Below are 288,358 nucleotides of genomic sequence, written 5' to 3'. Positions count from 1 at the left end.
ACCAGCCTTGTTGTGATCACGGGCGCTATAACGTAAAGCTCTTCCAAAATTTTCTATTCTAATTCTGCAATCAGCCCACCCCGATTGGTCAAAATTTTTTGGCCGTTCCCACTTCGCCTGTCAGTCGCGCGTCGTCACGCAAACCGCTATAGCTCCCCAACTGCTATGACACGTACACCCTGATTATGCATGATTGAAGTGAACGAAAGAAAAATAGTTATTTCTGATTCGACGCGTGTTCGCCATCAGCTCTCGGCGATTGGTCAAAAGCTTTCGGGCTGCATACACTTCACCTGCCTGTCACGCGACGTCAGAAAAACGCGAAAACTTATCGCGTCAAAGTGACGTGTACGCGTTGAAGGCGCATTAATATGCCGTAAGAAATTGATTTTTTTTCTGAATAGACGCAGGCTGCCCCGTTCCGAAAGGAATAAAAGACGGCTGCCACCGGCCGCTCAGTCACTGGCTAGTCGCAAGGCCGGAGAGCATGGGTTCATTTGCATACAATAAAACTTTTTGCGTCGCCGTCTAACGTTTTTGAGCACTTTCGGGACGTTTACGACCTCGCTCAGCCAACGTTCTTTTGGTGAGAATCCTTTTTAGCCGCATTTTTATCGTTCCGTCGCATGCCTCCGCGAGTTTCGACCAGCCACCACCAGGTATGTAAGGAAAAACGTACCAATCGCAGACGCTGGCACCACCCTCTTCTTCTGGTTATCGATTTTCAGTCCACCGCCTAAGCCCCATTGAATCCCTTTCCACTTGAGCGTGCTCCTCGCCTCTTATGAGCCAATTAGATAAGACAAGCCGCTCAGTGTCGGCAATGTTAATCATATCTAAAGCCAGCAAGCGTGACCTCCTATAAACGAGGAAAGCATTTCATTGGTCGGTTTAGACAGGCCTGCGGGTCACTGCCCGATGCTTTCGTCTGCGGTTACGCAAATTTAACGTCAGGAGATTGGAATCGAAACATATTGGAATAGTTATACGTTATACGGCCCCGCATCTGGACGCTTTGTATGATGGATGTACCATAAGCTAGTCATTGAGAGTAAAGTGACATATGGAAATGACACAATCGTACATGCATGACAACAATGGCGTAACGGTGACTGCATCAAGAAACCTGTATGATGGCGATTACCTCCGATGATGGGTTCACGACGACAAGATGACGAGAGGAAGTTGGCGAAGATGAAACAATGTTGCAACGAGCACAACGACACCACGACCACGAGTATATACCCAATGACGCAAGCAACTAGATAAGTTGGCCCACTGGATCGAATTAAGGCGTGACGACGACGGCATGACGAGAGTTAGACAATAAATGTTGAATGACGATGATTTAATGACTGTGACGACATCACGACCACGATCATATATATACCTAGTGGCCCAAGCTAGTAGACAACTTCGGCCATTTTATCGGCGAAAGGGTCTAGAAAGGTAGATGCGATAGATACGCTCAAAACACCTTAACTAGGCAAATAACGGTAATCGCCTTAAAGATCAGTATTGAAAATGCATGTACCAAGTTTAAGTTACTGTTCGTTACATGAGGAAACGAATGCCAGGCTTCAGAATTTAGAGCTATGCATACGTGCGAGCTCGGGCCGGGTAAGCAATTCATAACTGGGGCCTAAGCAGGGCTTGGACCTAGGAGGCTCGGGTTCGGGTTGGGCCCAGGCCTTATTCGCGCCCGGGGAAAGCCAGGACATACTATTTGCAACTCCACAAAACTCAATAATAAAAACTGCAGCCTTATGCAAATTTTATGTCAGTGATGTCTGTCGGATTATGAGAAAGTCGAGGCAGGTAGGCCAAGAAACAGCAGCTGTACGCGTTGCAGATTAGTGTAAATTATAGGCGCTCTCAAGCCCCATGGAAAAGGATACCACTGATCAACCATGCCTCCTGCACACCTCGCTTTTTTAATGCGATCGGCATTCATTGCCTACTTCAGGCGCTTCTATCTATCTATCTATCTATCTATCTATCTATCTATCTATCTATCTATCTATCTATCTATCTATCTATCTATCTATCTATCTATCTATCTATCTATCTATCTATCTATCTATCTATCTATCTATCTAACGAACTAACTAACTAACTAACTAACTAACTAACTAACTAACTAACTAACTAACTAACTAACTAACTAACTAACTAACTAACTAACTAACTAACTAACTAACTAACTAACTAACGAACGAACGAACGAACGAACGAACGAACGAACGAACGAACGAACGAACGAACGCACTGACTGACTGACTGACTGACTGACTGACTGACTGACTGACTGACTGACTGACTGACTGACTGACTGACTGACTGACTGACTGTCTGTCTGTCTGTCTGTCTGTCTGTCTTAGGCCATGGGACCCAACTGTTTTCCACTAAATAGAGCCACAACGTATTGGGTGAAATGTAGTGTAAGTGTCATCATACAGTCATGATGGTTTCGTTTTCGTCATGTAGTTCTCATAACGCTGTCGTACCATCGTCCTCATTTAAGAAACGTTATCACATTGTCGTCATACTCTCATCGTCATACCACATTTGCAGTTTCATCGACGTCACTCCATGGTCTTCAACCATCGTCATTAAATCGTGATTATGTCTTGGTTATCATACCATCGTCGTCATCGCATCGTAGGCCCACATTGGTCGCCATGCCGTTTTTATAATGACGTAGTCGTGGTACCATCTTGGCAGTTCCCTCGTCGTCATTGCAGTTTCATTTCGTTCCCGTCATACGGTCGACGTCCTGCACTTTGCTTCGCACATTTGTCGTCACACTGTCATCATTGTACACTTGTCATTCCATTGTTGCTAGGCCAACGTCTGGACGCTGTTGTGGCACCGTCGCCATCATACCCCCTTTTTCTTTCCACCAGCCCAATTTCGCCTTCATTCCGGTATAATTGTGCAATCGTCAACCAGTAATGATTATGCCTTCATCGTCATGGGATTCAATTGCAGCGTGTTTATTGTCATCACTTCAGAATCATTCCATTACCGTCATACCTTCGTCCTCATAATACCTTCGTCGTTCAGTCGACGTCACTGCTTCTTCGTAATTTTATCGTCGTGACTGCATGCACGGTTGGCGCGCGGTCTTCGTCATATCGTCGTGAGATAATTTCAAGTGGCTGCAGGTAACCAGCGTGAACCAGGAATGGCTTATTGCGGTTGACATGGCTAACAAACTGCTACGCAACGTCACACAGAACTTGCAAGGCCGGGCAAGAAGCGACGATGTGCTCTGCCATCGGTTTGATACACGTGGTGGTGTCTAGTGGTTCGCGTGTGGTGAATTTCCTTTATAACGCTTGAATGGAAGTGCTTTGGAATGACTAGAAGGAGATCGGGACGTTCAGGATGAACCTTACGACGGTACAAGGTACCATCTCGGAGAACGAAGAGGCGTGCGGAAGTTTTGTAGGGCACGCATTCAAAATGATCTATGAGAGCTTTGAGTGAGGCATCACGACGTTGCTAATCGGAGATGCAGATGAGCTGTGACGCGGAGAAAACAGAAGTAGAATTCTCGATGTCAGGTATTTCAGAGTTGTCAGCGGGGTAATGCGACAAACTATCCGCATCTTCATGTAGGCGTCCGGACTTGTTAGTCACAGAGCATGAATGCTCTTGGAGCCTCAAAGCCCAGCGGTGAGTCCGGCCCCCGGGATCCTTTAGGGACGAAAGCCAGGTGAGGGTACGATGGTTCGTTACTGCGAAAAAAGGACGGCCGTGAAGGCAACGAAAGAACTTGGCAACCACCCGGACATGAACGAGGCATTCCCGTTTTATAATAGAATAGGTGCGCTCTGATGGTGACAAAAGGCGGCTGGCATAAACCATAAGGTAACGTTGACGCTAGCATAGTACAGCGCCTACCCCATGACCATTGGTGTCCGTACGCATTTTTGTTAGGGCATTCGGGTGAAACTGGGCTAGGATTGGTGGTGAAGTCAAATGCTTCATATTGGTGAGGTCAAATGCATCAAATGCGTCGGCAGGCGGCAGATTGTGGACGAACCCATGAGGAGGGTACGTGTTTCTTCGAAACGTCCGTTACACGCAGAGCAATGCCAGCAAAATCTTGGACAAAGCGGCGGAAATTAGAACACAACCCAACAAAGCTGCGAACGTTTGTGGCTGACTTCAGAGCTTAAAAGTCACAGAAGCACGAATCTTGCCAGGATCAGATTCCACTCAGAAGTATTGAGAAGATAGCCCATAACCGTAATTTGGCTACGGCCGAAACGACATCGAGAAGTTGAAGTGCAGCCTGGCCTTACGGAAAATGTCAAGTACGGTTGAGAGAAGTTCAACGTTAGCATATAATGTTGATGAAAATGCAATAACGTCGTTGAGGTAGCGCCGGCACGTGGATCATTTTAAACCCTGAAGCAAGGAGTCGATCATACACTAATAGTGGCTGGTACGTTACACTATCCGATGGGTGTAATTTCAAACGGCAAGTTCGGTCTTTTCTTAGCCCATATCATGGCAGACGATCTGCCGGTACCCAGAATAAAGGTCAGTAGAGAAGTAGCTGGCACCTTCGTTGATTCCTGACAATGTGTACACGTCTCTTTCAGAAATTTTGTTAAGAGGACGGTAATCGACAAAGAATCGCCATGTTGCGCACTTCTTACCCAACACCACCGTTGACGCACACGTACGCGAGGAAGGCTCAATGACGTTTCTATGGATCATCTTGTTAACCTCAGTTAAGTTATCTGGCGCGGCGACCGACATACTCGATATGATCTATGGTAAATAGGAGCAGTGTCGCCTGCATCATTAGGATACTTCATACCAAGTGAACCGACTAAGGTGCGATTGTTAAAGTCGAAAACAACCCTGCCAGAAAAGAAAACACGGCATAGGTCTTCGGCTTCTGCAGGTAAAAGGCCCATGGCGATGATTTTCTGAATCTTGGCATCAGCACAAGAGGAAGGCTTTGGAGACCTGGTAGACTCAGACAGAGCGTCGGTTGCGAAATCCGCCAGGTGATCGCCCTTTGCAGATTCCAGTTGGGCGAGGCAAATTCCTGGAGGCACGCTGTCTTTCGTTGAGCCGAAGTTTATGACAAGGATTCAAGCGCGGTTGGCCGTTGTCTACAGAAATGTGTATCGTATGGCGACATCGTACTGCAGTGGAATGCCGGGCACCGAAGTTAAGAAATACGTTCCATCAGAAACGGGCGGGCAAGATGACAGTTTGATGTTATGATAATAATGTTGACTCCAGTTGAATGAAGCTGGTGAGGCTTAAGTGGCTGTGATTTGTATCATAAGTATCTGCAAGGATAGCCGAATGCTGTCAGAGGAATCGTGTTTCATATATGTGCGGTTAGTTATATATCTAATTTAAATTATTAATATTTTTGCTATGAATAGGTTCAACTAGTGGTTCAAATAGCTGACATTTTTTTTGTCGCCGATGTCAGCAACGCAAATGAGCTTAGTTTCTTTAAGGACGCGAAACAACTTACCTTGCGGGCAAATGTGATCGCACCGGGGTGTTCTATTGTTCTTTAATGTTAGCCCCCTTAGCCTTGAGTTTATAGCGGCGTTTCAACGGTTCTTGCGCAGCCGAAAATGCTTGGCGTTAGTCTCAATATTTATGCCTCGGGAGCTAATATATAAATATATCCCTATGGAGAAATCGTTGACTCGGCAACCGCGTGCACCGACATTAATGAGGTTTGTTGCATCTTAAAGGAAACATAAAATTCTTGTGAATGTAGCAAGCAGACTTTCAATTTATGTCAGAAGTGTTTCAAGAAAAATTACTGAGATTTTGAGTAATGCTTTTATAGCTTTGCAACTCAATAGTAAAAAGAATGTCACAATGTTGTAAGCTGACCCTAATAATGCATATAAAATCGGCTTAAGTTAATTATTATACACCACTCTCAAATATTTCGAAAATTTGTCAGTAACGATTTGCAAAACCCTCGTAAAAATTGTAAGAATTACATGTAAGCTATAAAAGTAGACTCCGACTTTGTATTCTCGAAGTGTTCTAATGGATGCACTTTTTAAAGCTGCGATACACTCTTAGATATTGGTAGAGTAAAAAAAAAACAGGTGACGTCATCATCACCGCATTGAGGTTATAGCACAAAAGGAAAATAAAAAAAAGTAAAATAGAAAAAGCTGTGGTGCGGCAAAATTAGTTGTGGCGGCCTTCCGGCTCAGTTGATGCAATATATCTGCAATATAACTATAATTGGTCACGTTAACACGTGTAAGCGCTTTAATTGTGTTATACTAGACGATTCGCAGCGATAAGTACACATGTGTAAGCTAGCTAAATATATAAGCAAAAGGGAAGTAGTAGCCGAACCAAAGAATCCTTACGCATTCGTAGACAAATCTCAAAATTTCTCAAGCTCTGTTTTTTCTAATCTGAGGCCTGCTAATAGACGCATGTATCACTTAAAAATTATATTACGATGCACTGCACGATAACTTCGGGGAAGAAACTACTATGCTAAACATAATTTTGCAGCAAATTACGTAAAATCTCCGGTTCCAATTAGGTGGCCATTTTTCGACCACCCATTTTGAAAACATTAAAACTTTATTTCCAGTAATATAGTCAGAGAGTAGAGCACCTCACAAGAAAGCATTATGTGAGCCAAAGTGTTACTATGTGAGGAAATATATTTGTTTCGATGGCGTTGAGAACAGTGGTCAGGCTAAAAAAAGCTTAAACATCTGCCGTCACAATCGATATTACAACATACACCAGGACAATTATATTGTAAGAAGGATTTTTAAATATCTCAAACAAAGAAAGCAATGAGGCGATTTGAACCTCCTCGTGCAATAACATTAAAGGAATTCAAAATTCTTATGATGTAAGTTCTATTGGCCTTAATATTTCTTCAATAATTCAAGCGAACTTTCAGAAAATCGAAGAGTACATCCCATTAACGAAAGTATCTATTATTGCTGAAGCTGTTGCCAAATATCCGACTAGAAGGCAAAGCCAGCATAAAAAGGTGCACACCACCGATCCATACAATAGAAGGCTGGATAGCTGGCCGAACACTCTCGACTGAACCCAACCTTGTCCTGGAAGTTGGTGCTACACCACTTAGCAGCGGCACTTTGCCTGCACGTGAGGTTGCAGTTTCTTCTCCTCAATGCCTGCCTCTTGTGCAGTAAACTAGTGAAGAAGGGCAAAGAAGTGTTTTGAGAAGATGACCACAATTTTCCATGACATCCACGATAGCGTCGCTAACAAGAGTGGTGCGCGCTATAAACACTGGTTTGAAGATTGAAGTTTATTCTGATGAAAAGGCATATACGAAGTTGGGTATGATATTGTACACAAAGTGGTCGCATACTGCAAATGCTGTAGGGGCACCTCCTACGATATCTTGTATGAAATGAAATACTACTAAACAGGGAGAACGATGAACAAAAACAGTTACAATAAAATACAAGCCGTGACACGTTAAATAATGAAATACTTAAGCAAGTGCAATCATTTAACTAAACGAACAATTCTAGTCGATGAATACATAGTCACATTGGGAATTCTGGGAATTGTCAAATTCTGGGAATGGTTAGGATTAAAATAACGAAGTAAACGTTTGAATGATGACACGGAAACAGCAGCATTGATAATAAAAAGCAAAAAAATTCCCGATTGAATTGCAACAAAACCAATTTTTTGGGCACTGTAAGTGCGGACTTTTGGAAGTAAAAAAGTGTTGTTTAGAGGAGAACGTGCGTAATTTCCGTTGGTAATTCCTACCACGAAAACAAATTTTAGAAGGTGGTGGCCTTTAATTGCATAATTTGGAAATATGTAAACATTGCATTACACAATATAATGATGCAGAGTATGTTAAGATAGCAGTACACATCCGTAACATGTGATCGGTGATTACTCTAAGCTATAATACGGTTGGCTGGATTTCGAAAAAGTTTTACAGCAGCAACATGACGTGACCGCACGCACTAGTAAAAGCAGCATACGCCCTACTTCAAGGACAAGCCGCCGCACGACACCGCAGTATCGTTGGCTCCAGTTACACGCGACTCGGCGAGCGGCGAAGCAGCATCCAGGAAAACAGTAGAGATCAGCGGTGCAGACACTATATTGTGTTTCTCTTCACAACGCCAGCTGAACACACGGTAGCTGCTGCCAAAGCAGAAAAGCTGAGACCAGGAGCTATGAACAGATTTCATTGTAAAGCGGCGGGCGCTAGGGCAAAAGAAATGCTGTGGCAATGTAGGTTCGTACTAGGCAAGCTAGCAGCTTAAGAAGCCGGTTGGATGCTAGCAAATGACCAACGTACTCTTAGCATGCTCAAATTCTTTTTTATCCTTACACTTATTTGTGCATTAGAGACATGCAGCTCTTCAATAAAACAATTCCCATATATAATATGTCAGCGTATAAAAATTTGATGGCTGTATGAAGGAACTCACTGGTAACACATAAGAGTGCTTTCAATGTTCGCCATTCATTATGCACTTTTTCTGCGCGCCGATTATATATTTAGAAAACTGATGTTGCGTTTAGAGAAATTTTATATGTGAGCTTCCTGCTCATAGCAAAAATTCTAGAATATAGAATAAGCTCGGCTCATTAACATCAAACATCACAACTTGTTTCGAATTTCATATCAGGAATTTTCATAGTCTGAATCGTTTACTGGTGGGAAGAATTTGCTCAATTTTGTTGACTGTTACGTTCGTATCGTGTTCAATCATTGCGAAAGCAACATTTTTCTCTTGGAGTACGCAGCAAGGATGTACTCTACATGACGTAGTGGCTTTATGCTGCATTTCGAGTTGAAATTTTCAAGTTTAACATATTTATTAAATGTTGTATGTAACCTAACCCAACCTAACGATCTAGTGAACACAACATGACCATTTTGCTGGATTTTCTGAGTTGCACAGCGTTACTGCAACAGAAGTTATTTTGTAAACTGCTCACACCTTACTTAATAAAGACGCTCGAAGCAACCATAACCCCATTAACAATGTCATCAGATGATTATAAAATAATCCGATATTGCATTTTGATCTCTAATGTTTTCCGCACATGGAACACTGCCTGTGGTGTAGATGGGCGTGGTAGCTAGCTGGGTGAGTCGGTACAAGGGCATCTTTGCTTACAGAGCGAACAAACCCACAGGGAGAAAGAAGAAAAAGGCTACATCAGCGCTGACTCAGGACAGAAAGTTTATTTACCACAAACGCCACATAAATAGGTCACCTAACGCATGCCTACACCCGCACACCAGCCATCACCCTCAACCGAAGCATGACAGAAGACCGGTCTCTCGAAGGAAAAGCCTCAGAGTTGAAGAAAAATTCCTCCTGGTCTGGGACTCGAACCCGGGACCACCGCTTTTCCGGGGCAGCCGCTCTACCATCTCAGCTAACCAAGCGGCTAGCAGATGGCAGGGCGAAGTCGAACTTGTCAACAATACAAACCAAAGGAGGGAAAATCAGACATCCACCCATTCGTAGCAATTGCGAGGAAGCCGTATCGGTTTACTTTGTAGCAACTATTACGAACCGGTGGATTCTGATTTTCCCTTTATTAATTACTTCTCTTCACCTTGCGGGTTTACGCAGAACTACTACGTCTACCTACAATCTTGTGGTATTTACCTGTTTCATATATTCAGAGAGATTTTTTCCCTTGCGGTGTAGCGCTACTAATTCGTGGCTGACGCACCTGTCTCCGCATTTACTGACCAAGTACGCCTCTCAAATGAGGCGCGACTTTTAATCTTTATTTCTCCAGCGTACGTGTTGTTGCAAATCTACAATTGTTTCCCCACGCACACTCTGGAGAAGTAAAAATGAGAAAGCCAACCTCATTTTAGAGGCCTGCCTTATCAGTAAATCTAGTGACAGGTGCTTCAGAATGACGTTGCTTGCGCTACACAGCAAAAAAAATATCTTTCCGAATGTATGTAACCGTATAATTCCACTACGTTATATATATTGGCGATCTGTCATGTTTCGTGCTTTATTTGAGGGCAATGGCTGGTCTGTTGGCATACGCATGTATCAGTTTCTTTCGATTTATGTGGTGTTCGTAAGGAAATGAGCTTTCAGTCGTGAGTCAGAAAATGTGTTATGTTTTATTTCATCTTTGCCTCTGCTGGTTCTTCCTCGCTGTAAGTAAAAATGTTTAAATTTGTTGCTGATATCCAACCATGGTGCGGGAGATTAAAAACAAATACAAACAAAAATGTTATGGCTACTTTGCTCCAGGGAAGCTCACGGCTATTTCTAAATAAAAGAAAATATCTAGAAATAAGTATTTTGAGCTGCGAAGAGCGCTACAAGTGTCTCGTTCGAATAGCGCCAGCTAAAGAAAATTGGACGTTCTTTTAGCTATATTGGCTACAGCTTACGTCTATATAACATTGCTTTATTTTTACAAGCTGAATTTGGAACGGCCACACCTGAGCCATCAGTAGGATGTTGTGCAACGGGATTGGCACAGTCCTGAAAGGGTCAAAAAGCTACGAATGCCACTCAATGGGTTGTTTACTGAGAAAGACATTGCTTGGAAAACCACCCTATCTTATGCAGCGTGTGGACACAAAACTTCTTAAACATGGCACTAAAAGAAGAAGCCAAGACCACCTACGTCAGATGTTCATTCGTATTCTAGCAAACATAGGTCAGCGTTTTCCAAAGTGAACTCATCACAGCTTTAACCTATCCACGCCACAAGCCCTGGGGTGACCATGAAGAGATTCTCCAGGGCAGAAATGCAACTCGGTGCCACAGCTTTTCTCCCGCTGTTTTCCTTCCTAAATAGCCGACCAAGTGAGTCTTTGATGGCAAAAAGAAAGGCACTCAACAGCTTCAAGCATACAACTTGCTCAAGCTCAATGCAGATATGGTTTGGAATACCTGAGTTATCAATTAGCAATAAACGGGGAAAGCAGATGACATGCTCTTCATATGGGCACCCCTTTCCGACATGGAATTGGCAGTGAAGCCAACGGATTATGAAGGTTTAAATTCCGGTCACACTTATTTGGCGTGGATATGATAATCAAGATGAATATTTCCGAATATGGTAGTAGCGGTCGACATTATAATCGAAGAATTTCGATATAGAATACAAGGCGCATTTCACTCCACTGCCAGAAAATTGTTATGGCGCAAGCATGAGTGGAGCCAGTCGGAAGACGACGTTTCGACATGTAGCGGTGTAATGGCTCTCGGCAGCCATCTTGTTTATGCATCGTTGACTCTCTTTCATATATTGTAAGCACGTATATGCATGTGACTTCTGCGACGTAGGAAATTAGTGAGAGATACCGACGAGAAACCATAACGGAGGTCCGCAGTGGTGGTCACATCTTACAGGACAACAAGACGGACGAAACAGGACCCCTTATGGCGCGGCCCACATCAATAGCTTCAACGCCTACAACCCTGATGGTTGTGCTGGCTCAATCGCGGGATCGAGGAACTTTCTGCGGCACCGGCCACCTCGACGTGTAAGACTGGATCTCTACGTATGAGCGTTTAAGTGCCCCCAACAAATGGGATCCAACGATTATGTTGGCTCACCTGTTCTTCTACCTACAAGGCACGCGAAGGGGTGGTATGACAAGCACGAGGAAGCGCTTAACGATGGGGACAGGTGCAAACAGAGCCTGAGGGACTTATTTGGCTATCCCACCGGGCAGAAGAGCACTACTAAGTGAGAACTAGCTACCCGCGCCCAGACGTCCAGAGAATCATACAACTCTTACATCCCGGACGTGTTGGCTCTGTGTCGTAAGGCCGACAGCCATATGCCTGCCTGACAAGGTTGGCCATGTAGTGAAGGAGATCGCTGACGATTCTTTTAATTTGCTCATTTGCCAAAAAATGGGAACCAGTACAGGACACCATACAAGAGTGTCAACGCTTTCGGGATGCCAAGAACCGCCGCACTGCAACGCTATTGGCACATCTGTGACGGCAGGCCACGAGTGCCGCGACCATTATCATCAGATCACCTGACGCGGATACTGCGGTGAGAACTTGAACCCATGGCACCTGCAGCCGTTTCTTCCCGCGCCAGTGAGCCGAAAAACTTGCCTACAACACCACCTGTGCAGGAAATAGTCCGCGAAGAAACCGCTAATATTCAAGTTTATCCCGTATGAGCCGTTGCCGCGTCACAGCTGTATCATGCTCCACGTCAATCTACTTGTCCGCGGTATCATGCGCACTACCAAAATCTAACCGAGTGACAAACCACTGATGATCGGCTAATCTGTTTTGCCAGCCGGCATATTGGTAACGTTTCTCACCCCCTCACCTACGTAAAAAGGACGTTTCTCATGGGGCCTTGCTCAAACGAAAGCCTTCTCTGCTGTCTTACGCTTGTTCACGGCTTTTCTATTGCTGGCTCATTATGATCCATCTGTCACCAATGAACTAAATGCGGATGCAAGAGGTCACATAATTGGTGCTGTTCTTGCGCAATGGCAGCGTAACGCAGAGCGTGTATTTGGATGAGCCAGCCGCTTTTTGTCACCCGTCGTGAGAAATTTTTCAATTAACGAACGGGAGTGCCTGGCGTTAGTTTTGGCAGTTACCAAATTCCGCCCCTATTTGTACGGCCGCACATTTCCAGTGGTTACCAATCACCACGCCTTGCGTTGCGCTTTCTCTCCTCCCTTGGAGATTCCACTGGACTATATGGTAGATGGGCACTACAGCTCCCATAATATTCATTTTCTGTTTTATACAAGGCAGGCCGTTTGCTCAAGGGCGCCGACTCCCCTCGCGTCATCCTGTTGACCACCCTGAATACGATTCGCAAGACACCGACTCTTGCGTCTTGACCATTTCTGTTCTGCACGACATCAGCACTGAATACCGTAGTAATCACTGCTTGATTATTCTCATTTATCGTCTCAATTCTGGGCATTCGGAGCTCATGGTACGCGTGCTCGTGCTCCACGACGACGTTCTCTACCGTCCCAGCTTAAGCCTTGAAAGACCAGAATTCTCACTCGTTGTACCATACCATTTACGGAAATCGGTTCTTGAGCAGTTGCATGACGTCCCTACTGCAGGCCGCTTCAGCGTTTCGCGTACTTACGAACACATAGGGCGGCGCTTCTAGTGGCCAGGCCTGTGCTGTTCTGTGCATCGCCACATTTCAGCTTGTGCGCTCTGTCGTTGCCGCAAAAAACCTGCTCTGCTGCCCACTGGACGCCTTCATCCCACCGATGTGCCCTCAGAACAATTTTTTCATGTCGGTATTGATCTTCTCGGTAATTTTCGGACGTCTAAATATGCCGATAAGTGGGTCGTTGTCCCGACGCATTACGGGATCTGGAACGCGAACCCACGAGCTTTACGCACAAACCGTGCAACTTAGATGGCAGATTTCATTTTACATGGACGTCATCCTCCATCACAGTGCACGCTGGCAGCTCCTCACTTATCGCTGCCATAAACTCTTGTAGCGAGCAATTGAAGACCGACTTCGCTCGCGCTCTACCGAGCACAAGCTTTCCACCACCTACCGCCCTCAGACAAACGGACTGAAGGAGCGGCTCAATCGCACATGGCATAAATGCTGCCAACGTATATCATGAGCAATATGAAAGGGAACACAGGAACGCGTGTCAAACAGCCTGGAAATAGACTCGGAGCGATACGCGAATGGCGCTGTGAAAAACAAAGAGGGAAAGGAGGGCGCTCTTCCACTAACTGTTGGCACTCCCACCACGCTGGCATTTCAACAAAGGAGCACCTTACGTATGGATCATCCTACAGCCGATCAGACGGTGATCGTCGCCAGTGACTTACGCCGATTCGTTTTCTTTTCTTTCATTCTTTTTTTCTTCACGCAACCGCTGGATACTACTCTTAGACCAAGTATGCCCTGTATTTCAATCATCATCATCATCAGCCTGGTTACGCCCACTGCAGCGCAAAGGCCTCTCCCATACTTCTCTAACAACCCCGGTCATGTACTAATTGTGGCCATGTCGTCCCTGCAAACTCCTTAATCTCATCCGCCCACCTAACTTTCTGCCGACCCCTGCTACGCTTCCCTTCCCTTGGAATCCAGTCCGTAACCCTTAATCACCATAGGTTATCTTCCCTCCTCATTACATGTCCTGCCCATGCCCCATTTCTTTTTCTTGATTTCAACTAAGATGTCATTAACTCGCGTTTGCTCCCTCACCCAATCTGCTCTTTTCTCACCCCTTAACGTTACACCTATCATTCTTCTTTCCATAGCTCGTTGCGTCGTCCTCAATTTGAGTAGAACCCTTCGCGTAAGCCTCCAGGTTTCTGCCGCGTAGGTGAGTACTGGTAAGACACACCTATTATACACTTTTCTCTTGAGGGATAATGGCAACCTGCTGTTCATGATCTGAGAATGCCTGCCAGACGCACCCCAGCCCATTCTTCTGATTATTTCCGTCTCATGATCCGGATCCGCCGTCACTAACTGCCCTAAATAGATGTATCCCCTTACCACTTCCAGCGCCTCGCTGCCTGTTGTAAATTGCTGTTCTCTTCCAAGACTGTTAAACATTACTTTAGTTTTCTGCAGGCTAATTTTTAGACCCACTCTTCTGCTTTGCCTCTCCAGGTCAGTGAGCATGCATTGCAATTGGTCCCCTGAGTTACTAAGCGAGGCAATATCATCAGCGAATCGCAAGTTACTAAGGTATTCTCCATTACCTTTTATCCCCAGTTCTTCCCAATCCAGGTCTCTGAATACCTCCTGTAAACACGCTGTGAATAGCATCGGAGAGATCGCATCTCCGTGCCTGACGCCTTTCTTTATTGGGATTTTCTTGCGTTCTTTATGGAGGACTACGGTAGCTGTGGAGCCGCTATAGATATCTTTCAGTATTTTTGCACACGGCTCGTCTACACCCTGGTTCCGTAATGCCTCCATGACTGCTGAGGTTTCGACAGAATCAAACGCTTTCTCGTAATCAATGAAAGCTATATATAAGGGTAGGTTATATTCCGCACATTTCTCTATCACCTGATTGATAGTGTGAATAAGGTCTATTGTTGAGCAGCCTTTACGGAATCCTGCCTGGTCCTTTGCTTGACAGAAGTCTAAGGTGTTCCTGATTCTATTTGCGATTACCTTAGTAAATAGTTTGTAGGCAACTGACAGTAAGCTGATCGGTCTATAATTTTTCAAGTCTTTGGCGTCCCCTTTCTTATGGATTAGGAGTATGTTAGCGTTTTTACAAGGTTCCAGTACGCTCGAGGTCATGAGGCATTGTGTATACAGGGTGGCCAGTTTCTCTAGAACAATCTGTCCACCATCCTTCAACAAATCAGCTGTTACCTGGTCCTTCCCAGCTGCCTTCCCCCTTTGCATATCTCCCAAGGCATTCTTTACTTCTTGCGACGTTACCTGTGGGATTTCGAATTCCTTTAGACTATTTTCTATTCCATTATCATCGTGGGTGGCACTGGTACTGTATAAATCTCTATGGAACTCCTCAGCCACTTGAACTGTCTCATTCATATTAGTAATGATATTGCCGGCTTTGTCTCTTAACGCATACATCTGATTCTTGCCAATTCCTAGTTTCTTCTTCACTGCTTTTAGGCTTTCTCCGTTCCTGAGAGCATGTTCAATTCTATCCATATTATACTTCCTTATATCAGCTGTCTTACGCTTGTTGATTAACTTCGAAAGTTCTGCCAGTTCTATTCTAGCTGTAGGGTTAGAGGCTTTCATACATTGGCGTTTCTTGATCAGATCTTTCGTCTCCCGCGATAGTGTACCGGTATCCCGCCTAATGGAGTTACCACTGACTTCCATTGCACACTCCTTAATGATGCCCACAAGATTATCGTTCATTGCTTCAACATTAAGGTCCTCTTCCTGAGTTAAAGCCGAATACCTGTTCTGTAGCTTGATCTGGAATTCCTCTATTTTCCCTCTTACCGCTAACTCATTGATCGGCTGCTTTATTTGAAACCGATTCTTTATATATCGAGTTGCTTTGATTGCTCTAATACACAGCTGCGTGTGTTTGATGTTTCTGTAATTTTCAAGCTGTGCAACTTGCTGGTGTTGTTTTTTCGACCTTGATATTATCTCTGAATCGACGCACCCGGTTCTCAGTGGCACCTCGAACAGCGGCGGCGCTCGAAGCAATGACGACAGAGGAATAGAATAAGGAATTTTTTTTTAAAAGAACATTGATAAACTATCTATCGTGCGACTTTGTTGCACGAAGTTCGTTCACCGAAATTCACGTAGCACACTGTAGTGTCCCCCGCAGAGCAGTAAACTCTGATTTTGTAGCCTCAAGGTGCGTCGAGTGCCTCTTAAACAGCGGGAAGATATAATAGAAATGTCTAAAAGAGGTTATAGGCAGCGCAATATTGCCCTCGTGACAGGTCGCCCATTGAAAACGGTTGACCGGATTACCCAGGCTTACCGAGACGGAAGCATAAACGATGAGCCGAACCACCGACTACCCCAGTAAAAATGAACGACCGAGACCTTTGCATAGTGGCTGCCGTCAGCGATAAACCATTTCTAAGTGCAAAGGACATTCGAGGTGCTCTTGGCCTGGAAAACTTGAGCGACAGCACGTACGACGATAGGTTAGACAGGCAGGACTGCGAAGTCGCATCGCCGCACAGAAACCTCTTCTCACCGCAGCCAACAAAGCATCTCGCCTGAGGTTCGCTACTGAACACCGCAGCCGGAGCGATGCGAGTGGTACTATGTAGTTTTCTCTGATGAGTCCACGTTCTCGAGCGGCTGGGACCAACGAAAGAGAGTGTGGCGGACCGCAAACACACGCTTTAGTCCGCAGAATATCCAGGAGGTGGCCGCCAGCAGACACGTGTCTGTGAACGTCTGGGGGGGGGGGGGGGTGCGATCTCCCATGAAGGCCTTGGCCCACTGGTGAGAATTGATGGGAGATTCACCAGTGCTGCGTATTGCACTCTGCTCGAGCACCAGATGATCCCCTATGTGTTGAACGGGCCGCACCCGGATGGGTGTTATTTTTCCAGCAGGACTTGTCTCCCGTTCACAGATAGAAGGACTTGGCGCGCCTTTTGGAAGAGCGAGGGGTAATGCAACTTCAGTGGTGCGCGAACGGTGCCGACAAGAACATTACGGGATATGTTTGGGGCCGTATGAAAGTGAACCTTTCGTAGACGTCACTAGAATTGGAGAACTCTGACCTACTATGGGAAGCAATAGAACATGAGTGGAAGCGCCTTCAGCGTGATACCGCATTCATCGAGGCTCTCTACGCGTCTCTGCCCCAAAGCATGGAGGCCGTCGTTCAAATCGACAGTGGCAGGGCGCTTTATTAGGCCACCAACTAGCAAAAAAAGGACGAGCGTAAGCTTCGATGACGCTATTGCGTTATTTCATTTGCTTCAATATCTTTTTAATATTCGGCAAGTGCCAATAAACTTATTTTGAACTCACCCTTAACGACCATTTTTTTTCCTGATTTACAAGATCTACCATAAATCAATATCGAAGTCAGGAACAGTGCTACCTTTTGTAACGATTCGGCGCGAAAAGTTATCAGTGACGCAATATCTAACAGTGTTAGCGCCGCCTGCTGGCGATGCGAAGTTGCGCACTTTGCAGACACCCGGCGGGAGTGCGAACAGTTGTTAGAACAGCGTCCCCCTTTCCATTTTGTTTCCGACGGCGACCGCTGCGTATCACACACATAGTTGGGTCTGAGGGTGCTTTCTACGCGTTCCTGTGTTCCCTTTCATATTGCTCATAATAGTACGTTTCTGATGACCATAGTGATAGGGACAGCACGTTAACCTTCGTGACCTTCGCCTATAACTTGACCCTTGACGAGACCGCAGCTTTTCTCCCTTTTGACTTCTGTTCGTCCGCCACCCTTCTTTGCCTTTTGACATACAGCTTCCTTCCTAGATGAACACTCCCACTAAATATGATCACGACATCTCAGCCCGGTATCCCACGGCACGCGAAATTGCCGGCTCCCGGCTCAGAGTCTCAGGCCGCGCAAAAGATACGGCACGATAGCCGACATCGGGACGTTCGATTTCTTCCTGGCTCCGTTGTCTTCCTATGGACACAATGTCGCCTCGTCGGCTTCTCTGAAAAGCTGCTGCCGTGCTACACAGGGCCCTACACGATATTGCGTCAGCTTGGCCATGTGATTTACGAGATTGCTCCGCTGGACTCGCGTGTCCCCACAGACACTGCGCAAGTGTCCTGGCAGAAGCTTTCCTTTGCCTTGAGTTCACCTCCCTTATAGTTAGCGCGGAAACGGCGCCTTTACAGGTGGGGGCTATGTTACGGCGCAACCAAGAGTGGCGCCAGTCAATAGAAGATGATTTGACGTGTAAACGTGGAATCCCTCTCAACAGCCATCTTTTTTATGCATCGTTATCTCTCTTGTAAATATTGTAAATACATATTTATATACGACTGCTGTGACGTAACAATACTAAACCATTCCAATATTTTTTGGACAACAGGGGGAAGGTGGAAGATGGAAATTCAAGACGATGAACAGAACGAGGACAAGGTGAAAGCGTGAGCCGACGCTTAGACAAGTGGACTTGTCTTTTTAAATGCGGCATAAGAAAACTTAAAAACTTCTCTTGAAACAGACAAGTTCACTTGTCGAAACGTTGGCTCTCGCTTTCTCCTTGTTGTCGTTTGGCTCATCCAATATTTCTTGTCTTTCATGGACTATGCGTCTCGAGCGACAGCGCTTCTTGATGCCCGCTTCTTGCTGACATCATTCTCGTGCTGCATAATTCGCCTTTCCTAATTTTCCTGTTTCTCCCGTGCAAGCAAATTCGCATTCATCTCAAGAAACCGTGCAGCTGTTTTCCAGAAACTTGGTGACGAGATCAGAGGACGGCGTGCGCCCCAGGCTTTCTTGGATATGAGTTCAAGAGCCCGGTATCTTGGGAATGTTAGACAAACTCCTGCTGTGTAAGTTCTTGGTATCATCGACCAGGTTTCTGCGAATCGAAATTTGCCTAAATCGGGAAAACGGTCAATAGAAATCATTTCAATTGATATCGCTGAACATGCATAAACATTACAAGAGAAATATATAAAAATAAATATAGCACCAAACGCATGAATTACTGGGCTGATGTCATTCTTGAAGTGGAATTAAAACTAGTCTTATCTAAATCTTGAAAGATTGATAATCCTTAGCGGCACCTCCAAAGGAGACGTTATGTGCTTTATGCATGTAGCGTTTATTCCGGGTTTTCTTACTATATGTCCCAATGATGCTTAACCCCTAACTGCGTGGTGTATCTTATGTGATACGCGAAGAAAAATCTGTAATAAATCTAAACCGCTCAATATCTTTAAAAACTAAGTTTAGTTTGGGTGTTTGTGTTACAAGTCAAGGCTACTGAAATTCTTTCACGCGAAAAAAAAATTCATGCAGTAAGGGGTTAAACAGCATTGAAAGCACTCTGGTCAGAGAAGTTATTACTTGACACTTTGTCCAGGAAGCAGTTTCTTTGCTGACCGCAGCATCCACGCTAACAATTTTTAGCATCAAATGGAAGACAGAAGGCGCGCAATACATTAAGTAGGGCGGCTTGCTTTGATTGTTTCGGAAGTAAGATTATATTGAACATGTTGTATTACGTGACTTTGTCGTAAGAAAAAGGGTTTTGCGTTTTTCAAAACTGCATAGAGGTTTTACTTTGTGCACTTTAAAATAAAATATTTGCAACTGACACTAAAGGCGCTCTCCAAAGCATTACACTATACAGCTGCACTAGTTTAGACAAAATACACTCACCTCTCATCACTGCCTATGTTGTGATGCGGGTACTTCAATAGTGCTTCATTGTATGGAACGCCACTTAGTGGGTTCACTTATTTGTAGGACATTACATTACAATTATGTCATAAGAGATAAATTCATTACAGAGTTTTAACTTGCCTTAAACTGTACTGTTGTACTGTTACACTGGCAGCAGTTTATACTAACTATAGCTTGTGGAAGTCTATTTGCAAATTGCATGTTAAATATACCTGCTAGTGCACAAATGTTGGCAACAGCAATCTTTACGGTGCATTAGTTTCTCCTACTCTGGAATATGCGTACTCTACCAGCTTGCGATGGTATGTGGGGTATGCTGCTGCATAAACTTCGTAAGCATTTCTCCAAGTCTGCGGCACAGATCAGTCCCACAACGACTGTAAAAGCAGTATGACTGCATACAGCACCCATTGAAAACAGTCTGTGAATCTTTAATGAACAGTAAACATACTAAATAATTAAATAATTTTTAGTGCGTTTTATTAAATTTAACACTTCTCGCGTTGCACTGTGGTGTCTTTCCAATTCTAAGGTCGACACGTATAAACAAGGTTTGACTGCAGGATATCACTTTCCATGAGAGTGAATTTGTGTGCATAAAAGCTCGTCAGTACCGTTCTGGATCCCAGAATGTCATACCTTTTGTCATGCATCGGTGACCATCTCGCAAACTGCTCCTTTTGCAGTTTGAATTCAATATTATTGAACAACACATTTGATGCTCTAGCAAAAATAACTTAGCCCTCCTGATCCCCTTGTTCTGCTACCTTAACGCCTAGTCCTATAATAGCATGGTTGACACATGAGAATCAATTGGGTGGATAAGTACTGACGCGTGTAGTTGTCTCTCTTTATGAAATGACCACATTTCACCGTCTGAGAAATGTTATCGATCACCGCATGACGCGCCTGCATGTATCGGAAGTTTCTCGAATGTTATCGATTGTTCTATTCGTTATGTAATGTGAGTGTATGCCTCGCGACGCGAATTCTGTGGTACTTTCTTAAAGACACGCGTGCACCAATGATAATTCTGGAACCTTGGATGACTCATGTATCAAAGGCCAGGCGCTTGGCCTGAAGATCACATTTTTTTTCACGATCTTACGGAGGCGCTAAACAAGACCCTCGCCGACATACCCAAAACGTACGTCAACGTCAAGCAAAACGCATGGGATGCCGTCTTTCCACAGGCAATATTTGCTCATGACACGACCGTACATGAAAAAACGCAAATCATGCCCTCCAAGCTAGTTTATGGCTGAAACCCAACAACTACTCTCGACGCCATGCAGCCGAACGTCACCGTCAAAGAGAATCTCGACGTCGCCGCCAATCTCTAATGTACAATGAAGCCCGACAGCTCGCTCGCCTGCGCATCAGGAGCCAGTAGACAGCCGACACTACAACGTTCCACGACGCGACATCGAGTACAAACCCGGAGACCAAATTTCGGTTTCGACCATCATACGGCGGCAAGGAGTCATTGAGAAATGCGTACGCCCTTATTTCGGACGCTACAAGATCATCCGAGGCATTGGCGCACGGGACTATGATGCCTTGCCAGACGGCATTTTGTATTCACAGTGGCACCACGTGCGGCACGAAGTAATTCCCGTGGTGCAACGTAAGCTTTTCTACGCGAGCCAACCAACTTAAGTACTCAGCTTCCTTGTTGTTTTCTTTTTTTTCTTTATTATGCGGGGTTTCACTTTCCTGTTTGAAGCATTGGGCCGATGCTCTTTCAGAGAGGGGCATTAAAACGTGTACTTATCTTTCACTGGTGACCGCTTTCACGTCTAAGAAAAGTTATCGCTCAACGCAGGACAAGCCTGCATGTATCGGAAGTTTCTCGAATGTTATCGATGGTTCTACCTGCTTTTTGTTGACACTGAACCTTGTATAATATGACATCATGTATGCGCGACGCGAATAGTGTAGAACTCTCTTGAAGACGCGTGGGCACAAAGGATTATACTGGAACCTTCGCTGACTCGTGTATAAAAGCCAACGCGCTTACCCGCCGATCACATTTTTCGACCATCGCTGACCCTGTTTGGCGCTTTTCTTGAGCTTTGAGTGTAGCCTGTTTCGTGGGGCACAGGTTTGCCCGATAAATTCATGGCTCTGTTACTGTGTCTTTGACCGTTACTACCACGCCACAGGGTTGAATCTCAGCATGGCAGCCATTGGCTGTTTTCAAACAGACGCTCTTTAGACGCCAAGGTCCCCTTCCGTTACGGCCCTATAATAGGAAGATGATGCACTAGCAAAATGGCGGCGCACACGATTGTTTACGTTGTCATTGCTACAGGATCAGCAGCCGCGCGGCGGCTCCTCTCCCTAACATTTTTCTTTTCTTTTTGTTTTTACAAAGCCGACCCACTGCGCTCTTTTCCCCTTTCCTCGTGCGCCGCGCACACCACTTACTTTTTTTGCTTTTACCTGTACGCGGCACGTTCTGTATTCTTTTTTATCGCGCGCGCTACGGCGCACCACACTGCAGCTCGTAAGCAATGAGCGCACTACGCTGCGCAGTGGCATTGCTTGCGAGCTAGCGCGTTGTGCGCCGTGAGCCCCGAGAACGACCTAGAGGGGCGCTGCGAGTGGCGCTCGCGTGACGTCAGGGCACGGACTCTCGCCTGTCGTCTGCTGAAGTTCGGGCGGTGCCCGGGCGCCTTCTGCAGTGTTTCCGTTTGTTCGCTCTCGTTCTCTATGATTGTATACTTATGACAGGCCTCTCAAATACATCTTTTACGAAGTCTTCATTCGCGACAATGTAATCAAGGAGCTTATTTCCTAGACGACAATATATTTGACTTTCATTCTTTGCCCTTTCTTTATTAGGACTTTTGTTACTTGCGAGCTTACCTACTGAATGCGTTGGCATCTAACCTTCCACTTCAACTACTGCCTCTGAAGCCAGCCTAGTTACGGTTTCATTCATTGCCTCTATGTCACCTTCACCTTTCGGTTTGAAGGATGCATATTTGTTCGCAAGTACCAGCCTGAACTGGTCTTCTTTTACTCTTAGTGCGTCTCTGTTGGCCTGTTATTATTGACCAGCTTTACTCTTTTTCTCCTCAAGTTGAGGTGAATCCTTGTCATCATTTACCTATCGTCACCGTAGTTTACCCTACGTTACACTTCTACATCCGGCGCTATGCTGGGAGCTGCAGAAAGTATGAAATCTATTTCAGTTCTTATTTCCCCATTAAGGCTTTTGTCCGTCCATTTTCTGTTGCTACACTTCCTCAAGAAGGTGCTGATTATTCGCAGCTCATTCCTTTCCTTAAATTTTAACATTATATCTCCTCTAGCTTTCATCGAAACGACACCGTGATTGCCTATTACTGTGCACCAGCCTGCCTTTTCCGCACTTTTGCATTGATGTCACCCATAACTAATGTACAGCGAATTTGCACTTTTCTCAAAGCTAATTCAACATCTTGAAGAAACTTATCTATTCCAGCATGATCATGACTGGAGGTTGGAGCGTAGGCTTGTACAACCTTTATTCTATACCTACAGTTAAATTTATTACGAGTGCTGCTACCTCCTATTATTCTGTAGAACTCGTCAATGTTGCGCGTTGTGTCCTTATGAATTAGTAGTCGTACTCCGTGCTGCTTCTTATCTAGGAATCCTCTATAGCAGAGGGCGTGGCCATTAGTCCGCACTGTTTAAATCTCACCAGCTCTTCTAAACTCATTAAGGCCATTGATGTCCCCAAAATGCATGGTAGTTCCTCATAGTCCTGCTAAGCTAGCTTCACTACAGAGTTCGCGTGTTAAATGTTGCCAGGATTAGTTTCCATTGGCGGGCTGTCTGGGTCCGTAGATTCTTAGCTGCCTTGCAGGGTTGCAGGTCTCACAGGCACCTAGATGATGTGCTCCACAGCTGCTGGGGACTAAAGGCCATTGGTTGATTGAATTAGTCATTTCAGAGGAATTGGCCGAGTACTGAACTAGGGAAGCCAATTCCTCTTCTGGTCATGGAGTGCCCTTGTAGAAGTTAAGTGGGTCTTTCTAATTGGCTTGTACCTTGATTAGTATAGACCCGCTGGCTCTGGGCAATTTTTTTGGTTTGTGTGGGAGTCAGGCACCACTCCAAGCCTGGAGATGTAGTGTATTGGAGGCGGAGAATTCAAGCTTACCACCTTTAAAAAAATCAAGAAACCGTTCTGTTTGCGGTTGATCCCTGTTAAGTATGGTTTTCTGCTTCAAATAGAAAAGCTTGCGGAAACTTTCTAGTATCTGTGAACATTTTCATGATTTCCTGGTCGCGTGCGGTTCAAGATCACGCTGTAGATAGCATCAATAAAATTATTTAGCATTTCTATATCCTCTGTTCTCCCGCATATTTTGGTGAAGCCAGTGAGAGCAGACTAACGCTTGATTTCAACCCAAATAAACAATACTGCCCTTCCATTTAGAGTTGCATTTAGTGGTATTAGAGTTGTAGGATTCCTTGGGCTGGGCTACTCCGCAATAATGTTGCTCCGCCGCCTTCAGGCTTATGCGACTGGACTATCTCTGTTGCTCGGTTGCCATATTCAGAAGTTCGAATCCACGTTTTTTTTTTTTTTTTTGAAGGGGGAAAGCTCGAATTCACCTCCTCCTGTACACCATATCTCCAGGCTTGGAGTGGCCCCTGAGTGGGGGAAAATTTCCAAGAGCCACTGAGCGTCTAATAACTATGATACAGGCAGTCAACATGGCTGCGCACTGCTGCGTGTCCCCACGCCAAACACCCCCACCGCCGTAATTAGCGCGCTTCCTAGCAGTCCATCTGCTAGGGAGCATGCGAGAGTGCGGTGGCGCAAGTTTCCGACACAACACGCCTTCCGTTCCAAGTTAGAGCGACGGTGAATACCGCGGCAGTGGTTGGCGCGTCCTAATCGACCCCCGAAGCACTGGTGTCTCGTGAACGACTGGAGCACCAGCAGGACTTGTACTTCTCTGGGCACTTGGCTCCGGCGGCCATGGCAACACAGTTACTTGCGCATCACGCCTCAAAGCAGTGGAACGCACTGACGTCATCGCTTCTTTTTCGCCCAAGGGTTTCCCGGGAGCCTGGGTCCTCTGTTTGCCGCCGCCGTCTCCTCCTGATGCGAGCCACTCCTCTGCGCCTCCGAGGCGGCACCGCAGGTGGACTGCATGTCGGCTCCACAGTGTGATATCTGCCATGTGCCTCTCAGTTGATCATGAACTTGTGGCTGCTCCGTCGACTGCAGGCACCCATCTGGGCCCTGACCTGATATTCCTTGCCCAACACAGTGTCGCTATCCTGGGCAACTGATTCTCTTCTGGCTGCAGAATCGATGCGCACCTTGTGCTGCATTTGCCGGAATTGCACTTTTTGCGCAAATTTCGCTTCAGCAAGGCTAACGTTTTCTTCAGGCGTCAAACCATCAATAGTTCTGCAGGGGAACGAACAGAGAAGGCATGAGGCGTGTTTCTGTATGCTAACAAAATTCTAGCAACTCGGCACTCAAAATCCCCAGGCTGGATCTTCTTGAGCTTTCCAATTACAGTTTGTACGGCCCTCTCAGCGGCCTCATCAGATGCAGGAGGGTACGGTGGAATCAAGATAGGACGCACTCTACTAAGAGCCGTGAACCACTTCTAGGTAGAACTTGTGAAGGCAGGTCCATTGTCGCTCACTATGAAGTCTGGTAATCCACGGCTAGCAACGATGATCACAAGGTATGCAATTGTCGCCTCTGCTGACGATGACGCGACTCGGACTGCTTCCACCCATTTATAATATGCATCCACAAGTACTAAAAGTGCGCCCCTTGAAACAACCTGCCAAAATCAACCTGCAGCCCAGAATACACGCTCTGTCATAACAACCATGGCGCCAGCTGTATTGCCTGGGAGCTTTCCGGTGAACATGGCAGGCTATGCACCTGCCCAGCTTCAAAGTAATGTCCTCATCAATTCCTGGCCACCACACAACACCAACTTCATTTTTTCAACTCCAGGATAGCTCTATTGAAAACGCCCAACTAAGCCGCCTTTAGTGATACCGGAAAAATTATCCGGCTTTCCTGTAACACACAACTCTCCATCACAGACGATTCCTCCATTCAGTTTGCAACAGGCTGCCTGTCTTGCCCTGGTGGCAAGTGTTCTCCAGACCAGAACGCCGCACGTAACGGTGCTAACCCTGGGTCCTGATAAGCTCCCGACTCCACCGCAGCTGCTGAGAGGACATATGATTATACACCTTTCAACATGAACACCTTCTCAATCTTAATATCCGCCGGTGTTACCCTAGTAAGCTGCAAACGACTCAAAGCATCGGCATTTCACAAGGTTTCTCCGGGTCTGTAGCATAATCTGTAGTTATAGCCGGGGCGCACCGCAGCACCCTGGGAAACTTGAAGGCATATGTAACTCTCGTGGTGGAACAGTCCCAGTAAACGGTTGTGGCCGGTGAAAATTTCAAACGGCCTTCCGCACACAATCTGGTGGAACTTGAGCACACCAGCCACCACTGCCAGCGCCTTCTTATCGAATTGGCTATACTTTATTTCAGCTGCTGCTAGTCGCCTTTATGCAAACTTCACAGGTTTTGCTTCGCATGCAACCGGTGTGCCAGCACAGCTCCAATGCAATAAGGTGATGCATCGCAACACAGCAATAGAGGTAACTAGGTGTCATAGTAAACTAACACCTTCGCGGATGTGAGTAACTGTTTGCGTTGCACAAATGCACCTTCCTGCTTGTCGCCCAGTTACATAACGTGTCTTGAGCAAACGGTGAAATTGCTGCAGCACCGTTGAGAAGTTCGCAGAAATTTTCAGGAAAAATTGAGGAGACCGAAATAGCTCTGCAGCTCCAATGTGTTGGGAGGAGCTGATGCTCAAACCATAGCCTCGATCTTCTCAGGTGCTGGGTCCAGGCCATGCTTATCGATGACATACCCCAGGTATCCTGTTGCCACGAACCTGCATTTTTGCAGCTTCAACCTTAGCCCTGCGTCCCTAAGTCGCCGCAGCATTTCTTCCAGATCGTCATGGTGGTCCTCTTCGGACACACCAGGCACAAGCATATCGTTGAAAGAGCTGACACTATGGCGGTGACCGCGGAGCAGACTTTGCATTTCACATTGGAAAATTGCAGGTGCCGATTCCACTCCGGATCGAAATTGGGTGTACCGAAATATCACCAGCTGTGTGTTCACAGTCACTGAATTATTAGGCGCTTCATCCAACTTTACTTGCTGGTATGCATCACGAAGATCTAACTTCGAGAACTTCCCGCCTCCTGTCAGCTGTGGCCAGATTTTTTCTGACCCGTGGCAGCGGATACGTTTTGATATTTGCTGCCCGGCTTACCGTGACCTTGTATCCTCTGCACAAGCGGAACTTCCCATCCTTCTTCAAAACTGGAACAAACGGGGCTGCTCATTCTACGGTTTGCAATGGCTTCAGAATACCGTCTGGATGCGACCGCTGTAGTTTCTGTGCCATCATGTCCTTCAGAGCAATCAGCACTGGTCCTGCACTGAATAAACGTTGGTTTATAGTCTTCTGGCACTCCTAACTTGGCCTTCAGTGTCACAAAGTTAGCGAGACCTGCTGGCCTTACCAAGACATTCAGCAGATGGTCGAGCAGCGTATCTAAAGCTTTCGCCCAGTTCCTCCTCACAAGAGCCCACGAGCTACCCTTGACGGCGAACAACGGTAGCCGAGTGTGCTTTCCTCGAAACTCGGAAAGTACTGTAGCCTTCCCCACGACCGCTGACTGATGGCCGAAATAGCCGCTTAGCTTGAGATAGGAATTTTCCTGCACCAACCCCCAAAACAGCGTTGTGAACTCCGCCTCACCGATCACTGAGACTGCCTCATTATCAACTTCCATGTCTAGCGACCGACCTTTAACCACTACCATGTCGCAAATATGGGGCACTTCGGTTCCAAGACATTTACAGCCTCAGACGGTGGGGTGGAGAAGCGGTATTTTCTGGCCCATCACCTAGCGACCACAAATCGCCAATGCTGTCACTCCGATGTCTTCGTCGGATGCCGCGTCTACCAAGGCCACGGCCATCACGGCACGCATAGGTGGAGCTCTGGCGAGTCCGGCTTCCTGCTGTCCATTCTTATGTTGCGTGCCCTGGAGACATGTTCCAGTTTCCTGTCACTTTTGAATTTCTGAGCAACAAAAGGTAACAGCATAAACCCGCAGATTCCTGAACCTACATTTCTTGAGGCGCCGTCCGCCGCAGCGAGAACAATCAAAGGCACCCTCCAGTTCCTGACACTCGATTAACGGCGAGCTCGTCCGCCTGGCTGCTCATCATTTTGGCGCCAGTAACACTGGCTTCCGTGGTGGTAATAATTTTGACGGCACAGTCCCAGTCTATTTATAGCTCAGACTCAGACTCAGACTCGGGAGGTGCTGTCTCATAGTATCGGCCCGAATATTATGTACGATTCGGTCCCTCAGGTTGTTTTCTACCTCTCTGCCGAACGCACAAGAGTGCGCCAACTTACGCAGCTCCTCAATGATGTCGTTCACTGCTTCGCCATTCCTCCATATATGGCAATGGAAATGATACCGCTGCACTATCACTGACGCTTTCGGTACGTAATGACAGGTAAGCATCTGCAAACATTCCGTGAGCAGGCCATCACTTGGCCGTCGAAGTACTAGTAAGCGTCACAGCAGCGAATACCTCGGACTTCCACACAAGCTCAAACATACGGCACGCTGCGTGTCATTCGAGATGCTGTTGGCGATGAGTGTTGCTCCAGCACTTCCACGTAATCCTCTCATCCATTTACTTCCCGTGTAACTGGCTCCAACTTTGCCATCACGACTGCTCACCTCTCGCTGTCCGGCCCCAAGCTTATTTCTCGTTGCCAGTTTTTTTTATAATGACAGTAAAGGGTTTAATAACTACTATACAGATAGCCAACAAGGCTGCGTCCTGCTGTGTCTTCTAGCCCCAAACACCCCCAGATGCATGGATTGATGCTATGAGCGTCCCCTTGACAACAAGGTGGTGGGTTGGGCCACCAAGCTTTTGTTATTATATTGTCTAATGTACTACCTATACTAAAAAAAGTCAGGATGAATTCCCATCACCAATAATTCTGAACATCTATTGTGAACTTCATTTTTGTACGCGACTGTTGTTTGTCGTTCCCCTTTTTTTCTTGCACTAATCTTTCGATCGCCCCTTTCTAACCTCTATTGCGGACATCTTAACTTTACCCCTGCTCTCGCTGAATTGAATGGCTTCAAGGAGAACAGTCGTGCCTAAATCGACCGCTGGGTAGATGTCTTCACATTGTGATAAAAAGTGCTCCATTATTTCCGTAGCTTTACCGCAGTAAACGCAAGCTTCTTTCTTCTTACATCTCGATTTATAGGTGCGTGTTCTGAGGTATCCTGATATCGCTTTGAAAAGTAAAGAGCTTCCGTTGAGTTATAATAAATTGTTAATTTCCTGATTTGCCATGAGCAGTTACTCATAGCAGGTTTCATTTCCATTGCCGGCACCCATGAGATTATCTCAGCCTATCTAACTTTTCGCTTCAGCTTCTTTGTTGCCGTGTCGTTCACCATCCAAGCCACGTACTTGCTGGTAGGCTTCCCAGTTCTTTTCCTCCCATGCGAATCCATGTTTCTTCTGAATAAATCCCTCAACGCTGTCCCAGCCCATTTACTTTCTTCCATATTCCACAGTCGTCCTTCATAATCAATTTACTGTGTGCTTGCCTCAATTCAAAAATTACCCAGCCCATACCACCCTGCACAGCTTCATTTCTAGTCTTGCCGTGAGCGCGCAATGCTAGGCGTCCCGCTAAACTTTCGTTGCCATCGAGTCCTGACTGTACCTCTTATTTGAAGCAAACAACAGCATTTCCAAATGTAAGTCCTGGAACCATTACACCTTTTCACATAACCCGAAGCTCTTCGTACCTATTGTATTCCCATAGCACTCTGTGCTTCAGCATGGCTGCATTTTGCTTCTCCTTTACTGTTACTGCTTTTTTGTGTGTTTCCAGAAATATATTGCCTTTTTTATCCTTATACCAAGATATTTATATTGAACTTGAAGTAAGGGGGTACCTTTTTTATGGGTACCAGTTTATCATGCACCAACTGGCCCAAGATCTTGGGCTAATGCACCCCATATTCATATATTTTACCCGAAGTATTTCCTGGCCCTGATTTGCCACTCTCTGTTCTGTTTTCAATGAATACCGAAACACCTGATTTCCTAACGCTAAATTTCAAACCTGCATTCTCGCCTTCCTGTTAATATATATTAGCCACACGTTGCAAATCACTTTGCTTTCAAGCTAGCAACACAAGCTCGTCCGTATAAAATCAACCTGGAAGCTGATGTTCTACTGCACTGCCCACCTGTTTGAATTAGATAAAACCCGATATTACGTCCTTCTAGCGCCCACTCCATCCTCAACATGCGCGCCATAAAGTGCTGTGGGATGAAGGGCCTCAGTACGCTTTTCATATCAACATTCCTCTCGTTCCTGATCCCTTCCAATTCAACGCAAACGGTATTTTCTGGGTAAATATTTCTCAAAAGCTGTATACATTTGTTACCCTAAGCCTTTCCCCTCCAGAATATCTCTAAAAATGTTGCTGCCTACGTTTTCATATGCTCCGTAAATGTCTGAAAATGCCACATGCTATGGCCACTCTTGTTATTTTAATACACTGAGTAAGAACAAAAAGTGAAGGCAGTTCCAGTCATTGAAAGCTGTCGGAACAGCGAAGCTGGTGGTCGTTTTCTCAAGTTTGAACTCATGTTTAGCGTGATGTTCATTAAAGATTTTTGTCCTGCTGTCGTCATTTTGTTAGATTTGAGGTTTGGTTTCGGATTGCACGCACTCTTCGGTTGTTTGAGGCTGTGATCAAACTACAGTCTATCAAACACCTTGAAGCTGTGGCCGCACTCACGGCCGAGTAATTTTCTCTTGAAACATCTATCGGGACCCTCCGTGGGAAGGATCTATCTGCGTCGACGTCTCTACTCGGCATCCTGCTCTCGAAGTTGGGGGTTAGCTTGTTTCTGCTGCTGCTTGGCTTTGGTTGCCTTCTCGTGAAAGTAGGGGTTGGCCTGCCTCCACCGGCGCTTGGCTTGCACTTCCCGTTCCAGATCTTCGAAGGTAGCGGCTGCCCTCAGCTGGCGCTCTGCTTGCGCTTCTTGCTCTCGAAGCTCTGTATTTGCACGATGACGGCGCTGCCGTTCACGCCGAGCGTAATCTACGGGGCGAAAGGCCACGTGCCGGTGAAATTAGTGTTGCGTATGATGTCTCCGCAGACGATGTTCCCCAGTTGACCAGATGTCAAGAGCGGGCTAATACCTTTTCGCCACATCCTCGAGGCACAATTCGATTGACCACCCGCCGGTAACTCCCTTCGCGTATTGTGGCTGCGAAGGAACATTCCATAGCCATTACACGAATATGGTGGCGAATCGCTGACATGGATATCGCTCCAATGATGTGCTCGTTGTTATCAACTTGACTGCGCAGGCGAACTTCTACGACACTGCAATTTCTCTCACAAGAAGGGGTGTCTGACGCAAACGTGTTCACCATTAGGCATGTGGTGATATGTAGATCCAACCGTGCCACCAAGTCATTCCTAACAAAGGTACGTTGACTGCCTCCGTCGAAGATGTCTCTGATACAAAACATTTCGTCGAAACGGACGATCCAAGAATGGAAAGTCTGTAAATTAATTTCCTCTTCAAGTTGACAGCTTGCAAGGGCAGTCGACGACAGACGCTCTGTATTCATTGCCTCGGTAGCATCAGAGACGGCGTTATGCGACTTCTCGCTCCTTATCACTCGAAGCGCTGGGTCACACATCGTTCAAACATTGCTGCTTTACGCGTCGTGCACAACAATTTCCGCCAGCGTAAGTTTGCTCGGCGTCTTTTTATAGTACATCGGTTGTACCGTATACCTTCAGCAAGCCGGTATTTTTTTCTGTGATGTGCTCAAGGTAGCGTTGTATGTCTCGATTTGGTGCCTTGTAGATTTCCAAAGGAAACATTCGTTGCGGAGTTGCTTCGATCCTTGCGACGCATGCAAGACCTATGGCGACGGCAGACGCTTTTCGTGGCACCCACCGCCTTTCATGGAGGACGCCGGTGGAGCACACTGCGTTTGTTTTGTTTCGAGCTCTATCCGTGTATATCGCAATAGTTGCACGATGTTCCTGCAAGACGTTGTAGTTTTCTGACCTTGTGGATCCTGAAGATGAATATGGTGGTGGAATGCCACGATGATTTTGTGTGGCAGCAATTTAATCAGAACGTCGTAGAGCATCGCTGCAAACCTTCTAGTTGGAACTTCTTGGAAGTTGAGGCCGCGGACATTCAGCTGGACTCTGTCGTACAGCCTGTGAAACTCCCTCGTATCCGATGAAGACTTCACGAGATGCAGTTCGCGGAACACTCTGAAGGGCTGCTAAACAATTCAGCTCCTGTCCCCGATCCTCTGATTTAGCAGCTGGATGACACTCTCATAACACGCTTCAGTCATTGATGGTGCGGCAATGGCAGTTGCTGCTTCTCCTACCAGGTATTGGCGGAGGTAATGGAACTTATCCGTCATTCTCAGACTTGGATTCGCGTCGACAGCACCATTGAATTGCTCCCAAAGCGATGCTCACTGACACACGTCCGCATGGAAAGGCTTGATGATCAGAGTTGTGAGACGAGGTCCTAATTTATGTGTTGCAGGTGACACATTCAGCGTCGCCGAGGCAGGGGTCATCCCCGTGCTGCCTACGCCGAGCGCTTCGTGTCGGCCCCCCAGGCATGTCAGGGTTTCAAGCGTCTGGTCGTCATAATGCACTGCAGACTCACATACGCTTCAAGATCCTCGACAGGAAAGATCTCCTTAGCTCGGTATGGATCTTTCGAAGATCGTCACGGCTTGAGATGAGCTGGTATAAAATCTTGCTGAACGCCGTTCGGTCATCGTAGCCGCTCTCCGACACGACCATCATCTCATTCATGAATTTTGTTGATTGGGTTCGTCTATCAGCGCGTTTAGTTTTGAGGCGGACCATGTTGCTTTAGGATCACGACTAACTTCGTTGCGATGAGGATTAAATTGCGCCGGTATCACTTTCTAGAAGAAACTTGTGGTTGCCGTCGGTCGTAGTCCATGTCTTTGGGAGCCGCTCAATGTGCATGAGTTTCGGTATCATATCTTGTGGAATACCGGCCCCTTATATGAAGCGCCACCAGAATAAACAGAGCCACTAGACACGCACAAGAGCGCTTAATGGCGAGAAAAAGAATACAAAAGATAACACATTGAATATAAAGGTGCGCGCGCTTCATGGCGCCAGCCGCGGAGTCAGCAGCCCACAATCAATTCTTTTTCTTCATCGTCTGCTAATCTCCGTATACATGAATCTTAGTGTTTGGATCGTATAGCAAAGATTTAGCACACAGAACGCACCAGCATTTCAACGGTTGAACAGTAAGTACACACTCAGCACACAGAGTCTTCCATTTTCTGAATACGGGACAACCTCCATTTTAACGGTTGAACCGTGTAGTACAGGTTTAGGATAGCGTCTTTCCTTTCCTCAATACGAAAGCACTTGTATTTTCTATTGCGGTCTCTACTTTAAGGCTGTCCGTTCAACGGAAACGACCGTTCTTTGTTTACAAAAAAAGTGTTTGGTTACAAATTGTCAGCAAATTTTGTTGTTAAACCAAGGTAATTATTTATAGTGCATCACCTAGAGTATAATGTTTTTATTTGCTCCCAAATAAGAAAATGATATCTCATTATTCCTATTAGTTTTCATTATTGTTACGAAACAGACACTCCCGACTCCATCCAAGTCACGAAATTAAATTAACTTGCGCATGAAGAAACAAATTTAGGTTGTCCATATTCCCACTTACAACAAGGGAATAGATCCTTCGTGCGCCCTCGCTCCATTTATAGATTATTAGTGGAAGTATGACATTTTGTTGCTTTTAATATTTGGATTTTTGTATATGGTTCTAATTCTATATATGTGACCCAACTTTTTTTGGCATCGATTCTATAGTATGTGCCCAACATAAAAAACCGAGGTAGGAACTGCCTACTTGGAAATTGTCCTACAGTCCGTAAAATCCTTTCTAATCGTTGCTTATGAAGCTTAGAGTATACCTATGAAATCATAAAGGCCGCATTTTAAGAAACAAACAGCTCCAAAGAGTAGCACCCTCATTATGCTGATCTTCCCAGTACAATCGTTTTTGCCACCAATCTTTCGCTCGTTGAATAAAAGACAAACGCACGCGCCCGCCTGTACTTTAACTCCTTCCTCGTAAGCGCGTCTATTGTTTTAGCAATTTATCCTATAAACTGTTTGATAACGCCCTTGTTTGCATCCGAACTCCCCATTTGTAAGGGGTCTCTGCTGAAGCGCATTCGTCCTCGTATAACTTTTCCAATCTCCCACTCGCTTGTGTTCTCATTCCTCCGGAGGGAGTCTCTGTTGTTGTAGTGTCTTTTTTTCAGAGAGAAAGAACAGCGCTTAGGCACCCGTTCCTGAGTTGAGCATCGGCGTCGGCGTCCCTCCTAACCTAGCGAACGAGCGCAGCGACTAATAAAAGGACGAAGGCGGAGCGCCGTGCGGAATAAGACGGTGATTGCGAAGTTAGTGCGAGGAGGAAGGCGGAGTGCCGGCGGCTACCAGGCATTCGGCGAGCGCGGGAACAATATGCTGGTGTGCGCATCGGACCCACTGCGTGTGCGCTACTTCGCCTACGTCGCCATTGCGGGAGAATGAGCTCTGCTCGAACCAAACCATTGATCCCCGTTTTCACGCTTTCTTTGTGAACATTTAGGGACGCAGCGGTGGAAATGCTTCGTCTGCCGCAGCTGCTGAACGAACTGCCCGCGCGGACGCATAGCGCCGCAGACGACAGGACTCTTTCGTAAAGAGTCCAAATTGTTTTCCACAATTTGTCAGGAATTGAAAGCACCTAAACAGCTGCGCTCGAAATTCGCATTAGGGAGTATCAAAGTGGTTGGCAATTTTTTTTTCTTGAGTAATGTACCCTCCGATGCGCTCGCCAGCGTTCCAACGCGTCCTGTCAGAAGGTTCTATTTTTCGTTGCAGACGTAATTCTGTTGCTGATTGCGTTTTCAGCGTGAACTTTGCTCGCAGAAGCTCTCACCTTTGTTCTAACTGCGCCCCCATAAGGCCAGCGTTTGTAGTACGTTGCCTCGTCCCATTATCACGTCTCAGCTTCTCGTCACTGTGCAGTTTCTTAGGCACGGCATAGACGCAGCATTTTTATATTCTTAGTAATACAAGCAATGAACTCACGCAAAAATCGTATTTCCTGGCTTTCGGCGTGCTGCACTTCCCGCGATATACAGCGTATGTGTTGCGTGGAGAAAACTCGAAGATTATTTTGGACTTTGGGATGTGCCGGCACGTGCCGGCTTTCTGACAGGATATCATGTCAGTGATTTGTGCACCCACAAGTAGGTGACGACAGGGGTGCATTATTTTCTATATTCACAGAAATGCACATATATAAACCGAGATGGCATTAGGCATTTTTGTGCACGAAACGCAAATACGAACGAAATGGAGCGGAAAATTTCCCCGGACGCCTACCCAAACAGTGTAACATCTAATTAAATAGCACTCGGAAATGCTTACGCTTATTCTATTTTCAGTGGTTGATTATACGGCAGGCGGCCTGTTGGCCATTCCACTATCACGTAACCCTTTCAGGAGAGAGCTGCTTTTAGAAGCAGTTGCCGCCATTGGCATGGCTGAAATTCTGAGGGCGCTACCACTGAGACTACCGTGTCGAGCCTCAGAAGAATGCTTATCAAGGCATGAATGAATGAATGAATGAATGAATGAATGGTTCTATGTTTAATGGCGCAAGGGCCAGTTATGGCCAAAGAGCGCCATGCCCATGGTAATGTGCAGTGTAGTTATGAGTTCTGTGAAGTTGATATGACGTGGCTGTAAAGGGGCATTAAATATGACCGCTCTCAAGTGCGTAAAATCTACGTGTAATAGGGTTGTGGCGATGACAAATGACGTGCACTATGAGCATTAGGACGCATTGCGGAAGAATGATACGATATACAAAAATGTCAGATGCTGAAATTTACTAGAGCACTATTGCATCGTTGGAACCCTTGAGACACAAGGGTCTGGAGGCATGTGCTTTACAATACTGCTATCGCAGCGGCATCCTCTGAAGAGAGGCAGCGCTACTAATGTAAGGGAGTAATAACATGTACGACAACATCATTAAAGAATTCGAGAACTGCATTGCTGCTAAAAGTGTTTCTTTACCGAGAAACATGGCCGGGTGAAGTGGGACACAATAACGATATAACAAAGGAAAATGTTTCTTTCTCTCAGCTTCGGCTTCCCTACACTCCACCAGAACGTGTAGGACAGTCAGCCTCTCTCCGCAGCTTAGGGGTTCATTTCTAGTAAGTAGAAAATTATGGGTCCCCAATGTGTGTCCTATTCTGAGACGACAGAATAGGACATCTGTTCGCGGTGATATTGTTGCGGAGGGCCACAAACCTACCTGGCCTCATCAGGTGGTGCTTATTATTTACTTCATTTTCCCACAAATGTTGCAAGTGGCTTTGCAGTTTTTATGGCAAAAAATTCTTGAGACCTGTTGTAGGAGTAGCAGCGGTACGATTAATAGCTTGCGATATAACTTATGTGGCCATTTGGTCTGCCATCACTTTACCCTCGCTGCATCTATCGCCAGGAAGCCAGCATATTGTCACATGTCTAAGAGATGAATAAATATTGCACATGTAGGAGTAAAGCTCAAACAAAATAGGGTTTTTGTGTTTCCTTAAGGACATCAGTGCTTTACGAACACCTAACGAGTCCGTGAATATTATTGCCTTCTATAGTTTTAATTTCTTGATCTGTTTAACCGCATACAGTACTACATAGGCATCCGCAGTAGAGATACTTGTATGAGCGTTCAATATACCTGATTCAGACAAAGAGGGACCAACAGCCGCGTAAGACACGCCAGCCTGCAACTTTGATGCATCGGTTTTGAATTCAGGACAAGAGTACTTCCACTGGATTTCGTGGACCGTACATTCGAATTTCGAGCTCTGGTGCGTATTTTGTAACTCGTACGAATGATATATCACACTCTATCACTTGCTACTCCTAAGGCGGTAGCTCCTTGACTGGAGGCATTAGACGATGCTCGAGAAGTGGCACGTCCATTTATTTGCTAAGCTCCCTCACACACAGTCAGAAAGGCTGTCTCACAGAGGGTCGACAGTGAAAAAGTGTAGCATATGAGGTCTCATTAACTGTAGCATAACAAGAGTGTGCGTGGTTGCAGTAAACATTTAGAAAGTATGCGAACCTAGTGTATGTTCTTTCCAGATTAAGTAACCACTCATTTTATTCTACGTACAGACTTTCAATAGGATTTGCTCTGAAAGCGCCAGTGGCCAGGCGGATAGATAGGTGGTGGACGGGACCTAGCATCAGTAGCGCACTTGGCGTGGCAGAGTGGTGTGCTACGGCATCGTAATACAGTCGTGATTGTATGAGGCTCCTGTAGAGGTTCATTAAGCACTTTCGGGTACTACCCCATGCTGTGTGTGATAAAATTTTCAGTAGGTTCATTGTTTTCAAAAATTTTTCCCGGAGATACTTCGTCCATGGTATGAAAGTCAGTTTCGCATCGAGTATTATGCCTAAAAACTTGTGTTCTTTGTTCAAAGGTATTTCTTCTCAATACAGCTCTAAGTTTGGATCTCGAACCATGCTTCTACTTTTTGAGAAAAGAACACATGATCTTTTGTGGGGATTAACTTTAAATCCATTTTTGTCTACCCACTTAGGTAGCTTCTTCAAGCCCTGCGGTACTTGTCTGTCGTACACTGCAAGGTTACAGGATTTGAAACCTCTTTGTACGCGGTCTACATAGGCGGAATAAAATATAGCCGGTGATAATGAAACGTTAAGTGTGCGCATCTTAAGGGTAAAAAGTGTGCAGGTGAGCACGCTTCCCTGATATACACCAGCTTCTTGTATATATTGACGCGATAATGTGTTGCCAAATTTGACACGAAAGGTATGATTGGACAAATAGCTTTCTATTATGTTCAGAATGTTTCCACGGATAAGCATTGCCCACAAGGCTCGCAAGATCCCGAAACGACACGTTGTGCCATACGTCTTCTCCATATCGCGGAATACCGATAAGAAAAACCATTTTGGAACAAACTTATCCAAGATATTTCCCTCAAACCGCACGAGGTGATCAGTTACGGACCAACCCTCTCTGAGGCCGCATTGATAGGGATCAAGTATTTTGTTCATTTCAGAGATATGTATCAGTCCCCGGTTAATCATTTTCATGAACAGCTTACGAAGGCAACTCGTGTGAGCTATCGGATGGTAGCTTGCCCCCGATGAAGGATCTTTACCTTGCTTTAAAATGGGGACCACATCCGCTTTTTCCATGCAGGTCGAAGATATCCAGCAGTCCATATAGTGCTGAAAATGCAAGTAGTTTCAGTTGTGCATCAGTGTGTACGTTGTTGATCATGTCGTACATTATTCCATAAGGTCCCGGTGCAGAGCTCCTGCATGCGATTTAGGCATCACTCAGCTCGGCTATACTGAAAGGATGGTTACATGGTGCGTTTTGTGGGAATTTACGCTCAAATGCCTTACATTCTTCTATTTGTCTGTACTTCATGAAGGACTTGAAGTATTGCATTGAGCTTGATACACGCTCAAAGTGCTCCCCTAGGGAGTCTGCCTGCTCTTCAATGATATTCCCTTGATCGTTCACCAGAGGCAGCGGATTAATCTGCTGCCCTTTTAGCCTCCTCAGGTCATTCCAAACTTTCGCATCCGCTGTGTGAACTTATACCTGAAAAGGACCTCGCCCAGCTTTGCCTCTTCGCTTGACGTCGTATCCGCCTGCCCTGCGATTTTACGAGTTTAAATGCAATGAGATTTTCTGTATTCGGCACGGTACGCAATATGCCTCAGGCCTTATTCCGCTTCTTTCGCGCATCTCTACAGTCTTCATTCCACCACGGAACACGTCTTTTAAGTGAACCACAATTCGTTTGCGGAATAAACATTTCAGCGGCATCAATAATGAAAGCGGTAAAATAAGCCACTGCATCATCTATACTAAAATTGTTTATAAAATCCGGTGATAAATGAGTTGATTTTTAAAATGCTCGAAGTCAGCTGATGCTAACTTTAAATTGGGAACACGGGGAGGGTTGTCATGCACCGCTATTAAGTTTAAATTATAGGGAAGTGGTCAGATCCAAAAGGATTATCGATAACATTCAATTCCAAATGAGGTAGAAGAGTAGCAGAGCGTATTGCTAGACCTTTTGATGAATATTGACACGTGTACTTAGCTTTATTGGGTGACCACGTTTCGCCGCCTAACAAATGTTATCGGATAGCGCAGGACGCGCCTGCATGTAAAAGAAGTTTCTGGAATGTTATCGATGGTTCCGTCCATGGTCTTTCACCACAACTTGTGTAATCTGATTGCATATATGCGCGACGCGAATAGTGTAGAACTTCGTGGAAGACACGCGGGTCGCAGTGGTTAATCTGGAACATTCGACGACTGATCTATAAAAGCCGGCGTGCTTGACCCGCTGATCAGATTTTCGACGATCGCCGACTGTGTTCGCTGCTATCGTTGTGCTATAAGTGTAGCCTGTTTTTGTGGGCACAGGTCCGCCGAATAAAGGTTAGTTTTGTCTTTCACAATATTGCTACTGTATTCTCCAACTTCACCACCACGTGACCTCCGGTGGAGGTGCTTGTGCGTTCATGTACCGAACGCCCCCGCAAAGTCACGATCCAAGCCCGAAGCCCGAGGACAAAACCAACATCGCCCAATACCAGCGTGCTAGCCGCCGACTGCAAGGACTGCCCCCAGAGCACGGACTTCAACCTGAGACGAGCAGGGAGATTGCAACCAAGTCCACCCCAATGGCAGCCCCAGCGCCACCCGTCGTGCTGCAGCAGCCGAGGGAGTCCCCGACGTTCCACGGTTCAACATTCGAGCACCCGGAAACCTTGCCCGAGAGTTATGAGAGGGTCGCTGCATTTAACAGCTGGAACAGTGACGACAAACTGCGACATCTCTTCTTCGCATTGGAAGACGCTGCCAGGACGTGGTTCGAGAACAGAGAAGCTACCTTAACGATGTGGGACCTTTTCCCAAGCGGCTTCCTGCAGACATTCACAAGCGTCGTACGCCGAGAGCGAGCCCGAGCACTACTAGAAACCCTAGTGCAGCTGCCTAATGAGACCACCGCGATTTTTGCTGAAGAAATGAGCCGCCTATTCCGTCACGCCGACCCGGAAATGTCCGAGGAAAAGAAAGCCCGGCTACTGATGCGTGGTCTAAAGGAGGAACTTTTCGCCGGTAAGGTGCGAAGCCCACCGTAGGCTGTCGACGAGTTTTTCGCAAGGCCAGTAGCACCGAGAAGACAATGGAAATGCGGAACCGGCAATTCAACCGCCGCACGAATTCGACAAGCTACGCCGGAGTTCAGTCACTGGCCACCGACGACCTGCGCGAGACTATCCCAACGGTCGTGCGGGAGGAGCTACAGAAGCTGTTCCCTTCATCACAGCCTCGAGTGGCATCGGTTGCCGACGTCGTACGTGAGGAGCTCCTACAACAACTCGGTGTAGCCCCTGAATCGCCGCAGCCTCAACCGCAAGCGATGGCATACGCAGCTATAGCCCGCCATCACGTTCCCCCTCCGCACCCACGGCAGGGCCCAGTGAAGACACAGTTCCGTCGTCCACCACCACCCCCGCCGCCAGCACGCCAACCCATCACCCCCTGCGCTATTCCAAGGAAGATCGACGTTTGGCGCGCCCCCGAGCACCGTCCGCTTTGCTATCACTGTGAAGGAGCCGGGCACATCTACCGCCGATGCCCATACCGGGAGGTGGAACTCCGAGGATTCGCCGTTAACGCGCCGCGACCACAGATTGGCGAACGACCTCGCGATATCTCCGACTACCTCGCCTCCACTCAGTGGAGCCCTCGGCGACCGTCCCGTTCGCCGTCACCAGGCCGCTACCTGTCGCCGCAGCGCCGACCATACACTGGCCCAGCACGGGGTCGCTCTGCGAGCCCATATCCGGAAAACTAAAAGCAGCAACCGATGGAGGTGCGGTTTTTGTTCGTCGTACTGACGAAGATCCTCCGCCGCCGACGAAAACGACGAAGAGACCATCTAGACGACATAATAACGACACGCCGCCGTCCCCACGAGATCAGGAAGCCAAGACTACACCGACGAAAGACGGCTTGACGACGCGACGTTCCAACTTCAGTTCAACACGACGCAGCCCTGATCTGACGCCAAGAACTAACTGCAACGCCAGACAAAGAACCACCGACCTCGAGGGGCTTCTGGACGGCCACGCAGTTACCGCCTCAGTGGACACAGGGGCTGATTATTCCGTAATGAGTGGACACATCGCCGTCTAGCTGAAGAAAGTTAAGACCGCATGAGAAGGCCCTCAAATTCGGACCGCTGGAGGACACCTCATCACGCCGACTGGAATCTGCACGGCAAGAATAACCATTCATGACCGCACTTACCCTGCCACCTTCGTTATCCTCCAACAGTGTTCACGAGACGTCATTCTCGGTAGGGATTTCCTGAACCAACACGGCGCAATCATCGACCTGAAGTCGAAGTCAATAGCGCTGTTGGAAGATAAAGCGATGCCGCCGGACAATCCTTGTAGTCACCACGCCTTGAGTGTGCTCGAAGATCAAGTGACCATCCCGCCTCTCTCCAGCATTGTTATTTCGGTCGGCACCGAAACACCCGCTGACGTAGAAGGCGTCATCGAAGGCGACAAAGGTCTACTGCTAGACCGTGAAATTTGCGGCAAAAGAGGGATCGCTCGACTGCATGGAGGGAAAACTGAAGTGTTGCTGACAAAATTCAGCCGGAGTTCAAGCACATCAACAAGGCCACGACGATCGCGTACATCAAGGAAATTCTCGAAACCAATAACGCGTTTGTCCCCTCGAATTCTTCCGCATCTGTCCGGGCGATCATGGTTCCCGAACCGGACTACGACATTAATACAAGTCTCCCCGCGATTAAGCAACAGCCACCCAGATGTCTGCTCCGACGATGCAAAGGCTGCTTTTCGACGCCATCGAGCATTCGACAAACACCAGTCGCCAAGCATCGCATAATCACTGAGGAGTGCGCTCGACCACTCCGCCAGAGCCCTTACCGAGTTTCGCCGCGAGAACGTGAAGCTATAAGGCAACAAGTCGACGAAATGCTGAGCGACGATGTCATCCAGCCGTCGAAAAGCCCGTGGGCGTCTCCAGTTGTTTTAGTGAAGAAAAAGGACGGAACTCTACCTTTCTGCGTCGATTATCGTCGACAGAACAAAATCACGAAGAAAGACGTATACCCCCTCCCACGGATAGACGACGCATTGGATCGGCTCTGGAATGCTAAATACTTCTCTTCGATGGACCTCAAGTCTGGCTATTGGCAAATAGAAGTCGACGAAAGAGATCGCGAAAAGACCACTTTCATCACAACAGACGGCCTCTACAAGTTCAAGGTTATGCCATTTGGACTGTGCTCCGCACCTGCAACGTCCCAACGTGTGATGGACACCGTTTTAGTAGGATTGAAGTGGCAGACCTGTCTCGTTTACTTGGATGACGTCGTTGTCTTTGCCGGAAATTTCGACGATTACCTTAGGCGGCTTGCAACAATACTAGAGGCCATCAAGTCATCAGGGCTCGCTCTGAAGTCAGAAAAAAAGTGCCGCTTCGCTTACGATGAGCTTCGGTTCCTAGGCCACGTTATCAGCAAGTCTGGAGTCCACTCCGAGCCGCAGAAGACAGGTGTCATTGCAAAGTTCCCGCAGCCCATCGACAAGAAGGCAGTGCGTAGATTTCATCGCATGTGTGCCTACTACAGGCAGTTTGTCAAGGACTTTTCACACACCGCTGAGCCGCTGCCAAAGCTAACTAAATGTGACGTCGAGTTCAAGTGGGAAACGCCGCAGGACGACACATTTCAAGAACTTAAACGACGCATGCAGTCGCCGCCCATACTTGCGCACTTCGACGAGCACTCCGATACCGAAATACACACCGACGTCAGTAGCCTAGGTCTCGGTGCCGTCCTAGTCGAGAGAAAAGATGGACATGAGCACGTGATAGCCTACGCTAGCCGGTAGTTGTCAAAAGCGGAAGGCAATTATTCTACAAACGAAAAGGAATGCCTCGCCATCCTTTAGGCTACAGCTAGATTTCGCCCTTACCTCTATGGCAGGCCATTCAAAGTGCTCAGCGACCATCACGTGTTGTGTTGGCTAGCCAACTTAAACGACCCTTCAGGACGGCTGCCACGGTGTAGCCTAGGACTACAAGAATACGACATCACTCTAATATACAAGTCCGGACGAAAACACTCAGATGTCGATTGCCTATCACGCGCCACCATTGATCCGCCGCTGCAAGATGACGAGGATGACGACGCCTTCGTTTTAATAATAAGCGCGGAAGACTTCGCCGAACAACAACGAGGGGACCCGGAGCTAAAAGCCCTAGTCGAGTATTTGGAAGGGCGCACCGACGTTGTCCCTAGGGAATTTAGGCTTGGATTGTCTTCGTTCACGCTTCAAAATAACCTACTCGTGAAGAAGAACTTCTCACCAGTCCGCGCCAACTACCTTCTTGTTGTTCCGTCGGCGCTGCGTCCAGAAGTACTGCACGCCCTACATGACGATCCAACCGCTGGGCACCGCGGTTTCTCCCGGACGCTATCGAGGATACAAGAAAGGTACTATTGGCCGCACCTAAACACCGATGTCGCCCGTTACGTCAAGACATGTCGAGACTGTCAGTCACGCAAGACACCACCGAGAAGGCCAGCAGGGTTACTACAGCTGATCGAACCTCCTCGTCGACCATTCCAGCAGATTCGGATGGATTTGTTGGGGCCGTTTCCGACGTCAACATCCGGGAATAAGTGGATCGTCGTGGCGACGGACTATCTCACCCGCTTCGCTGAAACTCAAGCTCTACCGAAAGGCAGCGCAGCCGAAGTGGCGAAATTTTTCGTCAAGAACATCCTGCTGCGACATGGTGCTCCAGAAGTCCTCATCACCGACAGAGGAACGAATTTTACAGCAGAGCTCACGCAAGCCATTCTGCAGTATAGCCAGACAAGTCACAGGAGGACAACTGCTTATCATCCGCATACGAATGGTCTCACGGAGCGCCTGAACAAGACCCTCGCCGATATGCTAGCAATGTACGTCGACGTCGAGCGCAAGACGTGGGTTGTGGTCGGGCCGTACGTAACATTCGCTTACAACACTGCGGTGCAAGAAACAACAAAGATCACGCTATTTGGGCTGGTTTACGGCAGGAGCCCGACGACGACGCTCGACGCCATGCTGCCGCACGTCACTGACGAGGAAAATCTTGACGTCGCTACCTATTTCCATCGCGCCGAAGAAGCCCGACAGCTCGCCCGCCTGCGGATCAAGAACCAGCAGAGGACCGACACCCGACACTACAACCTCCGACGACGCTCCGTCGAGTACCAGCCCGGCGACCGTGTTTGGGTATGGACCCCGATACGCCGACAAGGACTCAGTGAGAAACTACTCCGACCCTATTTGGGACCCTACAAGGTCATTCGACGTATTGGCGCACTGGACTATGACGTCGTGCCAGATGGCATTGCGCATTCACAGCGGCGCCGCGTACAATCTGAAGTGGTCCACATGGTGCGGCTTAAACCCTTTTACTGACGCTGACGCACTTCCTTATTTTTGTTGTTTTCTTTGCTACGAGTGCTTTTGTTTATTACTTTCGTTTGTTTGCAGCATCGGGTCGATGCTTCTTAAGAGGGGGTTATGACACGTGTACTTACCTTTATCGGGCGACCACGTTTCGCCGCCTAACAAATGTTATCACACAGCGCAGGACGCGCCTGCATATAAAAGAAGTTTCTGGAATGTTATCGGTGGTTCCGTCCACTGTCTTTCACCGCAACTTGTGTAATCTGATTGCACATATGTGCGACGCGAATAGTGTAGAACTTTGTGGAAGACACGTGAGTCCCAGTGGTTAATCTTGAAAATGCGACGACTGATCTATGAGAGCCGACGCGCTTGACCCACTGATCAGATTTTCGACGATCGCCGACCGTGTTCGCCGCTACCGATGTGCTATAAGTGTAGCCTGTTTTTGTTCGCAAAGGTTCGCCCAATAAAAGTTAGTTTTGTCTTTCACAGTATTGCTATTGTGTTCCTCAACGTCACTACAACCTAACAATATGAGTTGCGTTGGATACTGTAATAGGTTCGGTCCTTCTTATTAAACAGGCAGGCACCAGATGTAAGAACAAAATTTTCGATGAGACGACCTCTTGTGCCACTTCGTGCGTCTCCCCGTAACGTTTTGTGGGCGCTAACATCCCCCACAAGTATGTAGGGCTCTCGGACCTGGTTTCTGAGGTTATAGAAATCCATTTTTTGGAGGGGATTGTTTGGGGGAATATATATGGAACTAAGAGTTACCAGCTTATTAAAAAGAATCCCTCTAACTGATAAGGCCCCAAGGGGTGTCTGTAAGGCTATGTGGCGACAAGCTGCAGACTTGTCTGCAGGAATTGCTACACCGCCTCACAAGGTGTTAGCCTCGTCACGGTCCTTTCGGTAGATGCTGTACTGCGAATAATGTTTCTTTGTGTGCATTTTAGTTGTGTCTCTTGAACACATTGCAACTTTGAATTATATTTGTGAAGCAGTACTCTAATATCGTCAGTGTTATGAAGACCTTTAACATTCCACTGTAGTATTGTGTATCCATCATAATAAATGTGTTTAGTGCTGTGTGTCTAGGAGATGAAGATTAGCTATGGGCCTTTTCCAGATGCCTTGACGCGAATTTTGTCTTATTTGGAGCAATCGAGAGAGGCTCGCTGCTCCTGAGGCGCTGGTGGCGACGTCTGGCTGGTTGTTGTGTCCAGCGCCTCACAAGAGGCGATGGGCATTTGCTCTTCTGAGCGCACTGTTTGACGTGAATGCAACGCCACGTCGGACGAGACCTTTGAAGCCACCGGCCAGGAGGTCTACGGTCGCTTACTCTGGCGTGGCGGAACCGCCCTAGCTGCAGCCGCCGCTCGGCCAGATGGAGTCACTGCCGACTCACTGTATATTGTCTCTTGCCAATTCATTGTAGTTAAAGCATAATAAACTTAAACTGAACTGAAACTGAACTGTGTGTGGGCCGGACAGCCGTCGGAAGCCATTCTGTCGCTGAGTCCTGACGCGTCACATCAGCAAAAGTGTTCTTGGCCAGGTAGGATAACCCACCTGCGTGCCTCCTTGAAACTTATGTTTTCCTTATCTTTAATTGTAACAATTTTTTTCCAGTATAGGCACGACTGCGAGTATGCGGCGTACTCCCCATCACAGTTTACACAGTGGAGACAATTCTCGCAAGATTGAGAGGTGTGTTCATAGGCACTGCATTTCGCACATGTTTGGCGCCCTTGGCAGTTCTGCGAACTGCGGCCAAAACGCTGGCATTTGTAGCATCTGAGGGGACTTGGTACGTATGGCCTAACAAGCAGCTTGATGTACCCGGCCTCGATGAATTTGTGCAGTACACTTGAACTGAAGTTGAGTATTAGGTGTTTAGTCTCGATTTATTTACCAACCGGACTCATCTTAACTCTATTGACATTGACAACATTCTTCCCACTGAAGCATTCCAAGAGCTCTGCCTCTGTCAGCTGAAGCAAATCATTGTCTGAGACAACGCCGCTGGTGATGTTAATAGTGCGGTGCGGAGTTACCGTCACTTGAATGTCCCCAATGACACTAGACTGAATAACTTTTCGAATTGTTTTAGATCATGGAGCTTCAAGAGGAGATCACCACTTGCCATCCTTGATGCCTTGTAGCCTGGACCAGGAGTCTCAGTTGAAAACTTTGAAACCCGAAATGGGGAGATTGTTCGTACTTGTTTATCTGACCGTTCCAAGTGAATGACGTGAAATCGTGGGAAGTTGGGTCTTTGACGTCCAAAGAACTGGAGTGCATCTCCGGTGCGCCCTCTTTTGTGTGGGCGATAAGGAAGGGGGGAAAGAACTTGCCATAGAAGAATGTAATTTTCGGCAATAACACCAGCCACCCAACGTGGAGCCCTACAAGGGGGCGCTACGTTGTCTGTAAAAACAGGTCCTGCAAACGCCAGTTGTACGTTATCACTATATCCAAATATTATTCAACCTAAGTTGGCGATTCACAGAAGGTTAACCCTTGCTGTCTGGAAAAAATTGGAAGTAAAGGGAAGGCAGGAGAAGGCAGGAAAGATGGAATGTGAGAGAAAGACGAAGGTTTGAGGGAGAGAGAGAGACAGGAAACGGCAACTACCGGTTTCCCCCGGGTGGGTCAGTCCGGGGGTTCCGTCTACATGGTGAAGGCTAAAGGTGTCTGTTGCCTCCGCCGAGGGGCCTTAAATGCCCTGACACTGAGCATCGGCTCAACCCCCAGGATCCCCTCTTCCCCGGACAAGGCTAAGCCACGCACAGTTAAACGGGGGATGGTCCAACCCTCATGTACTCGAATACGTGGTGTTGCAACACATCAAACACTTGCTCACGCAGACGCCCCTACGCAACAATGGAAGTCTACAAGGATCGGTTTACACTGTGGAGTTAAGTATTTACGAAAATTTCGGCGCTGGCTATTTCTTGAGAAAAGTTTTCTGAAGCTGAAATATGCGTAAGATTCGAGTACGAAACCCCAACCCTAATTGCGACATGCGATCGCAATCATCTTTAGCATAATTATTTATTTCAATAGAATGGTACAATTCGCTCGAGGACGCCGCTATATTTCACTTCGCTGTACAGTACCATATTTGGTCGTTGCTGATAGACTGAAAGCATGCCTTTTCCGTTGGGTTCGAAAGTGCTGCAATGTAGAGTTAGAATTCTGCAGAATACAGGAATTTGAGGGTCCGAAAAATAACCTCACCGCTGTGACGGCGGCGGTAGCTTTTTTTCCTGGCGAGCTAGTCTGTACGGCTGCCACAACCTATACGTACAAAACACATAATGTATTATTTGTACTTCCTATTGTTTATCTCAAGCAAAATTTGTTTTAAATTTGCAGCTGCTTGTTACACTTATTTGTGATAACTTGTACAACGCTGTGTCTGAAAATTATTAGTGGTATCGGGATTGTTAGCTTTTATTATCTATTTTATATTTCTTTCTCTGTACCGTTTTGACCGAACATTTGAAAAAAAAAATGGCAATGCAATTAGAGCATTAAACTTTCTCAAATCTGGTTCAAAAATTGGGCGTTGTGCTGAACAAAAAGGTTTCAGTGGCTCTGGTTGGTAGCGTTTCTTCAATATAATTAAGGTCATCGTCAAGCGCAAAGAACGATGCTTAACCTCCCAGAAGCCTTTCGCACGCAAAAGATGCGCGATGTCTGCGTTTCGGAGCCATCTTTTTCTATGTAAGATTCTGAGACGCGAATGTTTGGCCATTTGTTCCTTGTGACCTGATGACATGCGTACCCAGGCGGTGCCGCTCTTCTACAGCAAAGCTTTATATAGTTACCCTTCGGCGGTGGTCGATCCGTCTGTCTACGCGTCGCGCCGACACGATAAAATGTTTGTCTCCAGTTTCTCGCGAATGATCTCTAGCTGTCATTATAATGTAGGTTTTCTGAAAAAAAAATCTAACTCTTACTGGCCGCTGAAATAACCCTATCATTAAGACGAGTTTCATTTATTTGTCATGATTAGTTAATTCAGTCAAGTTGTAAGCTGTACTAAATTCCCGTACGCAGTCAATACAACGCCGTTTACCAAGAAAGTATGGTTACAGAAAACGTCTGTAACTCTTGTTTTATCAAAAGTACTTCGAAAGAAATTACATGAGCATTATCCTCTAATTCAACTGTAAAATTACGCTGAGTTTAATCTACTTTTCTTACTTACATAGTTGACAATGAAGTTGTAAATATTGTGGAATTCCTGTCTGCGATGCAGCGGTACACGCACAAGTTACTACTTCATATGACAAGAATAAATCACTCCACAGCCAAAAGATGTATTCGTTGTCTGTGTCCTGCAACAACAACAACAACAACAACAACAACAACAACAACAACAACAACAACAACAACAACAACAACAACAACAACAACGACGACGACGACGACGACGACGACGACGACGACGACGACGACGACGACGACGACGACGACGACGACGACGACGACGACGACGACAACAACGACAACGACAACGACAACAACAACCACAATAATAATAATAATAATAATAATAATAATAATAATAATAATAATAATAATAATAATAATAATAATAATAATAATAATAATATAATAATAATTTTATTGCACAAAGGAATACAGAATACAAGAAACGGACCTGTCAAAGCCACAAGTGGCTTGAGGGAATTGGCCCGGCAGAATCAGCGGACGAGCGTGCAATATTTACTTTACCCTAGACATCTGTCAAGATCATGCAGGAGGATTAACCGTTAGGAAGCTTAACGCGCACAAGAAGCAAAACATATAGCAAGAATCAGCAATCGGCACCAAGACGGCAACATGCACATGTTTTATAATTGATGAACAGCATTTGTGACAAATGTTGAAGCAACCATGTTAGAATCAATCATTGTTTTCAATGCCTTTTTTGACATAATGGAGAATGCATTTGGCCAATTGTTCAGAATTTTCGGCACATAAACACAAAGCCTAGCTTCACCATATCTTGATGAGGATCGCCGAACTACAAAGCAAACAGCACTACGAAGGCTTCGGGGGGCTGTGTAACATACCTTAACATCACTGAACTAAGAATGCCTTACTACGACAGTGTGCGTAAACAGAGTCCAGAAGCATGGAAGGCCAAACGCTGAGAAGACGTTACTATTTCTGATTGATGGAGTGCTGTAGGCTATGTTTTTGGTATGTTTTTAACAAAGTGTCAACACGGTTTTGCCATCGGGTAGGGGAGAAAGCAAAAACAGTAATCCCATATCGAAGAGTTCTCTAGACCAAGGCATGAGCAATAGTTCTTTTTACATGAAGGGGAACGATAGATTTAATGTGAAAGAATCCCCACACAGCGCTCCTAAACTTGTCGCAAATGTGCGATAGTTGACTGTGCCACGACATATCGCTGTCGAAGAACACTCGCAGGTATTTCACCGAGTTGACGTAGTTAACCGGCACGCATTGACAGGGATGAGAGTTCCGACTGTACAGTAAAATCGGTGCATCGATTACGGTTACCTTTAAGGGGATGGGAAGCAAACGAGTTGGGTTTTTGAGGCGTTAATCTTTAGACAGTTATCAGTGAATGATGTGATTGTCTTGCCCACATTATTCTGAATATTCGAGAAAGCCATGTTGCACGAAAAATGTTTTGACAGCAATACAATGTCGTCAGCGTATTGAAATATCGAACATTTTGAAACAACCCGAGATAAATCATTAATAAATATATTTAAAATTAGAGGTGATAGAATGGAACCATGAGGAACTCCGGCTTTCACTGGAAGCTCACCACTTGCATTTATGGTTTTATCCAAGACTACCACTTGTGACCCCTCTGCGAGATAATTTTTGAGGACATCGTAGAACTTACCCCTAAAATCACTGGAATATAACTTTTGTAATAGAATCCCGTGATGAACTGCATCGAAAGCTTTAGATACATCCAAAGATAAAGCAATGCTAAACAGATTTTGATCAAGAGCTGAAAACAGTTCATCCAAGAACTCCTCCAGAAGGGCTACGTGGCCACGACCGGTAACAAAACCAAACTGGCCAGTCGACAAAATCGAACATTTTTCAACAAAAGATGTCATGGATTTTAAGAGAAATTTTTTAATAATGTGAGAAAGCATGGGTAGTATAGAAATAGGCCGATATTTTTTTCATGTCATCCATTTTTCCTCCTTTAAAATTCGGTTTATTAAGTGCGGTCTTAAGCTCTTTTGGGATAAGCGCGGTATCAAGAAAATTGTTCAGCCTGAAGAGTAGTATATTGGATAAGGCTGCAAAGTTCCTTTGTAGCAGATTCGCTGATAAACCGTCGATTCCAGGAGGCTTACTGCGCTTAAAGCTGAAAATGATTTTACGAGCTCACTTTCTGAGATTCTAGGTAGAAATTCGGACGCTGAAACGAATTCTTTAGGCATGTATTGGACGGTCTGACTTGAACATGCGTTCTCGGAAGCCAGTGCAAACAAATGGTTGAATTTATCGGCGACTTCGACTGATTCGTCTGGAAAAAAAGAAATTGGGCACATGTTTGAGGCATTTTTTCCACGAAGATAATTTATCAGTGACCACGTTTTGCCGCATTTCTCCATGGCTGCTGAAAGTTTTTGAAGGAGTACTGGCGCTTTGTGTATCTTATCAAAGCAACCACCCTAGTTCTTGCGGCTTTGTACTCGAGACGTAGGCTTTTATTTTTTGAACCATGTTTACCCAGTTTCCAGAGCAGGTCTTTGTAAGAAATGGCACATATTATGTCTGCGGTCAACCAATTCTAATCCTTTCTACGCTTCTGTGTTACCACGCGTTTAGAAATGTTTTCAAACTATTTTATTTGGTCGCAAAATATACTATATACCTTCTGCGCTGAATTTAAATCACTTATTGCCATCCAATTTAAACTGGTAATGAGGTTGCCTAAGACCCCCTGGTCGGTTATAGTGATGTAAATTGAGTTATTGAATGTGAAGGTTCGACGAGCAGTTGGCATCGGAGAAGATGAAGACGAACGCCAAGCGACGAGATAGTGATCCGCGAAACGTTGCAAAATAACACAAGAAGCAAAGTAGTAGTTAGGAACGCGTGAAGCGCTATGGTCTATACATGACATTGTTATGTGGTCATCAACTATTTCTTCCCGGGTGGGAGCGGTTATAGTATTAGCAATACCGTACGAGGACAAGGGCGACAAGTAATCGGATACATAGCCCACTGTGCCATAGGGTATTTATATTTAAGTCTCCCACTAAACATAATTCTTCCACTGAATTCCATGAGATCAAAATTTCTTCGAGTTGCAGAAGAAAACGGGTAGCACTCTTGCAAGGTGGCCGATACAGAGCTAGGAACCTTAAACATTGAGTACCGCAAGATACCGTCAGCGCTACGCATTCCGCATGAACGAAGTTAACGTCAATGGATGTAACGCCAAACGTATCTCTAATAAAGATAGCGATCCCGTCCCCTTGTCGGTGAGGCCACGTCATAAAACAGCATTGATAGCCTGGCACTGAAAACGCATGCATGCATGCATCTGAAACATTCATTTCTCTGAGGACAAATACGTCAACAAATCATATTCTCGATGTGGCAATTAGCTTAAGATATTTCCAGTATTTTCGAAGGCTTCTGATATTAGTGTTTACGACAGTAAATTCATTCTCTGAGCTGTTACCAAATGTGTTCTTAAAAGACTTAAACTTTGGGATCTGGCTACAGGCGTTGGCCATAGTATTTACATAATTTGATCCAAGTCTGCCGGTCTGGTTATTCGAAGAAGAGTCCAGTTCTCGGTGTTTTTCACGTAAATCTTGTCACGCCTAATCCAAGCAAACCTGTACTGATTCTGTTTTGCCCTAGTCCTTGCACGCAAAAATAAGTCTCGATTGAATCTTGTCAAGTTGTTGAAAAATATTGTTTGGCGCTTTCCAGGTTCGCAAAGTTTTGAAGCTTCCTGCGAGCTTCAAAAACTTTTCTCTGGATGCAATGGAAGCGAAGCGTACAAGAATCCAAAGAATAGCGTCGCGTGTGCCCGGTAGACGGTGGATTCTTTCAACTTCTGACAGGGTAAAATTTTTGACTTCTAGCTTTCCGGCGATATTACATATGATTTCATTGAGGTTTTCGTCCGTTTCTTCCTTGAGACCATGGATTTCCATGTTCATGTTGCGGCTGTATTGTTCACTCTTAATTAGTTCTGCTTGTATACGTTCTAGGTGTTCGGCTTGCGTCTGGAGAGCTTCTCTGAAGGTAGTTATTGCTGCCTCTCGAGAAGACGATTGTTCCTTGGCTGCTTTCAATTCTTCGAGAACAGAATCGTACTGTTGTGACATAAAATTCACCGAGTTCTCCAATTCTTCGACAGTTGCCGTTAATGTGGGCACTTCCGTTCTCAAAAGGCGCAGCAAAACAACCTTGGTATAAAGCTCCAGTAAGCATTGTAGACATTTTTGATATCTTGTAGTTCCGAAATCAATGCCGATTCGACGCCCTCACTGTCATCCACCTCGGCAGCATCAGACTGAGAGCTAGAACCGTCTGTGCGTTTTTTTTTCTTGCAGTTCTGCATGTCTTGCATACCCACACGTCTCGCTTTGCTGTATCCATTGTATTAAAGGTGTCCGACACAATTCCAATACAGTTCTGACCCAAATGATAAGAACATTCGCAACTGGCGCCGGTTATGAATCTGCATCATCGAGCAATGATTTGTGGTAGGTAATACACTCCGTCATTGCCATGCTAGAAAGGCGTACAAGGCATACAAGGTAAGGCGAACACAGTGAAAATATTACTTGACAAATGAAAATATGACTATGACAAATGAAAATATGACTTGGCAGCAAATTTGGAAATACGCGTTTTCAAATGTTAGCTACCATCCCATCTTAAGCAGTGGAGTTACCTGAACGGGAAAGACCACACTAGCGATGGCACTGATGCTGCCGTCTGTAGTGATAAGGAGACATCTGAGAGCGACAGTGAATTATGGTTGGTTCAGTGTAAATGGCGTGCAATATACTTTCTTTTCCTGAATAAACGAAATTACCACTACTTTCTGTCTCTGTTATCCAGTGGTACACATTGCATGGCTTATAACAAGCTGCCCAAGAATGTTGTAGGCACTTGCGATTTGGCCCTGTGATGGGGCAATATGTGTCACACTGCAAAAACCTCGCTGAATGTCGGGACGTTTCAGATACACCGAGCCGCCCACGACAGTGAAAAATGCCTAGCTGGCGTCAACGAATAAAATAAGTTTGCTTTCACGCGCGCCTTCTCGCCTCTTTTCCTAAGGATGGCGCCCATTTTTTTTGGTTGGGCGTGCCACGTCTGTCACCCTTAAGCGAGCGCGACGGATAATCTTCGTGTGTGCATTCACCCCTTGGCCTTCGGTGCGCGAAACATCGATGGCGTTTGTTTGTATGTGCGCGCCCGGGCGTAAGTGCGTTTCCTTCTGGTGTGCCAGTGGCAGTTGGAAAGTCCGTTGAAGTTAGCTCCATGTGCCCATAAGCGGCAGGAAGCTTCGAGGCCGTCCGCCCCCTCCTCCTCCTGCGTGAGGACGTTTCGAATAGTCTGTAAACAATGCCTCCGAAAACGGACTTCTACCTTCAGCTCAAGTTAGATTGTGTGTCTCGCTCGCCATCACGAAGCTTGTAGAGCTAGTCACTCCGAAGCAGTGTATTTGAAAGATCTTGTTATTATTTGCGTCGTCGCCCCGTCATCTGCATGGCGCCCTGAGTTCTCGTGAGGGGCTCCAAAGTTAAATCACCGACATCATCGTATCACTGGTTGCCGTCATTAACGAGGCCAAAATTAAAACAATATGAAAATTCAGCCAATTTTTACTATGCACGCGAGTCATGAAGAGTTTTCTGTGCTTTGGCGGTACCTATGAGGTGCCCTATATGTTGCTGTTTAATGATATAATATTTTATTACTACGAAAAGAAAGGCACAGTCTAATCTGCTTGTCAGTCAGCATGCAGTGCTTACGAGTGCACATTCATGCAGAGCACACACGTGCGCCCACGTGCCCACACCTGCAATCATCCATACATGTACACACGTAGCCACTGCATATAATGAGCTAGAAAAAGAAGGAGCGAACCAGAGGGCCCGAGTTGTAGGCGGCCAGCATTATTTCGTAACTTCGGGTACTTTCAGGGTGCTGACCATCTATCCATCTGTCTGCTTAGCTTCCATTTCACTAACCAATTTCCCGCGTACCGGGGCCCCTGGGTAGTCTGTAGTCGAATGGGTAGCGAATAGGGCTGTTGTGTTAAGGTAGCAGGGTGAGAAACTAGCTATCGGGCAAATTTGGGTCACCAAAGTAGGGGCGACGCGTTCATCATGGTGCGTGTAATGCGCGAGATAGTGCCGTGGCTTAGCAGGTAAAAAGAAGAGGACGACAAAGAGAGCGCACGCGATGGTGAATGCCGTGGTTGGTGAAACACGACGAGATCGAAGAGCATCTGGCACGAGAATGCGCGGCGGAAGAAGATAAAATGAAAGGAATCAATGGGAAGGCACCACGTAGTACCCAGGTGCCAATAAGCAAGGAACATGGAACTACGAAGGGGACCAATCAGGCAAAGACAATTCGGCCAGAGCGGCATAAAAGCGAGGCGTTCTGGCAGAAAAGCGGTATCTCCAGGAAGCGACGCAAGGATGAAGGTTGGCCACTGGACCGGTAGCTGAAGGTGGACTGCCGGGTTTCGGATTCGAACCTCCATGACCACACCCTACCGCGACCACGTGCCAACCCGTTCCCAGGCTGCCCAGCTCTAGCCAACCATAGACTGCTGCCCGACGCCGGCGAATTCCTGCGCCCGCCGGCAGAGCGCGAGCAAGCGGGCGGCTGGCCCGAGTCTGCGCCCAGCTGCATGGATAGAACAACACCTCCATCTGCACGTACTGTCAAGTTGCCTGCGTCTCACTTCCAAGCTAGAGCTGCTACACTCGGATCGCCAGTCAACCACAGGCACTATTACGTAACGCTATTCCAAATGTTTTTATATCAATTCTGCATTGAGCCATCCACGATTGGTCAAAGAATGTTCGGGGCGCCCCCACTTCACCTGTCTTTCACGCGACGTCAAGCAACCAGCAATAGCTGCCCATCTAACATGACGTGTACACACTGATTATGCATGAATAGACCGAATGAATGTGAAATAATTATTTCGGATTCGGCGCCTTTCCAACGTTAGCCATATACTATTGGTCAAGTTTTCGGGCTGAGCCCCCTTCCCCATTGGACCAGCAATATTCTCAGGGCATCCCGATTCCATCTGAACGTTCAAGTCCCGGTTCGGACGTCCAGTGCATAACATGGGAACATTAATTTCGGGACGTCCTATTTGGGATACCTTTCGGACATTTAGCGCATTGAACTTCTGGGATCTGAACAAATCGCAAAAGTTTAATCCTATGGGTGTCTGAAGGACTTTCTCAACGGATATTGCTCTTGCCAAACAGTGCCGTGCACGTTTTTTTTTTTGGAATAATGAAACTTTTGGGCGACTTGTTAGACTTCTGCTTACTTAACGTTATCGGATGCTAGTATCGCGGTGACATCGGGTGTATTTTACTCTGTAGCTGCACATGACGATGGCAATGTTGGCGTTGATTAATTGCTCGTTCCCACGTGATTGCTTTTTTTTCGTACGTAGGAGTGAAAGTTGTTCTCGGTTCGCTATTTCGGTCACGCGCTCGTAATAGTGTCCGTCTCGCTTAAGCCTCGCACCGGTCCTTACAGTTAGCTCTTTGTTTGAGTAACCGCGACTGTGTGAGTAAACGTAAAAGTTTGTACGTTTGGAATAACAGAACTTTTGATGGCGTTTGTACGCCATCGGAGAACTCGCTGCACGTGATGGGCGGTCACGCTGCTGAAATTAAGCACGCGTGTCGTAAGGGCTGGTATAAATTTTTGTCAAAGAGTGCCGTGCACGTTGTTGGATTCACAATAAGGTTCGTTGCAGCGCAATACATGACAAAGACAAAAGGCACTGCGTTACCTATGTCAATTTTGATTATGCGTCAGTTTGTCACAGCTGCATCGATGTACCTCTGTGTCTCGTGCATGTCATGGTTATCAACTGGCATATATATATTATATATATATATATATATATATATATATTAGAGATATCTGCATTAAAATATAATTTGACAGTCACCACCGTGTCGTCGTTTTACACCTCTTTTTATCCTTCTTTTGTGTTGCGCTGTAACGAACCTTACTATGAATCCCAACCAACTGGCCGAACTTGCCGTCTTGATGCACGTTATTGGATTATCGAAACCTTTGGGTGACATGTTAGACCTATGCTTATTTACAAGTTAACGGTTGCATGTTAGAATGGCGTTGAGGTCTGCTTCAAGTCTCAGCGCTGTAACACTCGAGACATTTGCGTTGATTAGCTCGTTCGCATGTAGTCGCAATTTTAATGTGAAAGTTTGCCTGAGTTCGCTCATTTTCTCAAGCGCTCATAGTGAGTAACCGCGTCGAGTGAACTTCGTCTGCCAGGGGCATTTTGTTTGCGCAACAATCATCGATAGTAATTGTAGAAGTGTTATGGATCGATTATCTGAACTTGTTTTATTTATTTATTTATTTATTTATTTATATTTCCATACTCTGAATGCCACGAAGGGCGTTACGGATCGGCATGGTATTTTTACAATCTGGCAACGTTTAACGTTAGAACGTTATCTAGTGAGGCGAGTCTAGCAGTGTTATTAGAGGAATTAGAGGGTAGTAAATGGGATATAATAGGGCTCAGTGAGGTTAGGAGGACAAAAGAAGCATATACAGTGCTAAAAAGCGGGCACGTACTGTGCTACCGGGGCTTAGCGGAGAGACGAGAACTAGGAGTCGGATTCCTGATTAATTAGGAAATAGCTGGTAACATACAGGCATTCTATAGCATTAACGAGAGGGTGGCAGGTCTTGTTGTGAAACTTAATAAGAGGTACAAATTGAAGGTGGTACAAGTCTATGCCCTTACATGCAGTCATGATGACCAGGAAGTCGAAAGCTTTTATGAAGACGTGGAATCGGCGATGGGTAAAGTCAAAACAAAATACACTATACTGATGGGCGACTTCAATGCCAGGGTAGGCAAGAAGCAGGCTGGAGACAAGTCAGTGGGGGAATATGGCATAGGCTCTAGGAATAGCAGAGGAGAGTTATTAGTAGAGTTTGCAGAACAGAATAATATGCGGATAATGAATACCTTTTTCCGCAAGCGGGTTAGCCGAAAGTGGACGTGGAGGAGCCCGAATGGTGCGACTAGAAATGAAATCGACTTCATACTCTGCGCGAACCCTGGCATCATACAAGATGTAGACGTGCTCGGCAAGGTACGCTGCAGTGACCATAGGATGGTAAGAACTCGAATTAACCTAGACTTGAGGAGGGAACGGAAGAAACTGGTGCACAAGAAGCCAATCAATCAGTTAGCGGTAAGAGGGAAACTAGAGGAATTCCGGATCAAGCCACAGAACAGGTATTCGGCTTTAACTCAGGAAGAAGACCTTAGTGTTGAAGCAATGAACGACAATCTCATGGGCATCATTAAGGAGTGCGCAATAGAAGTCAGTGGTAACGCCGTTAGACAGGAAACCAGTAAGCTATCGCAGGAGATGATAGATCTGATCAAGAAACGCAAAAGTATGAAAGCCTCTAACCCTACAGCTAGAATAGAACTGGCAGAACTTTCTAAGCTAATCAACAAGCGTAAGACAGCGGACATCAGGAACTATAATATGGATAGAATTAAACAGGCTCTCAGGAACGGACGAAGCCTAAAACAGTGAAGAAGAAACTAGGATTAGGCAAGAATCAGATGTGTGCGTTAAGAGACAAAGCCGGCAATATCGTTACTAATATGGATGAGATAGTTGAAGAGGCTGAGGAGTTCTATAGAGATTTATACAGTACCAGTGGCACCCACGACGATAGTGGAACAGAGAATAGCCTAGAGGAATTCGAAATCCCACAGGTAACGCAAGAAGAAGTAAAGAAAGCCTTAGGAGCCATGCAAAGGGGGAAGGCAGCTGGGGAGAATCAGGTAACAGCACATTTGTTCAAAGATGGTGGTCAGATTGTTCTAGAGAAACTGGCCACCCTGTATACGCAATGCCTCATAACCTCGAGCGTACCGGAATCTTGGAAGATTCCATAAGAAAGGGGACGCCAAAGACTTGAAAAATTATAGACCGATCAGCTTACTGTCCGTTGCCTACAAAGTATTTACTAAGGTAATCGCAAATAGAATCAGGAACACCTTAGACTTCTGTCAACCAAAGGACCAGGCAGGATTCCGTAAAGGCTACTCAACAATAGACCATATTCACACTGTCAATCAAGTGATAGAGAAATGTGCAGAATATAACCAGCCCTTATATATAGCTTTCATTGATTACGAGAAAGGCTTTTATTCAGTCGAAACCTCAGCAGTCATGGAGGCATTACGGAATCAGGGTGTAGATGAGCCACATGTAAAAATACTGGAAGATATCTATAGCGGCTCGACAGCCACCGTAGTCCTCCAGAAAGAAAGCAACAAAATCCCACAAAGAAAGGCGTCAGACAGGGAGATACGATCTCTCCAATGCTATTCACAGCATGCTTCCAGGAGGTATTCAGAGACCTGGAGTGGGAAGAATTGGGGATAAAAGTTGATGGAGAATACCTTTGCAACTTGCGGTTCGCTAATGATATTGCCTTGCTTAGTAACTCAGGAGACCAATTGTAATGCATGCTCACTGACCTGGAGAGGCAAAGTAGAAGGGTGAGTCTGAAAATTAATCTGCAGAAAACTAAAGTAATGTTTAACAGTCTCGGAAGAGAACAGCAGTTTACGATAGGTAGCGAGGCACTGGAAGAGGTAAGGGAATACATCTACTTAGGGCAGGTAGTGACCACGGATCCGGATCATGAGAATGAAATAACCAGAAGAATAAGAATGGGCTGGGGTGCGTTTGGCAGGCATTCTCAAATTATGAACAGCAGGCTGCCACTATCCTTCAAAAGGAAAGTGTATAACTGCTGTGTGTTACCAGTACTCACATATGGAGCAGAAACCTGGAGGCTTACGAAAGGGGTTCTACTTAAGTTGAGGACGACGCAACGAGCTATGGAAAAAAGAATTATAGGTGTAACTTTAAGGGATAAGAAAAAAGCAGATTGGGTGAGGGTACAAACTCGAGTTAATGATATCTTAGTTGAAATCAAGAAAAAGAAATGGGGGCATGGGCAGGACATGTAATGAGGAGGGAAGATAGCCGCTGGTCATTAAGGGTTACGGACTGCATTCCAAGGGACGGGAAGCGTAGCAGGGGGAGGCAGAAGGTTAGATGGGCGGATGAGATTAAGAAGTTTGCAGGGACGACATGGCCATAATTAGTACATGACCGGGGTAGTTGGAGAAGTATGGGAGAGGCCTTTGCCCTGCAGTGGGCATAATCAGGCTGATGATGATGAAAACGCCTCACTCTTAAAGATGGTCTCTGTAAAGTGGCTTTGCAGTTGACTTACCATCAAGCGACCAAGCCTGACCATAAATGCACAATAATAACGATTCATCAAGAAATGCAGATGTAAAGTTAATCATCCGATTAGAATCTCCGCAAGGAGCACGTCGTATTCATTAATTTTCGCAGTTCGGTTCATAGCTTCAGCTGTTTTTATTTTTATATTGTCCCACAAGTTACCCCTGCAAAAATCATAAGCGCCACGCCTTTGACGAGTTGTATTTATTAGTGGTAATAAGTTATTAGAACCCCAATACATTAAGGGCTTCTTTTCTCGTCATATTCCGAATGTCGTACGTTTGTTTGAAACACATTTAGATTATCTCCCTAAGTATGTTGCTGAGCGCACATTTACCTAAAATTAAAGACAAAGACACCGACGTCACCACGTGACCACTTGTTTCCTCGCAGCGATCGCGTTGCTGTGAAAGGTGCCACGTGGTTACCCTCTGTGCTTGTCCTAGCTTGATGCCCCTGAAAAAGTGCACCTCTATTCTTCCGCGAGGTCTGACCTTATCAATGCAGAAGTAAAGGCGTTTAAAAAGGGGAAAGGTCAGGGACACATGCAGGTGTCCCTACAGATTCAACAACCACACGCATATCTTGACGTGGATTCTTGTCTGGAAGCGCTTAGGGAAATTAGAGAAAGAACTTCAACGGAAAAGTGTGGCCGATCAACTGTCAATTTGTTGATGCCTATACATGAACATTAAACGTTAACAGTATATGTCTATAGATCACTTTTCCTCCTTTTCTTTTCTTGCTAACTATTTTAGTGCGTCCGATCAGCAGAAATTAGTTAATAATATGTGCCAGCAAAACTATTCCTGCGTGTTTAAAATCCCTGCGAATGTTCAAAGGCGAGGCTATAATATTTTCACGGTCAGGCAAAGAAGAGAACCATGACGTTCATGAAAATGAAGAAATGTTGGCACAGCCTGACTGGGCTCTCTTCCGTCTCCGCGAATGTTCGCTATTTTAAATACACATTCTAAAATTTATTATAGATTGACAGGTGCGGGGAACCTATCTCATTCGTAGCAGAGCGCCGTCGCACAGTCTGCTATCCAGACCCAGTTTTCAGGGCTGGGCGAAAGTACTTTCTAATGGTATCATGGTGCGATACAATATACTGCAAGTACTTGAGATGCATATACTAGATTCTGCCACAATTATTGTATCCGATACGATACTCTCCATTTGGATCCTAAGATACTTCGATATGTTCGCGAATCTCTTATTATAGATCTCTCTAATGCAAGAGCAAATGCGCGAGCACAAGAATGTTTGCTTGGAAATTCGTTATTTCCGACCAACCTTGTTTGATTTGAATGAAATGTTTGCCACTATCTCAAAACTTTTGTCTTTCTTGCTCAAAGGATAATACTGTCATTACAGAACACTCTATTGGGGGTGCTGTAGCTGCCTAATATGAAAGCTCCTAATACGCTGCGCTGTCAGCGGTTTTTTCTTGTCGCTGTTCGAATTGATGGGAGTCGCTGCTCTGCTTGCCGACCAACCAGCGGGTTCCCATCTAATTTCTACAACGTCAATAAATAGTATGTGCGCGATGGTGCAAATACCGCTGTTCAGTTTGACCGTTTTACAGTAAACGCATTACAGTTTACGCAATGTCAAATTAGCGGACAGGCGTAAGGCCGCAACAAACCTGCTAGCGACATTTTTGTAACGTATTGTGTATACAGAGAGCACGTAAAGTTGCAATGACCTTTTATATTCTACTCAGATCATCCTAACCTCGTCGCCTGCCCTCGCTGGAAGGCTCTGGAGGCAACAAAAAATAATCTCGCGGCGTTTTGTTTTATTTAGGTGGCGTAATGGCAGCAGTGTCAGCTCGAGAAGCGGAATTCAGCCAACGTTTATAATTCCACACCGTGATGTTACGATATCCTTGAAGAAGAGAAGTCCACTTGTCTAAACATTGGCTCCTGCTTTTACCTTCTTCTCGTTTTCTCATCGTCTTGAATTTCGATTTCCTGGCTTTCCCCTGTTTTCCCTTGATGGCAGTATCTTGTACCTTAAGATACCCGATCAATCCTTTTATGTATTGGAAATACAAATATTTATACACATCTTGCCAGACTTCCTACGATACAGGTGCGAGATACCCAAAGAGTATCTAAGTATCCAAGATGCATGTATATTGGATACTGCCCAGCACTGACAGTACGTTGCGCTTCCACATCATCATGACGCTGCTGGTTTTCCGGTCCCGATGGTCTAGACGTAGAAGAACGGCTACGCTTGTACGTACGTGTAAGCAAACCGAACAGCGAACAAGCGAACACTGTGATGCAAGCCAATGCAATTTTCTACTTGACAGGAACTCCGCGTGTTAGGTCCCGAATACATGAAGAGGAACTTACGAATTGGTAGCTGGTCAAGCAGAAGCTGCCGACCTTTGTTGCAGTCCCTCTGGTCCACAGCTCGCCGGCAAAAAGTAGCTTGCTCTCGTAATCAATATCTCCTATATTCAAGACGTCCTCGCGCCTTTTTACAAAATGGACATGTCCATGTTAGAGTCCAACAAAGTATGACATATAACCAAAGGCATTGCGGATAACTCATTCAATCTGCTTTTATCAACGTTTTTACTGCCGACGCCATCATAAAATAATGCCGCCGCTTTGATCTAGCAATGAACCACCGTGCCGCCCATCAAGTTTCCCGCCTGCTCAATACCGCCATGACATCCTCTTGCATCGACCAAGAAAGCCCGCCATTCCTTGCGACAGCGTGACTCGCATTGTGCGTCTCGAACTCGAAGCTGCATTTGTCCCCTCGCCCCAGCAGACGTCCTGGGACAAGTACGCCACAGCAATATCCTTAATCCAGCTCGTGGTTCGCCTCTAAATCGCCAACATAGGCTTCCCCACCGTCGGTACTGTTAATCGCCATGATGCTAGAATGAGTCCTCCTATGGCCACGCCCTACCGTTGCCCCTCCTTTATTTACCGTTGTCGAAATCCATCTGAATGCGCTCACCAGACAACAAGCCATTCTGTTTCTGCTTCGGCCAAATTAGCCACGTTTTCCGTCACAGCCGGAGTTGTTGGTCGGCTTCGCCCCGAAACATCTGTTGGTATCCCTTCACTTCACCCCGATGACCTACATCCCGCCGCTCCCTCGGCATTACCGACGCTTCTGTTGCTGACCGCTGTTACGCTTGCCTGCCCTCACTACAACGCCTTCAGCCACATGAGCCCCAACTTTGCGGATCTACTTCGCCGAAGTATTGTGGGCCCACCCTGCAGTAAAGCTAGACGATGCAGCACCTCGGGATGGTGCTGCAATGTCCGAATTGCTGCAACATCCTCCACTGACGCTATCCACAAGGCACAAGCTCGTAGGTGTTCATGTAGATGGCATACCTGTGACGATGGGATTTCGCTATGGCCGGGGCAGTCTGGCACTGGGAGTACTTGAGTGCGAAGTAACCTTCCACTTGTATGGCTATTCGTTCCTAGGGGCCAACATCACACCACTCTCTCATTCTTTCACACACAACTTTTCCCACCTGATTTCCCTCCTTCGTTCCCACTCTCGCACATGTGTCTTCACACGCTTGCATCCTCATCTCCAACTCCACGTGGTAACTGATGGACATTGGCGGGTTTTAGTACGCACGAGCGTTCTGCTTGTGATGCCTGAAAAGCCAACTGCAACGAAATGTCACTGTTTGCTAATTTGCCTGTAAATGCTTAGCATATGCTACATGATGATGATGTTTGGTGTTTTATGGCGCAAGGGCGAGGTTTGGCCAAAGAGCGCCATGACAAGTAGTAATGTTGACGATGTATTTTGGATGTCGTGCACAATGAATTCCTCATGGTAGATGTCACATGGCTGTAAAAGGGCCTAAAACCTGTAGCTGTAAGTGGTGTAGAATATATAGTTGCTAAAATAATGACGGTGACTAGGCAGTGATGTGGGCTATGGAAATGGGCTTTCGTTAAAATTTTTATGCAATAAAACAACACTGACACCAGACTTTCAAGAGAGCCGTTGAATGCAGGGCTGTTAGCCATGTGCTAAAAATTGCCTGGCCAAATTATTTTCAGGGTGTCGGTTTCGGCAAGAAAATCTAAGACTATTTGCAGTTTAAAATATGGTTCGTCACTAAGCAAATATGCAGGATGGAGAGGTATATTTTCCCGATATGCTGGAGGGAAATACTTTTTCCTCTCTTTTTCCAGTGCACTGGATAAGAACATGGAGGACTTTCAGGCTATCGCCGCACCTACTATAAGTAGGAGGATCCCCGCCAGTCCAGAGGTAGGAGTGAGTACTGTGTGTCCTATTATTCGGCAAAGAAGTACTTCCTTGTACCGTGCTCTTTTGTCACTTATCCAATTCCGCAATCTTGGTTTTATAATATGTAACTTATTCAATGTTTGTGTATCCCACTCTGCTCGCCAATGATTCCTCAATTTACGGCGCAGAAAGGGCTTTAGGTGTGTGGCAGGAATGGGTATATTTCCATCTGCATCGCTAAAAGTCACTGACGCGGCGTTTTCGTCAGCAGCTACGTTGCCTTTTATACCTTTATGGCCAGGTACCCAGCACAGGATAATCGCTTGGTTGCACATATATGCGGAGCATAACAAGCTATACAGCTCACTAAAACCGAATTCTTATGCTTTTGTAAGCTAATTAGGGCTCTCACTACACTTAATGAGTCTGTGAAGACAATAGCCTTAGCGATATTTGTGAGCCGTATGTGTTGAATGGCCTTAAGAATGGCGTATGCTTCCGCTGTAAAGATATTGGTGTGTGGGTTTAGTGGTCTGGATGTTGAAAGTGAGGGTCCCAGAGCTGCGTAAGCAACACCAGCTGGAGACTTTGAAGCATCTGTGGAAAATTAATCACATGAGTACTTCTGCTTAGGTTCCAGAAAATGCGAATATATGTGTGCGTCCGGGGCTCGTTTCAATATTTCTAAAAAAGAGATGTCGCATTTGATAGTCTGCCATTCCCAAGGCGGTGGAAGCCATGTAGGAACCATTAGGACATTGTGTAGAAGAGGGACCGCTGTTCTGAGTTCTTCCAACCGGAGGGACAGAGGAGGCCTAGTGGCTGGGCGGTTACGAAACAGCCTAGCAGCGGACAAGTAGCGTGTAGTGGAATGACAAGTATGTTTAACATTTGAGTTAACTTTTAGGGCGTACGAGAAAGTTAAATATGTCCTTTGGTAGTGCAGTGACCATTCGTTTGATTCGACGTAGAGGCTTTGCACAGGGCTAGTCCTTAAGGCGCCTGTAGCAAGGCGGATACCTAAGTGGTGAATAGGATCTAGCATTTTCAGAGCACTAGGTCCGGCAGAATTATAGACTATTGCTCCGTAGTCACGGCGTGTTAATATTAGACTTTTGTACAGCTCTAAAAGGCACCGCCTGTCGCTTCCCCAAGATGTACGTGACAAGAGCTTCAGCAGGTTCATAGAATTGAGACACTTTGATTTCAGATACTTCAGGTGTGGTACAAAAGTCAGCTTACTGTCTAAAAGGATTCCTAGAAATTTCTTTTCATGGCTCACAGATAGCCGTTCTCCATTCAGATCTATTGCGGGGTCCGCCAGTATGCCTATCTTGTTAGAAAACAGGACGCATGTGCTTTCTTGTGTGTTTAGCTTGAAACCGTTTTGGTCCGCCCAATTAGATAATTTATTTATGCAAAGCTGTGCTTGGTCGCTCGCAGATACTTAGGTTACATGATCTGAAACCTATCTGGATGTCATCCACATATACGGAAAAAAACATAGCATGTGGTATGGCAGTCTGGATCGAGTTCATTTTGGCAATAGAAAGAGTGCAGCTCAGCACACCACCTTGTGGAACACCAGCCTCTTGCGCAAACGGACGAGACAGAACGTTACCAACTCTAACACGGAACGTGCGATTGGAGAGGTAACTCTAGATCACGTTCAGCAGGTTGCCTCGAACTCCCATTTCAGACAGGTCACGGAGGATTCCAAAGTGCCAGGTTGTGTCGTATGCCTTTTCCATATCTAAAAATACTGACAGGAAGAACTGTTTGTAGACAAAGGCATCACGGATATCTGTCTCGATGCGGACAAGGTGATCTGTTGTGGATCTACCCTCCCTAAATCCGCACTGAAAGGGATTGAGTATCTTCTTGCTTTCAAGAAAATGGATGAGGCGACGGTTAATGATCTTCTCAAATAATTTGCATAGACAACTAGTCAGAACTATAGGCCTATAACTGTTGGGTGAGGACGCCTCCTTGGCCATCTTTGAGAATAGGGATTACGATTGCTTCTTTCCAGACAGAAGGAATGTAGCCGGCAGAGAACATGGAATTGAAGAGTGACGGTAGTGTTTTTTGGGTTTCAGGGTGTAAGTGTCTGATCATCTCATACATTATTCTGTCACTTCCTGGAGCGGACTTGTTGCAACAGTTCAGTGAGGCTTGGAACTCAGCCATTCCAAATGGACGATTGTATACTTCGTTGCATGTGCCTTTCCCACCCAGAGTCATCTGTTCTGGTTTTCGCCGGAATTTTAGGAATGTATCTGTGCAATGGGATGTACTGGAAATGTGCTCGAAATGTGCTCCTAGACAGTCAGCCTGGTCCTCAAGAGTATCTGTTTGCGTGTTTACTAATGGTATAGGATGGAGTTTTGCGGCCTTTTATTTTGTTTACTCTGTTCCAGGCTTTTCTTTCGTCTGTATATGAATTAATACTAGAGATGTATTTTTGCCAGCTTTCCCTTTTCGCAAGGCGGCGCGTTTTTCTACCTTCTGATTTTATTTTCTTGAAGCTGATCAAGTTCTCGGTAGTTGGGCAGTCGCGAAGGCGACTCCGAGCCTTAGGTTGATTTTTGCAGGCTTCCTTACACTGCTCATTCCACCAAGGAATACGCCGTTTAAAGGGTGATCCATTCGTTTGAGGGATACATATTGATTCAGCATCAGTTATAAATGCCGTCAAATATGATACTCTGTCATCGATTGAGAGAGTACAAACGTCATCCCAGGGCAAATGTGTCATTTCTCTGTATCGTTTCCAGTCACCACAGTCGACCTTCCAACGGGGCAGATGTGGGAAAAATTTATCGCTTTTTGTTAATTTTAAGACAATTAGGAAATGGTCACTCCCATATGGATTTTTGATCACGTCCCACTCCAGGTATGGCACTAGTGTACTTGATGTTATGCTTAAGTCAATAGATGACAACGTTTTGTTCGCCACGCTGTAGGATATGGGTTCTTTCTTGTTTAGTAAACATGCATTTGAGGATAACAGGAACTTTTCTAATAAGCGCCCTCTTGTACCACAACGAGAATCTCCCCAAAGGGTGTTATGTGCGTTTAAATCACCTACTACAATGTAAGGTTCGGGGAGTTCTGCAATAAAGCTCTGGAATTGTGTTGTGGAAATTCGATGGCATGGAGGGATGTACAGAGAGCTAACTGTGACTAATTTGTCAAAAAGCACGGCTCTGATTGCCACTGCCTCAAGGGGCGTTTGCAGATGTAAATGTTGGCAGGCAATACCCTTATCAACTATAATAGCAACACCGCCTGACGAGGCGAGAGCGTCACTGCGATCTTTGCGGTAAATGGCATATTGTTTGAGAAAGTATGTGAAGGATTGAGGTGTGTCTCTTGCACACATAGCACCCTTGGATTAAACTTGCGAAGGAGTTCCTTAATATTATAAAGGAGGTTTATTGGGGTTCTTAGCGACCGCCGGTTCTACGATGCACCAAGCACAGTCCCCGAGCTCGAGCCTCTGCTGCGCGCTTGATGCTGCCGATGCTGCTGACTGCGCACACGTTCGTCATCTTCCGTACAATGGCCCCGCGGAAATACAGGAGCCATCCTGGCGACTTAGTTTTCTGGAAGGACGGTAGAATTGTGATACGGCTTGAGACGCTGAACGTGAAAGACTTCGCAGTTACGACGTCGCATGTCGGACGGCGGCGTTAGCGACTCTACCAGGTAATTAACGGATGATGTTCTCTCGAGAACGTGGTATGGACCGTCGTACTTCGGAAGAAGTTTTGAAGCGAGTCCAGGCGTGCGGTGTGGCACTAACAAACAGACAAGAGCGCCCGGGAGAAAAGTGGGAGTCGAGTTCTGGGCATCGTGAACCGCTTTTTGGCGGTTCTGGTCGTCCGAGGTGAATCGGCGGGCAAGCTGGCAACATTCCTCTGCTTGTCTGGCGGCTTCCGATATCGGCAGGCATTCGGATGGGTCCGGCCGGTAGGGCAGAATCGTGTCGATGGTGTGCGAAGGATGACGGCCGTAAAGAAGGTAAAAGGGTGAGAATCCGCTGTTGGCCTGTGTCGCGGCGCTGTAGGCGTAGCTGACAAACGGAAGAACTAGGTCCCAGTTACAGTAATCAGGGGAGACATACATGGCGAGCATGTCACCAAGAGTTCGATTAAAGCGTTCCGTGGTACCTTTAGTCTGTGGGTGATAAGCAGTGCATTTACGATGAACCATAGCGCATTCAGCAAGCAGTTGTTGGATGACTTCGGATAAGAAGGCACGGCCTCAATCGCTTAAAAGTTCACGGCGAAGTAGGAAATTGGCGACCTCCTGCGCTGTAGCATTTGGTAGAGCAGCAGTCTCCGAATAACGGGTTAAGTGGTCTACCGCAACGATTATCCACCTGTTGCCCGCAGGAGTCAACGGAAGTGGCCCGTAGAGATCAATGCCCATGCGATCAAAGGGTCGGGATGGCCATTGAAGACTCCCGCATGGCCATACTGAGGGTCGACGTGGAACGAGGAGCAGAGCTCTGATGGCAAGATTCTCGCAATGACGAGTAACCAGGTGCGTCCCTCTGGGGCATAGCTGCGTCGATATAGTAGCTGCTCGCGAATCGCAAAATGAAGCACTTGGCACCGAAGCGTAGGTGACGCTGGCACTTTCGACGTATCCGAGAGAAGGTCGAGCAGAGATGCAGTCCAGGGATCATTACGCTGTGCAGCAGCGATAGTGTCAACGTCCAGAGAGGATAATGTGCACTCGCAGGGGGAGTCGTGACTGGCTTTCGGGGGAAGCGGTGATCGGGATTGCGCGTCAGCGTCGGAGCGCTTTCGCCCGGAACGGTACACCACGCGGATGTCGTATTCTTGGATTCGCAATGCCCAGCGGCCAACGCGGCCCGATGGATCTTTGAGCGTCGACAGCCAACCTAGTGCGTGGTGGTCGGTCAATACTTCAAAAGATCGGCCGTATAAGTATGGGCCAAGCTTGCCAAGCGCCCACACGATTGCCAAACACTCCTTTTCTGTAACGCTGTAATTGGTCTCCGCATTTCTTAACGTGCGACTCGCGCATGCGACGACGTATTCTGGGTGGCCAGGTTGACGCTGTGCCAACACAGCGCCAAGGCTTGCATAGGTATGGATTTCGGTTGGCGCTTGTGGGTCAAAATGGCGAAGAATGGGTGGCGTCGTAAGAAGACGGCACAAGGTTGTGAAGGCGTCGTAACACTCTGGAGACCATGATGAGAGATCTCTAGCGCCACCAAAGAGCTGCGTGAGAGGCGATATAATTGACGCAAAGTTTCGAACGAGTCGCCGCAAGTAAGAGCAGAGGCCGATAAAACTGCGTAGCTCTTTCATAGTCGTAGGTTGTGGGAACGCATTAACAGCACGTAGCTTCTCGGGATCCGGGCGAATGCCCTCCTTTGGCACGACATGGCCTAAATTTGTTAGCTGACGAACAGCAAATCGACACTTCTTCAAGTTAAGTTGCACACCGGCGTTGGTCAAGCAAGTGAGTACGTGCTGGAGGCGGAGCAGGTGTGTTGGGAAATCAGGGGCGAACACCACAATGTCGTCAAGATAGCAAAGACAGATTTGCCATTTGAGGCCAGGCGGAACATTATCCATCATTCTTTCGAACGTAGCAGGTGCGTTGCAAAGTCCGAAAGGTATGACGGTGAATTCATACAAGCCCTCTGGTGTAACAAAGGCAGTTTTTGGGCGATCGGCCTCTGCCATCGGAACCTGCCAATAGCCTGATCGCAAATTCAGCGAAGAAAAGAACTCGGCTCCCTGCATACAGTCCAGAGCATCACCGATGCGTAGTAAGGGGTAGACGTCCTTCAGCGTGATCTTGTTCAACCGTCGAAAATCAACACAGAAGCGGATGGAACCATCTTTTTTGTGACGAGGACCACGGGAGAGGCCCACGGGCTTTGGGTAGGTTGAATGACGCCTCGACGGAGCATGTCATCGACCTGGTCTGCAATGACGCGACGTTCCGTAGCGGACATGCGATATGGTCTTTGTCGCAGGGGTGAGTGAGTGCCAGTGTCGATGTAATGCTTTACTGTCGATCAAGAGAGGTTTCGCAACATCGAAAGAAAGGCGGAAGTGCTGAAGGATTGCGACAAGTTGAGATCGCTGCGAAGGCGTCAGATCTTCGGCGATGAATGGGCTGAACACACCAGTCGATGTTAAGTCTGGTACAGAGAGGGCACTCAGTTCATGGGCGGCAGTAGAAGACACTTCGTCGAGGACGGAGACGATTCGTGTTGAATCGATCGACTCGACGTAACAAAGGCATTCGCGGCGGAACAGTGATAGCGGCGATGAAAGATGATTGTAAATGGGCATCGTGCTCACACCGGCGGCAAGGCCAAGAGCTGCAAAGGGCAAAGGAAGCGTTTTTCAGGTAACAAAGTGATGAGAGGGCATGAAGAAGACCGTCCCATCGTATATGGTACTACAGAAGACTGGTACGAATGCTGAAGAGCACGGGGGGATACAGCTGTCTTCTTTCACGACAATTTTAGCGGCAGGATGAGCATCGACCGAGGCCAGTACACTTAGGTGGAAAAGTTCAATCTCAGCCCGAGCGCAATTGATGATGGCATTGCGGCGTGAGCGAAAATCCCATCCTAGATAACGGCGTTGGAGCACGATGAAAGAACTATGAATTCAATGTGTACAAAACGTCCTGTATGATCACACGGGCAGTACAAGCAACGTTAGGGCGAATGGGTTGAGCACTCGCCGTTCGGAGGGACAATCCAGGTAGAGACGTCGTCACTTTACGAAGCAAACTGCACAACGTGGCATCCGTAACTGAAATAGCGGCACCGGTATCGACTAAGGTGACTGTAGCGACATCTTCGATAAACACATCAATGACATTGGCAGGTAAAGGAGGAGGACTTCGGCATGCCGACACTTGCGCCGTTCTTGCCTCAGGAGCTGCGTCGTCTAGTTTCCCTCTTCGTTAGAGACGGGTCGTCGACGCATAGGGTAAATCGATCGACGACGTGGGGAGGGTGACCGGAGGCGTTCGAAGCGACGACTGCGATCAGTCTGGGAGCGAGCTGGTGATGGGTCAAAGGGTTCGTAAGGCGCATTTGCATCAGGCGGCACATAGGACACTCGGCGATCGTCATCGAATGCCTGCGATCGACGGCGGCAGAACCTTGCGACATGACCGGGATACCTACACGCGAAGCATATAGGGCGAATGTGCGGCGTACGCCACGGGTTAGCGACGGCAGTGGTGGTACAGGAGACGGGAGGGGGAGGGCGGTGCGCAGGCTGCTGGAAGTGACGCACGGGCACACTGCGAGGGGCCATTGCAGCAACCGTAGCATAAGTGACTGATGTAGTCACGACATCCTGCTGGTGAACAGCCGGCAGCGCTTCCGCGACCTCTTCATGGATCACGTTACGGATATGAGACGGCAAAGTGCTGGCAGACTCCTTAGTGACGGATGACAGAGATTGCTGTCGTGCGACTTCTTCGCGGACGAAATCCTTGATTTGCTTTATCAGGGAGGCTTGTTCTGGGCCGGTGGTAAGGCTGCAGAGTGGTGCCGCATTTGGTGTGGGATGTCGCCTTATCAGAGCTCGCTGCTTACGCAATTCATCATAGCTCTGGCACAAGCTGATGACGTCGCCAACAGTGCGCGGGTACTTGGCCAGAAGCATTTGGAACGCGTCATCGTCGATTCCCTTCATGACGTGCTTGATCTTTTCCGCTTCCGGCATGGCAGCGTTCACGCGCCTGCACAAATCGAGAACGTCTGATGTGTGGTCTTTAGATGCAGATTTTGCACAAGTAGCACGCCCTCGGCAGCTCGGAGACCCATGCCTAAAACGCTGACACTTGAAGCATCGGCGCGGATTCGGGATGTATGGTCGTACGCGAAGTTCACAATATCCGGTCTCTATCGAATCAGGCAGTTCACTTGTTCCGAACGTTGTTATTGCATGCTTTGTTGGGATTTCCTTGTCATCGCGTCTTAACTTAATTCGTTGCACCTTTACAAGGTTTTGGTCTTGCCATTCATCCAACAGCTCGCTTTCACTGAGTTCAAGGAGATCGTCATCAGAAATGACACCACGCACAGTGTTCATTGACCGGTAGGGGCCCACAGAGACAGGAATGTCACCAAACGCAACAAGTTGAGTCAGTTTGCTGTATTGAAGCTTGTCACGCACTTCCAGAAGAAGGTCACCGCTTCCCATCTTAGTTACTTTGTAACCGGAGCAGATTGCTTCTGTCAGACATTTCGCAACCATAAATGGGGATATTGTAAGGACTATCTTGGTTTCGTGTTTACTATGTATTACGTGCTATTTGAGAAATATTTCTTCTTGTTTCATCAGAAAGTTGAACGTTTCATCGGTGCGCCCCCTCTTCAGTGAGCGATCAGGGAGTGAGGGTAACTAGAAGCCATATATAAGATTACTTTATTCGGCAGGAATGCCCGCCACCCACCTCAGAGCCCAACCTGGGAACGTCACAGGATTAGAAAAATTCTATTCTGCGTACGCCAGCGGTACGTTGCCACTATAACCTAATATAGATATACCCGAGACTGGATATATTACACAAAGTTAACCTCTGCCGCCCAGAAAGTTAAAAGAAATGAATAGAAGGCAGGAAAGATAAAAAGGCGAGAGAGAAAGACGAAGAATGGACAGAAGGACAGGAAAAGGCGACTGCCGATTTACCCCAGGTAGGTCAGTCTGGAGGTACCGTCTATGTGAAGCAGAGGCCAGAGGGGTGTGTTGCCCCCGCCGGGGGGCCTTAAAGGGAAGCTTAAGAGTCTGTCGAATTCAATAAGACGCTCATATACAGATGCGGGAACCTTATAAACCATGTCGGTAAAATTTGGGTTTTTTTCAGTTAGGAGCGACGTAATCGTCGGTTAAAACTGCGCTGTAGCTCCGCCCCCCATCGAATGCCGCGCGCTGCTGCTGACGCTCACGATGCGAGCGGAGACCGGAAACCGCGGTGTTGTGACGTCAACTCTAGTGTTTTGTTCCTTCGCAGCCTGCGCGACCGTGCCTGATCGTGCTTGTTTCTGCGTGTGTGCCATCGTAATCTGCTTCGATCGACCCTGCATTCCTTTGTTGGTGCGTCTGCGTGTATGTAGAGTGGTAGTCAACGTGCGCAGCATCAACTGAAGTGGTGGGCCGATCATGCCGGCTTTCTGTGCAGCCTACGGTTGCACAAGCACCAGCGGCCGCGACAATGTTGTCTTCCATTGCTTCCCACAAGACACGTAGACACGACCGTCTCTCGTAGCCGACGGAATTCGCCGCCTTTACGACTTCGGTGACGAGTAGTGTGCGGATGGCGCGCAGATGAAGGTCACTACAGGTACTGCATGAACCGGGAAGCTTTTCACGCGTTTAAACCGTATTTGTAGGTTGCCGACAGCTTTGTACAGCGCACAAATGCCGACGATCGCATCCCCGCTTACGTTCCACGAGGAGGCCTGCAGGAATTACAACACTACAGTTGTTTGACCGGAAACGAGCTCACTAGATCGGCGAAACATTGGCGAGATCACTAGATCGCTTTGCAAAAAACATACTCACCAAAGAGCATTTCCAACACGAGGAGATCCCAAAACTTCGCTTTCGTTCGCGTCGAAAGCACTGCTCGCACCAGCATCGTTTGCTTCTTCCAGAGGCCAGCTCTTCGCAATCGGCTCGTACATGTCGGGAGTAACGCCGAACTCCTCAGAAAAACGCGGTCTCTCTAAATTTTCCATTACCTCTTAATTTTCCATTACAGCACCAAACTACTTGGCACCGCGCTTCATGTGTAGCGGAAGCGCTCGGTCACTAGAGTTGACGTCACGAGGCGCCCGACCAATCACAGGCGGAAACGAGACGCGCGAGCTGGGCGTGTCCCCTGCTGCAGTTTTCGTTGAAATAAAATATATTTGCGCTTTCTTTCGCTCAATTTCGATACGATATTCCAATTCGGAGGGTTGAAAACCATTATGTACACATGTTCGCTCATTTTTTCTGGAAAACCTTTCAGCTTCCCTTTAAAGGTCCAAACGCCCAGCATCGGCTCAACCTCGAGGATCCCCTTTTCCTCAGACACCGCTAAGCCGCCCACGGCTACACGCTGGAGGGTCCAACCCTCTTGTGCTCGGGTATGTGGTGTGGCAACACACCAAACGCCTGCTTACGCAGACGCCCCTGCGGGGTTAGCATATACTACAACGTAACCGAGAAATGCAGCAGGGCTGCCGATTGTCTTGTTTTCTTATTAGCAACCTTCATATTGCGCAGACGACACATGCACCTAGCAGTAAGCGGTAACGTCGTCCAAATTACGAAACTTCGACAATCACACGCTACTGCTAATCTCTCAGTTGTGCCTAAGCGCCCAGGCGCGTTGTTCGCTGAACACGTGCAAGTTGATGGATGTCTGTTTATGTGGGCTTTCTCGTAGTTCCGTGTGATGTCTGTTGCAAAAATGCCTACGCGTTGCGTGGCCGTCGGGTGCTCGAAAGCGCACTTGATAGCGAGTTATGGCTTTTCAGTACACACCACTGAATAGAGGAAGCCCGCACACATCTTTCTTTACTGAGCTTTCAGAGCGCAAGCGTGAACCGCGGCAGAGCAGCCACTCGCGACACGGTCAAGCCAACGCGAAGCAAACATGTGAACTGCAGTTGTTGCAAAAGCAACATTTCAACAGCGCATTCAGTTACCCCCATGCCAAGATCTGCTTCGCAAACAGTTTTTCGTGATGACTATAAGTGATATATGTCGCGATGGCGCAGAAAAACCAAAGGTATATCGTGTTGTGGGTGATTTTTCGAGCTATAATTTACGGTTAATCTTCGAGACATTTCACCCGTCTCTACATCAGACCTGTCAAAGTCACACAGCGCCAGCAACGTCAGCAGGAACCATATGCTGGATTTGTCCCGCAGGCGAACGTGACGCGGCGGCCATGGTGTAGATGCGGTGGCAAGCCATGCACGGATCCGATGCTGCCAGAGCGAAATGAACGAAAGTGTATCCCGTCCGGAGTCCGGCCTGAGTGGCCACGAAATTACGATAACGTAGCACCGAGCCTACTGTCGGGCTAGAGAGTATACCCTTATGATAGACCCCTCTAGCGCGGCCGCATGGACGAAACATTCATTTGAGGGATCGCCCAACTTTTGTGCGCAGTCGCGAGTAAGAACGGTCGCGAGAGAGAAGATCTGGGGATTTTGCTTCTTTAATATATTACTCTTCCCATTCACTACAGAGGAGGGTTCCTAGCGCGCGTTGTATGCGTTTAACCCCTAAGGATACCGGCATTGCTGAGTAGGGTCGAACTTGTTTACACTCGGACGCTGGCGGCCAACGCCATGAGCCAGTGGGCACGGATTCCCCATTTGGTGATCGCTGTGTCTGAAACTACGTCAGACAGACTTTCTTTCTTGCCCCCCTTACGGCGCTCTACCAAAAAAAATCACAGATTTTTCCCAGGGGAGCAGTACGGGCCGTAGTAGAGGCCCGGCCTACTTTCCCGGCGCAGTATCTTCGCTTTTAGCAGGCTTTTCGTATGCTGCTGTCCGCGACTTTTCAGGAGCAATCTTGAGTGGACTTTTCAGGAGCAATCTTGAGTGGTCCCTTTGAGCGAAATAAACGGACAGCGCCTTAGCAAGCGTGGTTGAACGCCACTCCCTCATGTCACGCCATGAGGATTATTGGCTTTGTCTCGTCCACGTTAGGTTAATCGCCTATGTTTAGGTTAACTTTAGGTTACCTTAGGTTAGGTTAGCGTAAAAGACGTTAGGGTGGTGTGGAATATTCTAACAGCAGTTGCACTATGAAGACTATTGTCATTTTTATCGGCCACGTTTTACTAGATTATGGTTAGGGTAGGTTAGGTTAGTGTAAAAGGCGTTAGGCTAGCGCGACATATTCTCATAGCGGTTGCAGGGCTGTCGAGTGTCTCCGGCGGCCTTTCAGCCACTTACGTTCAAGCGCAGTTCCTAAGGTGCTCTGACTTCTAGATTTTCAATATATGTGTCCCGGCCTCTACCACGTTCCCTACTCCACCCGCGAAAACATCTGTGATGTTATTTTCAAGGCACATCGCCGTAATTTTAAGGCACGAGAAAGCTATGATCCGGCACGACTGACTTAGCACGAACGCTGCAGGTGCGAGACAGTCTGGCAGACACAGCGGTCGCCACGCAAGTCGTCAGTGCCCGCTGCTTCCCCTATTTCACCACGCCGGCCGCCAACATCGGAGCGCAAAGCAATTCGACCCAACTCCGCAATGTCTGCACGCCTAGGGACAAACGCATGCAACACCCAATAAGAAACCTCCGCCGTAGTGCATAGGCAGAGTCATATATTCAAGGAGCAAAACCCCCAGATTTTCTCTCTCGCGCCCACTCTTACTCGCGCCTGCACACAAATGTTGGGCGATTGCTAAAATGATCGTCTCGTGCCGCGCCGAGCATCAGCTACTTATCATCCTTTACTACAGACGGCGGTAGTTGTCTGATCTCTCGTAAAGTGCGGCATTTCCAGCGTGCCCGCATAGAGAAAAAAGAAATACAACAAGGGCGTTCATTCGGCGAAAGCTCGCCACAGGAAACACGACACGCTAGAATTCATATCATCAGTTAGTTGACGCGAGGACTACGAAATACGAATGAACCGCATGAAATTAGTGATATTGCTCATAGTCAGTTTGGGTGCGTCGGTAAGGATATCATGTTCAGGATCACAAACAGCAGCGTCATATTCTAATACGGGGCGCACAAGGGTTTTACAAAAAAGCTATCTTTAGTTATGCTAGAGCCTTACTGAAATTTCAATGTACGTATATTAACCGTCGTTTGCTTTAATATTTGTTATGGTGACGTGAGTTTTCCATGTAGATGAGACGTTATATCGACCACGAGATATTGATATAACGAAAAAAGTTTAAGCGTATTACCTTTATGCTCATAAACAGGGCTACGTTAGTTTTTTTCGCGAGACACAGGCATTAATTTGTCTTCATCAATGTCTAACGAAATAAGCCACTTGTCGCACTAACGCAACAGAGAAAATAAGCGTTATCGTAATATATGTTCATGGTATTTAATGCTACTGTTTCGGCATATAATGCAATGATTGGCGTAAAGGTGAGTATTAGAAGAAACACAACCTGTTATATCTTAAATGTAACTTTACAAAAGAAACAGGCTTAAAACTAAGCCATGAGGAAGCTAGATGGAACAGGTTGGTGAAGAATTGTGATCGCTCACCGCGACTTACTGAATTCGATTGATAAGAAAATATTGTAGCCATATTTGTAGTTTATGACCTAGGTTTAATGCTGAAACTTTGGCCATAAGAAGTACGTCGCATACTTTATCGAATAGCTTGGCTAAGCTTAAAACGTCAACAAGTTGTCATAATTAGAAACGTTTAGTCGTTTTGTCGTTTCATGTCGCATGGAGTTGTGGTCTGTGTCATATCGGCCATAGAAACCTGTTCCAAGGAATATGCGCTATATATATATACGTATAATGTGTAGTCGAACAATTCTTTAACAGTACCGCGCGAGCGCCGACTGGCCGTCCGGTGAGCGCTTCCTAACAGCGCCAGGCGAACAGATCAGCAAGAGTAGCGCACGCGCACAAAGTTTACTGGAAGCCGTTATCTCCGATAAGCCGCAGCTTGCACCGAGTTCATCGCGCGAGAGACTGTGTCGTCCTGTTAGAAAGACCCTAGCAGACGAACCTTGCGCTTCCAGTGAACTTGGTGCGCATGCGCTGGTCTTGCTGATCTCGTCGCATAGCGCCGTTAGACGGCGCTGACCGGCCGGCGTGTCAACGCCCACGCAGCACTGTTAAAGAATCGGCCCACTGTACGTACGTTCATTTAACGGATTAGCTATATATACACGCATTTTCTCGAACAGAACGCTCGTATTTGTTGCAGCGAGCATCAGGAATGGCAAACTCGCTCACCTTACGAAAGGCTTTAGCCTTGTGAATACGCTTTTCTTTTCAAGCTTTTTCTTGCGCCAAAATTTGTTCCTAAATGCGCTTAGGCAATTCGTGCCCTGAGCACCACTTCGGGGGTTCGATCCCAAGCGCAGCAGCCGCACTTTGATGGGACGGAATGTAAATAAAGCTCGCATGCCGTGCGTTTTGAGCAAGAACCTCACAAGATCAATTTGTGATGCATGAAGTTATACAATCAGGGCTAGACTTCTTTGTAAGCCATTACGAGCCGCAATGGTAAGTACAGGTGTGGCACTAAGGCGACCTACTGAACGCCATATTTGGACACATAACTTAGTACCTAAAGTGCTGTATGTTAGTGCATGCACTAGGCCGCACCGTTAGACAGCAAGATGGCTGCAACGTGACGTGTGAAATCAGGCACGCACTAGGCATACGTTTAGTAAGGTAGAGCAGTGGAGCGGCCGTGGCTTCAGGGAAGCGTGCTTGTCTCGCACCCCGGTGTGCCCGCGTTTGATACCCAACCAGACCAAAACGTACCAAATTTTTTTTTCAAAGCCGCCAATTTACTTTGTGTACAGGAACCTCCCCGAGAAATGTGACGTCAATCCAAGCATCTTTCGCAGTGCTGGCCATTTTTCTTCAATGCCACCGCCAACATAGACACCTAACGCTTCGCCGTAAAATTAGACACCTAAATGCATAAATCTGTCTTCTGAAAATTTTGAAACGCATTGTTTTATGTCAAACTTTCCTGTCTTCCCGTAAGCGACCTGTACCTTAGTTGTGTAGCTCAGTAGTAAACCATCAAATTGCGTGCCTGCTCACATTATGAGCTTAAAGAATAGGAAAGTTCATACAACACTAACTAAGGTGATCCAACTCTGAGCTGGGGAAGCAACGATTGTAGCGAAACTGTGTTTCTACCTTGTTGACTCTGTTACTCCAGATGACACAACGATGTAGTATTCACGAGGCCAGCCACTGTTGAAAACTGAGCAAAACAGCCTCTATAGCACTTGCTGCCAAACAAACACATCAGCAATGGAGTGTGTGTAATGTACTGATCATGGTCAAATATTTTACCTAAACTGTAACTGCAGCACCTTACCATAGAGAAGTATATATAACACTAAATCTCGTAACGGGGGAAATTTTGAAAGCCGCAGCAGAAGACAAAGTACTATTTGTTTTACGTTGATGCTTACCAAGCAAAAGATGCAGCACGTTTCTGAGGCTTTTGAACGGAATTTTTTTCCCTGAGGAGCCGGCCCAGCTGCACTGCAGTGCAACTGTCTAGGAGACGATATGTCGGAGCACCCTGCTAACTCCGTATTTTGCATCGCTGCCACCTTTCAGAGAGAAATAGTAAACCTGCAATACGAAATGCACAACATGAATAAAGAAAGTTGCAGTTTCGCCCAAAAGGCGAAGCATCGATTGTGATAGCAAATTAGTAGACAGCTACCAGAAGTAAGGATAATAGTTTTATCAGCCGTATAAAGTTGTAAATGTTCGCTTACTAAGTAAACAAGCACGGTCTCATGCGCGTAAAGGTAAACATGAACACATCTCGCTCGATGACCGCAGAAACTCGTGAAAACATGGAAACACGACATCTGCAGCAGGCAAATTGACCTTCGCGCTGTCGCTTGTCTCGCTTCAACGCGAACGCCGACAGCACAGCGCATATTAAGCTACCAGCACTCGGCGCATGCACTTCGTACACATCGCAGATTGCTCTGAAGATGAGGCCCCGCGGGCGCACACTTCGGCCACACAGCAGATAGCTTTCAAGGTACGGCGCCCGCGCGACTGCTCCGTCATCAGCAGCCACGAAAGCAGAACGCACCCCCACCTCTATCGTCTCCTCCCTGTGCACCGCGAGTGAACTAAGTCCGCGCGCTTCCGGCTACCTTACTCTCGCGCATGCTCGAGAATGTGCTGCGGTTGGCGGCTCACCCTCGCACGCTTTCAATCGCACACGCAGCGCGCAGCTACCGTTTTATCACCGTTAGATTTTATATAGAACCTCGTGGGGGGGGGGGGGCGGGCGATGCCGACGGCATAAATGCACTTGGAGTTCCTTATAATTGCTATCCAAATAAAAGTTCAGTGAAGAACTGTTGTGTTATGTTTAAATGGTCGGACAAACATCTAAACCACATCTTGAATTGTGTCATTGCAAGGCAATCTTGCAACGATAGGAAAAAACATTTTATCTTATAAATTACTATATCTTTTAACCAGCAAAGAAACTCCCGCGAACTGACACAAGCTAACCTTCTGCAATGAAAAGTTGTCGTTAAATGTTACAAAAGTAGTAAGTGTTCAGGCCTCAGTTTTTGTAGAATGCAATTTTTGTAAATTCACAGATTGTTTGATTGATGTTTGATGTTTTATGGTGCAAGGGCCAAGTATGGCCAACGAGCGCCATGTCCGTGGTAATGAGTTCGCAGTGTAGTTATGAGTACTATGAAGTTGGTGTGACGTGGCTGTAAAGGAGCCTTAAAAATGGTTGCTCTAAAGTGCGTATAATCTGTTTAATAAAATTATGGCGATGAGGTATGACGTGTACTATGAACATTAAGATGCATTTAAAAAGAATGATACGATAGGTAAAAATATGTCAGGTTATAAGATATGCTAGAGCACTACTGCCTACTTAGAGCCCTTGAAACACAGGGGCTGGAAGCATGTGCTATGAAAAACAATTATCGCAGCAGCATCCTCTGGAGCGAGGTTGCTCTACGAACTTAATGGGCTTATAACGCGCAGAACGACATCATTTAAGAAGTTGAGGACTGCCTTGGTGTTAAAAAGCGGTTCCTTACCAAAGAAACATAGTCGGGTGTAGAGGGATGTAATAATGCTATGCAAGAGAAAAATATTTCTCTCCGTTCCGGATTCCCGACACTCCAGGAGCACATGGAGGACTGTGAGCCTCTTGCCACATCTACCACAGGTTGGAGGTTCATTTCCAGTAAGCAGAAAATTATGGATGCCAAATGCGTGGCCTATTCTGAGGCGACAGTATAGGACGTTTGTTCACCGAGATTTTGTTGGGGACGGCCAAAACTTAACGGGCGCTTTATAACGTGCAGTTTATTATTTGTTTGCGCGTCCCACTTGTACTGCCAGTGGTTTCGCAGTTTATTTCGTAAGAAAGGCCTTAGATCTGTGACAGGCACATCCGCGGTAGCGTTAACAGCTTGCGATGCGATTGACGTGGCCATCTCATCCGCCAGAACGTTACCTTCGATTCCCCTATGGCCAGGTACCCAGTATATTATGATATTCTGGTTAGATGAGTACCCTTTAAACAAGACCGAATAGAGTTCATTAAAAACGGGATTTTTATGTTTGCTGAGTGACATTAAGACCTTCACGACGCTTAGAGAGTCTGTATAGATGGCTGCTTTTGGAAGTTTAGATTTTCTTATATGCTTCACAGCAGAGAGTAATGCGTAGGCCTCGGCCATAAAGATGCTTGTTTCCGGATGGAGTACATCGGATTCCGAGAAGGATGGGCCGACGGCTGCATAGGATACCCCGCCATTTGACTTCGAAGCGTCTGTGTAGAACTCCGCGCAGGAGTGCTTGTACTGAAGTTCTCGGAAATGCATTCTGATTTCGGCCTCAGGAGTGTGCTTCGTAACTTTTATAAAGGATATGTCACATTGTATCACCTGCCACTCCCAAGGAGGTAAGAGCTTGGTTAGGTGCATTAAGCGGTGCTCGAGGAGTGGGACATACATTTCATCGCTAAGCTCCTTCACACGCCGCGAGAAAGGCTCTCTTATAGAGGGGCGATTGCTGAAAGCTGTAGCCTGCGTCATATCGGTAACGGTACCAAAATATGGATGCTCAAGATTAGAGCGTACTTTAAGGAAATATGTAAATCTGATGTATGATCCCTGCAGGTGGAGTGACCACTCATTCGATTCGGCATATAAGCTTTCAGTCGGTCTTGTTCTGAAACCGCCCGTGGCTAAGCGGATACCTAGGTGGTGAACAGGGTCTAGCATCTTCAGCACGCTCGCGGCGGCAGAGTTATATACCACGGCACCATAATCTAATCGTGACCGAATCAGGCTCTTATGGAGATTTATTAAGCACTTCCTGTCACTACCCCACGTAGTCTGGGATAGAAGTTTCATTAGGTTTATTGTTTTCAGACATTTTTCTTTAAGATGTTTAATGTGTGGGACGAAAGTGAGTCTATTGTCGAGTATAACACGCAGAAATTTGCGCTCTTTGTTTACAGCTATCTGCTGTCCACACATTTCTAAGCAGGGATCCGTAACCAGGTGTCTCTTTCTTGTAAACAGAACACAAGAACTCTTATGAGGATTGATTTTAAATCCATTTTTCTCGGCCCACGCTGACACCTTGTTCAAACCATGCTGTACCTGTCTCTCGCACACTGCGAGGTTACAGGATTTGAAACCTATGTGAATGTCGTCCACATAGACGGAATAAAATATGGCAGGTGGTAAGGAAGCACGAAGTGTTGTCATCTTAACATTAAAGAGTGTGCAACTGAGCACGCCTCCCTGGGGTACACCAGTTTCTTGTGTAAAAGGACGTGACAGCACATTGCCGACTTTTACCCGGAAGGTACGATTGGACAAGTAGCTTTTTATTACGTTGAGCATATTACCATGAATGCCCATTTCTGACAAATCTATCAAGATTCTGTAGCACCGTGTTGTATGGTACGCCTTCTCCATATCGAGGAATATCTATAAGAAAAACTGTTTGTGTACAAACGCGTCACGAATATGACCTTCAATACGTACAAGATGGTCGGTTGTGGAGCGCCCTTCTTGAAAGCCATACTGATAGGGATCAAGAATCTTGTTCTGTTCAAGGAAATGGATGAGTCACCGATTTATCATTTTTTCAAATACCTTACAAATGAAACTTGTGAGGGCTACAGGCGGTAACTTGCCACTGAGGAAGGGTCTTTCCCTTGTTTCAAAACAAGGACCACAATGGCTTCTTTCCATGCCGTTGGAAGGTACCCTGCGTCCCAGATAGCGTTGAAAAGTGTAAGTAGTGTAACTTGCATGTCATTGTGTAAGTTTTTGAGCATTTGATACATGATTCTATCAGATACCGGTGCAGAGCTCTAGGATGCGCTCAAGGTAGCTCTCAACTCTGCAATACTAAAAGGACGGCTGAACGGTTCATTTTGCCGACACTTTCTTATGAGTGGCTTGCATTCTTCTATTTGTTTATATTTGAGAAAGGGTTTTGAATAATTGGCGGTTACATATGTGCAAAAACAATTTCATATTATACATATATTGATATTCACAGCAGAACATTTATAACATCTGTATACATATATTCACATGCGCATCTACACCAACCCAGCATCTATACATATTTGCATCTGTACATGTAGGCATACATCTGTATACAGAAAAAAGTGGAGGAAGAAAAAAGATCATGTACAAATGACAAGGAACACCTGAACAAAAACGCTTTAAAATACCAAAAATTTACCTCAATGTAACGGCAATGTTCAGCGGAACAAAATAAAAATGCGGAACGATGGAAAAGCGAGGTTTGGAACATGCTAAAAAATAAAATGAATAAAAAAATTTAAAAACAATTAAAATGGCAAATGTTATTTATAAAATTTGACCATTATTAATTAAGTTAAATTTCAGTGCCTTTCTCGTAATAGCATTTAGTTCGGTATGGGAAGCCTGTATCACATTTAATATTCTCGGCACCTGGTACTGCAATCGCCGGAAACCATAATTTGTTCTTGTGAAAGGTAACGCCCACTGGCTCTGTTTTCGGAAATCGTATAACGCTTCCCTTGATTTGACTAAGTTGCACAAGTTTGTGAAAACGTTGTTGTTACAGCGAAAATATTTTTTAATTTTTAAGACTAGGTTATAATCATAGAAATATTCAATAGGGAGCACATTAAGAGCACGAAATATCTCGAATGTATGTGCATCAAACGGTGCGGTAACAACATGTCGGACAGTTTTCTTTTGTAATGTTTTTAAGCTTCGTATGTTTGCTTGCGATGTCGTACCCCACACTAAATTGCAATAGCTAACATGTGAAAGGAAGAGACTGTTATATAACATTAGTTTTACCTTAGAGGGCAGTATGTGTCGTAATCTACAGATTATTCCACATGCTCTCGCCAAAGTGGACATAATACGCTCAACGTGTGCATCCCAAACTAAATGTTTGTGAAAAATTACACCTAACGTTTTGACAGTATCAACTATTTCTATCCTTTCTGTGCCGAGGTAAAGAACAGTATTGCAGTCTACTTGTTTTTGTGGTGGCGTAAACAACACAGCCTTAGTTTTATTTGCATTAATTGCTAATGAGTTTAGATTGCTCCACTTTTGCAATAAGTTTAAAGTTTTATTTGCCTTATTAGTAAGTTGCACAATATCGAGTGACCTGAGAAAAAGGCTAGTATCATCCGCATAGACTAAGAACTGTGCATGTTGACTAATATTCGCTATGTCATGAATATAAATGTTAAATAAAATCGGTCTAAGTACACTTCCTTGTGGAACGCCTTGTGTTAATTCTCTTGCTGAAGAAAGTTTTGATCCTATTGCGACGCACTGCCTTCTGTGCTCAAGATACGATTTCAAAAGTTTAAGGGGAGTCCCGCGAAAGCCATAATGGTTTAATTTTGAAGATAGAGTATTATAGTTAACCGAATCGAAAGCCTTGGAAAAGTCAACGAATGCACCTAGAGTTAACATTTTGTTCTCAAAGTTGTTTAAAATTATTTCTTTTTGCGGCAGGAAGGCAAGCTCTGTAGACATTCGCTGCCGGAAACCGAACTGCATATCTGTTAGTATGCTATGTTTATCACAAAATGATCTAATTCTTGCGCAAATGATCTTTTCGAGACCCTTCGAAATCACAGGAAGTATAGATATTGGTCTATAATTTGTTAGCTGGTTTTTGTTTCCGGACTTAAATATAACAATCACTTTGGCATGTTGCATTTTCTCAGGGAAAACGCCGTTTAATAAGGAAATGTTAAAAATGTGAGTAAGCACATGTAACAAAAGATCGAGCACAAATTTAATGGGCTTAATCTGCAATCCATCTATATCGCGCGATGTGCTGTTTTTTAAGGACATAAAGGTCGCGTATACTTCTTCTGGTGTAGCAGGTTCAAAAAAAAGATGTGTAAGCATTGGGACTACCCAGAATGGAAGTTGCATTTATGTTATGCGTGCTTGGGGTTAAAGACGTAAAGTGTTCGTTAAATTTGTTAGCTAATTCTTCAGCACTAATTGCTTTGTTATCAATTGTCAGCTCAAATTCCTGCTTATTATGCGATTCCGGCGATAGAAGTTTATTTACTTCACGCCAAACGACATCACTTCTAGTTCCCGCTCTATTAAAAACGTTTTCAAAATGCCTGTTCTTGGCATTTCTGAAGAATTTATTTAAACTGTTTCTGTATTTTTTAATGGAAGTGAAGTCCGCAGGATCCCGAGTCTTAAAAAACTTAGCATACAAAGAATTTTTTTCTCGGATCATTTTGAGGCATTCATCAGTAAGCCACGGTTTCCTAATCTTTCTCGATTTTTAAAGTTTTTTGTACGAGAAAGAAACTTCGTAAACTTTTAAAAGTGTATGGATAAATATATTATACGCTTCATTTGCGTCTGTGCAGTCAAGTACAGAGCTGAAATAATTTCTTTTTATTTCCGTTCTAAAAGTTTCTAGAGTTTTCTTATTAATTGCTTGAACCTGAAGTGGCTCAGAACGATGATACTTCCAAAATGCGCGATTAACCTTATATATCATGTACACGGGCGAATGATCTATGTTTCCTTCAATTACACCAGACTGTACATAGCCTTCCGAGCTATTTGTGATGAACAAATCAAGCAAGCTTTCGGAATTCGTACAAATTCGTGTGGGTGCCGTAATTACGTTTCTGCAGCAGAAAGAATCAAGAATAATCTGCAATCTTCAAGACTTCGGCGTATTTACTAGAAGATTAATATTAAAATCCCCGCCAATGACAAGTTGCAGGTGATTTGTGCTGATGTAGCACAACAATCTTTCAAGAAACACAAAAAAATTGTCAATGTCGCCGCTAAGGGGACGATACACAACAGTGAAAACACACTTGTGTGATTCTAGACTTAACACTTCGTAATCTGTTGTCGATGCAGAGTAAGCTGGAAGCACGCTACATGAAATTTGATCAGATACTAGCTGTAATACACCCCCGCCACACCTATCTGAACGGTTCAGATAAAAGGTTTGGAAACCAGGCATTCGAAACACTTCTTCCTCTGATCTATACCCTGTTTCCGTTATCATTACATTGTCAAATTGAAACCGGAAGTCAGCGAGAAGCGCGATCAATTCGTCATGCTTGTGCCTAGCTGATTGTGTGTTAGAGTGAAGAAATGAAAGGTAATTGAGCGAATTCGGCTTTATGACGTCTCTTGGTGAAACTGTTCCCATGGTGCAAATAAGATATGAAACAGATCAATGAAATCTATGTAGGCGCGTCTACTCGCACATCTTTTGCACATCTGCCTCGCTACCAATTCGAATAACATTAGATGTTTCCGTTTTCCGAGCTAAAATTTTACGGCCCTTCACCCAAACAAATCGCCAGTTCAGTTCCGGTTTCTTAGCGGTGGCCATGCCCAGAAGCTTCTTTAGCTGCGGACAAAGATGCTCCTTTACATATATTGCTTGCCGCTTGTCAAATCCTAGGTCACAGGAATTAATTCTAGCCTTCCGTGCTTTCTCAAGCACTTTTTCACACTTTGCACGGCGGTTGAAAACAACCACAATGCTCTGCTCCATGTCCGCCCTTCGTGACGCGACTCGATGACAAATGTCAATGTCTTCCTTCTTAATTGGTTCAACCACTGCGTCGCCTACTTTGCCTAGCACATTAAGTAGATTTTCAGCTTTCTTATACGGAATTCCCTTAATTTCGATGTTCTTGTTCCGAGAGTATTGGTCTTGAACAGTGACCTTGAGCGATGTTTCATGCAATTGTTTTCTTAGTCCCTCGACTTCCTGCGTGAGTGCTAGTTGCGATGTTTTGAGAGCTACATTTTCCGCTTTCACTTTTGCGCAGTCCTGCTTGAGTGTTTCGAACTCTTTGTTGATAAACTCAAGACTATTTTTAAGCTCCCTTATATCCTTGCGCAGTTCCCGCGATAAATTTGACACTTCGGTTGACATCATGAAAAGCAGTCAAAGACAACAGTGGTTTGGTAACAGAGGCAGCAAGCTAACAAACAAATAAGTTTCACTATATGGTAAAAGTCTCAAACCTGGGAAATCAAACAGGGAAATGTGAGACGTCCTTCCTTCACGCTGCCTCTGTTGCCAAATGTTGCTTCTTCGATGCGAGCGTGCTTTTATCCCAGGCTCCGGTGACGACAAGCTCCACGTGATCCAGCAGGTTCAGCAGGATCAGCTGATACCGGACGGTCTGGCCGCACCCACTTGAGCAGTGGCCACGCGGCGCTTGTCTAGTATTCTTCTGTGTCGGTTTGCTCTCGATACACCTGGGAAATCAAACAGGGAAATGTGAGACGTCCTTCCTTCGCGCTGCCTCTGTTGCCAAATGTGGCTTCAAGGTAAATATACCTGGTAGCGAAGCTTCCATAGGAGCCCATACGTTCAAAACATGCCGGTTCATCGCCGGTTCATGGGGCTTAGCGCCATCTGTATGTGGTGGGAACACTTCTGGCGGAAGAAAAAATAACGTGATGCCATGTCCGTTAAAAGCAGAAGTGACGTCATTTTGTTTTCGAAGGCGCTAAATTTGTTTTGTTGTTCTTCCTTTGGAGCTATATATTCAATTGCCCCGCCATTCGACTTGATGGGCGTTTCGAGCTTTCAGCGTAGAAAGCGATGCAGGAAAAGGCCAGCCGTACGGGTGTCGAAATCGCATCCCTGCACAGAACATACTTTCTTTGGAGGCCGACGAAAGCTTTAGGTGTAGAGTGCTGATCCTATTGTCGGATGCCAAGCCCGTCGGCCAGCGCAGTCGCACGAAAACAACTACACAATTATCTGGCGGTCGTAACTCACTACTTTTGACTGCACAGATTAAGAAGCAATGAAGCTACCCGCGTCACCAAATTCAGACAAACTTCGACACACAAGGCGGCACAAATTGTGAGGGGGGCGTATTTCAACAGGTGATACGAGTGCGCCTTTCTACCCATTTCAAGGCGTACATTGCACTGCGAGTGATAGTGGCGTCAACGCCCCCTGTAGCGATGGGCGCTGAAAAGAAATGCATTGATTAATAATAATAAAATTCAACGTATTTTCTTAGCTCATCACGATTATATAAAATTGACTACGAATTTTATTTTCGTTGAATGAATCTCACTGTGTCTCGTTTGAATTAAAAAACGCGTTTTTCTTTCCCAATGTTTGTTCCCTCCAAACATGGTCGCGCTTCAATCGCTGCTCCCATAACCCCCCCCCCCCCCCTGCTGATGTCGGTGACAATCTGTACTGAACGGCTTTTCGCCCGAAGCTTCGCGACCTATTTGAATCGACCTTGGTGGCTTCTTCGATGCGAGCGTGCTTTAACCCAGGCTCCGGTGACGACAAGCTCCACGTGATCCAGCAGGTTCAGCAGGATCAGCTGATGCCGGACGGTGTGGCCGCACCCACTTGAGCAGTGGCCACGCGGCGCTTGTCTAGTATTCTTCTGTGTCGGTTTGCTCTCGATACACCTGGGAAATCAAACAGGGAAATGTGAGACGTCCTTCCTTCGCGCTGCCTCTATTGCCAAATCGGCGGCAATCCGCGGCTTCGCGCGCGGTCGTGTCTCGCGCGAAGCGGCCCGCATACTCCAAATTTCAGACGACGGCGACTCGTCATCGCCCTCGCAACTCCAAAATTCTACGGTCTTCCTCCTCTGGACGCCGGCACACACCGACGTTCCGCTCGCGGGCAACGAGGCGGCCCACGCCACGGCTCGAGGTCTCACACGCCGAGCCGTCGCTGATTATGTGGCCGCCTCCTCCGCCCCCGAGAGCGGGGCATGCTATCCGCGCTTATATCCAACAGACGCGTGTAAAACTTGCGGGCAAAGAGCAACGGTGCTGCGACACATGCTCTGGGAATGTGCCGGCAACTACGGTAATCAAACCAGCTGCGTTCGCGACGCGTCCATAATCACGGCCGTTGCCAGGGTACGGGAAGGCTCGAGCTCGCTTCTTCCCGACGCCGTCGCGGATGCGGGAGCCGTCGGGGGCCTTCTCCGTAGGCGTCGCCACCGCTGGGTGGCGGCTATCAAAAGCTCAGAGCTGGCTGACCAGCTCTGGGCCGTCCGGCAAGCCGGAGATGCCGCCCGAGTCCAAGGACTTCGAGCCGCCACCTGAGGCCACCACAGCAAGAACTGCCGGACTATTCTTCAACAAAGTTTCTTCTTCATGCCTTCTAAACAGAAGTCTATGGAAGTGGCTCAAGGAAATAATTCAGCTAGCGGAAATAAACTAGACGCGACATATAGCGTGAGACAACTGTGGGGATTTTTTTTTTTTTTTGCTACTCTTCTCGCAGTACATTCTGCAACATTTCTTCACAAACAGCCCGTGTATAGAACAGCAGATATCCTTTCATTGTCATTTACCACGTCACTTTTGCTATTTCTAATTTGTTCGCGAATGCTTTTCTTTGTTATTTTCTTGATGCCACGTAGAGCCAACTGCCCTTTCCGCTGCAAAACTGGTTATTGTATGTATGCGTTTTTATTGCGCGTTAATTGTTATTTGAAAAATAAGCACTTGTGTGGTTTTGCGCGGAAGGCGAGACGTCTTACTAAAACTAGAGCAATTTTAGTATTTCCGTACACATTTATAAAGCAATCTTTAAGCCTTCGGAGTACTAGGGCATAAGTACAATATGGAAAACAATGCATTTCACACGTAATTAGCAAATCTTACTTGCGTGTACGCTACCTTCTCAAAGAACAGCGCTTCAAGGCGACAGGATGGAAGGACGGCAAAAGCACCTACCATGTATACCAATTGCAGCAATGTCAGAGAGAGGGTTTTCCTTCCCGTTGTGATTGCATCGTCGGCCCTCCCGTGAAAATCGAGGAGGAAGCATGCTGTGGCACTCCACTTCAGCAGCATCGAGGCGAAGGCCACAAACATTTCTTGCTGCAAGAATGGATGCATGTTGCCAATTAAAAATTGCGGATGGTATTGGACTTCTGGAATTTACAACTCGTGCCGCAGCCCCTACAATTGATATACTGCAGAATTGATGTACTAACTTTTTTTATTTGAGGTTGTTTTCCTTTCATTGTCATAGCAACTATATCGACGCTACAGGCGCATTTCTGCAGCCGCCGTCGCCGCGATGTTTCGTACAATGTCGAAGGGCGATAACGGTGTCGCCACGCGCCCTACGCTATATGTGCGAGTGAAAGCATGGGAGGGAAACTGGCGATGGCGGCTCAATCTCGTCCGCGCGAAAAGGAGGAGAGCAAGGCGGCATGGCGCCTAGCGCAAGGTCAATCCAAATAGGTCGCGAAGCTGCGGTAGAAGAGCGGTTCAGAATAAATTGCCACCGATATCAGCAAAGGTGGTTATGGGAGCGGCGAATGAAGCACGGATATGTTTGGAGGGAGCAAATGCTGGGAAAGAAAAAAAGCGTTTTTTTAATGAAAGCGAGATACAGTTAGATTCACTGAACGAAAATAAAATTCCTAATGAATTTTATGTATGCGTGACGAGTAAAGACAAAACAACTCTATTTTATTTCATCATTATCAATAAATATTTTTTTACAGCACCAATCGTACGAGCGGGCGTTGAGGCCGCTGCCGCTTGCAAAGCAATGCAGCTCTTGAAGTGTGCAAAAAGATGCGGCGCTCGTAAAGTTCACGTGTTAGAATACGCCCCCCTCACACGTTGTGCTGTTTTGCTTGCCGACGTTTGTCTGAATTTGGCGACGCGGGTAGCTTCATCGTTTCTGAACCTGTTCAGACAAAGGTAGTGAGTTACGACCGCCAGATAATTGCTTACTTGTTTTCGTGCGATTTCGTAGGCCAATGGGCTTGGTATTTTACGATAGAACCAACATTCTACAGCTAGAGCTTTCTTCGGCCTCCAAAGAAAGTATGTTATGTTCAGGGGTGCGATTTGGACACCCATACGACTGACCTTTTCTTGCATCGCTTTCGGCGGTGAAAGCTCAAAACGACCATCAAGTCTAATGGCCGGGTATTTATTGCACAGCTCTAATTGCAGGCCACTAAAACAAAATTCGCGCCTTGGAGAACAAAATGACGTCAGCTTTGTTTTTAACTGATATGACATCACTTTTTGTTTCCTTCCGCCGGAGGTGTTACAGCCACATACAGATGGCACTAAGCCGCATGAAGCGCCGAATAACCGCCATGTTTCGAAAGTATGGGCTTATATTGAAGCTTCGCTACCTTGCCGAGCGCGCCTTCCTCCCTCGTGCGCGGGACACCCACGTCATCGGGGGGAGAGGAGGGAGAGGGTGGTGTTCAGCTCCAGCTGCAACTGCGTATGTGGCGGCTGCAAGTGGTCGCGCGGCCGTATCTTGAGAGTGATCAGCGTTATGGGCAGAGTGTAGCTGCCTGGACGGCCTGTTGCTTTGTGCGTGCTGTGTGTTCTTGGCGGTGAGTTCGCGTTGAAGCGATACGCACCACGACAGTCACTTCGCTCGCTGCTGCTGCCTCACTTGCTCACGCCGGTGTTCCGAGAGCGAGTGTCCGCTGTCATCGAGTATGATGTGTTCATGTTTCCTGACCACGCTGGCACCATGCTTGTTTATTTAGTTAGCAAACAAATGCTTAGAAATTGATGTAGCCAGTACAAGTGCTATTTTTTCTGCGTATGGATGTCTGGTTTTTGCTATCGCAATCGATGCTTTGTTGTTCTGTCGAAGTTGCGAATTTTTTGTTTATACTTCGATATATCAGAATATAGCCGCCTAATGCAGGACGATTTAGCTGCGCAGGGTAATATGAAAACAAAGCATAAAGGCTATAGACTTAAATATCGCAAGATGACACTTCAATTGCTTTCAAGACTAGCGCAACAACGTAACCAGTTTACCGTCTCGTATGTGGATCTAGGCCTTTCTGCCGCTTTGCGCGTACGGGAAGTCACATTAATTGGTCACTAACGAAGCACTTAGATAGAAGACAAGTTCCAACAGCTGTTTCACCATATTTCGTATCTGAATATGTACCAGTCAACATTTTTTCTGTGTGAATATTTTCTGCAGAGATTATCCTTGTTCAGGTATCCTTTGCTAAACAGACTCCAAACACGCACTCTGAAGCTGTAAATGATGTGCTCCTCAGTGCACGCCCAGTGTGCTTTGATAAATCTCAAAAATATATAGGTGATGAATAGGCTTACGTTCGTTCCCTGGAGGAGCAGAAGGAGCATCACCTTTCGTTCCCTGCTTCCTGCCGCTTCTAAAGGGACTCCAAGGAAAAAGCAGCGAAATGGGGATTCATAGATGTTTCTATCGATGCCAGCGCAAAAATTTTGAAACAGTATCTTGGGGAATTTCGAATTGCTGTACAGAACCGTGAAACTTTTGCTGTTCACACTAAGTGCCTTGTCTGATTGGCCAAAAATATAAACAGTAAATGAGACGTGATCACGTAATATTTTGTTTCCAATCAATATGAGCGTTTTATTAGGCGAACAGAAGTTCTAGATGAGGATACAAAGTGATGTTTTATGATTAGATTCCCCCTCCCCGTCTCCTTTTGTAAAAATCCAGAATTCACGATTCTGATCTGGTCAAGTTGTAGTTGGAATGCTACATAGCCCGTAAAAACTGTTTCTGGATGGTGACTGGCACAATCATCGCTGGAAAAATGTTCTGCAGTTCGTCGAAAGGTTAACGTTGAGTGTTATGTTGGCACCGATGCCACAGAACGTGCCTCATTTTTTTTTAAAAACGAGCTTGCATTCATGCACTTGTACAGAAGATATGTGCAACGCATGTTAGCCTAAGACCTGTTCCTGCACTTATTTATGCATTGGTTGTACGGCAGTTGCTTATAAGCTACTTAAAGCTTAATGATCTATGTATGATTAAACTTTTTAATGAAACGAAACGTACACACACCACAACGGGAATTTTATCGGTATTTAGACTGGGATAGTCTTTCTGAAAATGTAAAAGAAGCGTCCACAGAACTGCAGGAGTACCTATAGTTGAGTGGTATCTTGGGCCTGCTGGTGTATGTTAAACGAAAAATTGCTGCGCTCTCGTCGTTCAGCCTTTGCATCAATGCCAGCTTTTCTCGTGTGCACACTTTATTGTTAGTCACAACTTCTATATGGGTGTGCTGGTCAACGTACCTAAGTTTAAAATATATTGTGCGAAAAGAGAGTTTAAATGTCCTGCAATATTGCGCCAGCCTTTGACTTAAATATCACAAATAGGGCCGAACACCAACTGCTTAAACAAGCTTCACGTAGCGACCATGCACTCGACAGATAAGCAGATTCGTCAGATTCAGCATTACGCGACAATCAAGCCATTGAATCTGTTCGAGGCTAAAGACCAGCATTAATTGCTAAGGGATCCGTCTGGCACGTTTTTTTTTATCACTGTGGACGGCCAGCACTGTTTAGTTGAGCATATAAGAAGTGCGCTGCTGGCACGCAAACACGAAACTTCACTGACGAAAATAGTTGGATCAATTAGCGGTCGGCGCACATGGCGCACTGACGTTGATATAAAACGAACAGCGAACATCATGACAAACGACCACGTACTAAGTGAGAAATGAGTCCTGTTCGGTACGCATTTTATAATCCTGTCAGCATTTGTTTTGAGTAGTTGTGGCCCTGTATAGCCCCAACAGAGTCGTAGCAAAGAGTGTTTCTTGTACTTCAGTATTGATTTCGGTGATTTCTACGAGTGTTTTACTAGCTGTTGCTTATCTCCGCTGTTTTTCACCCTCAAGTGAAGTTGCAAGATGTAGGCGTTTCTTTTGTGTTTTGGCCAATGAGCAACGCCCTCCCCTCGTCCAAAGTGGAGTACAAAGGGTCTAAGATATGGTCTACATGACGTATCTCATGCTTCGTTATCAATTTCAGTGCTTGGACAACACAAAATCATAGCCGTAGTTGGTTATGTACTGTTTCAGGGCGAAAAAGCAACTGCGACTATGATGCGCCAATAACAATGAACCATAGCTTTAAAGATTTCTTTTCTTGAGACGCAATAATTGCTCGGGCGTTGACTTTGACACGTTAAAACTGGAATCCGAAAAGATGGGTGCTGCATCACATCCAATAGGGAATGGCACGCGCGAAGCCCTTCCAGAACAGGTTCGTCACATTTACTATGATGGAACCTTTGTGTTTTCAAAACGCTTAACATGCGAATCAGATGCACTGAATGGATCTCTGTGTGTTCATCGTATGTAATATTTATTATTATAGAAATATTGTAATGTTACAATTGTTACTAGCTATATTTTTATTGCCCAGCCTGTTTCAAGTCCCGCCAACTTGGCACCAACGCTCCATCTCTACAGCCCAGTAAAGCCGTGTGGGCTGCCATAAATGAAATGTAAAAGCTTCACTAAATTCAATTTATTACTCTTTTCGTATAAAAGTCATCATAGAAATAGCCACAGTTGTTTGGACCCGTTGCTAAGGCCAGTGGAGGATCCAAGAAAAAATATTCGTATATTTAGGGATATAACATGGCAATATAGATACCAAAAAGAAATACAAGAAAGAGCAATTAAATTGCAGTATTATTTTACATATGCAGAAAATCGTGTGCAAAGTAACAAACATGCACGTAAACAGTTTGAGCAGCATCCTAGTGAATCGGCGTATTGAAAGGAAATATGGCTGCATTTGCTGAAATGAACTGCGACATTGCTTTGCTGTAGCTGTAAACTCTTTTATATTTTTACGCCACTCGATAGCAGTCACTTACCCTATTTATTATTAGCAAGTGCAAAGTATATGCTGCCTTTTGTAAGATTCCTGTTGACGCATGGTAAGGAACAACTATGTTGCTGTGGAACAGTCAGGTCATACATCAATTCATTAGGCCTATCGTGATGGAAGAAAAGATGAGGACGAAGACGTTAAAACCTCCCACGGACTATCGTTCTTGGCAAGTCTACATGCATATGCACATTTAAATATGCCTCTATATAGCCATTCCTGTCTATCTTTATACGTAACGTATTTGATTTAAGTTTTATGTCCCTGTCCTCACCACGAAGCTCTGCGGCGGGCGCTCACTCGAGGTTTCCACCATGACTTCCAGTCAATACAACTCGACCACCAATGCCGCGCTACTTACGATAACGACTTCTGTCACAGTTCCCGCCCCAAAGATCGTGGCGTCCTCTCAGGCCTGGACGGTGCCGGCGTCGATGTGCGTTTAAAGCCATGCCAACGTGCCATCAAAAACTATACGTGCGACCCAGCTATCATGCTCGCGAACGTTATTTTTATCTCGTGGGAATGCCTCGGGTATGGTTTCGAACCCAATAATCCGAGCTCACAAGCTGGAGCAGCTTCCAGGAGAAGATTCGTGACTTATTTGTTAACCCTTAGTGTCGAAAGGTCACTGTTAAGAAGAAATTATGTACCTTAGTGCAGACCTCGACGGACTCATGTGTAGCGTAGAAAGAAGACATCTTAGCTCTCTGCCGCAAAGCCGATGAAAACAGTGCTCAGGCGCACAAATGTGGCCACTTCCTTAAGGGTATTGCCGACGATACGTTCATCGTCTTTGTGTTTACAGATGTTAGGACCATTGCCGCCATCATTAAAGAATGTTGCCACCAGGAACAAGCCAAAAGCCGAAACATCGCACATCAGATCCAGCCTGCCAAATACCGCAGTGACATCAATCGTGCGATGATCTCTTTCGCCCGGCCAGCACCTGTGACAGTATGCCACGTATCTTTCGGCGTGAAATTGAGGCGGCAGCTCCAACTACCCCGCAACCTAAGACCATCGGCCCACTTCCGGTTCCCATACGCCTCATCCAAGCCGTCGTCCCACGGGAGATCGCTAACATGGTTATGTACTCTCTTTCGTCGGCTCCTCACTCCGATGTCCAGCCATATTTGCAACTCTACCTCTACCCACAACAGACTTTTGCCCAGGGTTTCGGAAATTGTCCGCGTGGTCAACTCCTGACGACAAGCCTATTTCTTTCGATCCTAACAGCGTCGGCCACATCCCCGCGACTGCCGTCGTCACAAGGGTTCTACAGCACGGCCAAATTTTCCAGTTTACATTAATGTAACTGGCCACTATCGCTGTTACATGCCCATCTCTGACCAAGTTGTTCCTCCAGAACATGTGGCTGAACACCGCTACTCCTGCTTACCTTCATCCCGACGCCGCCAGCCTCGTTATCCCAGCGCCGCCGACCATCATCTCCGACCTTTCTGTGACGCTGCCAGATGGAAAACTAAGCAATGCAGCTTCTAGAGGTGGCACTACACTGATTCAACCAACCGAAAATACTCTTTGGAAGATCCCTATTAAATATAACCTGCTGCAGGTACAAATCGATGTTCTGCAAGCCGCTGCATTTATCGACGCTGGGTCACAGCGTTCTATTATGGGCGCTCATTTTCAAGGAAAGCTCAAGAAAATTCTCACGCTTGTGACGACTAAAGTCTTTCGGACCGCTCATGGCGGAACAGCTGCCTTCGTTGGCATGTGTACCTCTCGTTCTTGCATCCTTGATCGCTAGACAATTCTATTCGCCGTCCTTGCCAAACGATCGCATGATGTGATCCTTGGCCTCGACTTTCTTGCCGCGCACTCCGCCTTTATCGACTGTTCATCCAGCATCCTCCATCTTGATCTTCCCCTTCTAGACCTCGCTGACCAAAACCTTCCCCTTCAGTACGCCCGCTTGCTACGACATATGTTGACATACGTCGACTTCGCGTCGTCACCGTGAGTTCCTGATGGGGACTATGTATTTATGCCCATCACTGACATGTCCGTCAAGCACGTTATCAGGGCGCCCCATACTGTTCTTTCCGTAGTGGCGAACTGCATCTGCCTTCCTAACGTAAATTTCAGATTGACTGTCCAAGTTCTGCCACACTTAATCATACTCACCCTCAGTTGCACTCCCACTGGTGACAAAAGGGAAGCTTTCACGGTGGCCGCTTGTTGTTTCCCGGCCATCAGCGATTCAATTCTTGCCCTGAGAGCGCTATTGGATTGATTAGCGCATGTCACTTAACACCTCAGCAGAGTGAAGCACTCGAGCACCATCTATTTTTCTGCCTTGACATCTTCGACAATAGGGCCGTCCCTTGGGCCAAGCCACAGGCGTGACTCATCGCATAAATACCGACGATGCGCTTCATATTCAACAGCGCCCATATCGGGTGTTCGGCCCTGAGCGTCACATTATTTAAAGTGAAGTAGACGAGGCGCTCGCCAAGATTATCCTCGAGCCTCCTTGCAGTCCCTCGGCATCACCTGTCGTGTTAGTCAAATAGAAAATTTTTCAGATGCCTAGCTTCGCCTTTAAGAGCGGAACGCTAGAGCATTCAGTGATCCCTGCCTGCTTCTCACGCTTCCGAGCAACTGCAGCTTATAAAACGGTGATATTAACCGGGAAACGCTGGCGGCAAACGCAATGCATGAAGGCGAGCTTTTCGGTAGAAACGCGGCCTCTGGCGCGGGCCGCGGTGTGATGGAGCGGAGCGCCATCCAGATATGTTGCAAGGAACCGAGCGCGCCACCTCGAGGCCCCCGACATTTGCACGCGCCGGCGCGCGCGAAGTTCGAGCGCTGTGGCCCGTCTATGGATGGTAGAAACCCAGGAAAGGGCTCTGTATTTGAGTTTCCGCGTAACAGAATTATGCTATCTCGTATAACAAAATGACAATCCTACGCTATCATTACTGTAGGCTATGTGTAAGTCGCACTCTTGATGTTTTGTGACGTATTTTACTTTGAGAAATTGAATTAGTTTAGTAACCTCTTCGCGCCAGACTTCGTGGTTGTGTATGCGTGCTCGGGTATACATGATTCTTAATGATTTTCGCCAAAACGAGGGTTGACGCCAGGATCGGCCCGCCAACGCCGGATTTTTAGAGACACGGCGCCCTTGATGTTCTCACGTTAAAAGCTAACACATGGCGTTTGTGTGCTGATTATTGGTACCTTAACAGGATTACGAAAAAGGACGTGTACCCTCTGCCACACATTGGTGATGCTTTTGATTACGTGCATGGTGTCCAATATTTCTCCTACATCGACTTACGCTTTGCGTACCGCCAGATTGCTGTAGACAATGTGGACCCCTAAAAGGCAGCAGCTGTAACACCCGATGCCCATCACGAATTTAAGGCCATGCTGTTCGGACTTGGTACCGCTCCAGCGAGCTTTCATTGTATAATGGACTCTTTGCTTTGCTGTGAGGCTTCAAATGGTCCACATGTTTATTTTTCTTGGACCATTTCATCGTTTTTTCACCAAATATCGACAGTCTCATTGAGCCCCTCTCAGCCGTCCTCGATGTTTTTCGGTGGGTGGACGGCAGCTAAACTCGTCCAGATGTTTGGCCGCCGCCAAATCACAGTGCTGAGCCATCTCGCAAAGGCTAAAGATGTATAACTAAACCCTGGATAAATGTGCGCCGTCAACAACGGCCGATCTGCAAAGTATGTCCGCAGATTTCTAGGGCCATGGTCATACTTTCGCCACTTCATGAATAATTTAGCGGATATAGCGAGACCACTTAGTGAGCTTTTCTGGCAAGAAGTACGCTTTTTGTGGGGTCCAGAAGAGGCTTCTGCGTTCTCGACATCTCATCAGCCTGCTCACGACTCTTCCGATACTTGCCAACTTTGACACGGCGGCGCTTACCGAGGTATGTGCCGATGCAAGCGACCATGGAGTCGGTACAATACTAGCATAACACCAACGTGGTAATCATCGCCTCATCGACTACTCTTTTCGCGTCTGATCAGCTACTGAGCACAATTATTCGATTACAGAGCGCGACTAATTGGCAGATCAGAACGTACTTATAGGGAGGTGTAGTTCTGTGTAGTTGCAGCCCACTACGCGCTGTGTATTGTCCTCTCGAAACATCCTTCCCCAAGGTTTGGTGGCTGGGCCCATGTGTAAAATGATTTTTATATTCAATTATCTACAGATGCAGCGACCTGCACCTGGAGGCAGGTTGCTTGTCCAAGTGTCTCGTCCAGAGCCATGAGAACGGTAATGAGGATGTCAACAACTCTGTCTTTTCAATGTCAGACCTCGTTCACATCGGTGGAGAAGAAGACCATGGCTCTGCATGCCAGAAATCATCGATGACCTAGAGTCATCGCGTAATGACACATCCGTCAGCCAATCTGATTCAGAAAGGTGTAGTAAACGGGCACAATTTTCAAGCTAATGGGCCCGACCTTATTGTCGTGCCTAGCCAGTTATGACCGAGTGTCTTCACAGAACTTCATGATCTTTAGGCAATTGTTGCGCGGAAACCCGCAAGGTGGCGAAAAGTAATTAATAAAGGGAAAATGAGACATGCACCGAATCGTAGCACTTACTACAAAGAAAACCCATACGGGTTTCTCAAAAGAAAAGCCTCATACTCGAAGAAAAAATCTTTCTGGTCGGGGACTCGAACATGGAGCCACCGGGTTTCCGGGGCAGCCGCTCTACCATCTGAGCTAACGAGGCGGCTAGCAGATGGCATGGTGAAGTGGAACCCCTGAACAACTCAAAGCGAAGGCAAAAGTTCGACGTAACAGTTCTGCGCAAATCCTCAAGGCAGAGAGAAGTAATTATTAAAGGGAAACTGCGCCTTGCGGCTTTCTGCCGAACTATTTACTTCACTGTGCGGTCTGCTAGCCGCCTGGTTTGCACAGGTGGTAGAGCGGCTGCCCCGGAAAGGCGCAGGTCCACGGTTCGAGTCCCGGAGCAGGACGAATTTTCCTTCAATCCTTCAAGAGGCATTGCTTTCGAGGAACCCTTATGTGTTTCTTTTGTTGCAATTTGTACAATTGGTTGGATGTCTCCTTTTCACTTTAATAAGAAATTCATGTTGTGCCCAGTGCCGGAAACCTTGGCATATCTCGCATTTACGAGCGTGTCTGGTGCCACTTCTTTTGGCCGGACCTTGCACGCTCTTCCCGTTGTTGCGTGGGCATTTGTGAATCATGCTAACGTCACAAAACACCGGCACTAGTACCTCCTTGTCACCTTCCGCTAATCGACGAAACCAAAGAACCAGTATTGCGCATTGCACTAGATCTGCTTCGTTCTTTTCCCATATCCACATTGAAAAACGAATAGATAGCAGCGACTGCTGATTACGCTACGCACTACAAATTATCCGAGTCCATGTGCAACTAATGTCGCGGACTTCTTGTTACGTGACCTTACATTGCTTCATGGCGCCCTACAAAAATTGCTCACCTACCGTGACCGATACTTCCCTCTGAAGTAATTTCAGACCTATTGCGTTCCTATTCTACTGAACACACACTCACCACTCCTTCCCACACCCACATAATTACGACTACGCGGAGCCCTTGAACGGCACTTCCACAGACGTGCTCGCTATATATGTTTTGCCGAAAAAATGCGATAGGGACCTTGCTTTTCCCTGTGTTACTTTTCCGTTCAATTCCTACCATCCTGATATAGCTGGATTTTCGCCTTTCAATCTATTGTATGGGCAAAAGCCAGCTTCACCTCTGGACCCTACGTTTCCACCATCTGTCGCCTTCGCAAGCTGCTACGCACGTTATGTCATCGAGCGGGCTGAGCACGCCCGAAAGCTTGGCCACACTCGACTAACGGCGTTGCCAACCGACCGGAAACATCGCTACCATGTTTAGCAAACGAAGCGCCTGTTTCTTCTGGTGCACTTGCGTTTCTCTGGTCCCTTTCCCTCTTGTGGGTCTCTCCCGAAAGCTTCTTTCCTGGTATATGGGTGCCTATTGTGTGCTGCACCAAGTGACATCTGTTCATGCGAGATTGCCCCTGTTAGTTCCAACTCATCATCTCGCCTTCCCTTTAGTCACGTCCTTCCCGTATGAAGGTTCCATATCTATAACTGGGGTTCCCACAACTCCCTATAGAGATCCTTGACGGTGACTTTGCCGTCAGGGTTAATGCTATGGAACAGTTCTCTGACTTAGGAATTGAGCAGGCCTATCATAATTGAAAAGACGATGATAATGACGAGTTCATAACGTGGCACGGACTGTTCGTAATTGGCAGGGATACATACATATGCACTTGTAGATACACCTGTATGTAGTCGTTCTCGTGTATCTTTACACGTATGAATATGAAATGAATGAATGTATTTAGCTATGTGACTAAGAGAAAGAACCATATTTGGAAACGTCAATAACGCACAGCAAGAATTTGTAACGTTCGAAACAATAGCGTGCTAGATTCATCGTGTTTACTAAGGGGTATTATACGAAGGGCCTGCTTTCATAATCGTCCTAAAGGATGAAGGTAAATGTGTCAGATATTGTGCTACATTTTCATGCAGTATAGCAACTTAGTATGAAAGAGCAACATACCGGTCGAAATGTTCTCGCACTTGTTGCAATTAGTAACACCCAATAGCTTGTTTCCTAGAAAGCGCACTCTTTGGGTAATGTAAAATTTGAATTTGCATCTAATACATTGACTGGATATTGAAACAAATTACTGTGCTGGATCGGATTATTGTTCACAGTTTAGGTATCGTCACAAAGAAAAATTTTCTGCCTGAGTGAGACAATGGGTATTTACTTTTCCTGCATTTTGCTAGTGTGAGCAGTTACTTCTTGAGTGAGATACAAAGCAGTATTTAGGATCGCATCATTATTTAGCGTTGTATTCATCTGACAGATAAATTGTTGAATGACGCAGAAGCATATATTGATAATAATACTGATATACCGGGCCCTGGATCCTGGCATTGCAGCCCTCTAGCTACCAGGACAAAGGCTACCACTGAGTCTGAATAAGAAATTCAAGGCCAATCAGCCATGCGAATGGGGATGACAAGCAGAGCTCTAAACATGGTGGTTGAGAAAAGCTGTAAAGAGTTTATTACGTTACTCATTGTGACACAGTAAACACGTTTACAATGACTTTGTGATAACGGTGATATAGACTTATCGGTATACGCGCCACTGCAAACACGTGCTTTAATAATGTCAAATGGATGCACATATTACCACAGAGTTGTCAGCTGGTCCGGATCGGTGCGTCATCGCAAGCGATATGTCTGCAACATGAAACGCGTAAACCACTGGCTTTGCGGTCAAAACACATTCATACCACTTAAATCACCGACGGCGACCATAGGGGTAGTGTCGTCGCAGCCGACGCAGGCAAAGTTAGTAGCCATGAACCTTACCGACCTATGAGCCATTGCATTTTTTTCTTGCTTACGGGGTAGGAGCCATTGATGACGACAGGTTTCGACATGCTGTGTCATATTTTGCATGGGTGATTAAAAGATTGTGCGCACTGTTCGCTTCACTTTCTTGAGTGCTTGTATCGTCTGCCTAACGGGACTAAGATATATTGCATTTTTTACAGCGAAGCTCTATATAGGTAGGGTTCAGTGCATTTTTGTTCTCCATTAATAAGACTATCATCACTAATGGCTAATACCCCCTAATCATTCATGCTCCCGTAAGCATGCAAAACATGCAATTGCTTATAGCCCCGTAAGGCAGAGGCTAAAACACTAAGCGAAGTGAAGCAAACAGTGCTAAAATTCTTTCTAATCACTCATACAACGTTCAGAACAGCACGTCGAAAACGGTCATCGTCAATTGCTTATACCCCGGTAAGCAAGCAAAAATGCAATGACTCATAGTCCCGCAAGGTTCATGGCTATTGACTTTGCGTGAACTAGCTGCGATTTCACTACCCCTATTGCCATTCTCGGTGATTTCAACGTGCATGTGTCGGTCCCGAAAAGGGAGTGGTTTGCGCGTTCCGTGTCGCAGACACATCCATTGCGACGCCACACCAATCCGGCCGAAACGACCACCCAGTGGCGCACATGCAACGATTTGATATTATCAAGGAATGTGATTGCAGTTGCGAGTGGAATAATAACCAGAGATCAAGATAATGAATGACTGTGCGCACTTTTCGTCACGATGACCACCCATCAAGACAATAAATGAGTTCGTACCTTTGTTCAAAATACGTGTCGCCTCCGTGTCATGTGCTAAACAGCTTTGCTTGTCAACCACCTTCACAGAGTGGAATGCGTCATGATTTTGCTTGCTTGCGGCGGTATGAGCGCTTACATGGGTATTAAGCATTGATGATAATTGTTTTGTGTGTGGATGCGACAATTCTATATTATCCTAGCCATATATGCAGCTCCGCTGTAGAAAGAGAAAATTAGTTTTTTTTTACTCCTGAATTATCGGCATGACTTAGCGAAAACTCGAGTAACTGAAGTTGGGTATAAGATTTTTTGTTGTGTCCAACGACAAGGTTATTTGCATTTCACAATGTATAAGATTTCGCAATTCCAGCCTGCATTGAGGAGCGTAAATTGTATGTTTATATGCTGCTTATAATAGTGTAACTTTAGGCATCACATTATACAAATACAGAATAGTGACTGGATGCTCAGGAATGTCACAGCTTCTTATGCACTGCAATTTGTATCTCCTGTACTGAAGTACAATATGTAAAGAGTCTTCGTATTGGGAAGTCGCTGCTTAGGGTTTGCAAACATACTTTTAAAAAATATAATTGATTGCTGATATTACAAACTCAATGAAACGATCAAATATAAATTATAAATTTCATTGCGTACCCCTTGCTTGATTGCTTCTCATTCCAGCAGTGCAACGGGGTGGTGAGGACATTTACGAAAGAATGAACATGGGCATTCAGCGGCTCTAGGCGCTTCGTATTTGTGGAGAGTTGTATCAACGTCGTGATCAAACACACTTTGTAGAAAACGTGCTGCACAACATATGAACAAGCGCGCACGTGTAGGGAACGGAGCTATGGGTTTACCCTAGTTTTAACTAGCCATTTGTGCATGCGCTCTTTGAAAAAAAAAGAGGTTGAAATGAAACCACTGCCATACGATGCGCGTAGAGCATCATATCAACTTGTTGAAGCATGCAATATAAAACTTACAATGCACCAGCACCTGCTCTTCTCGTATAAATGGATAAAACATCCAAAGGCATGAATCCCGCGACCACAAAAGGAAACAGGTGCGGCTCGGCATTCGTTTACAATAGGTTGTTGATCGTCCTTGATCGTGTTGATCGCACTGATCGCGTTGCGAATGTTACGCTCGGGCGCTCTTCAATGCAACGAACACAACTGAACGAATATTTATATTCATGTGCCAGTGGCGTCGTGATCAGCTATTCGCAGGCGCAGTCGTCCGTTGAAGAATACTGCGTTTTGCTATATTGCCCCTATTTCCGCGGTCTTTGCTCCAGGCATACGGTAGGAGCACGCCACAGTTTACCAGTTTTATCTGCTGATGCCATACTGTGTTGATGTGGGCTGGTTGGTGCATTCTTACAAGGTAATTACAAGGTAAAGAAAAGCGCTTAAGACGGAACGAAGTAAAGATGACAGTGATGTATGTGTCATCTTCCTTGCGTTTTGTCTGAATCACGATTCAGTTTCCTTCTAAGAATGCTGATGATGCGCCTGTACATGTTGAGCTAATGAGGTTCTTTACTCAATCCAGCTTTCATTAGAATAAAGTATGTGGTAGGCCTGACAATACTATCTTCTACCTCGTGCTGTTTGAACCTGCATTTAAAATAGTTAACATATTATTAGGTTAACGCCTTAAGCGGCTCATACTACCGATGGTGTCGGAAGCGCTGCGTTGCGCTACAGCGAGTCGTGTGAGCTCGCCTCACGCACACACGCGATCGCTCATCATGCTAGCGTTCCCATACTGCTCTTCGCACTCGTGCCATAGCTCTCCTGTTCATCTTCGTCTTTTTTCACAGCTGGCTGCGATGCCATTCTTGACGCTAAAAAAGCAAAGTTACCTGAGATTAACCTAAATTCATGCACTAAAACACATGACTTTCGACGAGAGTTGAAGTCAAACCCGCAACACGGGGTGATAAGGCGTGTTAAGGCGCAGTTAATCAATACAGAGTACATTAAGGCACTCCAACCCGGAGAAGGAGCAGGAGAAAAAGAAGGAAAGAAAGGTAGGGACCAGACGCACGTCTAGTTTCCTACCCTATACGGGAAGGGGTTCAGGCGATGAAAAGAAAGAAAGAACAGGGAGTGAATAATTTAATCTCATTGTCAACATGTGCGGTTGTGGATCACTTCACCCATATAATCGGTCACTGAGGCCAGTAGATTTCACGAATCGTAGCAATGCCAGCGCTGCATTGTAAGCATGCGACGCGTGGGGCTATTGTCTGAGAATTTTAGCCTCTGCAAATGGTCTGTTGTCTAATTGGTTTAAAACACAGCGAGGAATGTCGTGCTTGATATCAGAGATTGCAAAAACGCAACTCGCGCTTGATCGGCCCTTCATAGATGAACGATTAAAACATCGGCGTGGCGGACATTGCTATATGGAATGAGTCGTAAAAGCTACCTCTAACCAGAGGTGGCACAGTAATGTTGCATCACGGCGAGAAAAGTTCGACGGAGTCAACTGCTTTAATGCAGGTTGCAGCTGGTCGAGACGACAGCTGGAGAAAATCGGGGTGTTTAACCATGTTTCAGTTTTGGTTTAAGCAAGTGAAGGAACACCCCGTGTAGCCTCTGTCCTTGATAAGGGTATAGGAACTGTCAGGGCTTCTTCATGAGCGGACCGGGTGGCATCACCAGGGAAGTCATTTGCGACGATGCCGCAGTTCGCCGAGAGCAATGAGAAGACGATGTCATGTCCATTTATGAGGTCTTGTTAGAGGACCTCTCTCGTCTCAAACAGCAGTTGCTCGTGGATCTTGCATCGTAAAGCTGACTGCCGCCTCTGAACGGCTGCTTAGGCGTCGCAAAAAACAACCAACCTTCGAGGTTTTGCTTGTAATATCTAGTTACCAGCGGCACCTAGGGCACCAAGTTCTGTTGCTCTAAAAGGACACTATGAGAAACTATTTGGAACACTATGAACTTAGTTGTGATTTATAAGGCCGGGATGATAACAGCGTCTGTGGAGATGGCGGCTGAGACAGATATTTATCTATTTATTCATTTCATGTACCCTCAGGGCCATTGGCATTGGTGAGGGGAGAGGTTACAGGCATACAAAACAAGAAAAAATAGGAAATGTGATACAAGGAATAGGAGTATTGCAATAAAAGTTAACAAGTGTGTCTACTCATACTATATTAGCTAAGGCGTTCTTGAAAAGCTGGTACTCTTTGATGGTGGCTGTCAGTGCGGGAAGGTGATTCCACTCTGCTGCTGTACGAGGTATAAATGACTGGAAGAAAGCGTTAGTTCTGCAAAATGGGACACCGACCTTGTAGGCATGATCTAATCGAGATGATAGGTGACGTGGGGAAGGGATTAATTCGCTACGCAGGTGTGGATGATGAAACATCTTAAGGAACAGACAGATACGAAACGCTTTGCGACATGAGGCTAGGGATGGTAGATTAAGGCTTGATTTCATTAAAGATATGCTAGCGTCCTGTTATAGTTGGAAAGAATGAAGCGAACCGAGTTATTTTGGACCATTTCTAGTGAATGAATTAGGTTTCACTAGAAATGGTCCAAAATAACTCGGTTATTTGGACCATTTCTGGACCATTATTTGGACGACGGAGACCATATCGGTGTTAATGTGCATTCTTTGTACATACGCCTCGTTCAGTAATGGCTGTGTCACCTCACGTAGAACCAATTTTGAATGATGGGTCTCCGTCATAGTTCCCGGAATAGTGAGCCGTACTTGTGGCTTTCGTAGCCAGCACATGAGGGTAGCAGTGGTCTTGCTGCTGGTATATAGCCCGACGGAAGGAAGCCTGCATATGTCGCAACAAGCTTGCAAAACGTTGCTTGACGTCTTTGTGCTTGCAGAGCAGCAATATAGTGATTTTCTACGTGAAGAACGTGTCAAATGTGTGATCTAAGGTTGTCAATTGTTATACACGTTGGAACCAAGTAGTCTGTAGATATTATGCTTAGCTTACTTGTTTGACTTCACTCTTGCCAAGATTCATTTGTACAACTGCAACATGTGCACTAACATCAATAATTAAAAAGTGAGTGATTGTAAGTTCGTGAAAAATATCCCAAACAGTGAGGTCATGTTGCATTACCGACATTGTTTGCGGTAAAAAAATTGCAATTGATAAAATAGAGCAAAGCTTCCGCTTCAGCTTCTTGTTCAGACACACTGGTAGACATAATGGCACGAAGAAACGAGCACAAAGAAACACATTGACATCACTGGCACCAAATACCATCTGGTTTTATTTGTAGAGGCAGGCAGGCAAGCAGGTCAAACCGCAATCCCGCTTTTTTGTGCTAGGGAGAAGTCTCACTCGTCCAGGGATTTGTTTTCGCCTGCTGAGTGCCCTGGATAATCAGGAATGTTTTCATCATTTTGGTGTGACTACTGCGTTAATATGTGCACCACTTTCCTAGTGAACTTATGTTTTGAGGGCACAGTGGGGAGAAACGAAACAGAGGTCTGGCTTGTCTATGTTTTAAAAAAAAATGTCAGTGCAAAGTGGCGTGGCTGTACCGACAAAAGCCGCCTGTTCGATTCTGGAAGAAATATTTTTGGATGTTTATTCATATAAAGCAAGGAACTGGAGCTGGAAAGTCTAACGTGACATGTTTGGAGCTTCAACTTAGCACTACTGATTGGGAGAAAAAGTGCCCCCCAGGCGACCTGGTTAGAAACGAAAAACACTTTATCGCTTTCACCTCTGCGATTGACTTTCCATGCCACACCACCAATAACACGAAATATGGAGGATAAAAAACGCAGGCTTGTCTTCATTTCAAAGAAATACCAAGCTTCATATAGCCTTGCAGTGTCATTGCCTATTTGCAACTTGAAAGCATTAGAAAAGTTGATGGTTAGTGAAACACAGCAGGAAATATTAAATTAACAGCTGATACTGCAGCAATGAAACATGTTCAGCATGAATCACTCAGATCATTCGGGAAATTTTAGTGGCTGTTTGAAAATAAGATTGGGCACGGGAAGGGGTAATACTCTAATGCGGCACTTACAACAGCATCACAACAAAATACGCACGTGTAAAAATGTGAGTGATGAATCGTGGTAATTGCACCATAAAAAAGGAGATGTTCTTTGTCAGTTAGCTAAATGTGGTTTAATGGCGCAAAAGCGGCTAAGGCTATGCTGCGCCAAAGACGTGGTGTTTTAAAATGCACTTTAGAAAGAAAAAGCCTGTGTTAATAGTGTCTATTTTATGTAAAAGTCCAGTGCCGCCTAGAAATTTAAGCACGCCAGATAATGAGACTAGCGGATCATCACCTAAAATTAAAGCTGGGTGTACATGTATGTGACGTTGATATAAGTTGTGCAAAAGGTTACGCCAGTGCATTTGAATATGTCTACATGTCAGTAATATATGCATAACTGTTAGTGGTTCTTGCCATTTCTCACATGTTGTTGTGATTTCCTTCGTAAGTAAATAATTGTATGTAAGGTGTGTGTGCCGAATGCGTAGTCGGCATAAAATACTTGGAAGAAATGCTCCTCATGATAACATGAGTTTCACTCACCCACTACGGGTTTAGTGAGATGTAGTTTAATGTCGGCACAACGGTCCCATTCGTGTTGCCATTTTGACGTTAAAGCTTTCCTTATCGCACGGATACTATCTTGATATGGAAGTGTTGTGTTTGTTATATCTTTGCGCGCTGCAATCGATGCGCATCTATGAGCTGCTTCGTTACCCGGTATACCAACATTGCTTGGAATCCAGCAGAAACGTATTGACCGCTAATACTTGTTGAGCAGCACCATGTTTAAAATGTCTCCTATCAGAGGCTCACACTAAAATTTCAGATATGGAGTCTTCAGTGTGCTTAAGGAATCAGTGTATATGACTGCATTATTGTGTTTGCCAGTGATAGCCTTTTTAAGAACAACATTATATAGCGTAAACTTCGGCCACGATAAGAAAGGCGTGCTGTAGTAATTGAATACTTTTTTCTGAATTTTCCGTTACGGCCCCCACACCTACCTGCTCTTTGGTTTTAGATCCATCAGTCTAATATTTCATGTTATCTTGATATGTGTCATGAAAAGCACAGAATTCTTGCAGAACGTGTTCATGTGGGGTGTCTCTTTTGATTTGTTAATGTCCAGTCATATAACTACGTGAAATTGTACCACGGGGGATACCGTTGTGCTTTTTTGGCAATCTGGAGGTCTTCTTGAGTAATGTCATAATCACGACAATATTGCTGATACCGCACGACAAGCGGCCTAATCATGTTCGGTTTATTTGCATAGTGTAAGCGTGAGTTGCATTCTGCGAGGATGTTGTAGCACATGCATTACGCTGATGAGTGAATTCTGAGTGCGTAGGAAAAAGTGAGTAACGCTGTGCGCGAGGCGTCATTACACTCAACGTATCAACGTTGAATAGGTGATGTTCTGTAGACACCCCTTGCCAGTCGCATTCCAAGGTTATGTACTGGATCAAGGCGTCGCATGTAGGACTGTCTGGTTGACCCGTAAACCACTGAGCCGTAGTCTAAAAGGCTACGTACAAGAGACTGGTGAATACGTTAAAGACATGTTCGGTGGGAACCCCAGTCCATATAAGACAAAACTTTAAGGATATCTAATGCTTTATTTGTCTTAATATTTAGTGTTTAATTGCGGGCTAGGAAGTTTTGTTTTTTGTCGAAGATTACTCCCAAAAATTTAAATTTACTGTTTTACCGGCAGGACAACAACATAGAAATTTTAAATCTCGTCTAAGTAAAATCCTCGTTTTTTGCGAGAAGAACGCTGTAACAGTTTTTTGAGTAGAGAAGCGGAAGCCATTTTTCTCAGCCTACTCTATTAGTTTATATATTGTTATCTGGAACTGCGTTTCACATGTTGGTAAGTTTGAGGCGCCGCACGCTATTTGCACATCACCGACATATACGGAGTGAATAACAGAGGGGGGGAATGACTTTATGATTATGAATGACTTTATAATGACTGAGTTTATTTATATCCTTTCATTTATCCTGCCATTTGCCAGGATAAATGTGCGTGAGAGCACAGTGCCTAGATGGATTTGGAATCTTCTGTTGGACATAAAATCAGCGAGAAAGTTTAGCATTTCGCCGCAGATTCCTAACCCAGCGAGGTCACGTAAGATTCTAAATCTCCAACTGGTGTCATACGCTTCTTCTAGGTAGAACAACACTGCCAGGCAGTGCTGTTTGTGTACGAATGCTTCACGGATTTGGTGTTGGACAAAGTGGACAAGGTTGTCCGTCATTAAACACCCTTTTTTGTAGCCGCAATGATGAGAGTCAATGAAGTTCCGTACATCAAACGTGAATGTTAATCTCGCATTCAGACACGTTTGTACGATTTAGCGAAACAGCTCGTCAGGGCAATACGTCGAAAGGTACTTGGGGATGTGGGGGATTTACTTGCTTTTAAAAGGGCACAACGATTGAGCTTTCCAACTTTTTGGCCATGATTCCAGATTCAAATACTCTGTTGGAAATATTTAAGGACAGCACCTACGGATGCGAGGCACAGGTGCGCAAGCATAGAATAATGAATGCGGACAGGACCTACGGCAGTTTTTTTGCAAGCACAGAGAACCCTGTTATTTCCTGAAAACTGAATGGAGCGTCGTATTCTTCCCTTGACGTACAAGGAGTTGGTAGTTTCTCCTTTTCTGCTGACAGTTTGTATTTTGAGAACGTGTTTGCATAATTAGCCGAGTCACAAACGTTATAGAAATGCTCCCCATGTATATCCGCTTGTTCTTGTAGTGTTGTCTGAGTACCTGAAGGTGTAAGGTTATCGTTTATGATAAGTAGTTCCCCCTAAACATCCTGACCTGTTCCCACATCCTTTTGGATGTGACGGTGCTATTAATTGTAGATATGTATTTCTGCCAAGACAATTTTGCCGCCTGTCTCCGAATATATCGAGCTTCCGCTTTGGCTTGTTCGAAATTCCAAAAGTTATGTGTTGGGTATCTATATAAGATTTCACAGGTCCTATTTTGCTACTTTGTTCTTCGTTGCATTCATGTGCCCACCAAAGATTCAGCTTTTTCCGAACAATGCGAGAAGATTGAGGAATGGCGTTTTAAGCTAGCATACAGTTAGTATAAAGTTAGTAAATTTTTCATTAATTTCGTCACTGCTTAGGTCTATTGAAATAAGCTCCTTCATCCTGGCACTTTCTCCGAAAACAGACCAGTCTACCATTTGTACATTAGAACGGCGCGGTTTGTGGGATATAATTGGTAGCGTTGTATGTGGGAGGTTGATTATAGCAGGTAGATGCTAACTGCCATATGAATTCTCCAGCATGTCCAATTTAAAATCAGTAAAAATATCCGGAGAGCAAAGTTCTAAATCAAGGCAGCTAGCATTACGTTACTTAGTCAAAAATGTGTTGGTGCCAATGAATTAAAAAGACAGATGTTATTTGTCAAAATAAAATCTTCGATAAGTTGTCCTATTTGGTCATTCTTATCGCTGCCCCAAAGAGTGCAATGAGCATTAAAATCTCCAACTAAAGCAAAAGGCTTAGACATCTGGTCAATTCAATTTTTCACGGCTCGCGTCATGAAATCGCTATGGGGTGGAATGTACAGGGAACGGATGGTGACAGTCCTAAAAGGTAAAATGAGGGCAGCTACTGCTTCGCCCGCAGTATTTATTAAAATGTTCCGTGTGGAGATGCCGCCTTGGACAAAAATAGCGAGACGGCTGGAGTGTTCGCGGTTCTTTCTAACTGCTGTAAAACCTATTAGAAAATGTGTATGTTTCGGTCCTGGGTTCCTTTCTTGAAGAGAGAATGCTACACTCTAAAAGCAGTCGCACCTTTTGGGGCGTATATCTGCCGCACAACAATAATTCTCATCTGTCTTGCTTGCGCTTCCTTTCTTGAAAACGCTGCGCTCGATACTTTCGCGTCGAGAATGCTCTGTCATGCTGATAACGCGCATGCTATTCGAGACTTGGAATACCGGGTTCGCAGCGTTAAAGAAAGGAAATGCGGGCAAGACAGATGATGATTATTGTTGTGTGGCAAATATGCACCCCAAATAATGTAAACGTTTCTAAGAGTGTACTGATGCTAACTTTCTTTTAATGTCTCTGATAGAACCTAAATGGTGCATTAGGCCTCGGCAATTCCAATGAATGATGAAAGCCATTTTATTGCAATTGAGAAAACAAAATGCTTATGAATGTGAGCTTACAAGTTGTAGGTGACATATATTAAAAAGCTGATTACACTTACGAAGGGCGGTAACCGTTCAGCTTTCCTGTTCTTTCACGGCGCAGTTACAATGCGTTTCTCCTTCTTGGAGCGCTACAAGGAGCGCGGATCTTTTGGCGTCACTGACGACGGGGTTTTCCGGTCGACCGCCAGTGCCTCCTCTGAGGCGCTGGATGATCGAGAGCCAGGCACCACGACGTGCGTCTCGGACCGTGGAGTTTAATTCTACTTTGGGCTCCGCAGCCCTCCGGTCGGCCAGCCCGTCTTCTATGATGATGGAGCAGCGCTGGCTGCAGTCACCAAAGGGGCCGACGGAGTTTCTACAAGGATACCAGACAGGGACCTTGTAGGCGGCTGAAACCGGTGTGACGCTGCTCGCTAACGCGTCACACTGGCATAGCTCACTTGAGGTAAGTTTCCTAGCCTTTTCTTCGCTTCATATAATGAAATCTTTTCCGTTACTGTGATTGCCACGGTTTCTTTTCACTTTTCAAGCAAGGGCATCTCTACGAGTAAGCAGGATGATCGTCCTTGCAATTGACAAATAGTGTGGTAGCATTGTAGTTATCAGAAGGATCGTCATCCGCACTACACTTCGCACATGTTTCTTTGCCTCTGCATGATTGCGATCCATGCCCGAACCTCTGACAATTGAAACACCACCTCAAGTTCAGTATGCATGGTGTCATGTTGATGTCGAAATATCCTGCGTCGAGTGAACTAGGGAGAGTGCTGCAACCAAATGTCAATACCACATGTATCCTCGTGATCTGTTGGTAATTTCGCTCTCGTGTAATCCTCTGTACCTTAAGTACGTTTTCCTCCTGAAATCCTTCAAGGAACTTTTCGTCAGTGAGGTTCAGGAAATCTTCTTCTGATATAACTTCCCTGATTCTATTGAGTGAGCAGTGTGGCGAGATTGTCACATTAATGTCAACGAAACTAGTGAGTTCAGCGAGCTTTTCTAGTTGATGATTCTTGGTGAGTTCAAGGAGGACGTCTCAGCTAGCCATCTTCAAGGCTTTGTAGCCAGGTCCAATGGTGATTGCTAGGCATTTACAAACAAGCAATGGTGAGAGTTTTTTTACAGTTACATTGCCTTCACTGCGAATAACATGGTATAATGGAAATGTGTCTTCACTCGTTTTTAAAAAGAATTGAAAAGTTCCTTCGGTGCCACCTCTATTCAGATGCCTATCTGAGATTCGGGGAAACGCCTCTGCCATTGCATGGTTCGAAAATGTGGCGGCGGTGGAAGCCACCCACCACAGAGCCCAACAAGGGGACGCTACAGGCTTCAGGAAACATGCAGACGCCAGCTATACACTGCCACTATAGCCTAGTGTATATACCGAAGATTGAATATATTACACATGGTTAACAGTTGCCGCCCGGAACTTCGGCAATACGAATAAGTGAGTAGAAGACAGAAAAGATTGAAAGTGATAGAGAGAAAAAAAGATTAAAGAGGGGGACAGGAAAAGGCGATTACCGTTTTCCCCGGGTGGGTCAGCGTGGGGTGCCGTCTACATGAAGCATAGGCAAAACAGGTGTCTTGCCTCTGCCGGGAGGCTTTAAAGGTCCAAACACCCGGCGTCGGCTCAACCCCCAGGAGCCCCTTTCCCCCGACACGGCTAAGCCGCGCACGGCTACACGCGGAAGGGCCCAGCCCTCGTGGGCTCGGGTACGTCGTGTCGCAACACACCAAATGCTTGCTGACGTAAACGCCTCTGTGGCTTTTTTTTTTGTCAAGGAGGACCAGACACTGCACACCGGCACACGTCGATCCGTGTTTACTAATGCCGAAAACTTCAATCACTTCCCTCTTAGCTCTATCATGGGTAAATGCCACTAAATTTGTGGACTGGAACACATGGAAACACCCGCGGCTCTTCACATGTGCAGCCACGTGGCTACGGTAATCGTTTATCGTGCATGTTCTGAGTTCATGTAATTCATCATTGAAAAATTGATATCGATTGTGGTTATAGATAGTCGTTTCCATCGTGGAGCAAGATTAGTTGGTGCCAGTCCTCATGATATATGTATCCTTATTTTTCATGCCGTCGTACTTCTACGAATAAATTACCTTGTATACTATTTATGAAAGCTGCGAATGTTTGTTACCGGCACTACGAAACATGGTTGCTACATTATAAGACGAATAACACATGAAATTCAGAGAATGGCTCCTGCATGTGAACTGGTATTACTACCAAACTTATTACATACGTGCACGAAAGTCACACATTCGCGGCAAAGTTTGATTTTATATGACAAATCAGATATATCGCTCATTTCACCTATGGTGCTTGCGCTTCAACTCTTGTTCAGCTAATCACCTTTTCTATTCTAGATACCAATATGTTTGCTATTACGGTTATCGGCTGCTTGTTTGGAAAATGCCTTATATATCGGTGTTCACTTTCAGCCTAACGTTTTTCTGATTATTTGTGTGCTGTGAGATTTCGTAAATTGTCCAAGCCTTGCTAACACCATAACCTGCACAGAATACTGCCTCAGCCTGTCATTCCGGCACCTTTCAGTTCCTTTATACCTTCTTTATTATCAAATCTTACATTGCACAGACCAGGAGTAGCGTTAATGACACGCTGCAGGAGCAACGTGCGCAGTTTTGCCATCTGGGCACATCTCACAAACCATTCCTTGAAGTTTCGAAATGATGCCAAAATTTGACTGTACACGTACTTCGAAATTGTAAGGTAGAGAAGTTGAGATTGACTTAACAGGTCTCGTGCATACAAGAAAGCAATTACTGCATGACACTCCTACTGTAGGAGATTCGAATAAAGAAAAATAATTGAACTTGACGTATGATGTGCGTGCATCACGGTCGACATGGGTTAGATTGCTGCATGCATATTGGGTGTTTCCTTTAGATGATGTCCGCATTCACCTCGACAAAGAAGACGCACTGCTTCAGAGTATGGAGCTGTCGGCTGAACTGGCAAGCGCTGGAGCTATTTTTGTAAATTTGAATTTTTAAATAGTCTTTAGCGTTTAATACGTCGTTCGCGTAAGATTTTTGCGGAGCTTGGCGTTACCAGTCCTCGTCGCGGAACTCTGGAGCGGTCGCACGCTGCAGCTTTCCACCACGGCTTCCGGTGACACCTCGTCTACATCAACAACTCCGAGTCAGACAACGTATGCAGCGGTTACCAATCCCCGCGACCATGGCATATTCTCCGGACAAGATAATGTTGACGTTGAGGACTGGCTCTGTATGTATGTGCGTGTTAGCCAGGACAGCCGCTTGAACCCTACTATGATTACTGGCAAATGTGTTATTCTTCTTGGCTGGAACACCGCGTGTCTGGTTCAGGACTGACGAGGGCGAGCTGTCTAGGTGGGATGCTTTCAATGACAAGCTCCGCGACCTTTCTGGAAGCCCGACGAGACGCCAACCAGGTGCAAGAATATAGCTTGCTATCAATTTGCAGTCTTTTACTGAATCTAGGGTATCGTACCAAAAAAAAACGTAAAATCACTCAGGTTGACAAATTAGACCACATCCTCAAACATTTTGTGGAATATGCGCTCAACTTGTTGATCTACAACAAGTTGAGCGATGTTTTACCCGCAGATGTTGTCAACCAATGCGGCCGCTTCGAGCTGCACAAAAGTCACTCCGCCATAACACAGTTCTCCCGTCTCCCGAACACGGCTGTGACGCCATGCTGCGTCGCCCTTACCGCCGCAGCCCACTTCAATGAGAATGTAACGCGTGTCTCCAGCCCCATTGGTCCAGTCCAGCCCCATTTCGTGAACGCTCACTCGACCACATCACAGACCAAACAGCGCCAGCAATTTCCCTCATTCAGGGAAGAATTTGCCAAGCTCGGCTTTCTTGCCGCTTGCACTGTCTTCCGAAGTGACGTCAGGATGGTCTCCACAGCTGTGCGTCGCAGCGTCCTGTATTCTCCCAGATTCCACAGCCCTACTAATTAGAGAACTCCGGATGACAAGCCTATCTGTATCGGTTGCCACTGTATTGGTCATGTAGCTGAGCACTTCCGCACGTCCTGGACGTCCCCGCATTGCAGCAATATGTCCCTCCCTTCTCGACTATATACCTATCCTCGCCAGTACTCGCATTGCCGTGTCTCCTAGCTCTGATTTTCCTCTAGATGACATCCGTCACCTTAGCTCGTCGTCATCTCAGCGCCGTCGGTCTCTGTCGCCCTCGGGACACCACTATTTGTCGCCTACCAGCTGCGGACCTTCCCGGGTTGAGCCAGACCATGGTGTTCCTGGGGGTAGCACTGCACTATTTACATCTCACCAAAATCTTCTACTGACGCTCCAAAATAAACAGAACTTGGTGTTCACGTACACAGTGTCTCTTTGACAACTTTAATTGTTGTTTGAACCCAGGTGCCCGTAATAGGTGCTAATCTTCGTGGACTCATTAAGGTATATACGCCTGCCGCTACAGAAACCGTACGCGTCACCAATGGCAGCACCGTTATCGACAGTAGAATGCATACTGTCCATATAGGTATCACTGGCTGCCAGGTTTCAGTAATGTTGACACTACTGAACAATTACACCCCCCCCCCCCCCCCGACTTTATCCTCGAACAAGGCTTTCTTACGGCACATTCCGCGGTGATCGACTGTTCTACCGGTACACTTTGCCTCGAACTTTCTCTTCTCCGTTGAGTTCGTGCCGAACTCCAGAACAACTTTAGGCCGACTACGTTTGACCGCCTGCCGCCCAACGCCTTGATTTTCGCCGATTTGCCATCATCCTTTCCTACGCGCGATGATACTTACGTCGTCATAAGTGTTCCTGATGTACCCTTGAAGCTTAATATCACTGTACCCAACTACATTACTACCGTTGCCGATAACGCAGGACGCATCCCCGTCGTTAATTTTTCCTTGACAAAGGAAGTTCTACCACAAGGCATATGGTTGCCGCGCTGCGTGCTATAAGCAGAATACAACCTCACTGATTTTTCAGTAGTCGTCTGCTCATATTCTTCCGGATGTCCACGCGATGCAATTTGCGTCGACACCACATTTATTCCCGCGATTGCTACGGTCCTATTGAGTGAACAAGCAGCAGCTCCATGCTGCGTTTTTATTCCCCACCACGATATCTTCCACCTCAACAATCGACAAATATGGCAGACTTCACTTGTTAACGGTCACATAAATACTGGTGATGGTAGTCTCGTTCATCGCAGCCCATACCAAGTTCTTGCGTCCCAGCGCAAGGTTATTTAAGATGAAGTGAACAAGATGCCTGCCAAAGGCTTTGTTTAACCTTCGTCGAGCCCTTGAGGTCGCCTGTAGTGCTTTTAGAAAGAAAAATTGCACGTTGCGTTGTTGCGTAGATGATGGGCATCTGAACCGAATTACCATAAAGGACGTTTACTCTTCATCTCGCACTGACGACGCCCTGGGTTGTCTCCATGGTGCCAATTACTTTTCATCGATAGACCTTCGCTCTAGTTATTGGAAGTTTTCTGTGGATTAAAATCATGAAGGGAAGACTTCGTGCGTCACCTCTGATGGTCCATATCAATTCAAAGGTGCCGCATTGCGCTTTGCAACGCCCCGGCTAGGTTCGAACGTATGGTGCCCACTTTGATTCAAGGGTTCAAATGGTGAACATGCCTTCGCTGCCTAGACGACGTTCTCGTATTTCGTCCTACATTTGAGACATACCATAAGGACCTATAAGCTATTCTTCAAGTATTCTGCAAGAATAGGTGCGAACTGAATTCATAGAAGTGTCACTTCGGTCGCCAGCAGATGACAGTGCTTGGCCTCCTCCTCGACGCCTCCGGTATTCAACCATACCCGGTAAAAATTCGTACTGTCACATTGTTTACTCTACGTCAGAGTGTCAAAGACGTGTCAAGTTTTATCGGACCGTGCATATACTTCCGATAGTTAGTGAAAGATTTCGAAGCAATTGCGTAACTATTCGCTGATCTTCTGTTGAAGGATGTGTTGTGTACGTGGGGTTCCGCTCAAGCCGTTGCTTTGGCATCATTCATTAGTATTCTCTCCACGTCACCTGAACGGGTCTGCTTTGACCCGTCCTTTTCCACAGAGCTCCGTGCTGACGCCAGTAGTCACGGGGTCGGAGCCGTCTCAGCCGAACGCCAACGGGGACAAGATCCAGTTGTCGCCTACGTTTGCCGCCTGCTCAGAGCAGTCAAACGCAACTATTCGATTGCAGAGGACGAATGCTTGACTATCGTCTGGTTCGTTTCTAAATTGTGCCCGTATTTATGCGGCGCACACTTCTTAGTAATCACAGATAATCCCGCGCTCTGCTAGTTTTCGTCACTGAAGGATCCTACCAGTCGGCTTTGTCACTGCACCTACAAGAACATGCGTATAAAGCAGTGTACTATTCCCACCGCATACATCAGACGCTGTCAAGGTATCCAGTGAACTAATAATAATAATAATATTTGGGGTTTTACGTGCCAAAACCACTTTCTGATTATGAGACACGCCGTAGTGGAGGACTACGGAAATTTCGACCACCTGGGGTTCTTTAACGTGCACCTAAATCTAAGCACACGGGTGTTTTCGCATTTCGCCCCCATCGAAATGCGGCCGCCGTGGCCGGGATTCGATCCCGCGACCTCGTGCTCAGCAGCCCAACACCATAGCCACTGAGCAACCACGGCGGGTTATCCAGTGAACTAACGAACAGCTATTACTTACACCGACATCGACACTTGCGTTTGCTTCGTTTCTCTACTGCTTCCTCTCACCGACGAGCAACGCCGTGATGCCATCTTGCGCGCCATTATTGATCGCTTGGAATCTGAACCTTCCGATTCAGCCCTTTACTTGTTTGTTCTCCGGGATTGTGTTTCTTACCGCGACAGCGCTCACCCCGTTGGTCTCGCCCTACTCCTTGTCATTTCTAAGCAACTTTGGTCAGTAAATATTTATTTATTTTATTTATTTATTTACTTTCAGGGCCCGGAGGCACTACAGAAAGGTGTGGGGGAAACATAGCAAACAATTTGTGCAAATAACATTAGATTTAGGCAAAGGCATGTTGAATGGCGTTCTTGAAGTTAGCAGTGTCCGAGAAGGCAGCGATGGCAGTGGGAAGATGGTTACATACCGTGCATGTTCGGGAAATGAAGGAAGCACTGTAAAGATTAGTCTTACATGATGGCACGCCTACTTTTAAGCAATGATCTGAACGAGATGAAACATAACACGGCTCTGTGAGCAGCTGCTCTTTTAATACAGGGTTGAAATTGAAAATTGTATGAAATAGCAAACGGGGCGAGCGCATTTTCTCGAGCGCGTAAGTTTAGGGTATTTTTCATTTATATAATGCTGGAATGACGCGAGTAATTTGATAAAATGAGTCTAGCGGTATGGTTTTGGACTGATTCGAGCGCAAGGGTTAGAATGGTTTGAGCAGGATCCCTGATGGCGCATGCCTATTCGAGCTTTGACCGTACCAATGTTCTGTAAAGAATTACTTTAAGAGATTAAGGCGCAGACGCAAAATTACGACGCAGTTATCCAAGTATGCGGTTAACATTATTACAGACGTACTCAATGTGGGTGTGCCATGAGTGGTTATTTGTGATATGAAGGCCGATATACTTCTGAGTCAATAGGCGTTAGCTGATTACTGTTAAGAAAGTATAGACACGTGTCAATGCATTTTGAACGGCGGGAAATTTGCATACCTTTACATTGGATTACGTCAAGTTGCATTAGCCATGTACTGTACCAAAGTGACACATTATTGAGATCGTTTTCGAGTTTGCATGCATCATCTGGATTAGTAATCTTGTGGTAAAGTACAGAGTCATCAGCGAAAAGCTTAATAAAGGAAGTAGTAATGCAGTCAGGGAGGTCGTTAATATAGACGAGTAAAAGCAATGGACCTAGCACCGATCCTTGCGACACTCTGATGTAATAGCACAGGAAGAAGAGTAATCATTAGAAGTTACATACTGTGTTCTGTTAGTCAGGAAGGCTTTAATCGAAGATTAGACGTTAGGATCAATATTAAGGTTACTGAGCTTAAGGAACAGTAAATTATGTGGGACCATATCAAATGCCTTGGCAAAACCATGAAAAGGCAGTCAGTATGAAAATCTAGGTCAGCATTAAAGAATAGGTGATTAATAAATGATAATAGCTGAGTTTCACATGAAAAGTTCTTCCTAAAGCTGTGCTGACAAGGCTTAAAATGAATTTGTTTCTAGGAAATTAACTAGGTGTGAATATATGATATGTTTTAGAATTTTGAAAGGAATACTGGTTAATCAGATAGGGCGATAGTTTTTGGGTGAATTTGTAGTACCTTACTTGTGAGCAGGAACCACCTTCCCATCTTTCCTATCGTCGGGTAGAATTATGCACTGTAAGGACGGTTCAAAAATTTTAGAGAGAATAATAGATGAACACACGGCAGTAAATTTTATAATTTCGATGCGATGTCATCGGGTCCTGCAGATGAAGAAATATTAAGCCGATAATTAGATGCTCCATGAACTTCACGAATTACCAACAATCGGTTACCTCGGTGTCTCCCACATACGACCGTGTTCGCCGACGCTTCTTTGGTTAAGACTTCCATCTCCTTTCGGAAATACGTTGTGGCATGTGAGGGATGCCAGCGCCGAAAAACACAATCGACATTGCCTGCTGGGTACCTTCAACCGCTGGACGGCCCGTCGTAGCCGTTTTTTCTCGTTGCGTTGGGCTTACTTGACCATATCCCTCTATCAGCATCCAGCAACAAGTGGTTTTCTGTGACCACAAATTACGTCACCCACTACGTAATCAGAAGAGCGCTTCCGACAAGCTGTGCCACAGATACCGCTGATTTTCAGTTACACAGCGTGATTTTACAGCATGGATGTCGAAACCAACTGCTCATTAACCGTGGCCAGACATTCCCTTCAATAGTTATCGCTGACATCTGTAGTCCAGCTCCACCAGCAACAATATGTCTTACCGTCTACAAACTACAGGTCTCACTGAGAGACATACTTGCAAAACATGTCTCGTCCGCGAACACCGGGACCATGCTCTACCTTATGTAACGTTTGTATACCATTCTTCCCGGATCTTCCGTACTGCTGTGCAGCCGCAGATCACCAACACGGCAAGTCCACACCCACGCTGCACGCAGTGAAAAACATTGCCGTCGTGCCCTATGGGTTCCCCACAACAACTCTAGACATCGGACTGCGGCGCTTGCACAGATGAGTGTTTGTGATCAGCCGACGTCAGCTATGCCATACGGTGGGCGGGATTCCTAAGCCGCCTCAGCCTAGACGTGAGTGTTCCCGATCGGCGCCTCAATGACAACGTCTCAACCTTCAATGTGCTTGGGCTGCAGTCCAACCTCACCTCATCTGGCATCCGTACGTTTCGGCCAGTCTCAACGTACAAGATGCTTGCATAATACCCGCACCTTACGAAGCCTCGAAACGATGCGCTGCCCGCAAAACACAAGGGAACGCATCATATCAACACTAGTGGCCCACGTATCGTTGCGCGGCCACGGAGAGGCGTTGTAACTCGCCCACCGTGAGTTCAAACGCATGCTTATGCTCGGCTTTATTCATCTTTCCTCCAGCAATTAGTCTCCCTCTCTCCATCTGTTCCAAAGTAGGACAGTAGTGACTGGCTGCCTTGCGGTGATTACCGAGCTTTTAATGCCGTTGCTACTCCGGATCAATATTCTCTTCCCCACATATATGAATCGGCGCCCGTCTCGCAGGAACCAAAACGTACAGCAAGATGAATTTGATGACCGCGTACGACCAAATTCTTGTCGAACGCAGCGATACCTTGAGCCAGAAATAAGTATTCCATTTGGCCTATTTGAGCCCTTTCGTATGCATTATGGTTCGAAGAATGCAGTGTCTCCTTCTAAAACGTTCATGGACGAGCTTACCGTGGACGCCTGTTTATTTTCGGCTACTTTGACGACATTCCTGTTGCAAGTCGCACAGACGAAGAGCACAAAGAGCCCCTTGGCCTTATATTCGAGCGAGTGGATGAACACGGCCTGGTCCTAAATCTCTCTAAAAGCATTTGCGCAGTTTAAGCCCCGGATTTTCATGGCCATCGCATCCAAGCCGGAGGCATCAAACCACTGGAATCACGGGTGCGACGATCCAGGACTTCCCCTCTCCAACCTCCTTCAGAAAGTTTCGCGAGTTTCTAACGCTCCTAAATTTTCACACGCCTTTCATACCATCCTGTGCGAAAGTTTTTCAGCTGTTTACCGACCTGCTGCGTCGCGACTCCAAAAAGCGCCTACCTTCCACTGGTCCAGGGAGTAGGAACGCTCCTTCCAGACAGCCAAAACGCAGTGCGACTGCAGCATTGCTGATTCATCCGTTGCCCGAAGCCTCAACTCGCCTTACGGTGAACATGTCGACCATGGTAGTGTGTGCAGTTATACAGCAGCACGATGGTACAGATCGGTGTCAAGTAGGCTTCTCAAAGCACCAAACACCTACAGGAGCACGCCACAACACCTTCGGGAGGGAGATGTTGGCTATCTGATGTGCTGTCAAGCTTTTGCGTTGTTCTCTTGAACGCTGTAGCTTTAAAATTCTCACCAATCACAAGCCGTTCCCTTTCTGTTTCATGTACAACCGTTCCTCATACTCAGAACGTGAGCTTCGGCAACTTTATCGCAAATTTTCTACGAACACGCATGCGACGACCAAATGGGCCCCCTCGGCATAACCTTCGTTGGCACGGCAGACTCGGCAGCGCACCAGGCTCCATGGTCAACATTATTCGCCGCACCGAATAAACACCGACGAGCACAGGTGCTTCCTTTAAGTCATCGTTCATCAACGCCCCGCTGTGGAGCGCCCCAACTCCTGTACGAACCTGGGCGGATCGTGAAACTGGTGACGAGTACAGCCCTTGGATTGACCCACGTCACCACAAGCGACGAAACACCACCCCCGGTTCTTGCTACCAAGCCGCTGTACGGGAGGCTCGACCCGTTCGTGGGAGATGAGTCTCGCTGACCAGTCTACAGCGAGCAAGTCCACGTGTTCTTCCAGGCAAACGGTTCAGCCGAGGGGAACAGCAGGATATTTTCCTGACCAGTTTCGCGACCGGATCTTCAGTCAACTGCTCCACCTCCTCAAGCCGGCCACACTGCATGTTAAGCCGCTGAGTGAGCTGCTCACCAGAGTGCGCCCTCATTTCAGCCGAGTACTGTCCACAGAAAGAGAGTGGTTCCACTTCAGCAACCGGAGCCGCCGGAAACGAGAGACGCTCGTGACGCCCCCTCGGCATAGTCAGTGCAAGCTACCCAGTTTTTGCGATGTTAAGCATTTTGCTTGGGAGAACTGGCACTGTGAGGCGGAGGGTACACCATCACATCGACTGCAGGTACCACACTTTGTCACCATGTTGTTGAATGCCACTTCCGCCGACTCACGGTGAGCCGGCCGCATACGCAATATCGCCAGCGCCCTTGACCGGAGCATCCACCACCAGCGCTGCCTTCACGGCGTCGCCTAGTGAGGTATCGGGAAGCTCCAGGAGCCATGTCTGCAGGCGCGGCTGTCTATCGCGCAGATGAAACGGTCCAGGAGCATCGTGTGTAGCTTGTCACCAAAGGCACAGGCACTCGCCGAGGTACCTTTATAGTTACCTCGGCCTCATCAACTTCTACACGAGTTTTCTGTCGAACCTTTCGCTGCATCTGCTGTTGCTCCATCCTCTGGTCAGCCAATGGTCAGCAGTGGGTCTAAAAGAGGGAGCAGGACATGGCCTTCCAGCGCACCAATTAGCTAATCACAAAGGCTCCAGTGCTGGTACACATCGATCCGGCCAAACCTTTTGTCCTTATTGTGGAATCTACCTACACCTACCTATTGTGGAATCTACCTACAGCTACCAGCTTGTCTACCATCCGGGAAAGGACCTGGGCCTTCTGATGCCTTCAGCCATCTGCCCCTGCCAGCAGTGCCTGCTGCAGTGCTAAAGCCTGCTGAAATGTTCATGCTCGAGCACGAGTTCCCGGAGGTACTGCCCAGAACTGCGGTGTCGCAGGCGAAGGCGGTACCCAGTCCTGTTCCAGGTAGTGAAGGCGTTGTCGCGAGTGCAGGAGTTGGTTCAGTGGACATAGAGCCAGAAGGCCGCCGAACTGAGCCTGCAGCAGGGCTGCCTAATTTGGGGTTCCAGTGTAGTAATCCCATAAAGCCTTCGGTCCAGGACCTGCAGTTTCTACACGCAGGTGATCTTGGCGTGGAAAAGACAATGACGGTGCCCGGTTGCACGTTTGGTAGCCTGCCCTTGATCAGGACATCGCTCTCATGGTGCACAGCTGCCAAGTCTGTCAGGCGGATCAGTTGGCCTCACATCATGTGGAGGTCACCCCGTGGCCCTGGTACCCTGGTACCACTTACATGTGGATATTGAGGGCCCTTCCAGGGCCAATACTTCCTGTTGCTGACAGACGCCTTTCCGAAGTGGGTGGAGGTTCTACATGTCACCACTCCATAATTATGATCATCATCATTATCAGCTGCAGCAGCAGCCCACTTGATGTCCACTGCAGGATGAAGGCTTTTTCTGTGATCTCTAATTACCTTTGTCCTGTGTCAACCGATTCCAGCTAGCGCCCGATAATTTCCTAATTTCATCGTGCCGCCTAGTCATCTGGCGTCCTCAAGTGCGCTTCTCTGCTCTTGGCACCACTTCTCTAACCGTAATTGTCCACAGCTTATCTAACTGGCGTATTACATAACCTGCCCAGCTCCATTTTTTTATGTCAATTAGAATATCGGTTAAGCCGGTTTGCCCTCTGATAAAAACCCATTCCTTTCTGTGTCTAAACTTTATGCCAAGCATTCTTCGTTCCATCGCGTTCCAACTTGTTGTCAAGTTTCTTTCTCCGTCTCCCAGTTTCTGCCTCATACGTTACCACCGGTAAAATGTTGAAGTTTAGTGAGAACGACAGAAAGCGGAGCTAGTTGCTAAAGATTCATTATGCAAAAAAGCGGAAATAAACACCGTGTTCGTGCTGTCCACTTCTCTATTCTTGTGTCCTGCCTACATGCCTCACCTCTTTTTTTGCATAATGAAGTTTAGTGAGTCTTTCTAAATTCGTTGTATCTTGATTATTATACATCCACTGCCTCTCTGCAATTTCTTTTAACGGAGTCAAGTGCCACTCCAAGCCTGCAGATGTGTTGCACTAGAGAAGTTGTAATTCAAGCTACACACCATTAGAGAAAAAACAAGAACTTATATGGAGGGGTTCGAACTATATACATGACAACCAAGCATTCGACATAGCTCAGCCAGGTAATCGCGTAGGCGGCGAGGCTACCTTAGCGCCGAGAAGTGCAGCCCAGAGGACCCCACATGCCGAAAAATTTCTTGGATTTATCCGGTAACTCAATATAAAACGATTTCTAAATGGTTCAGACCTTGCAGTTCTGGAATGCGACGTGCGCAGGTGACCTCCTTGAGAGAATTTGCCTCCTTTATTTCAGTATCAACTGTGCGCAGTTGGCTTTAGCACATTAGTGCTTTTGTATGATTTGTATACATCTTGAGGATCGCTCCTTCTTAGGTTGAAACCTTGAAATGTAAGGGCGAATGCGTTCTTGCGTATTCTTTTGATACTTGCCAATTGAGGATAGGTAACACGTGCTCAGAAATTCAAACCTACAAGGACAACGCTAACCCTTCGTCCTATAAATGGCAGTCGTTGCGAGTTCCGGCCTTTGTTTCATTTTACGCCATCATGAAGTAAACGTCGTCAGATGAAAAGCACAGTTTACGCATATAGTACAGATTTTATTTAATTATGAACTTGTCAGTTCTCCGTCACCTTAAAAGTACAGGCTTGTGTCCTATTACAGCTGCTTGAGAATCTGGTGGCGCTCATCAGATGATAAAGCGCCCTCGCAACAAAGAGGCAATGTTGGGCGAAGATGAATATGGACTTCGGCACTGAGGAACTGGCGTTGAGTTTGGCCGTAAAAGAAGAACTATAATCGGGTATATGTAGCCTTCACAATTCCTCGTTGAAATCCGAAGCAGCACTCCTAATGTTTTCCGGTTTTCGGTTTTCGCCCAAAAAGGTCAATCAAAGCATAATTGTCCGGGAGATAAGATTGCGACTGTGGCGCATCTGCTAGGAGACATACACTCAAATGCAAGTGGACTGGGAAACTCAGCATCACGTGCCAACTTGGCTACAAAGCTTTCCTTACTTATTTTCTTGTCTGCACCAGCTTCGCCTTTCGTTGCAACTATGACAAGAAGCGGGAATGATTTTAGGGATACACAGAGATACTGAGGGAGCCCTGATCCGAGTTTTTGCAGGGTTCCTACTATCACCATGGCGCTGCATGAATGTTTTCTCTTCTGCTTAGGTGGGGTCACGGGTACAAATTATTTTTCTTTACTCTTCATAGGAGATCTGCACGCGCATCATGTTACCGCTCATTGTTCGTTCAGATGTGTTCGAGTAGGAAACAGACAATTCTTACGCGAACGAAGTATTCAGAACTAGAGAATATTTACAAAGTATACACACAAAGGATAACTGAAGCGCTGGCCAGTTCAGCCGACAGCTCAAGAGCCAAAGAGCGTTCGTCTTCGTCGGGGCGCCCGCTTGCATCATCCATAAGAAGCACGCAATATGCATGTGCCATGCAATGCGATCCCGGGGTGTTTAAATATCGGGGATAACGGGAAAGTAATATGGTTTGAGGCGTGTGACATGCACAACGTCAGTGGATTTCGGCGCCGATGAGGCACTGGTACTGGCGGGGGCGATTTCGTACGTAACTGCAGTCGCGGCACGCAGCACTCGGTATGGTACTGTGTACCGAAAAAGGAGTTTTTCTGACAGGCCAACATAACTAGTCCAGGACTACAGGAGTACCAGAGATCCAGGCGAAAAGTGGACGTCTTTGTGTAGGCGTTCCTAGAAACGCCGTTGCTTCTCTTCGGAAGTCAGGAGGCGAGCGCGTGCAATTTCGCGTGCTTTTTCTGCCCTGATGATGGCATCAAGTGCATGCTCACTGGTGTCTGCTACGGCGGATGGAAGGGATGCGTCTATCGACAATGTGGGTTCTCGGACGAACAACAGAAACAACGAGGAATAACCGGCAGTGTCGTGACGGGAAGAATTATATGCAAAAGTGGCAAAGAGTAGGGCAAAGTGCGAATCAGTAGGGTCCGACGAGACTTACTTTGCAAACATGTCTGTTAGCATGCGATTCAGACGCTTTGTGAGACCATCAGTCTGTGGATGGTAAGACGTAGTCAGCTAGTAAATGGTTGAGAAGGACTGCAGCATGTCGGCGATGACTTTAGAAAGAAATGTGAGACCACGGTCAAGGAGCAGTTGGTGTGGAGCACTATGCTGCAGAATCACGTGGTGTAAAAAAAGCGGCGAAATATGTGGTGCAGCTTTTTGGATGCGCCCTAGTGATGGCGTAGCGCTTGGCGTAATTAGTCGCCACTGCGACCCTCTTGCTGTCAGATGTGAATAGAGGGAAAGGGCCAAGTAAGCCCAAGCCAATGCGAGCGAACGGCTTCCAAGGAATGTCTAGTGGTTGCAGGCACCCGGCAGGGAGTGTCGATGGTGTTTTTCGGCGCTGACATTTCTCACACGCCGAAACATATTTCCGGACGGAGCAGGCAACGCTTGGCCAAAGAAGCATCGGCGAATCCGGTCTTAAGCCCGGGAGATGCCAAGGTGCCCTTGCGCTGGTAAATCGTGAAGTTCTTGGAGAACAGCTGACCAGAGGTGCTTAAGAACGACGTGGAGTAGAGCAGGACCGTCGGGGCGTACGTTGTCGCAGTATAATACACAATGCCGGAGAACAAACAAGGGAAGGGACGAATCAGAAGGCGAAGACACCAAGTCATCAATAATGTCGCGCAAGGCGTCATCATGGCATTCCTCGTCGGCAACGTGTAACACCTGTGAGCTGGATTATAACGCAAGCGGCGGCATAAGGGTCAGGGTGGCCAGGGTTGTTCGTCTACTAGATAGCGTGGTAAACTATCTGCGTCTTGATGTAATCCGCCGACTGGTACACTACTGCATAGGCACTTGCTTGCAGCCGCAGAGCCCAGCGACCAAGCCGGCCGGTTGGATCCTTCAGTGAGGACAGCCAGCACAGCGTGTGGTGGCCCGTGATTACAGAGAAGTGCCTCCCATACAAGTACTGGTGGAATTTGGAAACCGCGCAGAGGAGAGTCGGGCATTCACGATCTGTAATTGAACTGTTGCCCTCCGCTGCTGTGAGCAGGTGGCAAGCGTAGGCAATAACACGATCTTGGCTTTATTGGCACTGGCCTGAGTCGGACGGCTCCGATACTGTGACCACTGGCATCAGTTCGCACCTCTGTAGGAGAGGACGGGTCAAAACGGGCCAGTATAGGTGACGTGGTGAGAATGTTGGTGAGGTGCGCAAGCGCGGCAAATTGAGCGGGGCCCCACGTAACTCAGTAAGTGGTCGGGCAATTGCTGTGAAACTCCAACGAAGCGTCGTAAGTAGGAGGAGAGTGCTACAAAGCTTCGGACGTGTTTGATAGACTGAGCTACAGGAAAAGATGTGACAGCACAAATTTTCTTAGGATCTGGTTGAATACCGGAACCGTTGACGAGATGGCCCAGCACTTTAATCTGCCGACGACGGAAGTTAATTTAGTTGGAGCCCAGCCTCGTGGAGGACTGGAAGAGCAGCTGATAAGCGCTCAATCTGTTTCTCAAATATAGGCGAAAATACGAGAACGTCGTCTAGGTAGCACAGGAATGTTGACCATTTGAAGAGTTGAAGCAAAGAGTCCTTATCCCTTCGAATGTTGCCTAGACCGAACAGTATCAATTTGAATTGATAGAGACCATCAGGGGCGACGAACGCGGTCTTCTATTGGTATTTTTAATCCACACAAATTCGCCAATAACGAGATCGAAGGTGTATTGATGAAAACTAGTTGGCACCATGGAGACAATCGAGGGCGTCGTCAATGCGAAGCAAGGGGTATACGTCTTTCTTGTTAATGCGGTAATCTAAACATAAACGCTATGCGCCATGTTTCTTTATAACAAGCACCACGGGCGACACCCAAGGGTTCGGCGAATGCTCTACAATGCCTCTGGTGAGCATCTCGTTCTCTTCACCTTGAATACCTTACGCTCTGAAACGGAAACTCCATATGGCCTGCGATGAATAGGACTTCCATCACCAGTACTTATGGGATGCTTAAAATTTAAGTCTGGCCCAATTCGCGATTATTGGGGTCAAATATTTCGTGGTAGGAAACCAAAACGCGACACAGAGCTACTGCTTGTGCAGGAAACAGGTCCACAGCAATGTTGGGACGAAATGTTGCGTCAGGGCAAATAATTCGCCAAATGCCGCCATGCCATCCCACAGTTCCCCCGGCTCCCTAAACGGCAGCGACGTCTTCTTGCGTCGACCTTGCCGCTTCACCGCCCTTAATGGAGCACCTCACACGTATTGTTCGCGGCGAACCGGAGGCTACAAGTCCTACGCCGTTCCATCAACACCAACTTGACCCCACCAGTGACCAATCAGACTCAGCAATCTCTCTCATTCAGGCAGTTGTGGGGCAAGAATTTGCAAAGCTCGGTTTTCCTGCTGCCTGCTCCGTCTCCCCACCTAACGCCCGACCTATGCCGACAGCTACGCGTCACAGCGATCTGTATTCCCCCTCAGATACCGCAACCCTACCAAGCGGCGAACACCGGACGACAAGCCCATTTGCTTCCGCTGCCTCCGCATTGGCCACGTCGCTCGCCAATGGCGCACATCCGAAACGTCACCCGCCGTGGTTGCTCAGTGGCTATGGTGTTGGGCTGCTGAGCACGAGGTCGCGGGATCGAATCCCGGCCACGGCGGCTGCATTTCGATGAGGGCGAAATGCGAAAACACCCGTGTGCTTAGATTTAGGTGCACGGTAAAGAACCCGAGGTGGTCGAAATTTCCGGAGTCCTCCACTACGGCGTGCTTTTGGCACTAAGTGGTTTTGGCCCGTAAAGCCCCATAATTTAATTTTTAATCCTGGACGTCACTGTATTCGAGCTCCTATTCCCCTCTCCTCGTCCAAGTGCCGACTCGGCCGTTACTTGTCTCACTGTATGCCTCCTACCTCTGACGTATCAGTCGACGGCAGTCGTCCTGCTCACTCGCCATCTCCTCAGCGCCGTCGGTCCCCGTCACCCCAACCACCCCGCTATTTGTCGCCGACCATATATAGACCCTCCCGGATGGAAAACGTGTCCATACAGCTATTGTTGTTTTTGTAGCCTGTCAATGCAGCTCCTGAAGGTAGTGCTGTATTATCTTCGTCGTATTCGTCGGGGCGCCCGCGTGTATCGTCCACAAGAAACGCGCTATATGTCTCTATCAATATGTTAAACCGCGTCGCCTTCTTCAGTGAGGCCAGCGACAAGTGAGCTATACACTCATAAAAATTACGCATAGGAAAACAGTTGCTGAGCTGATGACGAGTACTTTTGTCGAAATGTTGACTACACCAACCTTCTTACCAACTTTCTAACAGATATGCTACTGCTTTGTTGTGTTCAGTGCTTACCCTTTCTTTCTTGCCACTTAAATTGGGAAGCAAATTCAGCAATACTGTTTCTTCTAACAGGATCAAATTTAGCCTTGTAAGGCATGTGGAGTCAAGAATAACTGTCACCAAGAAAGAGTGGAAGACGTGTGGTGGAAGAAAATTTAATTGTATCTGTGATCTGAAGAAGCTTACGTCTGAATTTTAGTTCCTATTCTTGTACATGATATGCAGTTCATTATTACCACCGTGAAAAGTGTTTTACCTTTTCAACTAAGTGAATGTGTTGTCTAGACGATTTGGACCTGTTACAGTGACCTGTTACAGCTGGTAGGAGCCGCCATATTGACATTTTCAATAAAGGATATGTTCTATCGTTGACAACAGTGGCAAGGACATGTGAGTGTCGAGCGAATGGCATTGCTACACTATAAGCCGTGCTCCGCCACGCTATCATCTGCATTCCACACCACCATAAACCTTGCCTCACATATACACTTTTGGAACGCAGATGTTAGCGCGGCTGATCCCGGCGGATAGTGGAACAATACAACTGAGTTGACGGCCGCGCGTGCTGGGTACTTTCCTCCCTGGAAATACATTATCCTAACAATAACTGTGTTTTGTAAAACGTAATATGGAAGGAACCTATGTTGCAGAACACCGATACCTTAAAGAATGCGGCTGCAAAATAGACGGCGCAGCGCGACACCCACCAAACGCTTTGGTGGCGATAAAAAAACTCAAAAGGTAACACGTTGATGATGTAGGTGTCAGCCTCGGAGGCAGCAGCTCACAATCCATTCTACATCGCCTGTTCATCTCCGACATCCTCCGGGACCTCAACTGTGTTGAAATCTTGTTAGAGATCATGTACCTTCTGCACTAGCCTCTTGAAGACGTTGCCTTCCTGTGATCGAATAAAACAGGCGCGCACAAATTCATCGGTGCCAAGGTGCACGTCTCGAACCCGGGCTTGTGGTCAGAATAACTTCGGGCGTGTTAGGAATGTCAAGTATTACGATGTCGCCACCTTTATATTTCTTGGGTGTTGCGCGGGAGAGCCATGAGCCGATGGTAGTTTCAGCAAATATTCATGTTCAATAGCTTCCAAGATACATTCATCATTCTTTGTGGAAGTTGAAAGCACCCATGATATCCAGTGCCATCGTGGCTAATTACTCGGTCTTGAAGAGACTTCGACGCGGTCCTCAACATCGTCAAGAGGCTTGTCCTCGCTCGTTTTTAGCTTTCCGTGTCCACTGTTGCGCATGTCACTTCAGCATGGAATACCAACTAGCACGGTCTCACACCCTGCTAAGACTGTCTTTTTTCTTCTCGTAACGTCAGAATACATTAGTGGCCGTGAATTGCGCGCCAATTCAGTCTCAGTAATAAGAACTGAAGGTACTGCGTAGAGACAGCTTAGGCATGAGACTTTTCGGAGTGCCAGTTTTACAGTTCCGAGCAACCGTGCCCACCGGCCTCCCCGCGATGGGCCCGATTCGACGATGAATTTTTAAAGAATTTCTTGGATCGCAATGTAAGCCTCGAAGCCGTCTTGCATTGGTGTCTTCCATATTTTTTGCAGCTCCCGCGATGTTTTCCTAAAATGTTAAGGCATTGCCTGAGTAAATGGCACTTGAAATTCCCCTTAGTGCAATGAAACGCCGGCTTACCTACAGGAACGCAGGTGAAGGCATGTCGGAGACCAGTTCCGAATGCCATGCTCTTGTTACTACACATGTGAAAATTACGATGTACATTTTTCTATCAAAGCTCAGAATTGACTTCGCATACAGTGGTCCGGCGAAATCAAATCCTGCATTGTCGAAAGGTTTGGTCCTTTCGACCCGGAAGACTGGAAGCGAGGGTTACGACGTGACAACAGGTTTCGTGCGAAAACGGACGCATAGCAGGCATCGTTTAATTGCTTCCCTAGCCGCTTGTCGTGCTCTTGGGACCAGAATCCTTCAAGAATGCTGTGTATCATCGCCATTACTCCTTCGTCCATGACTCAACGATGGGCATCCGCAAGAAACAGCTTGGTGAAACGATGCCAACTTGCAAGTACCAATGGATGTTTCCCCTCCCGGCTGTCTGTGAGGTTTCGTAGCCACTGTATCTATGGCTATCTATCTATATATACATCAGTAGCCAGTGTATCTATGGAAACATCGCGGGTCAGTATATCCGCAGGATTGGTTTCTCCTCGAGCTTGCCGGCAGCTACCTTCCGAAGTATGAGAGAGTATCCTTTTTTACTCGGTTCTTCACAAAGACGTCTAATGCCGAAGGCGCTCGCTGTAACCATTCCAGCACTGTGATTGCGTAAATCCACAGAAAACATTGGGCTCTTGCCATGAGATTGCCGCATCTTTTCACTATGTATTTTACCAGCCTGATTCCTGTTAACGCACCCATTAGCACTCCTGAAGGCAAATATAGAGCTTTTTGTGGGATTAGCCTTTAGTTGGCTACTATCAGAGTTCCAGCCGTATTGACACTTACACCTACATAAAGGTATGCATAAGATCCGTACGCTTTTGTGCTTGCGTCGACAAAAACGTGTAGCTGAAGGTCATGCGATTCTGCTAATCCGTTCATGAAGTGTCGGGGGACGTGGATTTTCGGCGGATGAATAAGCTCGTTTCTCCAGTCGTGCCATTTCGCCACAATGTCATCAGGAAGCTTTTCGTCCCATTTGACCTTCGAAAACCCATAACTGCTGAAACAGCATCTTTCCTCGCACTGCCTACAGTGCTAGAAATCTTTATGGGTCGTAGGTCCTTGACACTGTCTGGAGGACTAGACACTTAGTGTCTTTTGCGTAATCCATAAGTAAAGATGTCGTCCGGATTGTAAATGAAGGCATCTATTGCTTTATGCCGACCCATCCCGAGCACTCTCTTATAAAGTTGTCCAGCGTTGACATTGGCCATAGGGATTAAAACATAATTGGAGTCTAATATTTTTTCGAGTTGTTTACAGCTTGAGTTCCATTTTCTAAAGGCATTCAAGCATCATCCGTAAACTCTTTCGTGCACTTGTAAAATAGTCGTCGTCGCTTCAAAGTCATTTGCTGCAAAAAGAGGCAGTCGACGTAAAATGATTTTAGTGCTACGGCCCTTTTATGGGGATGGATTTGCGTTTACAAGTGAATATGTATAATAGCCTTAAGCATGAATGAAGCTGCTGTTGATCCAAAGGGTACTATGATCACACGCCCAACCTCTACCATTTCTTCGTAGATAGGAACAGGACGATTTATGTTAAACCACATAAATGGGAGCAGGTCCCGGTGCTATTTTCATATCTCAACTTGCAGAACCGCCTTCTCGATGTCTGCTGTCAAGGACGTTAGGTATTATATCAAGCGAAGAAGAACCTGAAGTGAGTCCGGTATTAGGTTCGGGCCAGTTTCCAGGTAAATTTTCGGAGATATATCTTCTTTAGCGTGAGAGGACACGTTAAAAAATACGCGCCGCATTGTTGTGAGTGAGTCCTCTCCAATAACCGTTTTGTGCGGCGTGTTGTGCGCAGGCATATCTCTCGATTCCTTGTCAAGTAATATTTTAGCATGGTCGAATACAATGTACTGATGAATCGAAAAGTATTGACCAATTGTATCTCTGTAACAATCCTTAGGGCTTTGAGATGCGCTCAAGCAAATTTCCTACGCGATTGAGTATAACGCAGTAGTTGTCTAGTAGCTGCTCGATATCCAGTACTTTACGCGGCACTGCTACTTGCTATCGCTTTGCACGCTCTGCAATTTTACGCGTCTGCGTGCCCATCAATGGCTTCCCATGGCGTAATTTCCATTGTATCCTATGACCAAAGGATTCAAGTGTGGTTTACTTTGATATTTTAGTTTTTCTAGCTTGCAATCACCGGACGTAGATCATCAATTCAGATATTCCGTTTACGAAGCTCTTTTTCGTGACCGGACCTTGAATGCGTGCAGCCGCTATTGGTGTTAACTGCCAACAATCGTTACACTTCCGTGCTGTGCATGATGTCTTCGCTCACAATGTTCCCCAGTTGATCAGATACAATGAGCGGGCTAATGCCTTTCTCGCCACATCATCGGAGTACAGTTTGATCGTCCGGCAGCCGGTAACTTCGCTCGTGTAATTTGGCTGCGGAGAAAAATTCAATAGCTATGAAAGCAATATCGTGGAAAAACGCTACCATGGGCATCGCGTCAGTGACGTCCTTGTTGTCACAAAACTGACAAATATCTACGACACTCCAATTTCTCCCGCGAGAAGGGTTGTCTGGCGTTCACCGCTAGGTATGTCTATCTAATGATTTTGAGTACCAACTGCGCCATGAAGTCCTCCTTAATCAACGTACATTGACTGCCTACGTCGAAGATGTCTCTGAAATAAGACGCCTCTCTTTTAAACAGGCGATCGAAGAATCGAAAGACTATAAAAAATGGTCTCATCAAGTTGACAGATTGTAATGACAGCCGACTGCAGACGCCCTGTCTTCATTGGCTGGGCAGCATCAGAGATGACGTTATGTGACTTCTCGCCCCTTGTCACCCTATGAGCTGTGTCTCACATGACCTAAACGTGCCTGCATATCGCGCGGAGCAACTTCCCCTGGCAATCGTTAGCGCGGTGTTTTTTTAGGTACATCGGTAGCCTTACATATCTTTAGCCAGCCAGTCTTTTTTCTCTGGTCAAGGTCGCGCAGCATGCCTCGGAATGATGCCTTGTAGATTTGCAAAAGAAACATTCGTTGCGGATTTGCTTCGATTCTTCCGATGCATGCAGGACCGATGGCGACGGCACATGCTTTCCGTCGTACCCGCCGCCTATGTCGAAGGACACTCACGGTGGACATTGCTTTCTTGTTTCGAGCTCTATCTAAGTATATCGCAATAGGTGCTCGAGTTTCTTGCAAGGTGCTGTTGTTCTCTCGACTGAAGCCGAGGGCTACCGGCATTGTGCGTGATCCTGCCAGCAGACATGGCGGCGGAATCCCACAACAAATTCTTGCGCCAAGAATTGAAGCAGAACTTTGTAGGGCATGGCTGCAAGACTGGTAGTAGGAAGGTCTAGGACGTTAAGGCCACGCACATTCAGCAAGATAACGTCGTACTGCCTGCGCAACTTCCTCGTATCCGATGGATACTTCACAGGCTGCATTTCGCGGAGCGCTCTGATGTGCTGCTAAAAAAAGCAGTTCCTGCCCCTGAACGTCGAGTTCAGCAGCTGTCTCAGACTCTCATAACACCCTTGAGTCGTTGGTAGTTCGGCAATGGCAGTTGCTGCTTCTGCTACAAGATAGTTGTGGAGGTAATGGAACTTATCCATGACTCTCAGACTTAGTTTTGCGTGGACCACACAGTTGAATTGGCCCCAAAACGATTTTCATTGACACACGTCCCCATAAAAACGGCCCTTTCAATAAAAAAAGCAGGGACTAGATCTCGTGTGAATATAATGGATAATAAGACGTTTGTCAACACACACTCATTGATAATGACGTCCGCTATCAATCGTGGGTGTGACGTTAATACTGATACGAAATATAAAGGACAGATTTGTAACAGTTAAACTTGTAACACAGGATGTAACGTCACTACATTACACATATATGGCGCACCTAGTAGGCCATTACTATTCTTTTGTGAAATTACCACAGTAAAGCCACGTATAGTGACGAATTCTAAAGAGCAGCGTGCATACGAGGAATGGCGAAGAGAACAGAGAACACATTGTGAACAATGGCATCGTGCTTGTGCCACTGATGAACTTCGTCTCGAGGATGTTCTGCACAATGGCCATGCGCGGCAGGACGACGATGAATATCATGATGCTGAAAACGCGGCCAAGCGAAGAAGCTACATTTTGATCACTCGTTTACTTACTTACTTACAAGCATTTGTCTCGCAAATCATGCTCATTTCAAAGGAATTTTCCACGTCTCAATAATTTCTCTCGTCGTATTCGACTGCTGATTGCCTTGTTATCTTTTGTTAACGAAGCTTTCCCCCAAGTTTGAATATTTTAAGGCAGTTTGTCGTGTCCGTATGATGGCCACGCACGTGTATATCGCCTACCGTTTCTCTACCGCAGGTGCGTTTTAAAACCACGATGCTGCAATTTCGCTTCAGAAACTCCTTTCCTTTCTTCTTCTCCTCCCTTAAACTAGCTCTCTTAACTACTACACGCAGACACAAAGTACAGCGCTCGCATTCGATCCCATAGATGAGATGAATATATATATATATATATATATATATACATATATATATATATATCATCAGCCATAGCACTCGTAGTACAGCTGTCTGGGACGTTCTCTTTTTCAAAAGTAGTCCTATTAGTGTTATTATTGTTATTATAATTACGCGAAGGTATTTCACGCTCGTGAACAGCAGTCTTTGAGATAGTTACTTGTGCCAGCTTCCCACGCTAGGAGTCCCGCGCTCGCACCTGTTTAAGCTTTTCCTAGACTCTAGAACTATACTATGTCCGCGAAGCCTTGAGCGATCGGAACGCAAGTTTTCTGTGCTTGGCCGGCAGAGACGAGAGCCTTGTTCCGGCCACAAAGCCCTCCATGTCTCAGTAAGGTGCCTGGTGGTGGTCTCGCACGGACCCTGTCCTTCCGGTGAGGGCATATGCCCCTCATCTTTTGAAAAGTTCAATACTGACAAGCATTTGTCTCGCAAACCATGCTTATTTCAAGGGAATTTTCCACGTCACAATAATTTCTCTCGTCCTATTCGAGTGCTGCTTGCCGTGTTATCGTTTGTTAACGAAGCTTTCCCTCAAGTCTAAACATTTTAAGGTGGTTTGTCGTGTGCGTATAATGGCCACGCACGCCTATATCGCCTTCCGTTTCTCTACCGCGGGTGCGCTTTGAAACCACGATGCTGCAATTTTGGTTTAGAAACATTCCTTTCCTTCCTTGTTCTCCTCCCTTAAACTGGCTGTCTTAACTACTACATGCAGAGATAAAGCCACAGCGCTCGCATTCCATCCCATAGATGATATATATACATATATATATATATATATATATATATATATATATATATATATATATATATATATATATAAATATATATATATGTATATATATTGAATATTATCAGCCATAGCACGCGTAGTACAGCCCTCTGGGACGTTCTCTTTTTCTAAAGTGGTTCTATTAGTGTTATTATAATTACACAAAGGAATTTCGCCGTCGTGACAGCAGTCCTTGCGATAGCTACTTCGGCCAGCTTCCCATGCTAGGAGTGCCGCGCTCGCCCCTATTTAAGCTTTTCCTAGACTCTAGAACTCTACTATGTCCGCGAAGCCTTGAGCGGTCGGAACGCAAGTTTTCTGTGCTTGGCCGGCAGAGACGAGAGCCTTGTTCCGGCCACAAAGCCCTCCATGTCTCAGTAAGGTGCCTGGTGGTGGTCTCGCACGGACCCTGTCCTTCCGGTGAGGGCATATTCCCTTCATCTTTTGAAAAGTTCAATACTTACAAGCATTTGTCTCGCAAACCATGCTTATTTCAAGGGAATTTTCCACGTCTCAATAATTTCTCTCGTCCTATTCGAGTGCTGCTTGCCGTGTTATCGTTTGTTAACGAAGCTTTCCCTCAAATCTAAACATTTTAAGGCAGTTTGTCGTGTGCGTATCATGGCCACACACGCTTATATCGCCTTCCGTTTCATTACCGCGGGTGCACTTTAAAACCACGGCGCTGCAATTTTACTTCAGAAGTTTTCCTTCCCTTCTCCTCCCTTAAGCTAGCTCTCTTAACTACCACACGCAGAGACAAAGCAACAGCGCTCGCTTTCGATCCCATAGATGGGATGAATATATATATATATATATATATATATATATATATATATATATATATATATATATATATATATTATTTATTTATTATTTGCAATACTGCCAGTCTCAGTTGTGACCAAAGCAGGTGGGCACAATTTTACAGAAAGAAAGAAACAGGTCATGTTACGTGGTACATTAAAAGAGAAAAAAAGAAAAACGCTTTCTTAACTGCTGCAGAAATCACCAATAATACAATACTTTTGGTTGGTATGACAATATGGCCATAACAATATAACAATGTAGTTGGTATAACAATACAACAATATTGTATTACTAGAATTTATATAAAAAATAGCGAATGAATGACACTTGTAAGATTAGAGAACTTATACAGGTAATAGATAACCGCGCAGAAGCGGAGAGTTTGGGGTTTGAAATGCATAAATTCCACGCACAAAAATAAGTATTACATATATGTGGGTTAAGATTAAGATATGTGGGTGTGTTAAGTGGCGTCTTCTCTGTTTGATGTCTCCAGTAGGTTGATGAACGATGAAAGTGACGGAGAGGAAACTATGTCTGAGTGGAGGAGATTCCATTCTCTGATCGCACGAGGGAAAAGTGAAAACTTGAACGTGTCATTGCGAATACTGTACTGGTTTAGTGTAAATGGGTGATTTTTTCACGACAGGCGTGATGTAGACAAAGTAACGTACTTAGTTCGGTCTATCTTATAACTGTCGTGCATTAGTTGGTAGATGAATTTTAAGCGGGCGTGTCTGGCCCTAACAGATAGTGTTTTAAGACCTGCATCAGCTAAGAGGTTTGTAGGGGAGTCATAGGGACTGTATTTGTTAAAAATGAACCTCACAGCTTTTCTTTGCACCTTTTCTAGTTTTGATATGTTAGTTGATGTGTGTGGAAACCAGATGATGTTAGCGTATTCTAAGACGGGGCGAACAAAAGTTGTATAGGCTAGTATTCTGGTGTTTCGGTGCAAGGCGTAAACAGCGTCTTAAGGAAAAAAAGTTTGCGTAATGCGACTGAGGTAATATTATCAATATGTCAGTTCCATGAAAGGGTAGAAGAGAATGTCAAACCTAGGTATTTGTGGTGATTTACTTTATTCAGGCAAGTGCCACCGAGGGCGTAAGAAAATTCTGAAGGCTTCTTTTTTGTTGTAAAGGACATGCATACCGATTTAGTGGTGTTAATTGACATTTGCCACTCTTTACACCAATTGGACACCAAATCGAGTGCTCTGTTTAATAATAAGTGGTCTGCGTAACTGACAATTTCTTTATAAATAATACAATCATCCGCGAAGAGCTTAATGTCACATTCAATGTTAGCAGCAATGTCGTTAATAAAGATAAAAAATGGCAATGGGCCCAGTACTGACCCTTGGGGAACACCGTAGGTGACAGCTACAGACCTGGAAGGGGTGTTATCTACAATAACATATTGTGTTCGATGTGATAAGAAGTTTTTTATCCATGCAGTAATCTGACCACCTCCGATTGCAGCCTCCAGTTTTGCAACTAATTTTACATGGCTTATACAATCAAACGCTTTACTGAAGTCGAGGAGGATCATGTCTGTCTGGCTTCGGTTGTTTAGGCTGAGCGCAAGGTCATGCACCACTTCGGTTAGTTGTGTGACCGTTGAGAGGCCACTTCTAAAGCCGTGTTGTTGAGGTATTAATATATGTTCTTGCTCGAGAAATATAATGATGTGTTTGAAGATAATATGTTCCATTACTTTACAATATGTGCTGATAAGTTAGATTGGCCTTTAGTTGGAAGGTTCGTTACTGTCGCCGGATTTATGTATAGGAATCACCTTCGCTTTTTTCCAGTCATCTGGTAGTTGTGCGGACTCGAGTGATTTGCGGTATACAATGGCAAGGTATTGGCTACACCATTCTGCATACGTTTTTAAAAATTCGTTAGGGATATCATCTGGCCCGTTAGCTTTCTTGATGTCGATATTAAGCAACAGATTAAGAATACCGGCATTGGTAATGCTTAATGAATCGATGGTTTTGGGTGGGCAGGGTAGGGAGGGAAGTAAGCCATTGTCTGAAGTGAAAACCGAGAAGAAAAAGTTGTTGAATGTGTTTGCTCGAGCTGTTTTCTCTTCTAGAGACCATTCGGGTGACACACCTAAACACGGGCGAAAGTATTTCCAAAACCTGTGTGGATTGTTGGTAATGAAGTCGGGGAATGTTGTGCTGAAATATTGATGTTTTGCATTTTTTAACTTTCCTTTGAAGTCAGCGAGAGCGGAGGTCAGTTTGTCTTTCAGAGATTGATTCGGCCCTTTTCTTTTAATAGTATGTCTAAGTCTATTTACTTTACGCTTCGCTTAAAGGACCTCACGCGATATCCATGGGTTTTTCTTTTGTGGTTTGCAACGTTTCATCGGGATGAAGTTTGTTGTGCAGTGTAGCACGATTGACTTAAATTGATGCCACAAAGTGTTGACGTCACAACACGTTTCTGAAGCTCTTTGGAGAAAAGCATCAAACTCGTGTGCCAGGTGAGTGAGAATACAGTCATGAGCTGCTCTGCGAAAATCAAGTACAGCACGCTCCAGGTTTAGCTTCTTTATGTTGCCTTCAAGCGAGAGCTTACATTTAGGTATGTCGTGGTCCGATATACCACCAACTATTACCATCTCAATGGCGTGAAGTGGGAAATGGTTACTTATGAGTATGAGATCAAGTGTGCTATTCGTAGAGCCTTGTGAGCGAGTTGGCTGGTCGACTACCTGGTTGAGGTTGAAGTTTAGCATTAAATCAGTAAGTACTGCTGATGTGGCTGAAGTGTAGTGCATGGTACTCCAGTTCAGGTCAGGTAAATTGAGGTCCCCCATGAGGATCACTCTACTAGTACGAACATGGAATTGCATATACTCCTGCAAAGCAAGCACGCCTTCGGATCCACTAGTAGGGCTTCGATAGACGCAACCAATAAATATACCGGTATCATTGTACAATATTTTACAAAATACAGCCTCCGCGTTGGAGGCTTCGGGGAGTGGAACGAATGGAATATCATTCTTAAGAAGCAGGGCCACGCCACCACCACGAGACAGCCTATCTTTATGAATAACAGAGTAACCTGGTGGAGATATCTCGTGATTGAAGATATCTGGGGATAGCCAGGTTTCAGTGATGGCCACTATATCCGCATTGTGTTCAAGTAACAGTCCTTCCAGGAGTTCTACCTTGTTTACTATGCTTCTCGCATTTATATTAAGCACTGTTAGGGTCTCAAGTTTCTTTGTTAGGGTCTTACATTTGTTTGACTTCGGGTTGATGGACGATTTCTTTCGATGTTTTTTTTTTGTAGTGACACCCTTTCATTCTTTTCGTGATCCCAAGCGAATACGCGATCATTATTGTAGAGCTTATCATAGGATAGAGAGACTTTTTCGTGTTTTTCCCAATTCGGTTTTGCACTATCCCAGAGCTTTTTTCTAGTCTCCCGCATTTTGCGGCTGAAATCCTCTCCGATAGACAAGTTGGAGCCTTTGAGCTTGTAGCCTTTTCGCAATATCGGAGTCTTATGTCTATTGTCGAGAAGCCTGAATATGATTAGTCTGGTTTTATTTCTTGAATATCTACCTAAACGGTGGATGCGCTCAATACCAACGGGTTCCAGACCAAGGGTGTTCTTAATTATGTTGTCGTTCACAGCCGTTTCTAGGATTTCACTGCTTTCTCCCTCTGATTCAGGGAGGCCATATACTAATAGGTTTGCTCGTCTGATCCGATTTTCTAAGTCTTCGGCTCTCTCTTCAAGTCTTTGCGAGCGCACCTTCATATCTGTTATCTCACATTCAAAGAATGACACCTTTGCCTCGATTGCTGTTAACACGTCTAACTTTTGATCCATCTGAACAAGGCGTCCCTCTTTATTATCTTTAATGTCAGCGGCTATGTCCTTAAGTTGTTTGGCAATCTGATTTATGTCAGGTCCCGGGTTGGATTCTATATCAGCGCACAACAATAGCAGTTCTCTCAAATACAATGTGATGTCGATGCAAATCAAAATACAACCGACCGAATCAGCGGAAAGGCGAGTCCGTGGGCACGGCAGCAATAGCAGAAATGGGTCGTTTGATTGAAAGCATAAACCATATCGTCTCACCTGCACAACGAAGACGAAAGGATTAGGTGCCACCATCGCAACTGCGCTGCCGTGCCCAATGAAGCCGTTGGCCGAGGGAGGCCTTTTATACAGATGCTGTGATGAGGCGCTGCTTGTTGGCCGTGCAGCTGCGCAGGCGCTGTCGAGTGACGTATCCTGCTGTCCCATGATGAGTCGCGAAAACCATCCTGAAGGTGCACATTTTTTACCATAATATCTCGTGCGCCGGTCTGGTTGGCCTGCGCGAAGCTGGCGTGGTCATGATGGTCCGTGCGCAGCCCAGCCACGGAACACAGCAGGACGAAGAAAAGCTGCACAGCGAAGACGAAAAGATTAGATGCCACCATCGCAACTGCGCTGCCGTGCCCAATGAAGCCGTTGCGCCGAGGGAGGCCTTTTATACAGGTGCTGTGGTGAGGCGCTGCTTGTTGGCCGTGCAGCGGCGCAGGCGCTGTCGAGTGACGTATCCTGCTGTCCCATGATGAGTCGCGAAAACCATCCTGAAGGTGCATATTTTTGACCATGATATCTCGTGCGCCGGTCTGGTTGGCCTGCGCGAAGCTGGCGTGGTCATGATGGTCCGTGCGCACCCCAGCCACGGAACACAGCAGGACGAAGAAAAGCTGCACAACGAAGACGAAAGGATTAGATGCCACCATCGCAACTGCGCTGCCGTGCCCTATATATATATATATATATATTGCAAATTATCAGCCATAGCACTCATAGTACAGCCCTCTGGGCGGTTCTCTTTTTGGGAAGTAGTCCTATTAGTATTATTATAACTACACGAAGGTATTTCGGCCTCATGAACAGGAGTCCTTGAGATAGCTACTTGGGCCAGCTTCCCACGCTACGAGTGCCGCGCTCGCACCTGTTTAGATTTTCCTAGACTCTAGAACTATACTTTGTCCGCGAAGCCTTGAGCGAAATGAACGCACGTTTTGTGCGCTTCGCCGGCAGAGACGGGAGCTTTGTTCCGGCCGCAAAGCCCTCCATGTCTCAGAAAGGTGCCTGGTAGTGGTCTCGTGCAGGCGCCGTCCTCTCGGTGAGCGCATATTCCCCTCATTGTTTAAAAAGTTCATCACTTACAAGCATTTGTCTCGCAAACGATACTTATTTCAAGGGAATTTTCCATGCCCAATAATTTCTCTCGTCGTATTGGAGTGCTGATTGCCATGTTAACGTTTGTTAACGAAGCTTTCCCTCAAGTCTAAATATCTTAAGGCAGTTTGTCGCGTGCGTATCATGGCCACACACGCTTATATCGCCTTCCGTTTCACTACCGCGGGTGCACTTTAAAACCACGGCGCTGCAATTTTGCTTCAGATGTTTTCCTTTCCTTCCTTCTCCTTCCTTAAGCTAGCTCTCTTAACTACTACATGCAGAGCCAAAGCAACAGCGCTCGCTTTCGATCCCATAGATGAGATGAATATATGTATATATATATTGAAAATTATCAGCCATAGCACTCACAGTACAGCCCTCTGGGCCGTTCTCTTTTTCGAAAGTAGTCCTGTTAGTGTTATTATAATTACACGAATGCAATTCACCCTCGTGAACAGCAGACCTTGAGATAGTTACTTTGCCAGCTTCCCACGCTAGGAGTGCCGCGCTCGCACTGTTTCAGTTCTTCCTATACTCTAGAACTATACTATGTCCGTGAAGCCTTGGGCGATCGGAACGCACGTTGTCTGCGTTTGCCCGGCAGAGACGGGAGCTTTGTTCAGGCCACAAAGCCCTCCATGTCTCAGTAAGTTGCCTGGTGGTGGTCTCGTGCGGACGCTGCCCTCTCGGTGAGCGCCTATTCCCCTCATCTTTTAAGAAGTTCAATACTTACAAGCATTTGTCTCGCATACTATACTTATTTCAAGGGAATTTTCCACGTCTCAATAATTTCTCTCGTATTCGAGTGCTGCTTGCCGTGTTGTCATTTGTTAACGAAGCTTTCCCTCAAGACTAAATGTTTTAAAGCAGTTTGTCGAGTGCGTATCATGGCCACTCACTCTTAAATCGCCTTCCGTTTCTCTACCGCGGGTGCTCTTTAAAACCACGGCGCTGCATTTTTGCTTCAGAAACTTTCCTTTCTTTCCTTCTTCTCCTCCCTTAAACTGGCTCTCTTAACTACTACACGCAGAGACAAACGAACTGTGCTCGCATTCGATCACGCGCTCGCCGAGCACGTGATCAAGCTTTTCCTAGTCTCTAAAGTTGCTCGAGTTCGCTCTTCTCCACGGGCGGCCATTTTTCCAAGCAAGTATGCCTTCCAACCGCTCGGAATCCGTCATCGCGGACAACATCAGTCCCTTTCCACGTAAATATGAGGCTGTGGACAGCTTCAAGGTAACCTGGAGCCTGACGGACCAGCCGACTGAGCTATCTTTCTGGGCAACATCCAAGGGTCACGAGTTCAAACACCTGTTCTCCTATTCTTCTTTTTTTTTACTATCCCACTTTTTAATAGAAAGGCAAAAAATGAAAAAAAAAATTCTTATCTGTTATGTATGGCCACACATGTGCAGGTCATAAATACCAGGTTCTCTAAATGTGCACCATCCGTGCGGTCTAACCGAGCTCAGATTGGTCCACCTCGACTGATCAAATAAGGCCCCACTGTAGGTTAAATAAGGCGTACAACTCCTGCGCGGGCGGTAGAGTATCCGCCTCGCGTGCAAGAGGACCGTGGTTTGAACTTTGGTGCCGCGCAATCCTCCACCGAAAAAAAAGCGTTTGTTGAGAAAATTGCAGTAACAGGCCTGGAGTGCGGCCTGATCCCGGTGACGAGAACCGGTAACGCACTCTCTCACCAGAGCAGGATTGGCCACCCTGGTGCAATACTTGGCCAGAGCCTCCTTTATGAATACAACAATCAAACCCCGGACCTCAGTCCCCAGCAGCCGCGAAGCAGCTGACCACGGCGGCGGTCAGATCTGTGACGCAGCAGAAGGTGCTAAGAATACCTGGCTCCGGACAGGCCGCCATTGGAATCTGAACCTGGCAACGTTCAACGTTAGAACGTTATCTAGAGAGGCGAGTCTAGTAGTGTTATTGGAGGAATTAGAGGGTAGTAAATGGGATATAATAGGGCTCAGTCAGGTGAGGAGGACAAAACAAGCATATACAGTGCTAATAAGCGGGCACGAACTGCGCTACCGGGGCTTAGCGGAGAGACGAGAACTAGGAGTCGGATTCCTGATTAATAAGGATATAGCTGGTAACATACAGGAATTCTAGAGCATTAACGAGAGGGTGGTAGGCCTTCTGAAACCTAATATGAGGTACAAAATGCAGGTAGTACAGGTCTACGCCCCTAATTCCAGTCATGGTGACCAGGAAGTCGAAAGCTTTTGTGAAGACGTGGAATCGGCGATGGGTAAAGCCAAAACAAAGCACACTATACTGATGGGCGACTTCAATGCCAAGGTAGGCAAGAAGCAGGCTGGAGACAAGTCAGTGGGGGAATATGGCATAGGCTCTAGGAATAGCAGGGAAGAGTTATTAGTAGAGTTTGCAGAACAAAATAATATGCGGATAATGAATACCTTTTTCCGCAAGCGCGTTAGCCGAAAGTGGACGTGGAGGAGCCAGAATGGTGAGAATATTAATGAAATTGACTTCATACTCTGCGCGAACCCTGGCATCATACAAGATGTAGACGTGCTCGGCAAGGTGCGCTGCAGTGACCATAGGATGGTAAGAACTCGAATTAGCCTAGACTTGAGGAGGGAACGGAAGAAACTGGTACATAAGAAGCCAATAAATGAGTTAGTGGAAAGAGGGAAACTAGAGGAATTCCGGATCAAGCTACAGAACAGGTATTCGGCTTTAACTCAGGAAGAGTACCTCAGTGTTGAAGCAATGAACGACAATCTTATGGGCTTCATTAAGAAGTGCGCAATAGCAGTCGGTGGCAACTCCGTTAGACAGGAGACCAGCAAGCTATCGCAGGAGAAGAAAGATCTCATCAAGAAACGCCAATGTATGAAAGCCTCTAACCCTACAGCTAGAATAGAACTGGCAGAACTTTCGAAGTTAATCAACAAGCGTAAGACAGCTGACATAAGGAACTATAATATGCGTAGAATTCAACAGGCTCTCAGGGACGGAGGAAGCCTAAAAGCAGTGAAGAAGAAACTAGGAATAGGCAAGAATCAGATGTATGCGTTAAGAGACAAGGCCGGCAATATCGTTACTAATATGGATGAGGTAGTTCAAGTGGCTGATGAGTTCTATAGAGATTTACACTCTACGAGTAACACCCGCGACGATAATGTGAGAGAGAATAGTCTAGAGGAACTTGAAATCCCACAAGTAACGCCGGAAGAAGGAAAGAACGCCGTGGGTGCTAAGCCAAGGAGGAAGGCAGCTGCGGAGGATCAGGTAACCGCAGATTTGTTGAAGGAAGGTGGGAACATTGTCCTAGAAAGACTGGCCACCCTATATACACAATGCCTCATGACCTCGAACGTACCGGAATCTTGGAAGAACGCTAACATAATTCTAATCCAGAAGAAAGGAGATGCCAACGACTTGAAAAATTATAGTCCGATCAGCTTACTGTCCGTTGCCTACAATGTATTTACTAAGGTAATCGCAAATAGAATCAGGAACATCTTAGAGTTCTGTCAACCAAAGGACCAGGCAGGATTCCGTAAAGGCTACTCAACAATAGACCATATTCACACTATCAATCAGGTGGTAGAGACCATATGCAGAATATAACCAACCCTTATAATAGCCTTCATTGATTACGAAAAAGCGCCTGATTCAGTCGACACCTCTGCAGTCATGGAGGCATTACGGAACCAGAGTGTAGATGAGCGATATGTAAAAATACTGGAAGATATCTATAGCGGCTCCACAGCCACCGTAGGCCTCTATAAAGAAAGCAACAAAACCCCAATAAAGAAAGGCGTGAGACAGGGAGATACGATCTCTCCAATGCTATTCACAGCATGTTTACAGGAGGTATTCAGAGACCTGGAGTGGGAAGAATTTTGGATAAAAGTAGATGGAGAATACCTTGGCAGCTTGAGATTCGCTGATGATATTGCCGTGCTTAGTAACTCAGGAGACCAATTGCAATGCATGCACACTGACCTGGAGAGGCAAAGCAGAAGGGTGGGTCTGAAAATTAATCTCCAGAAAACTAAAGTAATGTTTAACAGTCTCGGAAGAGAACAGCAGCTTACGATAGGTAGCGAGGCACTGGAAGTGGTAAGGGAAGACATCTACTTAGGTGAGGTAGTGACCATGGATCCGAATCATGAGACTGAAATAACCAGAAGAATAAGAATGGGCTGGGGAGCGTTTGGCAGGCATTCTCAAATCATGAACAGCAGGTTGCCACTAACCCTCAAGAGAAAATTGTATAACAGCTGTGTCTTACAATTACTCACGTGTGGGGCAGAAACCTGGAGGCTTACGAAAAGGGTTCTGCTGAAATTGAGGATGACGCAACGAGCTATGGAAAGAAGAATGATGGGTTTAACTTTGAGCTATAAGAAAAGAGCAGATTGGGTGAGGGAACAAACGCGGGTAAATGGCATCTTAGTTGAAATCAAGAAAAAGACATGGGCATGGGCCAGACATGTAATGAGGAGGGAAGATAACCGATGGTCATTAAGGGTTAGGGAATGGATTTCAAGGGAAGGGAAGCGTAGCAGGGGGCGGCAGAATGTTAGGTGGGCGGATGACATTAAGACGTTTGCACGGATAACGTAGCCACAATTAGTACATGAGCGGTGTAGTTGGAGAAGTATGGGAGAGGCCTTTGTCCTGCAGTGGGCGTAACCAGGCTGCTGCTGCTGCCGATGATGATGATGATGAATGGTGCACATTTTAGGTTTAAGATGAAATTTGTCGACGCAGAGTTTGAATCAGAAAATCCTTGTGTGATGCTGCTTGTTCCAGGTTAAGTGAATTTCGCTTGTCTCTGCGTACTCTTTGTAGGTGCACTACAACATAGCATGAAAATGCTACATGGCACTACTGGGATGAAAAATATCTTTCATGTATAACCCTGCATAAAGCAATGTAATTGCTCTAGTTGAGTAAATGCATCATACCGATTGCAATGAATTGGGAAAATCTTTCTCTGTACATTTTGTTGATTGCTAAAGTATTGCTCCTACAGTAGACAAAAGCAACATTTTCCACAAATCACGTTTAAGTATTAGGTTCTAGGTCACCAAGCTAAGAAGTCACTAGGTTCATAATTTCTCACATAATTCACTAGCATTCCTTTGGAAAATATATTCCTCCCTTTTACTCTTAGATTTGCCTATAGGTTACTGAGCGAGTTTGCCAGTGCGACATTACCACGTTGTTGACACACGGTAGCGCAACGGTTTCAATAGAATATGTTATTTTTCTTCAAGTTTGACATGAAATGAGACATTAGTGTCTCCTTTGTGTATCATGTGAACACAACAGCATTTAAATTCAAAATTGACAGGATTTTAATCATGAAGAGGATAATTGTTTATGCATGGGCAAGCGCACAAAGGCCAACGTTCAGCAACAAAATTTTAGCGGTACTCAAACTTTGAGAAGCCGCAGCATCAATCGTAAAAGCGAAAATAAGTTTTCCGTATGTTTCTAGTTGCTTTTTTTAAGGGGGAGATGTAACTTGCCAATTCGTACAGGCGGTAGTTAACTTTGGTGATACGTTTCAGCCACGTTTAATGTTCGTTTCGGCACGAAATTTGGAGGTAGATTCCCCGTTAATCAAAGTATGATTTGGTACTAAATTTTGAAATAAGCGTTTTGAAGCGTTGTTAACTGCCATCCCATTTTAAGCTGTGTGGTTACCTGAACGGTTGATTGTCAATGGACATGGAACTCCGAAGGTCATCAATCACGCCAAGACAATTCGGCCAGTGTGGCAGAAAAGCAAGGCATAGTGACAGAAAAGCGGCATCTCCAGGTAGCAACGAAGGATGAAGGTTGGATGAAGGACGTTGGACCGGTACCTGCAGGTGGACTGGCGGGCTCCGGACTCAAGCCTCCAGGAGTGCACGCCGCCGGGCCCACCTGCGAACCCGTTCCTAGGCGCCGCAGCTCTAGCCAACCAGAGACTGCTGCCCGAGGCCGGCGAACTCCTGTGCCCGCAGGCACAGCGCGAGGAGTCGGGCTACGAGTTTGAGTTTGCGCCCAGCTGCATGGCTAGAGCGCCGCTTCCAGCTTCACATACTGCCAGGTCGCAGTATGTGAAGCTCCAAGCCCGAGCTGCTACACTCTGGTCGTCAGTCAACCCCAGGCACTATTACGTAAAGTTATTTCAAAGTTTTGTACTCCGATTCTGCAGTCAGCCTTCCACGATTGGTCCAAAAATTTTCGGGACACTCCCCCCCTCCCACTTTGCCTGTCTTTCACGCAACGTCACGAAACCAGCAAAAGCTCCCCATCTAATATGACGTGTACACACTGATTTCGCATGAATAGACAGAAGAAATGTAAAATAATGATATATCGTCCGGCGCCTTTCCACTGTTAGCCATTTATTATTGGACAAAGGTTTTCGGGCTGCACCCACTTCTCCTGTCTGTCACGCGATGTCACAAAACCGCGAAAACTAAGCGCATCAAGCTGACGTGTACGCAATAAATATGCAATAATATGTCGAAGAAGACTGAATGTTTCTCTCTGAATAACTGGATACTGCCCCATTCCGCAATAAATAGAAGGTAAACAAATAAACAAACAGGTGCATTCACTTCATATTTTTCTATTTTCTAAATTTCATGATAGTTGCTCTAGCGAAAAAAAATGTACTACCATTTTGCGTGGAGCGTGTGCAGTTGGTGGAATTTAAACTCACAAACAATTATCACGTGAGCCTTGTCTCAAAATGTTCAGTTTAATTATCTTATGCCTACGAACATCCGAGCCCAACGAGGAAGGGAATAACCATGAAACTTCATTCATAAATGAACCTGCATGTGTATTCAGGTGAATGGGACATTTTATTTGAATAACAAACACAATATAAATGCAACAGGGTATAGTTTTTGCACATCATATTTTTTATTGTGATGAAATAGCTGTAGCACTGCAATGACATCCCCAAATACAAACATTGCTAGCAAGTCGTAGCGAATATATCTCGCATACCTTTTTCGCAAACTTTCCAGCTCTTGAGAAGGTACATTGTGGAATCATTAGATTACTGTATATCAGTCTCGCTGCGCAAACGCCAGACCAGCTGAAATATGTTTCCTTGCAAATATAAATAGAAACAGTATGACCTCATAATTGTAAGAAAAATTGCGTTCTAGAACACAAAAGCCTTAATCGAATGTAATGATATAGTACGCGAAGTAAATTAAAAACACAGTACGTAAGCTACTTTTCATGCGTCTTAACATCACTGCATGTTTATCAACAAGCCAACATCTTATGCAAGAACCAGGCTGGAAAGCAAGCACGCAGACCAACTGTATTTCCATGTCTTCTATGCGGGCTGTTCTTGCATTAGTGTGCAAGTGAAGAGCTGCAGTTAATGTTTCGTTGCACCGCAATAGTTGCATTATTCTGGCTAAAACGGCTGTCCTATCTGACATTTATCATGTCGCATCTGACAGCTCAAACATCAACTTTAAAATCAAGTTGACTGCCTGAATTTGCTTTCGTAGACACGCTGTAGCTGAAGTCATTTATTTTTCATCCAGGTTTCTTTTCTTCAGCTATATTGTCGCGTGGCAGCGACGGTAAAGAAAGCAGCCAAACTGGAAAAGACGAAACTAGCGTTTTATCGGGCGAACTTGTGCCCTCAAAAAGAGGCTACACTCAAAGAACGGTGACAGCGACGAACACAGTCGGCGATTGTCGAAAATCGGATCAGCGGGTCAAGCGCGTCGGCTTTTAAACAGCAGTCGTCGAATGTTCCAGAGTATTCGCTGGGACCCGCGTGTCTTCCACAAACTTCTACAGCATTCGCGTCGCGCATACGTGCAATCAGATTACAGAAGTTGCGGTGAAAGACACTGGACGGAACTATCGATACCATTTCAGACACTTCTTTTACATGCACGCGCGTCCTGCGCTGTGCGATAACATTTGTTCGGCGGTGAGAAGTAGTCGCCCGATAAAGATAAAGAAGTCTTGTCTTGTGTCCCAGACAGTGGCATATACCCACTATGGGGAATTGGCCAAGAAGCAGGCGGTTTTTCACATGCTTAGAAGCAAAGCCAAACTAGATTTAAATTGTGGAGCGTGGGACTAGAACTGTAATTTAGACGTGTGATGAAAATATTGTGATGAATTTTGATAAAATAAGTTAGCGTAAATAAATGAAATAATAGAAAATATTGATAATTTTAGAAAGTCAGCAAGGTACCCTTTTTGTATCTCTAATAAAATTGTAAATTACAAGAAAAGCATCCATGTGGCTGGATCCCAGTGAGGTCGCACCAAAAGACAGAATGGTTGGTGAGGTTAGCGATAGCCCAAGTTTGGTGAATGAGTGTACGAATAATTTTCTTTGTCTTTTAAAGCGGCGGCAGGAGAGAAAATAATCTTCGATAGTTTCAGGTGCACTGCAAAAAGAACATAGAGGAGACATAGCGAGACCAGACCTGTGTAAGTAAAAATTTAGAGGAGGTATACGGCATCTTAATTTTGTAAAAGAAACTTCCAATTGTCTTGAAGGACACCAATTATTATTCAATGGGAAGCCAAGATGGTGGAAATCAGAAGACGGTGTTAGTATAGATGCTGCAGAGTTTTGAGATATAGCGAAATTTCTGTACCTTGCCGCGGTGACATAAGCTGATGTCGGCAAAACAGACATGATAGGACCGTTGAGGGATGCTCGTGCGAGTGAATCGGCCATTTCATTCAAGTGTAACCCATGATGTCCCGGTACCCAAAGAAAACATACTTTCCATAAGTACGGAGGTACCATCGAACGAAAATTTTTTTGAATTCTTGTATCTAAAGATGCAGTCAGTGCTGCACATACAGATAGCGAGTCGGTCACAATAACAGCTGATGGGTCGTTTTGGGGACGTTTTCGTAACGCTAATATAATCGCTAATAATTCTGCTTGAAACATAGGTGTGAAATTTGGAAGGCGAAGCGAGTAAGACCATTGTAGAGATTCAGAGAAGATCCCCACTCCCGCCTTCTCATTGCACGCAGAAGCGTCAGTGGCTATTACATTTTCAGTAGTTAGTTGGTATAGGTAGTCGTGTAAGATAATAATTAAATCTCGCCTTGGTAACAGTTTGGCATGATTCGAAAATGTGTCCTCGAACTCAGTTTTGAGGTCTGTTAAGTCATTATTTGAATGACAAACTTGGCGTATGGACCCATCGAATTGTTGTAACTGTGCTTGCACAAATAATATCTGAGGACTGTGGTATCTTGACCACGATACCTTAAAGAACTCAGATGGTTCAGTGATAAAAGCATATTGCGTACGCCTTTTTGAAAACTCATGAATATTTAAATATGTCTGAACCATAAGCATGCGGAATCTGCAATCTAGGGTGGGTATATGGACTTCCTGATATAAAACAGCGTTGGCAACAAATCTAGGAAGCCCGAGGCATGACCGTAGAGCTTCTCTTTCTAAAAGTATGAGAGGTTTCATTTTGTAGGCGGGGCCACCGGAAAACATTACGCAGCCAAGTTCTAATATGGGCCGAACATACATTTTGTAAATAATCAGTAAGGTATCCCTGCGTAGTCCAGAGCGGCGGTGGCTGAGCCGGCGAAGCATAGCTACGGCTCGTTCTGCCTTTGTTTTAATATGTTAAATGTGGCTGCGCCAGGTGAGTTTGCCATCGTAAATAACACCAAGGTACCTGACTTCATCAACTTGTGGAATGACTTCCTGTCGGTATTGCAAAGATATATGCACTTGTGCAGTTAACGGGAAGACTAAGACCGCACTTTTGCTAATATTTAATGACATACTTAATCTCTCTAGCCATGTCTCCAGCATTCCTAAGTAATTTTGCAACGAATGTTGTAGAGAATGTATATTGCTTGCGGATGAAAAAAAATCGATATCGTCCGCGTAAACATAAACATGTACTTCCGGAGACAAAGAAATGGTGCTTGGCAAAATGTTAAATAATATAGGGGAATGAACAAAACCCTGTGGTACACCTCTTGTCTGTCTGTGTTTAGACGTCGAAATACCGTGTTGGTAACAATAAAATTGCCTATCCCTTATAAATTTACAGATCCAAGCGGTTGTATATTTTGGGAAATTTGTAGAGTGAAGCTTATCGAATAGAATGCAATGTTCTACAGAGTCGTATGCTTTTGCTAAATCTAGCGTCACCAAAGCTGCGTACTCTCGTTTGCGGCGAGCAAGTTTAATGCGGCTCTCTAAATCTACATGGGCGCACCATATGGAGTGGCCCGGACGAAATCCAATCTGACAAGGACTGAGAAGGGTTTCATCCTGCATAAAATTTGTTATACGGCCATGAAGAACCCTTTCTATTAATTTGACCACATTTGAAGTAAGAGAAATTGCTCTTATGTTTTCTAAGTCAAGTCCGGATGTTTCTTTCTTTATTAGTGGGATAATTTTAGCTACTCTCCACTCTCTTGGAACGCACGAATTCTTGAGAGAGAAATTTATTATGTTTAGTAGGTCCTGAGGCGCATAATCAAATAAAACTGTTAGCATTCCTGTTTTAATTTCATCTGGACCGGGGGCTGACGCCGGCACAGAATTAATAATGCCTTCAAGCTCTGTCGCTGTTACTGCTACAAAGTCGTCTACCAAGGGAGGTTTCTTTAGTCCTATCGGCAATTGATATGTGAAACGTCGCGCAAGTCCTTGAGCAATTTTCTCAAGTGATTCTGATAATTCTTTTGTTGATAGAACGACAGATTCGACGTTCACGGGGGCCGGTATAGCTTTGCGATACCGAAGAAATTTAAACAGGGGTTTTTTATTGCTAGATATCGAAAGGTATGTGTAGTGCCTGGAATCGTAATCCTCAGCTTTTGAGACTGTTCGTTTAAATGTGGTAGCTATATATGTATAATCAGCCCTATTAACAGGACACTGGTTTTATAAAAGCTTTTTCCTTGCAGCTTTTCTACGTCTAAAATCTCGTTCGCACTCAGAATTCCACCAGAGACAATATGATCCATCCTTATAAGATTTCACAGCAAATTTAGCTTTTTTGATGACTGTTTTAGTATTGAACATAGGCTGATTGCTTTATTATCCATCTCCATGCCTTCCTGGGCTTGTAAAGCTGATTTTAAAGCATTTTTAAATTTTTCGTAGTTATCAAAAGTACGCATATTATTATTTAAACTAGGGAGCGGAGTAAGCAGCTCAAGAATTATAGGAAGGTGATCACTGTTAGTTCCGGAATCCACAGTCTTCCAGGAGATGACTGTCACGCTCGGGGCAGCAAACGTAAGATCTAGGGCAGAACGCGACTGACAACGCACGAAAGTATGTGCTCTCGAATTTAAGCAGGAGAAATGATTCATTAAGACCCGATCCCGCAGGCGTTTGCCACAAGTGTCCGTTCGGAAGCCCCCCAATACGTGATGAGAAATAAGATCTCCCAATAGTATGATGTCCTTCTGAGTGCGAGCAATAGATGTATCTAGATAACGGTTATCTTGTACTCCAGCGGGGAAGTACGTGGTAATTATAGAAAAAGGTGTGCAACCAGGTAGTACTATATCCAGTGCTAGGATTTCATAGTCTGGGGACATTATCTGGTATGCTATAGTAGCTCTATGGCAGATTTTTGATGAGACAAACAACACTAAACCACCGCCTCGGGATGGGCGATCCAATCGAAAACATCGGAAATTTTTTAGATGAAAAGATGGACCAGCAGCAAGCCACGTTTCCCGTAATATAGTATTATCTGGAGAGCATCTACAAATTAGATATAATAAATCTGTTGTGGCCGAAAGCATGGAACGACAGTTCCACTGAATTACTGTTAAAGTTCCTATGGCGAATAAATCCGAGCAGCTGAGACTGCTTGGTCTAAGAGAGAGAGAGAGAGAAACAACTTTATTGAGCCGAGCTCGACATCTTCTTAGACGCCGTCGATGGAAGTGGTTTTCTCTTCATGGTACCCATATGCTTCCCTAGCCGACTGGCCCCTGGAGATCAGGACGAGCTGCTCTTCTAGGGCGGTGCTGGTTAGCAAGGTCTCCCATCGCTCGGTAAGGGTGGATGAGGGATGGGGTAGGGTAGCAGGGCAGGTAATCTTACCTGCCCTGCTTGGTCTAAAACGTTCTCCTTTAAGAAGCCATCCTTAGTCGGAGTCTCTCTAACGTACTTTTTCGCTTTGGAGTTGATGGGAGAGCTAGATTTTTTCTCTGTCGGTGACTTGTTCGTTTAAGAGATCGGGGGTCCATATCTACATCTTGATTTTCCACCCGATCTGTATCGGAGAGACAGATTTGGTCGACTTTCTCAGGAGTTGATGGCTTTGGGGAATTGTTATTTGTGAATGGCTGCGCGTTCGATATTTCAATAGGTGGATTCCGCGGTAGACCCGACACCGGATCCTCAATATTGGGGTTATTAGTTAGTTGAAGCCACGGAGTTAGTTGTGAGGACAGCACCTGAACAAGGGAGTTGGTTAGATTTGACATGATGCGCTCTATTGCTTTCTCCAATGCCTTTTCTACGGAAGCTGCCACAGCCTCAGAGATTAAGTTCTCCATAGACAATGTTTGACGGGCCGTTATAACAGCATACCCTTGAGATCTGCTCTGAATTTCTCCAATGGCCTCACGACGAGACCATCGACGTCTGTCAATTATTTCGTGAATTTGCAATTATTTTACCCTTGCAGGGCAATTAGGTTAATTTGCGGGGCTGGGATTACTGCAAAGGCAGCCGGACTCATTTCTTGAAGAACAGTCATTTGAATGATGGCCTTCTCCACAAATTTGGCATCGTGTGTTTGACCTGCAGCGTTTTATCGAGTGCCCAAACCGCCGTCACTTTAGGCACTGAAGGACGCGAGGTGATAGAGGCTCCACTCGGTATATAAGTGGCCATGCTGTGACTGTTTCAGTGGGCATACGCTTATTATCAACGACACGGCTGCAACGATACAAAGAAATCACGCCTGCCGCTGAAAACATTTCGAAGATTTCTGCCGGACATAGACTTATGACGACACCGCGGACTAGGCCTGTGATACATGCAACGTGATGAGGAATGAAAATGCTCACCGGATGTGTCGCAAAAACACCGCACTGCAGCAAATCTTGAACCCAAGTCTGGTTTGACGAGCAGCAAAAAATGCCCCTCGGCCAAACTGTCGAACCTCGGTGATTTGTTCAAAATTGGCCGAGGCCATCCGGAGTTCGGTTTGCATTGCTTTGAGATTCTTCATGCGAATGACCCCGCCATCACTCGGAACCAAAGCCACAGGTACGCTGCTCGTCCCGCTGCGTAAGAAAAACTCCACCGGTAAATCAGAGTTAGGAACAGAAGCCGACCAGGAGGAAACCTCCTGGCCTGGCGATGAGAGTGCCATTGAGAATAAATAGGAAGTTACTCTGGAAGCTTATCAGATATTAAACAAAATGTCAAAACCGATTGCGTAAAACATACAGATTAAAAGAAAACCGCCAGCCACTTGACGAGAACCAGTGTTCGGGAGCTCAGGCACCAGGCCACGTCTGATGATCAGCGCGTCTTCGTTCCACCTTGTCCTTCTCAGAATCTTTTACGATTTCTGGTCAATCCAAGCGCCATTTCTTGAGCAACAAATTATCATTATGCTCGTCTTTTTGTAATTTTATAGTATGCAAACACAGCGTGAAATCTGATCCTATAAACAGAAGCAGTAGTACTGCTTACAAATGTATTCTAGGATAAAACACCATCGGCATCTTAGACAGTAGCCTGTAGGGTGAAGGCACCCAATGAAATCTAAAGGTAAATCCTTGCAGAATATATGCTGTTTCTGCACTGGTTCTAGCATCTGCTTATGATGAATAATGAGGACCGGATTAATCAATTGCTTATTTTCGATGCAGATGACAGCTACCTTCAATGGAACTTGCAGAATTTCAGCAATTGACCGAGGAACAAACCCAGGATAGCCGCGTGTCTTGCGGGATCCCAAAATAGGCCAATTGGTGATGCAGACTGTAACAATGATAATGCTGAAAAATAAAATATAGAGTCGATCACTACCGTTACTTCTGACAAGCTGAGATGAACCATCAAAATAATGGCATATTTCTTGTTGTACACTTGCCAATCCTAATGTAGCATCAGCATGCCAATAAATACTAAAGTGCTGGCGACAAATGCTACAGAAGTACTGCATCATAAATTGTGGGCAGTAAAAGGTTCACATTGGAATAGCAACGCATACATGGGCAACTAATGTCTTGGCACATCATAATGTTGCATATATGCTCCCCAAAATATTTTAGATGACAGTTGAAGAATAATAAATAATGGTTGAAGAATTTGATTTCATAATTGTATGGCTGTTTCATGTTCGTGGTTCAAAATAACATGGTGTCTTTTTTGCCATGTTGTCGATGTGGGCAGACATAACATCAATATTATATAACAAAGTGTATGAAAATGAGCATAGAATAATCACCCTGTAGGTTATTCAGGTACTTCTTGAGGGCCTAGATTCCTTCTGGGACGCGAGCTGGTGCAGTTGGAACAAGCAGGCACGGTATATATTGATGCTTTCAGTTCTGCCACAAGCTTTACTGTGCAGCAGAGACGTTGAATGTATTATCAACTGGTCGTTCCAAATCCCATATCGAGCAAGAGAATGTCAAAACTTTTATGTACACAGGGCGTTCGCATGCTAAGTAAATTCATTCTGGAAATGAAAGCACCGATGCGGTTTTGTTCAGCATACGTGCTACAATTTGAACAAACCGACTTACCACCACGACTTCTAAGAGAAAGGACTGGTCTCAAAAACGCTTTTCTCGACCTAGCGATGCTTCGAGCTGAACCATGCTCCCCCCCCCCCCCATTCTGCCACATGTATACTCTAACTGCTTCTCCTCAACAGACGCCGATCAATCGATACTACATTTTTGTTTAAGAAAAGGGGAACCTATAACAGATGGTTGTGCCGAATCTCCCTCAAGCTCCAATTAGAAAAAAAAATGTTTTGATCAAACTTATGCTGCCTCGAATATGCTGCAAGTGCTAATGCCCGCACTATGAACAACTGGAGTCAGTCATACTCTGGCAAATCAGAAACATTTTGTCGACAGCGCCGCGGCAGCTTCACAATAACTGCATCAGCATAACGTGCTTCAATGCAAAAATGACTCACTCACCCATACTTTCAGTTCTGTTGCTGATTTTAGCAATCTTTCCCCACCACTCGGTCTTGAAGGTAAACAAAGCTGTCAAACGGCCGTTCCATCTGTGGCCTCCTTCGGAGTCAATCCGGCTCCATCATCATACACAGACGAATAAAAACACCCATAATAACCGCGATTAATAAGCGCAACGTCAGCTACCAATGAAGCACTAGGTAACGAAGAGCAACGGACAAATGACGGCACAAATTTTCTTGCTTTTCAGCCATGCGCCATGCTCTCAGCTGTTGGGGTGTGACTTTGGCCAGACCTGAAACACAACTAACGCTTGATCTATCATTCAAATGCTCAGTGGCGGCGCTGCCGTGGTAAAGTTTTGCATTGCGCAATGCAATCGTTTGGTTAGCAAGACGAATTAAAGGAAGCACACATTTGTCCTGAATAAGTGTACTTTATATCAACGCCTTTAAGTATAACGTCAATATCACACGCCTTTCTGGGTCGGTGCACTTCACTCGAGTCGAGGGCGCATTTTCAAGGCGTTCCTCAGTGGAGGAAAGGTGAAGTAGTGTTCATGAAGCGCAACGGCACCTTGAGTGAAGGAACCCCCGTCGCCTCGACTTGGCGGAGTCGAGGAGAAGCGTTGAGGGAAGTCATGTTTAGGAACACGGAAGCAATACTTCGTAGCTAAAGGCAACCTTAACCCAAGTTCTCTTTATGTTATGCAGAAGTATAAAAAGTTAGAGATTGCTTTAGCGTTCCAAAACCATCATTCTGAGGAGATGCTCATATCATCATGTTCATTGTTGTCAACGTTTAGGTGCTGTTGTAGTTCGACTACCACGTGGAGACGCTTAGTTGAGCAAGCTGCACAAGTTTGCCGTTCGAGAAAGCGCAACTATTTCTGAGAAATAAAAAAATCCATGCAGAACCCGTCCCATGACGAATGTCGAGGAAAATGAGATTATCATTTAACCTTCCTAGCGACACACCGTATGACCACCACAGAGACGCCTTACGTATTAGTCGTCTGTGCAGCCGCCTTCACCTCTCGCAGCTATCACTGAGCGAACTGCGTCATTCCGCGGCACCGCAGCGAAGTCAGCGTGTGACGTTTATGTAAATATTCACTCAGACATGTTTTCTTGATTATATGTAGCGTGGTTTCAATGGCACCCAAGTTGCGGATAAGTGTTTTAAAATAGTTTTCGTAATAAACAGCTGCACATAGTAAGCGGCCCAGAGTTACCCTGGTTGGCGTCCAAGGTGTTGATTGAAGAGCAGCACATACCCAGTGGCACCTACGAACCGACCCAATTAGGCGTGAGACAGGTTCGCTGATGAGTGCCACACACCGACTGGCCCATACACAGTCAGCAAAAATGGCACCGAAGAGGTTCGTAAAAAAGTGGTGAATACGCAATGACAAATACCAGTTGTTTCAGGTCGGAATCGAAGATCGGTAGATCTCCAATGCCTTACATCCAGTTCCACATCCACAGTGACACATCTCGGCGTGAAAGAGGTTCTTTAATGAGCGGCACATAGGTACATATACCACATACCCAGTGACCCAATTCGACCCTGCAGTTCGTTTCGAAGACTGTTTCCTCGGAACAGCAGGTGGTGCTTTCAACCATTCCACCATGGACTGAACCATAGGTTAGCGGGAAAACGGATAGATAGATAGATAGATAGATAGATAGATAGATAGATAGATAGATAGATAGATAGATAGATAGATAGATAGATAGATAGATAGATAGATAGATAGATAGATAGATAGATAGATAGATAGATAGATAGATAGATAGATAGATAGATAGATAGATAGATAGATAGATAGATAGATAGATAGATAGATAGATAGATAGATAGATAGATTTTTCATTACTAAAGAGTGCCATCAGTGCGATTTCAAATTCTTCATTGGACTCGGCCAGTGATCCGCCTTTTTCATCAGATACAAGGATAGTAAAATCACTCCACATTACAATTTTAGTAAAAGGTTCTTGAAGGGTACGAAAAGCAATGGTAATTTCCAAGCAACTGTCATAAACGTTAAATGTACGGCACTGGAGAACACGTCAGAGAGAAAGTTGGCGCATTCCACATTTAAGAAGAAACTACGGAAAGTAAATTCTCAGCGATGCGTTGACATCATTCTTGAACTATCTTCATTAATAACCAGATTTATTACGCTTTCAGTCATATGTTCAAACTTGTGGTTAGCGCTATTATTTGCATGTGCGCTTATGCGTATTTATTTTTTTTTCTAATCAACGTGATTTTAAACCTGCAGTTGCACAGTGACGTACTTATCGATATATGTTTATTGATGTTCCTGATAAGATAAAAGTAATTGATCTTTTGTATTTAAGTGTTTTTCTGTTTTTTGTATAAAATGTATGTTTCTTCATACATGTCGGCGCTTACTGCTGTGCTAAAGGAAATTGAACTTTCTATGTTATGTTTTATGCTATGTTAAGTTCCATGTTATGGTGTGTTTCTATGTTCTATGTTTCTTTGTTAGATGCTATGTATTTGTAAACATCTTGACGTCTTGTAATAATACACATTTTTGTACCTCCTGGGAACGCAATCAGTGGAGAACACAAACTTAGCCAAGTCGATATTGTTGCTTTTTGTCTGTACCCTTGTCGTATGTACCTTGCATGTATGTGAAATAGTTACAAAAGTAAAGCTAGATAGATAAATAGAGAGACAGGTAACGCCCGAAACGCGATGCATATGCACCTTTGCTTGGATCACCACTGCCGACTTCGCTCCCACAGTAATTTTGGGCGATTTTAACATAGACGTGTCTTGCCAGATCGAAAGTGGGTCGTAGCATAGAGTTTGATACTACCATAACTAGAGGGAAATCTGGCACTGCGATTGTTCAGCCATCATGGGAATGATGGGAAGTACAGGCTACGGAGTGGTAGTTTGCTGACTGGCGAACTAGTCTACAGGAATTTTTTGGCAGTTTTGGTTCGGTGCAAGCACAACTGCTATAACCCGCAGCGGACGAATCTCTCTGCGCTTGTTCTGTTGCTCGAAGGGGCAATAGCGCGCTTGGTGAGGGCTGGGCCGATGTTTGTGTCGCGGTCTGGCGTCGAAGCCCTGACGAGAACGCGACGGCATAGCAAACGTTGAAAGAACGTGTTTTGACCGTTTTGACCTTGGTTTGTTAAGTGTGTTAGGTTGGTTCTGTAGCGTTACGTGCTTTAAGAAACTTCAGAAGCGCGAAAGGAAGGCACTACAGGTACAACACATAGACAGTTGTACTTCCAGTGGGTTGACAATCAAACTTTATTGAGGGCATCGTTACGCATTGGTCGTTCATGTGCTCATTGAAATGGGTTACAAGACTTTGAAAGACAAACTTACTTGTGGTAGTAAAGGTTACTGCTTCCTGTCTGTAGTCTGCTGTCCCAAAATGGGTAAGTACAAAGGCACGCCATAACAGCTGCTGGCGGTGGCTTCAGAAGGGGTACATCAATATAAAATATAATGAAACATACTCATTCGAGGCAACAAGCGTCCTAGGTAGCACTGCAGCAGATGTGCTTAAAAGTACTTGAAGACGTTCAGCAATCGTGACAGCCGACGCAGCCTTTCGAAGGAGCGAGAGAGTGCGCAAGTGCCTGACCTCTGCGAGAAAAATATCGCGTTCGCAGCTAGCAGGCATCGTAGCAGACAACACTTGTAGCATTCCTCTCAAAGGCACAACACTTTCTGACAAACGCGAAATTTTTATTTCCACAAATACATGATGAGTATTTTTATATAAGAACATACACGGTTGTTATTACTGTTGTCAAGTGAATATTAATACATCGTCTGGCGCTAAATCGGGAACAGATTTGTAGAAGTTTGAACACCCTTGTGTGCCCTGGTGGCAAACCGTGCTTCAATCTCGAAGTCATACAAAGCTTATGTAATGTGTTCTGCATAATATAAGATACTGCAGAAATAAAATGAGATTTTACGCGATAATATATGATTATAGTTTCTCTTACTGCGCCGCAAGCAGACGCCGCTAGTCTATAGATCGAAGTCAATCCGAAGCCTGTACTTCCCATCATTCCCATGTAGGTTGAGGCAACGCGCATGAGAGCTCCCATGGACACTAACGCCACATTTTTGTCTAGGGTATCTACTTAGAAACTTTATGGGGCTTTGCATTTTTCCTCAGAAGATTTGGCATTCAATGTTAAACAATCATCAGTGGGCCCGAGATACATCGTTGGTCGTGTACAGACCTCACATTGGCAAAGAACCTTTCCAGTGTCGCCACAGATCCACTGGCTGTATATCTTAGTGATCATAATGTGATAGTCACCTTTGCGACGAAATAATAAATCCGAAATGTAAACAAAGGAAAGCTAAAAATATGAAAATCGTTGAGCATGCAATTTATAAAAAGAACAAAAACATTGTCAAAAACAAAATTCAAGGCCGGTTGTGTCTTATTTTCAGTCGTTACATTATGAACCTATTTATAACCGTATATACAGCTCCGCTGAGCATTATTTTTTCATGTCTCCTTGATTAACTGCAGCTGGCGCGTTTGAAAAACTGAACTTAGCACAGCGTGACAGCCACTGAGCCACCATGGCGGGTGCATAGCGCAGAGGCACAGTACATATATATAACAGATATTTATTTGTTTATTGTTATTAAGTGCCTTATTTTGTAAATTCCGGCAGGGTACTAAGCATAAATACACCCATAAGTAAATGAAACTGAAGCATGTCGAGAACCCCAAATGATTTATTTGTTTTTAGGGGTCGGTATTTCAGTGGATAATTACAATGAGGAAAATTTTCGACTAATCGCTATGCAAGCTGTACGTCATATCCATCAAACTACATGTGTGCTGCTTCTTCTGGTGCTAATTATACCGAGATTTTATTGCTGATAGTAACGTAAGATATTATGCAAATTTTTATTGATAGCGATACAATTTAGGCTTATTGGCTAGGCATATTCAGGCAGAAAGTCAGTCTCCAAGGACGAGAAAGAAAACTATTTGAATATTTGCTCTGTTTTGGCTGGCTGTGCTGTACATGTACGCAGTATACATCGCTTCTACCGCGAAGCTGTATTTGGCAACGTGCCCCTTTTTTTCTGTATTCGTAAAAGAGGCTCGGGTAGACGAAGAAATCCATATAGCTCTGCTCATTCGGCTCCGAGGTAGAGCCAGGTCAGCAATCTGGAGGGGGGATATTCTGTAATATTCCAATGTGTAGGCCCCTTTACCATGACGTCAACATCACCTAGCGACGTTATCAGCAGTTGCGTTCTGGCCGTGCTATGGGTAGGACGCGTACTTTGCGCAACGAGAAAGAGCAGCGAGCCCTCCAAGAGCAACAACGAGAGCGCAAGACGGAATAGGTGCGAAGGTGTCGGAAAGCCGCTAACGCCGAGCGCGTGTTGGTCGACGGGCCTGCACCACCGCGTAGCCACCTTCCGTCCGACGAAGAACAGTAGCGTGTCCCTGAAGATGGGGCCGTCATTGCAATGGTGTACATCCCACCGTCTACGTCCAAGAAGGAGAATAACACGTTTTAGACCTGCGTGCTCGGTTCCATCTCTCCTATCGACTCTGTGTCCATCGTCATTGTAGGCGATTTAAACATCATTCTGACCTGGCCAAGCGGAAAGTGGTTTGTGTCGTTCCTGTTGTATAGGTTCGGCACACACATGTACATATACCAAACACATACACATGTTATACATATGTCAATGTACCAACTACGCGTCATCGGTCATGTATAGACTTTACGTTTGCTAAAAATCTTCACAGCAGCAGTAATAAGTGGGCCTGCATTTGCAGTGATTCGAAATCTGCTATACAGTGTTTTGATAAAGGCTACGTAGCTGATGTTGCAGCTAAACCTTTTGAAAACATTGGGATTATGAGAATTGAAATCCGATGGTGTCCTGCGCATATGGGGAAAGTGGACGAAACTCGGATAAACCTGAATGAGGTTGCTCATGACTTGGCACGAGGACTTGCTAACCATGACAGTCACAACCGAGCCGTTCACCATCAAGCCAGGGAATCTGGAGTTCATTTATTAACATACAACGGCTTTACCAAACACTACTATTGAGGACGCAGGCGATTTGCCACATTCAAAACTGAACAGGGGTCAGGCAGTCTCACTGCGCTTAGGTGCAGGTACATATCCCACACCGTACTCCATTAAGCAAATATATCCATAGAGGGAGATTAAGACGGACTGCAGCGATTGTAATGGCATCATTGGAATAAGACATATGCTGGCGGGGTGTCCCGCGACTCTCCCCAACCTCGTTGTAGAATGGACGCAGTGGGAGAAAAGGATTCAAAGCCCATTGTTTCAGGACCAACTAAGGGCCGTCCAGAGGGCCCATGATGTCGCTGAAAGGCTTGACCTGACAGTGCCAAGGTGGGAGCGTCCAGCTTTGGCTTAAGAAGTCGAGCCTCCTCACCTCATTACAATAAATGTTTTCGCACACACACCGTCGTTCAGCTCATGGCCCTCTATCATAATGAGTATAAAGCGATGATCACTATGGTAACCAAATAAAGTAAGAGGCAGTAGAATCAAGAAAACACAGGTACGTGTCTTTATTCTATCAATGTAGTAATCACCATGCACTCAATATAGTCATCACTATACATAGCTTCGCTGGTCATGCTCCTTCACAGAGTGGAATGGTGATGACTTTTGTAGATGCCTTGTTCCTGCTTATGTCTTCTCTTTATTAAGCTGGCAATCTGACAACGGTGTGAATGTGTACAGAGAGGTTTTCGCATAACTCATCGTTTTGTTATTTGCAGTTATCATTTCTTGCCTGTATGAGGGCTCACATGTTGCCGCAGTCAGCAGACTTACAGGTGAGTGCCAACCGTGTTCGCCGGCTCCGAAACAACGCGAACATCCTCTGCTGTAAGTCCTGCTCTATTCAGCATGGTGTGAAAACGAGAACACGGATTTGATGCAAGCTCAAGTGTGGGTCCAAACTCGGCAACGTGGCCTCCATCCATGACTAGGATCCTGCGCAATAATGTAAAGACGCGTGCTCAGCGCTATGACGCCAGCATGCGGTGTACAGTGCAGGTCCTATGACCTTGTGAACAACATTAAGGATGACTACCCTTTGCTTGAGTAGTTGGCCTATATTTATTGCAAATATGCTTTGCACAAACTGAAAACAAACACATGGTCAGAACTAAGTATAAAAACAAGAAAACGCTCACTTCCAACATCGATGCGAACGTTTGCGTCTATAAATAGAATTCCTTCTCGATTGTTAAACAATATAGGCACCATTAAAACACCTGACGAATAAATATGGTCTTTGTAAACCGGCTTTGCGGTTCACTTACTATGAAACAAGCAAATCTGACCATGCTTGCACAATATTAACGATTCATTAAGATGTGCAGGTGTGAAGTTGCGAATCATTCGGCAAGAATCACGTTACACTTATAATTTGCGCATTTCGGTTCTTAGCTTCAGCACTTTTTATTTTTACTCTCGATGTACGCGTAAATCATCCCTAGTGAATCCATAGGTGCCATCCGTCTGAAGAAATATATTTATCACCGGTAATAGCTTATGAAAACCCCATTACAGTAACCGCTTCTTTTCCCTTTATGCTTCGAATATCATAGGTACGTTTGAAAACCATTCATCTCCACTTCATCTAAAGTGATATTTATTGGAGGTATGGGGTCTCCGTCCTCGTTGAAACGGAGATCTGTTGCACCATCTGATATCCAGACCAGGTACGCAGGGCTGGGCAAAGATACTTTCCAATGGTATCGTTTTTTTTTCCTTTTATCAATTTGTTGATGTATGGGAGTCCCCTTGACAGTTTCTAACTTTGGGACTCTCTGTGTAGTGCTTATTTTGCATACAATTCTTCGTAAAACTGACATCGTTGATGAATAAACTTGAACTTGAACTTGATACAATGCAAGATACTCGGGCAGCAAGTATTTGAGATACATATAGAAGATACTACCGCAACTGGTGTATTCGATACGATGCTGTCAGTTTGTGTCATGTTATAGTTCGATACCTTCGTGAATATCTTAGTATAGATGTTTCTAATGCAACAGCAAGCTCGCAAGCAAAAAGTTGTTTGCTTGGAAATTGGTTAATTCCGACCGGCTATGTTTCACTTGAATGAAATGTCTGCCAGTATCTCAATATTTTTGTCTCTCTAGATGAAATTATACTTTCATTCCGAAACAGTCTATTGGGTTGCTGTAGCTATTACCATGAAAGCTTTTTATACGTGGCGCTGTCAGTGGTCTTTCCTTGTCGCTTTTCTAATTGATGGGAGTCACTGCTCCGCTTGCTGACCAACTAGCGGGTCGCAATCAAGTTACAAGAATGTCAATAAGAAGCATGTGCACGATGGTGCAAACACCGCTGTTGAGTTTTACCGTTTTACCGAAAACGTATTACTGTTTACGCAATATCGAATTACCGGACAAGTGCACAGCAGCACCAACCCTGGTAGCGACATTTTCTGACGCATCATGCATACAGAGAGCACACAAAGCTGCGATGACCTTTCATATTCTTTACAGCATCCTGATGTCATCGCCTGCCCTCGCTAGAGGGCTCTGGCGGAAATAAAAAAATTATGCCGCTGCGTTTAGTTACATTCTTGTGGCGTTGGTGGCATCAGTAGCAGCTTGAGAAGTAGAATTTAGCCAGTGTTTTTATTTGCGCACGCTGATGTTGCGATAGCAGTGTCTTGTGCCTTAAGATACGCTATTCATTCTTTCATGCATCGGAAAAAGAGATATTGATACATATCATGCCAGACTTATCATGATAAAGATGCGAGATACCCAAAGACTATCTAAGAAAGCATCCAAGATCGCGTTATTCAATAGTGCCTAGCACTAGCAATAGGTTGCGCTTCCACATCCTCATGACTCCGGCTGATTTTTCGGTCGCGATGGTCCGCACGTAGAAGAATGGCTACGCAGGCGCGAATGTGTGAGCAAAGGGAAAATGTGGGGCCCCACTATGATTCGAGCTTATGCTATTTTCCACGTGGCAACAACTCCGCGTGTTCGGCTCCGAATACATGAAGAGGAACTTACTAATTCGGAGCTGTTCAAGCAGAAGCTGTCCGACCTTTTTGGCAATACCTCTGGTCGACAGCTAGCCAGAAAAAAAGCAGCTTCCTTCCCGCACCCAAAGTGTTACCGAGTCATACATCTCCCACAATCAAGACGTTCTCGCCCCTTGTCACAAAACGGACACGACCATGGCAGTGTCCGACAAAGTATGACATATCCTCAAATGCATTGCGGATGACTCATGCAATCTCCTGCTTTTACGAACATTTCTATGCCGATGCCGTCATAAGGGAGTGCCGTCGGTTTGAGCTCATCTCTGATCATTTTGCGCTCATCGATTGCTCCGCAAGGAGTGCCCGCCTTGAGCGCCCCCCCACCCTCTCTGCCATCATCCTGCTCCACCCGAGATTCGCGTAAGGCTGACTGACTTTCTTCATGTGCCACCGCACGTCCTGACGGATATTGAACTGGTCCGTGCCAGTTCAAGAAGGAAATTACTTTGCATCATCAATTACTGCCGCTGTTCTCAAGCACTACGTCACAGTCTCTCAAACCGTGCTAACTGTCACCCACAACTGCACTTTCTTTCCTGCGGTGAAATTTGCGTTCACAGTGCAAGTGCCGCCAACGGGAATATCACTAGCCACAGTCAGTGCTTTAACTGATCAATCTCCGTGACAAGTTATAAATGTGTCATGGAAATTGCTCACGACGGCATTCAAAAACCTACGCGATCGCCTCTTCACAGAGTAAAAAGTTGTTGGACATTGTGCCCGACTTGTTTCGCCACTGAAGGTCTTAAGCGCTCTGCTCGAATTCCTAAGGGCTTGTGAATTGTGCGATGGACTTTGAAAGTCGTAGGGCGTACTTTCATGTTATTGTGTGCATTTCACTTATTATTGCGATAGCCTAATATGCGTATTTCCGCCATCGGCGTTGCCGTGAGGTCCCATATAAAGTACAAGGGTGCTAACACCATTGCCTTGCGCCCTACGCTGTATGTGTGAGTGAAGGCGTGCGAGAGGAGTCGACAATCGCGGCTCAATCTCGCCCGACACAAAAGCGGGGAGGAAGTGCACCGTCCTCCGTCGTGCACGAGGCACCCAATATTGCGAGGCGCAAGGCGAGGGAGAAAAGAGGGAGGCGTCGTTCTATTCCGGCTGCAGCTGTGTATGTGGCTACTTTACGCGGTCGCCCGGTCATATCTTGAGAGCGATCTGATTAAGGGTATAGTCTATCTGCGTTGACTGCTGATGGCTTTGTGCATGTTGTGCATTCTCAGCGCTCAGTTTGCTTTGAAGTGATAAACAGTAGAAAGGCCACCTCGTTCGCTGCTGCTTCCGCGTTTCCTCATGCCAGAGATATGTCAGGAAATTTCCATGGTCATCGAGTCATATGTGTTCATGTTTGCTTTTGCGAGCGTTACGTTATAATGATAATTTAGTTAGTCTGCCTTCGTCTACAAGTTATGCGGCCGATAAAAATACTGACTTTACTTTGTATAGCTGTCCAATAATTTCCTATCCCTATCGATGCTTCGCTCTAGGGCGAAACTGTGACTTTTTTCAGTTGTTTCATTTTTTTTTCATCTTCTATTCCCCTTATCCTTTTCCCAGCGCAGGGCAGCCAGCCGGTACCAAAACTGGTTAACCCGTTGCCTTTCCTTGCCTTTTGTCTCTCTGTTTCTCCCTTAACGGACCGCTGCATTGAGACGTTTGCTGTCGGCGTCTCTCGTGAGCCTTGCAAGTCTGCCATTTATTCTAACAATGCCTTTGCGAAACGTATTGCCGCGGATTTCTTGCCTGGTGAAGCTGAAGCTCTCGGTCACTTATCATATTTTACAGATATATTTCTCACCTAAATAGCCGCTCCTTGGACCACACATTTTTTGTGAAACACCGTATCCAGACCGAAGATGTTCAGCCAATTCATCGACTACTTAGCGAGTTTCAGCGTTGAAGTGGCAAGTAATGAAGGTAGAAATGAACAAGATGCTAACAAACGATACTGAGTCATCATCAAGTCACCATTTGCCTTAGTGAAAAAGAAAGACAGCACGTGGCCACTCTGCGTCGACTATCGCGACTTCAATCACATCGCAACGAAGAATGTCTACCCACTGCCCCTTATACATGACGCCCTTGGTTGTCTCTATTGTGCCCAGTAATATACATCAATCGACCTTAATATATTATTGGATTTTACGTGCCGAAATCATTTCTGATGATGAGACACACCCCGGAAAGTTTCCCCACCTGGGGCTCTTTAACGGGCAGCTAAATCTAATACACGGGTGTTTGAACATTTCGTCTCCATCTAAATGCGGCTGCAGTGGCCGGGATTTGATCCCGCGAACTCGTGCTTAGCAGCCCGACACCATAGCCACTAAGCAACCACGGCGGATTATACATCGACCTTCTGTCAGTGTATTGTTATAGTGTTGTGTTCTCGGTCGTCAAAAGAGACCTTCTATAACAACGAACGGACTGTATCAATTTGACGTAACGCCCTTCCGGGCGAAACTGTGTCTTCGGCCACCTTCGATCACATGATGAACTATTTAGGTCTTTAAATACTCGACCTGTGTACGATTCCTCAATGGCGTTACAGTGTTCTCACCTACCATCAGCGCACACCATGAACGACTCTCAGCCATTCCTGGTATTTTTTGAAAGGCTGACCTGCAGCTCAATTTAAAAATACCATTTTGGCCATCATCAGATAAATCTACATGTACCTCTAGTTGATGCTTCTGGAATCCGACCTAAACCGGGAATAATTCGTGCAGTCAAAGACTTTCCTGTGCCTCCCTAAACTAACACGTCGGCAATATCGCAGGACTTTGCTGCTACTTTCACTTTGCTAAAACGTAGCCACCTTAGCAAGGCATCTCGCACACCTCCTAAAACATGTGTGCCTATTTCGTAGGGCTCCTGTCTAGCTAACGCCTTCTCTTGTCTCACAACTTTACTCACCACCCCACCGGTACTCGGCCACTTCGACTCTTCAGCTGCAGGCTTGGCATGACGTCTGACAACAGCGAAATATGTCGAGAGATAGTGGGGCTGTACTAATCCAGATACAACCAAATTAGGAAGGCAGTAAGCTTGAACAAACACACTCCCACACCAGAACAGGAATTGGCCCCCCTGGGGCAGTATTAGACCACAACCTCCCCAATGATACCTACAATTAACTCACTGCCCTCAGTCCCCAGCAGGTCCAGAACACCTGTCCAATGCGGCGGTCAGACATGTAACGCAGCAGAGGGTGCTAAAGAGCTCTGGGTCCAGACAGGCCGCCCACGGTAACTGACCCTGTCCACCTTTAATTGCCGAAGTCTGTCGAGTTAGACTTGCGTAGGATCACTGTTTGAGGAAGTATAAGACATTCTTTGGGATATCATCGGCCTTTGTGAGATTAGAAGAACTGACGAGGCTTATAGGTTGCTGAATAACAGCCATGTACTATGCTATAGAGGTCTCCCTGATAAGAAGCAATACGGAGTGGGATTCTTAATCCATAAGGACATAGCGGACAACATTGACGAATTTTCCAGCTTTTATAAAAGGGTAGCAGTAGTAGTAATCAAACTTAAGAGGTATAGAGAAAAGGCAGTACAAGCCTACGCTCCAGGATCCAGTCACGACAATGACCAAGTAGATCTGTTTTATGAAGATGTTGAATTAGTGATGAGGAAAGTGCAAACGCGGTATGCAGTATTAACGGGTGACTTCAGTACAAAAGTGGGGAAAAGCAGGTGGGTGAACTGAAAATTGGCATCTATGGCGCCGATTCTAGAAACGCTAGAGGAGAGGTACTGGTAAAATTCGCAGAAAGTAATAAGCTGAGAATAATGAAGCCTTTTTTCAGGAAATGCAGCAACAGAAAGTGCACCTGGAAAAGTCTTAATGGTGAAACAAGGAATAAAATTTACTTCATAAGTTCTGCCGATCCCTGCATAGTGCAGGATGTAGAAGTGATAGCTAGTGTAAAGTGCTGTGACCATAGGATAGTGAAGGCTAGGATTCAACTCAATTTGAAGAGAGAAAGAGTAAAATTGGTCAAGAAGAAAAAGGTCAACTGAGAGGCAGAAAGGAGAAAACCAGTGAAATTTAGGCTGGTACTTGCAAATTTGCAACGTTAGAACAGAGAGATGATGATGAGGACATACAGGTAATGCATGAAATCGTAATTAGGCTGGCTTCAGCGGCAGCAACTGAAGTACGAGGCAAGGCACCAAGGCAACTAGTAGGCATGCTCTCCCAACTAACAAAGGACCTAATAAACAAACGATAAAGAAAAAGTATCCAACTCAAGAGAGAAGATAGAACTCGTGGAACTGTCAAAACTGATCAACAGGGCGAAAGTAAGGGATGTTTGAAATTATAACGGGAGAAAGACTGAGGCAGCCGGCAAAAATGGACGCAGCCTGAAATTTGTTAGAAGGGATCTTGCATAGGACAAACCTACATGTATGCACTGAAAGATAAGCAGTGTAATATCATCAGCAATCACAAATGTGTAATAAATGCAGCGGAAGAATTCTATACTGACCTGTGAGGTACCAAGAGCACTCAGCAGAACTCCACTCAAAGCAATAATGAAGAGGATACAGAAACACCTCCAACAACTAGAGATGAGGTCAGAAGGGCCTTGCAGGACATGAAACGGGGAAAAGCGGCAGGAGAAGGCGGTATAACAGTCGGTTTGATCACAGAGGAGACATAATGCTTGGAAAACTGGCGGTTCTTTCGAAGAACCGCCAGTTTCAGTTGATAGACGAAGCGTCTATCAACTGCAAGGGTCACAGGATACTGGAAGAATGCAAACACTATACCAATCCACAAAAAGAGAGATATTCAAGAACTAAGAAATTAGAGGCCTGTTAGCTTACTCCCAGTATTGTATAAAATATTTACCAAAATTATCCCCAATAGGATAAAGGCAACACTAGACTTTAGTCAACCCAGGGAACAGGCAGGCTTCAAGAAGGAATTCCCAACAATGGAGCTATTAAATAGGGAAGGTTTAAGAGTAAGAATCGACGGCGAATACCTCAGAAAACTTCGGTTTGCCGATGACATTGCTGTATTCAGCAAAACTGCAGACGAGTTACAACAAATGATTGAGCACATTACCGGGGAGAGTGTAATTGTGGGGCTGAAGATATATATGGAGAAGACAAAGATAATGAAGAATAAGCGATCAAGAAAACAAGAATTTAGGATCGCCTCTAGGGTGTGTCAAGGACAATGTTTACCTAGGTCTGCTAATCACAAGGAATCCGGACCATGGGAACGAAGAATAAAAATGGGTTTGAACACATATGGCAGACACCGTGAGCTCCTGGCTGGAAGCTTACCGTTATCATTGAAATGGAAGGTATACAATCAGGGCAGTTGACTGGTGCTCACATATGGGGCAGAGACTTGGAGACTGACAAAGAAGCTGGAGAAGAAGTTAAAGACTGCACAAAGAGCGATGGAATAGACAATGCTAACCATAACTTTAAGAGACAGAAAGAGAGCGGTTTGGATCAGAGGGCAAACGCTGCAGACGACATTCTAATTGACATGAAGAGAAAAAATTGTGCTGGGCAGGTCATGTAATGCGTAGAGAAGATATCCGTTGGACCATTCGGGTGTCAGAATGGGTACCAAGAGAAGGTGAGCGCAGTAGAGGACGACATAACACTAGGTGGTATGACGAAATTAGGAAATTTGCGGGTGCTAGTTGGAATCGGTTCGCGCAGGACAGGGGTAATTGCAGATCGCGAGTAGAGGCATTCGTCCTGCAGTGGATATAAAATGGGCTGATGATGATGATGATGATGATGATGATGATGATGATGATGATGATGATGATGATGATGATGATGATGATGATGATGATGATGATGATAGATACGCAACCATGCAATTGGCCACGGAATCGGTACTGTTTGGGCGAAAGTTTAGCGTGGTCGTAACCTGGTTATTTCGTGCGCCAGCCACCTTTTGCCACCCTTGCAGTAAAGCTACTCTGTTATTGAGAGACTGTGACTTTTGTATGGGCGGTTCTGACATTTTGTCCCTGCCCATATGGCTGCTCCTTTTGTATTGTTACCGACCATCACACTCTCTGTTGACTTTCATCGCTTAATATTTCATCGCTTAAAGTGTAAGAAAGACTCGGATGATCTACATATGGGGGCGCCAGAACACTGCTTGCACCGTAACCCCGCAGACACGTACAACCCCAATGACACGGGTGCTTCCGCCTGTGTCCTCTCCAGCAACCAGCTTCTGAACATAGAGAATCGACAACGCCATGACGGAACTTTGCGGACCCTCAATGAGCGAGTTGGATCTAAGCCTACTTAGCCATTCATACGGTCGTTCTTGCTCCAGGGCGACGTTTTGTACCAGCGTAATTTTCACGTCCTTGTTCCTGCCCTTCTCTGTGTCGTCATTGACACCTTCGTTCTGCCATTCTTCATGAGCTTAATTGCGCACCACTTGCAGGCCATCTTAGTTTCACTCGTAGCTACGACCGTGTCCGCCGTCGGTTTGACTGGCCCGACCATTCCAGTGTCTGCACGCCAATACGTTGCGGCGTGCGAGCCCTAACACCATCGAAAAAACCAGCGACACCTTCCTGCTGGGGCTCTTCAGACCCTCGACATCACAACTGAGCCATTCTTGCGAATATGTTTATATCTGCTGGGTATTTTTCGCGAGTCTAACTCCAGCATCAAGTGGATACATGCGGTCAAGTATTACGCGAAGCGCTACGCCATTACCCGAGCGCTTCCGATTCCTTCTGCAAGTGACGTCGCCGATTTACCCGTACGCAACACCATTTTAGTGCATGGTGCCCCACGACATGGTACGACTGTGGTCGCACAATTTTTCGCCTAGTCATTGCCCACATTTTGAGGTCTTCCTGAACCAAGCACATGTTCATTGCGCCATGTTTAATCGGCCAGTGACTGAACGATTGAACTATCATCGACATGCCGTCTAAGTACATTTTGCCAGAACACCGTGACTGGGACATTGCACTACTTGATGTCACGTTTGCTTACAATTTTTCACGCCACGAAATGCCGATTATTCGTCGTTTTACCAGTATTTTCGGTGGCGACCTTGAATTGCCCTTGGGCAATTTACTTCCCTCTGCTAGTGCCTCTAGGAGCAAGTATGCACGCGAGGCCGTTGCCCATGTTGACCACGCGAGGCAGCTTGCCCGTACTTGTCTGTCGGCATGACAAGGAAATGACAAGCAGGTTTGCAATCAGCGGCACCATGACGTACGCTTTTCACCAGCTTCTCTTGTGATACTTTGGTCCCCTTCCTGTCGACTGGGGCTCATCGAAAAACGCCTTCCTTGTTACACAAGCCCCTCCCGCGTCGTGCGTCAAGCGACCGATGTCAGCGGTGTCATCGCTCCTCCTTCACTTGATGTCTTCCATGTCGCACGCCTAAGGGCTTACCACGCTCCACCTGATGGCCTGTTTTGACGCACCGGCACCGTGCTTCTTATAGCAGGGGTTGTGTTACGGCGAGGCTAAGAGAACGACGACGGTCCTGAAGACAACAAAAAGTTGAAACAGCCTCGATGGGCACTCTTACGTGTCTGTGAACGTTCGCTGTTCGTAACTAGATATTCTAAATCGTTCCATACTCGCGACGGCATGTTAAGTATTATTACGCAGGTTATACCCTTTTGTGAAGAATCCCGAACGAGTTGCATACAATTACTAAATTTCACTCGCATTGTACTTGCAACTCTCTTATACTAAGTCAATCATAGTTGCTACGGGTTGCTCAGTAGAGTTCTGAACATTAGAAAAACGCATTAGGTTTGGCTGGTTCTCAATCACTCTCCACCAACGTCACGTGCTCTGAGGCCCATCAAGCGATGTCAATGCTGCAGTAGCATTCACATCGTGCTCTGAGGCCCACATCCTGCTCTGAGGCCATCGTCTCTGAGGCCCACCAAGTGATGTCAATGCTGCCGTAGCAGCAGTCGTCAAGCCCTAGCGCGCTGAGCGATCACGCCATCCCAATACAGCGGTGCGGCGTTTCCGCTGCTGCTGACAATAGGACAGCAACGGCTCTGTATAATCCGGGACACTGAATTCGGTTGCAATTAACTATGGTGTCTTGGTATCCTGGTCGGGACAGTGCGACTGAACACGGACTGAGGTAACGCCACACAGTGCCGATGTATCGTTGGTAGCATGTTTCAGGGCACTAACATCGCTGCTCGTAAACACGCAGTCAAGTAATCAATTTCGAAACCTTGTACCCTTGATTTGCATCCAGAAAATATTTATATCTCAGCAGCTATCATCTGAGAAAAAAAATTTGATATTTCTCATTAGCGCTCGACCACCCCTACATTGATGATTTGGCATTTAAATCAATGCTTTCAATCTGTGTAATCAACTTGCGTTATTTATTATCTCAGCACTTACTGAGAAACACTATAAGATGCTGAAGAGGACAGCAAACAAAACTAAGCTGGTTGAATTCTCGTCACGCACCCTTGCATTTTTCAATTTTTGGCCCGGCTTATACGGAATACCACGTATTGTTTACCTAAGTGCTTTTTTGCTATCAAATCCGACCTATTGTGAGCAATAAGACGTTTAGGGTCAGCGCTGCATACTTGTCGTAGTCCAACACGGTGTCCAGTCTGTGCGCGATGGTGAGCATCGTGCACTCGCTGAAGCCCTCCCGCAATGTCCTCTGTATAAGCCTGTCCGTGTCACCATCCATGTGCGACGTGGCTTCGTCCAGGACCAGAATCCGCGGTTTTCGCAGCAGGGCCCTTGCGAGACAAACCAGCTGTCTCTGTCCGGCACTGGGGCACATAGAGAGAACACGTTCACGTAGTCAGGGCCATAATTGCAGCATCCAATCTGGCTGATGCGCACATGATGGAACAATTACTCCCACAAAATCGTGTCACGAATCGCAGCATACGTCTGCGCCCTCTTTCAGTATTCCTGCGATCGGCGCTTCGTAACCACAAAGGCATTGCAATTGAAAAGATTGAAGCTTTCTAACTCTCAAAGACGGACGTAGCTATGAAAAAGGCTTTATTTTAAATATATGGTAACAACTCATTTGCGAGCATCTTTGGCTGATCTAATCTAGGTGGTAATAAACTCTTTATTCATGCGCAGTTTTGTCATTTTATTCGGTGACACATCAAAGTAATCAGTCGGCCGAGAAAACTAAACCTTTATTCCCATATAATGAAAATTCTGCCGAATAAGGTTTGCTTTAAGTAATTTGTTATACATCAATCAAGCAATAGTAGATAACTGCGGTTTTCCGAAAGATTGGATTATTAACCATGCTGCCCATTAAAGGTGTGAAATGCCGATGCGTGGACCACCGACAGAGAACCGGAGCCATTAAACGCGCCAAGTGCCTCACATTTCCGGCCAGGATCGGGGCTAAAGATGCCTTTGAGCGGCGTGCGTTAGTAGAAATTATTTGTGCGTGCTGACTACTGCTGTTACTACCCAAGCAATAGTGCTTGTATCATTATTCACTGGTATGAGGGCGAAACCGCAAACCCCACACTAGAACCGTTCTATATCCATTATTTGTGCAGCTTACTTAAAGAAACCGTCGGTTCCGCAGCATGAACCAAAAACATTTAGACGTGCATTAGAAGCCTGCACACACGTTTGCCCTAACAGTGCCGATAAAGTGAAACTCATTTATTTATACTAGTAAAGCACGCCTTGAGTTTATATATCTCTTCATTTGTCAAAGTAACGAGCATTACAGATATTCCCTACAGGAGAAAATAAGATCAAGCTCTCACTCTTTTAAATTTCGCTCTAGAACAGCACCGCCAGTATATTTGTGTTACGCAGAGGATTTCAAAGCACTGCTTTATATTCGCGCCAACCAAGGCTAGCTACTTTATTAAGAGTGGGTAGACGAGCTCTTTGGTTTCTATTTAAACTCAATATAGTCATAACGTAACAAATATTTATATAGATTGGAGCAAACACACTAAATTCGTGACAGCAGGACAAGCTGGGGCCGTTTTTATTACTTCCTTTGTGGGTTCTTAAGCTCCCTCTCCTATTATTTCCTCTTTTTCATTACATTGCATTAGTGCGAAATCGTGCAATTGCCATTGAATTCAACTTAAAATTGCTCTTTTTATTTACCTGTAGTGGCAGTTCACGAAAAAAGTAGAGCGCTTACGAAAAGAAAAGTTTCGCCCAATATCTCTGATTTCATCGCGCTGCAAGATACTTGAACACATTCTCGCACATTTCATAACCGAATTCCTTGAACGTAATAGACATATATCTAATCACGAGCGTTGAGTTCGCTATAACCTGTCAACAGTCACAAAGCTTACTACTGCGATTCATGAAATCGCTTCAACCCTTTATTCGGCCGGACAGATTGGTCTAGTCTTTTTTTTCGATTTCAGCAAAGCTTCTGATCGTATATCCAGTAGTAAACTTCTTAACAAACTTCATTGATTTTTCCTAATGCCTTTTATCATCAATTGTATCAAACAGTGGTGGGCCAACCGAACGCAGTTTGTGAATGTCGATGGGTACTCGTCCACGCTTTTGACAGTTACGTCTGGCGTGCATCAGGCAAGCGTCTTGGGAGCCATTCTTTTTCTCTTGTATGTAAACGATATCACCACTGCTTTGTGTCCTGGTGCTCAAATTAGGTTGTTAGCTGATTATTGTTTGATTTTCAAAAAAGTGACGTCCTGGGACGACCAGATTTCATTAAACTGTCTAGCGAAAACTCACGAATGGTGCACAAGATCTTCTATGTCCTTGAACTCGGAGGAAATTTTGTTGCTACGCTTTACTAATAAAAGAAAAACATGTTTTATTCACGTGTGCAATTAATATCAACACCATAACAGAAGCCACTGAATACGAATATTTGGCATTGACAATCACTAACAACCTTAAATGGACCTCCCACATCGAAAACATTCCTACAACAGATACTTGGACACTTGGCTTACTTAGACCCAAAATAAAAAGCACCATCCCATGCAAAACTTGTTGCCGACAAAACATTCCTTTGCCTGAAATTCGACACGCGAGCGTAGTTCGGGATCCCCACTATCGAAAAGATAAACACAGGCGCGATATGATCCAGCGGCGGGCAAAACGCTTTATATTTAACAAATATAAAGAGATTCACCGTCGTTCATAATGCTGGTAAATATGATGGTAGCATTACGGCACGGAAGGAGAATAGCGAGACTTATAAATTTTTATTTTTCCTTTTGTCACAACAAACTGCATGTGAATGCGCGCGCATATATTCAGCCCTTCTTGTCTCGCATGTCGGGAAATCGGCATCGTTACAGTATACTTCTGTATCAAACGCGCATAAACATATCAAATACTCATTTCTTCCGCGAACTATTACTGATTGGAATGAACTGCCTGAAAAATTGGTTTAATCAGAATGTGTAAGTGCTTCTGAAAATGCGTTACTTGATATATTAGTATTTTAGCATTTTCAATTTTTTGGAATCTAAACCTTTTATTGATGCACTATTATTTCATAATTTGCAACACGTTGAATTTGTACACCAGACGTATTTCGGGGATTTTTGCTTCTTCCTGCTGTTATGTGTATTGAACTCGATTGTGAGCTGTATTTTTTTGTACCTTCCTATGAGCGGTATTTTTTTATCTGCGCAAGTTGCACTGGTTTGCATTAGTGGTTCTAGTTACACTAATATGTTTGCTTTGTATTATCCAGTTTGTGTGCTTGTGTACCGTGGCACTTCATTCGTGCCAAAAACTGGGCAATTGTATAAACAATTTCCCACCTGCATGGTCCTTCACGACAGTAGTAAGTATACTATAGCAAAATAGATAAGTAAAACAAAAATAATTCGTTTCCTTGTTATTGTGCCTCTGCTGATCTATTTGGGCATATCCGTTGACACTTTCCAGCCAAAACAGATTCGCTTTAATGTGAGCCTATTTGTTGCTTGAGCCTCTGGGCGTTATTGCCTTCGCGCACAAATTTACTGTCACCTTTTGCCTTGTTTAAAAGTACACTGGCATATCCTTGAGTTCCTAAAACGGCGTTCTCCCGTCGAACAACACCAGAATAAGACCGCAGAAATTGGTGCCCTTTTCACTCTGCCGGGTACCCCAGCGATATTCAACTAATTTGTAAAAAAAAACTGGTACAATATTAAGGTATGACATGCATCCTACCTATTTCAATCTTTGATCTTTTCGGACCAGTAAAACATCTTCTTGTGCTTAATGTCTAGATTATTTGATAAAATTATCTTTAAAAATTATTCTTTCACTTTTATATTAAGACGCGGCTGATGCTGGGAAAACAGTTCTTGTGTCCAGTGGATAGTTAAGCACAGATGTTTTATTTCACGCACCAGTAATGTGGCCTATAATCTGGTCCTGTTGTGTGGGAACGGATACATTGGCAAGACAATCCTTTGCGCCATTGTTACCTTAGCGGGACGCCAGGGAAAGGTAGAAATTGAGAACAGGTATTCACACTTGGTAGCCCACAGTGTGTTATCTGGATGTGTTTCACTCTACAAAAGGCTACTGTGGTAGATAATCATAATGACAAAGACAAAAGAATTAAAAAAGGTGTGTGTCAGTCATCCGTCCGTGACCTCCAGTGTTTATAGAAACACTTATTTCTGTATATGTGCCAAGCCAGGGAGGCTTTACCTAACTCAGTCATGCTTGCTAAGTTAAAGATTGGAATAAGAAAAATCACAAGAACATTTTATGAGTGATTAGTAAATGTGGCACCTAATGTAACTTATTCATGTAAGTCCTGAGGATAGATTACAGCCAGTGCATAATCTGCTCATACAGTATACCTTGTGATGAGTAAAAGAAGCCTTCCTCACATCTTCCTCTTGGTTTCTTTTGGATCTTAGTGCACCATGTGTATTGTTACAGCTGCGTGCTTGTAGCTGGGTATAGTTTGTTTATGTGTTCTGCTTCCTCCCTTGTCCTCATTATTCATGTGCTATCTTTGCCGTAACTAAATATAGCTACCTGTGCTACATATTTTGTCAGCGCGTTTGCATTATGGCAAGTTTTGTATTAGCGGTTATTGCAATCTGTGAAATTGTCTGTGTCAGCTATTATACTTCGTCCAGGAAAAGTATGTTTGTCAACATAAATAAACAATTACTATAAATGTAGGTGTATTTATTTTTGGAATATTATCTGTTGGCGATGCTTTTATACACTATTGCATGTTGTATGACAGGATAACATTGATGCACAACTCTTTACTGTGGCACAACTCTTTAATGTGGGGGAAAAGTGCCAACAAGAGTAGCATAAGGTAAGACAGGTGTTTTTACGGTTATATTGGATTATCAATTGCGAAACAGTTGTTTTCAGCACGCATAGTATAACGCATAAAATATGTAATCTAAGTTGTAATATTGTTTTTGCACTTGATGATCTGGGTCTCCTTTGTACATAAATGCAGCCTTTTTTATTTGTTATGTGTTGCTTACTTGCTTAGGATGTTAAATCGTAAGTTCTAAATAAAAACACGTCTATAAGAACAGTGAAATAGGTTTAACTTATAAAAGTTTTGACATTAGAGACATGTGCAGTGCTGAATTGAACTTCTACATGAGTTACACAATATTTTGAGGTCTCATTATGGTTCATAGTTGCATTGCAGTGTCATGCATATGCACCTGCAGGCTACATATTGCATGTTTATTTGACTGTCTTGCTTGGTTGGCTATTGATTCCACTTTAATAGTAATCAGAACTGTCTTGCTTTCATGGTGATTCTGTGCTGACTAATACATTTGAATTTTCCAGAAGACAACAAAGCGTGATGAAATGTTAAATTTTGTTGCTAACCTGCACTGTCCTTGGCAAGTTTGCTATGGGTTCTTTCTTATATGTTGTCTATTTACAGTAGTCATGTTGAGAGCTAGCCGTAGTCGGTGTGTACTTGTAGTAAAAGCTGGTGACACATTTCGAAAAGCTGCTCGACAAAGTCATCCGAGAGTCAAACGACTTACATGGATTAGTTATTTTACTCTATTTGCAAGAGACCTGCACCACGCACTAAGTGTAACTTGATAGGCACTGCTGGAGTCAACAGAGTCATCAAGAATAGTTACCCGAATCCTTCAGCAGTGGTCATGTGACCCTTTATATTGAGTCGTCTGACTCATGCAGAACAGTTAACGGACTCCCTCAGCACTAGTCGTGTAACCCTTTTGGGAGGGTTAGGAGACTACTACAAGAGAGTGTGCATGGCTATTGTGTGTGGAGTCACGTAACCACCTTGTATCGAGCACAGATAGTCTCGGGACTCTCTGCCGAAAAAGAGTTCGGGTGTCTCCCACAAAGTGTGTGGTATACGTGGCGAGTCCTGACTCTCCGAAAAGAGTAAGAGATACTCTTTTTTTTCTTAGTGTGAATGCTAGTAGCAAAAAAAAAACTACCCACAAATTGTTCTCCACAGAACTCCGGAACTCCGGACAGACAGAGAACTCCGACAGCCTTCAAGGTCGTCGCTTGACGTTAGCAACTCAGCCTTGAGTGACCTCTACGCATACTACAGCAACAGCTTTATATTGCGTGTGCTTGTGGAAAATTGTGGCTGCTTGCCAAGCTGACGCTCTTCTTGGTACATGTGCAGTTGAAACTAATATAAAAATGCTAAACTTCAATTATCCCGTCTGTATAAGTAAGCAGAAAATCTCCTTTCTTTAACTCTTCCACAGAAAACTTGATGCAGCTGGCCACACTTTCATGTCTAGTTTGAGTTTATGACACAGAACCAACCAACCCATTACGCCTTCTGTGGCTCCTGGGGAACCGCGACTACAGGCAAAGTATGCTTTTAGGTACCATCAATATACAATCAATTTGACTTTATTATCATAAAGTTTAGAGAACAAGCATTTTATTGACTTGTTTTACTATGATTTTCAAGATATCTTCAAGTTGATCCCATGAACATCGTCTGATGTCCCCTAAGATAGGAAATGAGGGACTCTAAATGTTTCACTACAGCAGTAACACCTCATGAAATCTGCACCATTTTTTAAATAAGGAGTTTGAATTTCGGCGCTACAAACTGCACCTCTTGACGCCTTCACAAACATACAACGATGCATTTACTTTTTCTTCGCACTAATGTGTGATTTACTCAATTTTTTCCTGACATCCTCCAAGAGGATATGACCAGAAGGCGTTGAACCACAGGGATATTGATCACAATGTATTGAATGCTTTGTGATGCCTACTCTTTGTAATTTCACCTGCTCTTAGCAGCGCTATTTGCGTTATTATGCCGCAGTTAGGATATGCAATTTTATGTGCCTAATTTATAAGACTAGGAGGAGTAGTCTCCTAGACATTTTCCTACTTCTGCTGAAAATATCACACTGCCCAAATACAAAATTGATCAGCCTTTCCACTCTGTGAAGGACAAGCAGCGAAGCTGAGGTGTGTTTTACCTCAATCGACGCATCCATGTATATGTGCATCATCATCATCATCACCATTATTATTATTATTATTATTATTATTATTATTATTATTATTATTATTATTATTATTATTATTATTATTATTATTATTATTATTATTATTATTATTATTATTATTATAAGCAACGATATCAGCAAGAGTAGCGCATGCGCACCAAGTTCACTGAAAGCGCAAGTTTCGTCTGCTAGGCTCTTTGCATGAGCAGGACGCAGCCCCTGGCACGATTAACCCCGTGCAAACTCCCCGGCTTATCAGATACATTTATGAATTTATTCAGTTGCCTCACAGGGCAACTGAAGGAGTATTGGGTGATGATGGATACAGGGAATCAGCAAAAAAGAAATGAGTAAAAAGAAATTATACATTGTTAGTGAGTAAAAATGAAATAACAAATATCTAACCATGTAATTACCGCGATGATGGAAACGAAACAACTGTGTAAAGTAGCAAAAAAGGAGTACCAAGAAATTATAGAAAAGGTAGCCGGGGAAGATAAAAGAAGAAGTTTCTAACAATGTTAAAGCAATACAAAACAAAAAAACAAAACTATGCAACTTTGCTAAACGTTCAGCTAAAAGATAGCGGCTTCCAGTGAACTTTCTGCACATGCGCTACTCTTGCTGATCTCTTCACCTTGCGATGTTAGGAAGCGCTCAACGGCCGGCCAGTCGGCGCCACCGCACGGTACTGTTATAGGATTGGTCGACAGAATCTTTTATATACATAGCGCGTATTCCTTGGAACAGGATTCTACGGCCGATAGGACACAAGCCATAATTCCATGCGAGAAGAAACAACAAAAAAGACAACGTTTCTAATTACCAAAACTTGTTGCTGTTGGGCGATTCGTGTCCACTGCCGTACTGCTAACCTTAGCCTGCAATTATTTTGTTCATAGTTTCAGTTCAGAACTAAGTCGAAATGACGTAGTGTATGTACCCACGGTTTTGTGCATCTTGCAGCTCACGGTATGAGCGGACATGTGCGTAAGACAAACGGGAATCGTACTACACGAAGCGGGAAGTCAATGCGGTAATCAAAAATACCCAATAATGCCGAAGAAAACAAGCTCCGGCATCATTGTGAAAGTTCACTGCTGAAACAAGCGTGGTGGTGTAAAAAAAGATTTAATTAAGGGAGTGATTAATTATCGCATGAATCGTCTTGTAACCAATTGTATTACATAAAAGCAAAAGCATATTCTTTTGTGTGGGTAGGAACTTTTGAGCAGACAAATTCTGTCGGTTTAGTATATACCTCTCGATTCAAATGGACCACAGAGATCTATGCCGCCATGAAGCATCGTGCAATAGGTCAGCAGTGTACCTTTCCATAGGCGCCTGCGATCCAATATATAGAATGTTAAATAGCGCGAAACTTTCATTGCACTAAATTGATAACGTGCCTTCGATGTACAATGAACTACACCCGTCAGCGTTCCGCGGCATACCGTGGCACTTATCCGTGCTTGTCAGGACGTATAATATTTCCCTCGTGCAGGCTCTTTATGTAGTCATGCATAGAAGATGCGCTCTTAAGGTATTAAATATTTAACAGTTAAGTAATATGTAAGGCTTCGGTTGCGTCAAGTCCATAGGCTCTGGGAAAGCACACGCTCACACAGCGACAAGCGCCGCCACGCACCCGTTTATTTCTATAGCCCCAGTGAGATATATCACTGTAGACACGTCATTCTGGCAAAAAAAATGTGCAGTATGCAGCACATAAAGCAGTCAATACGTTTTTTTTTATTTGCAAGCGCACAGCAAGTAACACGGCCACGGCCATGAGAATAGTAGATGAGAAAGAAAAGCGACAGCACACGGCAGATTTTGTTTTCCTAGCTGGAGAAGCATATTCTAAACGCCAGAATAACATCAGTAATGGGTGAAATGACGTCACTCACGTCTTTCAGTCGCATCGCGTGTTGCTCTTTCTATCTTCTCCTCTCACTTAGGAAAGCTTTCACAGAGGTTTGTGAATTTGGCACAACAGTTTTCTGCCAATCGGCGGCCAGCTTAGGGTGCTCCGCCCTTACTGCTGAGTAGTAAAATCAACAGGGTGGCATGCGAAAGCCGACCAGAGTGGCCTGATATCGCGTAGTGAACATCGTGAAGCACGCTCGACTTTGAACGTGGTCACCAAAACGCCTCATATCAGCGAAGTAAGCATTTGCATCGCACGAATCATGTGGTTTTATGTGCTCTACTGGCGGCAAAGAGCTCGATCATTCAATCCAGACCATTTGGACGAAGCTATGACATTTCTTTCTATTAAGAGGATTGAGTGCATACGGTAATGATTTCAGTGAAGGTCTAAGCGAACTTCACATCAAGGCCGTCGTGCTTGTAGCACTCGGGTGATGACTGAAAAAATTTTTTTTCATTTATGTGAAAATGACAAATGCACCTGTGCGCATCTCCTCAGACTCACTTCGACTCAGCATTTGTGATAGTTCCGGGTTCACAACTTTTAATTCCTTACAAGTGGAATATTTATCATGAATGAGATGAAGAAGGATACAATCTCGGCCGTGCTAATTACTGTATGCTTACATGAAAAATTGAAGCTTTTAGACCGGGAAGGCTCAGGAATGAGGATCAACAGCGAATATTTCAATAAGCCTCGGTTGGCAGATGACATTGTGCTCAGCAAAATAGGGATAATTATCAAAACATGTTTGTGCACTTTAACCGAGTAAATGTAACAGTAGGGCTTAAGAATAATAGGTGAAGGACAATGGCGATGTTCAATAGCCTGGAAAAGGAACAAGAATTCATGATCGCTAGTGAGCGTCTAGAGTGAGCGCAGGTTTATCTTTAGTAGGTCAGTTACTAACCGCGGGCCCTTTTCATCTGAGCCTAATTACAGGACAATGAAAATGTGTCGGAGCGCATACCGCCGACTCCACAAAATATACTATTGTTGCAAAAATGTGTACATTAAATTAATTCTACAGGCGCTATCCCTATTGGAAAATACTATTGAAATTCAAACTGGATTATACAGGTTTAAACTGGGTTAACCAGGGACCTGTTCAGCAACAAACAGGTATAAACAGGACCAGTTTGCACACGAACAGGTCCTAACGGGGTCCTGTTTGGCATGCAAACAGGTTTAGGCACGACAAATTTACACACGAACAGGTCTGACGGGGTCCCATTTGGCATGCACACAGATGTAGGCACGGCCAGTTTACACAGAAACAGGTCTTAACAGGGGCCCTGTTTGCAACTAAACTGGCGTATACTGGACGCACTGGCACAATACAAGGGCGCTTGTTTGGCACAAAAGCTGGTTTAATCTGGAGCTTTGTGGCAACCATACTGAATGGCATCATGCATACCAGTTTGATGCTTGAACAGAACCGGGGAAGAACTTTTTTTCGATATCCTGATAATTTAGCCCCTAGTGCTAAATTGGGACCATTCTCAAGCTCTGCAGAAATTGCGTGGTCAATGGCTGACATTGTAGCTTTGAAATAAAGCTGCATGTACGCACACATCCACACAAACAAAGCGATTTCGCTAGTCGTGTACTTTATTAACACGTAGAATTTTAAACAGCTCTGACACAATAAAAACGCATACAGTACGCGGTCGAGTACGCACGTGCACACATGCAAAGAACGCAAGACGTGTGCGAAAGCGCCCGCGACAGGCACTATGGACGTTCATTACCGGTGTCACACGAACAGTTCGATCGCGATCAAGCCCGATCCGAATCGTAATTTTCGACTGCTATTGACTCCCGCGCGCAGCTTTCGCAAATGAGCTAGTCACAAACGAGAAATTCGATCCGGATCAAGCCTGATCGCGATCAAAAGTGCGCCGTGTGACACCCGTAGAGTAGCAACACGTTTACAATAAAGCAAGAAATCAGCAACGTCCAATACATGGAGGGCACTACTCATAAACAGTACAAACCCGAAGAACCGAAGAACGACGCACAAAAAACAAGGCGACACAATGCTTCCAGGACACTGCTCTACTCCAAATGTGTCGTTAATTACGCCTCAGAAAAACAGGAATACCTTGGAACTTTCACAGACCAAACTACGATATGCTGCAAATTTCAAACTAATTCGCGTTCCTGAGACGTCAATACGGCCGCTACGCAGATCGCTGTCCTCTCTTTTAAAAGCAACGTTGATGAAACATGCCGTACATGACGCTGTACGACTCGCATAACATCGAAATACAACGCCGTCACCATCCATCAGATCACTGAAAGCATGGTCACTTTCGGTGATTCCTTCTTCAGCTGTCGGTACATGTCAGTGCGCGCTGCATTGACGCCCGACGATGCGGTTGTTTAATCGTGTGTACGCCATGCCGAGAGAAATTGTGGTGCATTTTGTGTGCATTGAGAATCACAAAACCTCTGGGACTGCGTAATGTAGCTCGCAATATCTTTCGTGTGGTGCGCCGATGTCGAATATTGTAGATATGACCCTTCACGCTTTCTTTGTTCCGGGCTCGTGAAAAGCCTTTGTCTTAAGGATCTCCTCCTCTGGCACTATCGCATCGTATCACACTGTACGGAAGAATTTGGTGAAAGTTGTGCTATTACGTCCTGTCTTCGGTGCTGGACCGTCGCAGGACCGTCGGTGCAGTCTAATCCGCGGCACCTGTGATACTAAAAGGAATGTTCCCGAGTAGGCCTACAAAGGTACGTCCGGCGCTTGAGCGCCTTCTTCTAGTCTATGGTTCGTAAAGTGTGCGTTGTTGTACTGATCGCAAGATCCGTACAACAACCGAATCCGGATTAGTAAAGCAACAAAAATTATAAATGTGCTTTTCAAATGTTCGTTATTCATATCGCAGTGCACATTTAGCAAAATGTTGCATGGAAATTGTCCTAAAAGGTATTGATGTTGCCAACAGCTTTATCTATGGTTTATTTGCTTTCTGCTATGAAGCGCGCTAGCGCGGGTGGCTCTTTGATATAAATAGGTACAAATATTCAAGCAAGGAAAGTTATTGTTTGTCTACATAATTTTTCATTGAGAAATGGTATAGGGATTCTTAGAAGTAGTACGTCGATATGTCGTCTTCACAGCTAACACCTGCGCGTGATAGCACCCGATTGCTGTGTCGACGAATGGCCACATTTTTAGGCTGTATGCAAATTCTTCTGTTTATAGAGGGTCGTCAGATGGCGTGTATTAGTGTCCTGTGTGTTTTCGTGTGTTTGTAAGGGTTCCAATCTTGAAGAAAAGCCGAAATTACAACTGCAATGTTTCTTTTTAATCGAAAAATATTTCACTTTCTGTATTGTCTCTCCAGAAAAACAGGTGGTCCGTTGTAATTTTAAGCACATCGTCCTTTGGGACAGTGTTTTGCTCCGCCGCATAAATAAATTAGGTTTCGGAATGCTTTCATTTCCTAAGGAATTTTCTTAATACAACAATTCAACTTTCACTTTATAAAGTTCTGCGTTTATGTGAAGCTTTTCATAGCATATTCATGCTTGCTGAAGTTCGATTTACGTGTTATATAACCGCGTTTGATGTAACAATCACATATTTGCGCAACCAGATCCAGCTACATGTAACTGGTTGTACGAGACTTTTCAAAATATAACTGATCTTGTGATATCACAAGTTTGCAGTTTCAGGAGGGATTACAATAAATTAAACATTTCTTAATGTTTAGGGATCTGAAGATGTTGTCAAACAGAGGCGCCTCCACATATGTACCTGCGGCACTTCTGCAGCCTCAACAACACGGCAAAGTATCTGATGAGCATGGTGCGAGAAGGTGTGTACAAAGCAGTCGCTGCCATTTACACGAGCTGCAGATTTTGTTGCTATCATTCATATTTGGAAACCCTGCTGAATTTTTCGTGCGTTTACAAATGTGGGCTCATTTTACAATTTCATGAATGCCACTTTAAAAACAGAATGAAGTTGAGTTGGTAAAGATGTTTTAAAGCTATTAAGAGATGTTTTGCGTGACATTGTTAAAATGCATGTAAAAATTAATTGTATTGGTACTTGTACTGCTCTATTGTTAGCAACGCAATATCTCTAACGGGAACATCAAAGGGGCACTTGCTTTAGGGAAGTTTGGTCAGAGAAATTCCTGAAGCAGCCTAAAAAGGCAGCAGCAAACACACTGAAAAAGCTCTGTAATCTGAAAAACAATTTTGTCTGTTACTAGTTTCAAAGTAGCTGCTGCTTTTTGTGCTGCCCGTCAAGTTAAAGATTGGTTCAAAATGTGTGTGTGACGTAATGGCTTTGCGGAAACCCGCAAGGTGGAGAGAAGTAATTATTAAAGGGAAAATCACACATCCACCCATTCGTGGCAATTGCGACGAAGGGATCCCATAAAGTTTCCTCGAAAGCAATAGCGTCGTAGTTTAAGAAAAATTAGCCCTGGTCCGGGACTCGAATCCGGACTACTACCTTTCCGGGAGAGCGGTTCTACCATCTGAGCAAACCTGGCGGCTAGCAGGTGGCACTGCGATGTCGGATGTGTTGACAACACGAAGCAAAGGGAATGGTTTGGCGTAATGTTTTCCCTTTATTAATTACATCTCTTCACCTTGCGGGTTTCCGCAGAACTATTACGTCAAACCCTTGCCTTTGATTCGTGTTGTCGAAAATTCGACTTCGCCCTGCCATCTGCTAGCCGCCTGGTTAGCTCAGATGGTAGAGCAGTTGCCCCGGAAAAGCGGTGGTCCCGGGTTCGAGTTTCAGACCAGTACGAATTTTTCTTCAACTGTTAGGCTTTCCTTTCGAGGAACCCGTACGGGTTTCCTTTGTACCAATTGCTACGAACGGGTGGATGTCGGAGTTTCCCTTTAATAATAATGTATGTGTATGCAACAATGTGGGTGCTAACAGCAAGCTTTAAAAATGTGTGATATGTTACCAACAAAGAATTTAGTGTCTGCAGCATTTTTACAAAATATTATGTTCACAGGTTGGCAGGTATGACATAATGTACAAAAATAATGTACAACACTTTTGCTGTACATGCCATATTCATAATGTCCATTATCGGTCTGCTTGAATCGTACATTTAGAATTTGGCTCACCTCCAGTTTGATCAAGTTACATAAGTAGTCCCCTCTGAGTTAACTATTATTAGGGGCTATTGTAGATAAGCGTGGTGTACACACTCACTGTATTGTGACAGATATTTTTGGGGACTGTGTTGTGAGACATGCATGTTCTTTTAGCTGTATGTCTTGCTACAGGTTGCCCAACAAAAGCAGAAAAGCTTTGCCCACCATTATTATTATGCTTTCATGTAGACTTCTCTATGCTGTCAGGCAGGGAGATACGATCTCTCCAATGCTATTCACCACGTGTTTACAGGAGGTATTCGGAGACCTGGATTGGGAAGAATTGGGGATAAGAGTTAATCGAGAATGCCTTAGTAACTTGCGATTCGCTGATGATATTGCCTTGCTTAGTACCTCAGGGGACCAATTGCAATGCATGCTCACTGACCTGGAGAGGCAAAGCCGAAAGGTGGGTCTAAAAATCAATCTGCAGAAAACTAAAGTAATGTTTAACAGTCTCGGCAGAAAACAGCAGTTTACGATAGGTAGTGAGACACTGGAAGTGGTAAGGGAATACATCTACTTGGGACAGGTACTGACTGTGGATCAGGATCATGAGACTCAAATAGTCAGAAGAATACGAATGGGCTGTGGTGCGTTCGGCAGGCATTCTCAGATCATGAACAGCAGGTTGCCATTATCCCTCAAGAGAAAAGTTTATAACAGCTGTGTCTTACCAGTATTCACGTACGGGGCAGAAGCCTGGAGGCTTACGAAAAGGGTTCTACTTAAATTGAGGACGACGCAACGAGCTATCGAAATAAGAATGATAGGTGTAACGTTCAGGGATAAGAAAAGAGCAGATTGTGTGAGGGAACAAACGCGAGTTAATGATATCTTAGTTGAAATCAAGAAAAAAATGGGCATGGGCAGGACACGTAATGAGGAGGGAAGATAACCGATGGAGTGACGGAATGGATTGCAAGGGAAGGGAAGCGTAGCAGAGGGCGGCAGAAAGTTAGATCGGCGGATGAGATTAAGAAGTTTGCAGGGACAAGATGGCCACAATTAGTACATGACCAGGGTAGTTGGAGAAGTATGGGAGAGGCCTTTGCCCTGCAGTGGGTGCAACCAGGCTGATGATGATGATGATGATGATGATGATGAGGATGATGTAGACTTCTAACATCTGAGCCTACACAGACTATACGTACTTAATTACAGTTTCCTATGTATGTTCTATTCTGTATTACATGCCTTTCTTTGTTTTTTGCAGGGGGATATTCATTCCTATAATACTACAGAGAAAGGGACCTCAAAATAAAAAGCCACGAAAGCTGGCTTAAAAGTGTATGAAGCTCGGATTTCTACATTCCATCTCCTAAAGCGCTACCAGTAGTGAAACGTTTCCAATCGATTTTTTTCATAGGCTCGCTGCCAGATACTCAGTCCTATTATGAGAGTATGTTTTTTTCTTCTTCTTTTATCTGTCTTGTTTTGTCGAATGTTCTCCTTGTTAGTTCAGAATTTGTTTTCTTGCCTCCTCATGCAATACTACGAATGGAGCCTATGAGCTACGTGTACAATAAATCAGTAAATTCCTGAAGCATGCAACAAACCATGCAGCCTAGCATTTAAATGTTGACAGATTATAATTCTTCTCGACTGCAGCGCAGCATGGAGCTTGAGGCTGATCTCTTCAGATGCAAAAAAAATCCAGGTTACGAAAATGTGGTCCCACAAGCAGCTAGTTATGCATGTCAGTCAGCCTGTTGCAGGGGTCACAAGTGAGAATGTAACCGAAAGCTTGGTAGGCTCAACCCTTTTGCATATGACTTCAACTCTGCTATTGCTTCTCTTATAACAAGAACATCCGTCTCACCTTTTTTTCTCATTATTCTGTCAAATTGCAAATATGCATGACTAATAGAGGCATTGTTATGAGGCTGACTGTTGAACTTGGCTTATGTGTGCCTGAATAGATAGTGGTACCCTTGAAGGAAGGCTGTACATTGCGCGCATGTTAATATGGTCAACCTAAAATATGCATTTTTCTGTGACATACTTAGGGAAACAACGTATTGTGCTGAGGATAATGTGTAACCAGATCCCAAAAAAGGACCAGAAGTAATATTCGCTCACCTAACAAAAGTGGTTAGGCACGCCATGCTCAAGACATGCTTTCTTAAAAAATAATATTATAGTGTGTTGTCTCAACCATGCCATTGAAAGTGGCAAACAAAGGTCTTAACACGCTTTAATTTGTCGATTGAAATGTGTGTGACCACCTAACTTCTGACCTCAGCCCTTTTTGTCATAGACACGCCATTGTTGTACAAATGTCATTAGCTAGCTTCTGAGAAAAGTACAAACTGAATAGGCACCTGCTAAGGTTTTGATGTAGCACCATACTGAGCCCCATCCGGAGCTTTCTTTTCTTTTTCCATTTAGGTCATAAAACAACTTTTCTCTTAAAGGGAAAGACAACCATTCAGAACGTAAATCGAGATAGCCTCGCTGATGGGAAAAATGCGTCTCATATTGTCTGAAACGAGCACTGTTTTTCTCATTAGACAAGGATTTGTATTTTTTATACTTGACAAATAGCGGAAAATGACCTTCGGCACCCTCATGTGGCAAAAGCAAACAAAAAATACGATGCCCTATTATGTGATTTTTTATAAGTGTAAGCGGCTACTCGGCTACATTAAATATATGAAATGTGGTACATTTCTTTCTAGCAGAAGTTTTTTCTGTAATTTGCAAAACTCAGGTAAATCTTCAATTCTTATTAGCAGAAGAATGTCAGTTTCTGAAGCAGGGTGGTGCACGTTGTAACCCATTCTCGGAGACCGTAGTGGCACTGTGAGGATGTGTGTGGTGCTTTATAGCGCAGGAAATTCCGAAAAAAGAAGACACAGGCGAAAGAAAAGGAAAGCTGAGCGCTACACTTGCAACTGTTTATTCCGAAAAACAGAGCACCTGATATATACACAAAGATGCACCTGCGCAAACACATAAAAGAATCAGAGGACGCCAATCAGCCGAAGGCATTCTCATCAATTTTTATGTCCTTAGCAATCTTATATTTGGATTATAAAGCGTAACCGAAGTTTGATTCAGGCAAGCCAGACCACTGCTATGGATATGGAAGGCCTTTAACAGTTCACGTGCGGTTATGTTTTTGCTTCTTCCTGGGATCCTGCCATAAAAACACCATGGTTCACAGTCGCTACAAGACCTGCAATGTGCAGACAGGTGTGCAGTCGTACCTTTCTTTAAAATCTTTGCATGTTCTCTCATTCGGTCATTGACACAGTGCTCAGTTTGCAACATGTAGCACTTGCCACAGCTGAGCGGAATCAGGTAAACCTTTTTAGTGAACCAATGCACGTAACGTTTAACAAGCTGTACTGTAACCCGCCGTGGTTGCTCAGTGGCTATGGTGTTGGGCTGTTGAGCACACGGTCGCGGGATCGAATCCCGGCCACGGCAGCCGCACTTAAATGGGGGCGAAATGCGAAAACATTCGTGTACTTAGATTTAGGTGCACGTTAACAAACCCTGGTTGGTCAAAATTTCCGGAGTCCTCCACTACGGCGTGCCTCATATTCAGAAAGTGTTTTTGGCACGTAAAACCCCATTGTTAAATGTTTTTAATGCTGTACTGTACACCCGTTCGTAGCGCCACGCGTGCGTGATTCGGGGGCAGGGATGGGCCAGCTTGTTCGGGTGGAGAAGACCATAGAAACTCCACACATGGTTCGCCACTTTCTTGAAATTATGGGAAACCCTGTGAAGGTGCAGGACCACTTGGGCCTTTTTTCGAGCACTACGCTCAACCTCATCGCCCTCCTTAGGCTTTCTGTTGCGTTTCAGCTTCCAGAGCAAATTTTCCGCCACTGACGTTAACACCTAGCGAGGGTAGCCGGCTTTTAAAAGGCGATCGATCTGATTTTCAAAACTCCTCTTCATCCTATGGACACACACACCTTAAGCGCAGACCCCAGGCACGTTGCTGCAATGCCTCGTTTTACAATTTTCGAGTGGGCGGAATTATATGGTACCAGCCTTTTTTAGAGCATGGTGAGTAGTACCAACAAGCACGTTCTTTTAAAAACGTCATATTTAAAACTAAAAACTGCAGCACGTTCTCCAACGGAATCTCATGGGTAAAACATAGGCCCTTGCCCTGAAGCTTAAAAAGCTTTAAAACAGCGCGGATTTCATCATCGTCAATTGAAGAGCACTGTTTGTCAAAAAGGAGTAAAAAATCGTCTACAGATCTAAAAACCTTTATCACGTGCGTGTTCTTAAAACAGTTATCGAGGGTTACATCCATTTCAGAAAGAAATAGGTCATGTAGCAAAGGCGCTAAGTGAGTACAGTTTACTGCTGACTGATATGTTGATTACTTTTTTGTCGTACGAGCAATTTCGCGATATTTTGTAAGACTAGGCTTTGGATGTGTCAATACCTATGGGCAATAGTGTTTGCTATGATCTGTGCAAGAATTGTTGTCGTCCGTAGATGCTCAACATGTCGGATGCCAAATTGTACAATACTTTGCAAAAGTGATCTACCGAAAAATATCGCTTCAGCTATATTAAGCTTTTGCAAGAAATTTAGCGGCTGCTGTCACCTACCATGTAATGTTTTATATGGTCTTCGCAAGGCCAGCGCCTTCTACTTTTGGGAGTTTGCTTATCTCGAAATTTCCCCTGGTTTTTATAACATCAAAATGACGAGATTCCTAGTCTTCTTTAACGTGTACCCAATGGCCCTTACATAGGGGTTTCTGGATTTCCCTGCCATCGAAATGCAGCCATTGTGGCCGGAATTCGATACCATGCCCTCTGCCTGAGCAGCGCAATGCCAAAGCCACTAAAAGTAGCCACCAAAAGTACACTACGGTATTTACTTTGCTGGCTAAAGGGTTTAGTTTCTGAGTATTTATTATCTCAACCTGTCGGTGTTGTTTTCAAAGGTATTTCATGCTTGTATTCTGTCGCTTCAATACTAGTAATTATTGTTAATCAATCAATGTGTCCATTTTTTTCTATACCACTTGTTTCAGTTGCCTGCTAATTATGGCACCTTTTCTCCCACAGTAATCCATGTTTCCTTGAAACATACGCATTGCATTAAACTACATCTTTTTCAATATGATTTGTTCATTATCTCCTATGTTCGGAATGCTGAACCTTTCTTATCTCTATGAACATAAACGAATTTGCCTATGTGTTAACCTGTTGCATGAGTGAAGACACATTATTGGCGTTACTTATTCAGGTGCCCTGCTCGCTCTCACCCAAGCAACACATTCCAGCAGTCGTCTCTCGGCAGACTGGGTGCATCGAAGTACCATAAGAAGGTCCAATAAACAGTGCTTGTGCCATGTTTGACATGCTTTTGCTTAAACCGGAGGACTTCAGGTTTAATGAAAGTTGAAGTGGGTGTACAGAAATACCTACACAAAGTATACTTATGTTTTTCACTTACAAGTACATGCCAACACTTTGCCTGACATTTTCCGCCCCAAAATTACCCTTTATTGTAGATTTGCGAACAAACTATTACAGCAATATACCACTGCGGTAAGACGAGTACAAGTAATCCAGCACGTAATAAACATGCAAGAATTACATTTAAATACTTGTAGTAAATATGAAAATGAGGTACAGTCTTTTTCAGGGTGTATTTTCTTGTAGGTCATACATAGAAAACGTACTCGTGGGTCATACAAAACTCGTTCGTGATGTATAACATCAGTGTTGGTTGAGCTAATCAATTTATGCCGAAAATTGTATTCATCTTTGTGTCAAGCAATGTACTAGGCAAAGCTACATGTGAAAATGGCATTCTTGGAGGAAACATAATGCAGACATACTTGACTTAAATGCTGAGCGCAATCACACAAGCATACAATAAAGGTTTAGAGAGTAAATTATATTAAGCGAGATCAATCCATTCTGAAAGGACCTGGTATGAATGTAGCAAAATATAGATCTCAACAGGGTCAAACAGGTCTGGGTTATATAGGGACAGAATTAAATGGGTCAGGTTTAAACAGGACTAAGCAGGATGTAAACGGGTCAAGATTAAACAGGATTTAAACAGGTCAGGACCGAACAGGATCAGACGGGGTCCCGTTCCATAACCGTATTTGAGGAAACCTGTTTAAAAGCAAATAGGATTTTTAGTAGGGTATCATACGGGGGAGGTTAACTTGGAGGTGAACAAAGGAGTTCAGGAACAAGTTAAGGACCGCGAAACGAGCGAAAATAGCCGAAGTGTTAGGCATAATGCTAAGAGACTGGAAAAGAGCGGTGTTTGTCGTAGATCTGACAGGGGCTGCCTATATTGTTCTTGACATTAGGAAGAAAATGTGGAACTTCGCAGGCAACGTATTTCGCAGTGGACATGAATGGTGTTCTATTAGAGATAGAGATTGTACTTTAAGGGAAACAACGCACTGTGGGCGACGTCAGAAAATTAGTTGACATGACGAAATTAGAAAATTTGCAGGCACAACGCGGAACGAGCTGCTTCAGGACAGAGGTAATGGAGAACGTCGAGAGAAGCCTTCGAAGTGCGGTAGGTATTGAAACAGGCTGACGTTCTACAAAAAGCTAAATTCGCTCGGAATTTTAACGCGCTCTTAAACTTAAGTGGCAGGTCACTTTTTACTTTAAGGACGCATTCGCGTGTTCACCGAGCGGTGCCTATCGCCTCCTGGATAACAAGACCCCACCACGTCCTCGCACGATATGTGCAGTGCCGGTTCCGAATAATGTGCGTTTGCGTAGAAATATCGGCAACTGAAACCAATTTGTTTCTAAACCAGCTCGCATAGTGAAGCGTTCTGGTATTTGTGTGTGGTTCTCAACAGTATTCTGACTTGAGTTTGAACTCCTTACTTGGTCGGACGCATCGTCTTGTTTTATCAGTGCAGTAGAATCCGTGGAGAAGCGCTGAACGACTTATAGCGCATATACGACCTAAAAGCTAGATAGACAGCGATGTTTCCATGTGCGGATGTGTAGAGCTAAGTTTTCTGTCAAGCATGCGATAGTGTGGATAGCCACGCGTCCTTTCGGCATTTGGCTTCCATGGCTGCTTTCGTAGGTGTCTGTGCCCTCGACGTAGGTGCTGGGCGAAGGAAGCGGGCATTCCGTCGTCGGTTGGCGTTAGAGAACATCGTTGACCATGTGGTCAGCACCGGCCTCCGAGGAAGCTGATATTGAGTCTATGTGCTGCGTATGACCCGCACGTGCAAGAGTGCGCTGCGCGATCACCTTCCACACTGACGCACGCAAGGCTGCTAGCGACCTTGCCTTAGTGCCATATGACCTATTTATTGTGCAGCTTTCCTTTTTCCTAATTAGTTTCACAATGACAGTCGGTGGTGGATATGGCGGCTGCGGTGGTGGTTTTGCTACAAAGGGGTGAGCAAGGCAAACCTAGCCAGTAATTTCTCTGCTTCACCGTCTCTTTCTTCTCCAAATATGTCGCCATGTGCCCATCAGTCCTGTCTTTCGAAGAAATGTGGGAAGAATGCGACACTTTTGCTGCCAGTATATGGATCGAGGTGCGATTACGGACGAGCGCGGTTGCGCTTGTAGGGCGGTAAAGGGCACAGCCTCAACTACAGATGCATGATGTGCGATCATGCTGTAAGCGGACTCCGCTTCTTTGTTTCCTTGTCATTTAATGGCAGCGTGGTTATTTCCCGCTCTGATAGACGCCGTAAGTGCGCTGCCACTTCTGTTGGGCCCTTATTTAGTTTAAGGACGTTTCGCAAAAAATGACGCAAGAATGGCACAGGTCAGTGAATTTTTCTCTGCAAGTGCAACATAGCCGCTGAGCTAGTGCAGTGCGTGCCTAAGCGCTGAAAAACGTGCTATTGTTTGGGCAGTGCTGGAACAATACGGAGCCTAGTCCTTTGTGTACCAGTGACTGTGCTTTAAAACTAGCCCTGAATGTTCCAGCAATGTATTTTGCGTCTGTGAGAAGAAAGCAAAGTGGCTCATTACCTAAGGTTGCTGCCGCCTTCGCCTACTTCCATGAATATGCTGTTCGGATGTTGTGCGACTAGGTCAGTCAGGTGGACCTTCACCAACGCCTGCCTGACTTCCTCGTCGGAGCAAGTGCACGTGGGATCCAGGACTTCCCGCAACGGTCCTCGCATCAAGCATGTATCCTAGGAGAACGAAAGATCACAAAAACGAAGCACATCCAACGCTGCGAAGTCACTGAATGGCCAATTGATATTATGTATTGTCAAAAAGTAGTACCACGTCTGTAAAAAGGCTGCTGAATGATATTGATCATCTGAGTTATCAACAAAAGATGCACAAGGCTCTGACACTATTGCATTAAATCCTCCCCCCCCCCCCCCGGAATGCAGCCGCCAGGGCAAGGTGTTTAACACCAGGAAGTTAAACCTATCCATACAATGGATAATCGACTGATCCACCACTGCAGGTTGAGGTTTCAAAATAAACTACTAGTGGATGTCGATTCTCTACAACCGCGATGCCTCAATGCTAAATTGAAAAACAAGTACAGCATAGCTCATTAAATCAAGCAGGCTAGCTGACTATTTGTCAACGCCCTGTTTCAAAGCGGATGTCACTACATCATCATTATCAAGGTCTTATATCGGAGAGTATAAAACAAAAACTCTACATCGAAGATTTAAGGAAGTGTGCTAGTTCGGAATTTCTAAAATAGTTTGTGTTATGTTATGTTGTGTTATGTTAGAGATGCAAGTAGTTCTCTGCTTCGCATTGCTTCGAGCCGGCGTAGGTTGACTGTGCTTTGTTTTTCTCGGTAAGACTGGTCCTCAAGTCAATACAGCCACTTTATAAAATACTCTGTGAGTGTTTCTTCTGACTGGACGTCGTTGAAAACTGCTGTTACGCGTATAATAAAACTTGCCCTCATGAAACCTGTTTCGTCTGCGTATTTCTTGTGAGCTACGGCTACGTGCTGGAAGAATTCATTCTAGTTATCAGCATTTTGCTCAAAGCGATGACCATAGCAGAGAGGCATTGTTATAAAACGACTACACCCTATCTGGAAGTTCTGTCTGCTCCAAATGCAGATGCATTAAAGACGAAGTGCCACGGAAGACTGCCGTTGGAACTATGCGACATTAGGCGCGCGAGATGCGGGGTGTCCTCTCGATGTGGGCGTCCGATTGGCGCTGCGGAACTGAATGGGCACCGCAGGTTTAAAAAGAATTGTCATTACAATAAATATAGTTATCAACTAAACTTTCAGTGAAATCGGAAAATGATCCATTGGGAATATTTTAAGAAAATTTCGCTGACGTCATAGCACTGCTTTACGTTCCTCAGCAGCCTGAACATTTCAATTACGTCCGGTTAAACCAAAGTACTCAGCGACCTTGATCGCTTTTGCCACAGTACTTTACCTTTCCAGAGGTGTTCCAAATCAATACTCTTCCAGCATCCGTAAAATCATATTTATGGACTAATTGTTTCGATATATATTATTTCTAAACTGCGGTGCTCATTCAATTATGCAGCGCCAAGCAGATAGCCACCACGAAAGGGCACTAGGCGTCTCGCGCGCCTCTATTCCTGGATTTTTGGACGTGATTTCTGGCAGCCGTACTTGACGGCGCTGATAATGGTTGAACGTGCTTTTTGGAAGCTGTATTATTCAGTCGTTTCTCTTATACGTTCGCGTGGCCGAAGGTCAAGCAGTTCAAGTTATATATTCTACGCGTTAAAGGTCATTAGAAGAGATGAATGAAAACATGTTAGGCGCAGTTTCAGAATCTGCGAAACCAAATTATTATAGAAGTGCATTCCTCGGTAATGCTCATATATTTGTGAATAAATGTTGATCCATTGTTTTATGGAGAATAAATCGGCAGCGGCATCTCCAATAAGAGTTTAATTCAGGGCTGCACAACTCAAGAATATAGACGACCAATACGGACTTCTCCAGGCAAACGCAAACCTCGCTTTAGTCGATAGGTTGGATCTCTTGCTTGCGAAAAATCAGCCTGGCATTTGCTTGGCGTCATCACACTCGCTCATGTCTTCATTACTGAAATACCACGAGGGTCATTGCTGAACATACTCGGCTTTCGTAGATATCGCCTGATGCCACAAATTATTGGAAAAGACACCATTTTCAGTTTTGAAGTATGACAAGGGCAGAAAACGTTGCTAAAACACCGCTAGGATGAACAAGATTTCTGTATCTCATACAGATATTCTGAATCGAGCTCGCATCATGTCAAGAGATTGTCCCGGCATGCCTTGGTTACTTATTAAGCGCTTCTTCATTGATGGTTAGGATCGGCATCTTATTTCTATCGGTTTGTTATGTAGCTACGAGAAAATCATTTGGCTATAATATTGTTAGACCCCAAAATCATGATCGAAGCTTACTCCTGACGCGCTGCCGTGTGAGGAAGCCTTTGTGAACGTGCGCAACACACGAAACGATAGCGCCGCTTTTCAGCCGCTTCCGTCTGCTCTCTTCCCGTGAAAGTATTGCAAAGGTGCGAGTTCGAATAAATAATGAGTGCTTTGCGGATTCGCGCCCTTGAAGCCGTAAATTTCACTCAGATATTTCGAAGTCGCGGTTTTCTTTTTCTGTTTCCAACAAAAGATGCCACCAGCCACACGTATATAATGCTATTGGAAACAACAATTAATTATGCCGCGTTTCGTGTTTGGCAACAAAATATGTATATTTTTTGCCACATGACCATGCGCCAATTCTATCACAAGCCCTCCCTAGAAGTCGGACTTCGGTCGCGGCCCGCATACGGTGCAGCGCTAGTGTATGTGACTAAGAGAAAGTCATTTCTTTCCTTGCCTGTTGTATAACCGTGATGACAGACCGCAAAGTCCGAAGCTGGACGGATTGAATGTCAACTCCGTCGATGAATATGGATCCAGCAGAGGGTCTCAAGACACGGAGCAGTGCCATCATAAGCGACGATTTTCCTGCTCCGGTGCGCCCAACAACGCCAACCTGTAAATGGGAGCAAGGTCACCATTAGGAAGCGGTTCCTCTCCCACTGCAGCATTGAACAATGTGCTTCTAAAACAAGACCTTTATTTCTTTACATCCAAGCAGTTTGTTACTCCTCATGAGTGTTGGATCGCAGTATGTGTCACAATGATCCAGTATGTCATCGAAATGTTTCTGAATAAGTTATCGTGTATTTTCATGTAGATCAGGATGTCAAGTGAGCCCTACACGCCGTGGTTGCTCAGTGGCTGTGGTGTTGTGCTGTTGAGCACGAGGTCGCGGGATCGAGTCCCGGCCATGGCGGCCGCATATCGATTGAGGCGGAAACACCCCCGTGTACTTAGATTTAGGTGTACGTTAATGAACCCCAAGTGGTAAAAATTTCTGGTGTCCTCCACGACGACGTGCCTCATAATGAGAAACTTGTTTTGGCTCGTAAAACACAATATTTTTTAAGTGAGCCCAAGTGTTTAAAATTTTAAATTTGAAACGTACTTATATTTTTTAATGAAAACGTAGAAAAGTTTTCTATTATTTGTTAATAACTATTTAAAAATGAAGCTCGCATACATTTCCGCAAGATTTGCCTCTGGACTTGGGCATTTCTGAGTAAGAACGTCGGGCAGAATTCGCAAAACTTTTCGTCCGTAAGTGCTCTTTTTTATTAGCTGATCACCTTCGCTAATAATATAACCTACATCACATGTTGCTGACACGAAGGCTTTTAGCGTAAGAACATTTTGTAAATCCAGCCCATGATTTTTTTCTGGTTAGCTACGTTATTGCAGTGCTGAGGTATTTCATTTTGACTACCCCCCCCCCCCCCCAGATTGCTCTATAACAAATAAATGTTGTTCCATTCCCGGGACCAGATCACGCAAATATGTTGGTTTTAGTCTCATGGTCGTCGACATTGCTCATTTATACTAAAAAATGACGTTGAATGCGAATTGAAATTATACATAAGTTCATAGAGCACTGTATCCACAATGTATGAACTCCGTCATTTTGAAAAAGACATTAAGAAAAGAGCCAAAGCTGTCCTGTCATCGTCTCTTGCCCTCCTAGCTTTCGCCCATTTCATAATTTTCTTAGCGAACGTGTTAAAGGTAGTTCACCCAGGATCATGTCCGTTCGTAGACACAAAACTGCCCATACATGGGCCGATACCGAAGATAGTGAAATGCCGGGAAAACCCACGGCGAAGGTGAAGCAAGCGTTGAGCACTCGCCATACGTGAACCCATCCCGAAGATTGGGCAAGGCCGGGACGACCCGCGGCGACTTGCTGTTCACCATTAAAGGGCCCGCATGCACAGTTTCGCTGGTCATCCTTCTTCAGGGAGTAAAAGGACACTTATTTTTGGTGTTTGAGGTAATCCGTTCATATTGCTGCATGTTTTCTTTTCGCGCTATCATCACAGATCGTAAAGATTTATAAAATGCTCGAGCAACCAACTATTCTGAATAAATAGCGCTAAATGAATCGGTTATTGAACATCAGCAATAATGACCATTATCAAAACAGACATGTGCACTAGTGAACAATAAGTGAACATGTTAAATGTACATAAGTATTAACGAAAGTTCTACCTCTATGTATAATGCACCGTTTGCTAGGGGGGAAGACGACGAGTGGGTAAATCTCCAGGATAGATTACATCCATCTCAAAATCATTTCATGATATCTACTTTTACCTAAGAGCAGAATTGAATTTTCGAAAATTCAATTTTTCATGGCAAGTAAAGCTTTCATATTTTATACACAAAAATCAATCCGTGTTATCCATTGTAGTATTTTTACTCTCACACAAGACCCAAGATTTGAAATGATGCTCGATCGGACGTATGACATTACTGGGAATAAAAGCTGAAAAATGTGAGTATCTGAACAGCAGTCAGTGCGACACTGCACGATATTTACAGCGCTTACTGAAATACACAAGCGTTTTACCAGACCTTATGCACTCCGGTTTTGTTGCGCGTGCTCTCTGCTGCTTCTGAAGTTCTAAGACTATTTGCCTACAACTTGCCTAATTGCTGACATTGTCGTTCCTCGCCGTCACAAAGAAGTGCTCCTGGCATTAACTGATTATGATAGGTAAGCTGGCGTCAGCTTTGTTGGGCTTCTCCAAAAAGCGGGTGCGGCTCCTAATTGGATCTATACGAGTTATACACCGCCTATAAAGGCACTACGCAATGTTACATAGGGCACGCTCTTGAAATAAGGTCGCAATGTTGTAGTATACGACAACATCTTGCACCTTCCAGCCATAATGAATAAAGTTCACGGTGACAATATTTCCTTGTTCGTATTCCCGATAGGGTAAATAAGTGATGACAAGTGCAGAAAAAGCACGCGCCCTTATGAGAGGATATATTTACACAATGTTACTGCTGCTTGGGAAAGTGCAGTGTGCATATGGGAAAGGTATGCCCCGCAGCTCTGAGCAACGAAACCCAGGTATGCGAAGTGCAGCACGTGCTCACCTATTATCTCGTTCACAAATGCGATCTCTCAATCGCTTTTTTTTATTCTGCCTTTGGCGTATTCCTGCTGCGCACCTTATTAATGGGCACACGTTGTAAGTGTAGACATTTGTTTCAAATGATTCGGCACGGTGTGATGCTCCCAAAATTGTAGTGATCTTGCTACCTATACGTGGGCATGACTTCTCCGAATAAATGCCATGAAAGTTACCTCAAGAAGAATATAATACTCTTACACAAGGATGAAATAAGAGAGAGGAAAAAGACCGTGGGACGCTGGCTGCTGCGTGTTATTGGTGGTCAGCCATCATAACTACTAGGACTAATTTTGTACGTATATTGTAAACAGAGTTTTTATATATTCCCGACATCCCCGTAACATATTGGTGAGAGATTCGGGGAACCACGGCTGGAAACGGAGCTCCGCAGTGACGTCGCACCAGCGTCTGCACTATGAATGATCGTAAGCACGCGGCATCAACGTCGTTGCCGCCTCCTACGTCAACGTCGCCAGCTACGTCGCTGTCACCTTCGGTTGGAGTTGTGCAACCCAAAAAACCTGGAACTTTCCGCGGGGCTGATGGCGCCGAGGTTGAAGAGTAGGTGGCCATGTACGAACGCGTGAGACAAATAAAAGATGGGACCCTACGCTTATGCTTGCTAACCTGTTGTTGTACCTAAGAGGCACAGCAAAGGTGTGGTACGAAAACCACGAAGAGAAGCTAACCAGCTGGGCCAGTGCAAAGAGAAGTTGACAGAGTTGTTTGGCAAACCAGCGGGCCGAAAAACTGCCGGAGAGCAGGAACTAACCTCACGTGCTCAATACCCCACGGAGTCCTGGGTCTCCTACATCCAGGACGTGCTTCCAGTTTCTCGTAAACGCGAGCACGACGTGACAAAATCTGAAAAGGTGGGGCACGTGCTTAAGGGCATTGCTGATGACTCGTATAATCTGCTCATGTGCAAACGCTGCTCTGCAGTGGACGCCAGCATTAAAGAGTGCCGACAATTCGAGCAGGCAAAAAGACGTCGCGTCTTGAAACCATTCGCCAGACTTCCCAATACTGCCGCAACGTCGACGTGTGAAGATCAACCCGCACAGCCGCATGCGTCGCCATCAGAGGATGTGGTGACAATTGTTCGACGTGAACTTGATGCGATGGCGTCCGCAGCTTTCTGTTCGCATAGCCCTCATGCTACCACTGTTTCAGTTCTCCTCGGATAAACTATCGTTCACTAGGAATTTGAAAACATTCGTTTACATTCTGTCTGTGCTGTCGCCAATCCCAGAGCTAACGAACGCCCTTCTACTATTTTCGCTCCACCCCGACGGTTCTCTTCGCGTTATCGCAACCCGACTGAGTCGAGAACTCAGAACGACCGGCCGATATGTTTCACATGTCGCCGCAGCGGTCATGTCGCCCAATATTGTCGCAACTCGTGGCCCTGAACGCCTCGCACGCCGACCAACGTGACCTGTTTTAATGGAAATACCCGCAATGTTCGCCCACCGCTTGTCTAAGAGCGCCGACAACTCTGCTAGGAACACGTGGTACAGTCGCCCACCATCGCCGCGCGGACAGCAGTGCCGTTCACCGGAAATGCGTCGCCAATCTTCCCGTTCGCCGCAGCCACGTCGCCTTTCGTCCCCTGTGGCTTTTGGTCGCACCCTTTCGGAAAACTAAGAAATGTAGCCCTGGGAGGTGGTGCTGCATTGCCTACTACTGCAGACAATCCTCCATCTTTGCCCACAAAGAGAGGTGTAATTGATGTTAAAATAGATGGCGACCTGTCCAAGCACTCGCCGACACTGGAGTTCAAGTGTCTGTGATGACTGCTAGCGCATGTAGACGTTTAAAGAAGGTACTCACCCCAGAGTGCCTCGTGTGGCCGACGGGGCGTGCTGGTTGTTCTTGGAATGTGTACTGCGCGTTTAAGTATAGCCAGCCGTCCTACTTCTGTTCTCTTTCCTTTGATCGACCACTGCCCTCAGGACATTATTCTTAGATTGGACTTGCTATCTAATCATTCCGCTCTCATCAGCTGCGCAACTGGCGTTCTTCAGTTGGAAGTGCCTCAAGTCGCCCTTGCTGCGAGCACCGCTCCACCGCACTTGTGTTCGCTTCGCGATGTTCACCTGAGGCAGTCACTTACTTCGCCTTGACCGCACAGCCACAGATTCCTGACGGCGAATATGTCCTTCGCCGCATCATCGACGTGCTTTTGAAGCGGGACGTTTCTCTTCCGCTTACACTGGTTACGATGATTTATAACGGTGTTCTTCCGCTTCTAAATTTCAGCGTGTGCCCTGAAGTGATTCCAGTTGGCATGTTCTTGGCTAGCGCTTCTAATACTTCCGAATCTGACATTGAAAGTCTGGTTGCCGAAAGTGGTTTCTCAGCGTCAATTGCAGCTCACAACTCTGGTTCCCTAACGGATGACTTTGGGAAGATTATTGCATCTGATCTCACCTCTGCACAGGCAACGGGCAAACGTCTCCTCCTCGAATCGTATCGTGGCATCTTTCATTTCGGCGACGGGCCTTTAGAACAAACATCTGTTTTTAACCACCGGAGACACGAATCCTACTCGTCGCCGTTCCTACCCTGTATCGCAAGCTGAACGCAGAGTCATCCAATCAGACGTGAATGAGATGCTCCGTAATGGGGTCATCAAACCATCAACCAGCCCTTGCGCTTCGCCTATTATCCGAGTGATAAAAAAATGCCACCTGGCGATTTTGCGTCGATTATTGCCATTTAAACAAGATCACCCGAAAAGTCGTCTACCCACTACCACGCATCGACAACGACCTAGACTGCTTGCACGGAGCTAAATACTGCTCGTCCGTCGATCTTTGATCCGGCTACTGGCAGATTTCAGTTGAGGAAATTGACCGCGAGAAGACGGCCTTCATCACGCCGGATGGCTTATATAGGTTCAAAGTCATGCTCTTTGGTCTATGCAATGTTCCTGCGACATTGCAACGCATGATGGACTCTCTTCTTCGAGGCTACAAATGGACCACCTGTTTCTGTTACCTTGACGATGTTATTGTTCTTTCTCCAACGTTCGGCAGCCACCTTACCCGACTCGCTGCCATTCATGCGGTCTTCCGAAAAGCCGGCCTGCAACTGTACTCGACGAAGTGCCACTTCGCGCACCGTCATATTACCGTGTTGGGATACCTCGTTGACGCATCCGGTGTCCAACAGATCCGGAAAATGTTCGCGTCGTACGCAGTTTCCCTGTGCGACGTTCTTCTGCCGACGTGCACTGCTTCGTCGTCCTGTGTTCTTAATTTCGCCGTTTCGCCAAAAACTTTGCCGACGTTGCTCGACATTTGACAGATCTTCTGAAGAAAAACACGCCATTATCATGGGGCCCTGAGTAAGGTCACGCGTTAACCACTCTCATCGAATTTCTGACCACCCCTCCCATACTTGCCAACCTTGATCCATATGCACCTACCGAAGTCCACACTGACGCAAGAAGCCATGGAATCGGCGCTGTCTTGCCCAACAGAAGAATGGTACCGAGTGCGTCATAGCATATGCGAGCCGACTGCTGTCACCTGCCGAGAGAAATTACTCTATCACCGAGCGGAAGTGCTCGGCTATAGTTTGGGCTGACGCCATGTTCCGGCCATATTTGTACGGCGGTACGTTTTCGGTCGTTATAGGCCAGCACGCACTCTGCTGCCTGTCTTCCCTCCGGGACCCCATAGATCGGCTTGGTCGCCGGGATTTGTGGCTCCAAAAATTTTCTTTTGTTATAAATTACAAGACTGTACGCTTCTACAAGGATGCTGACTGCCTCTCTCATCACCCCATGGAACCCCCTGATCCGGCTGCGCAGGATCCGGGGACCTGCGTGATGTCTTTTACTAGCATGACCGTCATGCGCGCTGAACAAGAACGCCACGAATCCTTAAAGTCTATTATCGCCGGAATGAAATCTGGCAGCACTGATGGCACGTGCCACATGCTCGTGCTTCACAACGGCAACCTCTACCGCCGCAATATCAACCGTGACGGTCCTGAGTCGCTCCTTGTCCTTCATCGTCATCTGCGATCCATCGATTTCGAACAACTTCACGACGCACAGACGGCGAGACGCATTGGAGTTTTGCATACGTACGACCGCGTACGACACCGGTTCTTCTGGCCAGATATCTACCGCTCTGTGCATCGTTATGCAGCAACATGCGAATTGTCTCAGCAGCGGAAGAAACCTCTCCTGCCACCTGTCGGACGACTCCATTCAATTGAAGTTCGCTCTGAACCATTCTTTACGTAGGCGTTCGCCTGCTTGGCCCTCTTCCGACAACGACTAGAGGGAATAAGTGGATTGTCGTCGCTACTGATTACGCGGCACCGCTACGCGATAAGAAAGGCGTTTCCAACTAGTTGCGCTACAGACGTCGCCGATTTTCTCCTCCACGACGTCATTCTCCACAACGGTTCACTTCGACAGTTACCTAGAGGCCACGACTACTCGTACTTGTCTCGAGCTGTCGACGACCTCCTCCGCTCTTGTGCCACTGAGCACAAGCTGTCAATCGCCTACCACCCACAAAGAACGGTGTTACGGAACGCCTCAACCGAACAATCATGGAGGTGCTGTCGATGTACGTCTCCAACCATCACCGCAACTGGGACGCCATGCTGGCTTACGTGACGTTCGTGTACAATTCGACTCGACATGACACCGCAGAATATTCACCCTTTTAACTTTTGCATGGTCGCAACCCCACATTGCCGTTTGACGCTATCCTCCTTGTTATGCCACGTGTTACAACTGAGTATGCTCTGAAGTCATGGATCGCGCTTACATGACATGTCAAGTTGCCCAATCTCGTTTATTAGCATCGCAGCATATACAAAAAGCGCGTTATGACCAGTGCTATCGCGAATTTAAGTTCGCGCCTGGTGCTTGGGTGCTCCAGGCGCGAACTCTCCTAGAAGCTTCTTTCTCGCTACACATGGCCTTATAAAGTCCCACGTCAAGTTAAGAGGAAGCTTTAGCTCGAGTGCTCCTATCTAAATACATGTAAAAGGAGAATTCGTTTTTCTCGGCAACCACCGCACCAAATTTGACGAGGTTTGTTGCATTTAAAAGAAAAACGTAATACCTAGTGACTGTTGGTTTCGAATTTTTGAGTTAGGTTGTCAATTTTTTATAAAAAATTGGCGAAAATCAAAAATTTTCAAAAAACGAAACTATCAAGTTTACAACTCTGTAACTCCACCACTAAAGATTATAATACAATTCTGTGTATTGCATCTAAAAGTACATCCATAGCGGACAAAATTGACATGTTACACATGAACATAAAAAAATTTAATCATACGGAAATACAACTTTTGTAAAACCGTTGTAACCAAAGTAACAAATTCATGTAAGATGTAAAATGACAGATTGAATTTGTCCGCTTTGAATGATCTAATGGATGCCGTTTACAGAACCGCGATATCAGTTCTTGATGCATAGCTATCAATTTGTAAACTTCGTGCTTCTATTTTTTTCAAACGGTCAAATATTCGAAAATGGTTTTAGAAAAATTCAAGCCCTAAATCGAAATTCAACTTCCAACAGTCACTAGAATTTAACTTTCTCTTTCAAATGCAACAAATTTCATCAAAATCGGTCCAGAGGTTATCTCAGAAAAACGTTTTTGCGTTTTACATGTATTTGAATAGGCCGCGTCGGAGTTTGGCCCGAGCTAAAGCTTCCTCTTAACGATGTAAATTACAGGATTTTGCCGCTACAGTTTGATGCGTCGTCAAGTCCGACGCTTGTTGACGTCGTGCACGTCTCACGGCTGAAGCCATACTTTGCTCGCAACTGTTCGCCTACTATGCGCCTTGACAGCACTTCACCACCCGGGGGTCTGGTTACGGAAGCTTAAAACAAGAGATAGGAAGAAAATAGTGGGACGCTGGCTGATGCGTGTTGTTGGTTGTCAGCCACCTTAACTACTCTGACTCATTTTGCACATATATTGTAAATACACTATTTCTGTACTCCGAACATCCCCGTAACAATGCGAATAATTTAATAAATAAACATACAGTTGTCACTAGTCAACGAAGTCACAGCGCGCGCGTGTGAATGGAAGCTCTAGTTAGCGCCGTATCACCGATGCTATTCCGCTGTATACATGCGCGAACTGTCTCTGCTGCTGCAGTTACAGATGATGGACGTAGCAGCAGCAGCGCTGACGTAGTTTCTGAAATATGATCGATATGTTTACCAGCTAAAGTCGATATGCATGGTGCACAGTTCAGCCGTCTCAACGATGTGATTACCGTGAGCCGAGGAAAGCACATGGATAGGCCTGGCGTCGTTGCGCTAAAAGCGTGGGACGCAATCTTCCTCATATCGAGAATATAAAAGAACATGGAAAACAAATCCCTAAGTTTTGCGCCTGTGTTTTTAAAAGAGCAGTCTCTCTGACTTTTCGCAAATGTCAGAGAAGCGCGCTTGTCTAAAAACATTGCGCTTTGGAAGAAATGCTCGGAGAATCGATCCATATTATTGTCATTCGTATTTACTTGTTTACATATTGTTATTCGAAATATCACTTCTAGTCACACATAAGTATGATGGCCGCAAAAATGTACTTGCCTTTTCACGTGAATCCACCCTGAAAGACACGTTGACGAGTACATCTGGCAAAACTCCAGGTAGGTAGGATGCAGTGTAGCCGTCAAAATGAAGTTTACCTTTCGACGGCCAGTCTCCCTTGTCGAGTGCGGGTGCGTAAGGGATCGTGGCGCTGAAATTGCGAGCCGTTCCTTTTTTTCCTTCCTCAGGATTTTCATACCAGGATGCACCATTCTGTTCAAATGCACACGTTAGAATGAAGTTGCATGATTTTACTTTGATACATATTGTCTTAATGTGCTGAATTTCGCAACAGTGCGAAGTTCTGCCTATAGTAATCATTATAAAAAGACATCAGCACAAGAGACACAGAGAGGGTAGGCACAAAAAGTAGTAAACGGAAGAAGAATAGCGAAATGCTCATCCAGTTTGTTTTATGACAATGGTGAAAGGCGCAAAGAGAAAGCTTCAGGCCAGTGCCAACTCTGTTTCTGCGATTAAATACATGTCAAAAGCATATACGTTCTACGGAGACAACCACTTGGTCAATTTGAATGAAATTTCTTGCATGTGAAATAAAAAGTAATTGCAAAGACTGCAATAAGCAGAGTCATTACTGATAGCGTAAAATGTTTTCTAAGACTCGCTGGCACATGGTAAATACAATAAAATAGTAGTGCGAGGTTTGCAAATACATGTAAATATGTAACTCAGAAACCGAACTAGATATTGGCGTTTTCTAATCAGCATCTGTTAGAGCATGCGAAGCGGTAAACTGAACCGCAATATTACAGCCTTTAGTTTGCTGTAGCGTTACAAGGCTTTTCAAAAGTCCTCTTCACAAATTTGTGATCTATTATTGAAGGCGGCAAAAGGCATCAGTTCTCTTTTCGATTCAAACCTTGCATTAGTAGCAATACACAGAATTGTATAATTGTAGTTCTTGCTGAGTTATGCAGTTGTAAAGTTGGTAGTTTCGTTTTTCGCATTTTTTTTCTGTATTCCAAGTTTTTATTAAAAACGTGTGGCTTGAATAGACCTTTCCCTAAGCCACACTAAATTTAAAATTTTTGTTTTTAATTCAAGAAACCCCCTCCCCTTCGGTAAAGCTGTTTGAGAGAAAGTCGATTGCTTCGGTGCCTTGTATACAGACTGGTACTCCGGAGGTAAAACTTCCTCTTAAAGAGTAATTGTAGATAATGGCCTTAAAAAGCGTTTCATCAATTTTCTTTCAACAAGATTATTGATTGCATGGAGAATATATCCTCCAAATCGCACGCTGAAACAAGCAGTGGTAGTTCTTCAGAAATCGTACCAACGTTGCCTGCCGCCTATAAAAATTATTCAAAATAGCTAGCGAATTGTAAAAATTAGATTTTTTTTCTGCTATTACAACTGAGGATGTGGGTTCGGATAATACTTTAGTGTTCCAGGTTTATATTCATATCAAAGTGCAATAATGCTAATGTGTCCGTACATGACGACGTAGATCATGCAAGTGCAAAATCTAAAGGTTTATAATCTGACCAAAGCTGTAATTTTCGGTAGCTAGACTCACATTCTAATGTAGTAGTGACGATGAAGAAAGCAGCAAAACTGGGAACGACAAAACTAGCGTTTTATTGGGCGAACTTGGACCCCCAAAAACAGGCTACACTCAAAGAATGGCGACAGCGGCGAACACAGTCAGCGATCGTCGAAAATCTGACCAGCAGGTGGAGCGCGTCAGGTTTTATACAACAGTCATCTAAGGTTCCAGAGTAATCGCTGATGCCCGCGTGTCTTCAAGAAAGTTCTACACCGTTCGTGTCATGCATGCACGAAATCAGATTACTCAAGGTTTGGTGACAACCGACAGCAATAAGAACCATTGAGCAACTTCCTGTAAGTGCGGACGTGTCCCGCGCTGAGCGATAGCATTTGTTATATGGTTAAAGGCTGTGACACGAAAAATACAAATACGTACACGTGTCAATATCACAGCGATACTTCGTTTCTCATCAAACGCGATGAAGACGCCGGATTCTGCGTAATCTCGCACGCAAAACAAAGTCCACAATGTGGTCAGACAGCGCTAACGACGGTGATTAGGGATTGCTAAGATTGCTGCTCTCTCGCTCATTTACTCAGAAAGAATTCAAGGAGAAATGCTCTAGTGACTCTAAAGTGTAGTGTGTTGGGCCGGTTGTTCCACACTTCTGCGAAGGACCAGCTCTTAAAAACTCGATTAGGGAGACGACATACACGAGCACTGGTGACTGCCAGGGAGCGTTTTTCAAAGTACTGCTGGCTAAATAATGCAGGAAATTAAGCATTTGGTGCATTTTAAGCCCCATGGCTCACAACTGAGTACAAAAGTGTGACTGTTAGAATACATTGGTTTTGCTCAGATAAAGAACATTATCTCCACATATATTGAACTTTCTTAAAGCTTGATTAATTGTTGCACTGTGTCCCATGCATCTAGAGAGTACTTAAATGGCGTCTTGGGGAATTGCTTCCGAATTCTGATGCGAATGTTGACTTATTTAAAGCGAATTGCAATTTAATTAGTTGCCTAATTAAATGAAAATATGGCATTGTTAACATTTTAAAGGATTTCGATACTTTAACCGAATAAGTTGTTTTCTAGATATTCCTTAGAGTAATCACGAACACAACTCCATATAAAAGTTTAGAATTAAAACATTTATCAATATATTATAATAAAAATTTGCACGAATACAAGTAAAGTTACCTTAAGTTTGAGTTTATCTCGCTCTATTTAGCAATCGTAATCTTAGAAATTTTTATTTCACGGGAGTGACGCAATTGCAAAAATATTTTATATGAAACGTCTACCAACCTCCCTGAATTGTATAAGTGAAATGCACATCGTGAGATGATGAGCACTAGGAATTCAAGTAATGTGTAGGCTCAGTAACATGAGAAACAGAATGCGTGTATGAAGTGTAGTCTTAGAAGTGGTATATTATTCATGCATGTGGGGTTAAATGGGTGGTTGATCGCTTAACAGAACATGCAACGTTTTTGTATTTGTTAAGGTGCGCTCGTGTCATTTGACAGTGGCATTAATACAAGCAAGCGGAAATGGCCAGTTCGGAAAATTGGCCATGTTTATATGAAGCCGCGGAGCAAGCAAACAAGAAAGGTGCCTAGGCAACCGTGCTGGCTCCGTGAAGTCGGCAAATAATGGTTGCACAATTAAGTAGCATTATGGGCAACAACTGTCCAGAAATCACAGGATAAAAATGGTTAAGCGTCCTTCATATCCTTGAAACTAACACTTCGAAGAGAAAATACAGCACGAATATGTCTGAAATTGCGCTGATTAGACGTACGCTATGAATGAATCACGAACAAAAATTGGCAGCGGCTTAGCTCGGCTATGCCAGGATGTACGTAGCGAAAGTTATGACATAGTATGATTAGCCTTGATTAACCTTGAATACAAGTTCTGGTTACTGTGGTTGTCTAGCTATGCTGCGGCGTTTAGCCAGTCGTTCCGCGCTCTGTTCGTCTGTTTCTTGGGCGATTCGTTTCCTCTTCATCTTGTTCCGATGTCGATTCCTGACCTCTACCTGCATATGAGAATTGTTGCCGTCCATACTACCGCCCTCCACTGTGGTTGCGTGGCTCAACTGGTGTTGCAGCGCACGCGAGCTCTCCTTTTCAATCGTCAGACAAGTTACCAGGTATGCGACGCAGCTGGCGAAGCGAGCGGAGGCGAGCGTAACGACGAAGAACGTGGTGTTGCGTCAAGCCAAATGGCAGCGGCGGAACACCTGTGGCTCAATGCTACTAGTGGCGCATGCGCAGTAGTGACTAGAGAGCGACACGGAGAGAGAAATATCCGCAGCGAGGCGCGCGTTGTGACGTCATGTGCCTCTTCGGAGCACCGCCATGGCGAAATCGCAAGTTCACGGTCAGTAAAGCTTTCCTTTCAAAAATTATGAAAACCAACCACACTTATTATGGGAAAATCCACTCCACTGCATTGGGAGGTGGCTATTTATGCCACAACATTTCACTCAATTGTGTTGGGTGGTCCCCCTAATCAGGGATCCACACGATGGACTAAATCCGTCTTTTCCGCGACGGAGGGCGCATCACGTAACTACGCGTCACGGATTCATGCCGTCCGCGCGTCGTCCGCGACCCCCACCGGTGGAAAATGCCGAGGTATTTTTCGCATCCAGATTCCGGGGGCGAATGCTGAGGATTTAACCTTGCATGCGCTACAGTGCAGCGGTGGCGTAGAGGTAGAGCATCCGCCTCACGCGCAAGGGGACCGTGGTTCGAATCCCGGTGCCGCGCAATTTTCCACCGGATAAAAAAAGAAAAAAAAATCCGCGCATTGATAAAATTGCAAAAACAGGCCTGGACTGCGGCCTGATCCTGGTGACCAGAACCGGTAACACACACCTTCACCAGAGCTGGATTGGCCACCCTGGGGCAGTACTTGGCCACAACCTCGTTTATGGATACAACAATCAAACCCCGGCCCTCAATCCGCAGCCGCTGCGAAGCAACTGACCACGGCGGCGGTCAGACCTGTGACGCAACAGAGGGTGCTAAGAATCCCTGGATCCGGACAGACCGTCATTGGAATCTGAACCTGGCAACGTTTAACGCTAGAACGTTAACTAGTGAGGCGAGTCTAGCAGTGCTATTGGAGGAATTACAGGGGGAGTAAATGTGATACAAAAGGGTACAGTGTAGTTAGTAGGACAAATGAAGCATATACAGTGCAAAAAAGCGGGCACGTCCTGCGCTACCGGGCCTTAGTGGAGAGACGAGAACTAGGAGTAGGATTCCTCATTAATAAGAATATAGCTGGTAACATACAGGAATTCTATTGTATTAATGAGAGGGTGGCCGGTCTTGTTGTGAGCCATAATAAGAGGTACAAATGGAAGGTCGTACGGGAGTACGCCCCTTCATCCAGTCACGATGACCAGGAAGTCGAAAGCTTCGATGAATAAGTGGAATCGGTGATGGATAAAGTCAAAACACACTGTACTGATGGGCGACTCCAATGCCGCGGTAGGCAAGAAGCAGGCCGGAGGCAAGGCATTGGGGGAATATGGCATAGGTACTAGGAATAGCAGGGGTGAGTTATTAGTAGACTTTGCAGAACAGAATAATATGCGGATACTGAATACCTTATCCGCAAGCGGGAAAGCCGAAAGTGGACGTGGAGGAGCCGGAATGAAGATACTAGAAATGAAATAGACTTTACACTGTGCGCTAACACTGGCAATATAGAAGATGTGGACGTGTTCGGCAAGGTGCGCTGCAGTCACCATAGGATGCTAAGAACTCGAATTAGCCTAGACTTCCGGAGGGAACGGAAGAAACTGGTACATAAGAAGCCGATCAATGAGTTAGCGGCAAGAGGGAAAATGCACTAATTCTGAATCAATCTACAGAACAGGTATTCGGCTTTAACTCAGGAAGAGGACCTTAGTGTTGAAGCAATCAACGACAATCTTATGGGCATCATTAAGGAGTGTGCAACAGAAGTCGGTGGTAACTTCGTTCGACAGGATACCAGTAAGCTATCGCAGGAGACGAAAGATCTGCTGAAGAAACGCGAATGTATAAAAGCCTCTAAGCCTACAGCTAGAATAGAACTGGCAGAACATTCGAAGTTAATCAACAAACGTAAGCAGCTGACATAAGGAACTATAGTATGCATAGAATTGAACATGCTCTCAGGAACGGAGGAAGCCTAAAAGCAGTGTATAAGAAACTAGGAATTGGCAAGAATCAGATGTATGCATTAAGAGGCAAAGCCGGCAATATCAGTAATAATATGAATGAAATAGTTAATGTGGCTGAAGAGTTCTATAGAGATTTATACAGTACCAGTGGCACCCACGACAGTGGAAGAGACAATAGTCTAAAGGAATTTAAAATCCCACAAGTGTCGCCGGAAGAAGTAAAGAAAGCTTTGGGAGCTATGCAAAGGGGGAAGGCAGCTGGGGAGGATCAGGTAACAGCAGATTTGTTGAAGGATGGTGGTCAGATTGTTCTAGAGAAACTGGCCACCCTGCATATGCAATGCCTCATGACCTCGAGCGTACCCGAATCTTGGAAGAACGCTAACATAAATCCTTATCCATAAGAAAGGGGACGCGAAAGACTTGAAAAAATTATAGACCGATCAGCTTACTGTCCGTTGCCTACAAAGTATTTACTAAGGTAATCGCAAATAGAATCACGAACACCTTAGACTTCTGTTAACCAAAGGACAAGGCAGGATGCCGTAAAGGCTACTAGACAATAGACCATATTCACACTATCAATCAGGTGATAGAGAAATGTGCGGCATATAACCAACCCTTATATAGAGCTTTCATTGATTACGAGAAAGCGTTTGATTCCGTCGTAACTTTAGCAGTCATGGAGGTATTACGGTATCAGGGTGTAGACGAGCCGTATGTAAAATACTGAAAGATATCTATAGCAGCTTCACAGCCACCGTAGTCCTCCATAAAGAAAGCAACAAATTCCCAATAGAGAAAGGCGTTAGGCAGGGAGATACGATCTCTCCAATGTTATTCACAACATATCTACAGGAGGTATTCAGACACCTGGATTGGGAAGAGTTAGGGATAAGAGCTAATGGAGAATACCTTAGTAACTGGCGATACACTGATAATATTGCCTTGCTTAGTAATTCAGGCGACCAATGGGAGGCATGCTCACTGACCTGGCGAGGCAAAGCAGAAGGGTGGTTCTAAAAATTAATCTGCACAAAACTAAAGTAATGCTTTACAGTCTTGGAAGAGAACAGCAGTTTACGATAGGTAGCAAGGCTCTGGAAGTGGGAGGGAATATATCTACTTAGGGCAAATAGTGAGCACGGATCCGGATCATGAGGCTGAAATAATCAGAAGAATAAGAATGTGCTAGGGTTCGTTTGGCAGGCATTCTCAGATAATATACAGCAGATTGCCATTATCCCGCAAGAGAAAAGTGTATAACAGCTGTGTCGTACCATTACTAACGTACGGGGCAGAAACCTGGATGCTTACGAAAAGGGTTCTACTTCAATTGAGGATGACGCAACGAGCTATGGAAAGAAGAGTGAGGGGTGTAACGTTAAAGGATAAGAAAATAGAAGATTGGGTGATGGAACAAACCCTAGGTAATGACATCTTAATTGAAATCAAGAAAAAGAAATAGGCATGGGCAGTACATGTAATGAAGAGGAAAATAACCGATGGTCATTAAGGGTTACGGACTAGATTCCAAGAGAAGGGAAGTGTAGCAGGGGGCGGCAGTAAGTTAGGTGGGCGGAGGAGATTAAGAAGTTTGCAGGGACGACATGGCCACACTTTGTACATGACCGGGTTGTTGGAGAAGTATGGGAGAGGCCTTTGCCCTGCAGTGGGCTTAACCGGGCTGATGATGATGATGATGCTCTATAGTCTGGCAACAAGCGCGGCTTTTGGATCTTTCTGAAACACCTTCATCGCTGTTGACACCATTCGTGGCTGTTTGCGCGCACGACTCGCACAAAAGCGACTGCAGTGAACTTGAGCGACGAGGCAGCTTTCTTCTGCTTGCATCTCGTGAATCAGTTCCCCGCGTTGTGGTACATGGCTCTCACCGATTACGCGGACACGAGAAAGAAAGACTATTTGGCCGCGCATCGCCAGCGAAATGGACCAACCGCTTTCGGTAGAATTGGTTTTGGATAGCGACATGCTTGTTATCGATATTGTCTTCTTGCCAACAAGACCTCTTTGGATGAAGCAAGTATTCGTCATCATCTGATTCGGTCAACACAGCCACTGCGGCCAACCGTCGTTTCCTTTCGATCTCCATCTTCATCCAGAATGAAAAAGCGCGTATAACAAAGTATTTATTACACCGATGGTGCCATCTAGAGTGAGTGAAAACAAGCGAACATTTGTAACTTACGGTCACTGAGATCCGCCCAGGCGCCACATCTTCAAGGCCATGTTGAGCCAATGCTGTCACTCTAAGCCTACACGCCAAGAAACTGAGTATGACTTTCGGAAACGGTGCCCACTCATCACTAATACTTTTCTCTCGAGTCTTTTGGGCACAAATTTGAACCAAATACAAGCCTCAGTTTGAAAGTTGCGGGCCAGAGAGTGGACGATGACGACTTGACAGGTTTGAGGCGGACGGCAGTTGCTTCGGACGGTGCCGCCATCTTTATTCTTCTGGCGTGGTCGTGGGCTCACTCCGTCCGTCGCATGGATGCACTTCGCCACCGGTCGGGCAGCGGAATAAGCGTCCGCAGCCCAGTTTTACGCGGAGACGTCCGTCGTGTGGATCCATCATTACCACCGCGCCTTACCGGAAACGGACGCCAACCGGTACTTTGAGTGCCCATTCCTCAAGGAACGCGTTACAAACGCCGTGCAGCGCCTGCCACCACCACACGGTCCGACCAGAGGGGGATCCGCGTCCGGCGAGTGAAGTGATCGGGCGCATGTCAGCTGGGCTCCGTCATTTTTCGACAGGAGCCACGGACGAATTCTTCAAACCCCGCCAATTTCGCATCCATCGGACGCAGCAAGTTGCTCGGCACACAGGGACATCACTTTCATCTAGGTGGGCCAAATGTTTCGCCAATTTAGACCGGACTTTCACTCGTGCTTGGCGGCGCCGTTGCTTAGCCAAACGGCTGCGCCGGCATCCGGCGACGAAGAAGCCACTCTCCGCACGAACATGGTGAGCTCCCCACCTCAACGCTGTTAAGACTCGGACGCCATGGCCTGGTCGACGATTCTTCTAGCCAAGGAACCAAATTCGGCAACATCGGACCAGCTCCGGAACGAAAATTTCCTGCGTCTCGTTGAGAGCCGTTCTCAGCGCCGGAACGCCAAAATGACGGCAGACGCCACATCGACAACCGGCAAGTCGCCCTCACCTCAGCACGGCCCGGTCTCGTCTGTGGCCAAGGACAGCCAACGTAAATCAACATGGAGGCCCAAACTTCTCCCCAAGTTCCAACCCGATGATTTCGTCGTGATCATCAAGCCCCGGGCCGCTGCGGCTATCTCGAGTGCCTTCCAATATGGTGAGCGGTGTTTAGCCTTGCGTGCCTACCTCGGCGCGCCAATGTCGGTCGAACTCAGCTTCGTCTTTTCTCGCGAGCAAAGTCTACTCATTGCGAGCACCAAGAACGCGCACGTGGCAGACCGCCTGCTTCGTGATTTCGTTATCAAATCGGCTCAAGGAGACGTGCCACTGCGGGGCCATCTCACGCAAAATGGTGAAGAAATTTGCTACCGCGTCATCACTGTGGCAAATCAAGAAACAGTGGAAACTCTGAAAGATGGTATCCAGTGGGGGAATGGCACCATCTTAGAAATTCGCAAATTTGGAACCTCCAATAAGGCTCGCCTAACATTTGCCAGAAAAGTGAGGTCGTGGACAGTGAACTACAGCTCGGGGATTATCCAAGTTCAGCCCTACCTACGTACTATCCCTGCGTGTGGTTTCTGTGGCACCGTAAGCCATAGAGGAGACTCATGCCCAAATCCAACGCAAGACAAGTGCGGCCTGTGTGGACTGCAGGCTCCTTTCGTGGAAGGGTTGCGGGCCCCTTATGAGTGCAAGCCGAAATGCGCTGTTTGTGGTGGCGGCCATGCCACAAACCCTAGAGGCTGTACCGCGAAGTACCACCTCGACACCAAGATGGCCGCCCAAAAGGGCGGAAAACCTGGCGCGTCAGCAGCATCAGCAGCATCACGTCAGTATCACGTCAGTATCACTTCAGCATCAAGCCACGTCAGCAGCATCACGCCACCGGCTGTGACTCAGCTCCTCGCGGTGACGTCACCAACTCCATGAAGCAAGCGCCCCCAAGCGGGCGTGACATTAAGGACGACCAAGCGTAACCATCGCCTCCACACGGCTGATCGGGGAATCAAGCCCACTACAAGGCGAGACCGGTGCCTGGGCAGAAAACGGGAAAATAAGTGACCCGCTCGGGTAGGGTTGCCTCCTCCTCCCAACCACATTCTCCTTCCCCTAGCTCGGCTACCGCCGCCGAGCTTCACAACTTGGTAGCATCTCTCCTGGCCCGAAACAAGATGCTACTTGCCAAAATTGAAGCATTAAAAGCTAAAACCGCGGCTCCCCCCAATCTGCAGCCCTAGCAGAAGCCGTGGAGAGCGACGCGGCGGCGCCGGTGACGTCGGGCGCCTTTGTGGCCAATCTTGAAGCCCGTCTTAACGCCAAATTCGAGACGCTTATCGGAACGCCAATGGAACGCATCATTGCCAAGGTCATGAAGGCCCTTCCTACCATGATTGCCCAATAAGTCGCAAATCTCCTCCGCACGTCTCGCCGGGCCGGTCCTCTTAAAGATGTATCTGGCCGGCCCTCCAAATCGTCGCGTCGAACAATTGATCTGGACGATGATGAGAGCAGCAACCCTATCAGAGCTGAATATCCGCCCATGGTTGCTGGCTTCGGGACACCTACCTTCCCTCCACTAGCCCCTAAATCCGAACATGGTGGGACAACCTCGGTGTAGGCGTTCCCCCATATCTAAATTGACCTCTCCTGTCACTGAAACTCAATGGAACTGCCGAGGACTACGGCCTCGTACTACACAGGCGGACCTTCGGCTTTTCCTTTCAACTTTCGAGCACATGCCCGCCGTGGTGGCCCTTCAAGAGCCAAGAAGGGGAGCACCTTAGCAAACTATACGACGTTTCAGAAGGAACCCTCATCTTGTCTATGCATCATAAAAATTACACTGCAAATACGGTCGACTTAGACCTCCACCTTGACTTTTCCCATGTAATGGTGACTCTCCTCCCCCTCCGCAAACAGGACTCACCATTGCACATTCTAAATGTCTACTGCACACCCAAATTGCCGAATGTATCATTCTCCGACCTTTTTAGCCGTGCGCTATGAGTTGCGGGTCGGGACCCCCTCTTGATTGTTGGCGATTTCAACGCACCCAGTCGAGCCTAGGGGTACTGGCGTAAAGAGAAACGGGGGCGCAAGTTGGAGGAGATTGCGTCAACGTTGCGCCTCACTCTTCACACAGACCCCATCTACCCAACCCGTATAGGCAATTCCGTGACTCCGGATACGTGTCCGGATTTGACGCTTTACCCGCAACATTCGGTATGCACACTGGGTCAACACCGAGGAAACCCTCGGTAGCGACCACTGCATCCTAAACACTACAATTCGGACCAAGCCATTAGCAAAACCCAACACACAGTTCCGACTCCCAGATTGGTCCAAGTTTAGGTAAAATTACAATACAGCGACACATTGACTCGAGCAAGGGTACCAGTCATGGTCCCAACAATTGGTTTCTAGGCTTCGCTCCACCGAAACCAAAATTCAGCTTTCCGAGGCGGTATCGGACGTCGATAACCACCTCCTCCACCTCTGGGAAGCGCGGCATTGCCTCGTCCGCTGGTGGCGCCGACAAAAGCATAACCGAAAACTTAAGGCTCGAATTGCCGAGCTCACCCAGCAGGCGGCCGACTATGCGGCCCAGCTCGCAGACGCCAACTGGGTGGATTGTTGCAACAAGTCGGCGCGGCAGATGTCCAGCAGGTATACCTGGCGGCTCTTCCGCGCCCTTATAGATCCAACGCAGACACGCACAGAAACTCATGAACATCTACAACGTGCCATACACAGTTTTCACGCCAACACAACTCAGCTAGCGCACAAGTTACGGGACCGATACTTGTGCACAACCCCGGACCCCTGCGGACCGGCGTACTCTTATGCAGGTTCGGAGAACGCTAAGCTGGATCAGCCGTTTAACTCCACGATCTGGGAGAAGCCCTGGCGAAAATGAAACGTGGCACAGCCCCGGGTCGACACAAAATTGCAGTCAAATTACTCGCTAATATACCCGACCCGGCCTGCCAGTCCTTATTGAATTACATCAATTCAATCTGGCTCGGCGACGCGCCACTCCCCAACGATTGGAAAACCGCTCTGGTCACTTTCATTCCCAAAGCTGGCACGGCCGTCAACACGGACAACCTCCGCCCCATCTCTCTGGCCTCGTGTGTTGGCACACTAATGGAGACGGTGGTGCGTGACAGGTTGTCCGAATTCATGGAAAATCAACACATGTTCGCAGACTCCATGTTCGTATTTTGCCCGCACAGGTCCGCACAGTATGTTCTGCTACAACTCAATCGGGACATCCATGACCCGGTCGAATGCCCCCACAACGATAAGGTTGTGCTCGCGTTAGACTTCAAGGGTGCCTTCGACAATGGTACTCAAGAGGTAATACTCACTCATCTTTCACAAACCGGCTGCGGACACAAAAAGTTCAGATACATTCGGAAATTTTTGATAGATCGGTTCTCCTACATTAAAATCCAGGGCACTGAACACGGCCCCTTCCGACTTGGAACCAGAGGAACACGGCAGAGTGCAGTGCTGTCTCCTCTCCTATTCAATCTGGCTATGATGCACCTGCCGGCCCAAGTGGGTACTGTCGCTGGTGTGCAGCATGCGCTGTATGCCGAAGACATTGGCCTGTGGGCCACGCACGGCTCACTCGGAGACATTTAGGCCAACCTGCAACAAGCGGCGACCATAGTGTACCGTTACGCTCGCTACTGGGGCCTGCAGTGCACCCCTAAAGAAGTCTTAATTTGTACACATACGTCCCTCACCAAAGTGTACCACCAGAATTGAGCTCTTTATGGAGACAGGACCAATTCCTGAATACACATAAGTCCGTGTACTGGGGCTTTTCATTGATCAACATAGACGGTCGAACACTACCCTGGCCAAGCTCCGTTAGGTGGGGGACCAGGTGGGCCGCATGGTCCGTCGGGTTTCCAAAAAACGCGCGGGGTTGCGGTACAAAGACGCCTTGTGTCTCTGCACCGCAGCGCCTTGCGGCTGGCGCATGCACTCGTGACCAGTCTAATGTTATATTCGACTCCTCACATTCACCTTCGGAAACAACACGAGGATGCACTCGAAGTAATCCTCCACAAAATTATTAAGAGAGCCCTCGATCTCCCCGTGAAGACCTCCGACCAGCGTCTCCTGTGTCTAGGCATGGTGAACACGTTCGGGGAGCTCCGAGAAGCTCACTTAACTAACCAATACACACGCCTCTCCAAGACACTGTCGGGTCGCCGCCGCCTTGCCCGAATACACATCCAACACACCACCCTTATGGAAGAGCGAGTACGACTCCCTTTCGAGTGGAGATGCGCTCTCCACGTACGCCCTCTTCCTAATAACATGACACGTGAGGACCATAATGGTCGGCGCCTGGCGCGGGCGGAACCCTGGGCCGCCATCATGGGTCGAAACCCGGCACTTATTACGTGGACGCCTCCGGCCGCCATCATGGGGGATGGTACACGGCCGTAGTCGTCCACCAGTCCAAAACAGTTAACGGGCTTACATTTCGCGCCCGCGACATAACTCATGCGCAGGAGGTCACCATTTCACTGGCTGCTACCCACTCTGATTCCAAAACAATTATCGCCGACTCGCGAGGGGCCTGTCGGAACGTCGAGCGAGGCTGGGCTCCATACTTAGCCTACCGACGACTTCAAGGTTGCACCTACACCGGGGACACCGCTCACCGGAACATAGTATGAGCTCCTGGTCATATGGGTCTCGAGGGGAATGAGGCAGCCGATGCCGCCGCCCGCGCACTCTCTCTCCGGGCTTCCTTTTTCGACCGCCTAGATCGGGATCCCGAATTCAATCCCGCGTATTCTTTTAAAGACATTGTCCTGCATTATCAATCTGGCCATAGCCTTTACCCTCGCCCGAGTAAAGGAGCGTCTAAGACGGAGGAGCGGTTTCTATTCCGTCTCTATACGAACACTCTGCTGTGCCCGGCAGCACTCATACATTTTGATCGTTCCTTCAACAGTGCGGAGAAGTCTTCGGACATCTACCACATGGTGTGGGCCTGCCCATCCAACTCAGCTATTGCCCCTAGCCCCAACCCCACTCGGGAGGACTGGGAGGTGACCCTGCTCGGCTGCTATGACCTGCAGGCCCAAAGGGCCTTCGTCGAGCGCGCCCGGACAGCGGCCGACGCCACAGGGGTCCCGTACTAGGGATTCCACCTAGTATTTTAAGGGCCGGGCCCTTAAGGACCGGCCCATATGCGTACTTCCATGTGCTTCTCTTCTGAGAGCAATAAAAGTTTTTCACCACCACCACCACCGACCAGAGGCATCTTAACGACAGCGTCTCAAAGGCTCGCTGTAGGAAGGGAGGAATGCTATACTCCCCGCACAACTATTTGTGGCTATGAAGGGAATGCTATGGCGTAGGACCATCTGCACTTGTGTTACAGCGAAAAGTAGTCCGCGAGCGTTTGACGGTGCTATTGTTTAGTCGGAACAGACGCTCAATCGAAGCAGCTTCCACGTGCGAATGTTTCGCGTTTGCCTAAACGCGGAAGGGAAAAGCCGCAGAATAAGAAAGCTTTTACATTCAGTGGTGTGCGTTGTCCTGTTTAACTGTTCGTAATAAAGTACCTATGGTTTCTCTTCCCCAGCCTAAACTAAAGTGAATGTAAATGCGGGACTCATTCCAGACACGCTCTCACTTGGGCGCGCTTTGCTTCCGTAGCTTTCCCTTCATAGCCACAAGAAGTTCTCCGCGAGCATAGAAAGCTCTTCTCCCTACCGTGCCAACATGCGGCACTGAGTGTTATTACCCAGCCAGCGGTACCACCACACTGTCCCACGGTACGGTTGCGCGCGGTCACCCGGGCTTTATCTTGAAAGAGATTTGCTTTGGTGGTATAGCGTAGGTGGGCCGACGGCTCGAAACATTGAGTCGGCTGTATTCTCGCCACTCAGTTGGTGTTCAAGCGATATACATCACGGTCACTTCGCTCGCTGCTGCTTCCATGATTCCTCACGCGAGCGTTTAGACAGCGAGCATCCGCGGTCACCGAGTGTGAAGTGTTAATGTATGCCTGTGTGCGCTCATAACATGCTAGGTAATTCAAATACCGAGCGAATGCTCACAACGGGACCTTCTACTCCGGCAGAAGCTGCGTAAGGCATGATCGCGCGAGCCTTCTCTTTAACATGATCTGCGATGTGGACAGTGTAGGCGTGTAGGCGATCCGTGTGCGCTATGCCACCAGTACGTTCGCGCGTCACCCGCGTTCACGGAAGGAAACGTCACGGTATTTTTTTATATTATAGTTGTCCTTAGGTTTGTTAAGTCAGGGTAGCTATTCGCCTTTAGGATAGCACGCTAGGGGGGGGGGCGGTTAAACATCAAAAGCTTAAGAAATTGAGGTTACCGGAGTATTTATTCCAGAATACAATCATCGTCAAAATATCTGTACAAATAAGGAGAACTGTTCACTGGTTATTTCAAGTGAGTTCTCTTGTTTCTACATGGCTGGAATGTTACTTATACTACGCACTTCATTGCCGGCATATACCTTATTGCATTTCATTGTGAGGCCTTACTTTGCAAACGAACTATAAACACTTGATAATACTACACAAAAAAGCGTGTTAGGTGCAATCGAGGCATATGACTGCAATATTCAAGACTACAGAAGCCAAACATTGCTTTAAAAATATTCTATGGCAATGGAAAAACAGGTGCGCAACTAGCTGTCGATGCAATGAATGAAATGAAACGAATAAGCGCAGCGACACATGTATTTGATTCATAGTTTTCGCCCCGTATGGAGTATCACCCCTAAAAAGCTAAAGTTAATGTTCAGTGCAAGACGCCTGTGCATGATTTGGAACTTGCTCGGATGGCGTCGTTGATTCTATTTGTTCTCCAAGTTCTCGCCAAACAGGGTGCAATCAGATGGCCTGTGCGGCATGAACTTTGTTGTACTTTCTGGAAGGTATGCGAGCACCCGCGATTAGACCTTCGACGAGCTATGCACAAAAGCCGACGCGCTCCGCACGGGGATCAGACATAGAAAATCGACGAGTATGCTCGCCACTTTCTCATGCTGAGTGCTACGTGTATGGCCACCAAAAATAAATAATTCTGACTTGCGCTGTATCAGTTGGTTGTTTGATGTTGCTAGTATGGGGTAGGGAGAGGGGGTTGACATGTGTTGGACGTATTTTTGCATTCATATACTGCACGCCACCGTAAAGCCTAAGCCCTGAAGGCACCAATCTTTCCACGAACTATCGAGCTTGTCGGAGGCTGCGAAAACTGCAGCCGGGGTGTGAACTCATGCCTGATACTACTCCGAAGACTGTGACCAAGACAGAAGCCACAATCACGGATGCAGTATCATCAGAGGTTAGCCTAATTTGAGAAGCTAAGGAGTCACCTAGCTTCCGTGGAGCTTCATCGGATGACCCCGAAGTCTGGCTGGAGATGTTTAAAAAAAAATTAAGCCTTCAACAACGAAAACTCTGAAGACAATCTTCACCATTAAAAAGATTCGTGACATGATTCGAGAATTGGGAGTCAATTCTAACAGCGTGGGACTTCATTCGCAGCCGCTTCCACAAGCCATTTTAAAGCATCATCCGAAAGGAACGGACTGCCAGCCTGCATCTGAAATACCAACTGATGGAGGTGTGGCTGCGGTTCGTCCAAATGCTGCAGACGTTCCGCCACTGACACCGACGCCGCCTTAGACATAATGACGACGTAGCGGCGACCATCCGCTATCGACATAAATCACTCAAGGAAAGACGATGACGCCTTAGCAAGAGGTAAGGCCTCGACGTACTAACAGCGCGCCGACGCAACGTGGCCGTGCTCCGACACCGCGACCGACCTGGAACGAAAGATCAAAAACCACCGATCCCAACGTTTACCTCGACAGAGTCCCGAGTCCTCCAGAAGAGCTGACTGCTACGTCATGAGTGTATCTTTCACCGCCAAGTTGCAGCTAGTTACAGCTGCCTGGGAGGCCCCCAGATCCTGACAGCGGCAGGACACCCCGTTACGCCAATTGGAATCTGGGCGGAAAGAATTACTGATCGCGATAGGACGTACCATGCCTCTTTTGTTATCCCGGAGAAATGTTAGCGTGACGTAGTTCCTGGCATGGACATCGTGAGCGTACCACGTCACAGTCATCAATCCCAAGACCAAGTAGATAACGCTGTCCACCAAGCAAGCGTTACCACTGGATATGGTTTTCAGTCACCACGCCATCAGTCTACTTGAAAATCCAGTCAGGTTCGGCCTAAATCAGCTTTTCATATTAATCCGAGTCTTCCTAGGAATACGAAAAACAGCTCAAGGAATCATCCAACAGTACCAGGACTGTTGTCGATATCATCCATTATTTGACAAACACCAGATGCAAAATGACGCATAATAATTGGGAAAACCACTCACCACTCTGACAACGCAGACCCTACCGAGCTTCGACTAGAGAACGAGATGCAATAAAGCAACAAGTCGACAAAATACTTTGCGTCAAGATCATATAGCCAACCAAAAGTCCATGTACGCCACCCGTGATCTTTATGCCGAAGAAAGACGAAACACGCTGGTTTAGCGTCGATTATATTCGTCCCAACAAAGCCACCAAGAAGGACGTATGCCGCGTCCTATGGATGCGTGGCGCACTCGATCGAGTCTGCAATGCAAATTATTTACGCTGATGGATGTCAAGATTAGCTACTGGAAAACTGAAGTCTTCGAGCATGACCAAAGAAGGGCGGTCTGTATGACGGCGGAAGGCCTCCTTGAATTCACGGTCATGCCATTTGGCCTTTTCTCGGAACCTGCAACGTTCCAGTGCGTGACGGACACAATGTTGGCTAGCTTGAAATGGCAGAGCTGCCTCGCACACTTGCAATACGTTGTCGTTTCTTCTACAAGGTTGTATGAGCACAAGAGGCACCTTGGAACTGTTATAGAGGGAATCGGCTCATCCGGACTCGCTTTGAAATCGAAGAAGTGCTGCTTTGCGTACGAAAACTTGCTGTTTCTGGGCAGCTTAATCCAAAAGTATGAAGCACGCTCCGAACCACCAAAGATCGCAGAATATTTGAGCTGTGTGCCCACTAAAGGCACTTTCTCAAGAACTTCTCACGCACCTTTGAACCATTGGCTTTTCTTATAAAATCAGACGTCAAGTTCCGTAATACTGCAATTCACATTAACAAAAGTAGCGTGGACATTTGTGCCGTTCCCGTCAAGAAGAAAGCCGGAATCGAAAGAGTCGCAGTTTAGGCTAGCCGGTCACCGTCAAAAGTGGAAGCCAGTTATTTGACGACAGAAAATGAAAGTCTTGCCATAAATTAGGCAAGTGGGAAATTTGGCCCCTGTCTGTATGCCAGGCACTTCAGCGTAGCAAGTGACCACAACGCATTGTGTTGACTAGCAGAGATAAAGGAACCTTCAGGACTCCTAGCCCGGTGCAGCTGAAGATTAAAAGAAGCGGACATCACCTTGATTTTAAAGTTCGGACGAAAGCAATTTTAAGCCGACTGCCAGTATCACGCTCCCATCGACGTGCCGCCACAAAAAGAACAAGTCGAAGATGCCTTCCTAGTGTAAAAGGGGTTTATTGGAGTCGTAAAGCAACAGCGACAAACGCACCACCAGCAGGTAGGGCGCAGCCAGAGAGCGAAATGGGTACGAGCTATGCGATTGGCGACGGGGCGTTTTAGCAGGATGCATGAAGAAAAGTGCCAACCTAATATGACGTCGCGTGAACATGGTGCAACATGATGGATGCTATGATATAAAGGACCTCCTGAATGAGGACGCCAGCGGTGCAGGCACCGGATCGCTCGAAGTGCAGCGCTTTGGCGACCCAAGGGACAGTCCAGGAAGTAGCGTCACTTTCATACTTTGCAGCAAATACGGGCATCTATCACTGAAAGCGCAGCACCGGTGTCGACAAAGGCACTTTCAACAAATCGTTGATGTTCCTTCTATTGCGACTTCAATAACGTTTTTCGGCGAAGGGGGAGGCCTTATATATTTCGCTGACACCGCAGTTGTCGCCTCTTGAACTGCAATTTTAATTTTCCTGGCGCAGAGGGCTCCTCGGACTGTGCATTGGGGAGAGGTAGCGGCGGAGAGGAGAGGGGGAACGATGTGCGGAGAATGCAGTCTCGACGGCAGGTGCAGATTGAAAGGTGTCTGAATAGTTGCGACGATGTTGGACGCCTAGCGCATATGGACGCACATTGTTCGGGAGGTAAGGTGAAAGCAGGCCATAGTGACGTGCCATGTGTCCAGCACGGCCACAATAAAAACAAATCGGACGTCGTCTTCCGTGCGCCAATGGTCTTGAGGTCGTACCTACTGCACTGCTGGCTGGGCTGGAGGGGAAACGGGGTGGCGCGCAAAGGCGGGTGAATGGGACCGTAGGTCTGTGGTGCAAGCCTCGTAGAGACTTCGGCGTACGTCAGGGCAGCGGCAGTATGCTGGAGCCTGCTGGAGAGAAGGCAAAATGTGGTCAGCTACCTGTTCGTTGATGTCATATTGGAGAGCGGGTGCCAACAACGGAGAGCTTGACTGGCCGTGTGTAAGTGGAATCAGACAATGCTGAGGAGCCACCTCTTCACGTACGAACTCATTGATGTGTAGCAGCAGCGAAGTTGCATACGGCGCAACAGCCAAGCTCGACATTAAAGTGACCTGACAAGGAGATTGGGGGGTAGCTATGCGTTTTTTGCGTAGTTCGTTGAAGCTTTGACAGAGACTGACGAGTTCAGAGACTGTCGCCGGATTTTTCGCTAACAGAATCTGGAAGGCGTTGTCCTCAATGCCTTTGAAGACATGGCAGATCTTCTCAGCATCAGCCATTGTGATGTCAGTGGGGTTGCAGAGGTTGACAACACCTTCTGTATAACTAGTAAATGTCTCCCCGCACTGTTGCGCACGATGACGGAAACGTTACTCGGCGCGAAGCTTGCGAATGGCGGGGTGCCCGAATAGCTCCCTCACGTTACTTTTGAAGGCCGCCCACGTATTGAGATCACGTTCGTGGTGGTGGTGCCACAAGCTGGTGACACCCCTAAAATGAAACGGCTGGCAGTTCAGTTTTTTTCCGTGTCGTCCCAGTGGTTGTGGATGCTCACCCGGTCGTAGCGAGCAAGCCAGTTTTCTTCGTCATGGTCTTCGGTACTGCTGAAGATGGGTGGGTCATGTTGACCAACAGGCTGGTGCAGACCACGGTAGGCACCGGGGAAACGGGTTGTGGTTGCGGTGGCCTTTCTTCCAGCATAATGAAGAGGGGCTGCAATGTCCGATTGCAAACTTGCAGATTTATTTTGTACCCAGCACCTCCAAATATTGTAAAGCGGCTTTATTCGGGTCGTAGAGCAGCAGCGACGAACGTAGCACAAGCGGGTAGGGCGCAGCCAGAAAGAGAAATGGTACGAGGCACGGGATGGCAACGGGGCTCTTTAGCTTGCAGATCTTCGTCGGCACACAAGGAACGATAGTCGCAGACGACTTCGCCTAGCAGCAGTGAGCGGAGCAGAAGCTTAGAATCCTTACTGAGTACTTTCAAGGAAGGGCCGACTTCATCCCAAGGGTATTAGCCGCAGATTGTCTTCGTTTCATTGCGTTAGCATTCTTAGGGTGCCTAATGCACGTAGCGGGAATATATATATATATATATATATATATATATATATATATATATATATATATATATATATATATATATATATACATTGTGGGAATTTCTTAGGCACTTTATCATCGGCACATGACATGATCATCATCACATGGGCTTCTTCGTCTTCATCGCTTGTAGGGAATCATCTGGAGATTTATCTGAGCCTTGAGTGTGATCGGTCCGTCACGTCTTCGGGGCCTTTTAATGGCCGTGTTAACTGCTACTTCACATTTGGTGGAGGCTACTCCTGCTCCTTCGTCCCCCATCCTCTGCTTGCCCGCTTTACCTCCTGGAGCTTCGCTCAGGTCGCCGTTTGTGGCAGCGGTCCGCCAACATGCTGCAGAACGTGCCATGTGGCTCTTCTACATCTACAATCTCTTCTCCGCCTGCTACTGCCTCTTCATCGTGGATTTTCAGTGGGCCCCAGTGAGATCCCCGTTTATTCGCTGGCCTTCGCAGCGAAGATGTGGAGGATTGAAATGACAAATATGGTCGGGAGAATACTGCTAACCGTTGGGACGAGGCACTGAAGCTACGCCACGTTTCGTTCTTTCTCACGGGCGTATCGAACATTTGGTACGAGATCGACTTTATCGACTGGAGTACATTAAAACAATAGCTGCGGTAATTTTTTTTTACTCCAGCGGTTCGTTCCAACATCGCGAAGGTATTCTATACTAGCAAGCAACTACTCGGCGACTGCTAAACCTCGTATATACATGATGTCCTCGCTCTTTGACGATGTGTCAACAGTTCCATGACGGAATTAGACACAGTATGTCCTATACTCTAAGGTATCGGGGCTATCACCTTCAATGCATTGGTCACCAAGTATCCACCTACCGTCGCTGATATTGTAACTACGTGCCAAAGTCTCCAAGAACTTGAATGTGTACAATTACCCCGGACACCCTTAAAAACAACCGCGCCACCGATCCCTTCTTGCGCACAATGGCCTGGGCAATCATGCGACAAGAGCTGCAGTCTCTTGACTCCTCGGCACGTACCATTCCTTTCCATACTTCCAATACCATTTTTCGTGAGGTTGTCAAGGAGGATTTGGCATCCATGGCTGGTACTGCGTGCACTGACCCTCTAGCCCCCGACCAAAATACGCGCATGTACCCGCTGTTATTCCAGCCATGGTTCCATCCAAAACCGACGCCTGCCCACTTGGGTTGATGTTTACCAATGCACCTAACCAACCTTACTATCCGCAATGACCTCCGACTCGACCTATCTCTTCTGTGGATATTGTTGCCACATCGGACGTTTCTGGCATAAGCGTCAGCAAGCCAAGCTTCGCGGATTTGACACACATGAACTGGACGACTTTTCTGCTGAGACCACTTTCGAGCACCGTCTTTATGCGCTACGTCTGGGCCGCTCTTCATCACCAGCTGAAGCATCCCCTTCATAGCTCTACGTCGCCACATCAACCAGCCTGTCAATTCACCGACCATCACCCGGAAAACAAAATTATGCAGCTGTAGGAGTAAACGCTGCATAGCACAACCGGACAAAAATTCTTCCAGTGGGTGCGCATAATGTGCTATCTCCTTTAGTAGGAGTACACGTGGAATCACCAGTGGGCACTACTGGTGCCTACTAATTAGTAGGCAACTGGTGCTAGTTTGTCAATTATTCACCGTCATTTGTGTTTGCGTCTCCGGAAAGTCACCACCCTTATAATGGACCTACACTACTTGCTGCTCAAGCAGTTGCCATTCGACCTTCCGCTATGTACACTGCTCGTGCTTGCATTGATGGACTCTTGCATTATGTAAATTCGCAGTGCTAAGTTCGCGTGCCCAAATCTGATATTAGGATGGGAGTTTCTTTGTACACCCGCCGCTTCTATCTGTTGGCAACCACGTAATCTCCCCATGAGCGACAGCACTTACTCGCTTCATGCAGATGAATGACCACTCCGCTTGTTTGCTGCCGAAGACACTCTTGCCATAAGCGAAATGTTTCAATCGGGTCTGTCATTGACCGTGGTGACGTTCTCGTACAACCATCTGCATGCTGTCTCAAACGAGGGATAGCTTTTGCATCAGTGCTCGTCCAGTTTGCCAATGGCTTCGCATTCATATGCGTTACAAATTCGAGATCCGATAAAATCCTTCATCGTTAAGGACCCTACGTTAGCTTGCGTCACTAAAGACCCTCTCTCGTTTTTTCAGTAGCGACCGCTTTGTCTCTAGCTCCTTCTGTTGGAAGTTCTGCATCTCTCGCTGCCCTTGCAGCTGGAATCAGTTCCGACCTGACCGCTTCGCAGTCACAAAAGTTGTTTGCGTTGCTAAAAAGCATGTAGCTTCCTCTGATGCGTATTTCTTTTTATTGGCAAAGACGTCCGTCACTACTCATCGGATAAAGACAGATGGGAGGTCCATCGTTCGCCGTCGACCATATCGCGTATATCTAGCCGAGCGGAAAGTCGTTGAAGAAAACGTCGACGAAATGCTGCAACGGAAGGTAATGCAACCCGGCGCTAGTCCTTCGTCACTCCCTGTCACTATATCTCAGAAAAAAAGAAAGGTCCGTGTTTTTACGAAGGTTACTACACACTCAACATGATCAAGCGCAAAGATATAAAGCATCGTGTATGCCGCGCATAGGTGATGCCGTGAACTAGCTGCAGGATACCGAGTACTTCTCAAGCCTCTAACTGCGTTCGGAATACTGGCGGATACCTATGCATGATGACGATAAACAACAGCGTTTTCAACATCAGATGGGTAATACGAGTTCACTGTGATACCATTCGGTCTCTGCAATTCTCTCGCGACATTCGAACACATGATTGACACGTCCTGCGTGGTGTAAAGCGGAAGACTTATTTGAACAGCTGCAACCTCTTGACGATGTTCTCACGTGCATTGCCAACGCTGGCCTAGAGCTGAACATGAAGAGTGTCATTTTCCAAGATGATAATCAAGGTCTTGGGTCATATTGTGAGCAAGGACGGCAATCGGCTTGATGCCGACAAGGTTTCAGCGGTTCTTCACTTCCCTCGACCTAAAAGCGCCAAAGATTAGCGCAGTTTCCTTGGTCTAGCTTCAAATTTTTGTTGACACATACGATACTTCGCCTCAATAGCTGCCCCTTTGCAAAAATAACTCGGTTCTGGTCTTTACTTTGAGGGGTCTCTCGAATGCGAACCAAAATTTACCCATCTAAAAAACGCACTCACATCTTAGCCAGTACTTTGTCATTTCAATAAAACAGCACCCACCCTCCTACATAATGACGCTAGTGGTCGTGCCATCGGTGGTATTCTCCTACAGCTAAATATGCCTTTACGTGATGGGGTCGTCGAGTACGCAAGCCACGTATTGACAAAATGTGTTAGAATTATACCATCACTGAGCAGGACTGTCTAACTGTCCTTTGGCCGCTATAGAAATTTCCACCCGTCTCAGCCACCATTTTACCATCGCTGCGGACCACCATGCCTTATGTTGGCTTTCCACGCTCAAGAACTTGGCTGAACGCCTTGGTCGCTAGATTATCGGCTGCAAGAATACGATTTCACTACTATCACTACAAGTGTGGTAAAAAGCACCTAAAACCTGATACGCTTTTTGTCGCTGCCACGGCGCCACGCAACGGTTCCGCTACATTCTTAAGCGACAAGGTTTGGCGCGGTCCTACCAAAACCTGTGTTTCCCTTAACCACTATTGACCGGATTCCTTCTGATGACCAAGTATCGCTCATGTCTCACCAGCTCGCTTACTCTTACTGTCGACGCACCATAGAGTGCCTTCAGGGAACTGCGAGCCCACCCAACGCCCACCTTCATCGATAGCTGAGGCATTTCAAGCGCGACAACTGCGCCCTGTACCGCGATATCAGCCTAACGGTCAACGCTGGGTGCCTGTTCAGCGTCGCTATCTTCGCACCCGTGTTCTTAAAGCCTATAACCACGAGATGTTGGCTGGTCACCTAAGTTTCTAGAAAACGTACTAACGCATCAAATGTCGCTTCTACTGACGTGACGTATCCGCTAGTGTAGCCAGGTACGTCACGTCCTGCTCCTTTGTTAGCACCTAAAGCTCCCAACATGTGCTCAAAGCGGAGAGCTGCAGCCACTCCCGTGTCCATCGGCATCATTCAACGTCCTTGGCATTGACCTGTATGGTCCCCTTCCCAGGACTCTCACCAGCGGCCTGTGGAAAGCGACAGCAGTCGACCACTTGACACGCCATGCCGAAAGAGCTTGTCTGACTTTGCCGTCGGCTTCTCTAGTAGCTTCATTTATACTTCAATCATTAGTCCTGTGCCCCGGTGCCCCTCATGTCATCCAAAGGGACCGTGAGAAGGCATTTCTCTACCAAATCATAGAGGAATTGCTCGTAGCTTCCCGCACCACCCACAAGGCAACCTCTAGTCACCACCGTCAAACCGGTGGGCTTACTGAAGGCTTGTATCGCACGCTCTCCAAAATTATAGCCATTAACATTGCACGAGACCACACAAACTGGGATGCAATTTTGCCATTCGTGAATTTGCATATAATACCGCCTTCTAAAGCACTACATGTTACTCGCCCTTCTGCCTTGTCCATGGCCATTCTCCCACTTCTTCTATTGACGTGTCTTCCTTCTAGGCCCCTGCCACTCCAGCTGCATCCTCTTGTGAACCATATATATCCTGCCTCATCTACTGTCACCAGGTTGCTCGCGTCAATACTGAACCAAGGCAACAGGGCCGCAAGAACCTCTTTGACGCATCTCATCGCGCAGTGTTCTTCTGTCCTGGCGATAAAGTGCTACGCCGGACACCAGTTCGCAGTCCTGGCTTGTGCGGCATGTTTCAGTTTCGGTTCATAGAAACATGCAAAATCATGCAGCAGACTTAACCCATTAATTATCGCCTCGAACCTGCTGTTCTTCCAATTGACCACCGCTATCACGCTGCCGGGATTGGCCACGTCTCTCGTATGATTCGTTTCACATGGTCTAATCCATCCCTTTAAATTGTGACCCGACTGGCTGGCTGAATAGACCATATACACACTATCAATCAGCTGATAGAAAAATGTGCGGAATATAACCAACCCTTATATGTAGCTTTCATTAATTACGAAAAAGCGTTTGATTCAGTCGAAACCTCAGCAGTCATGGAGGCATTGCGGAATCTGTGTGTAGACGAGCTGTATGTAAAAATACTGAAAGATATCTATAGCTGCTCCACAGCCACCGTACTCCTCCATAAAGAAAGCAACAAAATCTCAATAATGAAAGGCGTCAGACAGGGAGATACGATCTCTCCAATGCTATTCACCGCGTGTTTACAGGGGGTATTCAGAGACTTGGATTGGGAAGAATTGGCGATAAGAGTTAATGGAGAACACCTTAGTAACTTGCGATGCGCTGATGATATTGCCTTGCTTATTAACTCAGGGGACCAACTGCAATGCATGCTCACTGACCTGGAGAAGCAAAGCCGGAGGGTGGGTCTAAAAATTAATCTGCAGAAAATTAAAGTAATGTTTAACAGTCTCGGAAGAAAACAGCAGTTTACGATAGGTAGTGAGGCACTGGAAGTGGTAAGGGAATACATCTACTTAGGACAGATAGTGACTGCGGACCCGAATCATGAGACTGAAGTAATCAGAAGAATAAGAATGGCTGGGATGCGTTCGGCAGGCATTCTCAGATCATGAACAGCAGGTTGCCATTATCCCCCAAGAGAAAAGTTTATAACAGCTGTGTCTTACCAGTACTCACGTATGGGGCAGAAACCTTGAGGCTTACGAAAAGGGTTCTACTTAAATTGAGGACGACGCAACGAGCTATGGAAAGAAGAATGATAGGTGTACGTTATGGGATAAGAAAACAGCAGCTTGGGTGAGGCAACAAACGCGAGGTAATGATATCTTAGTTGAAATCAACAAAAAGAAATCGGCATGGGCAGGACACGTAATGAGGAGGGAAGATAACCAATGGTCATTAAGAGTTACGGAATGGATTCCAACGGAAGGCAAGCGTAGCAGAGGACGACGGAAAGTTAAGCGGGCGGATGAGATTAAGAAGTTTGCAGGGACAACATGGCCGCAATTAGTACATGACCGGGGTAGTTGGAGAACTATGGGAGAGGCCTTTGCCCTGCAGTGGGCGTAACCAGGCTGCTGCTGCTGAGGATGATGATGGCTGCACGGACGCATGTGAAATTAGTGTGAGCATTTCTGAGTCAATTCTTCATCGTCTGTGCATGATCAGCGTCGCATCAAGTGCTCCGTCTACATCGCTTGCGGGGAATCACCTTGGGATTGATGTGTGACTTGAGTTTGATCAGTCCGCCATGTCTTCGGGGAGTATTAAAGGTCCTGTTAACTGCTACCTCATAATATGCTTGTATCAATGTTCTATATACCGATCTAACAATCTTCACGCGTAGTTGGGTCACTAGCTAGTCGGTGATGGAATGGCAGGCACATCAGACTGATGTGTCCACGTAACAGCGTTCAAAACCATCGGTTTCACTATTGTCACCGCGTATGTGCCAAAGTATTCATACGTGTATCTCTAAGACGAAGCTCTTTCACGCCAATATGTGTCGCTGTAGACGTGGAACTGTTTAGGCGTCACTGCTCCAACAAACTTTGATAGCGAGGTTCTGGACTGAGTATGTGTAAGGATGAGGAGTCCCGCTGCAATCTAGTCCTCATAAATTGCTTGTTTCGATGGCGTTGAATGTGTTCCGTGCAAATAATATTTAAATTGTAACGTATTACTGTCTACAGCCATTAGGAGATGGGTTCATCCCAACATTTTTATCTCATAACGATCACCTGGTGCGGAAAACTGAATCCTCAGCCCGCTTCAACAGCCTCACCACCAATGCCGCTTACTACATCAAACACGACAGAGACTACAGCTACACTAGACAAGGCCAGCAGGATTGCTACAGCCAACCAATCCTCATTGCAGCCCGCTCTATCAGATTACGATTGACCTATTGGGATTGTTTCCGATGTCAACATTCAGAAACTAGTGCGTCTTTGTGGCAACCGACTACGTCACCCGCACTACATACGTATTGTGACAAAAGTTACGAAATCTTCGCTGATAACACTAGCACATGGTACCCTAGATGTCGTTGTCACCGAGAGAGGAACGCGAGGTAGCGTCGCCGCCTGTGGACATATCTCATCGGCTCCGTGAGCTTTTCGGTGTAGCGCCTATCTTTTTTGTTATGTGCTACTGGCTCTTTCACACGACGTGTGTGGAAATGTCGACGACCTTTGAGACTGTTTTGAAGAGGTCTTTGCTATAGAACGCCGTTTATTGTGACTTTTGTGGTTCCTCACCTACGAGAGGCGGGGGACTCATCAACATCTTAGGCATTGACACGCCTTCTGCCGGCGCCATGGATCAGGCTGATGTAGTAGAATGGGAAGGTCTTTCTTCGGAGAATATGCTGCAGTGGCGCAAACGCACATATACGACGCCGCATAAAAAGACTCACTCCATAAGGACGCCATCACTGCCAAGCCAAGGCTGCTATAGGGAGACAGATGATCTCCAGGAATAACAAAGTAAGACCTCCCATGGTATCCTAGGCTCATACAAGGCTATTTTTCGCATTAGCAAAGGTTTTCACGCATCCCGCTTCAGCCACTTCCAACTCCCCAAGCTTCTCTCTACGGCAGCCGGCTTTCAGGTCACTGTGGGTTGGTGCCAAGACATCCTTATCATCAACCCCTATGATTAGCTACAATCACCTGACGAAATATCTCGCCATCAAGTCGCTCACGGCCGACGACCAAGAGCACGAAACCACGTCCCACAGCGTTCCAAACTCCGAGACGTGCAAAGGCATTATCTACATCGACAGAGTATCACCGAGAGAATTAATCTACGAAAAAAGGCATTCTACCCATGCTTCGTGACTGCAACCCAAACATGCATTTTTTACAAGCCGGACGAATGGGACTTACTCGCAACGCCGTGCTCATGACTTACTTGGGAACGAAAGTTCCTTTTTAGGTCAAATGTGAAATGGTGATGCCCCGGCGCAAGCCTTACCGGCAACAAATTGAGGCCTGCACATGCTGTTGGAAAGTTGGACAATAACCGGACTGGTGCCCTGCGCACTCTGAGAACATTTGCCATAAATGCGAAACTGTGAATCCTCCGACTGATCATGTGTGCATTCCCAAGCGTGTGCTGTGTAGTGGAAGTCACTACATTGGATCCATTCATTGTGCACTAGGATATAAGCTCACAATTTCACTCCCTGAGGCTGACAATCCTCCTCCTCCATCCAAGACCAAGTCTCCTCCTTTGCCCAAGGAGCAGGGACCTCTACTTAAGAAAAAGCAAGGTGAAGATTTGCTTCTTTTATCAGCTGCCCCCTCTAACAAGAAATCAAGCTTTCCTCAGGTAAGCTGGGCATCAGCAGCTTCCCACAGCTTGGCTAAACTAAAGCATCCTGATGCCCCCATCTATAACCTACTACAGCATTTTCAGGGAGAAATTCGTGTTCTGCGTAATCAAATTATCGACCCCCAAACCCGTTTTCAGTGTACGACTACTACCACTCCATCTTAACCCTCTGCTGATGAACAATCCACTATACCTCCTTCCCCTGTCAGTGAGAATGGAGATCATATTTTAACCGTGGACACTTCTTCTTCCACTACCATAACCGCCACAAAGTGCAAGTCTATTGATGACGCGAGAGGTGCTTGGGAGGAACACCATAAGCTAAGTCGTAAACTTGCCGCACACATTCGAAACACTAACAATTGCTCTGAGGCCATTCAGAAACGCATGTGTGCCGTAAAAGCCAAGCTTGAATCCTTTATGACTAACGTTCATAACCTTAGTACCAATATAAACGTTAAATTTAGACAGGATGACGCGCGACTTACCCAAATTGATTGGACATTCAATCATATTATCGAAAGGCTCAATCGACTGCATGTCCACGTCCCCTAAGCGCTGCAAAATAATGTGTGCCAGTGCAACTGTGGGGGATTTTCGAAAAAGAATGCCAGTGTGCAGCAACGGTAAATTCCCTAGATTCAACACATTCTAGCGCATAAGGTGCGAACATATCAATATCGCGATCCTAGCACAAAAGCACTTGACTATTGTTCCCATTTCGAGGGTATCGACATTGATCACGACTACCTAGACGTACTTTCTGAAAAGACCAGGTTGGGTTCTCCATACATCCGTAACGTTTACAGCAGTTCGAGCTCTAAGCACCACCATTTTACTACTGTTTTTACTCGTGCTAAAGAAGAAGCTCGGAGAAACCCGCTCATAATTGTGTGCGATGTTAACATTCCCAATCCGCTATGGGATGACACTACATTCACACCTACAGGACGTGCTTTATGGACCCGCATTCAGGATCATAAACTCACCCTCCAGAAGGACATCGACACACCTACCCGTTTAGTATATAGTGTCTCCAAAGATACCTGATCCAGATCACCACATCTCAACCTCACCTCACGGGTTAACTTACATAAATGGGAAAACCTTCAAATCAAATGTGGTAGCGATCACTACACCACTCAGATTTCCGCTAATTTCTCTCACAAGCCCTTTTACACTCTACCTCCCAAAGTTACGGATTGGGATATCTTTCGGAAAAGTGGCGCAAATAATTCTCCCAATTCTATAGTTGATTTACAGCAAGGAAACAGTCATCTCCAAACGAACGTTGACAATCACATTGCCGATACGCCACTTGATGCTTTCCTTCAAACACCTGATGCTAAACTGCTACATATAAGGAATGCGAAGGAATCACTGTTAAAGCGACGGAAAAAACGCCGCCATAACCACAGACTTCGCATCCGTGCGGCTAGATTTAATGACGACATCAAAGCATATGCGACCTACATAGTTAATCAACAAAGGGTCGAGGTATGTGAGAGAATGCATGGTAATCTTAACAGTAAAAGGACTTGGCAACTGCTCTGAAATTTGCTTGATCCCTTGACCTCGCGCGCGCAGTGTAGTCACTACATCACTCAGCTATTGCAGAAACACTCGGGGATAATAATTTTCAGGTGCTCGCACGATTACGCTTCCCCCCTACCCTAACTCACGAGAATTCAGACTATAGAGGCGAGGTTAACGAACTTCTTGACGCCCCTATAACGGAGACTCAAGTCCGACACGCCCTTGCTTTCCTCAAAACTACATCTCCTTCGGCTATATATAGTGTTAATAATAAGTTATTCCGAAATCTGGACGAAAAAGAATACTATAATCACTGCTCCGATAGCAGCTCTCTTCCGAACGCATGGGAGACCGCCAAAGTAATCATTATTCCCATACCCAATAAACCCTGTGACTTAGGTAATCTTAGATATATTTCCCTCACGTAATGCTTGGTCAAAAGGCTCCAACATGTCATGCTTAATCGCTTAAATAAATACGCGGAAGACAAGCATTAATTCCCGTCAGTTGCTCTCTTGCCAGGATCTCATGCAAAGGCTCAAGCATGACCTTCTTACTCCGGCACGTAGTAAAGATACCCAAGCCATCTTAGGACTCTACCTTCGCGGTGCATCCAATATCATAGAATTTGATCTATCGTACGTGAATTGAATGTTAATAACTGTGATAGAAAAATGTATAACTACATCCACAAATTTCTCACCAGTCGCTCAGCTGTCAGTAGTCTCGATGCTCAAGTTTCTCTCCTTATCCCCTTAAGTAGCTTTGGCACTCCTCAGGGATCTGTGCTTTTGCCGTTTCTATTTGACCTAGATATGAGGTCGATTCCTTGGGCGCTCGAACAAATACCGAATCTTCAATAGTCTTTATATGCAGAAAACATTACCGTATGAATTAAGGGTGGGTCGGATGGCTACATTCAAGGTAGCTTCCAAGAGGCTGCAGATGCAGTGGCTATGGGAGCCGGGTTCCCGAACTTCGAGTGCTCGGCTGGCAAATATGATCTGTTACTTCTACCCGCAAATAAACGCGATACGCCCCGCATTCAGACTAACTATAATGGGAAGAAAGTTCCCGTAGTGGACAAAATCCTTGTTCTTGGCATGCACATTTAATTTAACCGACTCAATACTTATATACTTCAAACAGTTACTGCCATCGTAGGCCACACCACACGGCTGATAGGAAGGGTTTTCAATGAGCACGGAGGTCTCCGCGATGCAGAATTGCTAAGACTGGTACAGGCGTGTTCCGGTAGTAAAATTATATTCTCCCTTCTTTCTCTCAACTTAACTAGGGCTGAGGAAAATAAAGTTAACTCACTTATACGCAGGCTCTACAAATTTGCTGTTGCAGTGCCAAGTAGAGCCTCCAGTAAGAGACTCTTGGCTACACGTATCTTGAATACCTTCAGTGAGCTGGCAGAAACCCACCGGACAGTTCAATACCAACACTTATCGAGCACCCACACTGGTAGGCACGTCCTAAACTCCCTAAGTATTACCAGAGCGCCAATGACCAATAAAAATTCAATATTCCCCACCCAATGCATGAGCACTCTCATATCCCTCCTCTCCCTAAGAATACGCGCCCTGTTCATCACGAATATAGAAGGCACCACCAAGATAAAGCCCTGCAGAAAAAGTTATCTAACTACAAAGACGTGGTCTATGTCGATGCCGAAGAGTATCCATGTGGACACAAATTCGCCATATCAGTCGTTCACTCCACTGGCAATTTTGCGACGGGACCATCCATTATAGCCTCTTCGGAGGAGGCGGAAGGGGTGGCGGTGCACTCCCCACAAGAATGCGCAATTACTCCGTCATAGTGATTAAAAAACTGTAATGTACTACTTCGGAGAGCGGACAGGGTTTGCAGGACAGCCCTAGCTATTCTATCTGATAATCCGCCAGCATATCTTCTGAGGTTAATCTGGACATCGGCTCACACAGGCTTAATCGGCACTGAAAAGACCCGCCTAAGTTCTCGAGCTTTCGAAGACCGAGGGTAGGCTCGACTAGGGGATGGTTCACACGCCAATTATCACCCTCCAGCGTTCACCCCTAATGAGAGATTATTTACATACGATGAGATTTGCGGGCATTAACGTCTAGGTAGCCGAACCCTCTGACCTTTCATGCTTCGGTCCTCACCCATACACGACGTACTATTACGTAAACTACACAGTCGCACTTTTCTATCTCCTGCCTTACGTTACAAAATTCACCCGGGAATATACCCTACCTCAGCCTGCAGGTTTTGTCCTGCTAGTAGACCTTGACCTCATTATGACCTTGAATTCATTATGTGGCAATGTAAGAACCACTTCCCTCTCCCTAACCTTTGTAGAGTTTGAAGTAGTAGGGAGCTGTGGGAGGCTGCCGTGCGCAGCTACGATCGTGAACTTTGGGAACAATACTGAGGTGGGCTGAGGGGGTAGCGGAGGCCTACCGCGAGTAGAACAACCTCCCTCGCCTTCTCCTGGCATCCCCTTTTCCTTTGAGATGGGATAAATAAAGTTATTTCTCACTCTGTTTCTCTCTGATCGAGAGAACAGTAGCGCTTACAGCGGAGCTTACACGAACGATCCTTTAGTACAGCCAGAGAAGCCATTGTCTGAGTCAACTGAGGCAAAATATGACAGTTCTTCCAATCTATAACATCGTGGTGATCAAACAATGTCATAGAATACATAAATAAGACAGCAGCATCAGGCAGCAATCGAAAAAGTAGTTCTGCTTTTCTGTGCACCTATTCACCGTTATATGCGCATTTCTGCACACCGGTGGGTCCTCATTCTGCACCGCGTCACCGTCATGTACGGTCATTAGGCATCTTGTGCTGCTGAACGCCTCAATTCTATTTGTTCTGTTCTGTTCTGCGCGTTGGCTCCTTGGTCAAAAATGTCAACATACTTGGATTTGGAAGCCTAGTTTTCACCAGCCCACTTGAGTGGAAATAAAGCCGCAACAACGCAACGATCTGAAAAGTCTTGCTTTTTTGCGCACATAGGCACCGTTCTCTGCGCATTACCGTAGGCTGCTAGTTCCTCACTGTGCGCCGCGTCCCCACCATGCACGATCGTGGTGCCTCTTGTGCTGCTGAACGCATCGACTGTGTTTGTTCTACTTCCGACACGCCTCGATAGCGCGCGTTCGCTTCCTCATCAACGACGTCAACAAACAACGTAGATAAAGAGCCTGGTTTTCACCGCAGCGCTAATGTGGAAAGACAGCCGCCACAGTGCAGTCACCGGGCAATTCATTCTGCTTTCTTTTAGAGGATAGTGACCGGCAGTTTTTCTATGAAAAGTATACTAGTCATGTTTTTGTGCTCTTCCCTTGTATGCAAGCATGCTTTAAAACTGCATGAGACGGCAGTCATGTAATTATATTGTTACTTCTGTAAGGTGACATTCAGGAACCTCTCGGCCCTGAAAAATATATACTTAGCGGCGATTGTAGCTTTGCCGGCTAAAACAAATAAAAAATTAAAACCACGATCCGATTATAAGGCTCGCTGTAGTGGGAGACTCCGGAAATTTGGACCACCTGGGCTTCTTTAACGTGCACTAAAATCAAAGTACACAGGTGTTTTCGCATTTCGCTCTCATCGCAACGTGGCCGCCGTGGCTGGGATTTGATCCCGTGACCTTGTGCTTAGCAGTCCAACACCATAGCCACTAAGCAACCACAGAGGGCCGCCGGCTGAAACGCACTCTCCACATATGGAGCTAGTTGAAGTGCTTAATCAGGTTCGAAGCAATCAACAAATTTTTCAGCAAGAAATGCTCTTCATCGCGATTGGTAACGGATACGGTGAGGGCACAAACCGTGGCAATTAACAGTTGACTAGATGAGCTTGATGACCGGTCCCGTCGGTGCAACCTGTTATTTTATAGCATTACAAACAGCGTGGCGGAAACCTGGAGTGTATAAGTGGAGGCCGTTCGGGAGGCTCTTTCTGAGCACCTAGAGTTCAACCTGTTTGATGACGCCATATCGCGGGCCCATAGCTCTGTTTTTTTCGTGGCGATTAAATACCGTTCTATCATAATTATTTGGCCTATTCGAAGACGGAAAGAAATGCCCTTTCTGTGCGGGGAAAGCTCCGTGGCTCCGGCATTTTGGTTGGGGAACGTTTCTGTAGGGATAACTTCCGCAAGAAGCGTGTGCAATATACAGAAAACACTGGTCAGCAATAAACTCTTCGCTCTAATAGAAGGTACAATATTAAAAAAAGTACGTTGTTTGTCTTGTTACCAACCGCGTGTGAGAGGCCTTCCATGTGGACTCCCGCGAAGGCTAACAGTCTCATTTTTAGTCTTTCCAGCCGTAATGATTCGCCACTGTCTCCTTCTTAGCAATTACATCAGGTAAGAATGAGGTAAAAAAATAGTCTCTTATTTACACTAGTGCGTGCAGTGTCTGTAGCAGGCGTGATGCGTTGTCTTCTGTTATTCATACTGTTTCTACCGATACAGTCATCCTCACCGAGAACTGGCCCTGTGATAAAAGCTTGATCACAAAATTCTACAACGCAAAAAATGATTGAAATTTCTTCGATGTGACCCTGACATACGCGCCGGTGGCGGTGTTCTTATAGCTGTACGGGAGTTCCTCACATCTGATGCAGTGATGTTGGAGCCTCCTCTTGAATTCGTTTGGCGCGCGCAAATACTGTTCACCCCGGCGTTGTTTTTTGTCCGTGCTACAGAACGTCTATTTATATAGATTTTTATCTTGAGGATATTTTGAATTGGCGTAATTGCATGGCTTCCTTGTACGCCCTTGTTTTTTACAGGTGGCAATAATTTCCCTACAATTGACTGGTGCGCGGAACCTCTCAGTGCACCCGGACATTCATTCGAGCGCTCTTTGTTCCTGCAACTTTGTCTGAATTTTATTCTCGTGTAGCTTGTTTATCAGTCTAACATATGTCTACCCAATACCGCAAATGTTTTAGAGCTAATGCTGACTACTCCTCCGCATCTTGTTTCACCATGAGCTTGTTTGTCAGGCTTAAATGATCCCTTTAATATTTGGTTTTATTTAAACGCTTGTGTCTCTCCTATAGGTCAGTAAGATTGATCAGAGATTACAACAACGCCGGTTTTGTCATTATTTACAAGTAACTACCCTTGTGTATCACGGACAAAATGCTTGGTTTTCATACACGCATAGTGCACGAGAACAGTGACCTGTACGAGCTCCGTTAATGATAGACTCATACATTCCGAAAAAGATGAAGTTATAATCCTTTATGGGAACCCGGGTTTAATACAAAACTCAGGCGTTTGCTAAACAGAGGAAAGCGATTATTTCGTTTTTGTGAGAGATGAAACCGCTAAACGTAAGGCTTTTATGTTAGCGCTGAGAATAAATATGAAAAATGCAATTCTTGACGTTAAGGGGTCGTTATAGATAAACATGCACTACCATTCCCTACTACAAAATAACCCCCGTAATTTTTGGATTGTTGTCAGTGGAAACACTTGCAAAAAACATCCATTTGTGCGTTCATTCTGGTAATACCGTTGGTGCAGAAGACTGTCGTGAGGTACTAAATGACGTCGTCAATCTCGTGCTGTTCTGCCACCACAACAGATACAGAAGCGATCATTTCTTGTTTCAGCTTTCGTTCTATTCCCTTTATTGTGTTCGGCCATTTGGGTATTAAAAATTAAATAGCAATCTTGAACATTTTCTCCTGTGCTTCATTTTTAACAGGCACAGTTGAATCAATGTACATAAGTATTGCCGCAGGCTTTCCCCATTTCACAGTTGTTACAGTGTTGCTCATTGCCGAACCATTGGAAGGTAGCGAGGGTGGTTCTTCTACATAAATCAGGTAACAGCCAGTCACTCCTTAGCTACAGGCTAATATCCTTAAGTAGTGTCCCTTGTAAGTTTCTAGAGCACGTTATCTACTCTAACCTTATGCGATTCCTCTCCTCTATCGAAAGCCCCGATGCCGGGGCGCAACTATGGGCTGTCCAGAGGGCCCACGATGCGGCGTTCGGGCATGGTCTGACTGTCCCAGCCTGGGAGCGGCCCGCAGCGCGCTGAGTCGCGTGCCTCACGACCTTCATTAAAGTTTTGCATCCATCCATCCATTCTCGAATACAACGCTTTTTTTTGTTGAGTGCTAAGCGTTTTTGGGAAGTTTTCGTCGTGCGAAACAGCTGTTCTTTCTAACTAATGATCTTGTTCAAGCTCTTGATAAGAAACTAAACCGCATTTCCCTTGAGTTTGGTAAAGATCTTGACACCATTTCACATAACTTACTCCTCCTTAAATTGAGCAGTCTTAACATTGACCTTGACGTGCTTGGCAGCTTTGAATACTTATTATTTAACCGCTCACAAGAGGTATCTGCTAACGGCTTTGGTTGCCCGACAATTTCAGTAGGATCTGGTGTACCGCGGCGCTATCTTCGGTACACTGCTGTTTCTTATTTATAATAACGATTTGCTTGCATCGATTAATTTTGTTGTACGGCCTCACACCGATCACTGCGTTTTATATCGAATAATCTCTAACAGTAATGATGCCATTAAACTCCAATCCGATCCTGATAGAGCTTCACTGTGGTGTAAAAATGGTACATTAAATTTAGTGCTCCCAAATGGAAGGTAATGAGAATATGGCGCCATGCTGCTAACCCCGGCAATTATACTTATTCTGTCGATACCACGAATCTAATATTAGTCGATTTATATAAATATCATGGAATTGACGCGCGATTTCGCATGGAACAAGCACGGTGACTTCATATCGAAAAAATGCTAACCGCACACTAGGCCATCTGCGCCGGAACATTTGATATGCTTCATTTCCCTATAAGCTTACATTTGATAAATCTCTTGTTCCACCTAACCTTGATTATGCATGTACAATCTCGGATTCTCATACCTAGTTACGAGCACAGGCTCTACAAATTATATTGAAGTTGAAAGTTGGGCGAGTTGGTATGTATTTATAATGCTAACAGCGCGAACAAAACGACGACGCAATGAAAGAACAGAGCACGAGCGCTGACTTACAGCTACGTTTACTGGAACATACACATTAAGGAATATAAGCGACACGGGCGATTACATTGTCGGTCGAGGAAAGTACACCTAGGCCACGTGCATACAGGGCTTGTGTTGCCGTATGGAGCTATCTAGGTAAATTATTTGCTGAGAAAGCGCGTTCGAAGGTCAGCTAATGCCCCACGTACTCTATCGCTTAATGAGGGATGCTTCCACGATTAGTCTGGTGGATCCCTCGGTGTGCTTAAGCAAAATTGTTCTCACTTTGAGCAGAGGCTGACGCTTACACTTACACGTCAGCAGTGGGGAGACATATACCCATAACCACTTTTGCCCAAGGAAAATTCATGCTCCCTATGTCGTACATTGATGTACCGGCCGGTTTGCCCTATGTACACTCGCCCACACTTGAGCGGGCAAGAGTAGACCACATTGGTAGTGCAGCCTACATACTTATTACCATGATTCACTTTGCGCCTTATATTAGAATCACGTTCTGTTACACCTGCTGGCCGTTCGACCGTCCGATAAATAGCACTCAATTTTCGGAGAGCCGAAAAGAGAACCTGCACCCCATAACGACCTGCAACATTCTTCAGGCCTATCCAAAATCGAGCTACTCGATTTCTCTTGTCTAATTATTCTCGTTATTTTAGCATGCCAGCCGTTAAACATTCCATTAGTTTTAACATTACAACTGTCCCAGACTGTCTTTCCTTTAAAATTTGCACGCGAGACCCAGTCGGAAACAATGATTTTTCGTTCATCCATCATACAGTTCATACCGCAGCCATTTCATCCCGATGCCTTACTGATATGCACTCTACTTCATTTTTGTGGCGGCTCCTTCCTGCCTCTGTCGCTGCCATGACAGACATCGGCTTCAGGAACTGTAACCGATTTGTTTTGGTAATAATTTTTTTGCTCATCCACTCGTCTCTATAATGCTCTCGGGCCTTGAAAGCATGCAGATAAATAAATTAATAACTAAATAACCAAATGTATGTCGATGCCAAGCACAGAACGTGGATACCGTACTTTTCTATGTAACCATTGCTTACAACATAACAGTGCAAGAAACGACGCACATGGTGCCCTTCAATCTTGTTCACGGGTCAACTCTACGCCGAAGGGGCCTGGTAGCTTACCCGAATCACTAAAGAATGGAGAGCCGGCACTACAACTTTCGTCGACGCTGTGAATAATACTAGCCCAGCGACGTGTTTGGGTTTAGACTTCAGTACGCCGACGTGGGCTTAGTGAAAATCCAGTTTGACTTTATTTCCGACCATGGAGAAACATCTGACGTATTCGTTCACTGAACTGTGAGTAGTGCTGGACGGCGTTAAGGGAACGGAACATCGACTTGTGGGTCCTGAAGTCATCCACATAGTGGACCTCAAGCGACTTTTACCTGCACTATCAAACTTTGGAACTTTTATTTCTTGTTGCCTCGTAATGTTTTTTACGACCTGGGGTTCTGCTGTTATATTTGTTAATTTTCTGTTAGAAAGCATCGGGACGACGCTTTTTAACAGGGGGCCATTGACACATGTACTTGCTTATTATTTTTCCAAGTACCTCATTTCACCCACTAACAACTTAGGGTTAAGGCTGAGCGAAAGACGCCCCTTCATGATTTGAAACTTGCTCCGATGCCATCGATTATTCTATCTGCTGTTTATGTTCTCGGTGAACCAAGTATAATAAGATTGTAGAAAAGACACGTATGGGGTATTTTCTACAAACTATGAGAGCACCAGCAATTATGAAGGAGCCTAGCTTCGACGAGTCATGTATAGAAACCGACGCGCTTGAACTGCGATTAAGATTTTGGCGATCAGCGAATGTGCTCTCTGCTTTGCTTGTGCTTAGTTTTGCATGTTTTTCTGAGCACAGGTTCGCCTACAAAACAGTTAGTTCTGTTAGTCGCACTTTTCTGTTGCGGTTGTCCATCGTCACTAAAATGAGACAGCATGTTCAGTATCTACCGTTAATCCGCAATATAGTTTCCATCGACACATACGCGTATGCGCAAAATAAGAACAAAATATTGTGGGCGCTGCGCGTGCATTTCCTGTTCTTGATCTGTACGAACTCACTAACACCGCTTGAGGCATTATTAGTAAGTTGCTGGCTCGCAGGGATAAAAGGAAGACTTGCGGTGTAGCTGTTGTCTCACACGTCGTGGAGGTTGCTCCCCGGTCCCGCAGTCCACTGCTCTAAGGAACTGCCCCTCGAAAACATCGCTGGAGCTCCGCTCTGGTCGCCGTTTGTATCAACTGACCCTGGCCATCTCGCTAAGCAGCCTAATACGACAGCTTTCACAATACTTGCTCCGGCTGGGACAACTTCTTGGACCAATACCAGCACTCAGAAGTGTCACAGATGCTTGCTGGTCTCGAAGGCGACGTTGATGTGGAATTTGTGGGAAAATAGAACCGCGTTAGTGCATTTAGCGATTGCAACGATTCCATGAAGCTCGCTAAGGTAGCCTTCTATCTAAACAACGTTGTGCAGACTTGGTTTTGTAACCATAACGCGACTTTGTATACTGGACCTCTCTTAAAGAGCAGCTATAAAATAATATATGCAAGACATGATCGCCCTTTGCCGCCGTGTCAACAGCTCCATGGCAAAAAAAAAGACTGCATGGATCATTTACTCAAAGGCATTGTGTCATCGCTACAAGCCAGCGCCTCGATGAGCTTCAGTCGATCCGCTTCCAGCGTGAGGCGTCTGACCGCAGGGCAACGAACGACAACGGGCTGCGTGCACTCATGCGTACAATCATTCTCGAGGAATTGTATGCATGAGCTTTAGTTTGTGGTTTCAAGCAACATAAAATGGCTCCTGGTGGCGGCTTCCGTGACATCAGGAGCGAAGAACTAGCTTCAGTGGCGTGTGCGCAAGACCCAAGCTCTCTGCTCCTACCAGCGCCCGTTTATGCTCAGACTGCTGCTGTGGATTCACCCATGCCGCAGCTATCGACGCTGTTAACAGGGCGAATGACGTGGTTATGACGCTTTGAAAGAAATGTGCTTTCTGCGCAGGATCGCAGCAACGCCAATCTAATCAACGTTACAGACGTCAATCCTTATCTGCAGACAATTTACGCGCATCCGGAAATTCCCATTACGCGCGTGGTCATTCTTTTGCCTTCATACGACGCTGGTCCTCTTATCTACGTCCGACCGCTTCGTGTGCTCACCCTCCTTCTGGTTACAAGATAGAGCAGCTTCAGGAGGAAAAGCTGCATCTTTAGGATTACATCCAGTCCTTATGCAGCGCTCATCTAATGAACTGTTAGTGTCTGTTAAAGGTGTGCTGAGTGAAATCTTGGTTCACAGAGGTGCTTCGCTTTCGGATATTAGTGCCGATTTGTTTTCCCGTTTGCACAAAGTGAAGTAACTCTACAATAGCCTGCCCCTTAGTTCTCCTAATGCTGTGCTTGTTAAGCCTTCCGTATTTAGCACAGTGCACATTTTCATTGAAGGTATACGTCACCACATTCAGTGTGTCGTCTTGTCCTGCACTCACGAACTCATTTTAGGATGGGGATTTCTCCTATCCGTATCAACTTTGATCTCTTGCCAACAATGTGTAGCTCACATGAGGGAACTTGATTGTTCCCTGAAATCGACATACGCACCCTCCGTTTCGTCACAGCTGTCGAGTGTCTCATTCCACCTGGTCATGATGATGTTCCAACATTGACTTCAGATACCATCGTTGATGGTGATGTGTTCCTTGTGGAATTCACTCTCCACATCTCTAGCAGACCCGCGATCGCTCCTACCCTGGCGAGACTCACGACAGAAGTGGGTTAGCCACGGCATTTAATGCAATTCTTTCACCGATCGCGACGCCCCAAGGCGCCGCTGTTACCTGTTTTACGCAGATCCAACCTGTTACAGTTGTTTCCCTTCACATGGAAACACGACCTTTGCTTTTACCCCCTGATGATTATGGTAGTGCAGCTTTAGCAGCCGCGGTAAACAACGACCTCACTGCTGTGCAGAATGCAGACTCTTTAGTGCTGCTGCTAAAATAGAGATCTTTGTTTGATGTCCACTCAAAGCTTTTCGGTTGCACTTCCGTCTCAGTAGATCGCATTGAATCCGATGGCAATTTCACTCCACGCCACCAACCATACGGCGGGTAATCCACGGGGTGGAAAATAGAGGAAAGTGTCACCGACATTCTCAAACGCGACAGTATCTGGCGCTGATCAAGCTCTTTGTCGGCGCCTCTTGTTTTACTCCCCAAGAAGGACGGTTCTGTACGATATTGAGTCGATTAGGTGCCCTCAATAGGATCACGCGCAAAGACGTGTACATGATGCAACGAATTGACGATGCCCTCGACTCCCTTCAGAGTGCTCAATATTTCTCAAGATTCGATCTCCGATCCGGTAATTGGCAAATACTATGCACGAAGCGGACAGGCACAAAACCACATTTCCCACACCAGAAAATCTGTACGAATTCAGTGTAATGCCTTTCGGGTTATGTAATGCTTCTGCGAATTTTAACTTATTATGGACATATTTTGATGTGGCCCGAAATGGATAATTTGTTTGTGTTATCTTAGCGTTATCTTATCGGACACTTTTCGCCAGCACTTTCAGCATGCGGACAAAGTGTTGACCTAAACTTCTAACGCTCTTCTTCAGCTCAATACTAAAAACTCCTAATTTTCCAACAAGAATATCAAAGTACTCGGCCATCTTGTCAGCAAATAGGGCGCTCTACGAGACCCTGACAAGATTGCTGCTGTGCTTCGGTTTCGTTGACCCGAGCATCTGAAACACTTACGGAGTTTCCTTGGCCTCGCATCCTACTTCCTGCGCTTGATCCGGCGCTTCACAAGCATAGTATCGGCACTTTACAGTAGTTACTAAGCATCAGGCGTTATGCTGCTTGTTATCGTTGAAAAACTTGCGCGGTCGCCTTCGGCGCTGGGTTCTCCGGTTGCAACACTGATTGTGACGTGCTCTACAAGTGCGCCAACAAACATTAAGATGGCGACGCTCTCTCGCTCCAACCGGCCGCTATCATCAACGAGCATATGTCTGCATTACATTTCAAGGGACCATGAAACTACGTCTTCGCTGACTTTGTCATTCATGGCGCCTGACAACACGCTGCCCTCCAACCGCTACAGTGAGATTCACGGTTGAAGTTTATTCTGATAAAAAAGCATATATTGTAATGTAGATTTAAGACGGAGTCTTGCAAAATATACGCTTCTCGTTAATGGCGGGCCAGAAGAAGAGCGTGCAGCTTACGTGCTTCGTCGTCTTTCATGGCGCCGACCATTGCGCGCACCGTCCCGCAGTACGGGAGCCCCACATTGTTGTGTCGATTGCCCCCATGCAAAAAGCGTCCGTCTAGTTGAATCAAAAAGTTCTTTCAGCAACAACAAGAAATGGAGCTCCTCCGGTGCATCTTGGCATTCACGTACGCGCATAGTATGGTTTCATGCGCGCTACGTGAACTTCAGCGCGAAGATGACGACGGAACGAACCAGCGTCAGAACTGCAGGGGACGACTTCGTTGGTCGCGTCACTGAGGCGGTTTCTAAGCTTGTAGGGACCAAAATACCGGCGGAGCAACTTTTCCAAGAGTCCACGGCGACGGATGGGCGTCCAAAGCCGCACGCAGGCGCCACTATTTTAATGGACATCGCGTTGACCCTGGTTGTATCAAGGGTGTCGGTATGCTGTTGCCTCCGCATATGAGGCCGAGCAAGCTTGCGCGCTTCTTCAGCTCTTTGTATGAATTCTTCCACGTGCTCGCTGGTCGGGCTATTATCAGCCAGAGGTATCATGGCATCAATTGTTGACGTAACGTGGCGCCCGTATACAAGTTCGAACGGCACAAACTGTGTAGTCTCCTGTACAGCAGTGTTATAAGCGAATGTCACATACGGTAAAATCTCGTCCCACGTCTTGTTCTCTGCGTCGACATACACGAAGAGCACACCCGCCAGCGTTCTCTTCAGACGTTCCCTTAATCCAATGGTTTGAGGGTGATGCGCAATGCTCTTGAGGTGAGAGCTATGCGTCAGCTGGAGAACGTCCCGCATAAGTTCGGCTGTAAATGCTGTATCACGGTTGCTGATTAGAACAGACGGTGTACCATGTCATAGGAAGATGTGGCGTACAAAGAACTTGGCCACTTCATACGAGTTTGATTGTGGAATCGGTTCGGTTTCGGTGCACCGGGTTAAGTAGTCCGTAGCGACGACTATCCATCTGTTGCACGAAGACGTCACTCTAAATCGCCCAAGTAGATCCGTTCCGATTTGCTGGAACGGTGCTTGAGGAGGGTCCACAGTGTGCAGAAAGCAAGCCGGTTTACCTGGTGGTTTCTCGCGGCGCTCATAATCGCTGCAGGTCTTCCCGTACCGTTGCACAGAAGCGAAAAGCCGGGGCCAGTAATAATTCTGTAGTATCCCTGCTAATGTCTAGCGAATCCCAGGTGTCCCGTGCATGGCTCATTATGGCAACCTTGCAAAATGTCGTGGCGCAGCGCCGACGGCACGGCAAGGAGGTGCGTATTTGGACCACTTCCGCACTTTTTCCTGTAAAGGACGTTGTTGCGCAAATAGTACGAGGATAAGCCGCGCACGAGCGAGCGGAGTAAATAACTTTCAACTTGTTGAAGGTGCTCGATCAGCGGCAGCAGCTCCGGATCATCGCACTGGTGCTCAGCCATCTTTATGGCGTCGAAAATGCCGACAAACGGCAAGTCACGGCCAGGGTTCGATGACATCGTACGGAGTCGTGCGCTTGACAAGCACTCAGCGTCACTGAGCTTTCCAGATCAGTAGACAGCTGTAATGTCGTACTCTTGTAAGCACAGGCTCCAACGGGCCAATCTGCCTGAAGGATCCTTCAGCACAGGGCGTGGTGATCGCTGACAACCTTGAAGGGTCTACCGTACAACTAGGGCCGAAATTTACTAATTCCCCTCCAAGCCGGCAAGCATTCTTTTTCATTGGTTGAGTAGTTTTTCTGAGCCTAGGTGAAACTGCGGCTTGCATAAGCAATGGTGCGTTCCGCACCAGCTTGTCACTGCAGAAGAACTGCGCCGAGACCCGCATGCCGGCGCCAGTATGAATTTCAGTGTCCGCATCTTCGTCAAAATGAGCAAGTATTGGGGCCACTTGCAAACGCTTGCGCCATTCATTGAACCACTACTGCTGCTCGTCCCCACAATCGAAAGGCACATCGTCGCGTGTAAACCGTGTCAGAGTCTCTGCAATTCTCGAGAATCCCTCAACGAAGCGCCTATAATATGCGCACAAACCAAGGAAGCGTTGGACAGCCTTCTTGTTTGTGGGTGCTGAAAACGCGGCGACAGCAGCTAACTTCGATGATTGCAGGTCGATGATCGCACCGTTCGCCTGCCTCATTTCCTCCCGCACGACCTCAGCTAGAGCGAGTCGCGGTACCAATGCCAGAGCCACCTGAAGCTTTTGGAGCTGTTTTCGAACAACAAGCCTAATGAGCTCAACAAGGCGTTGGTACTGCCCAAGGGTAAAGCGAGAGGGTCAAGCGATAGGGTCGGCACGTCGCGGTTGTACTGCCTTGTGCGCTGCTACAGTCTTTTCCATTGATATAGCTTTCGCTAGAAACTCTCCAGCAGACTTTCGTGGGTTGCATGTTAGGTCACTGAATAACTCTGGCTTGACACCGTGCATCACGTTCTTCATCTTCTTCCGGCATGGAGGGATCCGCGCGTCGGAAAAGTCAGCACGCCTCTTCGGCAAACATTGTAACACTTTCGGTCGGCTGCTGTATTCTCGCCTAAATTGCAGATTCAGCTCGCTCCTTGCAATTGAGGCTGGTGTATGTGCTGATTAGCTGCGGTCGGAATTCTTCCCACGTCGATAGGGCCGCCTCACGGTTCTCAAACCATGTCCACGCATAGTACTCGAGGGCAAAGTAGGCGTTGCGTAGCTTGGGCTCTGAATTCTGCGACACGCTCACAGTGATCCAGCCAGTCCTCAACATCCTCGAAGGTGTCCCCATGGAAGGATGTGGGGATTCGCATAAACCCGTATAATTCACGTATAAACCCCTTACAATTGACCTTGCGCGCGACAGCGACAGCGCTAGAAGCGAGGCGATGGCTGTCGCGTTCACTCGTCGTCTGCAAGCCGAACTCCACGCGAGCGACGGCTTTGAGCGACGAGTTCCCGGTATGAGGGCAGCAATATACGCGCCGAAACTAGCGTGGCGCATGCTTTATCAATTCAAGTTGATGTATTTTACTGAAGAAGGAGCACAAAATATTGCTGAAGGTCTTACACTAGGTTCTTATTCTTGCACGTGTAAAATTCAATTGTATGCTCGCTCCGTGCGACAAACAGTAGTATTTGAGTTACGTACATCCAGTTTCGGCTTCGCACAATTGGCTAGTCGCTCAAACCATTTCCGGGCGACGAGCGACGAATTCTAGATTTCTAGAAATGAGCGATCGTGCGACAACACCGAGCGATTTGTTCAAGCGACGGCCCGCTTTGTCACTCGAAGCCGTCGCCCGTCACTGTCGCGCGCAAAATCGCTCTCATTGAGTTTCGACTTAACGCCAAACTCCTCAGAGAAACGCAAGCTCTCGAAAATTTCCATGACCGTCTCAGCAAAACACCACCAAACTACTTTGCACCATGCTTCGTGTGTAGCGGCAGCAGTCGGTCCGGACGAACACCATTGTTGACGTCACGAGGCAGCCGACCAATCACAGGCGGTATCGAGGCGCGCGAGCTGGGCGTGTCTGCTGCTGCTTTTTCGTCTCAATAAAATATGTTTGCGCTTTCTTTCGCTCAATTTCGATGCGATATTCGAATTCAGAGAGTTGAGAACCACGGCGTACTGCTCTTCACTCATTTTTTCTGGAAAAGCTATCAGCTTCCCCTTAAGGACGACTTGGGTCGGTGCGGTTCAGGAAGAAGACTGAACTGATGTACTAATCGTTCTGACTCGAATGGGTAGAGGCTCGTGCTCAGGTGGCAGTCCTTGAAGTCTACGGCTTGTCCGTACGTGAAAAGGAGTCAGGTCGACCACACTTCGTACTGGGCAAGTAGACGGTGTTCGATCAGGGAGTGGTAGCATGTACCCAGCCCCTCCACCAAACAAAATGTAACGTAGATTGAAGACGGAGTAATTCAAAATAGGCGCTTCTCTTTAATGACGGGCCACAGGAAGAACGTGGAGCTTACGCGCTCCATCTTCTTTCATAGCGCCGACTTATGCGCGTGCCCTCCCGCGGTGCAGGAGACCCACATCATTATGTCAATATAGATTTAGGTATTATATTCTGCTGAAGAAGGTCACATACTGAAAAGACTACGGAGGCACCTTCTAAGAAATATTACATGAAATAGAAAACTACTAAACAGCAAAGAAGAGTAATAAAAACACTTACAACAAAATACAAGTATTGACACAATTAATAATGAAATTCTCAGGTAGGTACAATCATTTCTGTGATTAAACATTTGTATTCAATGAATACATACTCATTATGCAGAAATAAATGATAAAGGAGAGGCTATTTCATTTGTGAAATTGTTTTATTAATTACGATTAAAAAGAAGCAAACCTCCTGATGATGACATGGAAACAGCAGCTTTAATGATATAAGGCAAATAGTACGACGATTTAATTAAACAAAATGAACTCTCTGGGTGTCGTAATTAGTGCGGACTTTTGGAAGTTCGCCTAGTGCAGGGTATCAATGAATGAAGTTTTTGTTTTATGGTACAAGGGCCGGCCGAAGAGCGCCAGGTTAGTGGGTAGATGAATTCTGAGAAGTTGGTGTGACGTAGCTGCCAAGGGGCCTAAAAGCGATTTCTGTAAAGTGCGTAAAAGCTACAAGCAATAAAATTATGGCAATCACTAATGAGGACTACTAAGAACACAAAAGGTACATTGTGATAGAATGATGATATTTTTTAAATACATGAAGCCGAAATGTTTGCAAGACGCACTACTGCCTTGAGAAAGCCCTTAAAACGGAATGGCTTGAATGCTGTACAAAAATATTATCGCAGCGGCATCCTCTGGAGAGAGGATGTGCTACAAATTCGTAGGACTAACAACATGTCAGAAAACATCGTTTAAAAAACTTACGACTGCTCTAATGTCAAACAACGCTTCTGTACCAAGAAATATTAGAGGATGAAGGGGGATGTGATGCCGGTATGCTAGTGGAAAGCGTTTCATTCTCCCTGTTTAGGCTTTCCGACACTCCAGGAGGGCGTGGACGACGGTGAGCCTTTCACCGCGTCTACCACAGGTTGGTGGTTGATTTCCAGTCAGCATAAAACTGTGTGTAACATGTGTGCGTCCTATTCTGAGACGACAGAATAGGACATCTGCTCGTCGTGTTTTTGTTGCGGAGCGCCAATAATCTAGTTTTGCTTTATTCAAGTGAAGCTTATCATTTGTTTCTGCATACCATAAGCGCTGCCAGTGGCTTCTGAGTTTCTTTCGGATGAAAGGCTTTAGATCTAAGGCAGGTAGTGCAGTGGTAGGATGGATATCTTGTGATGCAATTGATGTGGCAATCTGGTCAGCCAGCACATTACCCTCAATGCCCCTATGTCCAGATACCCAGCATATAATGACTTGCTGCTGAGACATGTACGATATGCAAATAACGGAATAAAGCTCGTTAAGTGCAGGGTTTCGATGATTTCACAGGGACATTAGGGCATTTACGACGCTTAGAAAGTCCGTGTATATAATGGCTTTGTGTACCTTTGCTTTCTTGATTTATTTAACAGCAGATAGTATTGCATAAGCTTCCGCGGTGAATATGCTTGTTTCCGGATGCAGTCCATCGGGCTCGGAGAACGATGGTCCGATTGCAGCATAAATGACGCCCGCATGTGACTTAGAAGCGTCAGTGTAAAACTCTATGCACGAGTACTTCGATTCAAGTTCCAAGAAATGCATTCGACTACATGCCTATGGGGCGTGTTTCGTCACCTCTTCGAATGGCATATCAAATTCTATGAGCTTCCACTGCCATGGCGGCAATGACTTAACTCGGACGATCAGGTTTTGCTGAAGAATTCGAACTTGCATTTCCTCAGCAAGCTTTCTAATACACAGAGAGAATGGTTCCCTAGCTACAGGTCGATTATTAAATAGCATTGCAGATGTCATGTCGTTTATGCTTGCATAAGAGAGATGGTCGCGGTTTGCTTTCACTTTTAGAAAGTAAATGAAACTGGAGTACGACCTCTGAAGATGACGTGACCATTCATTAGCTTCAGCGGAGAGACTCTCTACAGGACTTGTCCTGAAGGCACCGGTCGCCAAGTGGATACCTAAGTGGTGAACAGATCAAGCATCTTCAAGGTGTTTGTACTGGCAGATTGATATACTATGGCCCCTTAGTCTAAGCTTGTACGTGTGAGACGTTTGTACAAGTTAATCAGACACTTCCGGTCGCTGCCCCACGTTGTATGTGATAAAAGTTTAACGTGCGTTGCTTTTAGACATTTATCTTTTAGGTGCTTTAAGTGTGCAATGAAGGTCAGTTATGAATCTAGTATGATTCCTAAATATTTGCGTTGTGTGACAACTGGTATGTGCTTTCCATATAGTTATACACTAGGCTCTGCAAATAAGTCTCTTTTTCCTGTTAAAAGAGACACATGAACATTTAACAGGATTCAGTTTAAAGCCGTTTTCTCTGCCCATTTACACACTTTGTTCAAGCCAAGCTGGACATGTAGCTCACAAAGAGAAAGGTTACATGACCTGAAACCTAATTGTACGTCAGCTACGTATACCGAATGAAACATGCTCTGCGGCATATATAAGCGCAAGGAATTCATTTTTATTATAAAAAGGGTAAAGCTTCATACCGCTCCTTGCGGCACCCCAGTTTCTTGAGTAAATGGCCTGGATAGAGCATTGCCCACCCTAACGCGAAATGCACGGTTTGATAGGTAACTTTCAGTTACAATAAGCGTATTCCCTCGAATACCCGTTTCTGAGAGATCTCGCAAAATCCCATGTTTTCAATTCGTGTCATATGCCTTTTTCATGTCTAAGAAAACAGAAAAAGAAACTGTTTTTGGATAAAGGCGTCGCGAATACCTGCCTCAATGCGCACGAGCTGGTCAGTAGTCGACCTACCCTCTGAAGCCGCACTGATAAGGGTCGAGCATTTTATTCGATTAGATGACGTAAAAGACGACGTGTTATCATTTTCTCGAAGAGTTTGCATAAGCGATTTGCGAGCGCTATTGGACGGTAACTTGAAAGGTCGGATGGGTCCTTGCCTTGTTTGACCTTGTTGACTGATACGACGATAACTTCTTTCCAGGAGGATGGAAGGGTTCCAGCAGCCCAAACAGAGTTGAAAAGTGCCAGAAGTGTTACCTGTGTATCAGTGAGCAGGTTTTTAATCATGTCATACGTGATTTTGTCAACTACCGGTGCAGAACTAATACACGAGCTCAATGCAGCTCTAAGCTCGGCAATAATAAAAGGGCAATCGTATGGTAGATTTGGTCTGCATTTACGGTTTATTGACTTGAGTTCCGCTTTTTGCTTATATTTGAGGAATGTGTGTGAATAGTTTACGGAGCTTGATACACGCACAAAATGTAAGCCAAGGGCATCGGCCTGGCTTTCCAAGGTATTTCCTAGCTCATCAATCAAAGATAATGGCTTGATCTGCGGCCCTTAAGCCTTCTCAGCCCATCCCATACTTTAGCCTCATCGGTATAGGAATTGACGCGTGAGAGAAACCTTTCCCAGCTTGCTCTTCTAGCGTGCCCTATCGTGCGCCGTCCTTGTGACATGGTATGTTTAAATAGAATGTACTTTTCCGCCGTAGGATATTGGCACAATCTGCCCAATGCCTTATTTTGTCTTTTTCGTGCATCTCTGCAGTCTTCATGCCACCAAGGAACACGTTTCTTAGATGACTGATCGTTTGTTTGTGGAATGAACATTTTAGCTGCGTCAATAATAAAATCGGTAAAATATGCTACAATATTATCTATGCTAAAATCGCATACAGAATCTTGTGACAATTCAGTAGATTGCTTAAAAAGCTTACAATCAGCCGAGTCAAGTTTCCATAGGGGTACCTGTGGACGAATGTCGTGTCGTGTTAGTAATTCTAAAGTTATCGGAAAGTGGTCACTCCGAAATGGATTTTCTATAAGATTCCATTCTAAGTAAGAAAGAAGTACCGAAGATCCAAGTGGTAAATGTATCGAGGAGTATGAATTATGCGCTATATTATAGTAGGTGGGGTTTTTTTCCTATTAAATAGGCACGTAACAAGAAAGAATTCGATTAGTCGACCCCTCAAATCAGTTCTGGAATCTCCCCAGAGAGTACCCGACAATAAGAAACGGCTCAGGAAGTTGGTTAATAAGTTCGTAGAATTCTGTTTTGCTCAGGTGATAGCTTGGTGGTACGTATACGGAGCAGACGGCTGCCAATTCATTAAAAAGAATTGCTTGAACTGCAACTGCCTCGAGGTATGTCCGAAACGGCAAGTGTTGGCAAGCAACAGTTTTATTGACAATTATGGTTACACCGCCAGATAAGGTGTTAACCTCGTCACGATCGTTATGAAAAATAATGTATGACTGCAGAAAATTTGTCAATATAGTTTTTCATTGCGTTTCCTGGACACACATAACATATGGATTAAGTTTGTGTAAAAGTTCGGTTACGGTCGTCAAGATTGTGGAGGAGACCTCTCACATTCCAATGCATAATTTGTGTATCCATTTTGACAGAGTTTGATGCTGTGTGTTCTGTAAAGAAAAGGTTAGGTCACAGGACCTTTTACGGGCGCCGTGATACGAGTTTTCTCTTTCTTGAAGTGATCGAGTGGGGCTCGCCGCTTCTTAGGCGCTGGTGGCGCCGTATGGCTGGTTGTTGTGTCCATTGTCTCTTGCGAGGCGCTGGACACGCACTCTTCTGAGCTCTGTGCTTGAGGTGAAGGCCTCGGCACGTTCGACGAGATCTTTGAGGCCACTGGGGGTTGGTGGTCCCTTCTTCTGGTGTGGCGGAACAGCGCTAGCTACAGCCGCCAGGGGCCGGCTGACGTCAGGGCCGGCTCACTGCGTGTGGGCCGGACAGCTGCTGGATGCCGTTGTGGCGCTGCCCCCTGACACGCCACATCGGCTAAGCTGCTCTTAGGAAGGTATGACACTCGCCTAAGCACCTCCTTCAACGATATATTTCTTTTTACTTTAATTATGACAATTTCTTTTTCTTGTTTCCAAGACTAGTACGAACGTGAGTACGCGGCGTGCTCCCCATCACAGTTTACACAATGCAAACAATTGTCGCAAGTTTCAGACGTATGTTCATGGGCACTGAATTTCGCTTATGCTTGGCGGCCTCGGCCGCGCTGCAAACTGTGGCCGAAATGTTGGCATTTGAAACATCGGAGGGGAAATGGCACCTGTGGCCTAAAACGGAACTTGGTGTGCCTACCTCGATTGACTCGGGCAGGAAACTTGAACGAAAGGTGATTATTAGGTGCTTCGTCTGAATCTCTTTGCCATCCGGCTTCATTTTAACTCTTCTCACATTGACCACAATTCGCTCACTGAAGCCTTCCAGGAGTTCCGCTGCAGTCAGCTCAAGCAAATCTTCATCCGACACAACACCGCGGGTAGTGTTCATTGTACGGTGTGGGGTTACAGTTACGTGGGTCTTCCCAAATGACACTAGTTTCGGTATTTTCTCATAATGCTTCTGATCGTGGAGCTCCAAGAGGGGTCACTGCTTGCCATCCTCGAAGCCTTGTAACCTGGACCAAAAACATCAGTCAAGAACTTTGAAACAAGAAACGGCGAAACAATTCGCACTGGTTTGTCGGACTTTTCAGAGTGAATAACGTGGAAGCGAGGGAAGTTCTGGATTTGCCGTCCGAGAAACTGGAAGACATCTTCGGTACACCCTCCTTTCAGAGGGTGATGAGGAAGTGAGGGGCAAGAGGTTTCCATGAAAATACAATAAAATTCGGCAACAACGCCGACCGCACACCACGGAGCCAAACGAGGAGATGCGGCATAGCTTGCGTGCAAGTCTGCACGACGCCTGTCCTACGCCGTCACTATAACCAGATATGGTGTACCCAAGTTAGGATAGCCACACGAGGCTAACCTTTGCCGCCAAGGAGAAATGAATTAAGTAGAAGGAAGAAGAATACAGCAAAGGCCAGAAAGTGAGAGAAGACAGAAAGAGGCGACTGCCGATTTCCCCCGCGTGGGTCAGTCCGAGGGTGCGTCTACGTGAAGCCGAGGCCAAACAGGTGTGTTGCCGCCGCCGAGCAGCCTTAAAGGTGCAAACACCCGGAATTGGCTCGACCACCAGGATTCCCTTTTCCCCTGACATGGCTAAGCTACGCATGGCTATACGCGGGAGGGTCCAACCCTCGTGTGGTCGGGTAAGTGATGTCGCAACATACCAAACGCCTGCTGACGCAGACGCCCCTGCAGGGTAGTGCAGGGTAGAAAACTGGAGGCTTGAACTGTGATTAGCCTCCCTGCCTTTCTCGCCTTTGCATCTCTCTCTCTCTGGAAGTTCGCATCTTAAGAACGTGCTGACCAATAATGCTACCGCATTATGCAACGTCTATGAGGAACTTAGCGTCCGCCTAATGCCGTGTTTTGTTGTTAACTGAAACAGTTTAACCTTGAGAACCATGTGCTGCACCGTTATATTTACCATTCTGATGTAAATACTTCGGTTCCAGCTCTTTCTCGTTAGCTGCACAACCAGGCCTTTGAAGCCTTCCACGACGACCACTTTGCTGGCCACTTATGTTTTCAGAAAACACGCAACCGGATAAAGAGCCGTTTCTTCTGGCCTGGCATTTCTACCTTTGTGGAAAAGTACGTCGCTTCACAATTAATTATTCTCCTGAAAAATAAAGTAATTTTAACAGTCTCAGAAGAGAACAGCAGTTTACGATAGGTAGCGAGGCACTGGAAGTGGTAAGGGAATACTTAGGGCAGGTAGTGAGCGAGGATCCGGTTCATGAGACTGAAATAATGCGAATAAGAATGGACTGGGGTGCGTTTGGCAGGCGTTATCACTTCATGAAGAGCAGGTTGCGATATCCCTCAAGAGAAAAGTGTAAGACCAGCAGTGTCTTCCCAGTACTCACGTATGGGGCAGAAACCTGGAGACTTACGAAAAGGGTTCTATTTAAATTGTCGACGACTCATCGAGCTATGGAAAGAATGATCTGTGTAACGTTAAGGGATAAGAGCAGAGTGGGTGAGGGAACAAACGTGAGTTAATGACATCCTAGTTAAAATCAAGAAAAATAAATGGGCCTAGGCAGGACATGTAATGCGGAGGGAAGATAACCGAAGGTCATTAAGGGTTACCGACTGAATCCCAAGAAAAGGGAATCGTAGCACGGGCGGCAGAAAGTTACGTGGGCGCATGAGATAAAGAAGTTTGCAGGCACAAGACGGCCACAATTAGCACATGACTGGGGTAGTTTTAGAAGTATGGGAGAGGCCTTTGCCCTGCAGTAGGCGTAACCAGGCTGCTGCTGGTGCTGCTGCTGGTGCTGCTGCTGCTGATAATGATGATGATGATGACGTCGCCTTTTGCACGCTGTGCCAACTCTGGAAGGGGCTAACAACGCCTTCTGCTGCCGTGTTTTAACCCATCAAATGCCCGTAGACACCTTCTGCCATCACTGGTATAGACCTCTTCGGGGATCTTTCTATCACACCGACAGAACATCGATGTATTGTGAGTGCTGTTGACCAGCTTACACGCTACGCAAAGAGAACGCTCCTCTACGCTTCGCAGCAGACGCCGCCAACTTCTTTTTGGAAGCCATCGTGACGTCATGGAGCACCTCGCGTCCTGTTGAGTGATTGAGCCAAGACGTTTCTGTCGACCATTCGCGGAGTAGTTAGAACCCGTCCCACAGTTCTTAAGATGACGTCGGCTTCCCACTGACAAACAAATGGTCTGACAGAGGAATTTCATCGCACATTAGCTGAAATCATTTCTATGAATATCGGACCACACCAAAATAAGTGCGGCGCATTTTTTCTATTTAGGCGTTCGCGCATAACACCGCTGATCAGTGAATTCTTGGACACTCCTCTATCTCCCTTGTTTACCGCCGTCCTCCGACATTACCACTGGACGTCTCTTTCTCTGATGTCCCTACTAGCTCCTCGGCGTCTTTGTCGGAACACTTCGTCTCAAGACTTGACGAATTTCGATAACGTGCTCGACTCACTACAGAAGCCAGCCAACGACACCGCAAGTAGGGTTACGACAGCTCTCACCGCGATGTTTCCTTTAGGCCCGGAGAGGAGGATCTTCTCAGGAAACCCGTTTGTACCCTGGGCTTGGGTGAGCAGTTCGTGTCACGTTTTTAGGACCCTACATCAATGCAGAACAATCTTACCCTGTGAACTACCGTGTCCCTCTAATTGAAGTTTATTCGCACCGTCTTATGCTTGGTTAAGAAGGTGTTCCCGTTTTGTGTCCTGAGCCCATTGTCCGACGTTACTTGCCAGCCTAAGTGGAGGCCAGGCTACCCGCTTCAGGGCACGGGGGAAATTATTGTGAACGCTGCGTGTCCATGTCATCCTGTTCATTTGTACACTCTCATCATCACCACGTAGGCTTGACCGTTGTCTCCGAATATAAAAAAACAACAACAGGTCAGTTGCCAAGCGCCTTCACTACTAAATTCCCTACATGATTTTGATGACGAAATTATGAACGGCTCGAGTAGATCGTATAAATATTATCTGAGAAGAGAAACTTCGGCTTCCCAACTTCGGTTGCTAGTCAGCGCCAGTGTCGTGTTTTTCTTTTCCTTCGCGCTTGTCTGTTTCGCGCTGTTTATTTCCGAAACATATATACTGTGTTCGTCTTGTATTTTTCTTTCTTTATTTTTACTGTATGAAGCTTTTTTTTTTTTTTTAATAAGACGTACCTTTATTTTATTCTATCAGTTCTCTTTATATTTATATACGTTTCTTCCCACGAAAATAATCTTCAGTATCAGGACACTTGATTTATTTCAACATGTTTGTGGGATTTCTTTCCAGCGTAAGGCCGGCATGCCAAATTGCTGTTTTCCTTTTGTAAACAGAAGAAAATGAAACCATTACACATTCATTCGAATGTGACCCCATAAAGAGAGAGACCTGGTAAGTTATTCCCTGATTAACCATGACGACATCTGTGAGAAGCACTGTCCAATATTTTGCCAGTTTAACTGCAAAATTTATTAAGGAAATAATTTCACGGTTAAGGTAACTTCGCATGGTTCTGGTAAATTAGAAGGACGATGCGGTAGTCTTCGTAATCAGACGTGGTCGTACATGTGCGCAGCTTTATGGATTTGTTCTTCTGTGACTGAATTGCAGCCATTCGAGCAAGCGACCCGTGATACTAAGTCTCGGACGGAGCACAGAAAGCACCACTCCATGTTCAGTAATCTCTCAAAATCCCTCGAAGTGCATCTTGAGGTGCACAACTGGTTATATGCGGTACTGTAGCACAGTTGTGATATGTTTCTTGGCTTCGCATGACCGCGTTACCTATATCAGATAAAGACATCGCATAGCCAAGGCAATGAGTGTTGGAGCCCAGAATGCCACTATTAGGTGAATTCTGACAACGTGTGATTGGAATAAATTACATAAACCGCTTGCACTTATAGAATAGACGGCACCACACGGCAACAACACTTGCATGAGGTAGGGAGAGTTCAAGGAACAGCGTCTCACATGCTGCTTGGAAAACGTGAACTGACGGGTTCATGCAGATTGAGAACTTCGCGGTTTATTTGTTTCCCAAAGGTTTCTTTTGTACAGTGCGTTCTCCTTCTATAGTTACATTTACGCCTCGGACTCACCTCTGGAGGAAGCCGAGTGTATTCCAAGCAACGCTCGAAAGACACGAACGTTTGGAAGAAAAGGAACACTCCTGAAGAAACAGCCATGATCAGGAGAGGGATCTGTATTCAGTAAAAGATACAGAGAAGATTTATTACTCTAATAAACGAATAGAATCAACATCAGTGCACGAGTGGGCTGACAACTCACGCTGACATCCCACCACGAATTGTTCTATTGTTTTATACAATAGGGTTTTTTATTCAAACAGTAGGTAAAAGCGGCGATAACATTGATGATGCATAAAGGACATCTTCGCAGTGATGCCGCTTCAGTGAGCAAGGATAGAGTACGGTGATTAGGAAACCAGTGCATGTAATTGCAAACTGGGCGTACAACATTTATCCGAACAAATAAAAAAACGCGTGTTTTCTAACGTCGTCGTACTGTAAATGCCAGAAGGAACTATGGCGCAATATGCTAACGTACGGCGCGTGTGGCTGGTGATATAACATCCTTTGTGGTGGGGCCGTACTTAGACTTCCTAGAACTGAGTCATTCTGGCATTGCATAACTGTAGATTCTTACAATGTTTGCACAGGCATTTTTTTTTCATTACAAATATGTTGTTTTGCAATAACTAGCCTCTCTGAATCTGTACTTTCGTCATTCAATAGTATTGAATATATATTTTTCCCATTTCCTCTGAACGCAGGAAATGCAAAATATTTCCGTATGGTGGATGTAATTCAAAAACAAAGTCTAGGCAAAATTTATCGCATGCTCAAAATTTTCCTCACCTATGTATGTTTTGGAGATCGCACAAATATGTCAATTAAAATAGTTTGCCGATTTCCAAAGCGATAGATATGAGATGCCGAAGGGAGGGCCTCCGGATCTATTTTCATACACTGATGTTCTTACGCATGTGATAGTGTATATAGAAACATGAAATCTGAGTTTCTTTATTTTTTCTATTTCATTCGAGTCGAAATTTGGTAGCCATACACAGGAATCAAAGTACTTACCTCTTGTTTAACAGCTGAAACACATAATCACTGGGTTGTGTGGGACATCAATGAATGTACCATTCCTAATTATAAAACAAATATCAACTCTAAAGAAATGCTGTGAAGCTAGTATCTAATAAAACGTAGCCATATAGCAAGCCAAAAAGCGACAATATTTTTGTTCTACCTATGCATGCAAAGTCTGGAGAAAGTTCGGCCTATGATCCATTTTTTTATAGTGTCTGAAGAATTCAAGCAGCAGATTTTGCTAGAATAATCCCACTATGAACCTGTTTTCCAGCTATAAGCACAAAAGAATGATTTTTCAAAATGTATACACAGCAAAGAAATGCCCTGTCTGATAACACGGTTGTAGCCTTTGAACGCGATTGCTAAACGAGGCGAACATTTATATACTTATAATTAATTCTGAGGATGACACCTGTTTCGACATATGCGTCATGAAGCATCAAGTAAAAATGCAATATTGTTTCAATGTTTTTTTTTTAATCGAAGCAGTGGCTTTATAGACAGAAGCATGAAAAATAGCGGGAAGGCAAAATGTATTGCTTCATACTTTTGGAATAAATATCCCGGAACTTTGTCATCGTTGAGTTTATTTCAAATGAACTGACCAGCTAGAAATCTTAAGTTGAAATATGTGACGCGTTCTTTAAAGCCTGCATTTGTGCATATAATAATGAACTCCATTATTCAGTCTAATTCCTCTTGTTAATATTGTCACCGAAGAAGATAAAACAACACACACAGAAAACAAGAAATTAGGCAACGGCGACACCACAGACTACGATAAGTTTATCTGATTCACCACTTTCTGTGTCTGCATTGCTTTTCGATACTGTGGCCTGCTGAAGTATGCTCCGCCTCTTTGAGTAGCGCAGATCAATCTTAGATTTGTGTTAGCTGCCCCTTAGGCAACTTTAAGTATTCGGTATTGTCTAGAAAACACACAGTACAGAGGCATTTTCAAGACGTGTGGCATTTGGGAAATATCTCATGTAACACCAAACATGTATTATAACACATTAAAACACACTTGAATTCGGCGTAGTTCTATTTGCTAAGCCGGAGTGCTCTGAACCAATGCACTGTAGAATGTCAGATACAGCTCAAAAGCGCAATGAGTTTATTTGTTGACATCACTAACGCGCCCGATCGCCCCCGACTCTGCTGGAATATCGATTCGACATATCGACATATCGTCGAGTTGACATATCCGTCATTATTTATTTTTTTATTTAGCAATACTGTAAGCCATTTACAGGCTCATACAGGAGTGGGTCACAATCAAAACAACGAAACATTGTTGGTCAAAACAGAAGAAAGCAATGAAACACGCCAATTATTACAATTCAAAGATATAACACGCAAACAAAACGACAGACCAAAGCAATTAGTACTAGGCACATAATACAGGGAAGTGGTAAGAGCTACGAACAATTCAGATGTGGTGGGAAACTGCCAAAACACAGTTGCGCAACGCAACGCTGTAGGAAAGCAGTACATAATTGGAAACAGACCTAATCATAAAAAAGTGCACGTATCTTGGTTGCAAATACTTCGATGGAGTCAACATGTGCAATTGGTTCCGGCAGGCGGTTCCAGGCTTCAATTGCAGATGGAAAAAATGAATATTTAAATGTGTTGCAACGCGCAGAAAACTGTCTGATGCACTTACGGTGATTTGTTCTTTCCGAATGTTGGAAGGGTGGCCTAATGTACTTTGTTTTATCAATATTTATGTGCCCGTGATAAAGAAGGAAAAGAAACTTCAAGGCAGCGATTCGCCGTCCTGATATTAGAGTCGGGATATGTGCTTGTTCACGTAAAGCAGTGACGCTGTCGTACGGAGAGTATCTGGAATAAATGAAACTGAGTGCCATGCGCTGTATTCTATCAAGTTTATCAATGAGGTAAGACTGCTGCGGGGACCATACAATGCAGGCATACTCAAGTATTGGCTGAACGAGGGTTTTATACGCAGTTAATTTGACATCGGATGGTGCTGTTGCCAATTTCCGACGTAAGAAATTGAGCTGCTTAAATGCCTTTGCACATGTGATATCAATATGAGTGTCCCATTTGAGCGAGCTCGAGAATGTCACACCCAAATATTTTACAGTATCTGATCTTATTATAGCCGTACCTCTTATGTTGTAAGTGAACATGTTAGGTACCTTTTTATGTGTAAAAGTGATGCATGTTGTTTTACTGATGTTGAACTTCATTCCCCACCTATCACACCAGTTGGCAATGCTGTTTAGTGAGGTGTTTAGCTTAATTTGATCATCCACAGACCGAACAGTTGTGTAGACAACACAATCATCTGCAAAAAGGCGTATGGTTACGTTAGGCTCAACACATGATGGGATGTCGTTGACATACACAAGGAAGAGCAATGGCCCCAGCACGGACCCCTGTGGCACACCGGAAAAGACTTCAAGGCTCTCTGACTCATTATTGTTTACTGATACATATTGTGATCTGTGTGCGAGGTAAGATGCTATCCATGCAACAGTGTTAGATGCAATTCCAATAAGTTTAAGTTTTTCGATCAGTTCACAGTGAGGCACGCGATCGAAGGCTTTGGAGAAATCGACGAATATGGCGTCTCCTTGTAATCCGGAATTAATTATCTCTGCAAAGTCATGCGAAATTTCCAATAGCTGTGTCACTGTAGAAAGGCCCTTCCTGAAGCCATGCTGTTTAGGGTATATCAGGTTATTGTTTTCCAAGTAACTAATAATGGATTTGTTAATAATGTGCTCCATTAATTTGCAACAACAGCTTGTTAAAGAAATTGGTCGGTATGTGTCTATGTGCAACCTATTGCCACCTTTGTGAATCGGGATTACTTTTGCGACGAGCCAGTCTGAAGGTAATGCAGCTGCTTGAAGAGACGCCGTAAAAATCCTGTGTAAGAACGGAGCCAGTTGGGCAGCAAATCTTTTTAGAAACGTATTGGAAATATTATCGGGGCCGGGCGTTTTCTTTGTGTCAATGTTCAAGAGTAGGTTCAGTATGCCTGGCTCAGCTATAACTACGTCAGGCATCGCTGAATCAGATGCAAACGAAACATCACTTAGACGGGGAGAGCGTGTGAACACGGATTGAAAATGGGCATTAAAAGCGTTAGCAATGGTGTGTGCATCATGGGTAGGAACACCAGCGATTTCAATTTGTACTATTGGGTTTTCAGATTTTGACAGATAGCGCCAGAATTTGTGCGGCTGACTGTGCATGAAGTTCGTCAGAGTATTCGAGAAAAAGTTATCTCTCGCCTTTTTTAATTCAAACTTCAACGCAGCCGAAAGATGCGCGATTTCCACTGGGTTATGTTTTTTCCTGCGCATCCTTCGCAATTTTCTTTTCAAGTGGATGATACTGCGGGTAATCCAGGGTGTTTTTCTATTTGTTCGTTTACGTATTGTGGGGATAAAATTTTCTTCACAATGTTTTATGGCACCCTTAAATTTCTCCCACAATCCGTTAACATCATATGAAGGCAGTAGTGTGAAATCCTCAAGCACAGTTTCTAAATAATCTATGATGCTGACGTCATCTGCTCTTCTATAATCTTTAAAATCAGTGTAAGGATGATCTTGGTGACCCGCCTGTGGCGTCAGCCCAGAAAAGGTCAACAAAATCATTTTGTGATCAGAAATATCTTCTATGCTAATTTCTGGTTTGATAGTGCTCGAGACAAATGCCAGGTCTAGCACTGATGCGACGCCTCCCTGCTGCCTTGTTGGATGGTTAACTAGCTGCGATAATGAGAAGCTAAACATTATTTTCAGCAGTTGGTCACAGCTTTCCTTTTCCCTAGCCCCAAACGTTAGGTTATCCCAGTCTATCCCTGCCAGATTGAAATCGCCGGTTAATATCAGCTTGGTTCTGGCATTTACCTTGGTGTGGAGGAAATCGTGCAATTGCATCATGTATTCGACGGAAGCGTTAGGACGCCTGTACACACCACCTATCAGAACAGACATTCCGCACGCATTAACGGTACACCAGATGCTTTCATGACCAGGTATGCCCTCGTGTTCTTGAAATATAACGCTATTTTTTATTACTAGGGCTACGCCCCCACCGCGACCGTCACGGTCTGTGCGAAGGAGGCTATAAGCCACTGGAGCTACTTCAGAGTCATGAATGTCGGGGTGCAGCCAGGTTTCGGTAATTACCATGATGTCAGGAGAGTACAACAAGACAATTTCTTCTAATTTTTCACTTTTGTTCACAATGCTACGTGCATTAAGGCACAACAGTGTCAAGGGGCTTGTGTTTTGCGGTCATTTATCAGTTCCGGGCGGAGCAGCGTCATCGTCAACGTGTGCACGCTTAATCACAGTTCTTCTGTTTTTCTCGCAGTCCCACGCGTACCAGGTGTTGCCAAGCTTCATTTTATCAAACCGAAGGCTCACCTTTTCACCTTTCGCGCGATCAACCTTCGACGACTGCCACAATTTTTTTCGCACTTCCCGAACAGCTGGGGAAAAATCCTCAGAAATAGATATGGTATTGGTTTCCAGTTTGAAACAGTTACGAAGGACGGCAGCTTTTTCAGAGAAGTCATACAAGCGTAGTATTACTGGTCGTTCTTTGTTCTTAATCTTTCTACCAATGCGATGAATGCGTTCGAGTGATCGCACCTCTACCCCGAGCTTTTCTTTAAATATGCTCTCCGTGACATGTTTTGCCAAGGATGTATTAGTTTCATCATTGTCTTCCTTTAGACCAAAGATGACAACGTTATTGCGGCGGCTCCGATTTTCTAGATCATCCAGTTTTTTGGCCATGTGTGACACTTCTTTCTGTACGGCCGTAATTGCTACTTCACACTTATCAACCTTCTCCTGGTATAGCTTAAGTGATGCGAGTGTTCCTTCAATTTCTGTCAGCCTAGTCTGCACATTAAGTAACCCGGTCTGAAGAAGCGTTTGAGAGGCCTGAATTTCAGTAACCACTTTAAGAACTTCGTCAATCTTAGGCCCCGGATTTTCCTCCACATCTCCACTCAGTTGTAACAGCAAACGCACAACATGCAATGATTCACAGCAACAGCGGAAAAGACAGCCGGGGCTTGGCAGCACCACTAACCCAACAGAGCTGGTTCTCAAGCATTTAGAAAAGGACCATTTATCACCAACCTGTATGAAGACGAACAAAGGTTTGAGCATTGCGTCTCGGATGGTGCCACCAAGCCCACTGAAGTCGGCGCGCCGTTGGCTCTCAGTTTTATACTGCCTCGACATTGTCGCCGTCGTCGCCGGTGCGCAGAAGGGGCGGTCCACCTCCCATGATGCCTCGGGTGGTGAGTCAGTCGACTCGACAACGTGCGGAATCAGCGCAGCGTAGGGCACGTGTAGGCATGGTACTGATGACGTTGTCGAAGGAAGATGTTCAATCAGTATCGGAAGGCCATCGCCGATGCGCACTTGCCCTTGCACGAACACCTGTATGAAGACGAACAAAGGTTTGAGCATTGCGTCTCGGATGGTGCCACCAAGCCCACTGAAGTCGGCGCGCCGTTGGCTCTCAGTTTTATACTGCCTCGACATTGTCGCCGTCGTCGCCGGTGCGCAGAAGGGGCGGTCCACCTCCCATGATGCCTCGGGTGGTGAGTCAGTCGACTCGACAACGTGCGGAATCAGCGCAGCGTAGGGCACGTGTAGGCATGGTACTGATGACGTTGTCGAAGGAAGATGTTCAATCAGTATCGGAAGGCCATCGCCGATGCGCACTTGCCCTTGCACGAACACCTGTATGAAGACGAACAAAGGTTTGAGCATTGCGTCTCGGATGGTGCCACCAAGCCATAAAGCATATTGCGCTAAGCACAAGCGTTACTTTGTGCAAAAAAATTTTTTTACATTGCAAGTTGATGTTTCATGCGAGCTTAAAAGAGCCTTATTGGCCGTCGCGAATGCCCTCTGCACCCATTTTACAAGGGGGGTGCATTTCTGCTTTTCGCAATTTTTCCCTGAGATTGGCTGTCCGAAGAAACACAGAAACACAGGAGAGAAAAGGTATGGATGTTAACTGGGATGCACGTCCGGTTTTTAACCCTTCACAGGGGGAAGGAGACATAGGAATGAAGGCAGCGAGAGGACAGAGCGAAAGAGCAAAGTTTCCAGCACATCTACAGATGCGCACCGAGTCTATAAACGGTCGTGAAGACCTCTCGACTTGAGGAAGTGTAAAAAGGTATCGTGGCTTTCTCGGACGTAGATGCGTACAATTATGGTCCAACCATCTTCACATTCGCAAGTAATCTAGATTGCAGCAGACCTATTGCTGTCCGGAGATGGGCTTAAGATAAGTTCAGTCGTTTCTGTGGCTTCACAATAGTCGCACATAGGCATGCCCCCTCCCCCTTCCAAAGTAGAATGAGCAGGCCTTTTCAAATGCTACCTCGAGTCAGAGCCGTTAGAAAAATGTCCGCTCAGAGCCGGAAACTATTGATGGGGTTTGTAGCTTTTGGAAGGCATACATTGTATGATGATGAGGTTTCTGGTAGTTATAAAAATATCCATATTTGTTTCGTAGCTTTAGCAATAAAATGAAGCTTTCTTGCAGCGTTGGTTCTGAATAAGGGAATCGGCACGGGCAGGCTCTTGTATAGGCAGGCTTGGTGGCTTCGTCGGTGAGCTCCTCACCAGCAATGCCGGTGCCGGGCAGTTACGAAAAATATAATTTCATGCCTTTTAACAATTGCTTGAAGGTGCTCCTATCTTACCTTATACCCAAGCTGTTGATTAGTTCTGCATTATATCACAAAATGCACACCCTGAAGTGCTGCCTGAGACACACAAAAAATGGCTGCCGCTTAACTCAGGTAGCCTTGGATGTACAAAGTGAAACCTTGGTTTTAGCCTAGTGAAATCTTTGTTCACTTCGTTAACTTTTGATTTAGCTGTAAATATTATACTTAGGTATACAATGATCGTTAAGCCAGGTATGACGGCTATGCTTAGGTCGATGGCTAGACATGACTATGATAAGGCTTGGGTAGACCCAATCATTCGACGGTGCAACGCTTGTTGCATTCCGGACCCTTTCCAGTGAAACAGCTCGCCGGGCAATATCCGCGGTATGGTCAGACGCCGCTTGGCGACGATGGCTCAAAACTGTCGTCGCCAAGCTTCCGCGCAACGCTCAGAGAAGAAGGCCCGGCCTCGCTCTCATCCATGGCCAAGCTCAGACTGATTAGGCGAGCGCGGCGCTCCTCTTAGCCAGGTAAAATTAATATGCAACATTATCTGCAAGAAACTACAAAACCAACATAACAGTTGTACTAAAGACGTTTGCCGAAGGACTGATTGCGGTGACTTGTCCAACTTGAACAACCTAAAAGCCCCGACGAAAAACAGCCTAAGCCCAAGGTAAGGAACTGAGCATGAAGAACAATATAGTGAGATGACCGACATACAGCAGCATCATGCCCTTTCATAAACTCACCCCCATTGATGAGCTTAAAGCCAGCCCAATGGTGCTGCCTTCGTATGCTGCACTGGGGCTCGGTCTCGCTGTCAGCATCATGGAGGCGAGCGTTGCCGAGATGGTCACAATTCCAGACAGGCCTCCGGAAAATCGTACTGTCCGTATAATGTAAATATATGTGATCAGCGCCCGAATAGTTGCGTCGATTAGCCGGTAGCAGTGACCACAGAACCGCCTTTCCACTCTGTACGAGCGAACGACGGTCATTGTGTCGCGAGTCTCCGTCACGTGCTGAAGCAGGCGAGAGTACTCCACACTTTCAAGGCGTCTCGCAGCATTAGAAGCTTTGGCTAAATATACCTGGGATAAACAAAAGGAGTGTTCACTTTCCTTGAGCGCTTTTGACACATCTCGATTTCGGTCTTCAAAAATAGTTGTTAACAGAAAGTACACTTCATTTAGTTAATGACACAAATGCAATGGAATAAAAATGTGATCTGGCAACTGTGTTAGCAGCACTTCAGTGTAACTGAGTGATAAAGAAGTCAATTATGTACATGCAAATTTGTGTCACTCACGCCCAAATGTCAATGACGAGTGATGGTTGTCCTATGATTATCAAGTGTGATTATGATACGTGTGTAATTGTGTGATTGCCGGGAGTAAATCTCAGTTGAAGTTCCGCGTCGATCCTGTGGGTTTTTTCCCTCGTCCGCCGTCGTTTGCGCAGTTACATGATGCATTACAATAAGTAAGGACAGCTTTGTTGGCAGGTTGGCACCTGATGTTGTGTTGATCAATGAACTTGCAATTTACTGCATGTCCGCTAGCAGTAGCGCGCCGATCGCCAACTTAGCTCCTTGATGATTACACTTTGATTGACCTTTTTTGGCGAAAACCGAAGACCCGGAAAGGTGAAGCGTACTCCTTCAGGTTTCAACCAAGAATTCTTAAGGCTACATATGCCTAATTAATGGGTCCTTTCATTACGGACAAACTCAATTCCACTTTTTCACTGCCGAAGTTTATATTCATCTTTGCATAACGTTGCCTCCTTGTCGCGGGGGTGCTTCAACATCATCTGCGCCACCCCTTTGTGAAGGAGCCAATGGGACACAAGCGTGCACGTTTAAGGCCACGAAGAACTACTTCAAGGCTGAATAAAGCGTTTATTATATTCGTAAACTGTGATTTACGTCTGGCAACCCTTAGTTCATTATCACGTAAAATGAAACATAGCCATGAACTCGCAATGACTACCATTTGTATGACGAACACTAGAAGTTGTGTTTGTAGCTTTCCATGTCTAAGTACACGTTACTCATCCTCCATTAGCAAGCAAGAAATGAATGCGCAAGAGCGCATTCGCCGTAACGTTTCAAGGTTCCAACCTAGGAAAGACTGATGATTACCATGTATACAAAACCTACCAAAGCACTAATATGCTAATGCAAACTGTGCACTTGACAGCGAAATCAACGAGGCAAATTTTGTGTTGATAAAGAAACGTTTGCAAGTACCATGACTCATTTATCTGTACCGGTAGTCCTACCTGCAGTGTATTAGGTTAACGAAATCCCGGTGCGTAGCACATACCATGAACACAACGAAAATTGCTGCTGCGAAGGCTCCCAGAAGACCCGCTGTCATTGACTGAAGGCCCGTCACGGTAATCTTGGCAACTGCCACAGGCAGCGCCTGCATCACCTGCTTTGCTGCCAAAAAGAGCCGTGTGTCGACGTTGTCCAAATCAGTAGAGAAACGATTGAGCACCCGGCCGCGAGGCGTGGCGTCGAAAAAACGGACCGGGCTGCTCAGCACACGCCGTACCATCTCGCGGTGCATTTGGCTCGACACTCGCCGGAAGCCGAGCGCTAAGAACAGAGCACCGAGGCATCCGAACAACACTGAAAAAGACGGCGCACAGCATAACAGCTTAGAAAGCGCGTTCTTTCTTTCACCCTTTCATTGGTTCCCGTTTACGAAAAAAATGCAGTGTAATTATGAGAAAGTCCACACAGACACTGCTTGATGTAGCCTATACTATAAGTATTTAAGGGATCTCTAGTTATTGCAAACTTGCAGCTAGCATCGTAATGACAGTGCATAAATTAGTCTCATCTGCGTGCTTGTGCTTTGAGACGTTCTTGTGGAATAGTTTGCTTTTACTATGTGGTATTTTTCATCATTAGACGAAAATTGTACGAAATCATACTTTCAAAAACCCAGAAGGAAATATCCCTATGTGTGCGTGCGTATTCACTGAGCATTATCACGTTTGTAAAGCAATATTTTGTTCAAGAACAATTGATTAGCAAGTTCACAAAACCATTCGAAGCAAAAAAAAATATTTTTTTTATTTTACGCAGTGACCATCGGGGCTGAGGCGCCATACTTGCGGAAACCGCAAAACGTAGCGTCAGAGTCATCTCAAGTAATTTTTGTGGCAACCTCTATGCCCTCGACCCCGTTGTTTCACTTGATGGCACAGATTCATGCACGTAAAAAATACAGAAACACTGATGTACATAAAGTAATGGACATAAATTGGTGTATAAAATATACAGAAAATAGAGTAAGTTGGTGCTGCAGAAACAAAAATGAAAGAATAAATCACATCCGATGTTAACGTGCATGGTGGCATAGGGATAGCCAAGAGGAGAAAGCCGTTCATTATTGTCAAAACATTACATGATGCATATCTGAGCCCCCCCCCCCCCCGCATTTTAAAACAATTCGGTAATCTTTACAGGTTGGCAACATTTGAAATCCAGAGTTGCAAAACGCGATAGTTTGGCTGCGTCTGTGCAATCATGCTTAGGTGGCCCAACTTTCTAGATAACGAGCGAATTTCTGCTAGTGTGGTGTTTTCACGTGCAAATATAAAACAAAACGTCAAACACCTAACTTTTATGCTATTCAGAGGTTATGCATGCTATAGCTTTTTTATAGTAGCTTTAAAAGTTAGCTATATAATGCACTATATTGGCAACGAACGTTACTAGTTGTCTTTGCAACTTTCTCGTATTCAGATGCACACATGCGTGTGTTTTTATACAGAACATCCAAGTAGATTGTTTTTCCAAGAATACACTTGTTCAGCGAAATGTTTCCTCAATGCCACCGAAAAACTTTAGCCACGTGTGTTCCAGAACCCATTGCGTGGCGTTATGTGCCGGCATCTCCACCTCTAAAATAATAGCTGGGGCTTACAGCGTCACCTTGTGAGGGTGTCACCTAAGCAGTTGCTATGAATGAACTTGCATCTCTAAACGAGACCGTCTTCGTACATTGTAGGCTTCAACACAAAGGTGCAAGTATAAGCGAAATGATAACGGAACCCAATGACAGCATGCGAAATTATGGACGTGTGATTTATTATACATGTCTGACCAGCACGGAATCAGATACATTGCCCTGAAATTAGGAACTAGGCACGAACGCCCGAGCTGGCGCCGCCATTCTCGCCACCATACCTCCGTAACCCCATCATTTTTGCTCAATGCTGCCTTTAGCGGGAAGTCAGACGTCTTCAGTATAAACATTAATGAAATTATGCGATTTTGCGTGCAAAGAGCACTATCTGATTATGAAGCCTGCCGTAGTGCGGGACTCCGGAATTTTGCACCACGTCGGATTTGTTACAGTGGGCAGGTGTTCTTTAACAGGTGTTCTTGCATTACGTCCCCATCGAAATACGGCCATTATGGCCGGGATTCGATCCCGTGATCTCATGCTCAGCAGCCCTACACCATAGCCACTGAACAACAATGGCGGATCATCGTGAAGGTAGTGCAAAGTAATCCAGTGGCGCGTGTAGTTGTTTATATTTAGCGTGCGACCCCATGTTACCGCCAAACAAATGTTATCGCATAGCGCAGGACGCGCCAAGGAAGTATCCGAAGTTTCTAGAATGTTATCGATGGTTCCATCCGCTGTCTGTCATCGAACTTTGGGTAACATGATTGCATGTAAGCGCGACGTCAACAGTGTAGAACTTTGTGGAAGACACTCGGCTCCCAGCGACTACGCTGGAACTTTCGGAGACTGATGTATAAAACCTTACGCGCTAAAGCCATTCATCATATTCTCCACGATCGCCGAGTGTCTTCGCTGCTGTCTTTGTTCTCTGAGTGTAGCCTGCTTTTGAGGGGACAAGTTCGCCCAATAAAACGCTAGTTTCGTTAATCACAGTTGTGCTGCCTTCTTCACCGTGACATCTGGTAACATCTGGTGGAGGTACTGGTGCGTTCATCTACCTGAACACCCCGCAAAGCCGCGATCCAAGCCCGAAAGCCGAAGACAACACCAACGTCGCCAAGGACCAGCGAGCAAGCCGTAGGCAGCAAGGATTGCGACCGGAATACGCACCTTTTCCCAAGAAGACCAGAGAGCTCAAGCCCATGTCGGAAACCCCAATGGCTGCCCCAGCATCTCCCATTCTGCAGCAACAACCTCGGTACCCACCAACCTTTCGTGGATCATTGTCTGAAGATCCAGAAATTTTGCTCAAGCGCTATGAAAAAATCGTGACTTTCAACAACTGGGACTCCGAGGACAAGCTGCGGCATGTATACTTCGCCTTAGAAAACGCCGCCAGGACGTGGTTTGAGAACCGGGAGTCGACCCTGACAACGTGGGACCTGTTCTGTAGCGCCTTTATGTGGACCTTTACGAGCGTCATGCGTAAGGAAAGGGCGGAAGCTATGCTAGAAGCCCGATTACAACTGCCCAACGAAAACATAGCGATCTTTACCGAGGAGATGACGCGCCTGTTCCGCCACACCGGCCCCGAAATGTCCGAGGAGGAAAAGCTTCGCCTACTCATGCGTGGCGTCAAGCAAGACCTTTCGGCGATATGAAACGAAATCCACCAAAAACCATCGAGGAGTTTCTTCACGAGTCACAAGCATCGAGAAAACTCTGAAAATGCGGAACCGGCAATTCCACCACCAAGAAAGCCCAGCAATCTACGCCGCAGTTTAATCATTGGCCACCGACGACCTCATTAGAGTGGCCGTGCGAGAGGAGCGTCAAAGGATGTTCCCAAGGTCCCAGCCTCAGGTTGCGTTGATCCCGGACATTGTGAGAGAAGAAATCCAGCGGTCACTCGAACTTCCCGATGGCCAGCCCAAAACGCCACAGGCAAGGCTGAAGCGACCACCTACGCCACCGTCGCCCGCCATCAAGGTAACAGTCCGTGCCCACGCCAGAACGCTCTAACGACGGAATTCCGCCGTCTGTCGCCACCGCCGCGGCCAGCTCTCCCACGTGTCATCCAGCGAAGCTACCCAAGGAAGACAGTCGTCTGGCACGCCCCTGACCACCGCCCGCTCTGCTACCACTGTGGAGAAGTGGGTCACCTCTACCGCCGGTGCCCATACCGGGAGATGGGACAGCGAGGGTTCGCCATTAATGAGCCACGACAACAGCTTAGCGAACGACCTAGCGATATCGCCGACTACATTGCCGCCACTCAGTGAGCCCACGACGACCGTCCGGTTCGCCGTCACCAGGCCGCTACCTGGTGCCGCAGCGCCGACCATACACTGGCCAATCCCGGAGCCGGTCTGCTAGACCATATCCGGAAAACTAAAACCAGCAGCAACCGATGCAGCTGCGGTTGCTGTTCATCGACGCCAATGAAAGGCAACCTGGCAATGCCACGTATCAGCCACAGGTCCACGCGACGCAGCCTTCATCCGACGCCAAGACCTAACTGTAACGCAAGACAAAGAACCGCCGACCTGCATGTGCTTCTCGACCACCACGCAGTCATTGCCTTAGTGGACGCAGGGGCCAATTACTCCGTCATGAGTGGACACGTCGCCGCCCAGTTGAAGAAAGTAAACACTGCGTGGAAAGGCCCTCATATTCGTACCACTGGAGGATACGTCATCACTCCGACTGGAATCTGCACGGCAAGAATTACCGTTCGTGACCAGACTGACCCTGCCACTTTCGTTATTCTCCAACAGTGTCCACGAGACGCCATTCTCGGCATGGACTTCCTGAACCTACACGACGCAATCATCGACCTGAAGTCGAAGTCGATAACGCTGTCGGAAGATCGAGCAATACCGCCAGAGAGCGCTCCTAGTCGCCACGCCTCGAGTGTGCTCGAAATTTAAGTGAGCGTCCCGCTGCGCTCGAGCATTATTATTTGCGTCGCAAGAGGGATCGCTCGACTTCACGGAGGCAAAGCGCAAGTGATGCTAACCAACTTCAGCCAAGAGTTCAAGCACATCAGCAAGGCCACGACAATCGCGTACATTGAGGAAATTATGGAAGCCAGCAATGGCTTTGTCCTCTCGGATTCTGCCACATATAACCCGACAACCATAGTTCCAGATCCAGACTTCGACATGAATCCAAGTCTTACCATAAGTAAGGAGCATCAGCTCAGAAGTCTTCTTCGACAATACAGACTTCTTTTCCACGTCATCGAGCATTAGACAAACACAAGTCGCAAAGCATCGCATAATAACCGAAGAGTGCACTTGATTACTCTGCCAGAGCCCTTACGGAGTTTCTACGCGAGAACATGATGCTATAAAAGAACAAGTCGACGAAATGCTGCGCGACGACAGCATCCAGCCGTCGAAATGGCCGTGGACATCTCCTGTAGTAATGTTGAAGAAAAGGTTAAAACCCTACATTTCTGCATCGATTATCGTCGACTGAACAAGATCACAAAGAAGGACGAATACCCCCTTCCTTGGATAGACTACGCATTGGATCGACTCTGCAACGCTAAATACTTTTCGTAGATGCACCTGAAGTCTGGCTACTGGCAAAAACAACTAGAAGAGAGATAGCAAAAAGACCGGCTTCATCACGACAGACGGCCTCTACGAGTTCAAGGTCATGCCATTCGGACTGTGCTCGGCGCCTACAACGTTTCAGCGCGTCATGGACACGGTATTAGCAGGATTGAAGTGGAGGACGTGTCTTGTTTACTTGGATGACGTCGCTGTCTTCGCCGAAAATTTCGACGATCACTTTAGGCGGCTTCCGACAGTCTGAGACGCCATCAAGTCATCAGGACTAACTATGAATTCGGAAAAGTGCCGATTCGCTTACGATGAGCTTCTCTTCCTAGGCCAAGTCATCAGCAAATCTGGAGTACACCCCTACCCACAGAAGACAGCTACCATCGCAATGTTTCCGTGGCCCATCCACAAAGAGGCAGTGCGTAGATTCCTAGGCATGTGTGCCTACTACAGGCGCTTTGTCAAGCATTTTTCACGCATCGCTGAGACGATAACACATCTAACCAAATGTGGTGTCGATTTCAAGTGGGAAACGGCGTAGGCCAGCGCGTTTCAAGATCTCCAACGACGCATGCAGTCGCCGGCGCTACTTGCGCACTTCGACGAGGGCCCCGATACCGAAAGCCACAATGACTCCAGTAGCCTAGGCCTCGGTGCCGTCCTAGTCCAGAGGAAAGACGGACTTGAACGAGTGATCTCTTATGCTAGCCGGTCGCTGTCAAAGCGGAAGGCAATCATTCGACGACTGAAAAGGAATGCCTCTCCATCATTTTGGCTACAGCAAAACTCCTCCCTTACCTATATGGCAGGCCATTCAAAGTCGTCAACGACTATCACGGGTTGTGTTGGCTGGCTAACTTAAAGGACCCTTCAGGACGGCTGGCGCGGTGGAGCCTCAAACTGCAAAAATAGATCATCACGGTAATCTACAAGTCCGGACGAAAACACCCTGACGCCGACTGCCTATCACGCGCCCCCACCGATCCGCAGCCGCAAGACGACGAGGACGGCGACTCCTTCCTCGAAATAATAAATGCAGAAGACTTCAATAAGCAGCAACTAACAGACCCGGAGCTAAAAGGCCGCGTCAAGTATTTGAAAGAGAACACGGATGTTGTCCTTAGGGGATTTAAGCGCGGATTGTCTTCGTTAACGCTAAAGAACCACCTGCTCCCAAAGAAGAACTTCGCACCAGTCCGCGAGAGCTTCCTTCTTATTGTTCCGTCAGCGCTGCGTCCATAAACACTGCACGCCCTACATACCGATCCGACATCTGGGCACCTCGGATTTCCCCGTACGCTATCGAGGACACGGGAAAGGTATTACTGGTCGCGTCTGGCCGCCAAAAGGCTGTTTCACATGGCACGATTTTCAGTCAGCGACACAGCGAATTCCGCCGCGACGTCGTGGGCTCTCCGCGACTGGATTCCAACAAGTTGATCGCGCCGTCGCTCAGTCGCAGCGATCGGCGCGATGTGGCGGGGCCAATGTGTGTTTCACCGCGCGTTGGTAGCTCTGTGGAGCAATGTCGCGCGGCAGTTCTAGCTATGTTTAGGCGTACCTACCAGCGTTTGCGGCTTAGGAGCTTCATAAATTTCTTTTCTTTCGCTTACACAATTCGTTTGAAAGGAGAAGCTGCACGCTATCCAGATCGGGAGAAGGACGCCGCTTCAACATAATGCACGTACCCACTTGGTCGCCGCCTTCGTCAACCGCTTCATCCCTACAAATCGCGCCAGCTGCTTATATACATGCACACTCAACAGTAGTTTGTTCTTCTGCCAAAGGAAATAATCATCCAGGAAGAAAAGTTGCGTCTCGCATAGTAACAACGAAACTAGAGTGTACTACACGGAACCACCCCACCGACGCCGCCCAAGACGCACGCTCATACTTGCGGTGTAGAGCAGCGCCTCAGTAACCGTATCTGCAAGCTGCCGTGTCTCAACGCCTTTAAACATTAAAAATGGTGTACCTATTCTATTATCGAATAAAAATAGGAAAATTCGAACATTTGACTAGTATCCATGCTGTTTTTATTTAACGATGCAGGCATGGATACTTCGTGAGCACGAGGCAACCCTGCGCATCGCTGCGACGGATATCGCGCAGCCGTAAACGGATGTGAAAGCTGTGAGCGAAAATCGCTCTGCGACGTGCGCGGCAGAACCATTTTTTTCGCCCCATTTGCACCATGTGAAACAGCCTAAAGTCGCCCGTTACCACAAGACTTGCCAAGACTGTCAGCGACGCAAGACACCACCAACAAAGACAACAGGACTACTACAGCCAATCAAACCTCGTTTCCGACCATTTCAGCAGATCGGAATGTATTTGTTGGCACCGTTTCCGACGTCAAGATGCGGAAATAAGTGTATCGTCGCGGCTACGGACTACCTTACTCACTTCGCTCAAACTAAATATCTGCTGAAAGATAGCGCAGTCGAAGTCGCAAAATTCTTCATCGAGAACATCCTGCTGTGACGTGGTGCCCCAGGAACCACCATCACCGACAGTGGGGCGGCCTTTAGAGCATAGCTCACCCAAGCTATTCTGCAATACAGCCAGAGAAGCCAGATGAAGACAACTACGTACCACCCGCAGACGAATAGTGTCACGCCGCGCCTGAACAAGAACCTCGACGACATGCTAGCTATGTACGTCGATGTCGAGCGCAATACGCGCGACGTGGTCCTGCCGTACGTGACCTTTGCATACAACACGGCGGTGCAAGAAACAACACAGACCACTCCGTGGAAGCTTGTTTACGGCAGGAACCTGACAATAACTCTCGACGGCATGCTTCCGCACGTCACTGATGAAGAGAATCTTGACGTCGCTACCTAACTCCAGCGCGTCGAAGCCCGACAGCTCGCCAGCCTACGGATTAAGAACCAGCAGCGTACCGAGAGCCGACACTACAACCTCCAATGACGCTACGTCGAGTAGCAGCCGGGCGACCGCGTTTGGGTTTTGACACCGATACTCCCACGGTGACAGTAAGAAACTATTTCAACGCTATTTCAGACCCTACAAGTTCATCTGACGTATTGGCGAAATGGATTATGAGGTCATGCCAGACGGTATTCCGCATTCACCGCTGCGCCGCGCATGATCTGAAGTGGTCCACGTGGTGCGTCTTAAGCCATTTTACGCACGCTGATGAACTTCTTTATTTTGTTGTGTCTTCGCTACGGTAGTTTCGTTTATTACTTTCGTTTGTTTGAAACATCGGGTTGACGCTTTTTAAGATAGGGGTATTGACACGTGTACTTGCTTATCTTTAGCGTCGGATCACGTTTTACCGCCTAACAAATGTTATCGCATAGCGCAGCACGCGCCAAGGAAGTATCCGAAGTTTCTAGAATGTTATCGATGGTTCCATCCGCTGTCTGTCGCCGAACCTTGTGTAACCTGATTGCATGTAAGCTCGACGCGAACATTGTAGAACTTTGTGGAAGACACTCGGGTCCCAGCGACTACTCTGGAACTTTCGACGAATGATATATAAAAGCCGACGAGCGTTGACCCGCTGATCAGATTTTCGACGATTGCCGATTGTGTTCGCCGCTGTTTTTGTTCTTTCAGTGTAGCCTGCCTTTGAGGGTACAAGTTCGCCCAATAAAACGCTAGTTTTGTTAATCACACTTTTGCTGCCTTCTTCACCGTCACTACTACGTGACAATAGTATATAAAAGCTCACTTTTACCATTCTGCTTGTCTCCTTATGGTTGGAAACATTCTTCCTTACTTTAAAGAGCAGCATGGACAGCGACAGCCACGAGGAAGTTTTCCACATTTTTGGAAACTCGAACTCGTTAAACGGGGCAAACAACGGCAAACTAATGCGAAGGTACCCATTCTGCTTACATAAAGGCGCAGCACTGTGTGAGAGCAACACTGTTTGCCAGTGGTATCCTTTCACAAAACAATCACCAAGATAAGAAAAACTTCCTACATACCATCCAACAGGCAAAGTGCTGCAATCCCAGTGACCCAAGGCCTTGTAGCGTTCCCGAGAACATCTGAGTCTGTCCACTGCTTAATCCAAAGCAGGTAAGCTCCAACCGTAGCTGCTCGTATCACGAAGCTTATCGAAGCTAAAACAAACCAGGGGCTTCCCATCCGCATTGCTGATAGGAACAGATCCAAACTGCTCTGTAATAGAAATTACATGAACCTTCTGCAGTGGTGTTGTTTGAGCAAATTACTTTTTATAATTTATTTATATGGTCGACTATTTCGAAAACGGGCCAAATGGTACGTTTACTTAAAGTGAAGAACAATGTTGTTGATCCCCTGCGGGAATTATTCTTGTTACAAATACATTTTCTAGTTTGCATTAGGGCACATGCCATGGCAACATAGCTCGCAATCAGCACATCTCTTTTCAGTCAACAATTTTTGTATACGCAGCGCTTCGCCGTTTCTTCGCTTTGTTATCACGCGATCGAGTTCGTTGAATAAAATAGGACATAAAAGAACAATGCAATTCTTATCACTCTTATCATTCTGATCAATTCAATGCACTCTATCGAATCAGGAAGCGATTATTCAGATTTCTGTTTTTATAGGAAAATCCCATTGAATGAGGTTAACTTCCCACCAACAGTATAGGTGCGCAGACAGATTCAAGTTGTCGCTTGGCCATATAGCCTTAGCAATAATAATAACTTCTTTATTTCAATCAGTGATGGAGGAGACTGTGGGTAAAAGTCGCTTTAGAGGTGTGGTAAGCAATGCAGTTGGCAAGTTTGGCATGTGTCATGCAAATGAGCGCTATTTTACAGCTATAGGATGTACAAACATTAATATAATATGTAAAAGACACGTGTTCTTTATCTTAATGGCTAAGAGATATCCACCACACACTAAAACCACTTGAAACAGCATGGACGTAGAAATGTGATATGTAGTGAAAACATGACCTGCAAGACGATAGGATAGACGAAAGCGCAGCGCTACTACTTCGTGGCTCATTGCTCATACCCAATACTTGTATACCATTGCACAACAAAGTGTAAAACCAGAAAAACAA

At 45.9% G+C, this 288,358-nt stretch overlaps 1 protein-coding gene across 1 annotated transcript; it reads right to left on the bottom strand.

Moving 5' to 3' along the window:
• Positions 1–166,449: 166,449 nt before the first annotated feature.
• Positions 166,450–287,472, bottom strand: LOC142588589 (ATP-binding cassette sub-family C member 2-like). The gene is made up of 8 exons (XM_075700425.1): positions 287,283–287,472; positions 278,144–278,454; positions 276,566–276,907; positions 268,091–268,192; positions 211,642–211,854; positions 199,534–199,700; positions 177,598–177,792; positions 166,450–166,888 (listed from the first exon to the last, which is right to left on the bottom strand). The coding sequence occupies exons 1-8, from the start codon at positions 287,449–287,451 to the stop codon at positions 166,723–166,725; spliced, it is 1,665 nt and encodes a 554-aa protein (XP_075556540.1). The 5' UTR covers positions 287,452–287,472; the 3' UTR covers positions 166,450–166,722.
• Between the last annotated feature and the right edge of the window lie 886 nt (positions 287,473–288,358).

This window comes from Dermacentor variabilis, chromosome 7 (genome assembly GCF_050947875.1).
Source record: "Dermacentor variabilis isolate Ectoservices chromosome 7, ASM5094787v1, whole genome shotgun sequence".
NCBI classification, from domain to species: domain Eukaryota; kingdom Metazoa; phylum Arthropoda; class Arachnida; order Ixodida; family Ixodidae; genus Dermacentor; species Dermacentor variabilis.
This window is presented reverse-complemented; position numbering and strand designations above follow the sequence as displayed.

What these genes read in the sequence shown, in the direction of transcription:
- LOC142588589 (XM_075700425.1), bottom strand. Translation starts at nt 287,451, where the DNA reads ATGCGGATGGGAAGCCCCTGGTTTGTTTTAGCTTCGATAAGCTTCGTG. An exon ending in CAATTTTCGTTGTGTTCATG is followed by an intron (nt 276,908 to 278,143) that starts GTATGTGCTACG and finishes TGTTTATCCCAG; the next exon opens with GTATATTTAGCCAAAGCTTC. An exon ending in ACACTCGGCTTCCTCCAGAG is followed by an intron (nt 211,855 to 268,090) that starts GTGAGTCCGAGG and finishes GCATTTGAACAG; the next exon opens with AATGGTGCATCCTGGTATGA.